Below are 231,527 nucleotides of genomic sequence, written 5' to 3' on the forward strand. Positions count from 1 at the left end.
CTGCAGAGTGTCCACACCAGGCACTTGGCGCCAGGCCAGGCCCTAGGACCCACTGCCTGTCTCTCCGGCGCCTAAGATCACAGGTTACAGGGTGGAGCTGTTCTGGAGTAGGGCAGTTTTGCCTACCCGAGGTCTGCAGAATCCCAGAGACTTGGAGAATTCTGACAGAAGGGGTCTTGGAGAGGCCCTTGTGCCTCTCACTGAGCCACTAAGGCTGGATTGTGCCAGACAAGGTGTCTTGCCCAGAAGAGTGGTAGGTGGATGTGACCCCCCCCCCCTGCCTTCTCAGAGGAGAGAATGTCAGCTCAGAGAAATAACCGAGAAATGTCTCCAAAGTCACTCCAGCTAGTAGGTGCTTCCACTGGGGTTGGAACCTGGCTCTGGTGAGAACTCAACTCTGGGGCCGGGCTTCAGGACAGAGCCTGGCAAAGAGTCCAAACACATCCCCACCGGATCAGGCACAGGCCACAGGAGCATGTCAACAAATATTTATTAAACAATTACCGTGTACCCGGCACCATTCTAAACATGGAGACACGGCAGTGAGCAAGGCCCTGCCCACAAGGGGCTCACATTGCTGCTGGGGATACTGCACGAGGATCCTTATCAACGGCTTTTAAAATTCCTAAGAAGATTTGACAAGTGGAGAATGGGACAGGTACTGCTCTAGCTATGGTGGTCAGGGAAGGCCCCTCTCCGGAGATGCCATTATGGCTGAGGCCAGAATGTGGGAAAGGTGTACCTTGCAGAGATCTAGGGGAGACAACAGTGCTAAGGTCCAGAGACCAGATGAGGTTGGCGTCTTAAGGAACAAAAAGAATCTTCTAGCTAGAACACAGCGATGCAGAGAGTGAGAGGAAATGCAGCCAGGGGGACAGGCAATTTGGGGGTTTTATTTTCGGGAAGCTACTAAAAGGTAAATGGTGTGATCTGATTTAGGGTTAAAAAATCCCTCTGGCTATGTGGGAGGATGGACATAAGGGCTGGAGAGACGGAGAGAGACGGGCAGAGGCTCGGGCTGCCAGGTGGTGAGAGAGGCTGGCTCCTGGGGCAGAGCAGTCGTGAGAGGGCTGGCCAGACTCGGGTCCAGGATGAACCAGGCTGGCAAGTGGCTGCCCCGAGGATGGAAGGGAAGGAGAGGGACCCAGATAGCTCCCAGGTTTGGGGGCCTGAGCAACCAGCTAGATGTTCCTGCCACTTCCTGAGACCAGGAGGAGGCGGCTCTGAGTGATCTGAGTAATCTGAAGTGGATGTCAAGTGCAAGGTCAGCCAGGCCAGGAGGATGTGACCAGCTAGATGGGGTTCGGGAGAAGTGGGGGTTGAGGTCTGGAGAGACACTAGCATACCCCTGTGGTATTTATAGGCTAGGGGCTGGAACTAGGGAAGAAAATGGAAAAGAGGTGCGAAGGCCTGAGCTCTGTGTCCTCTGGCATTTAGAGGCCCAAAAAGTGACAATGTAGCGGCTGTGGAGGAAACGTGGGCCATGGGCTGTTTCAAGAGGAAAGAGTGGGAGGCGGGTCCCCTGGTAGGTGACTAGAAGGGTAAGATAAAGACAGAACCAATGGCCAGCTTGGACGAGAGGAGGCATTGGTGATGAGGGAAGAGCCATTTCTAGGGACTGTGGGAATAAAGACCAGCCAGAGTGGACAGAGGAGAGACTCTGCAATGAGGCAGTGAGAAGAAGTGAGTCCATGGAATTTTGCTAGGCACAGGGACAAAAGGAGACAGGGAAAGAGGTATGCACAGGCAGAGCCAAACGCACGCCATCACTTACTGGAAACAGGATTAAACAGGCATTCCCTCACACACGACGTCAGACGTACACAGGGGTCTGACCAAGTGCCTTTCGCGTACTGACTCCATCTGTCAAACACAGTCGTACATGGCAGGAGGTCCTACCAGGCTCAGATGAATCCAGACTTCTTAGAGCCCCCCTCCCGCCCTGCCACAGGGAGCTGGAGGCGTGAGGGCTGGACATGGGGAAGGGTTTTGAGGCCAAAGGGCCGGTTTTAGCAGCCTATCCTGTAGGCGCATCCACACTGGCTGGGCCGTGGCTGGGACTGTGGCCATTGGCCTAAGGCAGGGAGTGGAAGTGTCTCTGGAGGCTCTGTTTCCAGCACTTCCGCACCCCCCAATCAGGAAGGAAAGGAGGAGGCAGCCCAGGGTGGGGGACAGGTGTCTTCTCTGTAAGGGCGGACTGGCCTCTCCCACGATGGTATCAGGGCTCCCTGTGGAGGGCCGTGCTGGGCATTAAGCCCAGATTGGGGGTGGAGAGGACAGCAGAGATGCTAGAGAGCCCTGGCCACCTTCCCTCACCTCCTGAAGTGACCTGGGTCTCACAGAGCCAGGCAGCGTCTGCTATACCCCACCAACCTGATCCTGCTTCCTCCTAAAAGCCTGGCCCGGGGGTCAGGAATCAGGAGCCCATCTGGGCTTTCAGAAAAGGGGACTCATAATATATTCCACATCCACATCTTGGCCCAGCCCAGGCCTCCATCTCCTGCCCTCTCTAGGCACCATTCCCCAGGAGATGAGGCCTGGCTGACCAGCCGTGACCCTGAGGAGGGGGTTGGCTCTCAGAGAGCTAGGCCGTTGTTTGTCGACTAGCTAATTGACTGTTTGAACGCCCAGCCCATGAGCGGTGGGGTGTGTCCTCCAGGGCAGGGAGCAGGGATTGAGTTACAGCGGAGGGAGGGCAGTTAGCAGAGCCCGGCCCCATGCCAGGCCCAGCACTGCCCACAGGCCGGGCGAAGGCACCAAGCATTTTCCAGCAGGTACGCCTGGCAGGGAGGGGGCGTGGGGCACAGCTGGGCAGGGGACTCTGGAAAACCCGGGGGAAGGACTCTTCAGATTCAGGGGTATACAGTGCGGGGGCACAGGGCTCAGGGGTGCCGAGGGGCCGGCAGAACTGGGGAAGCAGCGAGCAGCCCAGCCAGTGAGAACACTCGTGGGAACAAGGGAGGCTGTGGCTGGAGTGGCCCAGGGGAAACAAAGTGACAGAGATTGTATTGCGCGGGGGTCTCCGGGCTCTTCCTCCACCGGAGCAAGCAGCGCCCCTCCCCCTTCCCGAAAGTCATGCAAAGTAACCTCAGGGTCCGCCCCCTCACAGGTGTTTCAGGTGGAGGAAGTTGAGCACCTGGGAGAGACAGAGGGGTACCAGGAGAGGGAGGGGGCACCTGGGTAGGAAAAGGGTACACCAGGGAAAGGAGGGGGCGGTGGGGTAAAGAAGGGAGTGTCTGAGCGGAGAACCTGGGAGAGAGACTCGGAGGCCAGGGAAGGGAGGGCGCACCTGGGGGAAGGAGGGGCTGCTCGGGGAGAGCAGGGGACGTCCGGAGGAGGAAAGGGGGAAGGGAAAGTCAAGAGAGAAGGGGGCTCTGGGGAGGGAGGATGCATGGGGGGAAGGAAGGAGGGCCCAGTGGGGACAGAGGGGCGCCCAGGAAAGGAGGGGCACAGCGGGCGTGGGGAGATAAGAGTTTGTCAGAGGAGGGTCGCCGCCAAAGAAAAGGGGCCCCGAGTGAAGGGAGCCAGCCCTCAAGGAAGAGAAGGGGCTTCCGGTAGGAGGGAGAGGACACGGTGGGGGCAGCGGTCCCCATCCAGGGTCGGTGATGGAAGAGAGTTCTCCAGGGGAAAAAAGGGGGCATCTGCAGGAGGCCGGGGCGGGGGTGGGGCTCGGTGAGTTAGATGGGTTCTGTGGGGAGGGGGATCCCTGAGAGAGAAAGGGACCTCCTAAAGGAAAGGGTGGGGGTTATAGGGGAAAGAAGGGACCCCCTACCCGTTGAGCAATCCTTCCTCCATCCCCCCCAGAACCCAGTTAGAAGGCAGGGAACACAGGTTAATGGGGATGAGGGCCTCAGGCCCTGGGAGCCTGACAGTTGGGCCCCCCAGTTTAGACCTGGATATTGGGGCACCTTCCCAGCCCCTTGGGTGTGATGCCGTCCCCGCCCAGTGAAATCAGCCCAGCCACAGTATTCTGGCCGCCAGGTTGACGTTCCTGTCCCACGCATTGACCACTGTGCTGCGGCCAGCCAGGCTCCCTGTCACTCACTCCGTCCCGCGATCTGTGCAGCTCAGAGTCCTAGCTCTGCTCACTGCCTGCTTGCGCCCTGGTTGCTGTCACCGGTCACTGCTCTCACCTGTCACCAACAGATGTCCCCTCTGCCTGTCCCCTGGTGTCGTTCCATGTTTCCTATTGCTTGAGACTGCTCGTTACGTGGCCTTGGTGTCTGCCAGTCAGTCATGTCACGGTCACACCGACAGACCATCCGCTGCAGCAGCAGATCTGGGTGCGACCAGAGCCCCAGACTCCCTCCTCCATTCACTCTCTCTCAGCCCGGGCACAGGCCATAGGTTTTCCGACTTTCAACGACTGTTTGCTGAGTACCTGCTGGGTGTCAGGCAGCTGGGAGCTGGCACCAAACAAGAGGACAAGCTCCTGGCCTGGGGGATCTCTGTCCTGGTGAGGGAGACCATACCAGCAGCGTACATGGTGCCCAGAGGGTGTTCTGAGGGGCCCCAGGCATCAATACGCAGTTGTAACCTGCCCCTCTGCCCGCCTTGCTCTGGGAAACTCCTTCCCCAGCTCCCCCCGCCACCCACACACACCTGCTTGGCCACCTTGGCCTTCTGTGAGAGGGTCGAGTGTTTCCCACAGTGTGCTATGAGCTCACCAGGGCCTAGTGCTGCTTTCAGGGGCCCTGGACAAGGGCGTAAGGAATGTGGCCTCTTTGTTACACCTGTCCCACTATGCCTCTGCTTCTGTAACTCTGTGTCTCCCCTCCTACCTAGTTTCCCCTGGTCACACCAGGTCCGCAGAGCCAAGGATGTCCTTCCTGCTGATAAGACATGCTGGAGTGGAGCGGGGAGGGGAGAGGAGTCCGCGCCACACCAGGGCCACTAGGAATGAGAAGTTCAGAGAGAAGTGGCTTCTGGGTCTGTTGAGCAAAGCTGCAGCAAGAAGAAAAAGTTGCAGCTGACAGGATTTAGGTTAGATGCAGAAAGAACTTCCATGGATAAAGAAATGAGCAAAGCTCACAGAGGTTTCTGAAAGAGTGAGCAGGCAGCCTGGGGGCTGAGAGTCACATGGTGGAGATGTAACAAAACCAGCAGCTCTGATCCTCCCTACATTGTCTCGGTCCACAATTCTCTCTCCTTGTGCACACTCAGAACCACAGTGCATACACTCAAGGGAGCGAAGTCGCTGTTTGCAGAGCCCGTGTGTATTAAGAGTTCCGCTCTGTTTCAAGAATTTAAGAGTGCTTATGCCTGATTCACCTGGTCTACGCTCATGTTAGCTAAGCCTGGCACTGGTTACAGTGTCTCATGATCTTCAGATTCAGTCCTCGTGTGCAGTCTGTCCCAAGTCCGCAGTATCTGTGTCTTGTCTGCAGAGCCTGTTTCTGTCCCCAGCCTGTGTCTATTTTCAGAGTCTTTTCTTTCTTTTTTTTTTTTAGAACCTGGGTCCTTTTAAACAGTCTGTCCCTATTTCCCTGTGTATGACATTGGCTTTGATTGCAGAAGCTGCCCTGCATGCACTGCCTATCCCGCGGCTGTTGTCCTTGTCTGGGACACCTCTTTCTGCCTAAAGACACTTCCTATTTGGAAACCTTTGCCTGTGCATAGTGCCTGTCTCTGTCAGCAGAACCCACTTCCTCTGCAGCAAACATCTCTTCCTATAGACAATGTCCCTGTTTGCAGTCTTTTCCCATTTCAGATCCTGGTTCTGTCTGTAGAACTCGAGCCCTCCTTGCCCAGTCCATGACATTTTTCAGGACCTTTGCCTGAATTTCTCTGTATAGAAGCTCAGTTGCAGGTCCTATTCCTATGAAGAGCTAATCACTGTCAAGGTTGCTGTGTCTATCTGGGAGCACCTGTGACTTTCTGTCCTTATTCGCAGAGACTATGCCCACCTGCACACTCTAGTCCTAATTCCAGGTGTACCTGTTAGCAGAGCCTGTCCCTAGGGACCGACCTTTATTTAGTTCCAGAACTCGTCCTTTTCTAAAAAGCCTGCCCCTGTTTGCAGAACCTGGGCTCTCTACAGAACCCAGCCCTGTTTCAAGATCTTGCCCATGTCTGGGTCATCTGTGCTTGATCACAAAGCTGGTTTCTCTGCCAGCTCCTTTCAGCATATCCTGCCATATCTGAAGAAGGCATCACTGTTAACAGAGCCTGTCTGTTTGCAGAGCCTGTGTGGGCTTACGGAACCTCTCCCTATCTGCAAAATCTGTCTACAGAGGCCCTTTCTGCAGAGCCTGTGTCTTTTTTCAGAGCCTGGATCTCTCTGCTGAGCTCATGAATGTTTGCCCAGCCCACTCCCATCTCTCTGTAGGAAGGCTTCGAGTCTACTTCCTGAGGTTGTCCCTGCCTAGAGAGTTTTGGCCTCTTTCAAGAGTCTGCCTCTGTCTGGGAAGCATTTCTCTGATGGAAGATGCTGTGGCTATTTGCAGACCTTTCTTATCCATATGCTTGTCCATATCTGCAGAGTCTGTCCCTCATGCAGAGTCCCTGTCTTAGGATTAGTCCCCACCCACATTTGCAAAGTCCTTCCTGGTCTGCAAAGTTCTTCAATGCCTGTAGAAGCTGTGACTGTTTGTTTGTAGAGGGATTTTTTTTTTTTCAGTGTTGATAAGCTTTGCTCGTTTGCCCGGCCTGTCTGAGTTTCCCTGAGTAGAGTTTGTCTCTTTGCACAGGCTGTTCTCACACACACAGATGGTCCCTGTCTACAGACCTCACTTCCATCAGGAAAAACTGTGCCTGTTGCATCCCTTTCTGTCATTTGAGGAAGCTGTCCCTGTATGCAGAGCCTTTTTCTAACCAATAGCCTATCCCTCTCTGCAGGTACTGTCTCTTTGCATAGCCTGTTCCTAACGGTCTGGAAAACCTATGCCTATTTGCAGCTCTGCTCCTGTGTGCAGAGCCAGTCCATGTCTATAGGATTTGGTCTCATTTCAAGAACCCGTCCTTGGTTACAGAGTCTGTCCCTGCCTGCAGAATCTGTTCTAACTAGCAGAGCCTTTGCCTATCTGTATAACCTAGCATTGTCTAGAGATCCTGTGACTGTCTTTGTAGCCTGTTTCTAGCTCCCTGTCTGCTTGCATACGTTGTCCCTATGTTCAAAGCCTATCTCTGTCCACAGAGCTCAGCCCTGTTTCAAGAGTGCAATCAAGTCCCTGTTTACAAAGCCTCTATGCCCACTTCTGCAGGACCTGTGCTGGTTTGCTTGCATTCGTGTGTTCATAGGGCCCTCCTACTGAAAGGCACAGGCTATGATGAAGATGCTTGGGAGAGCTGTAGGCATGGGGAGTTCTTGCTTGCAGCCCAGAGTACAGGCAGCCAGGGTTTGAGAACTCTGGCTCTTGTTTCCTCCCTCACTCCCACCCAGCCTAGGATGGACATCAGCAAGGGCCTCCCAGCCACCAAGAGCCACAGTGACCTCCACATATGGATCATTGAGGTGAGGGGCACAACCAGACAGCAGAGATGGTGCCACAGAGGGTGTGTGGTCTCTGAGACGAGGCTTCTCCCACTCTCAGAGCTCCCTCCCCCCACTCCAGAGGATCATGGGTGTACATGGGTGAGGGTGGGTCCCCCGAGTTATCACTAGGCACCTGCCTCTCCCAGAACCTGAAGATGGTGCCAGTACCCGAGAGCGCTTATGGGAACTTCTTCGAGGAACACTGCTACATCATCCTTCACGTGAGCATTAAGACGTCTGTCTGAGGGGGTGGCATGGCCCAGGTGGGCAGTCTAGGGCGCAGAGTAAGCTCCACCCGGAGGGAAGCAGGCCGAGGGGCCAAGAATCCTATCCCACAGGGGGCTGCTGCCCGTGAGGCCTCTTGGCCCTTCCCCCTCCCTTTTAGATCTCCTGCCCAGTCTCCCTAAGACCCTCAGCACATCCTCAACCTTGACCTTGATCTCCACACATGCCTTGGTTCCCGCCCCCCCCCCACTGCACATACACATAAACACCTGGGCTCTAGGTCCCCCAGAGCCCGAAGGCCACACAGGGGGCTTCCAGCGACCTGCACTACTGGATTGGGAAGACGGCAGATGCCAAGGCGCAGGATGCAGCCGGCACCTTCACACAGCAGCTACGGGAGGTGCTGGGTGACGCCACGGTGCAGCACCGCGAGGTGCAGGGACACGAGTCTGACTGTTTCCACAGCTACTTCCACGGGGGAGTCATGTGAGTGAGGGCGCTGTGGGTGTGAGGGGAGGGGCCGGAGCGGGGGCGGGGGGCGGGGGGGGTAGCTGGGCGACCTAGGTGACTGCCTCTCTCAGCCCTGGTGTGCGGGGGAATGGCTAACAGCCTTACTGAGAGACCAGTCGCATACCACATGACTCACACTTCAGTGATTTTTAATATTGTCACAGATTTGTGCAAACATCACGATTCTAGAACATATTCATCGCCCCAAAAATGGCAGCACTCTCCATGTACCCCCCATACTTTCTGCATCCAGTCTGTATAGATGCGCCCATTCTGGACACGTGAAATATGGACATACCACATGTTATTTATGTATTCATCATTTGTTTATAAGTTCTTTGGGTTTTTTTCCAGTTTTATTGAGATATAATCGATATACATCACTGTGTAAGTTTAAGGTATACAGCAGAATGGTTTGACTTACGTATATTGTGAAATGCTTACCACTATAAGCTTAGTTAACATCCATCATTGTATACAAAGTTTCCGTGTGGACACGTCTGTCATTTCTCTTGGGTACATTCCAGGAGTAGACAGCAGCATTGCTTTAAGTTTGCTTTTATGTTACTGTGCCCAGTAGAAATATGTCTTTTACTGTAAATTGCTTCAAATATGTATTAAATTAATATTTGCAATATATTATGTTGAACCATAGGAAATTGACAATATTGGGGTGTTTCATACAGTTAAACTTAATACATGCATATGGTATATACACGAACACATACACATATATAGATGCACATGCAGGAAACACGCCACCCGTACATGTGTCCACCCACAGAGGAGCACAACCACACACATACATGCTGTTGCCCGAATTCCACTCACTCACATCTATACTCACACGGATAACCAGATATCACCATGCCCCCACTTGTAGACGGGCGCATCGTATGTGAACATGCAGGTGTATGTGCATGCATGCTTGTATTTACATCTGCACACACAGATACACAAGCACACACTATGTCCCCACAGGTGTACATGTATACATACATGCATGTGTCCACAGATCTACACACGAATAAACAAATGTACACTCCTGCCCCCACGTGCGTAGCCGTGCGCTTGTACACATGGGTTCACATCTACTTACACACATGTATTCTGCAGGCACATGCGCATCCCGTGTGCGTGCACGTGCTCGCATCCGCATTCACTCCTGCACATGGCCGTGGATGGTCTTATGCGGGACCCCATTCCGTCCTCAGCTACAGGAAGGGAGGCCTAGCCTCTGCTGTCAACCACGTGGAGACCAACCTGTACAACGTCCGGCGACTGCTGCACATCCGAGGGAAGAAGCACATGTCGGCCACTGAGGTGAGGCGGCCAGGGCTGCCACTCGGCCTCCGGGCACAGCTCAGAACTGTATACTGAAGTACAGGGCAGTATGGAGGGGAGAGGGGAGGAGGGGGACCGCAGACTGTCAGCATGCCCAGATGGCCTATCTCGAACGAGGAGAGAGAAGGCAGAGCCAGGCTTTTAGCCCTGCCCCCACCATGACTCCACTGACCCTCTGTTTCCTCATCCATCTCATGGGCGGGGCGGGGCAGTGAGGCAAGCAAGATGGTGCACCTGGGTGGTCCTTACAGGCAGTACAAGGGGAAGCAGCGTGATCCGGGGTGCAGGGTGCACAGCCCAGCACTCATACACAGTCATGGTCACCCACAGGCACACACACTCACTGTCACCCACTATTACCCCTGGTGCCACTGTAGTCCATACAGTGCCCTTATGCAGACTAGAACAGAGTGCCCCTTACTTCCATCCATTGGGAAATTAATGGAAAACACTGGTCTTGGCGGAACAAGACATTTTGCTGCCGTGAGGCAGGAATCTGGGGTAATGCGACCCCTGAGTTGCACACGTTACTGTCCAAGTGGTATGCGGCAGCCCTGTGACTCACACACACAATCCCACGCAGACTCACGTACTGTCGCCCACACATTCCGTGACCATAAAATCCCCGGTCATGCAGGGACACCATGCGACCCAGGCTTTGCCTGTTGTCCTGGCATAATTATTTAAGCCTGCCCTTTACTCTCAGAAGTGTCTCTGGATGACAACTACGCTTGTCCAGAGATAACACACTGTTCCCCACATGGGCACACATACATACACTGTCACCCGTGAGCTCACACGCTTGCTCACATTTGATGTGCCCCCACATAGGTACAAGTGCGTGGGTACACACGCATCTACACATGGATAAACAGATACACTCACCCCCATTGTGCACATATCCATGTACACCCTGTGAAATGCAGCATTACCTACAGTCACACACGCCTAAAGATGCACACAGCCACTACGGAGTGACCCTCGAGGTCGCATATGGTTACACAAATGGTTACACAGTGTCACCATCACACATACATAGAGTCGTACATAGCTTCATGCAGACAAGCGACACTTGTGCTGTGCTCACGTAGATGGGAGCAGGCTGTGGTCCCCCCCCATCTGGGTGCTGGTGGAGTCACATGCTGTATCCCTCCCTGCCCTCCTGGCTCTGGCAGGTGGAGCTCTCCTGGAACAGCTTTAATAAGGACGACATCTTCCTGCTGGACCTGGGCAAGGTGATGATCCAGTGGAATGGGCCCAGGAGCAGCATTTCCAAGAAGGCACGGGTCAGTGTCTGCCCTGGGAAATTAGGGGTGCCAGGCTCAGGGAGAAGGGCAGTCCTCCAGGTATCCATCCTCTGGCCACCTCAGGAAGTGAGCCTGGCTCTCTGCTGCAACCTGAAATTCAGGTACAAGTGCAAGCTGAGTCCAGACCTGGGAGTGGTGGTATCCCCTGGATGCTTGGATAAAGGGACGCTCTCCCCCAGCCTCTGGGGGCTGAGCGCTGACAGGAAGGATGTGGGATGGACTATCTGAGGGATGCGGGCGGCATGCTGGGAAAGCCCTGACTGCCATATCCTCTCCGGCAGGGTCTGTCCCTGACCTGCTGCCTCCAGGAAAGGGAGCGTGGTGGCCGTGCACAGATTGGTGTGGTGGATGATCAGGTCAAAGCCACTGACTTCATGGAGATCATGGAAGCTGTGCTGGGCTGCAGAGTGGGCAACCTGTACGCCGCCATACCCGATGGGAGTATTAACCAGCTACAGAAGGCCAATGTCCGCCTCTACCAGTGAGCAGACCTTGGGAGTGGGTAGGGTGGGTGGAATTGCCCAGGCTGGCCTGTCCATCATTACTGCAATGACACAGGGTCTCTAGAAAGGCCTCCAGAAAAGGCTCACAGGTTTCTGGGGCAGGCCATGTGGGACCTTGGGCCCAGCCTGTACTCTGACTTTCAGAGAAACCCACTATACAGATAGGGTGACTAAGGCCCTGGGGCCAGGCTGTTGCTTGAGGCTCCACTGCAAGGCTACTGCGAAGTCAAGACTTTGGTTCAGGGCCCAGGCCCCGTGCCTTCTGCCTCTGAGCTTAAGGGGTCTAGAGTGGAGGAAGGCCAGGGATGGTCTCATGGCCACATCTGGATGCCTGTCCCCAAGTGTCTACGAGAAGGGTGAGGACCTGGTGATCCAGGAGTTGGCGACCTGCCCACTGACCCAAGACCTACTGCATGAGGAGGTGAGTCAGGACTGGCCCCAGCCACCCAATGTCCCCCACCCACCACACAACTCCACCCAGTCTGGACCTACTGACCGGCCTCGCGCTTGCTCCCAGGACTGTTACATCCTAGACCAGGGGGGTTTCCGGATCTACATGTGGCAGGGACGCATGTCCAGCACCCAAGAGAAAAAGGCTGCCTTCAGCAGGGCTCTGGTGAGGCCGTGGGGCCCTGTCTCAGAGGACGTAGCAGTGTGGGGAGTGGGGTGGGGGGGGGCGGGGGGGCAGCCTGCCCTACCCTGAAGTCTGAGCTGGGAGACATCCACAGCCCAGGGTCTGAGAGTGTGGCAGTCCTGCCCTGGGAACACCGTGTGCTGGGGGGGACATGACCTTGTCCCAGGACCTAAGCCTGGAGACACAGCTCTGCCCGGGGAGTCCCGCGAAGAGCACAGGGCCTGTCTCTGGAGTACTGGGGACAAGTGGCCTGCCCTGGATGCCCTGACGAGGCAAGACCAGGTAGTACCCGAAAAACCAAGTTCGAAAGGAGGACGTTGCCCTGCCTTGAGGTCTGAGGAGCCCACCGCACTGAACGCCCCTCGTTTTCGAAGAGGGGTGATAGGGCTCTGCCTGATGGGCTGTCATGGCCGTCCCTTTCCGAGGCCCGGACTAAGGGGACCCTGCCTGTCCTCAGGGACCTTGGAGAAGTCCCTAGTGACACAGCCAGCTCCAAAAAGCAGGTCATGAGCTCGGTTAATCACCGCTGCTCAGTGCACGGCGGGCCCTGCAGCCTGAGCCGCAGGTCCCTGTGGGTGGAGCGGCGGAGCATTGGGCCCTGGGCCGCGCGCCTGACGGAGCCCCCGCCCCAGGGCTTCATCCAGGCCAAGGGCTACCCAACCTGCACCAACGTGGAGGTGGTGAACCAGGGTGCCGAGTCCGCCGCGTTTAAGCAGCTCTTCCGGACTTGGTCTGACCAGCCGTGCAGGAACAAGCACCTGGGGGGTGGGATCGGTGAGTGAGAGGGGCGGGGCCTGCGGGGGTCGGGGCATGGGCGGGGGGATGGGGGGAGGGCAGACCCAGAACATTGGCGGGAGTGGTGAGGGGGCGTGGCCGGAAGGATGTCCTGAATGATGGGCGGGTGGGGGGCCTGCGGGTGGCGGACAAAGGCGGAAGATGCCAGTGACTCCGTGTGTCCCACCCTCAGGTAAACGGAATCAGGTAAAGCTGGACGCGGGCAAGCTGCGCAGCCAGCCTGAGCTAGCGGCCCGGCTCCGGCTGGTGGACGACGGCTCCGGGAAGGTGGAGGTGAGCGGCACTGGCTTGGCTGGGGGAAGATAGGCTCAGAGGGCTAGGCTTTGTCTTCAGGTGAATGGTGTGGCTGCTAAAGCGACCCAGGTACACGCGAGTACACATTGACACACAATCAGGGACACCCGGGGACATGTGTACATATACACACCCCCTCCTGACAGCCTGCTCATACACAGTGCTCCTAATCAATCACTCGCATCCATGGCCACTCATAACACTCACCGCACACAACACAGTAACACTCAGACACTTACTTGTACCCTTTTGTCGCATGTATGACACAACCAGACATATGATAATATAGACACACATACTCGTACCTTGTAATTGCACTGAATCACAGCCAAGTACACACCTACAAGCATGTAATTGCACAAATTCACATCACAAATGAATGGTCACGTACACAGCCATCAGCCCACAGGGATACACCAAGACAGATACAGTCACATATAATCACAGCCCCACACACCCAACCCCCAGTGTGCAGTCACACCTGTCAGCTCCCCCTCTGATCTTAGACCAGTGTTCTGGGAGACACAGGGCTGAGGGCGGGGTGGCCCTTGCAGGCTCTGCAGGGGACAGGGCTGCATCTTCACTCGTTGGCTGACCCCTGGGCAGAGCCTTTCGTTCCTTTGGGCCTCAGGGCTTTTTCCTACAAAGTGGATTCTATTCTGTCTGGCCCCAGGGCTGGTGTGGGGATGCGGGGAGATTCTGGGAACGGGGGCCGCTGGGCCTAGGTGAGGAGTTCTGGGTCTTGAGGTAGGTCGAAGTCAGAAAATACTGTTTCTTCAAGGTCTCCTCTTACAATTGCCCTAATATGGGTGGACGGAAGGCAGTGAGTGGGGGGAGACCAAGATAGGAGGAGACAGGGCAAGGTGGGGGGGGGACAAGAGGGAAGGAGAGAGAGGGGGAGGACAGGAGGAGGCAGGGAGACAGAAGACAGAGCGGGGAGGAGACAGTTGTTGGTGGGGAAGTGTGATGAGGAGCTGGGAGAGAGGGAGAGACGGGGGCACACAGGGAGACGGGGGGGACACAGGGAGACGAGGGGGATACAGGGAGACGGGGGGGACACAGGGAGACGGGAAGATTGAAAAGCAGAGAGGAGGGCAAGGGCGGGAAGGGAGGAGGGTCTTCGACCCAGGTCGCAAGCACAAGGGCAGGGAGGGCATCCCTCCCAGCGGGCTCATGGACCCGCAGGTAGAGGGGAGGGCCCCGGCCACCAGGCCTGACGGCCGAGTAATTGCTGCTCCTTGGTGGCATGTGTTCAGTCTCAGCCTCTTCTGCAAAGGGCAGGAAGCTGGGTGCTCTGGTCTGGCGGAGACCTTCCCCAGAGGCGGCTGCCGGGCTCTGTGTGAGCACAGGATGCCCAGGCATTGTTTCCCACCACCGCAAGGTGGGTGTTGTTATCCCCAGTTTACAGGTGGGAAAAACTGAAGCTCAGAGAGGTCTCACTGCCAACACAGCTGACCTGGGTTTCGGCCAGGTCTGCCTGGCTCCAGAGCCCATGCTCGCTACCCACAGGAACAAGAAATCACACTGTCAAGTGTGAGGAAGTGTATTCACTTTAGTCTTTGAACAGGCTTTTTTTTTTTTTTTTTAAGTGACTCTTGAAAAAAGGGAATTTTTCCAAGAGCCCCAAGGCCTCACTTCTGTCAAGCTTCTGTTGCCCTGGCCTGAGTAGCGAGTAGCTCTGTCAGGACCTATCTGCCCCTGACCCAGGCTGTGACCGGTGGGGTCAGGCTGGGGGTGGCATGCGGCAGGGGTCAGGTCAACCTTGACAGCCTCTGTAGTCCTTACCACTTGTTTGTCTCAGATACCACGTGCCAACTCAGAGTCCTGGCTGAGATCAGGCTGGCACAAGTGTCCCAGGGATCCACAGGGGAAAGGATCACCTGCAGGTCCTCCCATAAGCCCAGCACAGAACATGGGGTAGGTGCAGAGCGGGGGGTGAGCCCCTTGCCTGCACAGATGAGGCTGGAGAGAGCTTTCTGGCTGGGCACAGGGCGAGTTCAGGTGAAGGAGCCACCTGTGCCCATTGGTTCCCCTGATCCCCAGGTATGGTGCATCCAGGACTTAGGCAGGCAGCCTGTGGACCCCAAGCACCATGGATGGTTGTTTGCAGGCAACTGCTACCTTGTCCTCTACACATACCAGAAGATGGGCCACGTCCAGTACATCCTGTATCTATGGCAGGTGCACTATCCTAGGGGAGGTGGCGGGGACCTTCCAGCCCCGGGGCTGAAAATCTGAGAATGGAACCTAAGAGCTGCTCCAGGCCCTCATCACCCCCACCTGCAGGGTCATCAGGCCACCACACACAAGATAAAGGCCCTGCACAACAATGCTGAGGAGCTGGACCTCATGTACCATGGAGCCCTGGTACACGAGCACGTGACCATGGGCAGCGAGCCTCCCCACTTCCTCACCATCTTCCAGGGCCAGCTGGTGGTCTTCCAGGTAGAACACCCCTGGCTGCCACGGCTGCGGCCTCACTGGCTGCTCTATGTGCCTGTGACCCTCAAACACACACGCTAACACCTTCTCTCCAGGCTGGGGGCCTAACCTACCACCCCAACCCCCTACCCTGGTTTCCTGGTCCTTGTCCATGGCCCAGGAGCTCCAAGGGTGAGCCTGCCTTAGTTTATTTACCCAGTCCTCAGACCCAGCCACAAAGCAGGTGAGAAGGGAGCCAGGACCTTGCCTGGGATCCCAACTCTCCACATTCAGGCCTGGGGGAGTCTGCCCTGACCCCTCAGAGATGGGTGAGGCGTCCATTTAGAAAGGCCTGGTTCCCTGTTCTACACTGACAGGATCCTCACATTCTACACCCAGAGGGTCCAGAAAACGGTGGTGGCTTCAAGCCGGGCTCCCCTGGGCCCTGAAGCCCACTAGGACAGGGAGGTGGCCCTCAGGAGTCCTTTCCTGAGGCCCCCCCCTCTCGTAGGGGAGCACTGGGTACGATGGGAAGGGGCAGCCAGCATCGGCCACGAGGCTCTTCCATGTGCAAGGCACAGACAGCTTCAACACCCGGACGATGGAGGTGCCAACCCGGGCCTCAGCCCTCAACTCCAGCGACATCTTCTTGCTGGTCACAGCCAGGCTCTGCTACCTCTGGTTTGGGAAGGTACCCTCAGCATTGACCACTTGATTCACACCTGGGGTAGGGGTGCCAGGTGGGGATGGGGCCAGTGTGCAGAGGATGCGGACCTCAAGTCCAGCCTCAGATGGGCCGGGAATGGGGTGGGGCGGTGGGGAGAGGCCACAGTGTCCCCTCTGTAACCTGGGATAAGTTACAAAGCAACAGGTGGACCTGGCAAGCCCACAGGCCAGTGCTAGGCCAGGCCCAGGCTGCCTGCCCTCCTTCCTGCCTTGAGCACGGAACATGCCCCTTCGCAAGACTTTTGGGAAAAGGAAGTGGCCTAGTCCAGTTTGCAATAATTTTCTCTGATCTTCAGCATAAACTGTAAATGATCCCCAAGCTTGAGAGTCCCCATCCCGTGCTCAGTCCCTGTGACATCGATCGGCTGGGGAGACAGATCACTTGCTCATGTGTGCCCCACCATCAGCCTAGGCCTCCAGTGCCTCAGGGCCCTGTGCGTGGGGGCTGTGGGGCTGGACGTGAAGACCCCTTCCCCTGCAGGGCCTGACCCAGCTCTTTGCCTGCTAGGGCTGCAGCGGTGACCAGCGTGAGATGGCAAGGACGGTGGCCACTGTCATCTCTAAGAAGAACAAGGAAACAGTGCTGGAGGGTCAGGAGCCTCCCCACTTCTGGGAGGCCCTGGGAGGCCGGGCTCCCTATTCCAGTAAAAAGAGGTGACAGGGTTGGGAGAAGGATGTTCTTACACGAAGAGGAAACAGGCCCAGAGAGAGTGGGTGACACAGGGAGAAGCCAGGCTAGAACGGAAGACTCGGCTCCTCACCCAAGGGATTCACTCCCAGGAGCTCATTATCCGCCCTACTCTGGGTAGCTTAGATCAGGAAGATGCAGAGCGAGCAGGGCAGTAGCGCCCTCTGCTGGCTGAATGTGCTCCCTGCATTGTCCCAGTCCAAGACCATCCCACTGGCAGAGGCTGTTCCCCAAAACTACCGTCTCCAGGGTGGATGGTGCCCAGTGTGTATGCGTGTGTGTATGCGTGTGTGTAAATGTAATATGACATGGGTAAACAGCATGTGTGGAGTGTGCAAGAACTGTGTGTGTGGTGTGTAAATGGATAAAGGTGTGTATCAGAAGGTAGGGCCCAGCGTGGGCTCGAAGCGGGGAGTCCTGGGCTGCGCTGTATTGTCTGCGGGGCCTGGTTTAAGCACCACACTTCCCCTCAGCCTCCTGAGCACCTAAGTACTACTGTTCCTGTCTCAGCCTAGCCACCTCCCTCCCACCCTGGGCCTAACACCGGATCTCAGGCAGCGCTGGGACGAGTGGCTCCTCCCTCCCAGGGAGGGCAGGGCTCCAGCTCAGGCCCACCCCACTAAGTCGGCATCCTCTTCCCAGTGTCCCCACCTGAGAAAATCCACGGGACAGCTTGTGTTAGTTGGCTAGGGCTAGACGGATCACCTAATCTACTTTTCCCACCCACAGATGGGGGACACTGAGGCCCAGGGAGGAGCAAGACATTCCTAAAGTGAATTAAGGGGTGGGTGGAGCTCAAAGGGGGGCCTCCTCCCCCTGGGGATGTCCTTGTCTCCCTGGGATTGGGGCCCCTGTGCTGAGGGCTAGCATGGCCCAGGCTGGCGAGAGGCACAGAGCTGTCCGCGCCCCTCACGGCCTTGTGCCCACACTGGCCAGCCTCCCGGAGGATGTCTCCAGTTTCCAGCCACGACTGTTTGAGTGCTCCAGCCCAGTAGGCCAGCTGGTCCTCACGGAAGTGGTGTTCTTTAGCCAAGACGACCTTGACAAGTATGACATCATGTTACTGGACACCTGGCAGGAGGTGAGATGGCTACCCCTGCCTGACTTCGGTGCGTCTGCGTTGGGTGTGAGTGTGTGTGGCTTTGTGTTTCCTGGTACGACCACATATAAGGCTGCAGGGGAGTCTGTGTGACTGTGTGTGACACTGACACTTTGTGTGACTGCATGACCATGGATGACTGTGTCACAGTGAGCCTTTGGGAGCCTTCGACTATGAATCTGGAACTGGTGTGTGGTTGTGACCAGTTTTGTAGTTATGTGTGATTCCCGGTGCCTTAAAATGGTGCATGGTGTCAGGTGACGGCCCGTGGCTGACATGTGTCAGTATAGAGTGAATGACCGTACATCGAATGACTGCCTGTGTCTGTGTGATGCCTCCGTGTGACTGCATTTGCCTTTGTGAATGTGGCGGTGTGGTCCAGTGACTGGCCGTAACTGGCCAGAGCAGCCGTAACCAGTGACACCGTATATGTGAGAGACTCTGCGACTGGCTGTGGGTGTGAGTGACTGAATGACTGTGTTTGTGTGGCTATATGCAATGGTGTTTCAGGCTACCTGTTTTTCAGGGTCAATGTGTGCAACTGTGTAATCAAGTGTGTGTGTGTCTGTAGGTGACAGGAGATGACGGTGATTTGCTATCTGGCTGTGTGGCGATGGATGATAGTGTCTGTGTCACTGTGGTAATGTGATGAGGCTTTTTGGCTTCCATCTCACTCAGCAGAACCAAAGCCCTTAGGACAGCCCTGCACGGCCTGACACCCCAACTCTCTGGCCCGATTTGCTCCCATTCCCTCCTTCACTTGCTTTGCTTCAGCTACAAGTGGCCTCCTTGCTGGTCCCCCAAAATGCCAGGCATGCTCAGGGTCTTTGCCCTGGCTGTTTCTTCTGGTTACAACCCTTTCTCCCCAGACACACACAGGACTTGCTCCCCTCACCTCCCTCTGATCTTGACTCAAATGTCATCTTCTCAGTGAGGCTCTCCCTGACTTGAATTTAAAATTATATTATTCCCACCACCACCACACTTATCTTCTTTCCCTGCCTTATTTTTCTCCTTCTCATATACTACAGATTTTACTTATTTTCCGTCTCTTCCAATAAAATGAAAGCTCTACTAAGGCAAGGACTTTTACAGTACCTGGCCTCCAATAGGTATTCAGTATATATTGGTGGGCTGAGTGCATACCTGTATGCCTGTGACCCTCTGGCCTGTTTATGGGTATATAGGTACAGCAGCCAACCCTCTGGGTGTGTCTGGTTGGCTGGTATGTGGTTTGGGGCTCTGAGACCATCTGATGGCCTGGGGTGGGAAGGAAATGGTCAGCTCTGGGAAGCCACCCACCCAAGACCAGTCTCCCTCTGTGGCCCAGATCTTCCTGTGGCTTGGGGAAGCTGCAAGTGAGCAGAAGAAAGATGCCGTGGCCTGGGGCCGAGAGTACCTGAAGACCCATCCGGCAGGGAGGAGCCAGGCCACGCCCATCGTGCTGGTGAAGCAGGGCCACGAGCCTCCCACCTTCACTGGATGGTTCTTCACCTGGGACCCCTACAAGTGGGCCGTGAGTGATGTGTGAACCCCCGCAGCCTGACCCTAATCCGGGGCAGAGGGGCCTGCCCTGGGCAGACTGAAGAGAGGCATAGCCCTGCCTGGGGACTCCCCGTGTGGGTCGTGGAGAACTGGTCTTGTTCTCAGCCCCCGCCCCCAGGTCCCAGGGGTGCTCTCCTGTCTCACCCCTGCCCTGATTCTTGCCACCAGAACAAGCAGTCTTATGAGAAGGTGATGAAGGGCAGCCTGGGAGCGGCATCTGCCATCTCCGAGATAATAGCAGTGAGTGTTGGGGACTCCCAGGGGTCTGTGCCCAGTTGGCATGGTCCAGATGAGCAGAGGGGCAGGGAAGGGGCCAGGCCCTGGCAGGTGACAGGGACTGACGTTGGGGGAAAGAGGGCCAGTGCACTTAGTGTGGCCTTCCCGTGGGAGTCTATGCCCCATCTTCCCCAGTCTGAGTCCCCTCTCTGGACAGGAAGTCCACAACTTCCGGCTGTCCAGATGGTCAAGCCATGGCAAGACAGGCCCCTTGGCCCTACAGGGATCCCAGGACAGCTCAGAAAATGGGCTGGAGCTGGGCCCCAAGGGGAGCAGCAGCAGCACCAGCACCTGCACTAGCTGCGCCCGGCCCATGATCAACGGGGGCCTGCCCCGCGAACAGCTGATGCACCAGGCCGCCGAGGACCTGCCAGAAGGAGTGGATCCAGCCCAGAAGGAGGTAGGTGCCCGAGACCCCATGCCACTCACTGCCCCAGCCCTCATGCACCTAGAACTGAGGCGCCCGGGGGTAGATGTGTGCCCCGGATGGGGCGATGGGCAGAGATGTGGGAGGGGAGCGCCTCGAGCCCTGGGACGACCCTTCTGGGTAGGACAAAATGCTGGGCTCAGCTGACCCCCTACTCCCCGACCCTCACAGTTCTACCTCTCAGACGCTGACTTCCGAGACATCTTTGGGAAATCCAAGGAGGAATTCTACAGCATGGCCAAGTGGAAGCAGCAGCAGGAGAAAAAGCAACTTGGCTTCTTCTGAACCCAGGCCCTGCTCCTGCCGGTGCCACCCGTGTGGCCAAGCCCCCGCGGGTAACACCCCCACACCTACCTGCGCCCCTGGGGAGACTCCCGGGGTCACAATGCACCACCCCCCCGACCTCTTGGTCAATAAAAGCTTGTGGCCCTCACAAGGTGTGGTGTGTGGGCTTTTAAGACTGGATCGCTCAGTAGGTCCACCTCTGGGGCTTCGAAGGGGCCCCTGGAGCTGGAGGGGTGGTCTCTCCATGCCCTCCTCCATGGAGGGGTTTGTTTCTTGCTGTTCCCTCCTGCTCGGGGGGGGGGGGGGGGACAGACAGCCCTCTCAGTTCTGTGTGAGTGTGGGGAGGTAGAGAGTGGGGTGCTGGGGCGCCAGCATTCGGGAACACACAAACATGCGTGCTCCACAGGGAACTTCTCGCATGCAGGTAAAGAGATCACAGGACTTGGTTTTACGATTTTTATAAAAACCCTCAACCTAGGGCTGGGCAGAGGGCGGAGGGGGCTGCAGTGTTGTTCTGACGGAATTGAGGAGAGACCCAGGGACCGGACCAGCTCCCAGGGCCCCGGGGACGCAGCAGCACAGACAGTATGTCAGACCTGAAGGCAGCGCGGGCCACTAGCTCTGAGCGGGAGGTTGGGAGCAGCCACACCTGCCCTGTCCGCAGATGTGCACAGAGGGCCTGGCCCGCTCCCAAGCCTAGTTAGTCCTCGAGAGACACCTTCACAAAGAGGGTGGCAGATGGATACTGGTCTCCATTCTTGGACAGGAGGTGGACGTGGCGGTATCCTGGCAGGCGAGTGGACAGGAAGGAGCACACAGGGAGAGTTCCCGTCACTCAGGGAAGGTGCTTCCAGGGACGGCCACCCCAGCCCAAGCCGTTCCAGGCCCCACCTCCCCGCACTTTGCCACACCCCCTCCCCTTGACAGACACTCACCCTGCTTGAGACTGTTCAGGGGGATAGTGCTCTGGCCGATGAAGTCATTCTTGGAGGAGGCGTCGTAGTCCTCGACCACGAAGCGCACAAGGGCCAGCTCAGGCACCGCCACCTCGAACTCAAACTCCATGTCCCACCGCGGGTTGAAACCTAGAGGTACAGGCACCATGTCAAAAGCCTGGTCACCAGCTCCAGAGGCTGGGCCCAGCCTAGGCCCAGCACTTACCATTATTGGTGACTACTGTGGTCTGGCGGCTGGCCACGTCCCGGCCCACACCGTGGATTTCCACGGTCACCTTGGGGTCCACAATCGAATTCTTACTCTTGTTAACTTTTGGCAGCTGCTGTCCTGAGATGATCTAGAAAAACGCGGCGGAGGGAAGGAGTCATGTACGGTGTAGCACGAGGAGGAAGGGAGGCCCACGGGCTCCTGTCCCTCCTGTGGCCGGCCGTACCCTGACACTGAGCCTCTTCTGAGTCCACCAGGGCCCCTGAGCCAGGGCGCGTGAGTTGAAGGTGGAGTCGGGCTCTCGCAGGAAGGCAGGCTTCAGCACGTACCCACAGCCCCCATTGTCCTGGAAGCGTCCCTGATACACATCCATCTCTGGCCCAGGGGTCTGGAAGTTCAGGGCCACTACAGACAGGACAGAGCAGTCACGAGCTGTAAGGTGGCCTCTGGGGACCTAGAGTCCAGCCTCCTCTGGGTACCCTGAGGCCTTGGCGTCACACGGCGAGGCGGAAGCAGGGTCCGGTATCACTCCGATGCCTGCCGCCCTCCTGCCACCCTAACTGGCCCAGCAAACCAACCTAACATTCCGTTCCTAGTGCCAGAATTCAAAGGACCAGCTCCCGAACCTGCACGTGCTGTGTCTGGCCCTGCTTGGGTCCCCAGAGGCTCCTGGCCCCTGGCCCTTGGGCCTGAAACCCTCACCTGCACCTGCTCCCAGCCCCGCCAGCCTGTACCGATCTGACAGCCCCCGTTCCACATCTCCACAGGGCTGTAGTTGGAGGAGTCCGTTCTCCACCCAGCGGGGTAGATCCTGCTCAGGTGACTCACGTTGTGGCGGACAAGGCTGTTTCCTGAGGGAGATGTGGGTTGGTCAGACGTGACGGCCTCCACGTGAGCGTGAGCCCCTCCCCACCAGCCCTCCTGGTAAGAGCAGGGAGTGCTGACCGTCCAGGGCGGTGGGAGCCGGGCCTGGGCCTGGCCAGCCTAAGCGGTCAGACAAGGGACAGCACGGCTGGGACTCACCTGACTCTTGGAGCAGTCGGAGGACCCGGTTCTCGGAGAAGGACACCATCTCATAGAAAGCCTGCCCTGGGGTGCCAGGGCTGGAGAAGCCCCGAAAGTGGACGCTCTTGCAGTAAATGACCATATCAGAGAGCTCCTTCACTAGCCTGATCTTGTCCTCCTGGGGGCCATGGGGAGGCCCGGGTTAGAGTCAGAGGTTGGGGGCAGGTAGGCACTGAGAGAGCCAGAAACCCAGACACAGAGACAGAGAGAGGGAGACAGAGAGAGAGGGGGGCAGAGGGTCTGAGTGGCAGCCACAGAGAATTGAGACAAGGCAAACATCCCGCCGGGTGATGGGGAGTGACGTCGGGCGAGGGCCCCAGGGCTCCCCTCCCCCCGCAGCTTCCCCTCGAACCCTGGGCTTGTGCTGCACTCGGCTCCTCACTGCCTCATCTTCCATCTCTGCAGCCTCATCCTCATCTGACACGACAGTGGCCTCAGGGCCGCCTTCCCCTCCGGGGGGCAGGAGCCCCCCAAGCTTCTTGCCCTTCAGCAAGATCTTCCCCTTCAGTTGCTAAGGATGGAGGGACAGCTGGTCAAGACCAAGATGGCCGCCCAGCCAGTGCCCCTGCCCTCTCCCATGGGCAGCCCCTTCCCCACCGTGCACCTCGGGGGAAGGCAGGGAGGTGGTGACCCCGTCCAGCGGCTGGTCCAACAGCATGGGGCCCAGGGTAGCACGCAGGTGTCGCGCCATCACCCGCTGCTGCTCCAGGCTGCAGTGGTTCTCCAGGGACAGGATGACAGGGTAGGGGGACACCTGGAGGCCCACGGGCAGATTAGGAGGGGTTGGAGGCCCCTCGCGTCCTCCTCCACCCCCCGCCCCTGGGGTGCGGCCACCTTGAAGGCATAGTCCCGGATAGCCCTGAGCACATCGCAGAAGAGGATCTTGGAGGTGAACGTGTAGCCGTGGTAGATGACAGGCTCCTGGTTGGGCCCGTCCCAGCAGTCAAGCTCCAAGCAGCGGCAGCCTTTGCACAGCGCCCTGCGGGGAGGCGTGGTGGTGGTGCTAGGACCCCCTGGTCCTGCCCCTACCGGGCCCACAGCCCCGCCCCGCCCCGCCCAGCTCCCAGCTCCCTGCCCAGGCCCCGCCCCCACCCCCACCCCGTGGCCCCACCGGATGTAGGCTTCGGTGCTGCTGGGCCCGGTGAGCTGGTCTTCAAGCAGGTAGGTGTTGTGTGAGGAAGATACCAGGTAGTGGCTGAGCGGCTGGCTCATGTCCTGGTAGACCCGCCTGTGCGCCAGGCTGAAGGCGCTGCCGTCGGCAGACAGCAGGTACATCAGGAAGCCGTCCTTGGTCATCTGCCGCTGCGCCTTGGCTGGGAGGGTGGACGCAGGTGCCAGTCAGAGCCTTCCGTTGGCCACCCACCTCCTGGGGTCCCGGGGCACCACTGCTCCTGGAGGAAGAGCCCCCAGGCCCTCTGCTTCCTGGTCCTGAGCTCATCCTACTATCTCTTGGAAGGGGGTAAGTTTGAGTCTCTCGACCAGACTGTGGCTACCCCAGAGTCCCCTCGTCTTCTGTCCCCCACACTGTGAGGCCCCTTGAGGACAGGCCCTCATCTCCTCTGTGCCTCCAGACTGGAGCCTCCTCTAGAACAGGGTCCCATCCTGTCTCAAAGCTGGGTCCAGGATGGGCACAAAAAGGAGGCAGAAAAAACATCTGCTTTTCCAGCTTCTTCTCTGTTCCCTGGGGGAGGGGTCCTCAAAACCCCCTGCAGGAGGAACCGAGGGGGGTAGTGATGCTATGCTGGAGCCTTGTTTCCCATCGGCCTGCTTTCACGGGGCAGGCAAATACGGCCCAGGAGGCCTGGGGCTGGCTGAGGCGCCCCCATCCCTGCAGCTCCCTAGTCTCAGGCCGCAGTCTCCCCAGGGGTCTCTCAGCCCAGTGCAGCCCTGGGGACTGCAGGGTGCAGGCCCTGGCCAGGCCCTCACCAGTCTCGCTGGGCTCGTAGCGCTCAATGAGGGAGAGGGCCAGCGCAGGTCCCGCCGCCTCCTCCCGTTGCTGATGCTGCAGAAATGTCACTAAGTGATCCACCGACAGGGTCTCCTCGGAGCCTGCGGCTTCGGCAAAGGTTTGGTCGATCTCCTCCCGCTGGGTCAGCATCTTGTAGAAGGCCTCGATCTCTTCATCCTCCAGGGAGTTCGTCTGCGAGTGGTCACATTCCTGCAAAGCCAGGACAGCCAAGTGGGCAAGCTCAGAACAGGCCTTGAGCTAGGGACTAGGACCCCACTGCCATGCAGACCCGGCCCTCACTTCTGCCTCACCCTGAAGATCTTCCGGGCATAGCTGTCATCCGCCTGGATGTTGAGCTCCTTCAGGAAATTCTGCAGCTCCTTGAAGCTCATCTTGTTGTCCTTGTTTTTGTCAGCTTTTCTCAAGCAGGAGTGAATCCAGCTGGGCAAGAAGTTAGGAAAGAACCCGGGAGCCGTGGTATCCCCAGGGTCCCAGCCAAAGCCAGGGTTCAAGCCCAATGTCAATAGTGGGCCCAGGTGGACAGAGGCCACCTGTAGTCACAGCTCCCTGCAAGCCTGACTTGCCGCATATCCGACTTTCAGGGGCAAGACCCAGTGGCCTCTTGAGAGGAAATGTTATATCCTACCTAGAATGGGGACTTTTTCCTATTTGCTGACTTTGAACCCTTACATATCAAACACACACACATTTCTTTCTACAAAAGGGTTCATTACAGACAATTTAGAAAATAAAGTAAACAAACAAATCACCCATAGACCCAGGGATAACTACTGTTAACATTTCAAGGTATGTCATTCTGGTTTTCAGTACATAATTGTTAGTCAACTTGACTAAAGCAGTCGAGGCTTGTTTTACAGGAAAGAGCAAATTCCAAGCCACTGATCAGAAGGTGGGGGCATCACAGGCAAAAACAAAACCTGGATCACGTTGCCATGATTGGGGCACATAGGCCCCCACTTCTCTCTCACCTCTATCCTCTCTCCCCTCGGCCTCCCAATTCCAGGCTGGTTACAGCTGGGAAGAGAGGACAGCAGGGGGGGCTGCATGGTCATCTGTCCGCGGGTCGGAGTGAACCAAAGAGTACTCCGGGTACCTCCTCTGCTTCCCTTCTACGGCTGAACTGTGTTCCCCTAAAATTCACATGGTGAAGCCCTAACCCACAATACGATGGTGTTTGGAGACGAGGCCTTCCGGGAGGTTTAGATGAGGTCATGAGGTGGGGGCCCTTGTGATGGAATTAGTGCCCTTGTAAGAGGAAACCAGAGAGCTTGCTGTCTGTCTCCGGCTCAGCCTCTCTCTGCCATGTGAGGACGCAATGACAGAGCAGCCATCCAAAAACCCAGGAGGAGAGCTCTCACCAGAGCCCGACCCCACCGACATCCGGCCTCCAGAACTGTGAGAAAATTAATTTCTGTTGTTTCATTCACCCAGGCTGTGGTATCTGGGCATGGCGATCCCAGCTGGGTATCCGTCATACCAAGGCTGCCCTGGGGACAACCACAGCCAGTACCCACAGGCTGGGCCTGGACCCACGGCCCCCAGAAGGATACTGCTGCAGCTTCTGTCGCTGGTCCATGGCGCCCGAGTGGTGGATAATCTTGTGCAGGCCCCGCACCCAGTGCTGGGCATCCGCTGACGACGGGGTGATGAGGTCTAGTGTGTTTCGCTGGTCCTTAAAGACAATGGAGAAGCAGCGGTCCTCGGGCACGTCGCGGGCAAACTTCTCCAGGCCCTCGGTGCGGTGTCCCATCCGTACCTCCTGAATGTCCTCTATGGAGACTGTAAGAAGGGGATAGGGGGGGTCAGACAGAGAGAGGTGCGAGGCCGACCCCTGCCCCCGGCATGGCCGAGGCCACAGTGTAAGGGCGCACAGCTTAGAGACAGAGGCAGGGCTGGAGCTCAGGCCTCGATCCAGAAAGAAAGGATGGGGCAGGACAGACGAGGGGGCGCAGAAAAGAGGAAGACGGAGACTGACGGGGGAAGGAACGTGAGACATAGCTTAATGGACAGATAGGAAACACAGCTGGGGGAATGATTTTTGGGGGGAAGGGGGCCTGGGACCCCAGGCCCACTGTTTCTGTGCTGTAGGGAACAAGGCCTCAGGGAGAACTGGAGCAGGGCAAGGCTCTTAGACAGATGGGGGAGCGTGGGGACCTGGGACACAGAGGTCACACACACCCTCTTGAACATACTTGACTTTGGACCCATCCCCCCCCACCCCCCCAGACAGCCTAGAGAGCCTCCAGGCCCTCGGTCAGCCCTGGCCTTGGGGTCTGAGGGCAGAGGGCCAAAGACGGCAGGAGAAGTGCTCGCGTCAGAGGGTAGAGAGGGCTTCGCTCTGTGTGTCCGTCTGTGGCCTGAACTCAGGGAGCCTCCTGGCAAGGAGGGTGCAGGAAGGCTCTGCCCCTCCCGGGTCCCAAGAGGCAGACTGGAGGGATGCCCTCTGGGGAGAGATTGCATCATTCTACCCTTGGGAACCAGGAGGAGGGCTCTGCCTTCCAAGCTTCGAGGAGCAGCAAGGCCCTACCTACCCTCCCTCACCCCCGACGTGTCCTCCCTGGCCTGGCTGGGAGCCAGTCCCACCAGCTGAGCTCATGCTGGGCCTCTGAGCATCAGGGTCCAGGCCCCATGTCCTCCCCACCCCCTTCCTGAGCCATCTACATCCATCTGTCCTCCTGTGTCCCAGACTAGCTCTGGCTAAAAGCCCACCTGTTCCTGCTGGTGCCTACTCACAGTCTGAATGCCCCAGGGCCGCCTGGCCACCTGCAGGGGCCATGTGTCCAGCCCAGGCAGCAGGCTCTGAGGAGTAGGACACGTGAGCCCTGGGCCATACAGGGTACAGGGGATGTCCCTGCTTAATCCCTCTGTCCACAGCCTCCTGTGCCCCACTAGGCCCCACAGCAGCTGCAGCTGACCCAGGCTGGGAGTGAAAACAGGAAGCCTGCGCCATGGAGCTCCTGGGCCAGCACCCCCACCCACACCAATGAGAAAGTCCAGATGCCTTTGCTGCTGATAATGCCTTGTCCACCTCCCGGAACCAGACTTGAGGCAGGGGCTAGTAGTAACAGGATCAGGGGAGACTTAGAAATCAGGAAGCAGAGAAGAGTGGGGGTGGTCGGTGGCCCTGGCGTGGAAGAGAGCCTCTTCTGGCCACAGTCCTCACCTGACCACACCTGACGTCCAACCCTGGACCTGTCACCGCTGCAGCCGCTCCTGTGAGGGTGTAGGCCCCTCACTCCTGTGCCTTCCTTATTCTCACCTCTGTACCTTTGCTCACCCAGATCTTCCTGCCCTTGTGCTCACAGTATGAGGGTCTCACCTTGCCAGTGCAGGCCTAGAAAGCCCTGAGTCTCTATTATGCTACTGCCCCATGCCCAGTCCCTGCAGATGCTGGGCACACACGGGGAACCATGCATACATCCTGGTCGGCCAGTGGGCTCCCAGGAATCCCCAGGGCTCAGAGTGTAAGATCCCTGCCTCCCACCATGCCGCCACCGGCCAGCACCCCCTGCCAGGAGACTCCATGCCAGGGCAGGGGCCTGTGAAGAAGCCTGGCTGGTACCACAGAGGCTAGGTCAGGGTCACCCCTACGCCATGTGGCAGACATGTGCTGAGGATGGCGTTTTGAGAGCACTTCAGACTCCATCCTCTCTGACCCCGCCCTCCTTTGCTCCAAAACTTCCCATGGCCCAGAGCCCCAGGCTCCCGCCCTGCTCTTCCCATCTGCCCCTGCTCCTGCCCCACCTCGCCTCTTCCACAGCTCAGCAGGCCGTACCTTCTCAGTGTTCCGAGGCCTGGCAGCCCGCTCCTTTGTTTGGTCTCATTCCCTACGGAGCTTCCAGTGGGCTGGCCCTGCCTGCCCCTCAATGGCCAAGGGCAGGGGGATTTCCAGGAGTCTGGGCTGTGTACAACCCAGCTGCAATGGTCTCTCTGCACTGTCCAATACGACAGCCACCAGATACATGCGGGGACTTAAATATAAATTCCTTAAAATTCAATAAAATGAGGAGTTCAGTTCCTCAGTCACACTAGCCACATTTCAAGCGCTCAGTAGCCACAGGTGCCTAGCGGCAACTATGTCGGACGGCTCGGATACAGAACATTTCCACCAACACGGGAAGTTCTCTTGGATAACATTGGTTTGAAATTTTCCCACCAAGTGGAGGTGCAGGGTAGACCTCTCGTTTGACAGAATTTTTAAGGCATGCTTTTGTTCAGGGGGACAGACCGCAAAGTTTTCTACAGAAGGCCTTGTAGGGAACAGTCTCCATTTGCGGGATTCCTGGGCCCTTTCCGAAGCTTCTGGAAAGCCCTCAGGCCCGCACCCTCCAGGGAGTTACCCAGCTGAGACCTCTCTCTTCGGTCTTAGCCTTGCTCTGGCACAACCTCCCTACTATGGCCCCAACCCCAGTGAAGGGCCGCCTCCTGCGGTCCCACCTCAGATCCCGGCCACTCATATTCAGAAGGGCCTTACCCGTCCCCAGACACTGGGCTGGCTTTCGCCCTCACCACGCCTGGAGTCCTAGTCTGCCCAACTTCCCTCCCTCCCACGAGGACCTGGGCAGACACACCTGTGAGTTTCCCTAGCACTGTCCAACTCCCTCCCTAATTCTGAGTCTGCTTCCCAACTCGTGGTCCTGGTCCACGGTGGACCTCCGCCCCCAGCCAGCATCAGTGTTCCCATCGAAGCAGGGATTACACACGCTGTCTCCTGCCCTGTAGCCCCGGGGCACTCACACAGCTGGGACTCCGGGGTCCGCATGACCTTGCGTGACTCCTGCCAGATGGTCTTGCAGTCCTCCTGCAGCTTGTAGAAGCGCTCTCTCCGCCATGAGTTGGATTTCACCTTCAGAAGCTGGCTGCCCTTCAGCAGTGCCTGTAGGTCCTCGTCATCCTGTAGTCCTAGGGGTCAGAGCTGGTAAGATGTCACCTCCTCCATTGTCCTTGCTACCCCAGACCCCACACTAGTCACACCCACTTCTGGACCCTCCCAGAGCCCACTTTTCATCATCCTCATCCTCAGCTCTTTGCCTCCACCACGAAGTCATCTCTGATTGTCAGCTGAGGCCATGTATACCTTAGACACCTACCCACTCAAGGCCACAATGTGACTGGTCACCCACAGCTGAATGGATAAAGGGAGGTCAGCTAATCTAAGAACACCTGGTCCTTGGGGGATCAGACCCCTAGGAAGTGGCCTGGCTCTGAAAGACGAGGTGGGCCCCTCCCGGTTACACTTAATGACCCCCAACCTTAATGACCCATCGTTGTAATATAGAGATAGATACATCTATATCTTCATCTGTATGTATCACCTATATCTGTATCTATATCTATATCTGTATCTGTAGCAATCATCCTAGCCACATGTGGTCCAGCACCCAGCTCTGTTCAGAGCCGATTGGCCATCTCACCTCACACCTGTCACCAAAACGAAAACTGTGGCCTCAGCAATCTCTACCCTTCTGTTCGAGCAGAGTGGTGGTGGCATCAGAGACCATGTGGGTGCAGTCTGGAGGGCCTGTGCCCAGGCCTATAAGTTTTTATTTTCTGAGCCCAGATCTCCAGCCCTTCATAGCCTCCCCTACTTTATCCTTGTCCCCTTCACTCCCCAGGCAACCCCACACACCCACAGGACCTACAGAACCTTTTGTACCACTTCCCTAAGGCTCGGCCACCCACATCCTCTTTTTCCCTCCCCAATCTCCTGCCTCCAGTGGTGACAGAGCCCAGTGCTAACACCCTTACCACTTTAGGCAACTCCCTTCCCTCTCTGTGCCTCTGTTCTGCCATCTGCTACTGGGTGACAACAGTGTTGAAGGGGACATCTCTGGGCCTCCTTAGTCAGAGGCGACATTCTGGTGTGATCTTCCCTCACTTTTGTCCCAAGTCTCTCCAAGTCTCACCTCTGCCTGGGTGAAGGCCCAGGAGAAGCCCAGAGGAGAAGAGGGCTCCTGCAGGCTGTCCTAAACTGTTGGCTGTGTCTGTAGGGCTCAAGACAAGAGGAAGTGGGAAAGAGTCCCCAGCCTGCCAGAGGAGAGTCACCTCAGCCTCTGCTGGGGATTCCATGGTTCTTTCTGAGGTTGAGGTGCAACTGAGAGGGACTTCTTACTCTCATTAGGGCAAGCCATTGTCCACAGCACAGATGGGAATGGGGGAGGGGGTCGGAAAGTAGAAGGCGAGCCCCACCCTCCGGTTCTGGAAAACACCATGAGGAGATGACATATTCATCCTGTCCTGGAGCCAGTCTGTGGCCCTATCAGCGGTGAGGCAGAGATAAGTCCCCTGGCTGCCGACATGACTTCCGGAACACAGACCTATGTCCCAAGGTGGGCTTTGATAACCACTGCCCTCTGGGCCACTGGGAAATCTGGGCCGGCACCTCCATGTCCGAGCCTCGTTTGAGGTCCTATTGTTTCTGAGGCCTCTGGGCTGCCTGCTGCACCACCCAGAAAGTCTATGGGGGCCCCTTGCCCAGCCTCACTTTCCTGTGGAAGGGCAGTGGTGAGGGGCCCATGGAAAGAGTGCGAAGGGTGCTGCAGATGCTAATAGGAGGCTGGGGGTGGGAGGTGTCAGGAGTCTGGTCCATATACCCAGGGCGATGCATAATGGAGACAAACTAGGCCTGGGACCCACAGCAATACACAGGTAGAGAGAGAGAAAGTCACACTCACCACACCACCACATTCAGTCACACACTGCCACACACAACCTCGAGGAGACAATGAGCCACACAGAGTGATACGCATTGTTACATGGAGTCACACACAGCCACACAACTTTCCGTGCCAGAACATCATCATAATAATGATAATAGCATCCACCATAATAATAGTTAATATTTGAATAAGATACTGTTCTTAGCACATATATTTAATCTCTCCGAAAACCCTATAAGGAAGGTACTATCATTATTCCCATTTTACAGATGAGGAAATTGAGGCTCAAGGAAGTTCCATGGTGGAGTCAGGATTCAGAAGCCCGCCCACAGGTCAGTGCTCAGAAACATTACCTTATGCAGCCGTCACTCAGAAGCACATTGCCACAAAGAGTAACATCAGAAAATCCATATCACGCACACAATCACATGACAGATTCCAGTCACCTGGGTGCCTCACTGTCCCATCTGTCACCCACAGTGCACGGGATCACACTGGACCACATATTACCCTGCAGATCATCTCATTGGGTCATACCAGTTACACACTGGGCCACATACCCAGTGGTACCTTGTAAATCTGTAAACAAGAAGGTTAGAGGTGGCAAGGGGCAGGGAGTCTTTGAAGGGCGGAGGTAAACCAGAAGAATGGGTAACAAATTCCCCCAGTACTCACCCCACATGCCACCCCTGCAAAAACAGTCCCACAGTAGGTCACACACTCACAGAAGCACTAAACAGGTCCAATCAAAGGATGGAAGGCAGGACCCAGAGCTCAGGAACATTCAGTCTGCGTCCTGCCCCAGCCGACATCCCCGTCTCCGAAGATCTTGGTGCCCCGTGCGTCCCTTACCCAGCCTCTGCCCATTGAGCGCCGCCACCCTGCGGCTCTGCTCCAGCAGGTAGAGCTCCCTGGAGCGGCTCCGCCTCCGGCCCCCCAGGAACTGCATAATGCTCCGCAGTGCCCCTGTCACCCACGGAGCCTGGCCCGGGACAGTGCTGCAGCATCCAGAAGCCTTCCAAGGCGGGGAACAGGGGCGGAGACCAAGCCCGGAGGGGCGGGGTCTCGACCCTAGAAGCCGGGAGAGGGAAATCTGAGCTGGAAGGGGCGGAGCCAGACCCAGAGGGGCGGGACAGATACCCGTGGAGGTGGGGCGAGAGCGGAATCCAGGCGGGGCGCCCCGGAGGAGGAGCCAGAACCGGGAGATGGAGTGGGACAAATCCATAATCTAAGAAGATCAGTGACGAAAGCCAAAGCCCAGAAAGCAGATTGAGGGTAGAGCCAGAGCTAAAGCAGGGTGGATGGGGGAGAGAAGCCGGGGCTGGGAGATGACGTGGAGGTAGAGCCATACCCAGGAGCCGACCGGGGGCGGAGCCAGGGCCCGCCCTGGAAAGGCTGTGTTCGGCGGAAGGGGGCGGAACCTCAACTTTAGAGGCGGAGTAGGCGCGAAGTCCTATCAGGGGGCAAAGTCTGAGCAGCACTTCTAAACACCAGCTGGGCGCCTGGCAGAGGACGCAACCGCAGGGCAAGAGCGAGCTGAGGAGGGGCGCCAGAAGGGCCGCGGCCTGGGCTGCAGGGTCTAGCGGCGTACGGGATGGAGCCTGTGCCAGACCACAGAGGTCGTCAAATATTTTACCAAAGTTATTCAACGAATTCACTGTGACTTAGCTGGCTGTTGCCTCACTTGCGAACCTTAGGCAGGCCCGTTTCCTTCTCGAAGAGTAGGGTGATCGCCAACGTTCCGAATGCGAATGGAATTCTTGAAAAAACTGCTCATCTGAAAATGAGTCCATTAACGCACGCTGGCTTTGATAAATAGAGAGGACGACTGCAACTTTATACAAAACTGGGCTGCCAGTGTGCTAGAGAACAGTGGGACCTTTCATGTAAGTTACAACTTTCCTTTCATTCACCCAGCAATTATTTATTGAGCCCCTACTGTATGCCAAGGTCAGGACACCACCCACTCCAGGCCTGACTCACTCCTCTTTTGCTCCCTGCCTCTGGATAGTCCTTCCATTCACCTCATTTCAGCTCCAGTCACCAGCGTTGACAGTGAGTCACTGACAAAGCCAGTTATTAAAACAGACGAGCACTCCGAAGCGCAGAGTGACTTGCCTAAAGTCACACCACAAAGAATAAATCATAAGAACGTGTGTTAGTGTAGATGAGCTGAAATATGGGCACAGACAGGTCGTTATTCACTTGGAAACGGGGAGGGGGGCCCAGTATAAGGGGAACCTCTGTTTTAGAGAAACCATGCATGGGTTTTTAACTGGAAGACCAAGAATCACATGTCGATATAATTTGCTTCCTTTGAATCCTTATGTATTTTATTTCATGCATTTAAAAACATGATCCTGAGAAGGAGTCCGTCCACAGGCTTCACCTAACTGCCAAAGTGACCTATAGCACAAAAAAGTTACTGTTTAGTGTGGATCAGTAACCCCAGGAACAGAGCTTTGAAACATAATTGAGATGGGGAGGAGGCTGGCCACCCCAACTTGCTATGATAGTTCTGGAGCCATTAATCTTGAGGGTATTGGCTTTTTAGCCAAACTGTAGCTCCTATGCCCATCAGTGCTTTATCCTCACAACATCTTCTGTGAAATGGGTATTAAGATCCCATGGATGAGAAAACAGACCCAGAGAGGCAAGGGGATTTGCCCAGAGTCACAACATAAGTAGAGACAAAGGTATAACTGGAGCCCAGGTCTCCGGGGGCCAAGATGAAGTCAGGTCCAAATCTGCCTTCCATGTTTACAAATGTCAGTTCTTAGAGCCTAGCAGGAGGGATTAGGTGTAGAAAAAGTTAGTGGAGGGTAGATGTGTTTAGTGAGGACAGGACCCTGGGAAGTAGTGGCCTTCAGGGATATCTGGGGACCTGCTCAAGAAGCCAATATGGCCTGACTGGAATGGAGAAAGCAGAGGAAATGAGAGGCCAGGGGGCAGGAACATCCTTTTGAGGGCTTCAGGGACCTGGGAAGGAGCCCTTGAATGTTGAGCCCAGTTCTGATCATATTTTTCCTGGCTATAGACCCTCTTATGGTGCCCCCTCCTCTCCAAAAGAACTAGATGGCAACTCACAGGGCATGGTCACTTAGGGTGTGGGCCTCCTGCAGGAACATAGCACCTGTTGAGTACCAGGCACTGTTCTAATTGCCTTACAGGTATTACCTCATTCAATCCTCATAGCAACCCTATGAGGTAGGTAGCATTCTTATGCCTCATTTACAGATGAGGAAACTGAGGCACACAAAATCAAGAGATTTGTCTAAGATGAAAAAAACAAGACTTGACTTCAAGTAGTTGGCCCAGAATCCTTGCCTGTATATTATCCTGCCTCTGCATGCATCTGGGGGCAAGGTTAAAAGGGACATTTCATATCTAGGTGGGCCCCTAGCCCCTCAGGCCAATAGAGGGGGCCTTTCTGCCCAATATGAAAGGGGTGCCTACTCTCCGATGAAAGTGTTAACCTGGTACAGCACAGGGCACACTGACCACCCCCTCCCACCACCAGTTCTCCTTGACAGGTTCTTGCTACCCCATCTAGTTTGCAGGAGGGATAAAAGGCAGTCGAGGGAGGTAATTTGGGGTGATGAGCTAGAAGTAGCAGGGACGTCAAGAAAACAGCTTGGGGTCATAGTGTTCATGCCAGCCCTGCAGGAAGGGCTGGACAGAGTCAGGCATTTGGGAGGCAGGTCTCAAACAAGATGGCCAAGGTGGCCAAGTCTGTATCACAGGACCAGGAGGCTCTGGCTGAGCCTCCAATGCAGCTTCCTCTCTACGGAAGATACCAGGCTAGAGAGACTAAACAAAGACACGGATGCCTGAGGATAGAGTCCATTCCAACACGAGCTGAGGCCGCAGCCGGGCCAGAGGTGACCAGAGGGCTTCTAGGAGGTTTGAGTGTGAGGCAGGCACGGAAGAGGTGGCAGTGTGCAGGGTAGACAGCACTAGCTAGGGATGATGAGAGAGAAAGCAGAGTCTCCGCTGTGGTTCTCTGAGCTGCCTAGTCTCCCTTCCTGTCAGGCCGGCAGGAGCATTAAGGACGCCTCTGGCCTGAGGAGAGAAGAGGGGGCATTGGGAGGAGTGAGGATCCCATGACCCAGCTGGACAAGGTTGCTTTGAGGACTGCGGACTGGCTGATAAGAACATCTCTGGGCACCCCCCTGAATTCTAGGGGTTTCTAGTGGCCAGCTGAAGGGCTCTGGCTTTTTCTTAACCAACTATTATCTCCATGTATGCGTTAGAAGGATAGGTGGTAGGCACTAAAGTCTCCAACTGCAAGGGTACTAGAAAACAGAGGGAGATATGGTTTAGCAGTGATTGGTGTGGGAGGGGCAGGGTATGCTGAGCTGACAGATGGTCAGAGGGACAGGAGGATACAGGTTCCCTAAGAGTGGCTGAGTCCCCAGGCTGGAGCAAAGAGATGCCAGGTCCAGGTTGGGGGTCCCATCCAGCCAGATCTCCAGTCCGGGCGGCAGTCTCTCTCCTGGAGGGACAGCGTTAGGGCAAAGAGCTGGCTCTGACTCTGTACCCGGGTCGCAGGAGACAAGAGCTCCGCAGGACAAAGGGTGGAGCTGCAGGCACTTCGAGCTGAGACTTGGCCCTGTGCGGCCAGGAGGGTGCGCAGATGGGGAGCAAAAGGCTGCTCCTCCCAGCCTGGGCATCGCCGACTATGATTTCTGCGCCGGACAGCAGTTAGGGCAGCACGGACCGACCTCCGCCAGCCTTGCACACCTCCTCGCCCCACCCCTCAACCCCACCCCGCCGCACCCACGCGGCCTGACGCGGTCCAGGCACGCTTGAGCTTTGGGGCGCCTCTCCAGGAGGCTCGGACGGGGCGGGGAGAACTCGGTGTGTCGTGGATGTTGGTTCCTTCCTTCCTTGGCCCCTCTGTGCGTGCTGGACAATGAAGCCCAGTCTTCTGTGACCAGAATAAGGGGGAGTCCCCTAAACTGGGGGAACCAGGAGGAAGTCTTCAGGGAAGTCTTCAGACCCCACACCCTTCCACTCTCCCCCGGTCCAATCTGGGAGACAAGGCTGGAAACGAAGAGGGTTGTGCTGGGCAGTCCCACCCCTAGTCCTGGGCCGAGATTTCCCCAGTGCGACAAAAGGGCCGAAGGGCGGGCCCGGGGCGGGGCGAGGCGGACGGCGGATAAAGGAGATGGGGGTGTTCCGCCCAGAGAAGGGAACGGCTTTCTGCGGGGTAGACCCACGCAGGGAATCCCCGCGCGCCAGCCCGGCACTCACCGTGCAGGGTCAAGAAGTCCCGGCCCGAGTCCATGCCCGACAGGATGCGCGGCGGGGAGAGGACAGCGCGGCGGGAGCCGAGCCGGGCGCTGCGGGACACACGTGCGCGGTAACAGCGCCGGAGGTCTCGGGTCCGAGCCCAGCGCAGTGGAGACCCGAATGGACTGCGGTGGGAGGAGGCCGAAGGTGGGCCCGGACATCGCCCCGCCCCCCGAGTCCACCAACCCGCGTCTCTCCCCGCCCCCTCCTGGGATCGCGGAGGGAGGGCGGACAGGGGACTGGGAAGCCCGCCTGACTCTGGCCGCTGGCGGGTAGGCGAGCCAAGGCCAGAAATAGCCGATCCCGCCCGCTTCCTCCGCTCCTGCCACCCCCAGGCCGCTGGCCCTGTCATTACCGCCGGCGGCCCGGCCCCACGCCCTGCCTGTGGCCGCGTCGCTGGGGTCAGGGTGATGCTCCAAAGAATTTGGTGTCATCCTGGGGAAGGGACAGTCTAATGTCCGACGCCCAGCCGAGCTTCTGCGAAAGGGAGCTTCCGCGTCCAGGCGTCCAGGCGTCCGGGCGTCCAGCCGCTGCTCCCCGAAGGTCTACTTTCCAATCTGCAAAATGGGTGCATGGGTTGTGAGGCCCTCAGAGAGGAATGCCTGGACCTTGTCCAGAAGAGAGACCCCTCCCCTCTCGCTGGGAAGCTTCTAACCTGGGAGCGACTTTGGTGGGAGCTGTGGGGAGGGGAGAAAACTCACAGCAAACAGGTGCAGGGAGCCCACCTTTGAGACCCCTACACCCCAAACTCCTGGAAGTCTCTGCGGCAGAGTGGCTGACAGGTGTAGGATCTGGGGTTGGATGACATTCCTAGGATTTATCTTTGGGTGGCCTCCCAAGGGACTGTCTGGGCCAGGGGCCCCTTTGAGGACAACTCACTCCCACCTCCGACTCTTGCAACACAGACACCCGCTTTATAGGGTATGCAGAAACACCCCCCACCCCTTCCCTAGGAAAAGTCCAGTGATTTTCTGCACACTACCCTTTGGGAGAGCCCCCAGGGGGCCTCCCAGGATGAGCAGTGCTGGGCCCACCAGTGAATCACCTAGGCTTCTGGGCCGATAGGCCACTGTGAGACAGAGTCTGGTGGAAGCCTGTTGGACCCTTTCTGGAGGAAGCCCCTCCTCTTCTCAGCACAACCAGGCCTAGGTGGCTTTGAATATCTCAGGAAGGGATAGAAGCAAGCCGGTTCTGAGGGTTCTGAGGGTTGAGAATGGGTCAGGAGTTCAGTACTTTGGAGAGCCCCACCTCCACCTGCCTCTCTCACAGGGAGGGAGGCTAGCCCTTTATTTGGCATTCACTCGGGTTCTCCTGTCCTCTAGTAGGAGCACCCCCCACCCCACAGGCCTGTCAGAACCCTCCTTAGATTCCCTTCTGCTTAAGGATGAGCAAGTCCCCACTGGCAGGCCTCGCTTTGGAGCCCCAGCCTGGAGGAAGGGAGTACAAGGGAGTCCTTTCTCTGCCCTTACCTCTCCTCACTCTCCTAAGTCAGGATGAACCTTCTAGGCCTGCTCTCTGGGGGCCTCCTCTGGCCTTGAGGCCTTAGTACTTAGACCTCTGACATCCCTGGGGGCCTGCAAGCCCCTCTATTCAGCAAGTCGGTCCCCCCCAAGCCCTGCTCCTCTTCCCAAGCAAAGACCTAATGAAATTCCGACACCAGCAGTTGACTTGGCTTCATCTCAAGCACCATTCCTATTTATTTAGGTCACCTCCCAGCTCTGAGCCCCAAGCTCAAACCAGGGCATTCTCTGGGACTGTTGCTTCTGTCTTTGCCCAGAATGCCCCTGGTGGGAGCTGCAGCCAGGCTCTTCCTTTGCACAGCCCAAACCCACTTCGCACAGGCCTTCTTTTGGTCTCTGGCGCGGGCAGAGGAGCAGAAACCTCCTCCCTGGCCAGGGTTATTGAACAGGATGGGCGTGGCTGACGCAGAATTGGCACATGCAACCAGGTTCTGCTAGAAAAGAGGGCTGGGCCACACCCTGCTCTGAGAAACAAGGCTGTTGCTCAGACCTGTGGGTCGGCCCACACTCCAGTACACTTCACCTCCCCTGTCTCGTCCCTTTCTCTCTCTCACAAGCCGGAAGGCACTCAGCTCGTTTCTGCTGGATATAAGCCTCTGCGGTGATTATGACTGTGTATATGTGTGTGGAGGGGCCGGAGAGCCCAGTAAGAGGCTTTCTACCTAACCACAAAGTTGCTGGTTTCTGCTCCCTCTGTCTAAACTCCCAGGGCCCTCTGTGGGCCCAGCCCCAGCCAGGCGCCTAAATTACCCTCCTCAAAACCCAGCCCTCAGTAACCTCCACCAGATGCCCTGAGATCCTGGTGACTCACAGGGCTTTTGGCAGACTCAGCTGGGTGCACAGAGAGGCCGTGCCTGCCCAAAGACTAGTTGTTTAATGATGGAGTTTCAGACACCTCACCACCCCTAGCTATGATCCTGTCTTCGAGGTGAATATGAGAGTGGGTGTAGGGGGGGAGGGCCTTCTGGGATGACTGGAGACAGATGAGACCTAGTGTTAGGGCCAGTGACTACCTCAAGTGGCCCCACCACTATGCTCCCTGCGGATGGGGGAGGATCAACCCAAGAATGCCAACTTTCAGGATGGTCAGGCTTCAGGGCTGGCCCTGCCCATGCCTCCTCCCCCCGAAACAACCCCTAGGCAAGCCAGATGAGGTAGACAGGTTCATTCTGCTCCCTCCTTGTCTTTGGAGCCCCTGTCCTGGGACATAGTGGATGAGGGGCTGTTTAAATCTTGGCTCCACAATTTTTTTTGCCATGACACCTTGAGCAAGTCCCATTACCTCGTAGAGCTCTGCAGTCAGGTGCTGCAGTCCTCAATGGAATCAGGTAAAATAACAGATGTCAACTACCTTGTATGCATAAACGCCTGATGGACAGACACACACCGGAATCACCTCTCCCCACAGCTGTCCCCTACCTGGCCTCCTCTATTGCTCCTGGTAGTCAGAGCTCTGTATGAAGTTCTTGGTCCAAGGGCATGCCTGATGCTTTTGAGGGCTGGAAAACCCCATTTGAGCTTCCTGCAGAGGGCGCAGAACCCAAGTTCAGATGCATCAGGAGGAAAAGTGAAGGCTGCCTCTACCAACGGAACAGCTGTGGGAAAACAAGGGTATTCAGATCACGCCAGCAAGACACTACTGACCATGCGAGGATCCAGGACGCCATGATGGACCACAAGTTTTCTGCGCCTGTGGGTAATCCCAAGCCAGTATGAGATGATTTGGGGCTACTTTTCTGTAATTGTATCCGTGGGATTTTATGCATATGCATTTGTGAATGTAACCGTGATATTTATTTCACTGTGGACTAAGTCCCACCCCATGGGCAGAGTCTAGTGCGTGGTGTGGAGAAATAGTCAGGAGACTGGTCCTCAGACCCTTGTCTGAGGGAAGAGGCACAGCCCAGGCCACCTGAAAAAGGAATGTGTGAACTGAAGAAGACACCAAAAGTCCAGTTTGTAAACTGTTCCGCCATTTCATTTATTCAATAAATATTTATTGAGCAAGTACTGTTCTAAAAGCTTGGGAATCATCGGTGAGGAAAACATACCCAAACCCCCTGCCCTCATGGAGCTTAAATTCTAATGGAAACAAAGAGACACTGTAATAAACATAAGTAAATTGTTTAGTATATTAGGTGTAAGGACAATAAAAAAAAATAAGTAAGGGAATTCAGGAAGGGGAGAGGGTTAAATTTGAAATACGTTGGTCAGGCCGGATCTTCTGAGGAAAGTGACAATTGAGCAGACAGACTAGAAGGAGGTTAGAGAGTGGGCCATCCGGAGATAGCTGGGGAAGAGGACTCCAGGCAGTGCCAAGGCCCTGAGGCAGGAGTGTGTCTGGTGTGTCAGAGGACCGGAAGGAGGCAGAGGGACAAGAATAATAGGAGAGGATAGGGTGGTAATGGGAGCCAATTCCTGTTGGGCCATCTAAGGGCTCCCACTCTTACTCTGGGAAAAATGGGAGCACTTGGAAGGTTTCAAGCTGAGCAGGGACACGATTGACTTATGTTTGAAAATAATCGCTTTGGCTTCTGGAAGGAGAAGTATCATGGAGGGATAAGGCTGGAGCAGAGAGCCCAGTGGGGAGGCACTTGCAGTAATCCAGGTGAGAGTGGATGGTGGCTCAGACCTCAGTGGCCGGAGTTGAGGTCATGAGAATTGGTAGGATTCGAGATACATTTTGACAGTGGAGCCAACAGGATTTACTGGTGGGGCCGTGAGAGAAAGAGAGGACTCAAAGGTGACTCCGCGCTTTTGGCCTGGGCTGCTGGAAGGAGGGAGTTTCCAATACTGAAGGGAGGGAGGTGCCTTCAAACAACTAAGGCGAGAACTTAAGTTCAAGATGGATGTACAAGTCTGGAATTTTAGAGGGAGATGTGGGCTGGGGATAACATTCAGGTTCAAAAGATGTTTAAGATGTCCATAATGCTATGGGAGTCTGCTCTGGGATAATCTTTCTGGAGGGTAATTCGGCAATAATTCAAATATTTAAATGTACATACGCTTTGGCCAAGCAATTCTAATTCCGGGATATTATATTATCTAATTCTATGATATTATCTGTATATTATACACACAAATTCTGTACAAAGTAAAGTTCATTAGCAGGAACCTGGTTAAATAACCCAAGCTATTTCCACACAGTGGGTTCTCTTGCATCTATTTAAAAAAAACAAACGAACAAAAACAGTCCTTTATGAGTTGCTGTAGAACATAAATAAAAAAAAAAGCAAATGGCTGGACAAGATATGCAATACATATAATGTATAACATGTCATTTATGCTTTTCAAAAAAATTTTTTAGGACTATAGATATTGGTGTTTTCACAAGCATAAAATAGCTGACAGATACACAAATAATATAAGGAAAAGGATTGAGAGGATGACACGTTTTATTCTTTATGTACTATTTGATTTTCTTTTCTTTTTTTTATCATGGTGATAGATAACTTTTGAAACTCGAAAGTAAAAAGATTTTAGAGGCCAAAACTGTGTGCAAGAACCTAGAGATAAACAAACAAGAATTCTGGTCAGCAGAACAGGTTTTAAAATGAAGAAGGCAACTCAAGAAATTTGCTTTGTGCTGACAAATTCCTCATAGGGGAAGAGTTGGCAAGTAGTTAGTTCAAAGGTGGCCCTAACCCTTTGTTACTGATTCAGAATTTGAACCACTCACTGATTTGGTTAGTCAGAAGGCAAACAAACTGAATGCTGGGCACAGTGGAATCAGAGATGAATCCAGATCATTAGGCAGAGAGATACCAATGGGAGAGAGACAAGGGTAGAGATGGAGAAAGCGCAGAGGAAAGGGGAAAGCAAGGGAGGAGAGTATGTCATTAAGAGGGGATGGGCAGCAGCGGATACTGCTGAAAGGTGCAGGGAGATGAGGACAGAGTTGTGGCTGTTGCCACTGGAGGAACTGGAGGGTCGCTGGAGACCTTGTCCTGTACAGAGCAGAGGAAACTGAAGGCAGAGGGTTGGAGGGGTCAGAAAAAGGGGAGACCTCTCCCAGGCTGGGTCAGACTCCCTGTGACCTACTCTAAGGCTGTTTGGAGGCAGGATGGAGAGGCCAAACCTAATGGCAAGAATCCATTGTCCTGTTCTCTATGACAGGGAAGGGGGCCAGGGAGCCTTCGCAAGTGGAACTACTTTTAACTAACAAGACCACCTGGTTTGGGCAGGTGCACTCCTAATATTAGGGCAATGGAGGTCCCCCAGACCGTTCCACTTCTCTTCCCACCTGTAGTTCCTTCTGCACAATTGGGGACCTTGCATTCGTGTAACAATTGACAAACCAGCCCACTTGCCCAAGCTCCCTCCACCTCCCACAAAAGCTACCCCTTAGTGCACATACCAGCCAAGCAATGGAAGAAAGGCCTTAAACAAGAAGCCTGCTCAGGCCTTGTCAATAACTCAGGATGTTTGGGGAAATAATTTTGGCGTTGCAGGTACTTGGATGGCAGGCATGGGCCATGTAACCTTGGCCTTGTGGTCTCCTCTCTCTGTAGAGAAGGGTGCAGCTAGAGGAGAGCAAGAGCAAGGTCCTCTCACGTACACAGTCCAGGGCAGGAGCCCTGCCTTGCGGGCTCTGAGGACAGGAAAAGTGCTGGAAAGGACAAATGAGGGAGCTGGGCCCAACCAAGAGAAGCGGAAATGGGCCAGGTCTGCGGGCAAGCCTCCTGGGGCTCATCTCAGGAAGTGGTTTTCAGGCTGCAAGGTAGACAGACTCACTCCAGGAGTAAGAGGCAGCTAGTGGTATCGCCTATGAGCAGAAGCCACACCGTGCCAATGATGGCAGTCAGTCAATGTGATGTGAAACTGCTGCCCCGGGGACAAGTGCCATCCTCTTCCTGAACATCTCAGCGGATGACAGCTTGCACACACAGGATCTTTGAGAGTCAGCCTTGGCCCCTCTTCTCTCTCACCCCTCCTCATCCATCAAGTCTTGTCAATTCTACCCTTCAGATCTCCGATCAATCCCAGTCCTGAACTTTCCTTTCCTCCTACATGCCGCGCTCTCTCCCAGCTTTTGCACGGCGGGGTCTTTCTGCGTGGAGTGTCCTTTTTCGTTCTCTCCTGGCTCACGGCAACTCATTTTATTTTTAATTAAAAAAAAATTGAAATATAATTTACATACAGTAAAATTCGCCCTTTACAGTGTACGATCCCACGAGGTTTGACAAATCCATGCGGTTTCGTAACCACCACAGTCACGATATAGAACAGTTCCATCGCTAGTTCCTATCACTAGCTCCCGGCAACCGCTGATTTTTTGTTTGTTTGTTTTGCATTTTCCCAATTGTCTGAAGAATGGAATCATTGAGTATGTATATAGCCTGTTGAGAATGGTTGCTATTACCTAGCATAATGCATCTGACGATATATCTATGCTATTCTATCAATGGTCTGTTTCCTCTTTATTGAGAGTATTGTATTGTATAGATGTACCATAATTTATTTATCCTTTTACCAGAGGATAGGACATTAAGGTTTTTCCCAGCTTTGGAGATCACGAGTCAAGCCGCCTTAAACATTTGCGTACTGGGTTTTGTTTGGGAGAATACCTAGGCGTGGGACTACTGTATGTGTAACTTCATAAGCAACTGCCAAAGTGTTTTCCAGAGCTGCGATATTAGTTTGTATTCTCGTGCAATATATGAGAATTCGATTCGCTCCAAATGCTCACCAGCACTTGGCTGGTTGACTAATTTGTTTTTATTGATTTGCTGATTTATTTGATTTATTGATTTCACATTCTACTGTGTGTAGTGCTTTCAAACTGTGGTCTTAATTTCCACTTCCTTGGTGACTAATGGTGAATCTACTTTCTTTTAAATCTCTGCTTGGTCCTCACTTCTTCCCTAAAGCCGCTCATGTTCACTCTATAGCCCGATTACGTTCCTGTCCTCTGTGGTTCCATGACCACAAACATTTCTCTCCACTTGGCCTTCGCCCACTAAACTGCAGTTGCCTTCCATTGGTGCCTTACGCTAAGCTCACCTGAATACAGGTGATACTGATGATAGGCATATTTATGACGATGACGACACCAACCAAGCCACCCAATGGGGAGGCCACGGGGGGGAAAGGCGGGACCGGAAGCGGAAGTGCGGTGGGGAGTTAGCGGCATTTTAGTTGCCATGGAGACTGGACAAGCCAGGGACCGATGGTCGGCCGAGTCTGGGTCCTACGCGTTCTCTGGGGCGACGTGGACGCCATCCTCGCGTCTGACCCGGATCCTCAGCCCTAGCCAGTCCGCCCGGCTGTCTTCCCTCGCCTATCCCGATGACGTCCACCATAGCTTCAGGACTTGGCCCCGCCGTCTCTCCCCGCTTGCGCCCTCGCCATCCCCCGAGCCGCAACTGTTGCGTCTGCGCCCCACCTCGCTGCGCACCCAGGATATCTCGCATTTGCTCACTAGCGTCTTCCGTAACTTGTACACGGCCGAAGTGATCGGCGAGGAGGTGAGCGCGAGTTTGATCAAAGCCCGCGGCAGCGAGAATGAGCGCCACGAGGAGTTCGTGGATGAGCTGCAGCAGGTAACAGCCCCACGCCCCCGCGCTTTGTTCACCCGCGGCTCCGCGCCTGCGGACCGTAACGGAGACTATGCATGGGATCCAGGGCGCGCCCCCCAGAAAGGCTGGACAAGTGTCAGCACCTGCTGGGTGCCGGGCACTGTTCCATGCACTGGAGATGCAGCTGGGAAAGAGCCAAGTCCCTCTCCGACATTCTGGTGAAAAGGATACACTATACACACCCTCATACGAGTACAGTTATGCTGCACACGTAAGGCATGTATCTGTAACGTTTACTTTTTTTTCTTTACACACATACACAGACATACGGACATACCCCGGAGATATTGCAGGTTTGGTTCCAGACCACCATAATAAAGGGAGTATGCAATAAAGCTAGATGTGATCTTTTTGCTAATGGAGGGTCTTGCCTCCAATTTATAAAAAACGCAACACCTGGGAAGCGCTGTAAAGTGAAGTGCAATAAAAGGAGTTACTCTTGTACTGCCTATGCACATAAAAGGAATTGGGGCAGATAGCTGAATAGTTGTAGTTCCCTGGAGATAAAATTAAAAGTCCCCCCCTCCCCCGCCCCGCTTTGGGGTGCATGCCTTTGCATCACAAACCACAATTTTAACAGTCATTCATGCCCAGATTTTAGGAGGCATGCCCGGTTTCTGAAACACAGCTCTGCTTCCTCATCCGTATAAGGAGGAAAGCATCTGGCACAAGTCTTCTCTGCTGGGTCTGACTACTGACCACACTGCTGATAACTCCGTCATGGAGGCTCAGCTGAGCACTTTCAAGCAGCTGAGGTAAAGTCTGAAGGGCTGACCGCTGGAGGCTGTGTGGTCTGTGCTTCCAGCAGCTTGGTATCAAGCCCTTCTTTGAAGGGGGATTGGGGTGGCACACCCCTTTTTCTACTACAGTGGTGTGCTACCTTGTTTTTGGTATTTCAGAGTTTGGATGGCAGCTGTCTCTACTGTGAAATCTGGAGACAGGATTTCCAGTTTGCCTCTGTTGCTGACTTTCCTATGAAACCTTTAGGCCATTTTCCTCTGGGGATGATCCTCAATTTGTACAAGCTGACGGTTGGACCAGATGGTCTCTACAGTTCTGTGACTGCTCTGTGCTTCACGGAAGCCCCGATGCAGGGATGAGGTTGAGTAAAGCCATGTGATCTCACCATATCTCCGTGCATTTGATTATTCACCTGCCAGATTCGGGAGCTTTATAAGCAGCGGCTGGATGAGTTTGAAATGTTGGAGAGACATATTATTCAGGCCAGTGCACGGGCCTATGCTGAGAAGGAGCGGTCCATACACCAGGCCAGAGAACAAGTCCTACAGCCCATCCTCATGATGCCTCCAGGTGTGTATAAAGAACTCGTCTGTCCCCTTCACTCTGCTTCTCCAACTGTGAATATATTTGCTCCACTGCTCACTCTCTAGTGTTTATCCGAATATTTGTAGAGCAAGTTACAGACGTGATGTTTCATTACCACAAAACACTTCAGAGTGCATGTTTCCCATACAGGGACACTCCTACATAACCAACATACAACCCTCAAGCCAAGAAATCAACATTGGTGCAACATTAATCTCTAATTCACAGATCCCATTCACATGTCACCAGCTGGCCCACAGTGGCCCTTTCTCCTCTCTGGTCCAGGAGACTCTCTATTCCTAGAATGCAAGGAGAATTTGACATAGGAAAATTAATCAGTGTAATCCACCACATTAACAGAATGAAGGAGGGGAAATCACATGATCATCTCAAATGATGCAGACAAAAAATTAGAATTCAGCACACTTTCATAATAAAACGCTCAAAAATCTAAGAATAGAAGGAAACTACCTCAACATGATGAAAGTCATAGATGAAAAACCCACAGCAAACGTCATACTCAGTGTTGAAAGACTGAAAGCTTTTCCTCCAAGATCAGGAACAAGAAGGCAAAGATGCCTGCTTTCACCATTTCTATTCAACACAGTAGTGGAAACTAATCAGGGGAATTAGGCAAGAAAAAGAAAGCATCTGAATTGTAAAGGAAGAAGTAAATTATCTCTCTTTGCAGATGACGTGATCTCCTATGTAGAAAACACTAAAGATTCTACTCAAAAACAAAACAAAACTATTGTGTTAAGTCCTGTTTCCTTACTTTTCTTTTTGTCTTGTTCTATGTATTATCATAAGTGGGGTATTGTGAAATCTCCAACTGTTATTATAGAACTGTCCATTTCTCCCTTCAGTTCTGTCAATTGTCGCTTCATTATTTTGATGTCTGTCATTAGGTTTGTAAATGTTTATAATTGTTGTATCTTGTTCCTGTATCGAACCTTTTATTAATATATAATGTTCTCCTTTACCTCTTGTAAACTTTTTTGCTATAAAGTCTTCTTTTTGTCTGATATTAGAGTAGCCACTCCTGCTTTTCTCCAGTTATTATTTACATAGAGTATCTTTTTTTCATCTTTTCTCTTTCAATCTGTGTCTTTGGATCTAGAGTGTATCCTGTAGATCGTACATAGATTGTGGATCATGTGTTTTTTTATCATTCTGCCAATCTCTGTCTTTTGATTGGAAACGGGCCACACTTTTCTTTTTTTTTTTATATGTATTGTGATTTTTTTTTTTTTAATGAAAACTGGGCATTTGAATCTAATAATGTGGTAACTCTGGGAATCAGATTCTCCTCCTTCCCCAGAGTTTGCTGGTTTTGGTGTTTGTGTATTTTTAAAATTATTTTAGGCTGTCTGTGATGACAGTCGGCGCAGGTATAAACTTAAGGTCTTCTTAGGTCTTTTCTGAGCCTTTCCTTAGGCATGCGCTTTTATATTCTAATTTTTCGCATATATTCCATTGTTTCTGATTATACTAGTCTTTAATATCTGGCTCCATAAGGGGAAAAAGAGAAAGACGAAGGAGTGGGACAAAGCCGCTGGTCCTTTAACTCCCCTAGAAGTCGCTTCAGCTGGAAGAAGGGTTTGTAACAATGAGGACAAGTGCAGCAGCAGCGATTACTGCTGTGATCAGCAATAATCAGCAATCAAGAGCAGACATGCCATGTTTTTGGAAGATAGTGGGTTTTTTTTGTTGTTGTTCACCCAAGCTCCCATAAACTGTGAGCAGGTTACCCCAGAAACGTGTTCACAGATGCCTGCTATGGAATTGGAGATGAGGGGTGGATAACTACTGTGCTAGGAGCTGACATTAACCCTGAGTTGCTGTTCATGTCTTTCCCTGGAAGTTACAAGCCTTCAACAGACTCCGTAGTTCCATTAGTCTGGTTCTGCTAGTGCAATTGTCCTCTAGGTGGAGAGGCGGATTTCGGGTGCTTCTTACTCCTCGTCTTCTCAGAATCCTCTCTCAGGCCTTTCATTCTGTAGGGTTCTAATGTTTCCTCAGGACCAGACTCAGACTCGTTCTTGGCAGCAACACCGCATAAATTATGCTGTGCTCTCCTCACTGAGGCGTTGCAGGAGGCACAGGTGATGTTAACCTTGATCACCTGGCCAGATTGGTGTTCGCTTGGATTTTTCCACACTAAATTCTCCAAATTAAATCATAATTGGTTAGTATTTCATGGAAAGGCGTTCTCAGATTTTACCAATATCTTTTTCTTCCTCGAAGCTCCATCACCACACCACCAGCAATCACTGAAAACTCTTTTCTCAATCATCCACCTCTATGGTGATGCTTTCTATAATCAATTTATTCAATAAAGTAATTGGGTTATTTTTTCTATAGACTTGTCCATAGTCTGGTTTCGCCAATTTCAACACTGTGGTGGTGTTTAAGCTGTTCTTCTGATCCCCGTATTTCCTGCAATTCGCTAATTAGTTCTAGAGACTTCATGAGGTTCAGGTTCAATTTTGGGGAGAAAAGGGGAAGGGCAAGACCTCTTCCTAGATGGTGCTGTGTGTTTCCTTCTAAGATGGTATGTGGTATCTGGTGACTCTCTTTTCATGATACCAGCCTTCGCCTAGATCTATTGTTTTCTTCGGGGTTGTAAATTATAATGAAATGCTAGTGGTACTGGAATACTTCTATAAAGAGAAATTTTTCAGCAACTACTTTGATTAATCCAAGATATGAATAGGATTAACTTTTCTCCTTATTTGCCAGCTTTTAAAATAATGAGTTGGTTCCCCTAGCATCTTTCAAAGATGACTAATGAAGTTTATTTAGTTTGTTTTTAGTATCATTACACACTAATGGATTTCATGACTACAATTATATTCTTACTGAGGCTCCAGTTGTCCCATTTTTGGCCAGTCGAGCCTTTTCAAGTTGACTCTTAACTCTTTTGATACAACATTAGTTTTCTTTGATAACATCTTTACTTTCTGTGATGGTCAGATGTTCCAGGCTCATCTCATATAGTTATTGTCCCAGACCTGGAATTAGCCATTTCTCCAAGAAGCCCTGGTTCCTTTGATTTTCCCCAAAGGCTTTGATATATCCTCCTGCTTCCCTGAAAATCATCATTTTCTAGTGCTGTAGGTAGAAGGGACAGTATTTTTAGGTTTGAGAGACCTGACATACCTGTGGTCTAGAAAGAGGGAGAAGTGGAAAATGTAGTGGCTTAGAAAGGCATTATACTTTTAGGGTCCTGGGGCCCAGATGCTGTGTAAGATGCTTCGTGTAGGTTATTTCACTGAATCCTCCCAACGATTCTATGAGGTAGGGTTTCTCTCCAATTCTTAGGTGCAAGAGCTAAACTCAGAGAGAGAATCAAATAACTTCCCTAAATTCCCACGGCTCAGAATGGCTGGGACCCAGATTTGAACTTGAGTGTGTCTGCAGTAAGAGCCTATCTCTTTCTTCTATCAGGAGGAGGAGGAAGGACGATTGACCCGGTAGTGTCACACTAATTAGATGACTCCCTTAGGGTGTGGCTGTGAGCCTGTCAGGCCTGCCACCTCTGAGGCTCAGGTCCCATTAGATAGTAGACACTCAACACAGATTCCTATCTCCTCCTGTTTTCCCCGATGCCACAGTAGAGTCATGTAGCTGCCAGAATCTCTCCCTCAACCACGGACTTAGAGATTTTCGGTAGCAGATTCTTAGGAGGTTTTATTAATTGCCTGACATCCTCTGAGCCCTGAGAGTCTCTGTCTTTGGTAGGATTCTTTTCACTAGAGATCAGGGAGACTAATCAGTTAAGTGTTTGTTTGTTTGTTTTTAATGAAAGTGAAATAAAACATTGGGAACTGGAAACAAACACCAGTCAGAAGTTCTCGATGACCTTTATTTAATTTTTTTTTTTTTTTTTTTTTTTTTACTCAAGATAATATTAATAGGACATTGTCTGCCCTGGTTTCTCAGCCTTCTGCTGTTAATGTTTCTCACTTTTATTTTAAAAGTAGCCGAAGTAGAGATGTGAATTTAGTTCCCTAGGCACTCCTCTCGTCCCTTCCTTTCAGTGTGGGCCAACGTGACCCAAGAACCTCTTTCATAACTTAGATGATTGATGGCGAGGACCTTCTCATGAAACTCTTCTTAAAGCCCAGAGGCGGCCTTTCTCTGTTTGCTAATACAAATGTCACAAGGTGAGAAATATATGTAAATGTCTCTCAAACAGAGGGAGAACGATCAGAATTCTGCGAAACATCTTGTGCTTTTCATTATCTCCTCTGGGTGATAAATTTTCCACGTTATCTTTTGGGTACTGGAGGAGCCAACCTTTTTGCAGAGCCATGCTCAGGAGCATAGGGGCGGTGCAGGAAGTACCTCCTTCCCAGGGAGGGTGGGGGAGGATGGTCAACAAGACCAGTGCAGGGTTTTTCAAGGCTCATCTGGTACATAGTCCAAGCCTGACATGGAGAGAGACTTTCCAAAGCTCTGATAAACTGCACCCTGTTTCTGCAGACATAACACCTAACCACCCGCACCCTGGGGGAGGACTGGACAGAGAATGGTATCGGAAGAGAGAGGGTACATCTTCTTCCCACATGGCCTTAGCCCTTTGTATGAAAGTTTTATCTTTTAATATTTCAAATAGGCCATCATCAGAGTCCTCAGGAACTGGGCTAGATTGTGCCACCTTGGTGTTGGTGCCACTCCCTGCCAAGGTCTCCATATGACAAATGAGAGGCCAGGGAGTGCATTTCCCAGATGGTTCCAGGATAGGTCACTGATGAGAGGCCCTTGGTGAGCTTTGGGAGGGGAAGATGCTGTTTTCAAGATGTAGTAGCAGGCAGATGACTGAGCAGCTATGAATTTCACAGCAGCTTCCAGATAACTTCTTAGGAACCTCTTGCCTCAGTGCTGCTGGCTGAAGTTGTTAAGGATGGCTTCCCTGACTTTCTCCCACTCCATAATCACTGACATTCAAACCCTTTGTATATGATGTACATACAGTAATTTCTGTTTTCCTGATCAAACCCTGACTATTACAGTAACTAGACCAAATCTCAAAATTCCTAAATTAACATTTAATAGGAGAAATATGTATTCTTCACTTGTCTCAGCTATATACTAGGTTATAGGACCCTCCAAAGGGAAAGGCCATTTTAAGTCACCATGTCGGTTAATAGAGCAAGCAACAAAGTTTAACAACTTCCAAATTTCCCCTTCATTCTATTTATTCTTGAATTTTATTAGTATATTAATATACATGGTTTAAAAAAATCAAATAGTTTAGAAAAATCTTCTAATGAAATATCAAGAGCCTTCACCCACACATATCATCATAAATTTGTCCAAACCATAGAATGTATAACACAAAGGGTGACTTGTGAAGTCTGGACTTTGCGTGATAATGATGTGTCAGTGTAAGTTATCATTTGTAACAAATGTTCCACTCTGGTGGGAGACTTTGATGGTGGGGGAGGCTGTGCTTGTGCGGGCTACGGAGTATATGGGAAATCTCTGTGCCTTCTGCTCAGTTTTCCTGAGAACCTAAAACTGCTCAAAAAATAAAGTCTATTGAAAAAATAAAAAGCGCCTCCACTTCACCTCTCCCAACCTCACACTACTTGGTAAAGGTGGTCATTTCTAGCTTTAATTCTTCTGGGTACCTCTAAAAATATGTTTTTACTGCTATTTCTTGGCTCATCAATCATAAATATTAATTATTGACTTCACACTCTCTTAAATGAGATTTCCTCTCTCACGTATGTGTTGGTCATTTGGGGATGGGATGAGCTTGCTGGGTTTGGCTGGCCAGCTTCAAGATCTGGGTCCAGCTGAATGTGGCTCCTCGCTGTAGGTTGGGCTCAGATCTGTCCATGTGGATTCATGCTGAGGTACCAGGTGAAGGGGCTAGAACTCTTCTCAGGGTCAGGGAAGCTCTTCTCATGATGATGGCAAAGGAACAAGAGGAAAAACTGCTGCACAAGCAGATTTCAAGCCCACTGCCAAGATCTCATTGGCCAAAGCACATCTCATGGCCAAAGTCAAGGGTGAAAATGTGCACTCTGTTTCTAGTACCAGGAACGGCAAGGTCAGATGGCAAAGGGTACGGATACGGAGGTGGGTGAAGAATTGTGGCCATTTATTCAATCTCCCCTATTTCTCTTAATTCTACTTTGGCATAGACCTCTCTGTAACACTATTTTAGTTTAAATAAGACCACAATGCAGCCAGGCCCAAAGATTGGGCTTTTTTAAGTGGCTGGTAAACATTTGCTGAATTAGTTTCTTAAATCTCAAAATCACCACAGGGTTCTGAGAAAGAATTTTGGTAGATGGTTTCGGCTCAAGGATGGAGAATGATGGGTGTGGGTCCTTCAACGTCAGTCTAGTTCAAAATACCTTTGTCCTCATTCCCTTCTATATAGTGAAGACTGTCTTCAGATCGTGTGTGGACAATGAGTTGCTACAGAAACATCATTTGATCTGCCCGGACGATTACTACAGCCATAAGGTGCCATTTTGCTCTGCCCCTAAAGGTAATGCTTCTGTACTCGCTGAGAGCCTCCAATATCGTTCCAGGGAAGTTCTTCAGTAGCAACCGCCTCTGTGCTGCCATTTTCTCGTCCTTAGGTTTTTACCCCACTTTAATTTGGATAGTAACAGTTGGGAGGGTCAGATCTGAGCATGCCACTTCCTCACTACCTCCCTAACACCAGCAAGACAAAAGTCTCAACTCCTAGTGCGGAATACGATGCTCTTGCCCGCTGCTCCACATCAAGAGACATGACAATGTTTACAAGTGTATTCGAATGAACCAGGAGGGAGGGAGAGTCTGAAGACTTAGATAAGCAAGAGAGCCCAGTTCCTGACGGAGTCAGAACATGGCCCTAGGGGTTTTCCCAGGCCCCATAGAGGACCAGAGCAATTTTTTGCCCTTCGAGTATTGAAGGGCGAGTGGGGAGGGGAGGCATAGAAGGATATGTGTGGTGTGTGTATGTGTGTGCACGCGCGTGTGTGCATACGTGTGTGCATGCTGGGCCAGTTTTCTGTGATATAGAAGGTAAGATTTTTTTGAGAATGAGTAGGGTGGGAGGCTTAGTTGTGGGCTTACGCAAGGAGGTAGATTTTTGGAAGAGTCGCTGTGTGGATGGAGGAGAATACACTGTGTGTACCCTGTGGCCAAATATCGGGATGGCCTAGCGCTGCCAAGCTTGGAAGATGAGCTCACCAGCAGTCCCCGTCAGGAGACTCTGATGATTTCTGGGGCTTCGGAGCTGAGAAGAGGATTGGGATCCAGAGAATTGAGGGTGCAATCCTCAATTGAGAATTGAGGAAAGAGTTCCACTGACAGCCCGAATCATGTAGAGAAAGAAGGCCAGAAAGAGGTAGCAGAATCAAACGTCACGGATACTAAGCTGCTTAGCATTTCGAAGTTAGCTGGGGACGCACTATCTCACGCAGAGCCATAAGGATGGAGTGAACACGTATTGAGGATTGATCAGGTATCGTGCTGAGAAGTGTCTGGTGGTGCCAGGTTCCCTGCATTCTCGTTAGCAACGAATGCTCTCATTTAACCTTTTGGGGATGATTTTAAAGGTATGAAAAGCTAATACAAACGTTGATTCCTCACGTGAGCTTTTAAAAAGCAATGTTCACAGCATGCAATGTAGATATATATACGCCTTATTGTTAAAGTGTACAGCCGAAACTTGTTGGATTTTGTTAACCAATGTCACCATAGAAAGTAAATAAATATAAATATCAATTTTAAAAAATAGGGGAAAAAACAAGCATGTTCACGTATGGAGTATGTGTATATGCATGCGCGTGAGAGTGGTCTACTCGTGTTCTTTAACCACGTTCAACAACAAATATTTTAACACTCAAGTCCTAAGTCTCAAGTATATAGAATAAGTTCCAGGAGTAATTTATATCCTGAAGAGTAGTTACATCTGGTATAGTGTTTATGAAAGTTTAGGACAAAATATTAATCTAACTGTGCTTTGGTAAGGTTTTATTTAGTCATCTTAGAAATGTCCACCTCCTCACCTTGGTTTGGTGACTCTGTTTCCTTGGTGCCACAGGCACATTCACCCCTGGCTATTCAAAACTGACATTCAGTTGTGAGAAGCGTTTTGTCCCAAAGAAAGAACTGATCAAGAAGCTTGAAGCCTCATGCAAGAAGATGCTCACTAAGTCTGAAGACGAGTCTGACTACACTATGGAGAGCCTGACGTGGGACTCACCTTCAGAGACCAAACTCGGGGCCAAAGAAACTATCCAGGTTAGTGCTGAAGCCCGTTCACAGTGGTGTGTGTGTGGACAGAGGGGACAGGGAGGTGATGAGGGGAAAGGAGTTCCAGGTGACGCAAGAAGTTGTGATTAACGCACAGCAAAGTAGAAAGGAGAGTTCGCGTTGGTCATCCGTGGGCTAAGGTGTCAACACGATAATCCCCTCTGCCTGGCATTGACGCTATACGTTTTTGTGTTTCAAAGAAAACAGGTCTACCAAAGAACAAAACCTGGATGAACCATTTACGTGCGTCACAGAGAGAACTGGAGCGACTTCTGCTTGCCAGAATGGAGAGTCGGAACCACTTCCTAAAAAACCCCCGGTTTTTCCCTCCTAATACTCCACATGGAGGCAAGTCTCTTGTCTTTCCTCCAAGGAAGACAGGACTGATAGGAGATTTCCGGAGCGGAGAGTTGGGACAGAGGTGTGTCTTTCCCTGACTCATATTCTCAGAAAATCTGACCCTTTAGAGTAAAACCTGGAAGGTCCTGGATCTGATCTTAGATTTTTGCAGGGGAACAGAGTGTCATTATCAGACCAGAGCAGGGTACCCACAGACGTGGCCTTTGGATGTTCCCAGAGTCTTAAGTTTGTGCTTTTCTGACCTGCCAGTGTTGTAAGGAATAGTGGTTAGCGTTGGCCCTCTGTTTACAGTCTGAATTGAATGGGAGGAATCTCTACAGCCATATGCTCTTTCTGTTGGGGTTCATATGTCTTGGATAATAAAAATGTTGAAAATTTGATTAAGGACACATAATTGGTATAAGTTTTGATTTTTCTTCAAGAGAGTGACGTTAGCTATATTTCAATAATTGTCATTATGAAGGAAATGAATTGCTTCAGGGCTTAGTAATTTGAATGGACTTAAAGCTATTAACCTTTCTTTATTAGATAAATAATATCTTTTAAGAAAAATGAGAAAAGACTACTATTTCAAAGAAAGGCAGCACCTATATTAACACGTTGGTGTTTAAGCTTCCAGCATTTCTCCTGTGCATATCAAAAATGAAATATATAGCTACATATATTTTCTCAGAGGTTCAATCATGCTGTTAAGTTATTTTGTAACTTTAAGGAAAACAAGAAATGCCATATTGTGAATGTCTGTGGTGGCTTGGATATATTTATTTTATATGAATCAGTTATTTCAGAATATTTCATCACATGGATGCAACTTACGGCCTTTCTCTCCCTTTGGCCTCCCACAGTTGGGCTGATACCCCGGTGTTCCTCGCCAAACCTTCAGTCGGATTTTTCACGGATTATGAAATTGGATCAGTTTATGAGGTAGAAATCTTGCTTTTTTTTTTTTTTTTAATAGATCCTACTCCATCTGCTTCCTTATTTTAAAAAAGTTTTTATTATGGAGTTCTAAAATCATACACAAAACTAGGGAGACACTACAGCAAACCCTTATTTGCCCACCACCCAGCTTCGACGGTTACCTCCAGTCTGCAAATGTGGTCCTGTTAACGCCACAACAGCGTATGTGTGTGCGCATGTGCACATGCGTACACTGGAGTATTTTAAGGAAAAGCCTAGACGTCATGTCATTCTTCAGTTAATAATTCAGTGTCTCTAACAGCTAAGAACTTAAAAAATGTAACTATTATTATACCTAGCAATATCAACAGTTTTCTTAATATCAACTAATATCCATCCATGTCTGATTTTCTTCCATTTGTTAAAAAAATTTTTTTAAAGTCCATTTACAACTGTTTTCTTTGAATCATAATTCAAATATTGCATTTGGTTAAAATATCTTTTATTTCTCCTTTAGTTGATAATTCCTCCTCACCCCCTTCTTTTTAAAATTGCTATTTATTTGTTGAAGACACGGCAATTTCTTACATCCTACACTTGGCAAATTGTATCATCGTGGTGACATTAAGCATGTTCCTTTCTCCACGTTTCTTATAAACTTGTGGTTAGATGTAGACTTTTGATTAGATTCATGCTCATTTTTTTTTTCTTTTGTTGGCAAGAATACTACTTTGGTGGCGCTATGTAGTTTCTATTGTAACCCCTTGGGGAGGAGTATGATACCTGGGTTTCTCATTATGGCTTCGTGTGTCGTGAGCCTTCTTCGTCCTTTATCAAGTTCTTATCAACCATTCATTTAATGATTTCAGTAGCCTTATGTGATTGTTGCCTAGATCCATTTTTTTTTTTTTTTAAAGTTAGGGGTTACAAAATGGTGATTTCTAATTCTATTACTCCTTCTGCATTTATTAGCTGTGATTTTCTGGTAAAAACAAAAACAAACTTTCCTCTAACTTCTATTCCTGTCCCCTTTTCTTTGTACTCCCTGTACCCATATAGGTAAATATTTCTATTAGTTTGGGTTCTTCCATTCTTTCTTTTTGTAATCATAAGCAAATATGTACACATATTTGAACCCTGTCCTTACTTTCCTCTGCACCTTGCTTTTCTAACTTAACAGTATATCTAGGGATTCCTCCAAGAGCGATATGTAGAAATTTCCCTCATTCTTTTTTCCCAGCCTCCTTCTTGATTTAATGTTATCTTCCCACCATACTGGGGAATCAGGTCAAGACCAAGCTTAGCAGTCACTGACTCTGCTCCTAGGTACAAAGACACCTGGGCTTAATGCTGACAATCCCTTCACATACATGTGGATTGTACTTTACCATTTATAGAGTGCTTGCAAATTCATGATTCTTTAGGAGCTCTCAACCACCCATGGAAGAAGCAGGCAGACATGTCAGTCCTATTTCTAGATGTTAAAGACACCATTTGTTTACTTCTTGAACTTAATAGTTCCATATTCTCTTTGGGATCTCTGTGTCTGGCATCACATTTCAAAGACAGTTGGGGAAGTTGGCAAAGACTCAGAGAAAGGGAGATAAAATAATTTTGGCTGGGGAATGGAGAATGACAGTTATACGCAGGGCCATATGAAAGACAGTTATGCGCAGGTGTTGGGGGTGCTGGCTGTGGACGCCTCTAGATGAGGCGAATGCAGGCTGTGTGGAACAATCTTCCCTCCCATCTTTGCCTCCTTGTGTACTGCTCATCCCTTTCAGCTTGCTTAGTTGTCACTCCTCTAGAAGATCACACTGACCTTTCCTGGCTGGATTAAATGTCCCTGTTGCAGGCTTTTTTTGTACCATTGGCTCTTCTGTGACACTATTTTGTATCTACCTTCCCCACTTGACTGTAAGTCCAATGAGGGCAAGAATTATTTCTATGAAATGCTTTTGTTGTCATTTCATTATCGGTGCCTGGCATGTGGTAGGCCCTCAGGCCTTGCACAGAATAACTGACCAGTACTTTAAAAGGTGCAAGGTCACGAACAACAAAATATTGAGGAACTATCACAGATTGGAGGAGACTAAAAGACATGACAAGTGAATACATTTTTGGATCCTAGATTGGATCCAGAAACAGAAAAAGAATGTTACTGGACAAACTAGAAAAGTCCACATAAATTTTGTGGTTTAGTCAATATATTGCACTAAGCTAATTCCTTAGTTCTGATCGGTGTTCTATTGTCATGTAAGATGTTAAAGGGAAACTGGGTGAAGAATTTATGGGAAATCTCTGAATTATTTTTGCGACTCATAAATCCATTATCTCAAAGCATTAAAAATATATGCATACTGAGGAGACTTTCAGTTATGGCAATATTATAACTAGATAACCTGAAGAATAGAAATCTATAAAAAATGAAGATTCTAGAACTGAAATTAAGTACCCAGTAGAAGGGCTTAACAGCAAATTGGACATAGATGAGGAGGAGACTTGGAGATAGGTCCGTAGGAATGATCCAGACTAAAGCATAAAGAGAAAAATGGTGAAAAAAAAAATACAGAAAATAGCATTTAAAAATATGGGACAGAGCAAAATAGGTCTGTTGTGTGATCGGAGTCCCAGAAAATGAGGGGAGGGAACGAGGCAGAAGCAGTATTAGAAGAAGTGATGGATGAGAATGATCTAAAAGTAATAGAGACATCGAGCCATAGAGTAAAGCACTAAAAGCCCCACGTAGGAAAAAATAAAACCATATTTAGGCACATTAAACTTGTTCTCTAAAGCAAAGAAAAGGAAAAAAATAAATAAAACTTAAAGCGTTTGAGATCCACTACCTTCTAATAGAAATGATAGAAACTGGAAGATATTGGAATGGAAGCTCATCCCTTTCAGCTTGCTTAGTTGTCACTCCTCTAGTGATGGAAGAAAATATAACTTTCAATCTAGCATTCTAAACAAAGTGAAAATAAATATTTCAAAACCGATGATAAAAGGAAGATATTCGCCAATAAACAAGCAATAAATCATTACCTATGATAATAATTCATCATCAGAAGACCTGCCCCAAAGGAATTCTTCAGGCAGAAGAAAACGATACCACATGGGAACAAAGAAATACAAGAAGGAATGAAAAGCAACAGTAAGGGTAACTTTGTGGAGAAATGTAAATTAATAAAAATAAACATAATTATAGAGTTCATGTAATATGTGTTACTTAACATATATTTAGAATTAAAAGCATAACAACTATGCTCCAAAAGCAGGAGGGGTATAAGTGGATTTAAAATGTTTTAAGGCCCTTGAATTGTCTTGGACGTGTGTAAGTGCTAATTTATATGAAAACATTAATAATTCGAGGATGCTTGTTGTAATCTCTGGGCTAATCATTATTCAAGTAGTAAAATAATGTAAAAGTAACAAGCTAACAGAGGGTCAGTGGAATTTTTAAAACTGCATTTGATTAGTAAAAAGCAAGAAAGAGGAAAAAAAACATGACTGGTAGTACAAATAGAAAATAAAAAGATGGTAGATCTAAATGAAAAATTTTAAATTAAGGATATACACAGATTGAAAATGTAAGAATAGAAAAATATGTATCAGATAAACTTTAACCAAAAGAAAGTTGGTATGACTATGCTACTATCAGAGAAAGTAGACTTTAAAGCAGTGAGAACCATTAGAAGAGAGAGTCTGAAAATCAGTTAGAAAAGAATAGCAAATTATACCCAAAGAAACTGGAAGGAAATAATTAAAACAAGAACAAATTTTAATGAAATAGAAAATATAGCATAGGGTCAGTAAGGCCACAAATTAGCTCTTTGAAAGATTAATAAAATTGATAAATTCCTGGCAAAACTTATTAAAAAGAAGAAAAGGTACCAATTGTAAATATCAGGAAAAAAGAAGATGTCATTACAGATCCTACAGACATTAGAAAGATAAGAGGTTCATGACCAACTTTATGCCTAGAAATTTGAAAATATAGACAAATTTCTAGGAAAACACAATTTATAGAACAGATACAAGAAGAAATAAAACATCTGCATAGCCCTATATTATGACACTGAATCTGTAATTTAACCTTTTCACAATGTTCTAAAGTTAAATTGTGGGGATGGTTACACAACTCTGAGAATATACTAAACATCATTGGATTATACATTTTAAATGGGTGAACTGTATGGCGTGCGAAGTGTATCTCCATAAGGCTTTCTAAAACAACGATAACAATAATGAAAACAAAAAACAAAGAATCAAAAAACCTTTCCACAAATAAAACTTCAGGCCCTAATGGTTTTATCCGTGAATTTTTCTAACATATGGGAAAGAAACGCAACAGTCTTGTCCAGATTCTTACAGAGAATAGAAAAAAAGGAAACACAATTCAACTTGGTTTATGAGATAAGCATAATCTTGATACCAAAATGTGAAAAAGAATTATTATAAGAAAGGCCAGAAGTAGCTGAAGTTTTATTCACCCAGATGCCTGGTGGTTGATCTGGCTTTCAGCTCAGAATTCAGTTTCCCTCCCCAGGGGTGTCTCCCTATGGCTTCTCCATATCAGTCTAACTCCCTTCCATCCCCTTCCCATTCCTCAGAGCACCGTGACTGATTTCCCCAGAGCAAGCCTTTCCAAAACAGAAACACAGTCTACCACAGTCTATTATATAAATTGAATTATATCTAGCAATGTCTCTTGGAAATGCACCTTACGTCTGTTGGGCATATGACTGTGTACCTAACAGTTCTTTACTCAGTTAAACTATAAAATTAAAGATGAAAAAAAAAAAACATTTTCAAATTGGCAGTCTTTAAAAATGTATGTCCTGTGCACCATTTCTCAGGAAACTCCTAGGGAACATACTCCCTTACAGAAGATAGTACACCAAGGAAGAGGAAAGTAGGGTATGTGAAGAAAAAGAGATCCCACATAGGAGAGAGGGGAAGGGAACCCCCAGATTAATAGTGCTTAAGGAATTTTTCAGCTAGTGTTACTGCCAAGCTAAGCAGCTTAAACCCACCATTTTATCATGCTTACAGATTCCTTGGATTAGAAATTCAGACAGGGAATGGCTGGTTCCGTGATGTTTGAGGCTGTAGCTAGAATAATTCAGTGCTGAGGGGCGAATTGATCGTTGGGGCTGGAATTATCTGAGGCATTTTGACTCACAGAGCAGTTGATGCTGGCCGTAGACAGCTGCAGCTGTGTACCAGAGCACCACCACATGGCTTCTCCATGTGCCTCGGAAAACGGCCACCTCAGGGCAATCAGGCTGTACGTGGTGCCTCAGAGTGCATGTCCGAGCTTCTAAGTGAGTATCCTAGCAAGCAAACTGGAGGTTGCATCACTTTTTATGACCTAACCTTGGAGGTGACCTAACCTTGGAGGTTACCTTGGAGTGGTAGACAAAGTCACTACTTTCTACATGCATACTACAGGTTGCAAAGGGGTCATTAAGGTTGGCCTAGATTCCAGGGGAAGATACACAGACCTTACCTCTCACTGAAAGGGATGTCCGAGAACTTGCGACGTGTCTTAAAAAAAACTGCTACAGGGATTATCCTTGGCAATAGTTAATAGTAAGTGTAGCAAGCAACCAGCCCAGATTGGAAGAGGCTCTAAAGGCTTGAGGTTGTAGTATTTTGTACAGCAGTCCTAACAGACCAAGGCAGAGCCTAATATTACCTTGATACCAAAGCCAGATACAGGACTAAGAAAATGAAAAACACAAGCCAGTCTTGCTAAAGAATATCGGTGCACTCCCATTCCCTAGCCTTGTGAAGCTGTGCGAGAGCTTCTCTATCCTGAGATGGGAGCAGAATAGATCACGGACCGTGGATGCTGGAAGCAAAAAAGTCGTGGTGGAAATAGAGACCTGCACCTTATAAGCCAGGGCGTTCATATGTTTCATATGGTTTCTCTTTTGTTTTCTTTCAGTGTCTTGGTAAATTTTTGTCATTGTTGTTTTTAAGGTGAGGTGACCCTCGGTTGACCTCACAGATTGCAAGGAACTTATCAGTTTACAATCCCTTATTTCTTTTGTATTTTTTACACCTACAGCACCTGGTCTTCCTAGGTGGTCTCCCATCCAAGCACTGACTAGGCCCGACCCTGCTTAGCTTCCAAGATGAGACAGGATCGGGCTTGTTCAGGGTAGCATGACTGTAGACAGCATCTTGGTAAATTAAAAGATGTTATACGTATGGAAAAGAACCTAGGTGTAGAAATATTAAGTAAAAAACAGCAAACCAGATCCAGCAAGAAGAAACACACACACATACAGGCACATGTATACAACAGGAGAAAATTGTGTATGACCCGGGAATGCAAGGAATGTCTTCACACTTGGCCTTGAGATGGCATTTACTACCCTGGGCCTATCATGTTTTCCTCCAAGGCTCCCAGTGCAGTTTAGGAAAGCCAGCCCACTCCACAACCCTTATAATTATCGCAGCCCCAGACCTTGCAGTCACCATGGCTACCACATATTTCAATGCACCTCTACCTGCACCTCATTTCAGTTGACCATGGGTGAAAGCCTTAGTAAATGTGATGCCACTGCATACCAGGGGTGATCATCACACCCTACTTCCCTCCAGCTAGAGCTCCTATTGCCGCCTGACTGGTGAGAAAGCCGACTCCAGAATCACATCCTAAGGGTCTGCTGCGTTAGGATCCCTCTGATACCAACGATTATAGACTAGGTTTTCTGTAAAGCAGAGCCCGAGGTGATGAGGTTGTGTGCTATCATTTACAATTCCAGGGAGGAATGAGGAAAGGGGATGGGAGGAGGGAGAGCCAATATGAGAATATTATTGAACTGACTGCCATTAAGTGCAATGGATTGTCTTGTCATGTGGGACTTCCCCTAGAAACCACATCAATGGCTGGTGCCTGCTTTTCATTGGTCTGAGGTTTGCCTTGTGTGGCTGGGAGCAAGGCTGTCCAGAAGTACGCTTCAGCCAACATGAGGCGCGGCTGCCCCGTGAGCACCTCCATCTGTAATGACAGCAGCAGCTACAGCCAGCTCCGTGTCTGAGAGGCTATCAACCTGACCGTGGGAACGGCACTTGCTGTTGCCCAGGCTGTTCTGTACACGTGTGCAGACCTGAGAAGACAAAACCGAGTTTCATGTCCTTGCCATCTGGAAGACAATCCCTACCTCACTCCACACTCCGAACAAAATACTTATTCCAGCAAAGGTCTCAAGGTAGAAGAACAAAAATTTAAGAAGAAAATATAGAAGATAATAAAAAAGATTTCTTGAAACTGAAACACAAACCATAAAAGTTGATATATTTTATTATTAAAATTTTAGAAACTGTATATCAGGAGATAATACAAGCTATAAACTTGGAGGTGTTTATAATATACACCTTAAAAAGAATTAGTAACCAGAATATATGAAGAACTCCTACAAATTAGTAAGAAAAAGACAAAGTACACAATGGCAAAATGCTAAAAGGATATGAACCAACAGCTCACATAAGAGGAAACCCAAATGGCGGATACACATATGAAAAGATGTTCATCATCATTAGTAACAGAGAATGAAAATTAAAATTACAGTATGGGTCTGTCCACAGTTTGGTCTGGTTCACCGACAGATTGGAGCAGTACGTTGTGCTGCCAAAAATGAACTTAAATGTTGATTTAAGAGTACATAGCTGTGAATAAAATAGTGTGAAGACATACTTCAGATTTATGTAGCTGTCATCTGGTTAGGGTCTGGGGTAGCGCTTTTTCGTACTTTTAATGTTTTATTTCATAAGCCAAGGGATGGAAACATGCCTTTTGTTATATTACAATTTATGCATTTTTTGTCCAGTGTTAAGATTTCATAACATAAACACAAAAGATGTGTGCATATATGGAACTCCTCTTCTGTGTAAGGCGCTGTGCTGGGTGATGATGGGCATCAGCAGTGTGAGAGTTCTGGGCCTTAGGGGTCTCCTAAGGGAGACCCCTAAGGCCCAGTCTGAGGGAGAAGAGAAGGCAGGGCTCAATGGGGGCTGGATGGATTGAATGAAGGAGAGGGACCCAGCCACAACCTTGGCATACAGGTGCCCCTAACACCTCTCGCTTGGGCCCAAGGGAAGAAGTGGCCCAAAGGGCTATGTTGGGAAGAAGACAGTATGGAAGAGGTGGGGTGGGCAGAACTTTGGAGCCAGATGTCCTGGGTTCAGATCTCAACCCTGTTACTTACCAGCTAAGGGGCCTCTTTGAACATCCGTGTAAAATAGAGATAGTCCCCACCTTCCCTGGTTATTGCGAGGTTGAGCAGGCACATGGCAGATGCTCCGTAAACAGCTGCTGTTTTACTTAAACAGGACAAAGAACAGGTCAGATCTGTTCTCACCTTCATGTTCACCTTGTATTTATTTTATTTTATATTTATTTATTTTATTTTATTTTATTATTTATTATTTTATTTTTCCAAAAAGAAACAGAAGTAGAGAGCTAGCATAAAGAATCCCCACACGCCCATCACCCAGGTCAACAGTGACCAACACGTGGCCACGCTTATTTCACTCACACCCGTACGCCGCTCCCACATGATTCAGTGCATCCTGGGCCTCGTGTCGTTCATCCGCCCACTCTGCTGTCTAAAAGAGCTCGCCTCTCCCTTTGAACAGATGGTGATCTCCCTGCAGAACACCACGGCGACCAGCCGCTACCTGCGCATCCTCCCACCTTCTACCCCGTACTTCTCTCTCGGATTGGGTGAGCTCGGCGTAGCCGCTGTCTAGACTGCTTCGCAATTACGCGCCGGGCTCGTTCCGGGCTCCTGGCCCACCTGGCCCTCACAGGGCTCCCGCGACCGTGTCCTGGGCTTTGGCCCACATTCCTGCCCGCCCCGGATCCCTGGGGGCCCTTACCTGCCCGAAGCTGCCTGCTCCTCCAGGGAGGCCTCTGAGCCTTGGCAGCTCCTTCCTCGGACCACCTCCCACCAGGCTCTGGCTCTGCGGCCTCCTCCCGCCTCGTGGGTCACTGCCCTCAGCCAGGCCCTCCATGTTCCTCGCTTAAACCACGACAGTGGCTTCCCACAGTGTTTTCTCGAGAACCACTCTTATTGTGCCACCCCAGCTCAGAAATCACAGATGGCCCTCAGCTGCCCGCAGAATAAATTCTAAACCGCAGAGCCAGGCACAGCCCCACCTAACCATTCCGAGTGGACTGTATATTCCCCGCGGGGTCCCCGCCCTCAGCCTGCTCCCCTCGCCTGCCCCAGCGGATCTGCACCGAGCCAGCCCCAGCTCCGCTCCGGTGGGATCTCCCTGTGCCCTCTGGTTGTCACCTGCAGCACCCGAGCCCAAGCCCTGGTGGCTGGCTAGTCTCCAGCTCCTCATTTGTCACACATAGGGATGTTCCCAGGAAAAGGCGGAATGGTGGCTCCTGGAATGACCTGCCAGTACGTCGTCCAGTTTTTGCCGGACTGCCTTGGGGATTTTGATGATTATATTTTAGTCGAGACCCAGTCAGCCCACACGCTCCTGATCCCTCTCCATGCCCGGAGGCCACCCCCAGTGCTGACTCGTGAGTATGCGCTCTGCCTCCCCAGGGATTCGGTCAGAGTTGGTGATTCCCTTTAAGGACTGCCTGCTCTCAGGGCCCCTTTGTGGCAGCACACAGCTTGGCAGAGGCTTCTGGGTCCTGAGGAGGGACCTGCTAGTAGCTTTTGCACAGTCTTTCACCAAGCTGGCCTGGATTCTGCTGGTTCCCAGTGGAGGCTGACTCTGAATAACCAGGAGCCCAGTAATTCCCCAGCAGAGGCTTTGCTGGGCCTGCACCAGATTACCTGGGGGCCTCAGCAGATGTTGCCTCTGTGGCTGGCGGGGGGAGGGGGTGGGGCTTGTTTGGGAAAGCTGGCTTTGGCTGGGCTCCCTCAGTTACAAGCCTCTTCAGCTAGGCACAGGCCGGAAGTTGGGACTCTGACTACAACCTCCAGGGCCATGCTGGGTGGCCCTGGCTGCGTCCTGAGTCCACAGTAGGTGTTGAGTCCTGCTGCTCTAGCCAGGAATGTCTATGGTCCCGTGACACTGCTGCCATGTGGGAGTCAAGCCATGTCCCCATTCATCCTCTCTGCTTGGGGGGCTAGGCAGGGGCCCTTCCACAGCTTCTCTGAGCTCTGGCTGGCCCTCAGGAAGACAATGACAGTAAGACCTATTCAGAGTGATGTGTTATTTCTCTTGACCATCTTTTCCTTGGGCTACAGTGTCACCCGTGTTGGACTGTGGTTACTGCCTCGTTGGGGGAATGAAGGTGACCAAATTCCTCTGCAAAAATGTGGGCTTCAGTGCCGGCAAGTTCTGTGTCATGCCTAAAAAGAGCTGGCCACCATCGAGTTTCAGGGTGAGTGATCACGGATTGCTACCTGGAAAAAGGGAAATGAGCCCCTGTGAGGTGCGAGGGACTTGCTAGAGTGCGCCTCTGACCGGAAACACACAGAAAACAGAATTTTATAACCTCCGTATCCAGCGGTCACAGTCCCAATGAGACTCGGGATGTATGGAGACCAGCGCTGTTCTCTGGTCATGCCAACTAACACAACGTGACCCCCGGCGAGTCGTGTCACTGCCCTTATCCTTCGGGGCCTGGCTCAATGTCACTGCATTCATTTATTCAGGCAGTTATCATCGTAGCAAACATTATCATCGGAGATCACAAATTTGGCAGCTCTTTGGCTGAATTCTCTGGGCATATTTCATTTGGCACAGTGCTTAAAAACATTTTTTTTTTTTTGAACCAACATTTACAAATAGGGAGATTTCACATCAAAATGTGCATTTCCAGTCTCTGGAAAATTTGGGAGATGTGCAGCCTTGGGCCAGGGTTCATGGGGGCCCCGTCGGCTGGACGGGGATACAGGGCATGCGCACATCCCCCGCCGTTTGCCCCGCTCACCGACTCCCCACGGCAGCCAAGCGCTGATTATCGCTGATCATCGTGCTCACACCGTCGTTTTTCCTGTGCCTGTGTCTCAGGAAAACAAGTGATAGATCCAGAGGACGGCGTTTTCCCAGAGACACATTTCACTCCTTGCTGCTACCTGCCAGGGTCCCGCAGACGTGGGTTTTGTATCCCGGGCATGCTAAACGTCCTGACAAGATGGCAGCTGCCTCGTGACTCAGGAGCTTACGGCCAGGGGTGGGTCAGGATGCAGGCAGACACGTAAGCTGGCACCAGTCACATAGGATGCTGCAGGAGAGAAAGGACGGTGTTTTTCTAGCCCACCTCCTGGGTGCGGCCTTCTCTCGTGCCTCCTGCTTAGTGTCTGAAACACTGGTCAGTGGAAGTCCTTGTGCCTCCCTACCCGTGGTCAGCTCTCTACAGGCGCTTTGCAACTTCCTCGCCTTTAACCTTCAGAGCCTCACCTGGTGCCTGGTGAAGGTCGAGTGAGTGTTTGCAGAATGATTGAGCCTGTTTCTTCATTCATGGGGCACCGGATGGTCCTTGAGATCCTTCGCATTAAAACTGGATGTTTGGAGGAGAGAAATTTGTAATACGAGCACTGGATTTTACAGTTTCTTCCACGCTGTGGTGCAATCTCCTGATTTTTTTTTTTTTTTTTTTTTTTTTTTTTAAGGCTGTTGCAACCGTTGGCTTTGTCGAGCAACCTCCCTTTGGGATCCTGCCTTCGGTGTTTGAGCTGGCTCCAGGGCAGACCACATTAGTGGAGGTAGGTAATTAGACGTTGGCGTGTCTTTCCTCCCGCTGATGGCTGGTGATGGCTGTTGCCCCCACTGCTCACATGATTCCATTTGCCTTTGTGTTTTCTCGACCCAACTATCCACTCCCATCCCAGGTCCCAGCTTTCGTGGTTTCTGTATAAGAGCATGTTCTCGCATTCTGTGGGGGGATGTCATTTGCCTATCTTATGAGCGCTCTTACAGACCAAGTGCAGAAAGCCCTGGAATTCCATCATGATCCCTGAGCATTGCTTGTCCACACTTAGCCTGGGAGTCACCTCCAGCATCTAAGCTGCCTCCAGGATCTTCCCTTGGTTCCTCAGTCTCTCTTGGACACCTCTCTCCTCAGCGGCTTTGTTCTCTCCCGTTGCATCCCCATCTAAATCGTCACCAAGGCTCGCCTTCCTTAGTCCTTACTCTGAACCCTCTGCAGAAGCTCAGAGTCTGACCCCCAGCTGTGGCTTCTCCTTTCCCAACTGCCCTCTTTGGCTCATCATACCTGCTCACTGACCCCCAGAAGAGCCTATGAGAAATGGAGATGTCTTCCTGCCCCTCTCTGTGTCTTTGAGTCCCTGGTCCAGGAGTCTGACTGTGCTGTCGTGTGGCCGGGCGTGGGGCTGTCACACACATGCCTTTCCTCACTAGCCTGCTGAGGGAGGCACTAACATGCAAGAGTAAAAGCTGACTGGTTTCTGAGGAGAGGGGATTTTGACCTGTACCTTTCATTGGGTGGTGAGCCCAAAGCCATAGCTTCTCAAACTCAGCTGTACTTTGCAATCCTCTGAGAAATTTGCAAACACACTGAGATGAGCTCGAGGTTCTGAGTTGCTTGGTCTGGTGTGTGGCCTGGGCATAGGACTTTTAAAGCTTTCCAGGTGATTCTGGTATGCAGCAAAGTTTGAGGACCACTGCCATCAGCTTCTTCGCTGTGGTATAAAGGAGAACTTCCTTTATCAGCTTCCTTCCAGTTTCAGGTGCCTGATGGGGTCTTGTTCTGGAGCCCTGTGGCAATGCCAGCTTATTCATGTCTGCGCTGGTCTGGTTGCACCGTAAGAATCTGGCCCTTGGGGTTGGGATAGGGCCAGTTCAGGGGCATAGTAGGGCTTTGTCAGGCTCCATTTACTGCTGAGGGTCGGGTTGGTTCCTCTTGGCATAGCCCAGGCCTTGTCAGGGGCTTGTTGTGGCTTTAAGGAATTGAGGTGACCAGGCTCGGATGTGCCCCTGATCCCATCGTCCTGTGATCCCCAAGGAAGGAAGAGGGTAGCAGCAGGAGTCTGTGGAGACTAGTGAATCAGGAGGTATCCCCCTTTGCATTCCTTATGTATTTTGTTTATTGATTGTCGGGGGTTTGTTTGTTTTAAATTTTATTTATATTTCCAAATAAGAAACAAATTCACATTTAAAAATTCCAAAGATACAGATAGATAAGCAGTGAAATGCTCCCTCTCACCCCAGTGCCTCTGTGGCTACCCAGAGACCACAACCTTACCAGGTTTCTTGACACTCTTCAAGAAATATGTGATGCCTAAATAAACAAATGTGCATGTTTTTTCTTTCCTTTGTTTCCATTTTTCCTTTACACACATAGTTGCCCACTCTATACTCTCTCCTGTGCCATGTGTTTTCCGATTAAAGCTCAATCTTAGGGATCATTCTCATTTTTTATAGCTGCATAGTATTCCACCTTGAGAATGAACCATAATTTAGTTTAGCTGTTCCCTACTGATGGACATGAAGATTTTTTTTTTTTCCTGATCTCTGGCTATTTCTGCAAGTAACTTATACATACATCAGTCTGACAAAGTATGAGTCTCCTGGAGGAGACAGTCCTTGGAGTTGCCCACTCAGGGGTCTCTACTCGTGATTGCGATGCATGTTGCCAAGATCCCCACTGTGTGGCTTGTACCAATTATGCTGCCAACAGCTTGGGAGGTTGCCTGTTTCCTCACACTCTTGCCGGTACAGTGTGTTATAAAACTTTTTTTTTTTTTTAACTCTTATCTTGGATATTTCGAAACATACAAAATAGAAAGATCACCCATGTACTTATTACCCAGGTTCAGCATTTATAAGCTGTTGGCCAACTGCATCTACATCTCTCCGTCTTTTCCAACCAATCCCCACCCTGTACCTCTAGATTATTTAGAAGAAAATCAAGGTATCATATCATCGTGTTGAAAAGCTGTTCTCTGGGGCGGTTTTCATTCATGTTTCTTCTATTAGGAATGAGGTTAAACATGTCGTCATTTGTGTTGTGGTCTCTGTGAACTTTCCCGTCATATCCTTGCAAGACGCTCGCTCCCTGCCTCCTTACTCTGGAGTGGAGCCGTGGTTGGTTGCGACCCCTAACCTAACACAGAACGTGGGGAGCCGGCAGGGAGGGGAGAGAAAAATGGAGAGCGAGGGCGGGGTGCGTGTCTGAGAAGAAGAGGCTGGAAGCTGGGGGCGGAAGCCCCTAATGGGAGGTGTCGGGGCAACCTCTCTCTCCCAGGTCTTGTTCCTCCCAACGAGCCTCGGGGAGGCAGAGCAGACCTTCATCATCGTGTGCGACAACTGCCAGATAAAGGAGCTGGCGATCTCAGGTGGGCTCGCGTATGTGCCCAGTGGCGGGGCTGGAGCGGCTGCCCGGGTTCCGGAAGCTGCTGCCCTGGCTTTGGTGGTGGCGCAGCAAGCTGTGCCCACTCTGTCCCAGGGCACAGTGAGGGGGTGCGGTAGGTGGCCTCCGGGCACCAGGACCACGTTCGGGGCCTCTCGCTCTGGTCAGACCTTTGAGGCCCAAGCCAAAGTGGCCTATAGGACAATCCCAAGGAGCCTTCTACTGAGAGACAGATGGGAACCTGGGGTGAAATCTTTCATTGTTTCACCTTGAAACTCCCCTTGATCTCCTTTGGGGAATAGCCAGTGACTAACATAAACAACCGGAGACCCCCGCCCCCCAGGGGGTTCTATAGGGTCAGGAGGGGTACCTTGCTGAACTTCTCCAAGATGCCCTTCTTCCCCTCCTTCTCTCCTGCCTTTTATCCATCCAGTTTCACTCAGCAAGCATTAATTGAGTGCCCGCTATGGGCTAGGTTATCAGAATCACCTCCATTTGGTCTGTGAAGATGTGGAGATCTGAACCTCTGTGTCAATGACTCCCGGCCCTCCTCTCGTGTGCATTTCCCAGAGACATGATCAAGGCCAGTTGCCTGTGAACAGTGACATGGGTCTTGCGACAGCCTATGGCTACAGAGTCCTGATTTCAGCCCTAGGGAAATTTCATAACCCTGTTTTGTCAGGAGTTGGGCAACTGATTGCTTTGGATCTGATCTACATTTCTGGTGAAAAAAGCGAGCCAGAGCCTGGAGAGCTCACAGACTTGACAGCCCAGTACTTCATACGGTTTGAACCTGAAAACCTTCAGTCCACGGCAAGGAGACAGCTGATTATTAGAAATGCTACGTGAGTGACCCCGGGAGGTAGCCCCCAACACACGGCCTTCCTCTTCCTCACCTGGCCCCGAGCCCCCGGCGAGGCGGCATTTTCCTTCCAAAGGCCAGGAAGGAGTCTGGGCACAGAGCGGAAGGGGCCAGATCCGCACTGTCCATCACGGTAGCCACTAGCCGCATGTGGCGATCTCAGTGGAAATCAATTCCAATTCCAATGAAAAACTTCACTTCCTCAGTGGCAGCAGCCACACTCAGTACTCACAAGCCACACGTGCCGCTAGTGGCCATCACGTCAGACAGTGCAGCTATAAAAGATTTCCACCGCTGCAAGATAGCGCTGTGGTGCATCCTCCTGGCCCGTCCTGAACCGACTGTCAGTGTCGCCCTCACAGGCACGTGGAGCTGGCCTTCCACTGGCAGATCATGAAGCCCAACCTGCAACCTCTAATGCCCGGAGAGACCTTCAGCATGGACAGCATCAGGTGCCACCCTGACAGGGAGACGGCCTTCTCCATCGCACCCGAGAGTGGGCTTCTGTACCCCCACACGGACCACGAGTTCATCCTGGGCTTTTCGCCTCACGAGGTTAAAATGACGCCATCTCGGGAGTCGCGCACGATCGGGTCATGGCATGTTCACCCTCTGTCCCTGCTGCTTAGTGACACCGAGGCCAGAGTTGGGCCCGACCACATCCCCAGCACCCTGCTGCAGCCAGCACGTGGCCGAGCAGGGCTTGGGGATGCGCTTCCTGTCCGGACGCGGACACGCGTTCTGCCCGGTCCCGATCCTGCACACACCTCCTCAGCCCCAAGACCCTTGGCTCATGTCGCAGCTCTGGGGTCTTCCATGTTTCTACCACATCGCCGCAGACGTTCTCACCCCTGGCCGGTCCCCAGCAGCCCCCAGAGAGAGTGAGGTGCAGGTTCCCGAGGGCGAGGTGAACACGGCTCCCTGCTCCCTGCGAAGTCACGTGTGTGAAGAGAGTGCTCAGGGACCCTTGTTGGGAAGATGCACGGGTCTGCCTCTCAACCCAGCGTTCAGCCACCTCACCGGCTGTCCGGGGAGAGTGTGCCGCCCGCGGGCAGTGTTGGGGTCTGGAGGGCCTTTCGTTCCTGTCCCCCAGGCGCAGCCGAGGTAGGCTTGCCACACATCCCGGCAGCCACCCCCCTGCCCCTAGGTCGCAGGGAAGGCCTTCCTGGTGGCCGGGCCCAGGGGAGGGAGGAATTCGTGCTGTGGCTCCAGCCTTCCCTGGGCCACCTGGCTGGAACGCAGTTTGTTTGCAGGTGCTGTGTTTGTCTTGCAGCTGAGGGATTTTCACAGTGTGCTCCAGATGGTGCTAGAGGGAGTCCCAGAGCCCGTGAGGTGAGCTGAGACTGGGCCCTGGATGAGGGGTAGGCAGCGGAGCCTGCCCTCCCCATGGGGATCCTCAGGAAGGCAAAACGAAGGCATGAAAGAGGCACCTGACCCCCAGCAGGCACGGACAAGGGAGCATGTTTGCCTCTCCCTGGCACCTAGGCTTGGAGTGGGCTCAGCATGCAGGAGACAGAGCCCACTGGATGTACTGAGAGCTCTGCCCAGGCTCATTGTTACCCGTGGACAGCCGGGCGTGTGATGGTGACTAATGAGGGAAGGTTTTGCCTCATGCCGGGCACCACTACCAGCTCCTCCCTAGGTGTCCGACAGGGCGGGTCTCCAGTCAGCCTTGGGAGAGATTCCAGGCTGGATGTTGCAGCCCGGTCCTTGGAGGCTGCAGCCAGGTGCCCCTGTCTCAGGCCTTAGGTCGAGTTGCTGTCACAGCCACAGGCTTTCTTCCCTGTTTCAGGACATTGGCCTCTGATTTCAGGGGGCTTGGGAGCTGTGGGTTGGGGAATGTTTTCATGAGGCAAAGAAGCGAGGGGTTTGCAAGGCCATGTCCTCAGCCTGTGTTAGCTCCTAGCTCATGGCCGGTTTGTGTTCAGTTCAGACCCGGAAAACCAGGAAGACCTGTTATACTCTGTGGATGACGTGATTGTCCTGGAAATCGAGGTGAAAGGCTCAGTAGAACCTTTCCAGGTTCTCTTAGAACCGTATGCTCTCATCATCCCTGGGGAGAACTACATTGGCATAAATGTGAAGAAAGATTTTAAGGTACGTCCTTCTCTCTCCCCAGCGTACGCTAGCTGAGATGATGCCGAACTTGGGCACGGGTATAAGGAGGATGTGGCTGGAGGGGTAGATGGTGCCAGAAGATGAGGCTGTTCCCAGGGCCCCTGAACCAACTTGGTTCGCACAGATGCTGGGCCGGGTGTGTCTGTCATTTTATCGACTTCCCAGCATCCTCCAGATGAGAGGGCTGTGGAACCCGTTCCAGCGTTCATGGGTCTCTGGCAGGATATGGTGCCCGCACGCCCTGCAGTGTGCGTGGGTACCGTCGGCTGGTTAGAAATTAGTCGGGAGGGCGTCAGGAGGACCCTTCGCGAGCCCACAATCCCGCAGTCCTTTAACAAGCCCGGGCAGTCCTGGGGAGCCCGGATTGGGGGTGTGTCTTTCAGATGTGGAACAACAGCAAGTCGCCCATCACGTACATGTGGGGGAAGGTCAGCGACGGCCACATCATTGAAGTGGAGCCCTGCATGGGGACCATAGGTACTGCGGGGACGGCAGGAGGGGTCGTGACCTGCCTCGGACGAGCTGGGGAAGGAGACCTCGGCGTGGCAGGGCGCCGTGCAGGGGTCGTGGTGTCCTGTGAGCAGCTCCGGCTGTAGCCTGGCCGCACGCGGATGACAGACCGGCAAAGGCCAGACGTCCAGGCCCGCTCGCAGAAGGAACCCGCCCCTGCTTCCTTCCTCTACCTCTCGCTTTCCCCGTCTCTCCAGAATCCAATGAGGTCGAGGATTTTGAATTGAAGTTTACCGGGGGTGTCCCCGGCCCAGTAAGCCAGGACCTGCTGTGTGCGATCAGAGACTCGCCCTCGCCAGTGGTGTTACACATCGAGGCAGCCTTCAAGGTGCTGCGGGGAGGCCGGGCGGCTGGGTGGGCCGGGCGGGTGCCAGCGACAGGGCACAGAGGCCACTCCCAGGTGACCCAGTGACGGGCCCCTCTGGGCGTTTCAGGGGCCTGTCCTCGTCATCGATGTCTCAGCTCTTCAGTTTGGTTTGCTGCTCCTGGGAGAGAAAGCCACAAACACCATCCAGATCCAGAACGTCAGTCCGCTCCCAGCCACGTGGTGCATGAAGGAGAGTCCAGTCTGCCTCCAAGAGAGGCACGAGGGGGTAAGCGGGGCCCGGCCGGCTCCTCCGGTGCCGCGCCTCCTCCCCAGGAGCCGATTCACCCGTGTCGTGTCGCATTCGCACTGTGAAACTCGTGCTGGGGGAGGAAAAGCCTGCCTGGTGACTTCTGCCTGGCAGTGTCCCCAGTTCTGCCCATCGATGAGGCAGTCGCGGTTCTTTCTAGAGCAGGACTGAACCCTGACCTGGATTTTCCTGTTCCTTTCTCTACCATATAATGCAGACAGGACGCAGGTTTCTCTCTCTCTCTCTCTCTCTCTCTCTCTCTCTCTCTCTCTCTCTCTCTCTCTCTCTCTCTCTCTCTCTCTCTCTCTCTCTTCTCTCTCTCTCTCTCTCTCTGTCAGAGCAAGCAGCCTGAGTCGAGAAGAAAGTAGGTAGCTGAGCTAGGGGGGAAGCTTCCAGGGAGCCACAGGCCCAGCTGGCTCACCCCAAAGGTTCCAGACTTCCCAGGGATTGTGCCCGCAGTTCGAGTACCCGTCACCAGGGGGTGCTTGGGCCCGAGCTCGCAGCCCAAACCCAAAGGCTCCAAAGAGAAAACCCAAGTTTCATTTCCACTCAGATAGTGCTTTCCTCTTTACTATAAAATATAAAATACTGAGAGTGGCTGAGGGTCATCATCATCACATTTAAAATGTGGTATCACATTTGAATATGTTGTGTGATCCAAGTTGCAGGAAGCATCAGGTACCCTCTCCCCAGCATCAGTCAGTCCTAACTCACTGGCTGACCACCCCCACTCTTGACGCTTGGCGGCTTTAGATCCCCATGAGCTGCTCTGGTCTTCACTGCACATGTGAGCCTCTGGCCAGGTCTGTCTGGTGAGAGCGGCTCCCTCTGACTGCTCCCCGCCAAGGCCCCCATCCTGCTTGCCCACTCGCCCTCCTGGTCAGAACTTCCACATTCAGAAGCCAAGGAAAGGCTGTCGAAGCCACACATGATTGTATCTGCTAACATAGGATCTCTTTCCCCGGGGGTTTCTTTACCTGACGGCCCCACTTCTCTAGCGGGGCACTCTGAAACTCAGAAGCTATGACAATTTTCACTAAGTCACCAACACCATTGCCAAGAACTATTGCCAAGTGCCCCATTACACAGGCTTGGAGCTGGCCCTTTCCCTCCTAGGGCTCGTTGGTCTCTCTCCGTGGACCGTGGGACCACAGAAGGCTGGGACAGGGGCCGAGGGCAGGATGGCATCAATGTCATTAGGAAGGGAACTTTTCTTCAAGTGAAACCTTAGAGGGCCAAGATCTAGAACAAAATACAACTGCCCTGGCCACCCAGAGACCCCCTTTTTAGGCACTCCCTGGGCCATCTCGCCTTCTCTCACATCCCAGGCCCCTGCCCGAGGCACGTCTGAGGAATCTCTGGGATTTCCCAGAGCACAACTGGAAAATGACAAACCTCAGCCCACCTCCTCCTTTGGCAGAGGAGAGACAGAGAGGGACGGACTTCCACAGGGCCACACAGCTATGAGTGATGGAGTCAAATGAGACCCCAGGCCTCTAATTCCCAGTCTGTGTTTTTCTCCTACTGAGAAGAATAACGACATTTCATAATTGAAATAATTGACACTATTATAGTGTATTAAGATTTACGTCATAACTGAGGCTGGTAGGAATCCTGCGACCGCAGTTCTCTGCACGCTATTCTTTTGAGCTCTCACAAATAGTGTTGAGATTTAGGGTTTGTTAGATGAGCTCAGGTCAAGGGACCCAGAAACCGAGCCCCAGGGTGCAGGCCCCGCGCCCCACACACACACGGCTCCAAGGAAGATGCACGGGAGGAACAAAGACCAAAGAAATTAGAGGGACTCTTTCCTTACCAGTGGAGCGCGGCCCCCACACTTGAGCTAGAACACACAAGCCACTTTTTCTGGGAGTTAGGCTTAAGCAGCCTCTAGTGACAGCCAGCAGGTCCCTTCCACCAGTGCCAGGGAAGGTGAAACTTCAGAAACATGAGAGCACAGGGCCCAGGACTGCATAGCATGGCAGCCTGAGTGGGAAGTGGGGGTGGGAGAAGGCGGGCCAGGCCCACGTGGGGTGCCTTATACTCATCGTGTTGGTCTCGTGGAAGGAAGAGGCCAAAGAGAAGTAATGTCCCGCCTGGGTGTGATCTCTCAATGACCAGTGACACCCCACTGACCATAGGGCCACTCAGTCAGACCAGTGCTTTTAATTGCAGTTGAGGACAGGAAGAAGGGTAGACCAGAGCCCTCCCCAGGTCTACTCTTCTTCCTAAGCCTTTTCCCGTCCCCTCTCCCTTTGCCTGTGCGTCCGGCGTGGAGGGAGGAGGTGGACCTGCCAGGTGACCTGCTGGCAGGGAGAAATCTGTGGCTATGTGGAAGATTTCCGCCCACCAATTTAAGTGACTCGGTGGTTTTCCTTACTTAGCCCATTTCCCGTTTGCCCCCAAAATGCTCACCAGCGGCACTTGTGGCTGCAGCCTCTACCCCGGGACGACTCACAGGTTACGGTCCCAACCTTACCCCCAAAGTTTGCCACAAAATATCTCGCTTTGCTTATTATTTTAGCATTGCTCTAGTATATTGATAGTCTTTGGAAATAAATGACATCATTCTGTTTCTAGTAGTAGTATTTCCATTTACAAAATAGAGTAATTCTCGGTCCCTGAAAATGTCAAATTCTAGAAAACAGCATTCCTACATGTGATGTTAACATTATTCTCAAATAGTTGATAGCCAGGGATTCGTTCGATGAATCCGATTTATGTGTACATTTCTGTTACGTTAAGGTTAGAGATACAAGTTGTTTAGAAATAATTCCAAGAACAGTTTTTATATTTTATTTTCACATTGGAAACCAGTTAGAGTTGCTTCAGCCTGAGAGAGCATGTTTATGTAAAATTAACGCTGGTAGCAAGGTGCATTATTTTTTTTTTCTGAATGGGAAATGGGTTAAAGCTATCCTGACCCATGCCTGCTCAGTGGGGTGGGCTGGCCTCTCGGAGAGCCACCGTAACTGCCCCCAGCACGGCACCTCCCTCTGCCTTGTTCCTCTCAGATCTCTTGCCAGTCTCACCTGGAGACTCAGTTTTTGTCCTCCAACTCCTGAAACTCTGAGCTGTGCTCCCCACCTGCTTGCCGCCTCCTGTAGCCTAGAGCTGGGGGCAACTCGTGGGTAACCCTGGTTGGGCATGGCCAGACCCCAGTTCTGCAATTCCAAGTGTCCCCACTCCTCTGTCTGTATTGACCTCTCAATCAGGTGTCTCCTTTCGACATTGAGCCCTCAAGCGGCCAGGTTCACCCTCTGGGAGAGTGCAGAGTGAACATCACCTTGGAAGCCCTGCAATGCCAGCGTCTGTCCACCGTTCTGGTGCTGGAGGTGGTGGACGGGGCCTGGAGGTGAGGATGAGGGCGAGGGGGAGGGGTGGGGGAGGGCGAGGGCGAGGGCCGCCACAGCACACCTTCTGCATAGTCACGGTGTTTTCACTTTTACGTGTAATTAAGTATGTATCTATAGACATTTCAGAATTTAAAGGTATCAAGACATGTTTATTCTACAAAATTTGGAAATTACAGGAGAAAAATCCATCCCTTATGCAGCAATAACTTGCTGGTATCCTTCCAGTGTGTGCGTGATACTAATGTAAATTAGTACAACCGCGTTCTGAAATACTTTATTGACACCTAGTAGGGTGAAATAGGCCCATAACCTGTGACCCAGCATTCTTGATTTACTCCTTGCCCATGTGCAGTGGGCGCCGTGTGCTCACATGGGAATTCTCACAGCCAGACTGCTCATTAGAGTGAAGACCGGAAACAATGTTCCAGACAGGAGAACAGACAGACACAAGGTAGCTGGGGTATATTTAAATGAGTGAAGGCCATTTAAATGGAAGGAACACACTGAAGATTTCCAAGGTCATTAATGATATTTCTTCCTTCCTTCCTTCCTTCCTTCCTTCCTTCCTTCCTTCCTTCCTTCCTTCCTTCCTTCCTTCCTTCCCTCCCTCCCTCCCTCCCTCCCTCCCTTCCTTTCTTCTGGAAAATTTCTTACATATATAAAATAGAATAGTATAATGAGCCTCCATGTACCGATCACCTACCTTCAATAATTGTAAAATCACTGCACCCCAAATCCTCCTCCACTTCTCTGCACCCTTTCTCAAATTATTGTGAAGCATAATTGTTTTCTTAAGCTGTCTGCTGGTAATATTTTGTTTTGTTTTTTTTTTTAAGCTGGATGGTAATGGTATACAAGTTTTTTTTTTTTATTCTTTAAACCCTATATTTATACTGTCTAGATGTTTTATAGTCATTTCCACATATATTTTATATTTTGTTAGGAGAACAAATGCTCAATTTTTTTTTTTTTTTGGAAAATTTTTATAAAAATTTATTTGAGCCAAATGGAAAGTATGCCTGGAAACAAAATCTCAACAGAGTGAGAAAAATGCCTCTTTATATACTCATTTAAAATCTTTGCAAATACTCTTGAATTATCCTCCAAAAAAGACTGCGCCATTTTTGACTTCCGCTTACAGTGCATGAGGCTGCCCATTACACCACACTCTCCCAGCGAGGGATCTTATCTCACTTTTCACACTCTGACCCCCCGATGCGGGGTGGAGGGGCGCACCGCCACTGTCTCATTCGAATGATCTTTTCCACAACTATCATCAGTGCAGGTCTGCGTATGACTCTCTTCCTCACAGGTCATGTGTGGCACCTCGTGGGCCTATGGGAAGGTCAAGTCTGTCTTATCAGGGAGAATGCCTTTAATTAAGTCTTTGCTGGCTTCCTTTCCTTTCCTATCTCCATTCTTTCTTGTTAAAGGACTTCGTGTTACTCAGAATGTTTACAGTTGCAGGCGATGGACGCACGAATGTAACCAACTTAGGCAAGAAAAATAGAAACCAGTGGCTCCCGTAACTGGTTCCGATGATTCCAGAGCCTCCGGCCTTTTTCTCCGTCTGGTCTTCTGCTTCTCAGTCATTCCCCACCTGCCTTCCCTCTACCCCATTGCCACCCCAACCTCTGACTCTGCTTCTCTCTCTGTGTCGGCCTTTCTCTCCCATCGGCAAGGGCCCTTAGCCACTCTGCCCTGGGGAATTCAGGTACTTAGAACTCCAGGCTCACATACTCCCAGCTTAACAACCTCAGTGAAAAGTGGAACTGGCTTTCTCCACACACCACCACCCTGTGACAGGTCTGCAGAAGAAGCATGTAGGAAATGTTGCTGGATCCATACTACATGAATTTAACCTTTTCCCTCATGTTTTCCATCTCTCAGTGTTTTTGCTTTTTGTTCAGAGATGGCCTTGGCCCTACAGGTCACTAAATCAATCTTAGATAGATGCCCTTCTTTGGCAATCATGTTTTTAAATGCCCAGCTTTTTAGTTCTTGAATCGTTCCTCTTTTATAGTGATCACTTACGATCTTATGGATGCAGCATCCTCTCACATTTCCCCCAAGGAAACTAATTTTTGTTTCCTCACATTTTGGTTTGGAGTCCTCCTTTTTTGGTTTTTCTTCTGTATCCAGTAATCCTTGGCTGCCCATTTCTGTTTTTGAATGGAAGAGAAAGTTTGTTTGCATAAGAACCTGGTGGTGCCGGTTCCCTCTGAGTAAGTGGGTGCAGGTGTGGAGGACAAGGAGTAAAGCGTATGTGGAAACACAGTACACAGCCACCGGAATTCCATAAAAGGAAGGCGACCTTGGGAAGAGCAGCCCAAGTCAAGCCATGGAGGAAACCTACACTGGCCAGCTACACAAGTCATTCCATTCATTCATTCATTCATTCATTCATTCGTAAATAGGAATGTCGGACTAGATCTATTTGGTTGCTTTCCCTCCATCTGCATATCCTCGGTGAAATTTTTACATCATTTTCTGATTGGATTGTTTTATTGTTACCTTTTAAGAGGTTTTTTGTTTTTGTTTTTTACATATTCTAGGTATAAGTCTTTTATCCAATATGTGGCTTACAAATATTTTCTCCCAGTCTGTAAAATTTTGTCATTTGAAAGAAGAAAGGCCCTTCACAGAGCCAAACTTTTTAATTTTGGTGAGATCCAGTTTATCAAATTTTCCTTTTATATAAATTGTGCTTTTGGATCCTAAAGATTTTCTCCTATTGTTTTCTAAAAGTTTTATAGTTTTACATTTTACATTGAAGTTTGTGATACATTTTGAATTAATTTTTTAATAAGTTGTGAGGTTTAGGTAGCGCTTCAGTTTATTTAATTTTTTGCCTGTGGATATCTTAATTCCTCCAGCCTCTCATTTACTTAAAGGCTATCCTTCTCCTATTGAATTATTTTTACACCTTTCGTCAGAAGTCAGTTGAGACAACTCAAATGTCTTTAAACAGGAGACTAGTTAAACTGTGGTATATTCATACCATGGAATACTATTCAGCAATAAAAAAAAAAAGAGAGAGAGAGAGAACAAACTATTGATACACTCCACACTTGGCTGGATCTCAAGGGGATTATGCTGAGGGGGAAAAAAAGCAAATATCAAAAGATGACACACTGAACGATTCCGTTTATATAGTATTTTTAAAATTACAGAGATAGAGAACAGATTAATGGTTGCCAGGAGTTTGGAAGGAGGAGAGAGAAGTGACTGTGGCTGTGGCTATAAAAAAGTCCAGCGAGGCATCCTTGTGATGGACCGTTCCGCATCTTGCGGTGGTAGTATATGTATCTACACATGTGACCAAAGTGCATAAAAGTAAAAATACACAAATTGAAGCTAATTAAAATAAATTAATATAAATGGATGAATGGATAAATGAATGAATGAATGAAATAGGAGGTTAAGACAAGCAAAAAAAAAAAAAGTGTGCATGTAAACCTGGTGGCGTCTGAATAAAATTGATGGATTGTATCAATGTGGATCTCTTGGTTGTGGTATTGTACTGTGGTTATGCAAGATGTTAACCACTGGGGAAATTGGTGAAAGATATACAGTATCTCTCTCTATTTTTTTGTTGTTGTTGTTGTTGTAGCCGCATGTGAATCTACAATCATCTCAAAATAAAAAGTCAAAAGCAAAATATATATCATTTCTATTCCTCATACAAAAAAAAAAAAAAAAAAAAACAGACCTTTCATAGATCACTGTCTAGGTTTTCTGTGTTCCATTGATCTGGGCTCATTCCCCACCGATAGCACACTCTCTTGATTGCTGTGGCTACATAGTACGTCTTAACATCCAGTAGAGTGATTTTCTATTTTATTCTTTATAAAAATTTCTTTAGTCATTCTGTCTTTTGTCTTTCCATTTAAATTTTATAATCGGCTTGTCTGTACCTACAAAAATCCTTCCTGGGAGTTTGACAAGAATTGTGTTAATACCTATAGATCAATTTGTGGAGAACTGACATCTTTCCTATATTGACTCTTCTAATTCATGAACACGGCATGTCCCTCCATCTATTAAGTCTTTGATTTCTTTTATCAACGTTTTGTAGTTTTCGGCACACAAATCCTGTACATGTTTTATTAGCTTTATACCTAATTATTTCCATTTTTGAATGGTATTTTTAAATGGTATTGTATTTTTATACAATAAAAATTTTTATTACCATTTCTAATATCAATTCGAAATGATATTGTATTTTTCATTTCTGTTTCCACATGTTCATTGTTAGCATATAAAAGTGTGAATTATTTTAGTTGACTTTTTACCCTCTACCTTTGCTGGCTCATTAAGCCTAAGAGTTTTTAAAAAATAGATTCCTCGGGATTTTCTACATTGACCATCATGTCATCGGCAAATAGGGAGAGTTTTGTTTTTCTTCTGATCAGTATGCCTTTATTCGCCATGTTCTAGCTACCTTCCTGTGTATGCCGAGGTGCAGAAGCCGCACGTGTACCTGCAGAGCAGCCAGGTGGAGGTCAGCAACCTCTACCTGGGCGTGCCCAGGAAGACAGCCATCACGCTCATCAACGGCACGCTCCTGCCCACCCAGTTCCGGTGGGGCGAGGTGCGTGTGCCCGCACTGTCACCACCAGGTCTGCAGCCCTCAGCACCAGAGGCCCATGTGGAGGCAGACATTGGCCCCAGGGTCCCCCCCCCACCCTGCCCACACCCCCCAGGGGCAGATGCTTAGCCGCCTCCTCCACAGCCTGCCTTTGGCCCACAGTGCCCAGAAAAGCTGAGCTCTTCGAAGGAGCAGCACATCTGGTCTGCCTTTTCCTCGCCTGGTTTCTGGGAATCCTGGTTCCCTGCCTGAGAATGAGTCTCTGATGCACAGAGCCAGACTGTAGCCCCTGGCTGGTCCACACAACTGTTAGGAGCCCAGCTGAGGCATTGCCCTTGGCGCTGCCTGGAGCCTGCCCTGCATGCCATGGGAGATGGGACCACATTCCTGTGCCTCAGAGGCTGCTGCCCTTTGCTCCCTGTTACCCTGGGACTCCTAGGGTGGCTTGTTTAGTTCAGGCAACCCTTGACAGGTATGAGGTCCATCCAGGGCGGAGGAGGAAAGGAGACACGACCTGTGGTTTATCCCACCAGTGAGCGCCTGGCACTGCTGTTCTGCTGCGGGTCCCCGGTCTGCCAGCCTCCAGCAGAGCATACAGCAGTGCTGAGCCCTCTGTCTGGATTCCAGGCGTACCCTGGGAGCCCAGCACATGACAACAGGCCCACCCATGTGTCTTCCAGCTCCTGGGACACCAGGCAAGCTTCTGCACAGCAAAGGTCTCCCCCAGAAGTGGCATACTGGGCCCCAGTGAGGAGCTCCAGCTCAGTCTGGAGTTGACTACTCATACACAGGTGAGCAGGGGCAAGAGGGCACCCGAGGGGCTGGGAGGGCACCCTGCAGCTGTCTGCATCCGTGCCACCAGCGTGCTCAGCCTCAGACCCACTCCCGGTCTTTGTGAGTGGGGAAGAGACTTCTTGCATTTGGGTCTGAGAGCCCCGTCAGGAAGCCTGGAGCAGGCCTGAAACGGATGTGCCCTGGAGCCCACCGGCCATGTCTAGCCTTTGATACCAGCGTGGCCCTCCCAGGCCATTCTCTGGGCCACAGGTGGGCCCAGCTGTCCAGTTAGCCCAGAGATCCAGGGCAGAGCTGCTGCTCACGGCGAGCCCCATGCTGGGTGTTGCTGGGGAGGCTGACTGGCAGCCAGGCCCCTCCTACGAAGGGCACAGTGTCTCTGTGGCATGGCCTACAGCAAAGCCATCAGGGCGGCATGTAAACAAGAAGCTTTTTCCTTCAGAGATTTGGAGACCCAGGTCCCAGTTCCTCACTCAGAGTGGGCTTTCTTGCAGAGCTGAGCCTGAGCTCAGGGTACAGAGATGGAGGGACCCTGGCCCGGCAAGGAGCAAACCTCCCTCAGGAAGGGTCTGACTTCTGTGGTAGCAGCTTCCTCAGAGTCAATGCGCAGCTTCTCCAGAGGTCCACTTTGAGGGTCTCCCTTCGTGTGGACCTGCCCAGGTCTTTGGAGCAGGCACAGCCTGGAGCCCTGAGGAAGGGGCCAAGCCCCCCTAGCCCTCCGCAGGCTGGGCCCATGCATGGTGGCTCAATGGAGGGCCTGGGAAGCCCTTCCACAGGGAGCCTGGACAGAAGCCAAGGCCTTCGTGCTGAGCGCTCACCTCAGCCCTGGGACTTCGCTGTGGTGATGTGCACCTGCTGGCCTTTCGTCTAGGACCAGCTGACGGATCTGGCGCTCCCTTGTACCGTGTCAGGCATGAAGGAGCCGCTGGTTCTGGGCATCTCTGGGAAACCCCAGGGACTACAAGTGGACATCACCATCTCTACAGAGGACGCTGATAGGAGGTGAGCCCAGGGCCCGGGCCCAGCGACCATGTGAAGAGCCAGGATCGCCCCGTGGTACCAGCCTCCTTTCCACCGATTCCTGCAGCCAGGAAGAAGGGGCCACAGTGTAATCGTGGCTCCCGACCGCCTCTGCAGGCACAGATCCCTCTGCCCCTTCTTGCCCTCTGTGTGGTCTCCCCCACCCCCCACGCCACTAGGAGGCATGGTGTCTAGGCAGGTAGGGGATGGCTGGGGCAGGGCAGTGGGCCCCTTAGGCTCCTCCACATGAGGCCCACGACTGGGAGACTCGCCGGTCTGCTCCTGGCCGGGGGAGTCGTGGAGTCTGAGGCCTCTCTTGGCGTCATGGGCTAACAAGAAGAGTGTGTCTGCGGGTAGCAGCTTGACGAGGAGTGAGTCCGAGGGCAAAGCCTGGTTTCTAGGCAGCTCTCGCACCCTCGCCCAAGGTGGCTCGCTGGACAGGACCAAGGGTGCTGTGCAACCTCGTGCCCTTGGGCACGGGGCGGGATCCCCAGCACAGAGCTGTGGCTACACCACAGGGAGGAGCTCCGCCTGGACTTCGGCGCCACAGTGCCACTGAGGACCTGCGTGAATCGCCAGCTCATCTTGACCAATCGCTCCCCGATCCAGACCCCTTTCACCCTCAAGTTTGAGTTCTTTGGGAGTTCTCCAAACAGCCTGAGCCAAAAACCCAGCCTGTAAGTCTGGTTTCTCTCAGAGGCAGTCACCTGGGAAGACGTGGCCAGGTGGGGTTTGCCCGGTAGGGCCTCTGCGTGGCTCAGGTGGCCAAAGGCCGGTGGGCGTGAGGAGCGGGAGGATGTGTTTTCACAGGTAGACATGGGAAGATGCGGAGAGGAAATGCTTCCTGCTGCCCACCTCCCAGACCCTGAGAGGGCCTGTGGCAGAGGCTGGGATTGGGGCCCCATCTTCTCAGCCTGGCCAGCTGCGGTGGAGGGCTTCTGATAAACCAGGCCATACTCAGGCCAGTGGATGAGGGAGATGATACTGGAGGTGGAGGGAACTGGGTGGGCAGAGATGTGGCGGTCAGGCATTCTGCAAAGCTGTAAGTTGAAATCAGCCACAGGGAAAGTTATTTACACCTCAGAAATGGGCAGTTTGCCAGCACCTTACTGCGAACACCTCACTGCCAGATCGCTAAGGCCGGGGAGTCCAACTTAAAAACCACTGGCGTGGATGGCGGGGAGCCACCAACAGTTTCCAGAAAAGTTAGTGTGCACTCACACCTGGACAGGTGTGAGCAGGAAAAACTGGAAATGGGCCTTTTGCAGAAAGCCAGGCAAGAGATGGGGAGTCTGGGCTGCATTTGCCTCCAGGGGTCACCAAGGCACAGAGCCTGGGGAAGAGGGGCTTCCTACCCTAAAACCCTCCTGATTTTCTTGGGGAGCAGTCCTTGGGGTCAGCGGGTGGTTTCAGGTAATAGGGGTGTGGTAGGAGCAAAGACCCTGGAAGGTAAAAAAAAAAGAGCTGACCAGCTGTCCCCTGGGCCACCGCCTCCTGCCAGGTACCCAGTGGGAGGCTGGTTGCCAGGGGAGGTGGCTCAGGCCTGAGGATAGGCCCAGCTGCCTTGTTGTGATTTCTGTGTCCTGTCTGGTAAAGCCCCGACATATCTCCCGCCCTGCTGAAGACAGCGCGGATTCGCAAGAAGTTGGCCAAGAAAGAGCAACTGGGTAAGAGAGCCCCAGGGCAAGCGCCGAGCGGAGGCCCGGCCGGAGGGGGGTTCTCCGTGTCCTGAGGATGCGGGCTGGCGATGCAGCAATAGCACCTTGGCCACCGCCGTGTCTTTCCCTGCAAGGTCCCTGGGATGGCTGTGGCCCTCCACCTGACAGCCCCTCTCTTTTGAATGAATCTATCTCCTCGCTCGGGCATAAGGCTCGTGCACAGGGCCTGCATTTGATTTGGGATGGGTAGCAACTCAAGAGGAAGGGCTTCCATTGGGGCCTGGGCCCATGGGAGGTGAGAGGGGCTGACCCCTGAATGCTGGGCTCCCGGAAGAAGTCTTTCGCTGGACCTGTAGGGTGTCTTGTTTGGTACTGTGCTTTGCTCACACTTGAGGATTTGGACCTCATTGCCCTTTCCTGGTTCTCCCCCAGATTTTATGGAAAACATGTTGTCTCACGGGAAAGGAGCTGCTTTCTTTCCCCACGTTTCCCAGGGCATGCTGGGAGCCCACCAGCAGCTGCCCATCGACATCACAGGCTGTGCGAACATGTGGGGCGAGTACTGGGACAACCTCATCTGCACGGTGAGGGCTTGCAAGTGGGCGATGGCCTGAGGCGCCAGGGACCTGACCCCGGCCCTCGCCTTCAGGCTCTCTCTTTTCCAACACGTGGCCCTCAGCCTCTCGCCTCTCACCAAGTAGAAAAACGATGGTCACTGAGCTGGGGACAGGCATTTGCATTTGCAGCAACTACTAGGATTCAGGCGGCAGGCATCCTCGGGAACAGTGGAATTTTCCACACCTTTTCCCGTGTGGTCCTGTGAGGCTGGGACCACACTGAGGAGGGCAGAGGAATCAGATAAGCCGACGACCCGGGCCAGGACTCAAGACCTGGAGCGGGGAGTAAGTGCAGATACACAGTAATGTCCTCCCTGAGCCAAATCCTCCTATAACCTTCAGTGCATTCATTCATTCTCATATCAGTTCATTCATTTACGTATTACTTATTCAGCATGAATTGAGTACCTACTGTGTATGGGTTGTTAAGCAGGCCACTAGACTATGGAGGGTACAGAGATGAATAAGATAATAGACAATAGCAACAAGGAGCTCTTAGTTTATTATGGAGGGGTAAAACACATACATTACCCTGCACGATTTAGTTACGGCATAGAAGATTTTCATGAACTATTTAGTATATAGGACAAGTTAATTATAGTAGATAATTGCTTTATATTACTTGTTTCATGTATGACAAAGCATTGATCATCTTAATATACAAAGAGTTCTTATCTATCAATAAGGGGGACAAAGCATCCCAGGTGGGCAAAGAGAATGAATAGGCAATTCAGGAATGATTCAGGTGACCGAGGAACATGTAAAATATGTCACCATCCGTGGTAATTAAAGTCACACTGAAGTGCTGGTTTTGGTGAGTCTTGAGGTTTAAAAGTCGTTGGTGGAGGTGCGGGGGTAAAGGTGCTCTCGGGCCCTGCAGGGTGGGGGTGGCGGGAAATTCATACCGCGCTTTGCAGGTGCTTCGGCCGTGTGCTGGGCACACACACAGTTTCCCCGAGGAAAAGTGGATATGTGAACTAATAACATCATACCAGTTTCCTTTTCTTCTCAGGGTTGTTTACGATGGTGGTGGGGGCGGGGGGAGGACCTAAGCATCCGTGTTCATCGGTAGGAGGTTTGATAAGAAATATGAGCTCCATCCATACAGCCCGTTAAGTGACGCCGTAACCCTTCATTGATAAAATTATCATATGTCGCGAGGAAAAAAGAGACGATTTGCAAAACAAAAGCATGCGTGCCATATGCTCTCGTTTCTATCTGTTTTATGTACACAAAAGAAGTCTGTCTACATGATTGTACGTGAAACTGTTGACAGTGAGTCACGCTGAGGGGGTAGGATTATGAGTGACTGTCACACTGTAGATTTTAATTTTTAAAAAATAAACATTTATTTTTATTAGCGGAGAGAAATAATGTTCTTTCCATTTACAAGATAGAAAAATGTGACTGAAGGGGCCGTAAGAGGCCAAAGGTGGTCAGGCTGGGGGATCTGTACAATTTGGGGGCTGGACAGGAGAGCAGAGACAGAGGGAAGGGCATGGAAGCCGGGGCTCAGAGGCCAGGCAGCCCCAGGCCTTCAGGGTGTCTGGTGTGAGCATCAGACAGTGGAGAATGAGTCTGGGCGCAACTGGAACCAAGCTATGGAGACCTTGGGCTGGCTGGAGAACGAAAGGCCTTGCAGGGAGGGGATGAGGAGGCAGGGAAGGCGGTAGCGGCTGGTGACGAGAGTGACAAAGGATTGGTGTGTGTTTGCAGGTGGGAGACCTGCCACCGTCGGTCATCCCAGTGCACATGGCGGTGGTGGGCTGCCCCATCAGCTCTCTGAGGACCAACTACACCACCGACCAGTTCCAGAAGGAGCCCGTCATCAGGTGCCCCACCCCCAGCCTCATACTCTACCCCCTTGACACCCTCCGGCCTCCAGCCTGGGTGGCTGCTCTTTAGTTGACCCAGGGCCAGCTGGTGCTCCCCAGTAAGAAAGCCCCCAGGACAGGGTTTCCCTGAGGGGCACAGGCCTCAGGGGACACGGCAGCTCCCTGCACATCTCAGAGTGCTGTTGGGAGACATAGTAGCAAGTAGTCAGTGTGGCCTGAGCTCAGTTCTGTACCTGGGACCCCTCACACCAGCTGAGGTGAAATCTGTCCATCTGTCAGTGTGGTCGTAGGTGCAGGGGCTGGCGGGGCAGTTACCAAGGTAGTGAAGAGCCCTGGGTCACAGTTCACCAGGCACTCCAGCTCTGGGTCTTGGTGACTCCAGGATGAAGACAGACCACTGTGGAGCCTCCTCCCTGCCTGCCCCCTAACCCCAGCCCTCCTCTCTGAAGTAACCCTGCCCGCAAGGTGTGTGCTGGAGGTGGCTGTACTGATCCTGGTCTCCCGCCCCCAGGTTCAGCACCCAGGTCTCTGGAGGAGATACAGTTACCCGGGTCCTTCGCCTGAATAACTCCAGCCCCTGTGGTGAGAGGCTCACGAGATAAATTGGGGCTCTCACTATAGACTATGCCATGGGGTGGGCTGGGGGAAGCTGGTGGCCCATGACCAGGACCCCCAGGAATCCAGGTGGCCTGTGGTTACTGAGGGAGGCCCCTGAGGGCCAAGGCAGGAAGTGACCAAGCCAGCTGGGTATTTTCAGAAAGAGCCACTTATATCCCCAAGGACAAGACTTGCCTCTGCCCAACCCAGGGTCTCCCAATGCCCATAAGGCCACAGATACCCTGTTCTTGTCAGGGACAGACACTTGAGGCGGGCACCTATTCTTGTTCCTTTAGCCAGCGGTACCTGAGCTACATGCCAGGTGCTGTTCAAGGAGCTGGGGATACAGAGGAAACAGGACAGCTAGGTCTCTGCTGAGTGGCTTCTGTCCCGATGGGCAGGACAGCCATGACTGTAGACTGCTGGCATATTGAATACATTGTGACTACCAGAAAAGGCCAGAGTGCTAGGGACTATAACAAGGGCCCCAGGCTCCCCTGTGGAGGGGTGTTCAGGCTGAGTCCAGGAGGAAGGGCAAGCCAGGGCCTGAGGGGCCGTATGGGGATGGAGAGGAGTGTCTGGGCCACAGGAAGAGCTATGGCCAGCTCAGAACCAGTCAGAACTTCTGGGCGAGGATCAAGGCTTGGCCTTCCACCCCAACTGAACCAGAGTCCACAGGGGCAGGGCTTGGGCACTGTCGGTTTTAAGCTCCTCCGGTGACTTAAAAGAAAATTGGGAGAAAGGACGGCTGCTCTGTGTGACCCTGCTTGTTCTTGTCTGCCAGATGCGTGTAATTAGAACGGGAGTGTGTATTGAAGACGACTCTCTAACCACATCTTTATCAAGTTCTCCTGGCATTTCCGGGAGTTTTGCTTTATGTTTTTTTAGGTGCTCTATTGTTAGATGCATTTGAGAACGACATCTTCACAAACGATGCCTTTTATCACCCCGTAGGGTTGGTCCTCATGCCCCCTTCAGTGCTTGGATCCCATCGTCTCCCCTTGTGTTAGCATCGCTGCCCCCGGTCGCTACCAGCATTGTCCTCCTCATCTCTTCGCTCATCCCTCTGTTTTCACCCTTTGCGACTCTGATACGTGTTTCTTCGTAAACGGAGCCAAGCTTTTTGAAAAACCGATCTGACATTCTCTATCTTTTAAGAGGAAAAGCCGATCTATATGGTTTCTTCTTAGTTTATGATTTGAGAATCCTGGCAAGACAGAAGTTGTCATGGCGGCCTTCAAAGACTAGCCTGGCTGGGGGAGGATGTAAACGCAGAGGGGGGCTAATAGATGGAGGGGATACAGGATTCGGAAGGCCCAGGGAGGTCAGCAAATAGGCCGGGAGTAGAGGCGATGGGGAGAGCACAGAGTGCCTGGGTTCATGCATTTGGACACGAAGTTCTGGTCCTATGATCCGGAGGGCTGGGGTGACAGAGCCAGACGGTATAAGCCTATGGATCTTTCTTTCAACAAGAATTGCCTTAAGTGGATTAGAGAGGAAGCAAGTCCCCGCTCTACACTGAATATGGGAGAATGGGTGGCCTCTGAGGGGCTGCAGGGAGCTGGGGGCACAGGGGAGATCTGTCTGCCCCTTTCTTATTCCTTGCTCCTCTCCCCTGACCCCGACGTCAGACATCCGCCTGGACTGGGAGACCTATATTCCTGAAGACAGGGAGGACCGGCTGGTGGAGCTGCTGGTGTTTTACGGGCCACCCTTCCCGCTGCCGGACCAAGACGGAAACAACCTCTTGTGCCCTGAGACCCCCGAGAGCAGCATCTCCTCTTTATCCTCAAGTCTCTCTAACGAGTCTGAGTCCAGCCATGAAGCTGTCCAGGCTGTGAGAAGCGAGGGCAGGGCGGGCTGGCTGCCCAGGTGTGACCAGTGGGCTTTGAGCCTGCGTGAGCCTCACTGACATCTTGATGACAGGCCGAGAGCAGCTGTAGTACCCCACAGATCATCTCGGTCGTTCTGCAGGGGCACGAAGGAGAGCCCTCTGACCATCTGTACCGTGTCAGCCCCAAGCAGGTGGTGAGTTGGATGGGGCTGGGAACTGCCTTGTGGAATCCCGCACTGGCCCGGCGGTGGCCTGGAGCAGCGCTGAGGCTGCTGTGCCTGTGCCAGGTGGTCCCCGCAGGGGGCAGCAGCACCATCTCCATCTCCTTCACACCGGTGGTCCTTGGCCCCAGCATCCTGCACAAGGTGGAGTGTACAGGCTATGCCCTGGGCTTCATGAGCTTAGACAACGAGGTGAGCCCTCCTGGCCTGGGGTGGCACCAAGCCACTGCCTGTCTCCTGGGTAGCACACTGCCTACCCATCCCAGAGATGGCCAGTAATCGGCTTGGCTCGGTAGGTGGAAAGGGAGCTTCCAGGCAGGAGGCGGCGCCTGCAGGGCTTCGACGTCCAGCCCCTGAGGCTGGACCTGCATAGCTACGTGCGGCCCGCGCAGTGAGTCCGCTGGGCCACCCAGCCTCCCTCCATCCCCCTGTGGGGACCACCCTTACTAGACACTGGTGGGGGCCAGACAGGCTTCTGGGAGCAAAAATGACGGGAATGGGAGGGAAGAGAAGCCAGCAGGTGAGCAGAGTAGGGGCGGCCAAGAGGCCCCAGAGGCCCAGCCTGGCCCCCGTTGCTGGCAGGCTAAGCATGGAGCTGGACTACGGAGGTGGCATGGAATTCTGGCTCCAGGCCAGTGACCTCATCCCCGAGCAGCCGTGTTCTGGGGTGAGTATGTTTCACCCCCTGGCCCTGCCAATTTACCTGGACCTCAGATGTCCCTGTAGACCGTTCTGAGGCACAGGTCTTATATAGTCTGAGTCTCCTTTCCTCATACCCCTACCCCTACCCCAAAGCCATGGGCTTGAGGAAAGGGGATGCATCCCCAGCCTCCCTTACCTCTGTGGTCACCCAGGTGCTGAGTGAACTGGTGACTACCCACCACCTGAAGCTGACCAACACCACGGAAATCCCACACTATTTCTGGCTCCTGGTCTCTAGGCCCTTCTCCGTTTCTCAAGATGGAGCTAGCCGCAGCCACAGGGCTCCTGGCCCCGGCCGGGAGCAGCAATGTGAGGAGTGGGCAGCGGTGGGCAGGCCGCTGGTGCTCCGCCCACAGGAGAACATGCTGGTCAGTGGAAGGTTCTGTGGTCCTCGCCATCGGTAGCCACACCCCCACCCCGCCCCCCGGCCAGAGTCACCTTCCCCCACGTACACACACGTGCATGCAGACCAGGCACTTCAACCCACCCTTATGTCTATGCTCAGACGCTTGTATCCAAACTGCACGTTTGGCCCCCCTCCCCCATGCCCTGTGTACTCGGGGGCACTCAGGAGCACTCCCGCTAGACACGCTCTTTCTACGTGGGTGCTGACACATGCAGGTAAGACCTGATGTATCCGGGTGAACACGCACGAGTCCCAGACACACCAGACTCCTCCCTTTCGTTCCCTCTGTCAACATCCTGGTCAAGGCCCAGGCAGTCCCGTGAGCACCTCCACTTGGCACACAGACCCCTTTTTCCTCACGTGCCTTCACGTTTTGTCTGAGAGCTCAGGTGCGTTCAAGGTTTGATTGCCATTTTTCAACCAGTGTAAGGCACTCCAGGTCCCAAAGCGACTTAACCTCTTCTGATGAGGCCTCAGTGATAATAGGATCCTGGATTTGCAGGGCTGGGGGCAGGGTGGTCTTGGGAATGCCAGGGCCTCGGTGAGAACATGAGTGTCTTCTGCCTTTGCTAAGGCATTTAGGATGAGGACAGGTCACAGGCCATGTGAGTGACTGGCTGTGTGCACCCGCATATCTGCGCTCTGGGCTCCTGAGTGTGCACAGCCAGGCCAAGAACAGCCGGCCAGGCTGGGCGCGCACCCTCTCTCCTAACTTCCCTTCTGCTTCAGAGGTGCCTTCCTCCTCTCCTCTGAGGAACTTCCCTTCATGCCGCTGCCGCTTAGAGCTGCAGCCAGGCCCTCGTCTCTGCACATTCCTGGGTCATCTCAGCCTCTTGCAGACTGTCAGTGAGCAGCTGGATTCTCCTCCAAAATGCACACTTCGAAATAGGTGTACTGAGTGCCTGCCATGTGGCACAGTGCCGGGGCCTCTGACTCCCGACCAGAATCCTTTCCCAAACTTATTGTCCAAACTGAATTCCTCATCCTCCTCCCCACCCAGTCCTGCCCACACCTGCGTCTCCTCACACCTCCTCTTTCGGTGGTGGCATTTTATCTCAGCAAATACCACCGCCCTCCCCCAGCCAGAACTCCGGCACCTCCTCATCCTAGACTCCGCACGGTGGCAGCCACCAGGCCCTGCTGCCCGCCGCTCAGCCTCTCGGCACGTCACCCTTCTCTTCATCCCACACCCATGTTTTGGTCTAGGACAATGGTTTCCAAGCCTGGCAACACAGCAGCGGCCTTTAGAAAGTTTATTAGGAATCGTTCAGAGCCCTCACCTCCAGAGCTCTGAACGTTTAACACGCGCCTCAGCCGATACTGATGAGCTAGTCCCAAGGCACCGTGTTCGAGGCCCATGCATCCAAGCCCCATCCTGCTGGGCCCAAGCTACATATCGGCCCCTAACTAATGTCTTCTCTCACTCGAGCTCCCCAACCCTGCCTTCTCACAGCAGCCAGCGTGACCTCTGAGGAGGGCAAAGCTGGCTCAGATGTCTCCCTGCTTAAAACCCATCAGAGGCTCCTTACTGTCCTCAGGATGAAGACACAGGCCGTACCTGAGCCTCTGAGCCTGGTCACGCAGCGGGGTGAAGGGCAGGCATGGCATCATCCTCCATGGTGCTGGACATGGGACAGGGAACAGTGTTTGTGGGATGAATGAGCCTGACTGGTGCTGGGGGAGGCGTGCTGCTGGGCCGTCGCTGGGCAGGGCTGGGTCAGTCTGGGCCCTGCAGGCCGTGCTGCGTGATGACTGAGCTGGGACCCTGTGGGGCCTGCAGGGGCTGTGGGAAGGCAGGACAGAGTTCCGGGTGGGGAAGCAGCCGCCTGCCTTCGGCAGCCTGAGGTGACAGTCTGTCCACGCCTGCTCAGGTGAACGTGTCCTTCTCCCTATCCTTGGAGCTGCTCACCTATCAGAAGCTCCCGGCTGACCAGATGCTTCCTGGGGTGGACGTTCGGCAGAGCGCGAGTGGCGAGAAAGAGATGGTGTTTACCCAGGACCTGCTCCTGCAGTACGCCAACCAGACCGCTCAGGTGAGTCCCAGGCCTGCCCCACGTGCTGGGGGTGGAACCAGGCCGGACTCTGTTCTGGTGGGGCCCGAGGAGGATACACTGCAACAGGACCCTCAGAAATAAGAGGAGCCCTGGCCCTTCCCCGAGGGCCCAGCCCGGCCTGGCAGACGCCTTGCACATGGCGAGACGAGGGTCATCCGTCCTTATCTTAGGAGCTCAGGTGAGGTGCTACAGTCATAAATCAGGGAAGTCTTCCTGGAGAAAGTGGCACGTGAAGCCTCCTATTTAATTACTGGTTAATGGAGGGAGAAGGGAAGTTACATTGAAAGTCAGGCTGAAGGAATGGCCTGATGGGTGGGGACAGGAGGCAACCGAGGTAGCTGAGGGACGACTGTTGGGCTTATGTTGGGCTTCGAGCACCAGGGTGAGCACCACAGGCCTAGTTCTGTGGACCCTGACAGATCACAGGGCTGTGGTGTGGAGCCGAGCTGAAGGGGCCAAGGGAAAAAGTGAGATGGCCCGGAGCCCAAAAGGAGCACATGGCTGGACAAGAGGGGGAGGAAGGCAGGAGGGCGACCCCATCGGGGAGCAGAAACCAGAGCTTGATGAGGGCATGGGTGGCGAGGGCGCAGATGGCGTCTTCCTGGAACCTCTACCTGCACGGAATCCCCCCAGCAGCCGGGGCTTTAGACGGCGGCGCCGGCCCCCTTCCGCCCACCATGGTGCTGCTTGTGTGTTCCTCAGAAGTGTCACTACTCGGGGTCAGCGGGGCCCACGTGTCCCTGAGACCCTGGCTCAGAGCCCAGCAGGAGTGGGCAAGGTCGCCCGGTCCCCATCAACTTAAAGGCTCTGTCCCCACAGGTGGTGCCCCTGCGGGCCACTGTGGCCGTGCCTGAGCTGCAGCTCTCCACCAGCTGGGTGGACTTTGGGACCTGCTTTGTGAACGAGGGGCGGGTCCGGGAGGTGTACCTGATGAACCTGAGCGGCTGCCGGAGCTACTGGACTGTGCTGATGGGTACGTCGTGCCCCCTGTGCAGCCGGGCCAGGAGCCCCAGGAAGGGGCCTTTGTACCCTGTTCCTGCAGCCTGGCTCCCCAGGGCTGGTACCACCTGGGAATCCCTGCAGAGGTGGCCAGGTCCCCATCCTAGGTGATCTCTGTGGCTGCACACCAGAGATGGGGGAGAGAACTTCCTGGGGCGGCTCCTGGAGCTGCCTGCCCTTGAGTGTGCTCCCTTACCCTTGGTGCAGGCCAGCAGGAGCCAGACAAGGACCCTGTGGCCTTCGGGGTCTCCCCAAGCAGCGGTGTGCTGGAGGCGCGACCAGTCAATGCACCCCCAACCTCCGTTACCCTGCAGGTTCTCTTCACTGCCAGGTACAGCCCCTTCTAACCTCGCCATCACTGCCCACAGGCCTGGGCGCCCCTCTTACCTCAGCCCCTGCGGCCCACAGGAGCAGGGAGCTGTACGAGTCCACGCTGGTGGTGGAAGGTGTGCTAGGCGAGAAGGCCTGCACCCTGCGGCTCCGCGGCCAAGGCTCTTATGACGAGAGATATGTGTCGCTGCACCATCTCTGAGGCTCTGCCTCAGCCTCCCAGCTTTGGAAAGGAACACAGCCCAGAGCTAAAGAGCCATGACACACACTGGAGGACCTGTGAGCCGCTCCTGGGACGGGGGGACCCCCACTTCCAGGGCACTGCTCTCCACCTGGGCCCTGCATGTATGTCCTCAGAGCTAATATAAAGGACTAGTCACACTACCGTGAAGACCATGGCAGTTAAAAAGCAGTACTCAGATTGAGCAGAGGCAAGACCAGCGTGACGAGAATTGGCCCCTGGGATAAACCACAGCCACCAAGATAAGCGAACTCACATTTACTAAGCCTTACTGCTCATCCATGAGGCCCCTGGGCCTGGGATCACGTGGCCGTCCGCGTGGCCCCGTGTCTTTCACACTTCCTACATTAGCCAAAGGGCCTTGATTTCCCCATCGCTACCACCACCAGCAGTGCTGAATTGTCGCATGTGGCGTCATCTCCATAGTGTTGCTTTCTGTCCATTGGGGCAGGACTGTCTGGGCAGCGCCTCACTCAGTGTCCAGGGTATTCGAAGACCGCAGCGACTCCCATTCCAGTCCCTACGCACATGGACACCACCCCATACGCCCTGTGGAAACAACACTGTGCTGGCCGGGTGAAGGCACGGAGGACAGAGCCCCCCGCCCGCCCAAGCTCTCCCGGACCAGGCCGAGGCGGGCAGACCGAGGCCTTCGTGGATACAGAAGGTGTGATGCATGGGCATCCGGCCCCTGGGTGCCCACCTGGGCGCACACGTGGTGCAGATGCCTACTGCAGGCCAGGGTCCCCTGCATGGTTGGCCCTCGGAAAACGGGGTCACACCCCTGCATCCTCAGAGCGTGTGTGTACATCCCCCCGGCCCCGCAGGTGCCCCGGCTGGGGTGCCTCCCACGACACCCCACAGGGACCAGCCTTACCGCTTCTTGCGGCGCTTCAGCTCATTCAGCAGCGTGATGACCATTCGAGCCCCGGTGCAGCCCAGGGGGTGGCCCAGGGCCACAGCACCCCCCAGAGGGTTCACCTTCTCTGGGGGGATGCCCAACTTCTCCACACAGTAGACAGCCTGGAGGGAGGCAGAGCACCAGCTGAAGCTCCTTCCCCTGTACCACGGGCTCCAACTGGGCGGGCCAGGCCATGCTGAGAAACAAAGACTCACCTGGCTTGCAAAGGCCTCATTGATCTCAAAAATGTCCACGTCACTCTGTGTCAGCCCTACGGGAAACAGGGAAGAACCTGAGCTGACCTAGTGGCCCCTCACCTTTAGTAGGCCTCTCAGTCCCCCAAGGCTCTACCCCACACCTGGCCGGCTGCCTGACTGGAGTACCTGTCTCTGTTGCCGATGACAGGGTCCCAGCTGTGGGCAAGGGTGCTAGTCTGCCCCACCTTTACTCTGTAATCCGCACAGGACCACCCGCCTCCGGCGACAGCGTGGCAGGCAGAAGTGGGATCTAGATTGAGGATTTGAAGGAGCCGCCTCACCTGCTTTTTGCAAGGCTACAGGGATGGCAATGGCAGGTCCAATGCCCATGATGTCAGGCGAGACCCCAACCACTGCATAGGACCTCAGGACCCCAAGAATGGGAAGGCCCAACTCTTCTGCCTTGGATCTCCGGGCCAGTAGGATGGCAGCTGCCCCATCACTCACCTGGCTAGAGTTTCCTAGAGACAAATCACAGGGGTTAGGAGACCTCAGAGCAGGGCTGAACAGGTCCGGCCCCCCCATGTCTACCTTGCCTGGCGGCTCCAGACGCCCAGAGAACGCACAAAATGGACACAGCCCCTTCCTCTCGCCTCCCCCAGCCCAGTCTCACCAGCCGTGCTAGAGCCGTTTTTCTTGAAGGCAGGCTTCAGTTTGGCCAGGGCCTCCATGCTGGTGCTGGGGCGGATGCCCTCATCCTGGGCCACGGTAATACGCCTCTCGTTGCCCTTGTCATCGTGGACTGTGGTGGTCACAGGCACAATCTCAGCCTGGAAACAGCCATTGCTCTGGGCTCTGGCAGCCCTGCCAGCACATAGATAGCCAGGCTCAGGCCCTCTTGGAGTTCCCTTCCTTCCTCGGGTCCCTCTGCTGCCTCCACCCTCTGCCCACAAGCATATACACGAGCTCAGACCGCCAAACGCTGGGACACGACACGCTTGCCTTGGGGGAGCTCTGAGGGACTGGCATACGTTCCCACCAGTGGGAGATGGAAAGGTTTCACCATCAGCCTCAGACCTTTCTGACCCCAATCTCAACTGGGAGGAGGATGCATGGGGGTGGTGGCTCCTCTCTGAGCTCATACCCAAAAGAGACGAAGCCTGTCGGCTCTCCATGCCAAACTGAGAATGGAGCCCCATGGACATTTGTGCTGGGTTCTGCCAACTTTTCTCTTTGATCCCAACAGCTCATCTTCATCTGTTCCCTAGTTTTTGCTTATTTAAAATGACAAACTACTCAATGGAGCTTAATATTGAAACAGTGTAAAAGCCCAAGACATTTAGGGTGATCCTTGTAATCATGTGCAAAATGTTATGTCCCCAAGGTATTTCCATGGGAGGAATCCACAGCTTTCATCAAATTCTCAAATGGTTACTTAACCCCGAGTGGCTAAGAACCACTGCCTCAGAGAAGCCCGCCTGGCCAGATATGACACCCTTCCTTTGCTGCCCTCTCTCTGCACAGCTGGGGCTTGCTAACTTCAGCCTGCCCCTGCCCAGGGGCCTGAGTCCCTGGGATTCCTCTGCTGTCATCCCCAGCCCCTATCTCAGGATGCTGCCCCAGATGCAGGAGTGGTCCAGAAACTGGGATGACAGGGTCCCCAGCAGTGCTGGCCCCACACTCCAGGCCACCCAGAGAAGCCTGTGGCTACACCATGTCCAATCACCGGGCCACAGCAGTTAGAGAAGACATCTGGCCTTCATTACATGCCCTGCCTCCCCGCCACCAGTGAACAGAAGAGGAAACCGAGGCCCGCCAGGGAGAAGACACTCGCAGTGAACACAAACAGTGGTGGCACAAGGAAGTGCTGACAGTGCACGGTGGCCCTGGCCCCTGCCCACCTCTCCGTCCTGGGAGGCGCAAGCTGCCCTGCCGTAGCCTAAGGACAGCTCGACCTGAGACCACTGAGGTCATCCTGGAAGCCTCCCCACCCCTCGAATACCCCGCCCCATGGAGCACTCACTTTTGCTGGGAAGCCAGAGCAAAGCTATCCTGCTTCTCCCGTGAAATGCCAAACCGCTCAGCTACGTTCTCTGAGGTGATCCTAGAAGACAGACAACAAACAGCGCAGGAGAAGTCTCACAGCCTGGGGACTGGCCAGGCTGTGGAGCTGTGCTCGGAACTCTGGGCCCTGAGCCTGTAGGCAGGGAAGGACAGGAGGGCCAGTCCACAGAGACAACAGTGAAGACTCGGGGCACAGATAGAGAGTCACCCAGATCTTAAGAAGCTTGTACGCCAGAGACCAGAAGAGGGGACAATGAGGGTAAGGCTGGTGGCACTAACTGGTCTTTCTTGGCCAGCTTCTCCTACACCTCAGGAAAACTGCGTTAACGTGAGAAATGAGGATTCCCAAGTCTCTTCCAGGAAGGCCGCACCTGGTCTTTCTGCTCACTGTGGCTGGAGCTGACCCTCACCAGGAGCCCAGAGCCACAGCTAGGCTTTCCAGCCTGGGCTTCTGGCTTTCAGGCTTCCCCTGGAAATACAGTCACTAGATGTGGAGGCGGTCAGGGCCCCTGTCCCAGCCTCAAGTGGAGCCAGGACTCCTTGCCCACAGATCCCGGGAGAGGCCCAGAAGCTCAGTGACACTCGCAGCAAACACAACACACTTTCAATGTTGCATCTGACAGGGCCCAAGTTCGCTCCCCAACATGTTTGGTAACCAACTTTCTAGGCCTCTGAGGCTTCAGGGTACAGCTGCCATCATCCCTGTGTGACTGAGCCTCCCATGGTGGGAGTGACAGGCTGGGCCATGTTTGGAGAGCCAGAGGGTTTCCTGGGGACCACAGGAAAAGGGAAGTCAAGGGGCAGCATCAATTCTCATTCTTTGAGATGCTGCAGAGCAGACCAAGCCCGAAAGCAGGAGGCCAGGGAGCCCAGGAGGCACATGCACACAAAGCTACAGCTGGACACTGACCCCATAGGGAGCAGGCAATCTCTGGCATTCTTCTTCTCCAAGCGCGAAGTAATATTTCCAGGATTGTCTTTCTCAGCCAGGGACATGGACTCCACCCTGAGGAGGAAAAGGAGGTGGCAGTAAGTAGCAAGACTCCCCCAGGGATAGCTGTGCATCTGGCAAGTGCTGGTTAACAGCCAGGGAGCCCCAGGCTAGCAAGGCAGAGCTGGGGGTACAGGGCTGCTGAGCCCCAACTCTACCTTCACCCTTTCCCAGGACAGAGCACTGCACAGTCCACACCCCTGGGCAGGGACCTAACACAGCTGTTCTTGTAACCCATCAGCCTAGTGTCAGCCGCAGAGGTGAAAGTACATCCAACAAGCCTAGGCCCTGCCCTCAGGGACCACAAATTCAGAGGAGAGGGGAGACAAATATTTTAAAAGCTGCAGATCAAAGAGCCCCGTCACCTGCATAGACAAGGTGCTTACGAGCTGTGAGGAAGGTGAGATCTCAGTTTATGTGGTTAAAAAGGGCTTCGAGGAGGTGGGGGAATGGAAGGCCTCAAGGGATGATAACATAAACTTGACCAAATGCTTTTCATATGTCCAGTGTTATTTAAAAATCTTTTCAGGTATTAAAATACTTCAAACCGTCACATGATATATATACCCTAGAGTGTTAACTGTTACTATCACTCCACTTAATCTTTTCCACTACAACAAGGCTAAAGTAGTCATCTCTATTTTATAGATGAGGACAGTGAGGCCCAAAGAGCCGGGATCCAAATTTAGGTAGTCTGGCCCCAGAGCTCACTCCCAAATAGGATGCCCAGGGTTACTTTTCATGATCAAAGCCTACAGGGGGGGACAGTTGGCCTGTGATGGGGATAGTCCTGGCCCAGACCTTTAATACCCTAGTAACATGGTCTTTAACCTGTTTGGGGACCTCAGATGCCCTCTAAGAAACTCATGAAGGCTCCAGCCTTTTTCTCCACTTATCATACCCATCCCTACCCCAATAAGCTACAGGGACATGAGAGCTCGATCAGAGAGCAGACTGTGAGCTGCTCACCCCCTCACCTCCAGGCCTGCCAAAGCCCTTGGCCTGGTCTGCCTCCCCAGCACCATGTGCCCGCCCAAGCCTGTGCCCACCCGAGCCTATGCCCCAGTGCCCTTCGCCTTTCTGGAGGCACTGTCCAATACAACTTCTGCAGCTCCATATGCTACAGCCAAAGAGGGAGCCGCAGCTGACAGTGACCAAACCACTACAGATCTGACCATGCTCCTCAGAAACCAATAGGCAGCCAGAAGTTTCCACCTTAGTACCGGGGGTGGGGTGGGGGAGGGGGCTGCGGGACAAGGGGCGGCCAGACAGCCTAACAAAAAGAGTAAACTAGTTATATAGTAGACAGCTGTTCTTGGCTTTAGGAAACCAAAACTGCATCTTCTGTCTCAACAGGATCGTGAATCAACTGGGGCCATAGAAAGAAACCTAAGAACTATATTTTCTCATAATGCTTACCCACATTTTCCAGCCTATCAGAAAGCTTTTAAAAGCCAACTTCATTTCTCCATTAGTGCTGAGATGTGTGAGCAATTTCTGAGAAGCCAGAGCTGGGGGCTACTTCTAAGCTGAATTTGTAAGAAACTTCGCCCAACCAGCTGCCTAAAAGGGCTAATCCTAAAGGAGGCAGAATCCTGAAATCATGGCTTCTGAGAACTCAGGAGGTGAACATTAGTTTTATTATTACGAGCTGGTTAATAAGCTCTGGCAGAAAGAAATTCTTACCCACAAGCCATGCCAATGTCATAAGACCCATTGCTGATGCCACCTGCAACAAAAGCATTTCATAAATATCCTTCAACAATCTGTCCTGGGAACAGGGGAGCCTCTTCCCCACCTGGTCTCTAAGTGAGAGTCAACCCCAGGCTCAGAGAGGGAAGACCCAGAAGGGACCAGAAAAGGCTGGGGGTAGCAGCAAGAAGCTCTCCTTCTCTTTCTGTAGTTAGAGTCCTCTCAGAAATACTTATTGCTTGACCAGTAGATACTGACTTTGCTGATCCAAACTCACGGAGCCAAGACCAAGACTAGGCTGTAGCAACGGGCATCCACCCAGTTACAACTTACCAGCTATGGAGATCACTGCCTGGAGCCCCGAAGAACACAGTCTGTTGACAGTGAACAAAGGTACAGTCTCTGGGATGTCACTGAAACAGAAGGTGAGACCACAGAGTTAGCCCCATCCCCCAAGCCAGGCTCTCATAGAAAGCAGTGCTGTGTACCTAGCCAATATGACTGCCCCATCGGGGAGTGCAAAGACCAGAGGAACAAACCCAGCAGCCTTGACCCCACTCCAGGCCAGATCCATACTGGGCAGACCCCATCACTACAGACACTTGCTCCCCAGCGTCCCACAAGCACATGCCCTTCTCCACCCTGTGATTCTCCTCAACCAAGGCCAAATACAGCCCAAAGGAAAGAGAAGGCTGATTAGGCCACAAGGACCCAGTTGTTTACCTGGCAAAAGAGGACAGTTTATCTGGTATTTCACAAAAAGCAAAGCAACAAGTTGCCTTTGGTTAAAATTACATCATAGAGATCTTTTGCTACAGTCAGAGGCCTTGTCTTATCTTGCTTGTCTTGACTCAGTGCCAGGTAACCCATCATCTCTTCAAATTAGGGCAAAGGTAACGGCCATGAGAGTGGGTGCAGAGGATCCTGGCTGTCTCTAGGTCTGGTGTCCAACCTGATGATCTAACACCCACAGTCTGAGTTCCCTGAGGCCTGAGCCCATCCAAGAGTCCAAATGGCCAACCTAGAGCTAGAACTGGAAAATTTTACCTCAGAAACTGGGCGATTCGGGCCATGATTACCCCGGCTCCTGGCTGAAGCACATTTCCTGTGGACGACAAACTTTTATTTAGTGTCAGGTAGTGGTCTGGACATTAAGGTACTGCTGTGAATACCAAAGAGGGGATAGTCCAGATCTTTCTTCAGAAACATGAGCCCTCAGCAGGCTCACTGAGGCTCTGGAACTTCAAGGTCTGGAGCAGGGTGAGCCAGCTATACATTAGTTTGTCCTGGTCCTACTCTAGACCCAGTCCCCCAGGGTCCCAAGCTCCCTTGTCCATGCACCCTGCCTTTCCAAATCAGCATACACTGGGCGGCTGGCCTGCCTTTAAAGGTAACAGGGAAAGAATGCAAGGCATAGCTTAAAGTCTAAGAAACTGGTTCTATCAGGGAAATGAGTTTCTGAAAATGCACACCTACCCCTGAGTGTCCACCAATCCTTGCTGTCGCTCCGCTCCTTAGGTGGAGGAATGATTCCCCACCTAGGAGTGGCACCTACAGTACTTGATAAGATCCTCGCCACATTATGTTGTTATGTTTTGAGGCTAGAAGACTACAGATGGAGAAAAAGAACTGGACTGACTGAAGGTCAAGAGCCCCGGTATTCAGGTCCAAATTGCTCTGCTGCAAATTCCCCAGACCTCGGCTTATCTGTGAGGGACTGGACTAGATGGTTTTTGATGCTCTTTCTGTCAGGGTGTCAGAATCGCTAGAGAATCCTATAGTCGCCTGTCTCCTAGGGTGTCCTCAAACCCCTGTGCCGAGTGCCTTGGTATTGCTGTCACTTGAGAGCCCTTGGCTTTCTATCATAGTTCACTTGTAGAATGTGCTTGGAGGGGCACAGAAAGTGCATGGAGACGGGGACGGAGTCTAGCCCTAAAGAGACAAATTCAACTGCTTGGTCCATAGACATTCTTCTCGGTGAAAACACCTGGAAAGTGCCTAGGGGGTGGGGAGGTGTTTGAGGAGGGCTTTGACAGGATGGGAAGGGGAAGAGGAAGAGGACCGAGCGCCAAGCCTGGGTAGAGTGCTCACCTACGCAGATGTCTCCCAGTTGAGTTGGGCTCAGCTTGACATCCTTTAGAACTGCGGTCATGACGGCCGAGAGAAGTTCGTCGGGAGTGGTGTCCTGCCACGGGAAGAGCGGCCGCGGTGATCCCCAGCCCCGCGGTGCACGAAGAGTCAAGACACAAGTTACCCCCATCCCCTTCCCACTCCAGAGAGAGCAGTCACAGTTCGGGGGCGGAGCCACCTGGCGACGAAGGGAACCGAGCAGAGGAGCCAGAACCCTACCCGCCCCGGTGCCCAGACCCATGGCCTTACCTTGAAGCCGCCGCGGCACCCTCGGGTAATGGCCGTACGCCGTCCGTGCACCACCACCACGTCATCGGCCGACGCCGGGTGGGCGCAACTACCGACCTGATGCTGCTCGGCCGAAACAGGCTGGGCCTTTATGTGGTGCAGCACCACCTGCAGCCTGTGCATCGCGCACCTCTGCAGGGTAGACCCTATCTAAGCCGAGAATAAAGTGCGAGAACCAACAGACCGCAGCCCGCGAAGGAGCGCAACCCAACCTCTGCCACCTAAGCCCAAATACCTCCTCCAGCCCGGAAAACAAACTCGCCCTTCCCTCGCACAGTCCCGCCCACCTCCAGCCTCAGCCAACCAGAAGGCGAGCCTGCCTGCCCCGGCCGCAAATCATCTACAGCAGGCCCAGGATCAACGCCACTCAAAGTTCTGCCTGCCGTAGCCCACGTCTGCCAAGCAGCCGATACGCCGCTCGGAAGCTCCGCCGGAAATGCGGTCCGGAGACGTTTCCGCTAGCAGTCCCGCCTACTGCCAAATCGGAGACGGGACTCCAAGAGCCCTCCTGGTATCTTAAACTCGGCTACAGGCAGGGCTCCTTCCCTTCCTACGTTGCCCACTGTCCGCAACCTAACAGAAGGCAGGACCGCCAGGAGCCTGGTCCACAGCTTCTTGCTTGGGAAAGAGGAGGCCGGGACTCTAACCTCTCTTCCCCTTCCTAGTCTTCTCTTTGTACCCTGGATCCCAGCACCCAAGCGGGGGGACCTAAATAATTCCGAGACGTCCCAGGGTCCTATCCCGACGTGTATGGCCTCTCCGGGGAAGTCTTTCGAGAAAGTGAAGGAATTCGGGATTCTGAGGCGGCAGGAGAATGAATTATACAAAGATGCAGAGATGTGACAAGCCCCGTATCTGGATAGAGAGTAACATACACTTCTTTTCACCCATTTTACAATCATATGAGATGATTTGATTAGTTAGTGCCCACCTCCACCACTAGGCTCGTGTCTCCACCAAGGTAGGGAGGCATCCTGTATCCTGGACAGCATGCTTGACACGTGATCAATAAATACCTAGTGAATGAATGAATGAACCAGAGCTCCCTACGTCAGGACTGTCCCCCATGCCCCAACCCTAAGAGCAAGGCCAGGTTCTCCCCTTGACTCTCCACAGCAATGTGTTTCTCCCAGACACCAAAGGCCAGGATGCCCTGTTACTACCAACCCCGGAGGGTAGGGTGTGCCCTCCCCCCATCTTTCAATGGCAAGGAAGTGGCATGCCTCAAACTCCAGAAGACCTGTGAGTGTACAGCATGGACTCCCCAAACTCCTACCGGCAGGATTGTATATTCCCAAGAGATCGGGGGCGGGGGGAGGGGGACGGGGCGGGGACAGAGCCAATGTCTCCCCCCTTGTCACCTCCCCGCCACCTTCGAGGGCAGAACCCAACGAACACCTCAGATCTCCAATGGAAAGATGTGAGTCCACCAGATCCCAAAGAGCAAAGCCCCTGTTTTCTACCATCCCCGAAGGAGGGTCGGCGTTCCGCTGTCGCACCAGACCCTAGGAGCACAGGTCGGTGGACCGCCCCAGATCTCAAAAGGCAAGTATCCAGTTCCCACATCCCACATTCCCTGTCCCCCGAGGGGAGGTGCCTCCACCTCCGCACAGCTGCTGGTGCTCCAGATTTAAGGGCAGGGAGGTACTTCTCGGAAAGAGAAACCCGTGGGGCGGGGCCAAGGGTGGGGGTGCCGTAAGGGAAGGAGGAAGCGTGGGCCCACGACACGACTCGGCAGCGCAAACTCAGCGGCGCAAACTCAGCGGCGTCCCGCGATGGCTGCAGAAGTTCCCGGCGAGGGGTCCGCGTCCCCCGCCCGCTCTATGTCCTCACTGCCCCTGGCCGCGCTCAATGTTCGAGTGCGGCGCCGCCTGTCGCTGTTCCTGAATGCGCGAACGCAGGTGGCGGCGGACTGGACCGCGCTGGCAGAGGAGATGGACTTCGAGTACTTGGAGATCCGGCAGCTGGAGACGCAGGCCGACCCCACGGGCAGGCTGCTGGACGACTGGCAGGGACGCCCCGGCGCCTCGGTGGGCCGACTGCTCGAGCTGCTCGCCAAGCTAGGACGCGAAGATGTCCTACTGGAACTGAGGCCCAGCATCGGTGAGGACGTCTCCTTTCCAGCCACATTCCTTGGGGGATGAGGGAGCTGGCCTTCGCTGGCCTCAGCAACCAGCCTCCTTTGGGGAGGCCCTCGTTTCCTGGGGGCGGGGAACCTGTAGTGGGGGAACCGTGCGAGACCAATTCCCTCTTTAAATATCCGGGATGGTAGGGACTGGAGAAGGGAGGCGAAAGCGGGAGAAGCAGAGAACGGAAGTAAACAGCTTAGGCAAAGGCTTTCATGTAGGGCCAGGAGTCAGAATCTCTGTGGGGGAGTCTGGTTGCTTCAAGTAGAGCAATAGGGCAATTGAGGGACAGAAAGCTGACAGTCTTGGAAACCTCAGGTCTCTGGGAAATGCGCTGCTTCCTGTCACTTGCTGACACTCCCATAATGTACATGCATAGGCCCACAGACAGGCACACCTTGCTTGGTTGGAGCCTCTGCCCTGACGGCCTATAAAGCACTGCATCTCCTGAGCCCTTCTTGCATGTTCCAGCCAGATTCTGGAAGAAGCAGACCTTGGGTTCTGTTCTCAGGAGCCCTAGGAAGGGGAGGGGCAGAGCAAAGGGACAGAAGGATACAGACTGACCTTGATGGCTTCTCAGATGGCCAGAAGACTATCGACATCCCTTTGGGATGGTCAGAAGCAGGTGGGAGCTTGACTTTTCAGAGCTGTCAAACTGTGGTTGGCACGGATGGGGCTGGAGAAGCCCTGGAGCACGGAGTGGCCAGGGAGGGGGCACAGGGGCTGGATCTTGACTCTGAGTAGAGGTGTGGGGCACCCCTAGGGAAACTGCAACACCGTTTCTCCCCAACAGAGGAGGACTGCCAAAAGTACCTTCTGAAGCAGCAGCAGGAGGAGTCCGAGAAGCCACTACAGGTGGCCGCTGTAGACAGCAGCATCCCACGGACCACAGAGCTGGCGGGCATCACCACACTTGATGACCCCCTGGGTAAGGGCCCAACACTGCTCCTCTGGGCCAGTGGTGTTTGGAACATGGATATTGAAAGTGGATGAACTGTGGAACTTTAGACAAGTCAATCTCTATGAGCCCGTTTCCTCACCTAAGAAATGGGAATAATAATATTCTTGCCTCTGGGTGGGTATGAGACTCTTCGTGAAATGATGTGTTTGTTTCATAGTCAAGCCAGGACTTGGGAGGCCCAGGGCACAGGGTGGTGGGGAGGCGCTCTGAGTAGTGTCATCACAGGGTTGGTGTAGGGTTCAGGGCCAGGGTTGCCTAGGCTGTGTGGACTCCTGGCTGGACTTCTCCCTAGCCTTCTTGCAGAACTCTGACCATCACCCTTGTGTTCTGCACCCAGGGCAAATGCCTGAGCGATTTGATGCCTTTATCTGCTACTGCTCCAGGGACATCCAGTTTGTGCAGGAGATGATCCAGCAGCTGGAACAGACAAACTATCAGCTGAAGTTGTGTGTATCTGACCGTGATGTCCTGCCTGGCACCTGTGTCTGGTCTATCACCAGTGAACTCATTGAGAAGAGGTTGGCTAGGTGGCAAGGGGACGAGTGGCTGGGTACACAAAGCCCTGCCCAGGGATCCAGACGGTGGGATTCTCCCAGCTGGACCCTGTCTAGCCTGGGCACAGTGGGCTCCTCCCAAGGCTGTGCCTTGGGAGTATGCCGAACTGGGTTGCCACAGTGCCTGCAGCCTGCCCACTCTTCCCTAGGTGCCGGCGGATGGTGGTGGTTATCTCAGATGATTACCTGGAAAGCAAGGAATGTGACTTCCAGACTAAGTTTGCACTCAGCCTCTCTCCAGGTAAGCTAAGTCCTGCCCTTGCCACAGAAGAGTGGGTGGGCGGGCCTCAGGATGCCACCTTTCCCTCACTAAAGGCCATGGATGCAACACTGAGGAACTCCTGTGAGTCTCTGCATACCCGAGCGTGTGTGCACATGAGTATCTTTCTGTGTGGGTGAATATGTGCCAGGGGTGCTTAGTTGGGGGAGGGTTGTTGATAACCCCTGGGCTGGGGACTGGTCCCAGTCCACTGTGGGTCGAGGGCCTGAAGCCCGCGCTATACCCCCTTGGCTTACAGGTGCCCATCAGAAGCGACTGATCCCTGTCAAGTACAAGGCAATGAAGAAAGAGTTCCCCAGCATCCTGCGGTTCATCACTGTCTGCGACTACACCAACCCCTGTACCAAATCCTGGTTCTGGATTCGCCTTGCCAAAGCCCTGTCCTTGCCCTGAAGACTGCCCTGGGACCCTCAGGGTGCGTGTCTGTCTGCCTGTACATATACTTCTGCCCCCGCCTCCCCCTGAAATTGTAGGGGGACTGCGTGCTTCACTTGCCTCTTGATTCCTGGAGATGCCAAATCCACAGGCGCATCTGCAGCCACTATGCACATCTGGACCTCACATTCTGTGTGGAACCAGTGGCTGCAAGTGCATCCACTTGCTGGGTTATCAGCCAGGACACTGAAAACCAGGGCCAGCCGAGACCAAGAGGAAAACGAGAGGAGGCGGCTCTGACCTGTCCACATATCTTAGACCTCAGTTTCTCCACTTGAGAACTGAGTAGGGTGCGGAGAACAGACAGTTGTGTTTGAATCACTGTAGGAAATGGTGAAGCACTGTTCTAAATCTCCTGGGGAGACAGATCTTGGCCGAGAGCGAGCTGGCTTCCTGGCCCTATGCTGGCCACTTTTGGGACCACGGCATTGCCAGGGCAGCTGCTTCCACAATGGTGCCTACTCATTGTCCACCTCACATTTCACTTCCTCTTGCCCCAAGGTATAGATGCTGGTCCAGCATAGGGAGGTCCCACCTTGAACTTGAATCCCCAGTGGATTCACCTCTCTTCTGCCTCTTTGATTCTTCCCAGCCTCTGTCCACCTTCATTCAGTGTGGCAAGTCCCCTGAGTGGCTAGGGCTGCTTTTCACTTCCATCAAGATGACTGGTCACACTCTCAGCTCTGCGTGGCATGGGATGAGATTCATCAAGTTTGGGTTCTGAAGCTGTGTAAGCAGGAAACTCTCCTCCTTGGGCCACCCATAGAGAGCTTTCCCATCAACTTTCTGTATCTTGACTGCCTTACAAAGTTGCTTGCTGGGACCAGTTTACCAACAGTGACCACACACGAGCTTCCCGACTCAAAGCTTGTGGGCACATGGACGCAAACAGAGACACACACACACACTTCCCTGGTTACAACTTCCAAGTAGGGCTGGGTGAGGTAGGCCCACCAGTGAGGAGACCTAACCATGGACAAAGACGGGACACTCTTGTATTCATTTTCTTTCTTCCCACTTCATCGAAACCAGACTCTAGAAAGGACCCGATATGCCAGCATTTACATCTTCAGTGAAGTACGGAGCAAGGAAGAGAGCTGCTTGAACTCATACAGCAAGCCAGCTCCAGGCACAGCTGTTTCTTCCTCCTCAGGTGGTTTGTACATCAGTTAACCTTAAGCTTTCCTTTGGGGAGAAAATGTCATGGTCTCACGTCTGTCCCAGGGCAGACCCCAGGACCCTAAATCTAATAAAAATGCATCTTCTCTGTTCCACCTCCAACCAGAGCTGGCCCGAGGCACCTTTCCTCAGGGTCTGGGGAGGGACTGGAGGCCCCTCTTTGGGGTGATCATGGTGAAGCACTTCGTTACCATGTGCCTACACCCCACTTTGATATTGGGGAATATTTTAAAACAATTTCAAGAAAGTATCTCACGCCTATTTTATATACATTGTAAGGATTTCAGAACTAGCTGAGAAATGCCTGTTTGCCATTTCTCCTTCTGTATCTGGGTTTATAATAAAAGTTTTTTACTTGGGAACAGCAGCTTTCATTTGTGTCTGGAAGGGGTTTGGAAATGGTAACCTGGGCTAAGGCTCTCCTAGGTAAGAAAAACTGGCCCACTGGGTGAGTTCAGGTAGGTTTGGCAGAGGCTTTCTAAAGGGTAAAGTCCCTCCTCACAGGTCCCAGGCCTCACCAGGTCTGCAGCCAGAACCAGGAACAACCTCAGCTCCAGGCACTGGGGAGCCCATTTGCCTCTGCCAAGCTGCTCTTCCCTGGATTGTGCCATGCTCCTGGGTCTCGCCCAGCCGGTGGGCAGGGGCTGTTCTAGGCTCCAAGGAGAGTCTGGAGAACCTGTATTCCACCCACGGATCTCTGAAGAACTCAGTTGTTATTAGTAATGGTCATCCTTGGTATATCTGTGTTAATCTTCAAGGTGTCAATCTATTTTTATAATAGAACGTATCACTTTTTTACTATTCATTCAAGAAAATTTGGAAAATATAAAGGAAAAAAATCACCCATAACCTTAATCCCAGAGATAACTCTAGTAATCTTTTAGAGTACCCAGACATCAGCAACCATAGCTTTCCTCTCAATGGTCTGTTACCACGTCCTGGCTCCTGAGTCCTGGATGCTGGAGTCCTGGATGCTGGAGGCTCCCCAGCCTTACCCCTGTGCCCTCAGAGACTCCCAGGAAGGCTCAGGTGTTCTCGGCAGCTGTGGGGAAGGAAGAATCTTCCTCTCCACGGACCTCTAGGAAACAGAGCCACGACAGGGTACTAGCAGTACTCCCAGGATCTGCCCTGGCCCACTCATGGCTGGGGGGACTGTCTTTGGATCTGCTCCTGATCATTGGGTGAGGGGGAGAGGGGGTGAAGGAGGATCCTTCAGGTAACATTAGTTGCATCATGGGAAAAGCCTCTGTTCACTTTGGGCCAGGTGCCGGAGCCAGCCGGCTAAAGTCGATCAGTACCTGAAAGAGGGGGGTGAAGCCTAAGGGAAAAAAGAGAAGACAGGAAAGATCTTTCCGGGAGGGCCTACAGTCAGAGCTGCAGCCCCGAGTTTATTTAGCATAGCCTTTTTATGTGATTCTTGAATACCATAATCACCACGTTACCATAGCAAAGCACACCATACATATCTAAAACAATGCTTGTCAGCTACATAAGATCCTACATGTTCTTGTTTCCATGGTAGTATAACATTCCATTACCTTAAAAGGTGACTTTATAAGGCTTACCAAGGTGACCATTGTTTTAAACTCATCAGCCATACCATCATGGCTTTTAGCTACGTGACTTCTTCAGTGCCTCATAATGGCTTCTCAAAATGGCTCCAGACAGCCAGGCTAGTAACCTGAAATGCTCACCTCACCCTCATCTGATCTGCACCCCTCCCACCTTCCTCCAGGGCCCACCTGCACACAAGTGGGTTTGCAGATACCAAGAAAGCTTCCTGTTCTCATTTTTGGTTTATTCTTCTAAGAATCTTTGATAGAGAAACCCTTATTTTTCAATGGGGAAAATTCATTGCTGAAATTATCAACGGCAAAAGGCAGAAATTTTGGAAGGCAGCAGCAAAGTTAAATGTAAAACTACAAGTCCATATGACAAAGGACCTGGATCCTGTCACTAGCCAATGACAAGAAAGAAATAGGGAGAGGGATTTCCTCCATATAAGGCAATCAAATAAACTAATATAGTATGACTTTATTGGATCCTGGTTCGAACGGACCAATTATAAAAATATATCCATGGGCCATATATCTGGTAAAGGTTAATATGCAGAATATAAAGAGAACTATAACTCAAAAACAAACAACCCAATTAAAAAATGGGCAAGGGACTTGAATAGACAAAGTAGATATATAGATGACTAAGATGCTCAACATCACTAATCATTAGGAAAATGCTAATCAAAAGCACGATGAGATACCATGTCATACTCATTCAGATGGCTACTATAAAAAAAAAAAACAGAAAAGAACAAGTATTGGGAAGGATATGGAGAAATTGGAACTCTGTGTACTGCTGGCAGGAATGTAAAATGGTATAGTTGCTGTGGAAAATGGAATGGTAATTTCTGAAAGAAAGTAAACAGAATTACTACATGATCCAGTAATTCCACTTCTGAGTATATACCCAAAAGAATTGAAAGCAGAGTTTCAAAGCAATATCTGTACACCCATATTCATAGCAGATTATTCACAATAGCCAAAGTATCCCTTGACAGATGAAGAGATAAGCAAAATGCAGCATATCCATACAATCCTTTTTAAAGATGAATAATATTCCTGGTCTACGGCCAGGCTACCCTGAACATGCCCGATCTCGTCTGATCTCGGAAGCTAAGCAGGGTCGGGCCTGGTTAGTACTTGGATAGAAGACCACCTAGGAAGACCAGGTACTGTAGGCATTAAAAAAAATATATATATATATGAAATTCTGACATATGCTACAACATGGATAAAGTATGCTAAATGAAATAAACCAGTTGCAAAAGGACAAAGACTGTAAAACGTCACTTATGTGAGGTATCTAGAATAGTCAAATTCATAGAGATAAAAAATAGAATGGTGGTTTCCAGGGCCTAGAGGAGGGAGGAAAGAGTGAGGAACTGCTGTTTCATGGGTACAGGGTTTCAGTTCTGCACAATGACAAACGTTCTGGAGATTGGCTGCACAATAATGTGAATGTACCTTACTGACCTGTATAAGTGAAAAATGGTTAAGATGGTAAATGTTATGTAGGTTGTATCTTATCACTAAAAAAAGAGACATTCTTGGACAGTTGGGGGAAATTTGGGTATTAGATGCTGCTAAAGAATTATCACTATTTTTCAGTTACATAAGAAAATGTCCAAATTTGGGAGAGACCAATTCTGGAGTATAGTGATACAAAATAAATAATGTCTGAGATTTGTTTTTAAATACTTAAGTAAATTAAAAGAGAAAAAATAACAAAAGATATATGAAGCAAATGTGACCATATATTAGTTATTAAATTGGAGGTTCATTTCTTCTCTCTATTCCTGCATGTTTAAAAATTTTTCATAATTAAAAAAAATACGGTTAAGTTAAAAAGTACACACGTTGTTGCTACTGCACCTGGACAAATGTCTCTCTTGCTGCATTTCCTTAAGGTAGGTATTTTTAAATCATTAATTAGATTTTATGTCTGAAAGAGAAAATAATCTTTTCCTACCTGGGTAGAGAAGTGCAGAGTTTGATAATATATTCCCAGACATCTGAGAATCTCATCTCTGCTAATTGCTTTTTAAAAAATTATTCATTAATTTCGAGACTTAAAAAAGTATGCCCAAGCTATTTTCTCTAACTCGAAATATTTTTCTTTAACTTAAAAGGTACTCGCATGAACTACATGGCATCTGAGGTCAGAAAGACTAGATTCACTGACCCTGGACAGAGGGAGAAGTGCCATGGCTCCTTAGCAGTCACACTTAAAGCCTTCCCTCACAGCAAAAGGGGGACCATGGCATTCCAGCCATACCTGGGAGACACAAACTGAGTCCCCCCCCCCACCCCGCCCCACCTCCCCACCCACCCCTCAACAATGTAGGAACAGCCTCTTTGGGCCTCTGCTCAACAGAGAATTCTGAGTTGTGAGGCTGGGAATTAGCAAGTGGTGGAAAACTGAAGAAAGCCTGTTGAAACTGGGCCGGAATGATTTTGAATTCTAGAAGGTGAATTCAGGGTCACAGAGCCGAACACAGGCAGGGCCACTGAGCTGGTAGGAAGGTGGGGGAGGTGGGAGCTCAGCATCAATTCAGGCGACTATTGTCCCCACTGGCTGTTTTTTGCCAGATGATGCAGAATAAATGGTCTACAAGCCTCCGGGAATTTCTGGTTCTGGGACAATTTGGAGTAATCATACATCTCTCTACCCGCTGTTAAGTACGGCCAAAAAGCCCTGGGCTTCATGTATAAAACAAATATAAGGAGACTCTGAAAGGCAGAGAGAAGAAGACAGTTTGGCTAGGGACCCTGGGGCCCACAGAATGACATGGTGGTTTTCCTAGGGTTTTCTTTTTGCCCAATACATTTCAGACTGAGTACTGGAGAAGCCAACAACCCAGAAACTAATGGGTATAAACAAAAAGAGAAGATGGAGGAAGAGGAGGAGAAGGGAGGGAAGGAGGGAGGGGAAGGGAGAAAGGGGGGAAGAAAGAGGAAGTGGAAGAAGAAAAAAAAAAAAGAAGAAGAAGAGGAGGGGCAGGAGGAGGAGGGGGAGGAGGAGGAGTGGGAAGAAGAAAAGGGCGGCCTGCTCTTTCTAGCCAAAGGACTAGAAAGGGGCAGCCTAGTGAGAAAGAAAGCTCAGACAATGACTGCTCTACTCCAGCCAAGCCACAGAGAAAACTGCAATACTACCTATGTCCTGTCAGCCAAGCCAAATGGGGACCCTACATTTCCACTCCTCCCTGCCGGGGTGACGTCACAGGAGGTTGTGTAGAGAATCCGGATTTTCACCACAGCCAACAGAAATGGGCCTCTCCACCAGGTCACTGGAGGCCACAAAAGGAGCAGTAAGTAACAAGGCATCCTTCTTTGTCCCGGCCATGTATATATCAGCAGAGGCTCAGTGCGCAGCATGAATCCTGCCCTGGCCTAGCAGTAATGAAGTACCCCCCACCCGCTATGATGTCAATAGAGGCTGAGTAGAGAACTTCAACTTCAACCTCCATCTGACAGCATCAGTGTGGTGTCAGAGAAGTCTGGCTAAAACAGAAGATTTAAATAAGATGCAGAGTCTCATAACATAGTACTCAAAATGTCCAGGATTGAAAATCAACTCTTCATACCAAGAACCAGGAAAATCTCAACTTGAGTGAGAAGAGACAATCAACAGATGCTAAAACCTAGATGACCCAGATGCTGAAATGATCCGACAAAGATTTAAAGTGCCCAACGTAAAAACGCTTCGATGAGCAATCGTATACACACTTGAAACAAATATAAAAATGGTCCCAGCAAAGAAATTGAAGAGATGAACTAAAATGAAATTTTAGAACTTAAAAAAAAAAAAAACCCAGAAACCTAAAAGCTCGCTGGATGGAGAGGACAGAGGAAGGAATCGGTGACCTTGAAGACAGTATACTATAAACCGCCCAATCTAAGCAACAGAGAGAAAATAGGCTGAGAAAAAATTAACGGGTCTCGGGAATACGTGGGGACAATAAGATCTAATATTGAAGTCATCGGAGTTCTAAAGGAGGAGGAGAAAGAAGGTGGAGCTTAGAAAGTATTTGAGTAATTATGGACAAAAATTTTCCAAATATGGGCAAGATGTATCTACAGATTTAAGAATATGATCCAATACCAAACAGGGTAACCCAAAGAAATCCATACCAAGACAGATCACAGTCAAACTTCTAAAAACTAAAGACAAAGAAAAATCTTGAAAGCAGCCAGCAAGAAATGACACATTAACTAGAATGGGGGAAAAAAAATTAAACGATGTTAAATTTCTCATGAGAAGCCATTGAAGTCAGAAGAAAGTTGCACAACAATTTTCAAGTGTTCAAAGAAAAAAACTATCAACTCAAAATATCCAGTGAAAATCAAGAATGAAGAAATCAAGAGATTCTCAGAATTAGAAAAACCATGAGAATTTGTCAACAGTGGACCAACTTTTAAAAAACAGCTAAAGGAAGTTTCGAAACAATACGAATGATTTAAAAAGAACCTTGGAACATCGAGAAGGAAGAAAAAGAGTAAAAATAAGTTAATATAATATGCTTTCCTTCTCTTCTTCAGTTTTCTAAATAATATCTGATAGCTTAAGCAAAAGATTAGTGGTTATGCGCAAGATAGATTAGGGAAGTTGGAAAGCACAATAGTAATTTCTGCTCCAAGCAACTGCACAAACTAAAAAGAGAAATGAAGTGACTGCTGTCTGGGAGGAGGGACTCTGCAGTCCCTCTGATTTCCTCTTTTCTCAAAAGATCGAAGCCCGTGAAGTCCAGTCCAGTGTCCTCTTGCCCTGCACTCTCATGTATTATCTGATGTTCTCTATGCAGAGAAAATATTCAAGACAGTGTAAACAGAAGAGAGCAAAGAGACTTAAAGAGAAGAAAGATTTCTACACTTCACTGAAACTGGTACTGTCAAACAAATAGAACTGTGAAAAGTTATGTCCATGGAATGTTATACCCTGAACATCTACGAAATATCTATACAAGGAGATACTCTCCAGACATTATAAGTAACATAAAAATTTACTTGAAATGACCAAAATTATAAAAAGGAGACTAGATTAGTGATCGTTAGGAGTTAACAATGGTTGTGGGGAAGGGGCGTGGGTGTACTATCATGTGGTGGTTGAGAAAGATCTCTCACTTGTGGTGGTGGTTACATGTGATGAAATGGCAAAGAACTGTACACACATATAACACCAATGTCAAAGTTCCTGGTTCTAATAGTGCACTATAGTTATATAAGATGTGTCCATTGGGGGAAACTACGTGAAAGGTCCATGAGCTTCTCTGTACTATTCTTGCAACTTCTTGGCAATCTATAATTATCTCAGAATAAATCGTTTTTTAAAAATTTAACATAAAAACAAAGTAAAAATGAAAGCCCCAGGTGCTTATGCAATGATTAAAGTTTAATTTTCCATTGTATCTCCCCAGTTTTATTGAGATATAAACTGACATATGGCACTATGTAAGTTTAAAAGCATGGCTTGACTTATGTATTATGACATAATTACAAGTTTAGTTAACATCCATCATCTCATCGATAGAGAAAAAAAGAAAAAATGTTTTTTGCCTTGTGATGAAAACTCTTAGATTCTACTTTCTTGACGACTTTCAAACATACCATTCGGTAGTGTTAACAAAAATTGTACTATACATTTCGTCCCCAGTACTTAATTCTCTTATAACTGGAAGTTTGTATCTTTTGGCCAACTTCATCCAATTCTTCCACTTCCCATCCACCATTTCTGGTAGCCACAAATCTGATCTATTTCCTATTTTCCTAGATTATTGATAACACTTAATGCAATATAAATGCTATGTAAATAATTGTTGTTATACTGTATTGTTAGGGAATAATGACAAGAAAAAAAAGTCTGTATATATTCAGTACTGACATAACCATCGTAGGCTTAACCATATAGTACATGTCTCATATTATGCTCATCCAAGGGCATCTGTTGCAGATGAGATGCTCAGTAAACAGGGGGACAAGATGGCCCAACTGGTGGACATCAAATGGTCTCTTTCTCAGATACTCTGGGACTTGCTCGATAGACCCATTTACAAAGTAGCCACATCACAGGGAAGGAGACTGTGGATTCAATAATATAAAGTCCCCCTCACCCAGCTGATCTGGCTACTGCCACAATTTTCTCTGTGGGAGGTATTTCAACTGCAAATTTAAAATTCTTAATAGATATAAGTCTATACAGGTTGTCTATTTTTTTAAAAAATGAGCTCTGATAGTTTGTGTAGTTCAAGAAATGTGTCCATTTTCTCTAAGTTGTTAGATTTGTTGGCAATAAATTATTTATAACATTCTTATATTATCCCTTCAATATCTGTAAAAATTGTAGTGATATCACCTCTCTCATTCCTGATATTCGTCATTTATATCTTTTTTTCCCCTGATCAGTTCGACTAGAGGTTTAACAAGTTATATAGATGTTTGTCAAAGAAATCAGTTCTCAGTTTCATTGATTTTCTCTATTGTTTTATTATTTCACTGATTTTACTCTGGTCATTATTCTTTCTTTTTTTCTGTTTACTTAGAATTTAAATTATTTAAAAAAATTTTAAGGTAAAGCTGTGGTCAATGATTTGTGACTGTTCTTTTGTAGCACAGGCATTTAGTGCTATCCTGAGAATTGCTATTAAATGCCCAACTTGTTTATTCAGAAGCTGTGCTGAGCCTAGAAATGGCACCATTTCCAGGAGACCAGCCTGGCTATTGGACCCCTTTCAAGATGCGAGAGAAAGTTATTTGTCTTTGCAAGAGCAGACACCTATCATGGGTATGGATTTGCTTCTTCTGCCTGCACTGTTTCTGCCAGCATCACTAGTTTATGGGCTTGCAAAATGCCTCACCCAGTGCCATGATATCTCACATGACACTGCTTCCATTCTAATGGCCACGTTTTATGGAGAATAAAGTGTGACGATGGCCTCGTAGTCTTAGAATTCCTATTGTTACCACATCTCCTATGACCCAGAAAGAGCTAGTTTGCTAGAGCAGTGGATTAGCCTGTTTAAGTCTTAGTTTATAAGCCTTAAATCAGCAGGCAGTATGTGGTGGCGTTTCACCCATAACCGGAATGTATGGCTTTGGGAAATAACGGGGAAAGGTGTGCGTGACCCTCTTCACTGAATGCAAAGGGAACTTTGTGTTTCCCATCTCTGTAATCTTGGACCAGTGGGTTTGGAAGTCCTAGTACCAAAGGGAAAGATACTTTCATAGAAACACAACTATAGTTCCATTAAACTGGAAGTGGAAATTGCCTCCTGATAATTGTGGCAGAGACTGTCCCCAGAATCTAGCTTCCCATTCTTTCATTAGGAATAGAACTCCAGAGTTTTAACTGGGCATATGGTCACCCTGATAAAGACCACAAAGTCCTGTGTAGCTAGGTGGACTCGATTATTGGGAGCTAGAAGCTGCATGTTGAGGAAGGCAGACACAGGATAGGAAGGCCCTGGGACCTCGACATCATAGAGTTGAAATATCCACCCAGGACTTTTATGTCAGAGAAAAACAAATTTCTATTTTGACTATTGTTACAGCAGGAAAGCTAGCATCCTAATACAGTTTGGGCCTTTCTGTTGCTAGCAACCAAGAGGTCCTAACTGACAAAATAGATTTGCTGTTAGGTCTCCTGCAGGGCTCACCCAGTCACAGTCTCACCATGTCCACCATGTCTCCTTGTTCTGCCATGGGTCCTGCCCACTTTGATGCTGAACACTGGGCCCATGGATCACTACTGCTCCTGTCACAAAGCACCCTCCCCCACCTTCCTGCCCACTTTCCTGCTCCACTGCTGCTAGATGTGAGGGTATATCTAGCTTTGCTGAAGGGCCGGCTGGAACTGGATGGATTATATGCCTGCCTTATAGTTTAAAGCACATAAAAACATTAGAGCAGAGATGCACATTTATTCACCGTGGAACTCAGAAGTGCAAAGACAATGTAGCTTCTTTGTTTTTTATAATTTAATCTTTCCCATGAATCCCTGCCCTGTTGGATGGGAAGAGGTTGTTTATGGCTGCCAGCAAACAGTATATTAGATTCTTTTGGCTCAAACAACATCTTTGGGGGGTAACTTGATCTCTTAAGTAAATGCTGCTTCTCAGGTCTCTTCTCCTTCCTCTTTCATCTTGTCAAGATAGTGTCTGAGAATAAGTGAGAGGCTCAATGTGACCTTGTGGTAGAAGGAAATGATTCTTGTGAACAGGTCCTTGTACTATCCTCTGGTTCTGCCATGAAATACCTGGCTTGACACCTGAGTTCCTATAATCACCTGCTGAGATGCAGGGCCCTCTCATCTGGCCTTTGGAGTGTAATGTCAGCACCCAGAGCTGAAGCCTTTAGTTCTGACCATTTGCCACTAATTCCTACCCCTGGAGCCTTTTCATCCCAGCTCTCTACACAAGCCTCTGCAATGCCTCCTCATGCTTCCACGAGGCCCAGGGAAGCTTCTGCTTTTCTGCAGACTAAGTATAGTCTCTGAGGGACCAGACATAGTATTCTGGTGTTCACTGGCCTAGACTCTGCCCTCCATCATTTTTACATTATTGTTCCTATAGTATGTTGGACATGATGCAAAGGCAAGTACAAGGCTTCTCCTAGCAACTTGCAGCCTCTCCAAAGCCATAACTGGGGAAGCGGTCCACAAACCTTTGATGTTCTTGGGTTCTTCATAGTTTTCATATCTGTCTTGTATATTCTATAGCCTCCCCCAGTCAAGATTTGGATAGGGTGGGGAGGGTGTATAGGAGGAAATGAGGACCCAGGAGCCTGCCTGACTTCCTCGCTTTCCTTCTTCGGTTTCTCCTGGCCACATGCCTACAGGTAGGAAAACCAAGGGTGTTTTTATTTCCCCTTCCTTTCTACTAGAGCAGTGACTCTCATGGTCAGATATTACAGGTGGCTCACATTTCAACCCTACGATATGGAAGAAACACCATGATCTGAGTAAGGCATGGCTTTTGCTGTAGGATAACTATGAACGAGGGCTTCAGGGACAATGGTATTGATGGTCCATCTCTCAAATTTTATCCTTGTTAAAAAGTTAAGACCCTTTTGAACATCCAAGTTGCTGATTCTACTCTGCTGCCCTCAGTTCTGCCCATTTCTCTTCTTCAGATCTTGACAGTGCAAATTCTTTCCCTCCCCTTCCCTCCCCTTTCTGCATCCAGGGGTTGTGGCTCTAAGATCCATTCTCTTCCCCCAGACACACTCATCTCCTGGTGGCACATCTCCTACAGCCTGGTTACTTAATCTAGAAGAATCCATGTGTGTATGCGCCCATGCAAATACCCATACTTCACCAGGACCCTCCAAGGGGTCCTTGGCACTCCAAATTTGCTTCCTTCCAAAGTCTCCCTGCCAGGTGAAATGTTAACACATCCTACATACCATATACACACACATTAACAGGTGAAATTACTCAGCTACACGTTGAGGAAAAAAAAAAAGTCTTTTTCCAGCTGCAAAATAGTCTGTACAGCCTTACTTTCTGAAGACCAACTCAGTGTTTGTGCAAAATGCAGTTAGTTCCTCTTTCGTTTTCTTGCCTTCAGGCTGTGTGCTACGACTTACTGGGTGCATAAGAAGACCCATTACAGCCTACCCTATAATAGTTACCCAAAGGCTACCAAATCTTTTAAATTATTTTTCTAAGATTTGGATGGGTTAAATTCTTAGGAAGGGCGTTCTGTACGACACTTTTATGTAATTCTTTGAAAGGGGTCAATGTGGGCTTTTATTATCCCCATGTCCAACTACATGCTCTGTGGGAAGATGGTGCGTGGAGGTTTGGGGGCTGATTGGGTTAGCACTTACCTTAAGAGAGACCAAGTTATTTCCAAAAGACTGAACCAGAAGAATCCGATAACAGAATAACACCTTCTGTCTGTTGGATGGGGCGGCCAGAGTACAGACTCTGCTCTAAGGTCATGGGGAACACTCTCACACTATTGTCTGTTGCCATTCACCAGGAAAATAACACCAGTTCTAGAGCCCAGGTCCTTTTGGATGATGGGAGATAATCTCCTATTTAGGTAGACTGCTCACAGCTATGCACTTGGAGCATAGTTCATAAATGTCTGTGCGCTGCATTTGATACGGCATGTGATTGTTCCCATTTTTTGGCATCTTGACATTTCTGACTCAATGTCCAGTTCTGCCCACTTCTCTTCTTCAGATCTTGACAGTGCAAATTCTTTCCCTCCCCTTCCCTCCCCTTTCTGCATCCAGGGGTTGTGGCCTAATTTTGGTAGGACTGAAACCTGAATTCACCTGTTCAAGTTGGGCGCTAAAGGCAAGCGAGGCTTCCACTCCACTGATAATCAAAAAGAAAGCCTTTGTTGCCTTAATCAGATTTTGCAATAAGAAATTAGGCAGTGCTGTGAGCGGCAATGATGTAGCAGCGGTGTGAGGTGAACCTCATGCAGGTGGTAGCTGAAACCTGTTTTACCTGAGTAAGCAGACCTGAGTCAGACATGCAGTATGTACTGTTGTTTCATCTCCATCCTCCTAATGTTCCCACCAACTAATAAATAACAACTATCATTTACTAAACACTTACAACAAGCCAGGTACTATGCTAAGCATTTCCAGGAATTTCTGAAGGCAATTTTCTCAACCTTTCTGAATTTGTTTCCTCATCTGTAAAACTGGCATAAAAACCTCACATCTATTTTAGTAACTACGTGAGGCAATTTATTTCCCATAGCACATTGCCTAGCCCATTATAGGCACTTAAATTTGATTGTTGCTATGAAGATTTTATTGTTTTTTTTTTTCTCTGAATTTATATTTAAAACTAGGCATTGCATTTAAGTGATTCAGTCCCTGAGTTCAGAGAGTGGGGGATACCAAGTTATCAGAAGATAAATTTGAGTATTCAGTTCCTGAGTTTAGATAGTGATAGATACCTGTATTTTTGAGTGTTTTATGAACTATACCCACTCCTCAGAGATTACGATACTGTTGCCTAAGGTGGCAAATTAAATGATATGTACATTATTGCAAATTTTCCTAAAAGGGAGAAAAATGCAGCTCTTCATAAATTTCTAGACTGTCATCATGCTGACAAGTCTTAAGGTAGACAAACAAACAAAAAACAACCAAAATCAAAACTCCACAAAAATCCTTTACTTTCTTTCTAGTGATAGGGTATCCCTCACTCCTCACAGGACCCACAACTTAATTTGAAATACAGAATACTCACAAAAAGAGGAGACTGTGGGTGCACAGCGACACAGGCTAAGTGCCCACAAAAGGTTTGGGTGAGGAGGTAAGTGTACGCGACTTCCTTCAGGGCTGGAACAATCTTAGAAACATTTGAAGTAGTGGAGATGGGAGGGGAGGGTGACCCATCCGCTGAACCTGGCGGAGCCAGTAAGAGAAGAAAAAAAGTGGCATTCTTGGAAGGAAAAATGGCCTGAACAAAGAAGTGAAAGGAGGCACAGGGAAACCGCACTGAAGAAAGTGAAGGCCCCTCAGTTTGAAAGAAGGGAAGGGCAGCTTGTGGCGTATCAAAACCAGTAGTGCTGCCTGAGACACGAGAAACCAAACTTTAAGCTTTGAAACCAGGAACATCTGTATTGGACTTTATGTATGTGAGAAATATGCTTTTGGGTTAAACTAGCCAGACTTTAGCTAGCATTAATTACTCCGACACACAAGTTTCTTACGTATCCTGAGTTGTTGCATGTGATATATATAAGCAATTACCAGTCATCTAAAAATGGACACCTCTATCAAAAGTTTCCGGTTTTCCCTATTACAATAATGCTATAATAAATATCCTAATGAAGTAGGTTTTTAGATACAGTAAACCTTTGAGAGTGTTTGGAATGTAGCAGGCACCTAGGAACTTGCACTTCAGCCAGGTAATCTCCCATCTTTTGCTCACTTAGCTTGAGTTCATCAAGTTAGCATGGTGCCAGCCTGGGCGAACATGAAGCTACTCTCTCAGAATCTAGCTTGATGCTGAGACTCTACTTTCTGCACACTGATTTTTTTGTCCCTACCTATTGGTTACAGGCTCTGAGTGTCAGTTCACCTTGAACGTTCATTTCCTGGCTTTGCCAAGATATCAGCTTCTCATCAGGCTCCCAACTCCTGGCTTGTTCATGTCTCCTCTGCTCCTATATTTCATCTACCACACTTGAAATATGTACCTGTGCAGGGCACTATTCCAGGCACGAGGTAGGAAGCACATCTATGTGACGTATGAGTGTTATCTCTTCCAGACAAGAGATGACATTATATGTGACACGCGATAAAGGATAAATTTTGGGGGGTAGGGAGAACGAATTCTACCAGTTTATAGTTGGTCCCGGCACTGACATGGAATTGCTGAGAAAATCAGCTTTTGACAGAGACATAAAATTGTGCTTTTCTTTATATTCAGGTTTCTCACAAGGCTCACATTAATATCTAGACTTCAAAAACTTTCTTTCATTTATGGAGCCTATAAAACTTGAATTATTACAGCTGTAATTACCATTTCAAGGCGTCACTAGTTTTGAAATCAGTCCTTCCTCTACCCTGCGGGTACTAAAATCAAAGTACAATACAGATAAGTTGCACAAAGGCAACAAAGAAAGAAAAGAAAGTATGAATATACTTTGTCTCCCGATTTTCCAGTCTAGACAGTGATTCTCAGTTTTGGGGTTCACACATTGTAATAGATGCAGTCTATACGGCTCATATCCTTTGGGCCTCCTACTCTAAAGTTCTAGTACATGAGGAGGACTGTCTGTTTCTCTTGCCTAAGTGCATCCTCTGACTTTTAGAGCTTCCTCTTCCCAGCACTGAGCTGGGCAGAAGTGCAGGAATATTACCACACTAAAGAGGGAAAGGAGTTGGTGCGTAAACACCTCAGCTCCCTTGCCTGTTAGTGGGACAATTCTGGTGTGTATTACAGTTTCTCAAACAGTTCACGGAAGGTCTGAGCCCACATAATAATCCCTCATTAATGTGCGTTTTAATGACTTTCCTTCCTTGCTTTCCTGTCTCACTTCTCCATTCCCTAAAAGAACCTCTTTGGGTCACCTCTTAAATAAATTATTTGCATCTAAATCTGGTTCAGAGCCTGATTTGGGGAGGAACCCAAACTAAGACAAGGACGCCTTTGAAACTATGTGGGTAAAACAAAGTTCTGCTCCCCAGGAAGACGTCATACTTTTAAGAAACTTAGGTAAGATTTGGTGAAATTTTGATATTAGGACAAGGGTTCCAGAATCACCCTAACTTTCCTTTTCTACCCACACCTCCCCCAAAAGATTACTGAGGGAGCCATACACAAGGACCAGCGGCCTAACAGGAATGAGAGGATTACTTTATTAATAGCTTCAAAGTGCCTAAAACCCTTTGTACCCTGTTTAAAATACTCTGCGTGGCTGGCTGCCTCTCCGTTTTCACATAGAGGTCTTTTCCAAACTCTCTACTATTCTTTATGCTTTGTAACACTTACTTATAGGTGCTTGCTTGGTTGTTTACTGTTTCTCTACTAGACTATATGCCTCATTAAAACAGGAACTGAGTCACTTTGTTTACCACTGTATACGTAGTGTCTGACAGTGCTCTCACATTGAAGATACTCCATAAGCTGAGAAAAAGGTTGAGGTTTGGGCTTCTGGTCTCAAACAGCCAATTCCTTGCTTATTAAAATCATGGCACCTTAACTTCTATTAGGTCACATGGAGAAAGCCCAGGAAATGGAAAATAAAATGACCAGATCTGCAGAGCAGGCCCTGGTTCAATTAACCCATCAAGTTTTGTGTGAGGAGGCGGTGGCACAGAATCTATTAATGAATGTATAGTGACGCTAATCACTAAGAATGTGGGTTAATTAACATCCTGTATTTTCACGATTAGGTTAGTAGCTCCTTTTCACCATGGAGGGAAATGGAAGAGGAAAGTGGCTAGAATCGCTTTCTGAAGTATATACTATTCTGCATATCATTTCAAAAGAGTAAAGAACAAAAATAACAAACCTTCTGAACTCTGTCCATAATCCATACAGGCCAACAATCCTAGTTTAAGAAATTTCTGGCTTTTGGATCTTTCTATTGGTATAAACCTTGAGATCTCTAATCTTTACCATCAGATTTAGCTCCTGATATATTTGATCCCCATCCCTCTTCCCCCTGCAAAAAGAGGTAACACATGGCTATAAAAAGATGTCCGTAGTAATGGCTGAAACCGATTTTTACATAAAGGTCTGTGTTTTGCTTTCAAACTTGGGTACTCTGGCGCCTTTGCTGTGACTGAAATATTCTAGCCTCTCAATTTCCATTTGTTGAAATCATGTTTTCAGGGTCTGATACAAATGTCACCTCCTCCATGAAATGTTTCCAACGTTTTCTAATTTCACCTACTAACAGCTCCACTCCCATAGTTCCTAAGTGAATGCTTTGGTTTTGTGGTCAGTGGCCCTCCTACAGCAGAGCTCAGCGAAGGGCCTTCAGTGTCTGGCAGGCCCTCTGTGAGAGTCTCTTCCTTCATAACTACTATCCGTCTGAAAATGTTCCACTGAGAAGTTTCCCATTAGCGCATCTATGTTGATACTTTTTTTCCATTTTACCAAGTGCATTCAATTTTCACCTCGTTGATTTCCCAATAGGCCAAAGTGGTCAACGTGAGAAAACTGCAGTTCAGTTAAGTCACACAGAAGTCAAAGCCCTTTAATCGACCACAAACCGCGTGGGCCAAATCTCACTTGTTTAATGGCCCAAGCCATGTCACGACGGAAAACTCCAACTTCCCAAGGCCCCAAGACAGGTGCTCATTTAAGCTCCAGAGTTGAGAACGGACAGATTTCCTCCCCTGCCCAGTAAGTTACAGAAAGGGCCGCGAAGGGAGCCGCAGAACTTCCGCCTTGGAAACAGTGCTGTCGCGGGGCAAGCTTCCGGTTCCACTCGGTCCGTAGCCCAAGGCCTTTTATCCCAGTTGGCAGTCGTCCATACCCCAAGGCTGCCCCACCCAGCTGTTCCCTCGGGCTTCTCCACACCCAGCGGAGCCGCTTGCACGTCTCGAGGGTGTGACGGATACGCCGTAACGTCGTTCCAGAAAAAAGGGCAAAGCGAACACAGTACCGGTGATCTTGAAGGAGTGGAGCCCTGGCGCGGAGAGGCGCGCTGAGAGCCTGGAGGCGGGACTAACTTGTGACTGACGTCCACGCACACCCATTGCCTTTCTGATTCCTTCTCAAACAAACCAATGAATGCGACAACGGAGACGGCAGCGTGCCCCCGCCGCCAGAAATGGCTCCGCCCGCTCCGCTCGGCCGCCCTTTGGTCACCATGCTTAGTGTGGCTCCCACGCCCGTGTTACTTTCGACTCTTCTCTGGCTCACTGATGCCCTCGCTGAACTCTTTCCTAAGCATTTCTTCTCTTTCACTGTCCACTTCCACCTTCTCGAGCCCTCGACTGCTCGCTGCTGATCCAGCCACACTTGAGATGGCGGCCTAGGGGACCGAGGCGGGGCGTGCCTAGCGCGGTGACGTCACCGCGCTGCGTGTCGGCAGGTGGAGGGAGAAGGGAAAGTTTGGCCCGTGCGTGGGGCTGGGGTGGAGGGCGGGACAGAGGGGCTGGGCCCAGGCGAAGCTCCTGTCGCTGCTGCAGCAGAGGCCGAGGCCGGGACCTGGGCCGGGCCAGGGAGTGCCGGACACGAAGGAGCAGGAGGCGAGGTCCGCCGGAGCTTCGCGTCCCCGTCGCTCTGCCGCGCGGTGACCCCGCACCTAAGCACCGTCCGACCCGTGGCTATTCTCTAGGCGATTGGTGGGGTCGCGGCGGCAGCGGTTGGGGGCGGGGAGAGGCGCGGCGAGAAGACGAAAGAGGTCAGCGAGTTTGAGGGAGGACCGAGAGCTGTGCCGTCATGTCCGAAGACTCGAGCGCCCTGCCCTGGTCCATCAACAGGGACGATTATGAGCTGCAGGAGGTGATCGGTGAGAGCTGGCGCTACTGAGGGGGGAGGCACCGCTCTGGGCGGTGGGTGACACGCAGGAGCTGGGCGAGCGCAGGACTCAACAGATACTCATGCGCGCTCTTGGGGCCGGAGGGTTTGTAGCGCGCGTGGGTGAGGCTCCGGTTTGTGCAGCGCGTGTGCGGCGGGGAGGGGACTTTGAGTGGCGCGCCTGTGAGGCGGAGTGGGGTGGGGTTAGAGGGGCACATGATAGATTTGTGTAGTGATAGATGTTTGAACCTGAGCGACAGATGTTCCTTGGAGAGAAAGAAAAGTGCAGGCGTGGGACAGGCCTTTACGAGGCTGTGCAAAAAAATGGGATGTTGGAGTTGTGGCTCAGCCACCTATTTGAGGGCTTGTGAGATAGGGTGCTCTAGTTCGTTCCCGCATCAGTGTGAGAACCATTGAGTGCCCACGAAGTGCCAAGCATTGCTGCAGTGGAGCTGGGAATCCTCTCCAGAAGAAGCGGCAGGTACCGTACTAAGCAACGTGGACACAACTGCCCACCGTTTAGAACCGAGTTTCTAGTCAGGGAGGTAGACACAAAATAAGTACACAAATAAAAAGTTTTAAAGGTTTTGGCAAGTGCTAGGAAGGAAATAAGGTATTCTGATAGTGAGTAACCTGGAGAATTCATTAGGGTGATGTCAAGGGAAAAAAAAATTTTTTTTCGAGGCCTTTAAGTTGAGCACTGAAGGATGAGAAGGAGGTTTAAGAGCCTAGGGAAGATTTTTCCTAATGAGGAATGAGAAAATGCAAAGGTCGGGAGGAGAGAATGAACTTGATGTGTTTTAGCACCTGAAGGAAAACTGGCGTAGAAAGGATAGAAATGTATAGACATGGATAGAAAGGTAGGGGAGGGGCCAGATCTTAGGGACTTCTCAGCCCTGGTAAGGATTTTGGAATTTTAAGTGTTCTTGGAGGGCTTCAAGCGGGGTATGGCATGATCCACTGGGTCTGGCTGTCGTGTGTGGAGTTGATTTGAAGGGGGTCCAGGAACACCAGTCGCCAGAGACCAAAACTTGCACAAACATGGATTGTAATTCTCAGAGAGGCATGGTGATTGGAGGACGATGGGGACTGGGGGCGATGAGGTGAGTATTTGTTGGACAAAATAATCCAGTGACTTTAGAAGTCAACGGGGGTGAATTTAGCTAAACAGAAGCTCAATCCAGGTGACAGGAGCAGACCCCTGTGTATTGGAGGAAGGAGATCGTCTACTTTGCTAGATCAGCATCCTTTCCCAAAATTAGTTTTATAACAAAGACTGGCTGAAAACTTCTTAGCTGTCTTGGAGTGTGTTGTACTTTTTCTGTGTTTTAGAAAAACTTAGTCATATTTCTTTTTTTTGCTTGCCTCTTGTTTTAAAACAAATCTGAGCTAAGTTTTATCTTAAAGACATCATATCTTTTTCCTTAAGTCACTTCATGGGCTTGTGTTCTTGCTACATGCCAAGTCTTGACATGTACTCATTGGTTCTAAAGACTGCTAGCTAGGTCTGTTTTAATTGATTGCTTCTGTTGAAGTAAGGGATTAAGTGGAAGATTCCAAAGTGATGTCCGAAAGATAAAAAAGGGGCCCCTATGATTGTTTTGGAAGGGGAATTTTGCTTTCCTTTTAGATAAGGTATACACTTTTCTAGAGTGAAGAGGATGCTTGTAGTCATTTTTAATGCCTTTGCTATTAAAGTGGCATAGGACTCTAGAGATGTAGAGGCTGGTGTCCTCAGCCTCTAAATTAACCCCCAGTTGGGGGTCAGTAAGTAGGGAAAAGAGATTCTCAGCACTCTGGAATAGGATAGTCTTCATCTCGTTCTCAAAGTGATCCATGGATAAAAGGTCAAGAACTCTGTTGTGATTTGATCACTTTTTTTTTGACAGGAAGAAGGATTCATTGGTGGGTGTGAATCGATCACCTTATTTTTTAAAATAACTATTGAAATATAATTTAATACCATAAAATTCACCCATTTTTAAGTACAAAATTCAGTGACTTTTAATAAGTTTACTGTATCGCGTACCAATCTGCATAATCCAGTTTTAGAATATTTTCATCGCCCCATTGAGAGCCCTTTGGCTGTTAGAGTTAATACTGCTCCCACCTCCAGTCCCAGGCAACCATAAATCTACTTTCTGTCTGTATAGATTTGCATTTGCCAGATATTTCATATAAATGGGATCATATAACGTGGTCTTTTATGTTTGGCTTCTTTCACTTAGCATAATTTTCATTTTTAAAAAAAATTATGAAGATATAACTTATGTACTATAAAACTCACCTGTTTTAAGTGTAACATTCTCTAGTTTTTTTAGTAAATTTATGGAGTTGTTCGATCATCACCACAATCCAATTTTAGAACATTTTCATCATTCCACAAATATGCCTCATATCTATTTGTAGTCACTCCCTGTTCCCACCCCCTGCTTCAGGCAAATCTACTTTCTGTCTCTATAGATTTGACTTTCCTGGACATATCATGTAATATGTGATCCTTTGTGTTTGGTTTATTTTACTTGGCATAATATTTTCTTGAGTTCATTCATGTTGTTGTCTGTATTAAACATTTTTTTTTAATTGGACACTACTTGATGGACATTGGTTAGTTTCTGCTCTTTTGGCTCTTTGCAAGAACGCTGCTATGAACATTCACATTAGATCTTCACATGAACATGTTTCATTTTTCCTGAGTGGAATTTCTGGGTCACATGGTAAATTTATGTTTAACTTTTCAGAGGGCCTGTACCATTTTGCATTCCCATCAGCAATGATGTGTGGACGTTCCTGTTTCTCTATATCCTTTGCCAGCCTTTGATTGTCATTTTGATTATAGTCATCTTAGGGAGTGTGAAGTGAAATTCTATTGTGGTTTTGTTTTGCATTTTGCTAATAATTGATGATGCTGAGGATCTTTTCATGTGCTTGTTTACTGGTGAAATGTCTATTCAAATCTTTTGCCCATTTGGGTTGGGCATTGGTTTTTTTCTTGTTGAGAGATAGGGGTTTGTATGTATGTATTCATTTTGGGTACGAGTTCTTCATCTGATACATTATTTCAAACATTTTCTCCTAGGGTGTAGCTTGTTTTCAATTTCTTTTTTTTTCCTTTTTTTTTTTTTTTTTTTTTTAAGGTCGGGCAACCGGTGGTTGACCTCACAGATTGCAAATACCTTGTCAGTTTACAATCCCTTATGTTTTTAATTTTTAAATTTTTTTATGCCTGTAGCACCTGGTTTTCCTAGGGGGTCTCCCATCCAAGTACTAACCAGGCCTGAACCTGCTTAGCTTCTGAGATCAGACGGGATCAGGCTTGTTCAGGGTAGCATGGCCATGGACTTGTTTTCATTTTCTTAATGTTGTCTTTAAAGCACAAAAGTTTTCAATTTCGATAGAGTTTAATCACTTTTCTTATTGATTGTGCTTTGGGTGTTCTAGCTAAGAAATCTTTACTATTCCAACATCACAAAGATTTTTTTTTCCTGTGTTTTCTTATAAATGTTATAGTTTTAACTCTACCACTTAGACCTGCGATACATGTTAATTTCATCTTCTGTATGGTTTGAGTCAAGGTGAACCGTCTTGTTTCACAGATGAAGACAGTCCTAGAAAGGTAAAATGACCTGTCTGAAGTCATAGAGCTAATTAGTGTCAGAGCCAATATTGGTGTCCAGTTGTCATCTAATTCAGTATTCCTCGTTCCTGCATCTGTGTTTGATTGGGTTTTGGATATAAACTGGAAGATGGTGGTCATAGCCTGGAAGAATAAAGGAAATGTCCTGGCAATGAAAAAAACCTGGCAGGAGCAGATATTTTGTAGATAACCCTTTTGGATGTAGTAGGATTTGTTCTGTCTTGTGTATCCTATTTTGTAATTTTAATGTTCTCCCTCTGATTAGTAAGTTTCCGAAAGTTCCTGACATCCTTCCATTCCACTCCTCACATACTCTCTCTCTCACCCCATCTTCCCAACAGAAAGGAAAGTTTTGTTTGAACTACAGCATAGTACAAATAGCAAGGCTCAATAAAGCAATGTATTTATTTTTATTCTAATTTTGGTTCCATATTGAAATGTTTGGAATACAGTATTTTGTAATAAGCTGTAGTCTTCAAAATAAATCTTTTGATTTATTCAGATAACTTGGTTTTTTCAGGAAGCAAATGATTGGAATCTGGAAAAAAAAAAGGTTTGGGGGAATCATTTGATTTTTTTTTTTCTAAAGGGTTGTATTTTAAGGACGTGGTATAATGTATCTCCTTTCTCATTAAAACATTACATTTATTTGAACTGTGATTTTTTTTACATGTGCTACTTAGTACAATAATATTTGTGGGGTTAGTTTCTTACATTCTGTTTTGTTCTCTTTTACAGCAAAATGCTGTAGAGAGAAGAACATTTTCTTTCTCGAACAAAATAAAAGCATATAGATTGGGAATTAAAAGGGCTTCCTTTTAAATAATTGTATTATCTTCAGCATGCTTTGGCAAGATTTTAAGTTCTTTAAATATAATTACTTGTAAAAATTTAGTATTAGTCTCATAAATCATTCATAAATTATCTTTTTAGTGTTTTTGAGCTTCTTCCTAACACCTGTTAGTGTTAGAATTTCTGGCCAGGTGTTGTGCTGTATTTGTGTGTTGAAGCAATTGTAACAGTATGAGCCTGGGGATAGGTTAGACTAACCTGGATTCAAATCCTGACTTTATCTCTTATAATCTGTGATTTGGGGCAATTTATATAACTGGTTTTAGTGTTAGCTTTTTGTCTGTAAAATGGGATATTGGTACCTCTGTTATTGGGGCTGTTGTGTGGATTAGGTGTAATTATTTGTAGAAAGTGTTTAGCTTGTATTAAATACTTCATAAAATTGTTGCTATTGTTGTCTTTGAATTTTTTTCCTCCTCTTTACATTTCCTAATTCTTAGTATTGCCATGAAATATAAAATACTATGCAATTCGAAATCTTGTAACACTTAAATATTTTGAATCTGTTTCAATGATTATTGGAACATTGCTGCATCTTTTTTTCTTATTTCCAGATCGCATTCAGGTTTAGGTGGCTCTAAGGATTTATGTTGGGCATGGTCGTACAGCTGTGTAAGGCCCTGCCACGCCTGGTATTGCCAACAATACAACATGATGGCAAAGTGGGAAACCAGTCTTTCAAGGGCTGGGCCATGTGGCTTTTATTGGAATGCATCTTGAAAAGTCTCAGTAAATATTTATTGCTTATCTCAGGCTAGGTTTAGAAATCGTTCTTTAGGATCCATTTTTAGTAAGTATGATTCACCTGAATTTGACATTTGGGTAAAGCAACCCACTGGCTTGATTCTCTGCTTTCCCCTCTCCTTTTTTGTTTTCATAAATTGTTCACCACCCACACATTCTGATTTCTAAGATAGTAGTTTCTAAATGTGGATTCGAAGACCCTACCTCTGGCCGCTCCATACATAAGAAAGACATCATGCTCTGTCCGTTGGGTGATGCTTAATTGTTTGTGTATTTTCTTCCCCTGATTAGGAGCCTTAGCTATGGTGACATTTTCAACAATGCCAGTTTTGGGCTAACAGCCTCATCAGGTTGTAGCAAATAGGGGTTGCATTTGGCTGCATGTAATGGAAAACAAATAATAGTAGCTTAATAAAATACTTTGCCCTCTATATAACAACAAAACTGGAGTGGCAGCCTAGGCGCCATCCAGTTCCCAATTCTTCACTCCCCCACACTTAGCATGTGAATCTCATTCTTGTAGTGGCCAAGTAATTGTTCCATCCCTAGCCTTGTGCTTGTGTTCCAGACTGGAAGAATATGGCCAAATGGCAAAGGCACGTGACAACTCAGGTGACTTCCTTTCAAAGGGTTTTCTTTCCTGGAAGCCTGACTCAGTGACTTCCATTTCTATTTTATGGGCCAGAACTATGTAATTTGGCCAATTGCAAGGGAGGCTGTGAAATTAGGCTTTTTAGCTGGACACATTATTACTTCAAATACAGTAGTTTAAAGTTTTCGTATTAAAGAAGAAGGAAAATTGTATATTGGATAGGCAACTAAAAATGTTGCACTTTTTAAAAAAATTAAAGTAGTTAAATAAGGCATTGCAAGTAAATAATTTAACCTGACACATAGTAATCAGTTAATAAATGTTAGCTTTAATCTAAAGAGGCAGCTGCCTACCAGTTAAGAGCATAGAGTTGAGCATCATGTAGTTCTGGTTTCTAGGCCCTTCCTGCCTCTTCCTACTTTATGGCCAGAGTCTTAGCTTACATTTCTTTTCTTATGTTGCTTTGTAAAATCAATAATACCTAACCCATGGGATTACTGTAAGGATTAGATAGAAAAAACAATGCAAGTAAAGAAAGTGCTCAGCCTAGTACTTGGCATGCAGAGTAAGTGTTCGGCAAACAGTGCTTATGTTGGTGACCACGAGGTAAGGCCCGCGGAGACTGGGCTGTCTCTGTTCTGCCCCAAGTGAGTAAGTTTTTCTTCTAAAAATGTATATGCCACTACTTGACTGATTAATCTGTTCAACAGATATTAATTTATTGAACTCCTCTTATGTTCCAGGCAGAGGGAACAGCAGGAGCAAAGGCCTTGAGGTAGAAGCGTGCAGGCTTGACTAAGGAACAAGGAGGTGAGAGGGGCTAGAGCAGGGTGAGGGCGGGGTGAAGAGGCAGGCAGGTGGAGACCAGAAGAGTCAGGTGGTAGGGCTGTGTGATCCCAACCATCAGACTGTGTGGAGGCTTGTGAGTCATTGTAGGTACTTGGCTTTCGCTTTGAGTAAGATCGAAAGTCATTGCTGGGTTTTGAGCAGAGGGCGAATATGATCTGACTTACGTTTGAAAGGATAACTTGGGCCACTAGTTGTGTAAAGGTACAAGGCTGGAAGGAGAGGTTATCCAGAGGAGAGAGGTGGTGGTGGAGGTGCTGAGAAGCAGTCAGATGCCGGATATACCATTTTTAAGTTAGAGATAAGCCATTGGATTAGATGTGAGAGGATCTGAAGATTTTTGGCTGGAGCATCCGGAAGGATAGAGTTAGCATCTGTTGAGATGGGAGATCACCAGAGTGAACAGGAGAGAACGGGATGATTTATTGCAAAACCGTCAGGCTGCTTGAATAATTACTTAAAGCATATGGCAGTGTATTTTTATTTTCATCTTTGTATGGAGAGAATAGCATGATTTTTGTGATGACTATTCTTAGAGCTGTTTCACCAGTTCTGGGAACTTTAATTTTCAACATGACTGACAAGAGGCCTTATTTAGAAAAGGGTTTGCAAAGTTGTGAATTCCCGTATTTTCCACGGTTCAGGTGACAATGCCTTAGTCATCTTTCAGAATGAACAGTCTGGGCTCGCTCTTTAGTGAATACAAAACCTTACTACAAAATACTTAAAAATAAAGTCTTTAGAATAGGTATCTGCTATAATGATGGCTGGTCAAAATTTAAAGGGAAAATACAATCAATAGATTCAATAGATTTGGTTCGTTTGACTTATTTTTTTCCTCACAGATAGGAATAATAAATATCCAATTTTTTACTTGCGCTTGAATTTTTGGGTGGAGTAAAGTCCCCCTCATGCCTTTTGGCAGCTCCTTTTCTGTCTCAAGTGACGAAGTTACCCAGTTGGAAGGATTGCGGGAGAAAGTTCATTCATATTTTTTGCATGTTGATCCATTCCGGCATGTAATGTACACTAGCACTGCAGTTAACTAACTAGGAGAGGACAGAAGAAAAAGTGGAAGAACGGGACGTAGGGAATGGCGTTTGAGATGCACAACACTAGCGTAAAATAGTAAAAGTTTGGGTTAGGACATCCGATCGGGCATTGTTTTACGTCGTCCGTTACATTATTCTTCATGTTAGGTTCATACTCACGAGAGGGCATTAGAGCAGTAGCCTTCACACTTGGACTAAACCATTCCTAAGAGATACCTTTTACACATTGGCATGTATATTTGTACCGAAATAAAAGTTTTACAAAATAACATTTTCTTTTAGTATATGCAGTGCAGACTGATTTCTTTTGGCTTCAATTTAAGAAAAATGACAGCTGAGACCGAATAAGTTGACTTATGTTTGAAAAATTCCACTTGAAGAGATGAAATCTTTTAAAATTTTTTATCTCTAATCCTTTTTTTAAAATCTTGCAAAAAATGGTAAAAAAAAGGTAATTAAAATCATTATAAATAAATTTTTAAGATATTCTTCCCTATCTTCATTTACATTATTAGTTACAATTTTCTGTGAAGGAAAATTTTTTTCTAGTGACAGAGCTTCATTGGGTATTCCGAATTAGTGGTATTGAAAGTAGTGAGTTTTCACTACATTACCATAATCCTTTATGTTAGTACCTTAAAATATTTTTAATTGCCAAGCAGTATTTTGGTATTTGTTTTCGAAAGATCACATGACAATCAGTGAAAGTGAGTGTTAGCCTGCTGGTCTCTTTTGTTATTGGGGTGGGAAAGTTAGCAAAATTTTTGGCCATTTGTTGAATTACAGAAGAATTTAATACCTTGTTCCTATGGATATTTGTTTATTGAGTGAATCTTTGAGTGGAAAAAAAGGTACTTTAGCATATAAACAATTATGATTGATAAGATCTAGGCTTAGTGTTTCATTATTTGTGAAATTAATTCTGTGTTTAATGATGAATATAAACTAATAACAACAAAACTTAAAATCATATATTCCTATATCTATATTTCAAACGCCAGCATGGTTTCAGTTTAGGTAGGACATACCACTAATATGTTTAAAGCTAGTATTTCAGGTTTTATATGTATAAGATAATCAATGTCAAATTACCTGGGGGCAGAATAACTGGTTTGAGAATTAATACTGGTAAAAAAGAATACCACTATGTAGTACATTTGTGAACATTAAAATGATCAAGAATCAGGGACCGCCTTTCACCTGTAACTACCATCTTCCAGTAATTCGCCAAAATGACTAATGCAAAGAGAAAGCAGAGAGGAGATGTCTGCACTGTAGGCGTTAAGGGAATGGTCGCTGTTCAAAAGGGGATGTCCCACAGATGTTACCGTGGTAAAACTGGAAGAGTCTACAGTGTTGTAAACAAACAGGTTAAGGGCAAGATTCTTGCCAAGGGAAGTAATGAACGTGTGGAGCATATTAGGCACTCTAAGAGCCAGGGAGCTTCCTGAAACGTGTGAAGGAAGGTGATCAAGGAAAGAAGGACGCCAAAGAGAAAGGTACTTGGATTCAACTGAAGTGCCAGCCTGCCCCACCCAGAGCAGCTCACTTTGTGAGAACGAGTGGAAAGGAGCCCGAGCTGCTGGAACCCATTCCCCGTGAATTCATGGCATGATAGTTGTGAAGAAAAAAACAACAACGACGAAAAAAAAAAGACTTCTAATTTAAAAAGAAAAAAGAATCAGGTACCACATCTACTTAATTAGAAGATATCTGGGACCAAAGGGTCTTATTAAAGTAAATATCTGATATAGGGTCTTATTAAAGTAAATATCTCATTCTCCAAAATGAATGCTCTCTATGAGAGTGTGTGGGTAGTATTTCCCCCAGAATATTGAAAGCGTGTTGCATTTTACATGAAGCATTCTGCGCAAAGTTTCATTTTCTTAATGTAATTACTGCACAATACATACAGCACTTTTTCTTCCCCTGTGCCCTCGCCCTCTTTTGCCAACATTTTGGTGAAGTTACTTTGTATTTGAGAAGAGGATAAGAGAATGTAGAAGAAGGGGGAAGGAATTTAATGATTGCACATTTTTTCCTTTTTTGTATTTACAATTCATCTCTATCCAAGGCTAAGTATTTGTACAGGAGAACGTTTAGTTTCAATGATTAAAACGTTGAAAAAGCTACAGTTTTAATGGAATGGGTAGAGATGAGGGTTTAGTGGGGACGATTTGTCTTCATGTATTTTGGTAAAGATTCAAGTACTTGAGAAGTATAATAAACCTACCTTACGCCAAATACTTGAGATGCCGCAATGTCTTTTAACAGTTTAGATACCTAACAGTAAGATAATGTGTAAACGAACAAATAATAGTGACATTTCTTGAACATTACCAAATCTAGGCACATAGTCTGGAAATGAAGACTTACCCTGTTGTTAATAGCGGTGGAACTCAAGTTTGAATATAAGTCTGTTTTCCGTGCTGCTTCCTGAAGTTAGGTGAATTTTGAGTTGGGCCTTGAAAGGAGGGAGAGGTATGGATTAATGTGTAGAGAGCAGAGCGAATGGCTTGCACAGAGGCGTGGAGATGGGGATAAAATAAATTGCGTCTGGAATATGGAAAATAAGTTAATATTAAATAAGTGTTGACTTACCAAGTAGTACAGTATCAAGTAGCTGCTGTGGTTTACTGATCTGAGGAGTAACATTGTGCAGATGGTATTTGAAGATTATTTTATTAATGGTAGAGGATAAATTGAGGCCTAAGCATTTTTTTTAAGCAATCCACAGACCTTACTCAGATTTTACTATTTATATATGTGTACCGTACTCATTTGTGTGCATGTGTGTATAGTTCTGTGCAATTTTGTGACGTGCAGCTACTGCCCACCATATCTGTACCCCACCATAAAGTTCTTTACAGTCCCTTTAAGCCATACCCAATGCCTCTCCCCACATCCCTTAACCCTAGGCAACCACTAGTCTGTTCTTCATGTGTATTATTTTTGATATTTCAAGTGTTACGTAAATGGGGTCATAAAATATGTAACTTTTTGAGCATAATCCCCTTGAAGTCCCTTAAAGTAATTGTCATATCAATGGTTTGTTTATTTTTTATTGCCAAGTGGTATTCCTCTGTATGAATATACCAGAGTTTATTCATCTGTTGAAAGATATTTGAGTAGTTCCCAGTTTGAGGCTATTATGAATAAAGCTGCTATAAATATTCATATGCAAGTTTCTGTGTGAATATATATTTTTGTTTCTCTGGGATAAATACCCAAGCTTAAAAATGCTAAAGTGCCAAGTCTATTTTTAGTTTTAAAAGAAACAGCCAAACTAATTTCCAGAGTGGCTGTACCAATTTTTACATCTCCATCAGCAATGTATGAGTGATCCAATTTCATCACATCCTCATCCTCACCAACGTTAAAATTTTTTTTTTTAGCCATTCTGATAGTTTATCCCATCTCCATCAAGTTGCTTTTGCACCTTTCATCAAAAATCAGTGGGGCACAATGCTGTGAATCTTCTTCTGGGCTCTTTGTTCTGGGGTATGTGCATGTGTCTGCCTGCCACACTGTCTCAATTACTCTATAGAATAGGTCTCGAATTTGAGTAGTATGAAGCCTTCAGCTTTGTCCGTCGTCTTCACTGTTGTGTTGGCTATTCTAGGGCCTTCGCTTCTCACATAAGCTTTGGAATAAGCTTGTCCATGTGTACAAAATACTTAGCCAGGATTTTGATTGGAATTGTATCAAACCTATATATATAGTCAGTTTAGGGAGTATTGACATCTTTACTATGTCGAATTTTCTTAAATCCATGAACACGATATATCTCTCCAATTAATTAGGCCTTCTTTACTTTCTTCGGTACTTTGTAATCTTCAGCATGTAGATTCTGTTCATTTTTTTATTGAATTTGTACTTAAATATTCATCTGGAGGGAGCAGTTGTAAATGGCATTATGTTTTAAAATTTTGGTTTCCACTTGTTTGGTTTTAGTCTATAGAAATGCAGTTGGTTTTCATGTGTTGATCTTAAATATTGCAACCTTGGTAAACTCTCCTGTTATAAGAAGTTTTCTTGTAGATTTTTGGGGATTTCTTTATAAGTGATCATGTCATCTACAAACATAGACAGTTTTATTTCTTTTTCAATCTGGATGCCTTTTTCTTTCTTTGTTGTGGGGGCTAGGACTTCCAGTACATGCTGAGTAAGAGTGACGAGGGTGGGCGCCCTTGCCTCTTCCCCAGTCTCAGAGGGAAAGCGTTCAGTCTTTCACCATTAAGTGTATCGTTAGCTGGAAGCATTTTTGTAGATGTTCTTTATGAAGAAGTTCCCCTCTATTCCTAGTTTGCTGAGAGCTAAAAGTCCAGTGGTGTCGTATTTTTGAAAAACGTTTTTCTGTATTAATTGATATGATCATATAATTTTTCTTCCTTAGCCTGTTGATATAGTACATTACACTGATTTCGATTTTTTAAAAAAGTGCTATAGTAGCCTCGCATACCTGTAATACATACCACTTGGTTATGGTATATTTCTGTAACTGGATTCAATTTGCTAATATTTCGTTAATGCTTTTGCTGCTAAGTTTATGAGAGATAATGTCTTTAGTATTCTTCTAATATCTTTGTCTGGTTTGGGTCTTGGTAGTACTGGCTTCATAAAATGAGCCGGGAAGTATTCCGCTTCTTCCATTTCCAGAAAACGGCAATTAGTTCTTCTTTTAGCGTTTGTCTCCATTGAAACCCTCTGTGTCTGGTGATTTTTTTCAAGAATTTTTAAATTACAAATTTGACTTTTAAAAATATTCATAGGACTATTCAGGTTATCTACGTCCTCTTGGCTGAGCTTTGGTAGTTGCTTTCAAAGAATTGGTCCATTTTTTTTTTCTAAATTGTTGAACTATGAGCTAAAGCGGTTTGTAGTATTCTCTTATCTTTTTTGAAATTGAGATAAAAGTCACATAACATAAAATTTGCCATTTTAAAAGGGTACAATTCAGTGTTTTTTAGTATCTTCACAGTGTTTCGCAACCATCACCACTGTCTAATTCTAGAGTGTTTTCATCGCCTGTCCCCATTAAGCAGTAACTTCCCATGCGTCTCCTCTCCAAGCCCCTGGCAGCCACCACTCTATATCTGTCTCTATAGATTTTGCCTGTTCTGGAAATTTCATATAAATGGAATCATGTGATAGGTGGTCTTTGGCGACCTTTTTGCACATAGCATGATGTTTTCAAGGTTCATCTACGTTGTCGCATGTATCAATACTTGCTCCTTGGCTCCTGGTGCTTAGTGCTCTGACCTCTGCTTTCATTGTCTTATCTCCTTCTCTGACTGACCCTTCTGCCTCTCTTTGATAAAGACCCTTGTAATAACCTTGGGCCCACCCAGATGATCCAGGACAATCTTCTGATCTTGAATTTAACTTAACATGTGCGAAGTCTTTTTGCCATATAAGGTAACATGCACAGGTTTCGAGAACTAGGACATGGACATCTTTGGGGGGGGGGGTGGTTAGAGGGAGCTTTCTTCTACCTGCCACATGAACTGTGCATCTTTTATAATTGTCCCACTGTTCTCTGAGACCGTGTCCTATTTTCAGTCTCTTTTCTTTCTGTTGTTTAGATCGAGTAAAGTATTGATCTAGTCCTCAATTTTAGCACATTTTTTACTTTGGAAACTATATATTTCAGTTGTATAGTTTTCATTTGATACTTTTTTATAACTTCTGTTTCTTTGCTGAGATTTTCAATTTGTTTTAAAATAATTCTTAATCGTTCAATGAAGCATTTTTTTTTAACGACTGCTTTAAAATTCTCTGACACATGATTCATTTTGGTGTTGACATCAATGTGAATGTCTTTTCTTATATAGGTGTGTTTTTCCTGGTTCCTTGATATAATGTGGTGCTTTATTTCTTTATGTATGTATGTATTTATTTATTTATTGTATCCTTGACGTTTAGACTACTAATGTTAAGAGATTCTTGATCCTATTTAAATCTCCTATTTCAGTAGGCGGTGACTCTATCTAGGTTTTGTGTGTAGCCCTGGCCTACTTTTATAAGCTGTGTAATTCCTATGACAATTTAGTTTTCAGAGCTCTCGCAGTGCTAGTCTCTTCTGCTTTATCGTTCTGGCACGAAAGGAACTCCTGTTTGACCTATGCACGTGTTACCTAGGCGGACTGGTGGATGTGGGTCCCCCTTTCTGCTGTGGCTAAGTGCAGTTTGGCTGGACATTGCCTAGGTGTGGGACAGGGACCTAGTTGCCCCTGTAGTGAATCGGGCATACTGCTGTCTGGGAAGAAACCCTGCTCGTGCTAATTGGGTCCCCTACTGTCCTGGGTTGTGGATTAGGTCTCCTACTGTCCTGGGTAGGGACTGGGAAATCTCTCTCCCCTCTAGACCTCTGCCGAGCTTACCCTTTCACAGTCCTTTGGCCAGGATTTTCTCATGTATTTGTTTATCCATCTACCCCTGCTGGCGGTTCCAGGTTGTTGTTCGTTTTGGTGCATACTCATAGATTTATGGGCGAAACAAGGAAAACCCAGTGAACTCACAGTGGCGCCTTTCCTTACACTGGGAGGTTCCCAGTCAGTTCACCGTCTTTTTACTTTTTAGAGCCTTTTTATGATTGTTGAATTATTTCCAGGGCATTTAGTTGTATTTAGAGGAGAGAAACATGGAAATATGAGCCTACACTATCATATTTTCTAGAGCCAGAACCCTAGTAGTTTTTATTTTATTTTATTATTTTTTGGTACTGGTGTTTATTGGCAATTCTATGAAATGGTTGAGGCTTTCACTTTTATTGACACCTTGCTTTTTAGAGTGTTTCTCTCCAACTGTCGTTCAGTGTGGGAACAAGATAAGGATTAACTTCTCTTGTTCAAATTGTGCGGTAATTAAAAATGTCATGCTTTTCTCTCTCCATCTATTTATTTACTCATTTATGTATTTATCTTTAGGGAGTGGAGCAACGGCTGTGGTCCAAGCAGCATATTGTGCGCCTAAAAAGGAGAAAGTGGCAATCAAACGGATAAACCTTGAGAAATGTCAAACTAGCATGGATGAACTTCTGGTACGCACATCTCATGTTTCTTAAGTGGAGAGGGATTCTCCTGTATATTCATGTTAGAGTGGGAAGTAACTCGAAGTTTTTGATTTCTTTTTTAAAAAAGGTTTGTGATTTTTTTCATTAATAGTAATGTTTGTTATAGAATTTATAAAATCCAGGTAAGTAGAGAGAAAAAAATTAGTTATAACCTTCTCATTCCAAGATTAATACTTGCTATACAATCTTGCAGACTGCACATTTAAACATCTTTCTATATTTATGATAGTGCAATCATATACTATTCTTTTTGAAAGTTTTATCATAGAATTTCTGTCTATAAATATGAATTAATATAATTTTCAATATGTGCATAGTATTCGATTGACTAGGTAGACCACACTTTACCCTATTCTCTGGAATTGGATGATTACCTTGTTTCCTCTTTTTTATTCTTATAAGCACTGCTTACTTACTTCTCTCTTTCCTTAAAATAGTATCATGTGATTGGGATTCCTGGGTCAAATGGAATATCCTTTAAAAGGCTTTTGGCCTTCTAGGGACATAGTACCAACCTGCATTCTGACCACTGATGCAAGGTGAAAGATAGAATGACCCCAGGCACCACTGGCGTCTTCGAAGGCGAGGGAAAGGAGGAGAAAGGGAGCCCTGAGGATCAATAACTGCACGAGATGTTTTGTGGCATTAAAAGCTCGTCACACAGGGATTGTTTTGTTCTTCTTTTATACATCAGGACACCCAAAGTCGTTTTCAGTATATAGTAAGTTGCTTAGCGAGGGAAATAAGATAGTTTTTTAAGTCATTTAACTTTAAAATGCTCCCTTTCTTTGACTGAAATAGATATTTCTGTTTTGTGTACTTCATGAGGTTTTTCTTAAAGCTCAAATGACGCAGCACTTAAAAACTATGAACTTCCATACAAATACTGTTATTTTATTAAGTAACTTGTCAAAGATCATATATAGCTAGTGATAGAAAGCAGGAATCAGGCCTGCGATAATCTGACGGTCCAGGCGTTTTTTTTTCCAGTGTCCAGATTGAATTTAATTTCTGGCGTAGTCTGTACTGAGCATCAAGGAATAATGAGAATAAAAGGAAAAGAGGTATTTCAGCGGAGGAGACAAATGTGTTTCTTTAGGAGTCGATAATGCAGGAGCAGAAACTGAGGAAGTGGTTGCCGGCGCATTTTCGAGCTGTCTCCAGCGAGAACACAGGCACGGGAGGATATGCTGATTAAAATCCCGTTCGGTGATCTTGGGCATATGGATACCAGCAATACCTTAGCGCACCATTTGGACATTTGCACTGCAGTGATCACAAAAGAAGTCAAATCGTAAACTAATTCTGTTAAAGAAAAGCAATATTTTTAACCTATAAAGACTGAAATTTGAGAAGCTCAATATGAATTCTTACTATTTGCCAGTTATTTTACCTAATACGTAAGGATAATGTAAAGATGAATGAAAATTTTATTTTTTACTCATAACTAATGAAACCGAGGCTCAAAGTCTGAATAACTTGACTAAATTCACATGAAAATAATAACAAACATCTTTTCAGTGCTGGACACTAAAGTGTACTTTAACCTCATAAACATCTCTATGAGATAGGTAGTAGTTTTATTTTATAGATAAAGGAAGTAAATCATATGCTAAGTGACAGAGTCCAGATTAAATATCAGGTCTTTGTAGAATGTACCAGAACTATTCCAGAGACTAATTAATGTTTATTTCTACCCCATGGAATAACTTATTTCTCATTAAACACCGATGTTGACTGAATGTTTGATGAAAACACTATTATTTCCTAAGCTACTTATTTTATATAAACTTTGTAACAAGTAGTATTAGGTCATTTATAACCACTTTACACATTGTGCCCTACCCAAATCCACACACCTCTGTGTTGTAGTTCTTTCTAAATCATGCTCCCCCTGTAACTGAAAACGGATTCCGTAACATCTTCCAATATTCTGTGATGACGGGATAAAAGATACATATAACATTGTTCCTGTCCTCAGGGAAGTTTTAGTTTGTGAAAGAGAAAGAAGCTTTACACAATTACCTTTAATCTATATTTTAATGCAAGGTTAAAGGATATTCTTTTGATTCTTGACACATTTTTTGGAAGATAAACTTTGTAAATTTATTTTAAACTATGTAGAAGTACTTAATTGTAGTGATAATATCTTAAAGCTTAGCATCCCTTAAGTGTTCCCTGTTATTAATTAACTGATACCAATCTGTTCTTCATTCCCCTGCTTTTCACTTAATACATGTAGTGTAACTGGCATTTTTTCTCCATTTACATTTATATTGCATAGTTACGAGTTTTTGTGGAAACCTGTTACTTCTTGGTAATTAGCATTGATGATTATGTAAATTCTACATAATTTCATCCTAGAGTATACTTTTTTAAATGATGTTATATCATTTATAACCACTTGAAGGTATAGTAATTAAGTCTCCAGCCTCCACAGAGGTGAAGACATTTTGCTGCTTTATAGTTATCAATGCCATAATGTCAATTCGAGTAGCCCAATTGAGAGTCATAACTTAACTTTTTTAGCCTCCTCATTATCCTTTCTTTTCTTTGATTTGACTTTTATATCATAAATTCACCCTGATTAGTCTTAGCAAATCAAGAATAAAAGTTAGTTTATAGAGAACTTATTACCATTTCAAATTCACCCATTTTGAAAGCAAAGGAAATCTTTATTTTAATTGATTAATATTTACGTACATGTTTAACTTTGTGGGGCCTAAATAGTTCATTGTTTCTGATTTTTATTTTATTTCATCATATGATTGATATATATATATCTATGTCAGTAGATATCTTCACACAAGTTTAGTGTAAAATTGTGAACGTTTGAAAATGAAAATAGTAATTCATGCCACAAAACAACAAATGTCTGCCTGCGTAATCGGATTTGGCAAGAATATGTATTTCATTCATATATGCTGTACAATTGTGTATAGTACTATGGATAAAGAGAAATGAATGTATAAATTCTTGGCAATTAGCATGTACTAATGTTGACACAGATATAATTGTGTTAGCTTTTTTCATCTTTGGTATTATATAAGAGTGTGTGTGTGTGTGTGTGTGTGTGTGTGTGTGTGTGTTTGGCTTGCTATATGTGATAAGAATAAAGTCTGTTTTTTCTACTTCATATAATATTAACCAAATTATAATCTTAGTTCAAAAGTAGAACACTTCAAATTTCATTTGACATTGTTGAAAGTAATATTTATGTTATTTCACTAGGGCCTTTTAGAAGAGTGCTAATTTGATATAGCTTAGTAAAAGGAAAAAAAAAATGTAGTTAGACCTCAATAAATTTTGGCCACATGTTCTAGTAAGCTTTATGTTACAAATGTAGTATTTATGTATTTGGCAAATAGGTAAGGGTGGGAGGAAGTGACTTTCAGTAAAGAAAGTTAAAGATAATTGGGTTTTTTTTTTTTTGGAGTGAGATTCCACTAAACCCTGAAGAAACATCAGGAGTATAAATGTGTTTGTGATGTCAGTACCTGAGACCTGAGTGTCAACCAAGGGCTCCTATTCTGAGAAATATGAAGCCCTTTAGTTTACCTTTAAAAATCTAGTAGATCAACACACTACATTTTTGATGTGGTGATTTTAAAATTTACTGTAAAAATTATCTTCGTTATAATGCAAAAGGGCGGTAGGGATTCTCCAGAGAGTGCCAGTGTAAACCAACTCCAGATGTGTATCGTGTGTGACATTTATTACTGAGGAGGCAGTGTATTACTCCTTTCTCTTGTCAAAATGTTTTCTTGTCTGACAGTGTTTGCTAAGTGTGATGGGAAAATCAGCTGTCAGATCTTACTACTTTTCTTTTTTTCCAGAGATATTACAGGCTTTACTCAAAGAAAGGCACACGGTGCAGTATTTTGAGATTTTTCTCTTCTCCACTAGATGCTAGGACTAGATTCATTGGACAGACATCTGAGGAGAACATTAAGAGGTTCAAAATGTCTTTTTTCCTACCAGAAGGCCCGCAATATAATTGACAGCTAGATGTTCTGCCATACGAGGCAGCACCTGACAAATACCTAGGGAAGGTGTTAAGTGCTGTGAAAGTAAGAGAGGAAGAGAGCTCCCAGTTATGAAGATGGAGGCTTTTGTGGAGATGTTTGTGTCTTGGGCCACCAGGGTTAGGGGGACTTTAAACAGGGTCTTCATGACCCTGCCAGGCAGGGGTTTTGGATCAGGAACAGATAACATTCATTTATGTAGACACAGATACACACACACACACACACACACACACACACACATTTATTTATAAATATTAATATAACTAAAACAACTTTTATAAAACAATTCTTATGTGGAATGCACTCTGATTTTCTATTTCCTTTTTTTTTTTTTTTAACATAATTGACTAAATTTATTTCACGACTCATAGGAGTTGTAATCCATAGTTTGAAGAGAACTGTGCTACACAAAGAGGTATTGAGATTCTAAATTCAGGCCACAACCGTAGTAACGGAAAGGAAGACACAGATTCCCTCGACATTTTGTAGAGAGGAAAATTGTTAGTACTAGAATGAGCACTTCGCGAGGGCAGGGATTTTGTTCTGTTCACTCTGCATGAATGAGTGAATAACTTAACATTACTTGGAGACTGAATTTGTGTGAAGTGGAGGGAAACTGTCTATACTGGGATAATTAGAAAACTCGGGAGTAAATAATAGAAATCAAGATGAGTGAGTTCCATGAAAAGTCATCACTAAAAAATTGCTTCTGAAAGCTTCTGGTGGAGAACTGAAAAGTCCGAACAGAAGATGTAGCAGGTAATAGAGGACTTTAAAGAAAGCACTTTTATTGGTAGAGGTAGAATTCACGTATAAGTGTTGACAGAGCTGCTGAGAAATTTGAGTCAGAATGAATGAACCACACTTGCAAAGCACTAATTGTGTGCATGTGTGTGTGTGTGTGTATTTATATATTTATATTTTTTTTTTAAAGGAAGGGGAAAAGGATTACCCCAATAGGAGTTAAGATAAAGGAAAGCTCCTCCTCCCCACTTTAAAAGAATTGAAGAAAAGGAAAGGAGTATTTCAGGCTATTTTAATCTTCGAATGTTGTGGTTGTCTGATAGAGTCTCTGTCAGAAAACCCTTTGTTGTAGCGCCCCTTTTTCAGGATAAAGCTCAAAACATTTAAGACCTCGGACAGTTCAACCCCAACTCTGCATTATGTGCATGTGATTTCTCTTGGTCCCGCCTCTTTCATCTAGTTACTCACCAAGTCCTATTGTTTGTACTTCTTTAGTATTAGCTCTTGACTCCATTTCTTTTCATTCATATTGCCACTTATTTTTTTTAACATTCTATTTTGAGATAGTTTTAAACTTACAGAGGAGTTGCAAAAGCAGTAGAGAATGTTCCCACATGCTCTTCACCCAGCATCTCCTAGTAGTTATAGAACCATAGCACAGTTATAAAAACTGAGAAATTAGCTATTTTTCATTATTCAGGCCACCATCATCCCTCACCCAGGTCATGGCAACAGTTTTTGCCTCTAGCCTTGCCTTTTCTCATTTATTTTCTACATTAGAGCCAGAGTGAGTCTCATGAAAAAAATGTAGTTAAAGCTTTAATGCTTTCTCATTGCTGTTTGGATGAAGCTTAAATTCTTGACCACAGTTACAGGTCCTTTTTGATATGGACTCAGGTAATTAAACAGTCGAAACAAGTAAAAACCTACTTATCTTTCCTATTTCAGTGTCAGCATAGTCCAGCTTCTTATAGGAATGCTTTCCTGCTTATCACTCCTATTTTTGATAATTTCCCTCTTGGACGAAGTCATGTATCTAGTACTTCCCCTATCAAGCAGTTTATCAGTCTGTGTTATAAATTAGTATTTGTCTAACTTTTTCACTGGACAGTAAGTGTCATGAGGGCTCACAATTGTGGTTCAGCACCAAGCACTGTTCCTAGCATACAGGAGGCACTTGGGAAATAAACTATTTACCCCAGACAGTACTCATTGTGTCCTAAAATCTCTCTTGCATATTTCATCTCTTTTTTATGTATAACTATGTATGCCTTTCACTTCGTACTGCTGGACTATCCCCACATCCAACAGAACGAAACCTGGTTCTCACCTTCTCTCTGAAGAGTTCTTTCCTACCTTAGCTGTTATTTCCTATGTATTTTCGTACCATTTATTCCCTCTCGTATGTACATGTCCTATCTCTTCGAATCCTGGATAACTATGTCAACAAGCAGGTGCTTACTTTAGTTCCTTCTTCCTTTTCTTCCATATTTACTTAACTTTTAGTACAGAAGACTGCTGGTGACTTTGGGGGATCATAAAAAATGTATACGATAAAGTCCTTGTCATAAAGGAATTTACACTCAAGTAGAGAAGATGAGAAAAGAAAGACGAGCATTTATTGAACACTTCTCATGAATCAGGGATTATGGGCAACTTGTACATGAATGATCTTACAGAACAAATACCAAGAGCATAGAGCAAATACATGAATCAGCAAAAAGCTGTATAAAGTGCTATAGGGTTTCAGTCATTCAGCAAATATTTATTGAAGGTGAACCGTGTGCCAGGCATGATGATAAGTGCCAGAAACCCAGTCTTAGCTCACATTGAGCTTACAGTTTGGGGAGGAATACAGAAAAACAAATAGGCAATTATAGTATAGTATGACAAGTTCCACAGTGTTTAGGAATCCACTTCTAAGTACTCGCCTTCTTGGAACTCTCAGTCTATCAGGGAGGGGCAGACTAATAAGTACTCAGTGTACTATCCAGTTCATATGTGCCATGATGTAAGGACATAGACAAGTAGCTTGTGAGCATAGAGAAGGGACACCTGGTGGAGGGGAGCTGGGAGGAAATGATATTTTGACTGAATTCAGAAGAAAGAATTGGCATTTTTAGCTAGGCAAAATAATGAGGGATATGTATTTGAAGCAAAGGGAATAATAGGGTTAAATGTCCGTGGTTAGAAGAAGCATAGTTCAGTTGAAGTTACTATGGCTGGATCATAGGACTGGGGTTTGTTGGGGTGTAGGAATGAGCCTAGAGAGATAAGCAGGGCCCTGATCACACAGGGCTTTATAAGGCATTTTATCATTCCAAATCTAATTTAAATTCATTAACCGAGACCGTGTAAACTTAGACTTTTGGCTCAGGTTTCTACTTGGATTTAGTTTATGACCTTGCCCTGTTTCAGTATATTTCTCTTTAGAGTGAAAATTGTTCATTATTTCACTAAAATGGGGTGAAACTATTTGGAAAAAAGAAAAACACACACACACACAAAACCCCTTTTTAAAATAATTATCCTCTCTGACTGTGAAACCACATTTCCCAAGATGGTTTTTCAAGGGCACCTTGAAGTAAAAGGCATGTGTCCCAGTGGAGGCCTCCGTGGTGCTGAGCCGTGCCGTGATAAACAGTACGTGTTTCAGTTGCAGAGGTTACTAGTGTAGTGAGTGGAAAGAGTAGCGTCGCAGTGGACTGATGGGAACTAAGTGATTTTTGGTTTTAACCATTCTTACAGAGGTCAGGGCCATGGAGATCCCGGAAAGGCTGTGACATAGCCTTGGGGTTCCCAGTCTGTGTTCATTAACTTGTAGTGTTGTTTTAGGTCGCATTTAATGAATTAATGTTTTCTCTTCTTTATAGAAAGAAATTCAAGCCATGAGTCAGTGCCATCATCCTAATATTGTGTCTTACTACACATCTTTTGTGGTAAAAGATGAGCTGTGGCTAGTCATGAAGCTGCTAAGTGGAGGTGAGTAAAACAATGCAATGTGTTAACTTCCATGGGTCAGAAGGTTAATAAAAATGTTCTTTTCTCTCCTAGTTTGGTATTCATGGACATTTTCATTCGAGAAGATGCTGAGAATATAGTGTCTGCGAACAGTGCTGTTGTATCAGTTGAGACAGGTTTCACACATTGCATTTTGTTGTCATGCCTGTTAACTTCCTCTTAATCTAGAACAGTTCTCTCCCACTTCCTTTCTTCTGTGACATAAACTTGTTGAAGGGTCTGGTCTGAAGGGTCTGACAGTGACTATCTTGTAGAATGTCCCACATTATAGACTTATTGGTCATTTCTTCCTGGTGATGTTTAACTTGACTTATATTCCACTGTTTCCTGAAAATTTAAATTAAATCTAAAGCCTTGATTAAATCTAAGTTAAATATTTTTGGACAGAATATTTTGCAGGTGATGCTGTGTACTTTTCATATTGCATCACATCAGGAAGTATTTACCGTCTAGTTGTATCTTTAATGGTGATGTTAATTTTGATTGTTTAAGATTATGACAGCCAGGCCTCTCCATGGAAGAGTTAACTTGTTTTCCCTTTGCAGCTAGCAAGTAATCTGTGAAATAATACTTTGGTACTATAAGTACCCAGCTCCCCATAAGTCTTTTGTCTAATGATTTAGCATCCATTAACAGTCCTTGTTCGAATCAATTATTTTGTCAGGGGCTGCAGAATGGTGATTTTTCTTATTGTATCCTTTCTTTTACATTTATAAACTGTCATTCTTCTGTGAAAAGGAACTTTACTTTATAACTGGGGCTCTTTGATTAATCTGTTTTGTAGTTCCTACTGAAAAGGCAGGATAAAAAATTGGTTCTTTTTATTTTTCAAGGACCAGTTTTTAAAGAGCTAATTTAATAACCACTTCCAGTAGTAGCACATGAGAGAGTTTTCCCCATCCTCCCACTGGGTAAGGCTTTCACTTTTTTGAATGTCATTGTGTAGACTGAGGATTTTTATATAGTCAGTGTCTTACAATCACTTATACCCTATTCTTTTGAAAACATCAAAACCTAAACAGGTTGTCCAGAATTCTATCAGTGGAAGGAGTCCGTCCCTTCAAGCTTGCTTTTGTGTCCTTTTGACATGAACCCATTAATCTTTGATAACCGCCTTGTTTTTTGGTTCAAGGTTTCCTAGGCTCGTGTTTCTATTGCTTTTCTCAGACCCAGAATCAGCCAATAGTCTAAGGAGCCCTGATCTTTTTCATGGGGAATGGTATTAGAGAGCGTAACTTGGATGCTTGGAATGCTCACTGCTACTCCTTTGTCTCTGCTTCTAGTTGAAAGACCTTGGGGATACAGCACATTAAAAATAGATCATGATTTGACATTAATACTCCCAATTCAGTTTTACTGTTAATTTAAAACTTTTAAATTACACTTGAACATCTCTTACTCAGAAAATCTTGGTCTCTGACATGAATTATTTATATGCTTTATCCTGCAATAAATATGCAGTTATTTCTGCTTTAGTCTGTAAAATAAAATATACACACTGCCGATTGTAAACAGTGGACCCTTGGCATGAGTAGAATGAACATTTTGTTATGGTTACTTGGAGGCCCATGCCATTTAGTAAATTACACATTTTGCTAAGGCATGGATTCGAATCAAGTGACAAGGTTGAGAGGATTAGTACGTGATGGAGCCACTCGACTCTCCTATGCTGCTTGGTTTTTGCTTACGTATGTATTTTTTGGGGAAGTGTGATTTTCCGTTTTAGAATGTAGGGTTACAGAAAAGAGAATCCATGTTTGTTTGCAATTTTAATACCATGTCTCATCAAACACCTTACTTTCCCAGAGAGGCTATAAAGGAAACAGCATAGGCTTTAGAATTAAATTCTAACTTTCCTCCTTAGCAGTTATATGCCATTGGGCAAACTATTTCAGTTCTTTGAACCTGTTTACTTGTTAACTGGGGATACCTTTCTGCATTTCATGGTATTGGGGAAGAGTAAATGAGATCATATTTGTAAAGCACCTACCACTATGGTGACATGTAGTAGGTGCACGAGAAATTTTAGTTATTAATAATAATAATCCCTTGTTATTTGATGCTTTTCAGTGTAGCCAGAATCACCTTTTTGTTTCAATCCCATTAGTGACACACTGGAGAAACTGGATTGCTTTGTTAAAGGCCCTGTTCATATGATGGTTGGAAGCCTTGCTAACACCAACCACCTTTCAAGATGGTGGTCAAGCATGGTTCTTTCAGTATGGACAGATATGGGAATATTAGGTAATACCGTATCTTTCATTATTGATCACCTATACATTAATTTCTTTATTGTAATTTACAAAAAATGTATAATGCAGAATTTTTAATGTTTTGCTGAAAAGTCCTCTGGTGAATAAGTTGTCTGCCTAATCCTCTCATCCATACCTGTATGCAGCCCATCCTTTCTGCTACTCTTAAGCAGAATGACTTTTTTTTTTTTTTTTTTTTTAAAGAATCCTTATACTTTTTTCCAGTGAGTGTATGTCATGATTACAGAAGGCAGGGCATGTTATTTGGGTGAGATATTTTTTAAATGTACTTTTCCGTCCCTTCCGGTCTTAGGTTTCCTGGGACAGCGACCAGGTTTTCAGCCTAGCACTCAGCACATTTCCTGGACGATAATTTTCAAATATGTCTCAGGCATTAATTCTTTTTATAATTACTAATAGTTTTATGAGTTGACATAATCTTATAGCTAAACCTTTTTAAATGTTGATTTTACATCTGTTTTTTAGGAAAATGAAATTTTGCTTTTGTAGAGAGAGAATATACATTTAAACTGAAGAGATATGTTATGCACTATTTAGAAAACAAAAGGTAGAACTAAGCACAACTTAAAATTTTTTTTGAATAGGAGGAAACTGTCAAGATAGGTCAATTAAAATGCCATTCATCAAATACTTGTTGATTGCCAATACCGTGGTGAATGAAACTGCCAATTCCTTACTCTTGTGGACCTCATAGATAATAAGGAAAAGTTACAGTTAAATAATTATAAGTGTGAAGGGTGCCATGAAGCAGTAGGTGCCATGGGAACAAGTACCTGGAGAACCTAACCTTATTAAGGGAGAATGGACGTGGTGGGGTTAGGAAGGCTTCCCACAGGAGGAGATGTTCTGCTGGGACCTGAAGAATAGGTAATAACCAGCCAGGTGAAATGGGAGGTGGAGGTGGTATCTGGGGGAGAATAGGAAAAGCGATCCAGGGAGAGGGAACACTGTGTAGAGAATTGTCTGGAGGCAGGGGCTGGAGGAGTGTAGTGTGTCTTAGGAACTGAGGAGGATCACAGCTGAAGTGGAAAGTCACGGAAAAGGACCGTTGATGAGCAGTGTCTCCCCTTGAATAATTAAAAAATATACATAGCCAGAGTTAACAAGTATAGGCTACCTCCTTCACATCAACTTTTTCAGCCACAATATTTAAAACAAAAGCATACTCTTGATTTAGTAACATTGTAGTAATATAGAATTTAATAAGCTAATTGTATCATAAAATGATTTACAGCTGTCATTCTTAAACCTATCAACCCAGGTGGACGTTATAGTTAAAATTAGTGTGTCAATATTATTATTTCATAATGCTTCCCTGTAAACTATAATGTTCTTTTGCTGATTAAAACTCTGATATTGAGTAATGAGATTTATTAGTATAGAAAGTTAATCTTTAGAAATTAGAAGTACTTTTGATCTAAATAGCTCTTTCTACAATTTATTAGCACCAAACTTCAATATAAGACTTAGAAGTCAAAGTAATTAAGAAAGCGTTTTAAAAGAAAAGAGAAAGAAATACCTGTATGGTTAAATGATGCAAGATGCTGAGGAAATCATATGGTAAAGTAGGGGGTACCTTCCAGGACCAGTATTTTTCAGTTAAGGATGAAGATCTTTGTTGCATGATCATCCCTCCACCTACAAAAATTATATTGTGGGAGACCGAAACTGAAAAGACATTGTTATCACAGGGAAGGAGGGAGCTTCTTATACATAAAGCCTTGTTAAGAATATCTGTTCTGGGTGTAGACTGGTGATGTGCATTGCTTTAATTTCCCCATTGATCATCAGATGATGTGAAATTAATAAAAATCTAAGATTTTGAAAAGGAGTTCCTACTACAAACACTTTAAAAATCCAAATCTAATTCACTTTTATGTGCCTCAGGGTCTTTGTCAGTCCATATTTTTGGTCTGTCATACTGAAGTTCCCTGAAAGTCAGTAGTCATGCTGTTTATGTCTTGGATTCTCTGGCACCCAATTCTAGATCTTGCCTCTAATATAGCTTAACTGTTGAATGAATACATTGTATTAATTTGTAGTTCCTAGGAGGAATTTATTCTTTTCCATTTCTTATGTTAGATGTTCTTTACATTACAGATATTCTTTACATTACAAACATGTAGCTCAATTGGCATTTATACAGATGTCATTTTACTAAGCGGTCCTTACATGGCCTGGATTTCTCAGAAGAATGAACTATGTGGCCTGTTGAAGTAGTCACTGCTTTGGAGATTAATGTGAGATTGGTTAAATTAAGAAGAACAAAAGTGCTCCCCTAGGCCTCTCCCTTTGTGGATTATAGTCTTGTGAATCCCAGGAAGAAAGAGAAGTGAGGTAATGTCTTAGGAAAAGTTACCTGGTATCTGGAGCCTCCATGGTTCTTTGTTTACAGAGAATAAGCTGTCTGTCTCCTGCCGGAGGTACAGGGAATGTAGTGACCTGGCTTCCAGAGTGGGGAGGAGGTTCTGGGAATCTTACTCTCCCTTATATGAACTTTCAACCAATTCTCCTGTTTTCAACCCTTTCCTTCAGTTTCCCCTCACCTCCCCTTTTGTGGTCCTTACATTCTGAGCCTTTCTGGAACTCTAGGTAGAGATCAATTTTTTCTAATTGATGTACCTCCTCTGCAGGCATTGATGTTTCAGATTTTTCCATTCTGCTTAGTCAGTTTCTGTTTCTGCTTTCTTCCAAAACATTTTTGTCGTCTCTCTTCTGTTATCGCCTTTGTTTTCTTCTTCATTCTGGGTTCATGCCCTTTTTATTAAATTTATCAAGCTCGTGGACTCCAAGTGGGACCTAAAGTGAACATAGATTTAATCCTCCCATGTTTTTGAGGATTCCCTCTAGACCACTTCTTTTCATCTCCTTGGAAGTGCATTTTTTCTTTTTCTTTTTTTTAAGTGTGTGAAATCAAAAAGCACCTACCAGGGCAGGTTTTCAACAGAATCTTGTGTTTGTTTTAATTTTAGTCTTGATCACTGAAATCTTGTGCCAAGAAATGGGCACTTTTATCAGTGCAGTTTATGTTATGTTTCAGACTTCTCTGTATAATTTATAATATTGGGGATTGTTTTGTTTTGGTTCTGTTGTCTTTTATGGACCAATGTACTGCCAGACACCTTACAGATCTCTAGTAGCAAACTTTTAAACATTTTAATAATAAGTTATGGTAGTTAACATTCTATGATTTAATTACTATATAGGTGTCTTTTCCCTCCCTTTCTCTAATTTTTAGTAGAAGTATTATTTCCCATCCTGGAAAGAATTGGATTGATAATACATTTGGGCTGTTATTTAAAATGCTATTTTTATTTTTACATTTTTCTTTCCCTTACCTATTTCTATTAACCTGAAACATAATTTTAACCCTTAAATTAGTTTGCATACACATGTGATCTTTACTTTTCAAGTATTTCTTCTAAAATTTGACCTGTATTTCAATAATTGTATTATTTTGTCTTTAATCACACAGTGTTGCATACTCTAATCTGGTATTGGAAACCTAAACTAGTTTGTGATATTTGATACTAAAGTGTTAATTGTGGGCATGGTTTACCTAGGGATTCTTCAGAGGTAGCTAAAAATTATTTTGTTTTTCAAATTCTCAATAGAAGTCTAAAGTTGATGCTGGTATAACACTACTGTTTGAATATTAGCAGGCTACTTTGTGTTTTAAATTGGAATTAAGAATAAATTATTAATGTTAAACTTCTGTATTTCCTTGTATTTTCCATTTTTCCCTTTTTTCTTCACACAATTAAATTTATCAAAAGTTTTCCAAGTGTTTTGTTTTCAAAATGGCTCTGAATTATATGAAATAAGTTAAAAGTTTATGGAAAACTGTGTCTTCTCTTTTCAGGTTCTGTTCTGGATATTATTAAGCACGTTGTGGCCAAGGGAGAACATAAAAGTGGAGTCCTAGATGAACCCACCATTGCTACCATTCTCAGAGAAGTGTTGGAAGGGTTAGAATACCTGCATAAAAATGGACAGATTCACAGGTATGTAATAGTCAACACTTTTTTCTTTTAGATTAGTGCAGTAGTAGTTGTGTCATTTCATTGAGGACAGCCCTCATTCTTTGGCAGAATTAATCATAATCTAAGTGTTAACATGGTTCTTTGTATTACTAATTTTAGTGCATTGTGGTTAGGATTTTAATTACACAGGTAGTAAGAATTTTGAAAGTACCAAAAATTTTAATCAAATTGGAAAATTTTAAAACAGGAAAATTTTCTAATTTTCTATCGGGAGGCAGTCACTGTATTTACTGATAACATTTTGGACTATTCCTTCCCAGTTTCTTTTATGTGCTTAAGAATACTTAAAACAAAACCGTGTATATAATTTTATTTGTCCCTTTTTTGTTTCTTTAATAGTATATCTTGAGTATTTTCTCAATTTATTATAAGCGCTGTAAAATAACATTTTTATAATTAAATGTTTTAAAATTAAAAACATTTTAAAAGATGTGTAACAGAGTAATGCAATAATAATAGGGTATTTGCATACCCCACTCACATAATGGATAGATTATCCAGACATAAAATTAATATGGAAATAATGGCCTTAAATGTCACAATAGACGAGATCGACTTAATATATATTATAGAACATTTCATCCAAAAACTGCAGAATATACATTTTGCAAGTGCACATAGAACAGTCTCCAGAACAGGTCATATTTAGGTCATAAAACAACCTTAATGAATTCAAAATTGAAATCATATCACGCATCTTTTCTGACCACAGTGACATGAAACTCTAAAATTAACTACAGGAAGAAAACTGGAACAAACACAAATACATGGAGATTAAATAAGGAAGCAGTGGGTCAAAGAGAAAACCAAACAGAAAATCAAAAATTGTCATGAAACATGAAAATAAAAACACTTTTCAAAATTTATAGGATGCAGCAAAACAGTTCTAATAGGGAAGTTCATAGCTATAGAGGCATACCTCAAGGAACAATAAAAATCCCAAATAAACACTCTAACTCTACATCTAAAGGAACCAGAAAAAGAGCAAAAAAAAGGCCAAAGTGAGTAGAAGGAAGGAAATAGTTAAAACCAGAGCAGAAATAAATGAAATAGAAAATTTTCAAACAATAGGAAAAAGTACATAAAACTAAGAGCTGGTTCATTGAAAAGATAAACAAAATTGACAGACTTTTAGCCAAACTCATCAAGAAAAAAAAAGCCAAAAATCTAAAATTGATTACTAGTAATGCAATGGAAGCAATAGTCAAAAACTCTCAACAAATAAAAGCCCCAAGATCAGGCAGATTTACAGGTAAATTTTGCTAAACATTCAAAGAAGAATTAATACCTATTCTTAATCTATTTCAAAAAATTGAAGAGGAAGGAATGCTTTCAGACTCATCCTACGAAGCCAGTGTTATCCTGATACCAACACCAGACGAAGACATTACAAAAAAAAAAAAAAGAAAAAGAAAAAGAAAATTACAGGTCAATATTCTTGATGAACATAGATGCAAAAATTCTCAACAAAATATTATAAAGCTGATTTAACAATACATTAAAAGGATCATACACTATGATCAAATGGGATTCATCCCTGGGACACAAGGTTGGTTCAACATTCATTATTTGATTAATGTGATCTATTATATTAGATAAAAAGAAGGATGAAAACTATATGATCATCTCAGTATATGCAGAAAAACCATTTGAAAAAATTCAGTATCTTTTTATGATAAAAACTCAACAAAGTGGGTGTAGAAGGAACATATTTCAACATAATAAAAGCCGTATATGACAAACCCACAGTTAATTTCATACTCGGTGGTAAAAAGCAGAAGGCCTTTAAAATCAGGAACAAGACAAGGATGCCCACTATCACCACTTTTATTCACCATATTATTAGAAGTCATAGCCAGACCAATTAGGCATGAAAAGAAAAAGACATCCAAATTAGAAAGAAAGTTGAACTGTCTCCCTTTGCAGATGATGCGATTATATGTTATAGAAAACTCTAAAGACTATACCAAAAACCTGTAGAACTAATAAATGAGTTCAGTAAAATTGTAGGATACAAAATCAGTATATAGAAATCAGTTATGTTTCTCTACACTAAGAGCAATCTATTAGAAAGACAAATTGAAACCATCCCATTTACAATACTATCAAAAAGAAGAAAATACTTAGCAATAAATTTAAGGAAGTGAAAAATCTGTTCACTTAAAACTGTAAGACACTGATGAAAGAAGTCGAAGGTGACAAATAAATGGAAGGATATTCTGTGTTCATTGATTAGAGAATTAATATTGTTAAAATATCCGTATGACCCAAAGTGATCTACAGATTCAGTGCCATCCCTATCAAAACTTTAATGGCATTTTTCACAGAAATAGAAAAAACAATCCTAAAATTTATATGGAACCACAAAATATCCCAAATAGCCAAAGTAATCTTAAGAAAGAACAAAGCTGGATGCACCACAGTTCCTAATTTCGAACTATATTGTAAAGCAACAGTAATCAAAACAGACACACAAATCAGTGAACCAACAGAGAGAACCCAGAAATAAACCAATGCATGTGTGCTCAATTAATTTTTGACAAAGGAATCAACATACAATGGGAAAATGATAATGTTTTCAATAAATGATGTTTGGAAAACTCGATAGCCACATCCAAAAGAATGAAACTGGTCCCCTACCTTATACTACACATAAAAGTCAGCTCAAAATGGGGTAAAGACTTTGAACTTAGGACCTGAAACCATAAACCTTTTAGTAGGTTAACTCCTTACCATTGTTCTTGGCAATTTATTTTTGATTCAACAACAATAGGAAAGGAAACAAAGGCAAAAATAAACAATGAGACTTCTAAACAGCGAAGGAAACTGTCCACAAAATAAAAAGTCAACCTACTGAATGGGAAGAAATATTTTCAAACCACATTATTCGATAAGGGATTCATATCCAAAATATACAAGGAATTTTTACAACTCAGGCCAAAAAAAAAAAAATCCATCTCAATTAAAAAATGGGCAAACAACCTGAACAGACATTTTTCCAAAGAGAATACATAAACGTCCAACTGGTGCATGAAAAGGTGCTGAACATCACAAACTGAGAGGGCAATGCATGTCAAAATTGCAATGAGATATCCTTTCATACCTCTTATGTTGTCTGTTATTAAACAGACAAAAGATAACATGCTGGTGAAGATACAGAGAAAAGGAAACTTTTGTGTACTTTTGGTGGGGTCGTAAACTGGTACGAGCACCGTGGGAGACAAAATGGAGTTTGCTCAGGAAATTAAAAATGTAACTAACATATGACACAGCAGTCCCACTTCTGGGTATCTACCCCAAAGAAATGAAATTGCTCTCTTGAAGCGTTATCTACACTCTCATAGTGGCGTCATTCACTGTAGCCAAGATCTGGAAACAATCTCAGTGTCCATCATTGGATGAATGGATTTTTAAAAGATGATGTATATACACAATGGACTATTAGTTCAACCACAAAAATGAAGGAAATTCTGTTATTTGTGACAAAATGGATAAACTTGGAGGCATTATAAACTAGAAATCTCATGAGAACTGAAGATATATTCTTTTTTTCCCCCAGAATTAAATTTTAGTTGAAATTTAGAAACCGTGAAAAGGATTTACATTTTCCCATATTGTAGCACAACATTTCAGCGGAATATCTCTTGCCATAAATTAGATCTTGCTGATTTGTATAACTGAAACAACAGTTTCTACATCATCAGAGTAAAGCAAAATGACTTATTAAATGATTGTTTAAAAATTTTAGATCCAGACCTAAACATATGGGTTTATTATTAATGTTCTCTATAGGTCCATTACTAAATTATTTCTATTATCAGTTAGCACCCATTTATAATGATGCATTCCTAACATTTTGAGGTAAGTTGGAATACAGCAGAAAAATTAACAACAGTTCAGAAATAACAAGTGTACATTTTTGCTACATAAAGTGGGTGGTAACTACACGATATGGATTGAGTTATAACCAGTTTTTATAGCCCATAAATTTGTTTTCAAGTAGTTTTTACCAATAATCTAAAAAATTTGATTATTTAAAATCAGATAATTGCTACTTTTATGTTTGCACAACTAATTTTTAGAAATCATCTGACTAAAGTGAATATTTCCAATAAGTCTATTGGCAGATAAAAGTAAAGCAAATTTTTCTAACGGATTGTTCATTTCCTACAACAGTCGATTTCAAATATAATGTACAAAATAAGTAAACTAAAACTCTGTGCCACAAGGATAATAATCATAGAGCAAATCTTAGAAATTACAGTTTTTAAGATCAATCTTAAATATCCCAGAACATATGACCTAATTATTCTTTCAGTTAGTTATAGAAAAAAACACAACCACAGAATTATTCCCTACCCAGACTGAAGATTCTAATTACTATATAGATCTAACTTTGGACTAAGGTATAGTTTAAGAAATAAGTAGTGTAGGAAGTTTGAAGTGATGTTTAGTTTTTTTTATTTAAGTATAAATACTATCATGTCTGTGATTCAGAATGTCAGATTACAGTATGTGTTGACAGCAGATGTCTATGGCAAGGAGGCAATATTTGGTCTGTTAAGAAGGAGGAAAAGGAAGAAAAAATATTTCTTTTCTAGAGAGGAAAAAAGAATATTAAAAAGTTATAACAGGGGAAGAAAAGGCTGATCCCTCAATAAAAGAGCCATTAATTGAAGAGAGCCATCTTTCTCTTTAATGACATGTAGAAGCATTATCCCTGTTATTAGGAATAAAGTAATAACACCTCATTCTTACTATATATTATAATCATTAAGCATATATGAATACACATATACAGATATTGCATGGTGACTAAGTAATTTTGGAATAAGTCCATAGACTAAGTCATAGCATTCATAAATTGTTTATATCTTAACTGCTTATTTATATTTGAACAAGTTTTCATTAAGCATACCAATAATTTTTAGATGAAGTAATAAAACATCTGGTTGCAGTATTTTTTATTTTGCTAGATGACATTCGAGAAGAAGGAGGTAGCTGCTTCGCCTATTTTAATACTAGCATATTCTAGATCATATTATACAAATACATGTATAGAAACTTAAAAGATTATAAATTGCCCATGAGGAAACAGTAGTTAGTCTGTGTCATTGGTGGTGTATTTGCAAAACATTTTAATACTGCAAACATTACAGGTTTCAAGATAGGATGCAGGCAAAGGTTTATACTGTAGTGATGCTGGTGTGTACTTCTACACAAGACCCCTTAGTGATATCAATCACCTGGAGGTAGGCGTTTATCAATGAACTGCTTGATATCCATCATTTTCTATTGACATGAACTGTGCATCATGCCTGCATAGATTTTGAAGGTTACATTGGCCGGATTTACCAATGTTTTTAGCTTTTCTACAGTAAGAGAACCAAACACTAGGGGAACTAAAGGGTCACAATCTCTATGGCACTGAAGAATGGAAATATCTCTATTAATGCCACTGATAGAACCCTGTGGAAATGAATCCCGCAGTGGAAGCCAGCAACTGAGGGCAGTGGCCCCTGCCAGTTTCTGCTGTGCGGTAAGAGCAACATATAAAGATAAAGCTCCTCCCTGAGAAAATCCTCCCCAAATAATTCTGTTTGAAGGAATGCCATTCTTCACCTCTTGCTCTATCAAAGCTTTTACATTTTCTGCTGCCTGTTTAATTCCAGGTTTATCCTCCTGTGAATCTGATGAAAGCCCAATAGTATCAAACCAAGACGGCATAGCCATTTCATGTTTAATGTGACTGGCGTAACTGGTGCATGTGGGCAGATATATTTGATGTGTGAACTTCTGATATCTGCAAAGGCTTCTGTCCATCCATGCCCCGTATCTCCCAGTTCACGAAGGAAAATCACCACAGCGGTGGCCTTTGGGGCAGCAGGCATGAAGGCGGGAAGCAAGCAGACATGTTATTGCCGTTCATACACCAGCTCCACAGACAGCTGGCATGTTCCTAAGACAAAACAAGTTTTCATCTAAAACTGTACCTAATCAGTTGTTTTGTACATAGTTAAAATAACGTGTTAACAAATAAAAAGGGTGTATGACCAAAGAGTAGACATTTGGGAATATATTCCCCACACTGTCAAGAAGAAGAGGTACCCTAAAAACAGGATTTTTGTCCTTTGAATGGTCATAACCCTGTGTATGCATGCCTTGATACCAGCAATGGACGTAATTCAGTTAATATCTCAGTTCTGATTTTGTGTTCATCAAGTAATCTTCTCAAAAGGAATGTGCTAGAGACTGCTTCTTGGCCCCCAACATGTCTCCCCTTCTTGAATTAAAAAAAAAAAAAATTTATTGGGTACACGATCATCCAGAAGAAAGGCAACATTTCATAGACACCTGTGCAGGCCAGATATGACCATGAAATTGTGTTCCTAGTCACACTTCCACTAAGAACGGAATTGTGTACTATTTCCAAGTTATTTTTTATCAGGCTTTATCAACGCCTATACTACTGACATTTGGCCTGGGCCATTCTTTGTCATAGGGGCTGTCCTGTGCATTGTAGGATATGTTTAGCAGCATCTCTGGCTTCTACCCATCACATGTCAGTAGCACTTCCTCCTACTGCCCATTGTGACAACCGAAAATGTCTCCAGACATTGCCAAGTGTCCTGAGGATCAGTACTAACAGAAAGTGGCATAACCTTTATTTCCCCTTTTCTCCTTCCACTGAAACGGGATGTGGTGGTAGGCCATGTTGGACTAGGCAGCAAGAACTTAGAGATGGTAGAGCAGCAAAACAGGAGCCTGAGTCCGTGAGTCCCTGGAGTCACCACACTGAACTCATGTCACTTACGCCCAGACTACATTATGTGAGAGAAAAAATGTCTTCTACAGCCATGCAGATCATCAGGGATTGAAAAACTATGGCCCACAGACTGGATCTAGTTTTATGCCTGTTTCTTAAACAAAAACAGCCACACCTATTTATTTACAGATTGTCTGTGGCTGCTTTTGTAATAAAAAAACAAAATAGTGGTGACAGAGAACATCTGGCCCAAAAAGCCTAAGAGATTTAACTATCTGGCCCCTTAAGAAAATGTTTATTGACTTCTGGTATAGATAATAATGACAATTAGCATTCACTGAAATTTGTATGCTCAGTACTGTTCTAAGTGCATTGTCTGTATTTCTTCATTTAATCTTCACAGTTAATTTATGAGGTAGGTACTGGTATCATCCTCATTTTACAGATGAGGAAAAAAGGCAAAGCGAGTTAACTTGCCAAAGGTCACCCACTAATGACAGAGCTGGGATCTGAATTAGGCAGTCTGCTTCCAAAGTCTTAGAAAAAATTGTGTTAATCAATGAAACTGGGTGTATATTGGTTCAGTATCAGTTATATTTTGAATTATTAACTGAATAGAATTTAGTTCTACAGCTAGAATTATTATTCTTTAAATATACTATCTTTTATTTAGCATAACTATATCACTGTTTTTAAAAAAGTCTTCGTAACATGATGAAAGTATATTCTTTTTCCTAAACCTTTCCATTTGCAGACTTTCTATAGTTAATAATAAAATTAACACAAAATACACACTGAAACACACATTAAGGTCACTGTCTTTTTCAGAAAGTAGTGAATCAATTCACTTGCAGGCACAAATTTAGTCTGTTCTCGATTGTATGACTTTCAACATCTAGTCTGTAAAATATACCAACTCTCATTTAGCTAAATAAGTAAAAGGGATAGAAAAAGTATTGAAAGAAATAATGTCTCAAAGTTTTCAAATTTGAAGAAAAACAATCTACCAATTATAGAAGCCTAAAGAACCACAAATAAGATAAATACCAAGAGATCTATACCTAGATTCTTCATAGTCACACTGTTGAAACCTAAACACAGAAAATATCTTGAAAGCAGCAAGAGAAAAGCAACCCATCTTGTAGGGGGAGCTGTACACTGAATGTGTCCCCTCGAATTTCCTATGCTCAAACCCAGTCCCCAGTGAGATAGTATTTGGAGGTGGGGCCTTTGAGAGAGTAGAGCCCTCATGAATGGGGTTAGTATCTTTATAAAAGAGATACCAGAGAACTTTCTTGAAAAAAGATGGTCACCTCTGAAATCGGAAGCAGATCCTCAGCAGACACCAGATCAACCACTGCTTCAGCTTTGGATTTTCCAACCTCCAGAACTGTGAGAAGTAAATTTTGGTTGTTTAAGCCACCCAGTCTGTGATACTTTTATTACAGCAGCCTGAACAGACTGAGAGAGAGCATCAGTGTGTTTACGAGCTACCTTCCCATTGGAAAAATGGAGACCAGAAGTTGGTGGAGACCCTTTGAACTACAGTCCTCTGTGTTCAAAGATGTGTTAATAGGTACATATAGATTCAGGATTGTTATCTTCCTGGTGAATTATTCCTTTTTAAACTATATAATGACCCTTTTTATTCCTAGAAATGATTTTGTATAAAGACCATGAGGTCTTGTTTTAGCATGGCTGTGCTCTAGCTTACCTTTGGTAAGTGTATCTTTTAATTGCGGTTCGGTTTTCCCAGGGTCCAGGCTTAATGAAGGGTCTCAGTTCTGTCTCTCGCCCTTACACTGGCTAGCTCAGCGCCGTGTTTTCTATTTGGGGGTAAATTTCAAAACCTGGGCTGCCTCGCCATTTGGGGGTAGGGGGTGCGGAGGGCAGGGGCGGTTCCTCTGTTCCGTCTCCCAGGTCTTACTGCACTGGTTCTTAAGTGTCCCTTTTCAATTCTGAAACTTTATGATTTCCTTTTTATTTCATGTTCAGCTGTGTGACGTATTTCCCCCTAATTCAGCCAGCATTTCCTTCTGTTTGTAGCAGGGGAATGAATAGTGTGTTTGGAGCAAAGGCCTGGGTAGTAGTGATAAAAGTCTCCATTTGCCATGCATAGTTTGCCATGTTGCTGTAATGGAAATTTTCTGTGTCACACTTTAAATCAGAGACTCTCAACCTTGGCTACATATTGGGATTACCTGGGAAACTTAGTAAGTACCATTCCCGGATCTACTGCCAGAAGTTTATTTAATTGGTCTGGGATGAGACTTTGGCATTGGGACTTTTCAGAGCGCTCCAAGTGATTTTAATGTGCAGCCAATGCTGAGAACCACTCCTTACACTTTAGCCGAGCTGCACTGAGACTGCAGCAGGCTTGGGGGAAGGTTGTCTTATTGGGGAACAGATGGATATTTTAAGTAGGTCTTGCTACTTCTTGTATCTTTAAAATCTACTCGTTTTTTTTTTTTCATCCCTACTGTGTTTTCCCCTTGACCCTCTAAACTTTAGAGGTTTTTGACTAGGGTGAACAGATCTCTGAATTAAACTTATACTTTTCTCTCTGTATCTACCTACCCAAATATTTTTCCCATTAAAGTTAGCTCTGAAAGAAATGTTAGCTATTTAGTCAGTTTAAGATGCGTTCATTAAATGTAGTGTGTTTGCCAGCTTTTATTTGTTGTTTCTCTTGACCTTTTTCAAGTTTTCTATAAACCAGGCCTATTTATGAGTCATAAAAATGTTATGGGGAGAAACTTGTGTTCTGTAATCATGAGAAAATCAAGCATGTCTATGATATTCCTTGTAATTTTAGAAGGAATTCGTAACTTTGGTGAAGTAGTGACGTGTGAGAAATGGCATTAAGCTATGGAAAACAAAGCTCACTGTTCTTGCTATTTAAGAGTAGATGGAGGATTTCACTGTTGGGGCTGCTGGGTTGCTTTATTAGTCTTTGTGGCAGAGTAAAAATGATTCATTAATCATGGACTATATTGATTTCCAGATATTTAGTTAACAAATCTTTTCCTTGGAGGGTCAGTTGTCCTGTTTTATGTGAGGACGGACAGGTGTGTTTGATTGTGCAGTAAGCCATTTAGCTTCATGATATTCCTCTTTTTTTACTTCTGGAAGCCGTTCTACAGATTGCTCTTATAGTTTCAAAGGGAAACATGAATCAATTACCTAGGGAATTGATCGGGAAAAGTAGTCACCCAAAGTGAAGGTTCCACTGAAAATGGATCGCTATCTCTTCATTTACAAAAGACAAAAACTCAGAAAACATTATTTAAATAGCTAATATGTATACATGGCTTAAAAAGTTCAAACAGCACAAAATGGCATCTGACCAAAAAATAAGTCTTCTAAATATCAACTGTGGCCAAATTATGTCAATACTGTGTACTCTTGATATGATGTGATGAAATGGCACTTCCGTGGTTTTTCTTCCAAAAAACTCATAACGCCAGTCTAACCAGGAGGAAAACATCATACAAATTTCATTAGAGGGGAGTCCTATAGAATACTTGACCATTACTCCTCAAAACTGTCAAGGCCATCATCAAAAACAAGGAGAGTTAAAGAAACTGTCACAGACAAGAGGAGCCTAAGGAGACATGACAACTAATTGTAGTTAGTGGTGTACTGGATGGAGAAAAAGGACATTAGGTGAAAACTTTAAAAAGCTGATTAAATTGTGGGTTTTAGTTAATAGTAATGCATCAATACTGGTTCATTCATTCTACAAAAGTACCATACAAATGTAAGAGGTTAATAATGGGCGAGACTGAGTTTAACTTTTATGAGAACTTCTCTGCATTATCTTCTTAATTTTCATGTAAATCTAAAACTGTCCTTAAAAAAATAATTTTTTAAAAGTCTTCTTCCTTCCCTGAACCTCTCATACCCTTGGTCTAAAGGGAACCACTTCTTACCATTTTCTTGTCACTTCTTTGAGAGGGATTTATGTCAGTATACATAATGTATATCTCCCCCTCCCTCCTGTTTAAAAAAATGGCAACATATTATATGTACTATTCTTACTTAAGAATATATTTAGAGATTGTTCTATATTAACACATTTATTAGTATTCACAGTATTCTATTACATAGATATATACCACAGTTTAACTGGCCTCCTATTGATGGGAAGTGGGGGTTGTCCTATTAGACTGCAGTGTGTTGGTTTCTAACCCTAACTATTTGGAATAGAGTTAGGAGATGGGAAATGGTGGTTGAGACAGCAGGGAGGGAATAATCAAGTTTTATTTTGGTATTTAGTTGGATTGATTTCTTTGACATTCTGTTTCTCTCCAGAAATAATCAACTTCTATTTTAGTGTTTTTTGGGGGGTTTATTTACTTATTCATTTATTTGATATCACACTTATCTCCGTAAAAGGATTTGAGGGAGGTGGTCTCCTATTTAGTTATTTAAATCTATTTGATGAGTATCTGGGAGATGCTCCTATGTTCTAATCATAATACTAAATAAGTAAGTGCAAATGATACAGAAATGTAATACAGCCCAGATATGGCTTATGGTGAAATGAGAGAGACAGACCCAGAAATATGATCATATTTCTGTTATCTGTGCTAACTTTGTATTATAGCCTGCTGCAAAAACACAGAAGAGGAAGTAACTCAACACTGTTTTTTCTATTGAGTTTTAGGTATCGTTCCAGATGAGCTCAGAAAAGAGAGTCGAAGGTTCATGGTTGACTCAGTTGCATGGTCTTTGTCTCCAAGAGAAGGGAATGTCTTCAGTTCTCTCCTGTTCATGGTATCTAGAATCAGAGACTTTAGGTTTATGGAGCAAAGTGAGTCAGCTTCCACATAAGTCAGCCTCTGGGAAAATATCCTGTAGATTACTTTGATTTATAAGCAGTACAAAACACTCATAACATGATTTCCTTATGCTTTGGTATATATTCAGGAAAGGTATTATATATGCTGGTCTGGCAATGGTGCTACAGATGATGCTGCTACAGAGAGTTGGGAAGCTATTGTTCATTGTTTACCAAGGAATGGTTGTATCTTAAGATGCAGGAAAAGAAGATAGGGACAAGGAAAGGATAAGATGTTGTGCTTTTCATTGGTTCTTTTTCATGACAGACAAGGCTTTCCTCTGTAAGCTAGCCTTGCTTTTCTTGTATAGCCAGCTCTCTTTTGTTTACTTAATCATATTTATTTTTAATTATAAAATAAAGAGATGAGTCCATTCCCACAAGGTAAATACCGATCCCCTTGACTCCAGTCCCACTTCTCTCCACAAAAGGAGCCATTCATTGCTTTCTATTTTGAGTGTACGGAAAGATCGTGTGTGCGTGTGTGTGTGTTTAACATTAATGGTGTCATACAAAATGCTTCCTGCTTGATTTATTTACTTAGCAGTATGTATTAGAGAGTATTTCAAGTTGTAACATGTTGATTGACCTTATTCCATTTCATGGATGTAATCGAATTAATTTAACCTTTCTGCTGTTGTTAGCCTTCTAGGTTATTACCATTTTGGTGGTGTTATTACAAATGTCACAGTGAAACCCCTTGTACATTCTCTGTGCATTATTAGAGTTACTCTAGGTTATCAAGAAGTGGATTTGCTACTCATAGAATTTAGGGATTTAAAATTTTGCCAGATACTACTAACATGTTGTTGTGTGAGAAACAAGTTGTAGATTGGAATAGATAGTATGATATCATTTATGTTGGAAGAAAAATCCAGATGTGTCACAGGAACATATTCCATTAATCAGACTGATAATAGTTGAAAAATTTGGAGAGAATGCTAAACTTGAGAATAGTACTGAAAGGGACACTGGCCTTTTCAGTGATGTTTAGATTTTTATAACAAGAGTGGATACATGTATTATTTGAATTGTTATAAATAATTACCAATAAAAATGGAGATGTTGTAATAATTTGTATTTGTCTTTATGCTACAGTCATGGACTAATCCATGTTTTCAATTACATAGTGACCATTTAAAATTTTTGACCATATCTTAGGGTGTAGGAAAAAAATCAATACATTTCAAAAAGTAGAATTAGGTGAGGGTAGATGAGGATCACATTCTTTGGTGAATATTATTCCAATCAAGTATCGAATCACCTTGGGTTTTCTAGATTTATAGCTATATGCTATTCTGGCTTTGTGTTTACAATGTTTGGATTCTAGTACAAGTGACTAAATTTAAAAAAATTTTTTATTATTGGCCTTAATACCCTTTAATGCAAAATAGAAAACTTAAGTATTGCTGGTGTTAAGTGACTCTAGTAGACAAATGCTTAAATCATGTGACTCCAAAGAATAGGTATTTTTTTTTAATACTTAATTTTTATTTTTCTTAAAGAGATGTGAAAGCTGGAAATATTCTTCTTGGAGAAGATGGCTCAGTACAGATTGCAGGTAATGATTATCATTTTTTAAAATGAACCACTTTGGTTAACTTTTATCTTTTCTTAGACAATTTTCTCTTCCCTGGACCATTTCTAGTTAAGCATTTTATGTTGGTACATTCCTTCTGACTCTGAAGGTTTTTTCCACAACTCAACCTTCATTTTTGATTTTTGACATTTTTCCGGCCATTACTCATTACCTTGTAGTTATCCAGTTATCTGTTCCTTGTCTTGCATTAAGATCTTCATCTGTGGGTTCCCATGGCATTCTGTACTTTTCTTTGAAGGAGAATTAGTCAAGAAACCTCATTGTGTTTAAAAAATAGATTGGTATATAGAAAGGCGATACAGAGTTGCTTATGTCCTGCGAGAAATGGGGTATTTGCCAATTAAGAAGAGGCATCTGAGAGGCGGAAGTGCAGTTTTGGGAGATTCAGAGCTGAAGAGATAAGAGTTGGTGGCTGTCCTGGTGAAATACCCCTTCCTCCGGGCCGAAGCTCCAGAATGGTGGAACCGCAGGATTGTAGAGTAAGCAGATCATCTGAGAAAACCTCATCTTAGTCCCGTGCCCACTGCCGGAACAGTTAGGTGTTTGGCAGGAGAACGATAATCACCCAAGAGTTAATTCTTTCGTCTGCTTTAGAAGATAATTTAGACACACATCTTCATGTCCTAATATAAGGGAATATTTTAACCAAGCCACATAATACTCTAACGTAAAGGAAAAGATTGATGAATTTGACTCCTTGAAAATTAGCAACTTCTATTCTTCAAAGAAAAACAATTTATCACCATTAATAAGTAAAAAGGCAAACAACAGAGTAGAAAAGATGCTTGCTTGCATCATGAATAACTGATAAAGGCCTCAAATTTAGAATATGTAAAGAACTCATTAAGAAAAAATATGATTAAAAAATGGATAGAAGACTTCCCAAATGAAGACATCAAAACATATGTATAATAGGTGTTAAACCTTGTTAGTAATCAGTTAAATACAAAGTAGAATAACGTTGGAAATCACGTTACACTGATTGACCTGGCAAAAAATATCTAACACCACTAGTTGTTAGTGTGGATGTAAAGCAAGGAAAAGTCTAATATCCGATCATGGGAGTATAAATTAGTACAAACACTTCATTAGGTTAAAGACTGGCATACCCTAAGACTCTGGCCCCTAAGTGCATGGCCTGGGGAAACTTGCTTACCTGAGCCATGGTGCTCATAAGCATTGAAAGTTTGAAACAGTTCCAACTTCTTCATTAGTAGAATGCATAAATAAATTTACCCATTGTATAAATTAACACTTGTATCCATTGTATAAAATCCAATTTATAAAAAAAATGGTTAATTTATGCAGTGGAATACTATCTAGTGGTGAAATTGAATAGAACTACAACTATATACAAAAGCATTAATAAATTCTAAAGACAGAGGATGAAAGAAGCCAGTCAAAATAGAATATATAGGCTGCGATTTATCACCAGGCACGATTGTGCTGTATTGCTTAAAGAAGCAAAACTGAGTGGTAAAAAACTAAAGAGGATTCTGGGAAGATGGCGAGTAGGCGGCACCAGGAATCTGACTCCCCACCTAGACAGCAGTTGAAATGGCAGAATCTGTGTGATGTACAGCGGGTCCTCAAATAACTTCGTTCAATAGTATTTTGTTATAAATTTGAGGAGATGCTGTAGGAACTTAACTCTTGTTTATATCCATTAGCCCATGATAAAATTGGTTTCATTATACATCATTTCACTTAAAGCCACAGAACTTATTGATGATGTTGAGTGAGGACTTACTGTAACTGTTTTAGAATTCTGTGGACCATTGAAGGCTTGGAATTTCTAGAGGAAGTCTCGGAAAGTAAATCGTGGTTAATTTGGTCAATATCAGAGCCACTCATTTCTCGCCCATCAGCCATGTTGTGGGCAGCTGTGCATGTTTTTGGAGCAGCTCGCACACAGCTGTGGTAACTGTGAGGGCAAAAAGCATTCTGTCCTCCAAATATCAGGAGTCTGTGCCCCGATCACTGATTGCTGATTCTGTTCTCAGGGTGCAGGCAAAGAGGCAAGCAGCCATAGTATTTGTACCTTACCCCCTCAAGTGACTTCCACGAGACTTAACAGGCTAGCACCTTTTTTTCTTCCCTTCATTTTGTTCTTTCCCCTTTCGGAGCCAGACAGTAAAGACTAGGCTATTAAAAAAACAATTACATTTACAGGGAAAATTGGAAAGTGACTCCACATGCCCAGGAAAAAGTGCAGAAAAGATCAGAGAAGACCTTAAGTTTACACCTCAGTCCTCAGTCTGATGCTTGACACAGATGCAGCCTACAGCAACCAAAACAACAATAACAAAAACATTACCAAAAACAGCAAACCATGGAGAAGAGATAGAATCTAATCTCCACAGTTGCCCTATTATTAGATTAGATATCCAGTTTTTAATAACAACAAAATCAGAAGACATTCAAAAAAAAACAGCAAAGCATGGCCCATTCAAATGAAGTAAATAACAGAAGCTCACCGATGGCAGATCTACTAGACAAAGACTTAAAACAGCCATATTGATGATACTCAGAGAACTGAAAGAAGATGAACAGAAATTAAAATGATGTGTGAACAAAATGGGACTCTTAACAAAAAGAAAACCTGAAACACGCCAAAAAGAAATTCTGGAGCTAAAAAGTACAATAACTTGTACTGTGAAATGAAAAACTCACTAGAAGGATTCAGTTGCAAATTTGAGCTGGCAGAAGAAAGAATCAGTGAACTTGAAAATAAGGAAACAAATTAGCGATTCTGATGAATAGAAGGAAAAAGGTTGAAGAAAAGTGAACAGAGCCTGAGGGGCCAGTTGGACACCATTAAGTGGACCAACATACACATTGTACGTGACCCACAAGGAGAAGAGAGAAGGGGGCAGAGAGAATATTTAAAGAAATACGGGCTGAAAACTTCCAAAATTTGATGAAGATGGGAATATAAACATCCAAGAGCTCAACAATCTCCAAGTAAGATAAACTTTAAGGGACTCACACAGAGACACATTATAATCAAACTTATGAAAGCCGAAAACAAAGACTCTTGAGAGCGGCAAGAGAGATGATTTGTCACAAAGGAGATTCAGTAAGGTTGTCACTCAGCAGATTTCTCATCAAAAACTTTGGAGATGAGAAGAAAGTGGAACAACGTATTCAAAGTGCTAAAGAAATTATCAACCAGGAATCCTATATCTGGTAAAACTCCATCAAAAATGAAGGATAAATTAAGACATTCCCAGATAAACAAAAGCTGAAGGAGCATGTTTCCACTAGACTCGCACTGCAAGAAATGCTCAGGGGAGTTCTGCAAAGTGAAATGAAAAGATACTAGACACTAACTCCAAGCAGTATGAAGAAATAAAGATCTCAATAAAGGTAAACACCTGGGCAAATGTAAAAGCCATTACTGTATTATTGTAACAGTGGTTTGTAGCTCTACTTTTTGTTTTCTACATGATTTAAGAGACTAATAATAAAAACAATTATTGTTCTAAAAGTTAGTATTACAGTAACATTTGTTTGTAACTTCAAGTCTTATTTTCTGCATAATTTAAGAGACTAATACATTGAAAAGAGTTATTTATTTATGTTTTTGAGCACACAGTGTATTAAGATATAATTTTGTGACAATCATCAACCAAAAGGGTGGGAACAATGCTGTAAAGGAGAAGAGTTTTTGTATTTTATTGAAGGTAAGCGGTATAAATGCAAATTGGAGTGTTACAACTTTAGAATGGTAACTGTAATTCCTATAGTATCCACATTAAAAAAATAACTATAGATAATACACATAAAGAAATGAGGGGGAAAAATTAAGCTTTTCACAACAAAAAATCAGCTAACCACAAAAGTAATTCAGGAAACAAGGGACAAAACTATAAGACCTATAGAAAATAACACAATGACAGAAATGTCATTGTGTTGTATAGATTAACTCTCTAATCAAAAGACAGAGATTGGCAGAGTGGATAAAACACATGATTCAACTATATGCTGCCTATGAGAGATTCACTTTAGATCCAAAGACACAAATGGATTGAAAGGGAAAGGATGGAAAACTATATTCTATGTAAATAGTAACCAAAAAGAGAGCAAGGGTAGCTATTCTAATATCAGACAAAATAAATATTAAATCATAAAAGATTACAAGAAACAAAGAGGTACACTACATGTTAATAGATGCTTTAATACAGCAAGAAGATATAATAATTATGAATATTCCCCCACCTAATAACATACCAGCAAAATATATAAAGCAAAAACTGACAAAACTGAAGGGAAAGGTAGACAGCTCTACAGTAATAGTTGGAGACTTCAGTACATCGGTCTCAATATTGGATAGATACAGAAGATAAAGAAATAGAGGATTTAACACAATGACCAATGAGATCTAAGAGACATTAATAGAACACTACCCAACAAGAACATTATACACATTCTTCCCAAGTGCACAGGGGGCATTTTCCAGGATAGCCACAAATTAAGTCTCAGGAAGATTTTAAAAGTTAAATATGCAAAGTATCTTCTCCAACCACAATGGGATAAAGTTAGAAATCAATAACAGGAGTAAATCTAGAAAATTCACTAAGGATTTGTGATGAAGGAAGGAAGACATCACAAGGGAAAGTAGAAAATACTCAGATAAATGAAAACAAAATCACAGCCATACCAAAACTTATGGGACACAGCAAAAGTGTTGTTAAGGGATACACTTAGAGCTACAGATACATGATTTAAAAAATAAGAAAGATGGCAAATCAGCCATCTAATTATATAGCTTAAGGAGCGAGAAAAAGAAACTAAACCCAAAACCAATGGAAGGAGATAATAAAGTTAAGAGCAGAGATGAAGGAAATGGAAAATAGAAAAGCAGTAGAGAAAATCAGTTAAATCCAAAGCTGGTTCTAAAAGAGATCACCAAAATTGACAAAACTTAAGGTAGGTGTACTAAGAAAAAAAGAGAAGACTCAAATGAATAAAATCATAAAAGAAAGTGGGGCCATTACTACCAATTCTACAGAAATAAATAACATAAAAGAGTACTAGGAACAATTGTTCAAATTGGATAACTTAGATGAAATGGACAAAGTCCTTGAAACATGAAAACTACCAAGATGAAATCACAGAGAAATAGAGTATCTGAATTGACCTGTAACTAGTAAGGAGATCAAATCAATATTTAAAACCTCTCCACAAAGAAAAACCCTGGACCTGATGGTTTTATTGGTGAATTCTACCAAACATTTAAAGAAAAACTAATAACAGGCCTTCTCAATCTTTTCCACAAAATTGGAGAGGAGGAACACTTCCTAATTCATTCATCAGCATTACCCTGATAGCAAAGCCAAAGACACTACAATGAAAACTGCAGGCCAGTATTCCTTAATGAACATTGATGCAGAAATCCTCAACAAAATATTAGCAGATTGAATTCAGTAGCATATTAAATGGATCATACACTATCACCAAGTGCGATTTTTTTTCTTGGAGTACAAGGATGGTTTAACATGTCAAAATCAACGCACCTGATCACATTAACAGAATGCAGGGGGAAAATAACACCTGATCCTCTCAATATAGAACAAGCATTTGAGAAAATTTAACACTTTTATAATAAAAATATGAGCAAAGTAGGAACAAAGGAAACATCCTCAACTTACTAAAATCTACATATGAAAGACCCACAATGAACAACATATTCAGTGATGAAAGACTCAAAGCTTTTCCTCTGAGTTCCGAAATGTGGCAAGGATGCTTTTGACACTTCTGTTCAGCATAGTACTGTAAGATCTAGATTGAACAATTAGGTAAGAAAAAGAAGTCATCCAAACTGGAAAGAAGTAAACTATCCCCCTATGCAGATTATATTATCTTATATGTAGAAAACCCTAAACATTCTGTAAACTACTTGAATTTAGCAAAGTAGGATCCAAAGTCAACACACAAAAATCAGTTGCATTTTATACTAACAACAAACAATTTGAAAAAGAAATTACAAAAACAATTTCATTTACAAGCAGCATCAAAAAGAACAAAACACTTGGAGTTAAGTTAACCAGAGAGGTGGAAGACTTATACAGTGAAAACTACAAAATGTTGCTGAAAGAAATTAAAGAAGACATATATCAATAAAAACACATCCCATGTCCACGGATTAGAAGACTTGATACAGGTCTCTCCTGCTATCCTGAAGTAGAGCATTCTTTGAAATCTTTTGGAAGCCAAATGGCTTAAAGTGAAGAGTATCTCTGACTTTTGGAAAGTTCATGTTTCATACTTGCTTTCGTGGTTTTTTTTTTTTTTTTTGTAAAAATGAAAATCCCTTTTGGATTTCTTTTGGTTCGAAAACAGATACTTATGTAGGTCTTTTGTAAAAGCAAAGTGGCATAATGCAGACTTTACGAAAGCCGGGAATACCTATATTCTTAAAATGTCAGTACCGCCCAAAGTGATCTACAGATTCAATGTAATTATTACTGTAATCTCAATGATTTTTTTTTTTTGCAGAAATAGAAAAACCCATCCTAAAATCTGTATCAAATCTCAAGTAACCTCAAATAATCAGAACAGTCTTGAAAAAGAATGAACAAAGCTGGAGGATTTACACTTATGCTTTCAAAATTTACTGCAGGCAACAGTAATAAAAACAGGAAGTTATGGGCATAAAAATAGACATAGAGACCAATGGAACAGAAAAGCGAGCCCCAGAATAACTCTTTCGTACATGATAAAGTGATTTTGACAAGGGTGCCAAGATCATTCAGTGGGGGAAAGATCATACGGTGCCGAGAATTACATATCGCCATGCAAAAGAGTGAAGCTCCCTTATCTAATACCGTAGACAAAAAATAACTCCAGATGGATCAAAGTCCTAAATGTAAAACCTTAAACAGTGAAACTCTGAGGAGAAAACAGGGCAAAAGTTCATGACATTGGTTTTGGCAATGGTTTAGATATAACGGCAAAGGAGAAAAAGTAGAAAAAGTGACCTTTATGAAAATTATTTTTTATGCATCAAAAGTACTACTAACAGTAAAAATGTAATCCATAGAATTGGAGAAAATATTTGTAAATTACTTATAAAAACTAATGATGTCCATAATATACAGAGGACTTCTAAAACTGAACAACAAATTAACATATTAAAAAGGGGTTTTAATAGATATTTCTCCAAAGAAGATATACAGATCACCAATACCCACACGGAAAGATGCTCAACACCACTAATCATCAGGGAAATTCAAATTGAAACTACGAGGAGGTACCACTTCACACCCGTCAGGATTGCTACTATCAAAAACAAAACAAAACAAAATAACAGATGTGGAGAAATCAGAATTCTTGTTCACTGTTGGTGGGACTGTAAAATGGTACAACTGCTGTGGAAAAGAGTTTGACTATTCCTTAAACAATTAAAAATACCAAAGGACCCAGCAGTTCCTGGTTATGTAACCCTAAGGAACTGAAAATGGGCTCAAACGGATATTCATACGCTCGTTTTTATGGCGGCATTATTCACAGTGGCGAAATCTTGGAAGTAACTCAAGTGTTCATCAGTGAACATATTACAAAATATGGTAAATACACACAATGGAATATTATTCAGCTTATGAAGGAAGGAAACTGACACATGTGACAACGTCGATGAACTTTGAGGACATAATGCTAAGTGAGATAAGCCAGTTATAAAAAATAGTGTATCATTCCACTTTATGAAGTACTTAGTCAGATCCCTAGAGACAGAAAGTAGAATGATGGATGCTAGGGACTGGAGGAAAGGGTCATCGGGGAGTTTCATGGATATAGAGTTTCAATTTGGGAAGATGAGAAGAAATAGATTGGAGTAAGGAGGAAAATCAGAGAAGTTGTGTTGAGGAGGAGAGGAATGGATTAAAGGACCTGTGTCTTAATTTAGCCAAGAAGTTCAGCAGAAAGATGATGTCATGCTGTTTGTATATAGGACTGTAACTATGATATTACCCTAGTTATTTATGTTACTTACTGTACTTTTAATACCTTGCTGTTGTATTTTATTTCAGACTTTGGAGTTAGTGCTTTTTTAGCAACTGGTGGTGATATTACCCGAAATAAAGTGAGGAAGACTTTTGTTGGAACCCCTTGCTGGATGGCACCTGAAGTTATGGAACAGGTACTGTGTCTTTTTTTAATGGTTTAGGGTTTTGTTACGAATTGAAAAACACTGAGTAGTGCTTTTGTTTGGTATACTAGGTTAGCTTTGGGAAATACACATCTCTTTTCATCTATTAAGACTTTGGTCCTCTTTTAAAAAAAAAAAAACTGCAAAACTTTACAAAGGAGATGAGAAACCCAGAGTTTATACCAAAAACAACCGAAGGAATAATATAATGAAGACTGGTTTAATAATATTTTCCTCAGTTAAATGACAGTCTTTTTACATATAGTTGCGTTGCTGTAGTTCTCTAGAGACTGGTTTTCTTCACATCCCCATTTTCCATTGGCCCTCAAACTGAATCTGATGTCACTCATCCCATCATGTTACAGAAATTCTGCTAAATCTTGAAACCAGTTCTCATTTCTTGTTCCTTGTCTTGTTCTCTTTGTGGCATTTGACACAGTTGGCCATTCCCACCTTTAACTTTCTTAGCTTCCCTAGTGTGGCTTTCTCATTTTTTCCTACCTGTCAGGCCATTTCCCTGACTTCTTTTCTGGCTTTCCTTCTGCTCAGTGGCAATGCTTCCCGGGACCAGGTTTTTGAACTCTTCTCTGACATACAAAGTATCCTCTTTGCTTTGCGCCTAGTCATTATTTCTAATTTACGTTCAGACCAGTCTTATTTCCTAAGCCTCTGGATAGGTATTTTCATCTCATTATAGGTGTTTTGCAGAAATGTCTTCCTGGTATATCAAACTCACTATGTAGAACCGAATTCACTTTTCACTCTGTTGTAACGCCTGTAGCCACCCTGCTGGCGAGGTAAGGATTCTCAGCCTGCAGTTAAGCGAATGGTTGAACACACACCTGACCCTGAACTGATGAGATGGACTGCAGTTTATTAACTGCACATACACATAGCTGACGGGAGGAGGACACTGCACGCCATGGAGGGTTGCACTCAGGAACAGAGTGAACAGTAGTTCCTGTGGCAGACGGGGTTCGTAGTATCGGAATGAGTGAGATGCCCTTTGATTTCCTTGTGAGGATGTGATTGGCTCGTCTGAATAATTCTGCAGGCTGGCAGGGAGCTGAAGCCTGCTAGTCAGGGATAAGCGGGGCCTGCACCTCGTCTGGTCGATAAGCCGAGTTGCTGGGCTAAGGGACCTTATCCTCAGGAGCAGAAGGTGGTGGGGGTGCGTGAAGGGGATGTGCACCGATGTCATTAGAGTCCTTCCTATTTACCAGGTGTCAAGACAGCATGACATACGGAGCTTTAATTTTAAGTCTCAAACCACATACTCCCAACACCTGTTTCTCCTATATTGCTCAGGATAGAAAATTAAGATAGTTAATTATATAATGTGCTGGCGACAGTTTAAAAGGAGAGATATTTGGCAATATCACACCAACAACTTTAAAAATATTCATACCCTTTGTAACTTTTTGTTATAAAAATTAAGGTGATAAAAACAATAACGGCATAGGAAATGTTGAAAACAAGACTCACCTCATGCCTAACATTTTGTTCTATTTTTTATAGAGTACATACCTATTTGTAATAGTATCAAAACTTATGAACAATTTCATATTCTTTTTTCTTCGTAAATGCCTTATTACAGATGGTTTTCCATATTTTCATACAGAATTCATTAACGTCGGTTTTAGTTAAGTATGTAATATTTCTTTAAGTGAATATACTGTACTTAATTTCTCCATTGGTGAACATTCATTCAGGTTGCCTCTTTTTTTCCTTTTTTCAAGTATATTTAACTTTTGCCTACTTTGTTTTATTGCTTTAAAGCTTACAGACACTTTCACGGTTCTTGATAGACATGACAAGCTACCTTTTAAAAGCGCTTTTAGGGTGGTAAAAGTAATCACATACGTCTCTCTGTTCTTTACAGGTCCGAGGTTATGATTTCAAAGCCGATATCTGGAGTTTTGGAATCACAGCGATTGAATTGGCTACAGGGGCAGCTCCTTATCATAAGTACCCGCCCATGAAGGTGAGGCTCACATCCAGAGTGCCGCCCCAGCTCATGTCCCAGTGCCTTTCTTGATTTGACGTTTTTGTTCGTAGAATTCTGCTCCGCATTCTTTCTGACTCCCGGAGCACTTAACATCTGTATCAGATACTTAGTGTTGACCGTTGGATGACTTTACATCGGAGTTGACCTGACTCTGTAACTAGTTTGATATTAGGACCTGATGTCGCTCATTTTAGTGTGTATTCTGTACAGTCACCTGTGTAGAACAGCCTTCCTGGGACAATGATCATTTCTGCTTTATAAGGTGGTTGGAAGGAATACATATTAATAGTAATTATAGCTAACATTCATTGAGCACTTATCTTGTCAGGCACTATTTTAAGTGCTTTTCATATCTTAAACAAGATAATTCAGGCAAAATGTTCATGTGCCTCACATATGTATTCTCATTATTATTGAATAAAAGTTTGCTTTGTAGGACACTAAGCAGCTTTTATTAAAAGGCCTATTATTATATTCTGAGGTAGTAGTTACTTGAAATGTGGTTGTTAATCCTGCCCCCAGCATTAGTAACAGAATGAGTTTTTTGTGTTTCAAGATGGTGCCGGCAATACTGTTGGTGATCATTTTATCTGTGTGACCCCTGAGTTTTAATATGCTCATGAATTCTATTCTCCTGTTTGTAGCTGTAGCTATCGTTTATAGTTCTGTTTGCTCACTTTACAATATGACTGTTTAAAACGGACCACCACCATTGTGAATTATTGTCATAGTGATATTATTCATATCTGTAGGGTGCACTTGAGAGCCTTTAAAATATCTTATCTTGTCCCCTTTAAGGCTCTAACAATGTAGAGAAGGACAAAACAAAAGGATATTAGGAGAAACTTCTGTATCCCTCCATATTCAAAACATACATGTATTGGCCTGCATGTTTGATGGGTGAAATTTTGATTCTGTAAGATTAGTGATATTTTAAGGCCATGGTTTTCCCAAAGGTTGACTACTTCTAGGAGAGAGTAGATATTCACAAGGTTTTAAGAAGAATTTTTTTTTTTAATAACTGTAAGGTGGGAGGCTATTTTTAGGCCAAAGAAATGGCTTATTTTAAAAAGGAGATTGAGAGGGAGCATGAGGTTTCTTTTTCATCCACTATAGGCAATGACTCCTGTCATTATAGCCAGACATATATGTGTTAACCTATTTGCTCATAATGAGAAATATCACCAACCTTAGTAATTCTATTTCAGTAAATGTGCATCTGAAGCCAGTAAATATGAAAAGCAAGTAATAATTCGGATTATAGCCCCATTTTTTTTTTTAGTGTTGACTTTGTGTTTAGAAAAATGGCTTATGCTTTTTATAAAAAAGTCACAACATTATAGAAAAGCCCAGCTCACCCAAAGTCCCGTCACATAAATATGAACTTCCTTCCTCACATCTCTGTGCATCAGGCTAGTATGTTTCCATAAAATTCTAAGCGGGAAGAGATGGACAGAGTAGTTGAGCTTATCGGCTGCTGCAGGAAGGTAGGAAGAATGAGAACTAAAAAAACGCTGTAGCTTTATTAACTAAGACATCGTTGGTGATTGCTAAGATAGAAGTTTCTGAGCAGCTCTGGGAAGAGAATGCCAGATTACAAGGTGTCATATTGAGACAAAGCCATGAATAGGTAAAGTCAGCAAGGACACACTCTGAGCTTTGCTGTAGTTTTAATTTTTTTTAAGGTAGTTTGGCAGTATAAGAGTGGGGACAGAAGACATGAAGAAAGGATTTTAACCAAAGGACATACAGCGTTCATACAGTTGAGTCCTGGCAGGCATGTTGTCTGGGAAGCTGACTTTCTATAGGCTATTGTTTATGCGGATAACACCTAAATAACTGGTTTCTGAATAATTGTTCTGAACTTTTTGAAAATAAAATCTGTTTATATATTGGGGTTTGTCCATGTTGAAAAATCTTGGCCACGATATTTAATTTTACTTTACCTGAGTCTTCAGCAGTGTTTATTATATGGAAAATTCTTACAGGTTTTGATGCTGACACTACAGAATGATCCTCCTTCTTTGGAAACTGGTGTTCAAGATAAAGAAATGCTGAAAAAATATGGAAAATCATTTAGAAAAATGATTTCATCGTGCCTTCAAAAGGATCCAGAAAAAAGGTAAAGTATGAGATAAGGCTTACTTTTCTCTTCATCTGTTACGTGATCCATCGTAGGAAGTCAGGAATCATACATAGGTGCACAGGGAATTGTTTGTGCATACTCAAAAGAACAAAATAGAAATTTTAGAAGAAACATACAGAGACCTTAGATTAGAAGTAAGTAAATAACTTTCTTTTTTTAGTGTATGGTATACCCTAAATAGTGCAGCTATTTCCTGGTTAATTTCTTATGATTATAAATTTGTACATTGTGAATTCTGTATTAATATAATGTCAAGTTAGTGGGAGGGCTTGTTTTCAGTTTGCACTTAAAACTTAGAAGTAAACAAATGTCTTAATGCTGTTTACAATTTCAATAACAAGAAATACACATAGCAAATGTTATATTTGATGTCAAATTATCATACTTTTAGTGGACCAGAAATTCAAAGAGCTTACCTTGTTAGCACTAGGCAGATTGGCTGGTAAGTCAATAAGTAAACATGGTCATCTAATGTGTGTTTGAATTTATGAATTAAACAGAATCATAGAATGTTAGATATTATACAACCTTTTATCTTTGAGGTCAGCCAGCTACATAGCCGTAGAGGTGGGACTTGAATTTAAAACTCCTGATTCCTAACCTGTGGCTCTATTCTCACTATCTTATCTTTCTGTTTCACATATATTCCATTTAGTTTCTTAGTACTAACTGTTCTTTTATTTTGATTTCTCTAATCAAACATGAGTGATTTTAATTAACTTCAGTATACTTAATGGGTCCTCAGAATTTACTATTGGAGATATTGGAAAGGGTAAGAAAAACGGAGCAGAATTCAAACTTGAGCTTTTAGAACTTTTTTCTGTTTTTGAATAAATTGGTATAAAGGATAGGGAAAACTTTTGCCTCTGCCAAGTTAGTCGAGTAAAATAACAGAATTCTCTTGTTATAAGCGCCCAGAAATGCTGGCTAAATCTATCAAACTTATAAAAAACAAATCCAGAGATGAGGTTGCAATAAAGGGAAGTACTGAGGTGCCAGAAATAATAAGGAAGCCATAAATTAGAGAAGAAAAATCATGAACTAATCCTGCGGCTCCCCGCAGTGGGACACTATTCTTTCCCACTTCCACATAGGGACTGGAAATGAGATATAGGGCCCACCCAGTTGGGATTTTGAACTGAGATCTCTACTTAAAGCTAGGACTGTAAGTCTGCATCCTGAAAGGATAAGCAAGTAAATAAAAGTCTGTCTGTTATCACAAAGACACAGCAAAAATCTCTCTCGAATAATCAAGCCCTCTGAACTGGACAGTCTGCAGGTTTACAGTCTGCATTTATACTACTCCTGTTATCCAGGAACCCACAAGATTAGAAAGTAAAAATATTATTGCCAAGCCAGTTTTATTTTTGGCAGAAGCAATTGTGAAATTGCACTGTTAGAACAGTTCAAAAACCCAGGTCCATGGGATGTTTGCACATAATATCCCGCTGAAGAGAAGATTATAATCAAAATTTAAAATCAAAATTAAAAAACACGGTGAAACACTACGCTGTGAACTAGAGTCAGCAGAAATAACAAGCCAGAAGGATTAGTGCTCCAAGAACTTATCCGAAAAGACCATTAAATAAATGTATTTAAAATCATAAAGTCATAAAAAAAGAATATAACTGACTCCCCCAAAATCAAAATCAAATAGAACTGCCAGAAATGACAAATACAGAAATTAAAATTTTAAACTTAATGGATTCCCTTGAATGTAGGCTGGACTTGGAGTTGCTTTTGATGAATAAAGTATGAAAAAGGAAAAAAACAGCTTTGGAGTGGAGAAACCTGGTAGACCCCTTCACCAAGGGGTCAAGGTTAACACCAATAATAAGAAATACTGATTATTACGTACTCCTTGATGTGATGCTTCGAGATGGGCACATTACCTCTGAGGTATTCTTCCCCCAAATCTGTAACTTTAATCTACAAGGAAAAAATATCAGACAGCCCCAAGTTGAGGAATATGCTGCAAACTGCCTGACCAATACTCTTCAAAAAGCGTCAAGGAGAGACTGAGGAGGTGTCAGGTTGGTGGAGACATGAGGACTAAATGCAACATGAAAGGATATTAGTGGAAAAACTGGGGAAGTCCGAATAAAGTCGTTCAGTTAATAGTACTGTACCAGTGTTAGTATTTTTACTTAATTTCACGATAATATAGTTATGCAAAGTGTTAATGGGTAGCTGGTAACAGGAAACTCTACATCTTTGCATCTCTTTCGTAAGTAAAATTATTTCAAATAAAAGTTTTTAAAAAAATTCTGAAAGATATAGAACATCTATTCCAGTTTGTAAACCAGAAGTATACCTTAGAACATTTCTAAGTTTAAAAAACAAAACAAAACAAAACAAAAAAAAACTTAATAGACTGGTTTAACAGAATACCAATAAAACAACAAAAATGATAATTATTTATAAACTACTAAGCAAGTTACCGGGTACCATTATAAACATGTCACATGTATGATCTCACTTAATTTTTTATAGTAATCTTATGAGGATGGCACTATTATTTTCTCTGTTTCACAAGTGAAGAAACTGAATCACAGAGAGGCTGAGCTATTTGCCTTTGTGTCCAGTAGTTTCATGACCATGTGTACAGGCTTGCTCCAAAGTCAGTCATGGTGGAGCTGGAATTTCAGCCTATGCAATTTGACTAGAGTGTCCACTCTTAATCACACTACACTATACTGAGGAAAATGCTCAAATGCAGCACAGAAAAATAAAAAATGGGAATATAAAAGATGAACATTTACAAGATAGAATGTGAAGATTCGGTGTGCATATATAACAAAGATAATATACATACACGCATGTACATATAAATATATATGGACTCTATAAGAGAGATGAAAAAGAATGCGGGAGATGCAATATTGAGCAGAATAATGGCTGAGAATTTTCTAGAATTGAAATACATATATTCTCATATTAAAGACCATCCCCCAAAATTCCAAGGAACCATCCCCCTTTTCCTGCTTGTACACATGGTCATGAAACTGTTGGACATAGAAGCAAGTAGAAGCTTTTAATTGCACCCTCAGGGAACAGATTAATTACTGAGGAATAGGTAGACTGACAGTCTACTCCCCAATAATAACAGTTGAGGCCAGAATATACTGGAATGATGCTGAGAGAAAATAACTGTTAACCCAGAATTCTCCAGCTAGTCAAACTATCATTCAGGAGTTAAGCATGAAATTAAGGTATTTTTCAGACAAAGATTGAATTTTCTAGTCACATTTTAGGACTTAAAGAACTCTTATAAATTGCACTTTAGAAAGAAGAAAATGAACCCGGGAGCCACTGTGCTGTACACCTGAAGCTTATATAAAATAATATTGAATGCCTAACTCTAGTTGAAAAAAAATTAAGAAAATAAAAAAGCAATGTTTTGCAAACTATTGAACATATCGAAAAAAAATAGGAACAGTAATGTCACAGCATTACCATTTAAGAGCCGCTGCTTTTATGGACTTGGCCAGGTAATCCTGAACCTTAGAGAAGTGATTTCCCCAAGATTACGTGGTAGGTGTGTGGGGTAATCAGGTCCAGTCTCTTATAAGTGTAGTATTGTTTGTTTTTTTATCTCAGTCATACTCATTTAAAAGTTTGTAAAGTTAATAATGATGCCTTTATTCAGAGGAAGTAAGACTGACTGCACAGTTGAGTTAAAAATGGAGTTTAGATTAAATTTATGGAAAATATGTTACTTTTAGAATCTTCAGTTTTTTTAAAGGGAAGTTGTGAATTCTCTTTTAAGGATATGTAGTTTCCTAAGTTGAAGGCTGGCGGGCAGCCACATAGCAAGGGGCACAGGACTTTTTGAATTTAGGTGTATTTTTATGCCTCGTTAACATTGTCTAGCCTACTTCTTGGGAAATAATATTAAATAGCAAATATATTGGAAACCACCAAGAAATCATGCTTCCAAAAGAAACCTTTTACTAATGGATTTTTCAAAGAACTACAATACTTACTATCAGAACATTTCTATTTGACTTTTTATTCTACTCAATGTCTTGTACCAAGTTTATTCTACTTCTTCCTTTTTAGCAGGCTAAGGAAAGTAGAGTACAATGAGTTTTTTCCTTGCTACTCAAAAAATTATTTTCTCATTTTTGGAAATAGAAACCCACATTACATTTGAATTAACTATAAAAACTTTCTTGTTTTAGACCAACAGCAGCAGAACTGTTGAGGCACAAATTTTTCCAAAAAGCAAAGGTAAGAAATTCTAACTTGGTTTTATGTGTTCTGCTGATCTTTTTCAGTTACTTAATTTAGGTTCACTGCTCAGAAGTTGCATTTTCTTAAGACGATTATAATTGCTAAAGGCACTATTTATACAATTTTTGGTAATTAAGATACATCCTTTAGAGTTAGTAAATGTATTTTTCATATAGTATTGTCTAAAGTCAACAGGTTTAACTTACAATAGGAAAAATGAGTATTAAATTGTGCCGTTATAAATATAATCTGAAAAATACTGAACTCTTATTTCAGGTTTACTACTGAACTGGTAAACATCCCATTTCCCACAGATATCAAATAAGTGGGATGTTACTGCAGTTGGAAATATGGGACCATGATCCCAAAGAACGTGCGGTAAAGCAGACTTTTCATAGATAATGGTTCATACAGTACACTCACTAATGCTCTGTCGCAGTTTATAAACTCATGGTAACAATATACAAAAGGAGCCTCAGAATGAAAGAATGGAAGCTTTTCTCAGACTTCTTTATATAACGGTCTCTGTGTCACATTTTAATTGTGGCGAACATTTCTTTGTCATTTTGTTGGTACAATGAAAACTTCTTGTAAGAAGAAAATACTTATTTTTCCTCTCCAGAATAAAGAATTTCTTCAAGAAAAAATATTGCAGAGAGCACCAACTATTTCTGAAAGATCTAAAAAGGTAAATGGGGATTTAGCTCAGTTTTCCAGGGAAATTAGTTAGAGTAGATTACTTTTGCATTTTGAAAGTTTATGTTAAGTAGTAATACTTCGTTAACAGTATGAGTATTACTCATTTTCTTTCAACCCGTTCTTTAGCATTCTTTGATATATTCATTCAGCAAATACGATTAGTCTACTGAATGCCTAGGCACTACTTTGCTAAACAAAAACAATGAAGAGATCACTTCACACCCACTAGAACAACTGTAATAAAAAAGACAGTAACGAGTATGGAAAAAATGTGGAGAATTGAGAGTCCTCACCTGTTAACGGGAAGGTAGATGGTGCAGCCACTTTAAAAAGTAGTCTGGCAATTCCTCAAAAGGCTAATAAACAAAGTTTCCATATGAGCCACCAATGCCACTCCTAGGCAAATCAAAGAGAATGGAAACATATACACATAAAAATATGTATATGAATGCTCATAGCAGCTATTCATAATAACTAAAAAGCATAAACGACTGATGAACAGATGTGTAAAGTAAATTTCCTGATTGAAAGAGCCCCTGGACCCAGCACAGTGAATGAAAATAGACCAACACTAAGGCCCAATACCATGATAGCTCAGAATACCGGAGGCAAAAGGAGATCCTGTACCTTCCAGAGGAGGGGGAAAGATCACAGGCAGGATCAGGAGTCATAGACCTCGGTAGCACCTCTGAAAGCCAGATCACAATGGAGCAGTTATGTTCAGCATTATCAAAGAAAATGACTTCTAACTCAGACTTTTTTTTAACCAGGCAAACAGTAAGTGAAATGTGGAGATGGAATCAAGATACGTTCAGAAATGCACGGCTTTAGTAAATGAGCCATGCTAATAGTGGGAGAAACGCTTAAACTGAGAGCAGGGATGTCATGTGATCCAGGGAGCATGGACCTCTGGATGATGGTAGAGTGAGATCTGAAGTACCAGACCTGCTGTGAAACCTTTCTAGGGCGGAGCAGATCAGGAGGTTCTGGCGAGAGGCTTCCTCAAGATGATAGTGATGCAAAGTACCTGATGGAGATTAGTGTAGTGAACGAAGATGTACACAGCCGAGAGAGAAACAGGGGATGTGTTTGATAAGTACATAGAAATAAGCAAATACTAACTCCAAGGAAACAATGTTATGCAGGAAAAAGAGTATAATGTACAATAAGGTTCAGCTGTGTCCATTATATAATATTATGTAAACGCTGAATATTGATTTTAACGAAACTTACAATATATCTTGAGAAAGAGTAGGGGGTTGATCATAGGGTTAAAGTCTCATCTTCTGTAGTGGGAAGCCCAAGAGTTAATTCCTAAAGCCCAAACTAAAAAAGATTAGGAGGTAATAATGATATGTGACAGAGAGAGATGAATATGAATTCCAAAAGAATAAAGTGAGTCGGAAAGTTGCTTGTGGGGAAAAGGATGAAAGGTAGACGTTGTTTTCCTTAAAACTTACGCAGCTCTAGTACTCTTAAAACTGAACAGGTATAATTGTGATTTCAAATTCAAAAGAAAAAAGCATTCTTTATCTTTATGGGGTTATTTGTGGGGCTTAAAACCTTTTATTATTATTATTATTTTTTATTTTTATTTTTAAATGTCTCAGGTCATGAAACCATTAACCAGATTTGACCTGTGACTTCACATAAGAACTTGGATGATGTTCAGGCTCAGAATATGGAAATATAGGGAAAGTCAATGGTCGGGAGTAAAGAAAGCACGCAGATTGTGACCAGAGAGCAGGTGCGGGGTGGAGGACACTTCTGGGGGAAACGACTATTTGCTTACGGTGTTGAAGGAGAGGAAAATATGATTGACTTTTCTGTTTAGCAGATGTCAAGCGTTACCATAATTCGCATCTCTTCCAATGAGCAGGTTCGGAGAGTACCAGGTTCCAGTGGCCGTCTTCATAAGACAGAAGATGGTGGCTGGGAGTGGAGTGACGATGAATTTGATGAAGAAAGTGAAGAAGGGAAAGCGGCAATTTCACAACTCAGGGTAACTTTTGTTAAACTATCTGCATTAGCTAGAGCTCTTATCTTTTTGTCTGAATACTATATTCTGTGGTTCTGTTCCACTTAACGCCCCAAAATATTAAAAAACACAAGTGTTAGTGACAGAATTTTTTGAACAACTTACTAACAACAACAGAAGCCCAGTTTACATGGAAAAGTGGACTGGCAGGTCTGTTCGAATATGATAATATTTAGGGTTTATACAAATGACCCAAATCTGGAGATGAAAACTATAGTCTGAGAAGAATTTATACCAGGTAGGACTGATTGCTGATTAGGCATTGCAGAAGAAAAGATTAGTGAACTTGAAAGACTAACAATAAAATCTTTGTCCCTAAGATCTGCTAACCTATCCGAAGAGTAACAGTGTATCTCTTCATTAATTTATGTATCCTGGATGGCGAGTGTATGTGTGCACGTGGGCATGCTTGCTAGAAGTAGTCAAGACAAGGGCCTTGGTTTGTTTCACCACTCTCGCCTAAACTCGATGCCTCAAAGTGATTGTTAGGACTCATTCCCAAGAATAGGAAACAAACACCAAATCAGACTTCTAGAATGTTACAATGTCGGGGATGGAAAATAGACTGCATAATATTAGCATCAGATTAGACAATGTAGAAGGAAAGATTAATGAACTTTAAGGCTAGCAGTAGAAACTGCAAAATGAAACTGAGAAAGAATTTTTAAAAAATGAAAAGAGAATCATTGAGCTAATTGACAACCTTAAGTAGCCTAATATACATGTTATTGGCATCTCCAGTGTGAATGGGAAATAATATTTGAGGTCATCATAGCCTTGATTGCTCAGAATCTTTTGTAGGATGAGTAGTGGGCAGGCGGTATAACTTTGCCTGCTTTTAAGAGAAATTTCTTGGAGAAATGGCTGATTCTAGGGCTTATGGCAGATAATATACAAGATGAATCAGGAATATCTTCTTTTGTCAGAAAAAAAAATATTTTTTATTAAAAAAAAAGTCATAGTAACCCAAGCCAGGTTGAAGGAGCTCCCACTGGCCAAATTAGAATTTTACCATCAAAATCATTAACTGCAATAACAAATTATTGGAAAAATAGTGATCTATGAATTTATACCAATAATAGGTACATAAATGGGGTAAAGGGATGGTTTTTCATTGTGGTGAACTACCAGTGCTGACTGGTAATGTCGAGGAGTATTGGAGAGGGAAAATTATCATTTTACAGTTATCATAAAGCAGTCACAAAGATTAAATGAGAGAAGGATCATCATCAAATGCTAAATGTAGAAGAAAATTTTGAGGAACAAGATATTTACATGATCTTAAAGTGTCTCCCCACAGATTGCCTGTTAGCTGCAAGGGAAAGAATAGTTAACTACATACTGGAGAAATTAGAAAGTACCCTGGTTAGATGATTACAATTAGCATCACTAATGACCAGCAGATGAACATGTGAGTCCCCAAGATATGATACCCTAGGAAGGACTCTTCGCTGTGTGGAAATCCAGCTGGAAATTCATGTAATAAGTCTAAGTCAAGGGGACACATCAGACAAACCACAAATTAGGAGCATTCTATTTGAATAAAGTGTGTGCGCGCGTGTGCGTTTGTGTGTCGGGGGTGGGGGTGGATATATTCTTCAAAAATGTTCATGTGCCAGATATAAAAAATCTGAGGAGACATGACAGCTAACTGCAGTACATGATCCTACACTCATCATCTACATGAAGAAAAATGAAAAAGGCTACGAAGGACAGTATGAAGTCTATTGAAATCCTTGGATTACAGTCAATAAATTAGATAAAAGTGTTGTTAAATCTACTGAAGTCGGCAGTTTCAGGAGTGTTATGTAAGAGAATATCCCTATTAAATACACAGTGACTACTCAGTGGTAAACAGCTATGATACATGCAAGCTCTCAAATGGCGAAGGAACAATATGATTGATTAATTATATAAATTTAAAAAGAGAAAGTGAGCATCTAGATAAAGCAAATGAAAAAAGACTAATGAGTGAATCGCGAATCCAGGTAAAGGCTCTTCTTTATATCGTTCTTATTGTAACAATTTTTTGTAAGTTTGTAATTTTCTCCAAATATAGTTTTCAAGTTTATAGGTTGGCCACATACTGTTGCGGTACATTAGTCATTACCTGAACCTCGATTCTCCTTCATAAAATGATGACAAAAATTTTTAAGAGAGAAACCAAAACCTAAGCTGACCTTTTAAGTAATCTAAATCCATACTTGGTGGAATTTACCATAAAGCGATATTTGGTTAGAGATATGTTGAGGTGTGTGTATGGGTGTGTGTGTGTGTGTGTTGATTTTGGCATTCTCCAGTGTCTTGTATCCAGAATTATTGCTGTTATGATTTGCTGAATAAATTTAGCTTAGATTTTCTTATGGCAGATTATAATTGGTTCTTCAATTTTGGCCCTAGAGTTTTCTCCATTAAAGCCCATACTCAGGATTACTCTGTGTTGAGAATGTGTTGAATGCTTAGCTTGAAGGTTTACATTTGGTCTAGGGTATTATGCACATAATGTGTTGATTAGTAGGAAGAATTGTACTTTGAAGAATGTGACCTCCCTGCTGTCTGAGAACAGTCCCATTGTGTTGGCTTATGAACCTCAAGTTGTGACTCTCCAGCTACCATAAGTACATTCGTGCATCACAGGCTGCTTGGACAAAGAATGCAATAGTATCACAACAGTGTCTTTTTCCAGAAAACTGTTACTAGAGAGGTATGGGTTAGTTAATATATGGGTGAAAATGAATGGAGTTGACTTGCATTCCGTGTAGTGTGGAACTGACTACAAGTAATCTACGTTTTGAGTTAACAAACCTCCTTTTCTTCGTATTTCTTTTAGTCTCCCCGAGTGAAAGAATTATCAAATTCTGAGGTAAGTAGTTGTGATTTTTGAATTGTTAAAGTATATGTGCTTTTGGTTTGGTTTTACTGTTATGCACATTTTTTCTTATGTGCCTGAATGGGAATAAACATGTATACGGATGGAGTTTTATCAGGGAGAAAGATCCTGAGTTTGAATGGATCTTTGCAGTAAATTGGTACCATTGTACTCATTTAAAAAATTGGCCTAAGGGCCCAGAATGTTCTTTCTTGCTTGCTTGACTGCATGAATTACATTTTTGGTTTGGGCTACTTGGAGTGAAAAGTAGTCTTTTTGCATTAATCTGTCCAAGAATTTATCATATGCCACCTTTCCTGGATTTTTCCCCCAGCCTCTTGTCTTATCACATAGATTCAGTTGTCTGTAGTTACTGCCATGGTGTGATAGGGAATCCTACTAATCAGAATCCTCTTGTGCTGGCCTGCCTTATGCTTGTTACCTGAAGGACTAGTCGTTTTCTGGGTATAGCATGTCATACATTCTTCTCTCTGGCAGCATCTGCATTCTGAGCTCAGCATTTGGTTTAATGTCACACATGACTTGTTCTTAAACCGATTTGTTCTTGCCACTATGCTTAAAAGTAATGTTTTTTTTTCCACTTCATTTGTGTGCATAGAATGCCATTTGTGTACACGACTATGTACAGGATTTGTATACAAAGTTATCTTATTGGTTAGACTGAAAATAAGTACTGTACCTCTGTATAGTAGGCTACATCTGACAATTTGTATCAAAACTACTGTTCATGAAGATTTCTGGCTCCTCTTCTCCTTAGTACGTGGTAGCATTGCATTTCCCTGCCCCTTGAAGGTATGCATGGCCGTGGCGATTACTTTGGCCAGTGAAGTGTGAGCTGAAGGAGGAGCCACTCTGTAGTTCCCTGGGTTCCCCTGTATCTGGCATAGTGACCTGCATCCTTGAGTGAGGATGAAGCCTTACTCAGACTCTGCTGGCCAGAGATTGACATGCAGTCAGTGTGCAGGAAGTAACTTGTTCTTGTAATTACTGAGAATTTTAAGATCATTTCTCTCTAATTTAACCTACCTTGCATAGTTTTTAGTTTCTCTGAAATTGAATAAGGAGGTATTTTACAGATTATCAGACGTTTTTCTCTTTAATCTTCTTCTGTTTCTTTGCCTAAATCACATCTCCACACGAGCTCTCATGTGCTCAAACTCATATTCTCATGTTCATTACTTTCTTATTGTTTTTTAAATTATGATAAACTCCACATAACAAAATTTACCATTTTAACCACTTTTAAATGTACAGTCCAGTGGCATTAAGTACATTCACACAGTCGTACACCCATCACCACCGTCCATCTCCAGAATTGTTTTCATCTTACAAAACTGAAACTCTGTACCGGTTAATTAATAACTCCTCATTCTCTCCTCCCCCCAGCTCCTGGCAACCACCGTTAGACTTTCTGTCTCTGAATTTGATTACTCTAGATATCTCATATTAGTGGAATCATACAGTATTTGTCTTTTTGTGACTGCCTTATTTCACTTAGCATAATGCCCTTCATGTTCATATGTGTAACGTGGATCAAATTCCTTCCTTCCTTTTCAAGGCTGAATAATATTCCGTTGGATGTACTGGCCACATTTTTTGTCCATTCATCTAACCATGGACACTCGGGTCGCTTCCATCTTTTGGCTCTTGTGAATGAGCTGCTATGAACGTGGTCGCACAAATACCTGTTTGAGTCCCTGCTTTCAGTTCTTTTGGGTCTGTACTCAGAAGGGAATTGCTGGCTCATGTGGTAATTCTACTTTTAATTTTTTAAGGATCCTCCATGCTGTTTTCCTTAGTGGCTGCCCTAGTTTACATTCCACCTGCAGTATACAAGGTTCTAATCTCTTCACATCCTCATTACTTTATAACTCTTCTATCTAAATTATCAGTAAACACATCTGCACATACAATTTGGAAGTGAACTGTCCTTTTGAAATAGTGTTAATAATTAATATTTTCAGAACTAATCTGTTTTGCTGTCAAAATCCAGAACCAATGCATAACTTTTAGTTTCTCTATGTGAAGCTAAATGAACACATAATTTTACTTCCTTGTCTCCTTGATTTTGTCTATATATATTATCAGCTATTAGACCTCTCTTACTGCCCTGTTAATTCTTTTTCTCTTTTAACTCTAAATTTTGGCCATTGCATTGATTTTTTTTTACTAACTTATAATTTTGAAAATGTTTAACTTGATTTTAACTTAACATTAGTCTTTTTCCTCCAAGTTATGTAATTAAAATTTATGAAATATTTCAAACATGCAAAATAATACATATGTCTATGTTAGTTATAACATCGATTTTGGAAAACATTTCAGATATGTTAAGGAATCATTGGTTGATTTTCTTTATAAGTAGTGGGAGGTCCCTAGATGTGGAAAAACATAGCTTCTATAAGTATGTATTACGTACCTAAATCTGTATTTCGGAGGTGCTGTTTTGCTGGGCAAAGGGGATAGAATAGATGTAGTTAAAAATAAATATAATACAATGAACTGCTATTCTGAAGAAGAAAAAAATGAACTGCTGCTAAGCGTCAATATCTCTGAACTTCAGAAAACTACGCTAAGTGAAGGAAGCCAGGCAAAAAGAGTGCATAGTGTTTTGAGGTTCAGTGACGTTGAACGAAACGCCATTTTCTGAGGACCTGTAGTATGTGTGCTTTCGTTACAGCTGTTCCAAACAACTGATCCCGTGGGTGCTTTACTTCAAGTTCCTGAACAGGTTTCTGCTCATCTACCTCAGCCTGCACAGCCAACACCAGTCTTTCTGCCGCCCGCTGAAGAGCCAGCAAAAACAGCTCAGGTAAAGCAGGGACACGTTTTCATGGTCAGCCTTCTGAGTAGACGGAGAAAGCAGAGTCATGTGGAACACAGCCAATGTCATAAGCCCATGTCTTGGTAGAGTTTGAAACAAGTTTGAAATTCCATTTTCACATTTTTAACCATATACAGATAAGAGAGTTTTACAAGGATCACACGAGTTTTTAAGCAACAAAATAAGTTAATCTTGGAAACATTCCAAGTATCAAAAGTTTGAGGGTTAATGTCCCGTCAGCTTTGTACTAGATGATAATTATGTTGAACCTCAGAATGTAGCTGACAAAGTTCATTTTAACACTAGGAGAATTGTCAGCTGTCCTGTTTTCTGTTTGTTTACTTAAGTTTGTATTATTTATTACAATCTCTGACCTATGGTTTTCTTGTATTATGCTTTTTAAGATATTTGTCAATTTCGGGAGGGTTGATTTTATTAAAATGAGGTAATGTAATCTGTAAATCCACATAATCGGACACACGCGAATTTCTGAAAGCAGCCGCGGGAACGAGGGCAGCACTGGCAGCCTCCCATGCCGTGAGCTCCCACTGTTCCCTCAAGAAAGCTCAACTCCTGTGTGTCACATGTGGCCTTATGCTCCGTGGCTAGAGTAAGGGTTTCAGAGTCCATGTATTAATTAAATAACAGACGTTCCATTTTTTTCCCTAACATTTTAGATGGAAAGAAAGAAAAATGGAAATTCTGATTCGTTTTTTTTTACATGCTAGTGGTATTCTGCCCTTAGAGACCACTGCTCTGCGCGCTTCCGGTTAGTTATGGTGCTAACTTCATTTAACCGTCTCATCACCCAAGCTTTTCATTGCCACCCATTATGTGGGAAAAGATACAGTTGTCTTATGAAAACTGATAGCAAGATTGGATTCATTTTATAAACGACTGAAATAGAACATATATCCTCCAGTAAGCAAGGGATGGCTGCCTAGGATTCAGAGAGGATTAGTTTAGCCAATAAGACACCAGGAATCTCCAGGTCGGGTGGCTTCCTGAAGGGGCAGCCAGTTTAGACCCTACCTGTGTGTCACCATACGATGCACTGGCAGATTTTTTAAAGGGAAGAACTCAGCTTTGCGTTTTTCACCCTTGTGAAGGGGAACAGGGGCCTGAAAAATAACAAAATTTAAAAGTGGCTATGCATAGAATTTCATGTGGGTTTGAGAATTATCTAATTGTATTTGACTCAGGCTAACATTCAGCTCTTGTTGCTGCCTTGGAGTACATGTCCTTCCACAGCAGGGAATGCCCTAGGGACTAGGATGGCGTCAACTGGAGATGAAGAAAATTGCTGCCAAGTGGAGGATTCCTCTGCAGATGACCGTTAGTCACCTCCACGCTTAATAGTCTAGGCAATGACTTTATACCTTTCAATGCTTTTTAGGCTCTGTCTTCAGGAGCAGGTTCACAAGAAACCAAGATCCCCATCAGTCTAGTACTAAGATTAAGGTAAGTTGACATTTTTGTTTTGTTTTCTTTTCTTTTCTGAATACTCCGAATGTGCTGTTTTGTCTTCGAAAGTTCCTCTTTGTTCCCACAGTCTGTGCCTAAGAGTAACCGGATAGGATTGTATGTCCTCGCAGCATGAGGAGCTTTTTGCTTCCAGGTGTGTTATTTCTTTCAGAAATAACGGCATCAGTGTGAGGACCTGGATATTAACAACTCAACTGGAGTTTTTTCTCCACTAATAGTGACGCTTTTGTGCATTTACAACATAACTAATTTAGGTTTGTATTGTCTGTAATTGAGGAACAGTTTATAGGGAAGCATCATTCTAGTCGGTTTATCTGAAAATTTGTCTCGTAATTGTGACCATGGACTCTGAGAACAGCTAACCCAAGAATGAAGCTCTTTCTGATTGTGATAAATAAAGACTTTGTTCTTAAAAGATAAAAGGAAAACCCAACAAACATATTTGTGGTCTTTTTCTCTGTTTTATAGTGTGTTCCATTTCTTGGTGGGGGCACATAGAGAGGCCCTGACAGATCATTCACGGGAGGTGCCCTAGGTGGCCATCTGTTCACTTTAACCTTTTCTCCCTTTGCAGGTAATTGGATTAGGACTCCAGAGAGTTCTTGTCAGAATAGCTATAACAGTTGTATTGCTGTAATTAGGTCTCTTCTACTCATAAACGCATTTAGGAAAATGCATTTATGAAAGCATCACTTGAGATGGCTCAGGCCTTTAACTATTAGTAACATTTTTCAAAAGAGTTTCACTGAATTACCATTGACTCATTCTTCCTTCCACATATGAATTTCTAATCATCTTCTCAGTATGACCATAGAGGTAGGAGACAGCAAGAGCTGTTTTAAGAATGTTTTGATTTACCACTAGGAGCAATGAAGTTATGTCATAGATGTGAAAAAAGCAGATTTGGTTACCTTTCCTTTACAGAAGCCTATTCGGTATACCATCTCAAATAATTCTGAATTAATAGAATGTCTTGATGATCTCATCCTGTTTTAGTTGTACATAAAAAATACCACTTGTCTCTTTTTAAAAACTTGTTTTGAAATCTTATAACAGTTAATAGTACAAAAATACCACTTGACATGTGTTTCATGTAGTTGATGAAGTTGCTTATAAGTGTCATAGTTAGCTTTTTGAGAGGGCATTTTTTATAATGGGCTATGTTGCAGTCCTGTTTATGGAAGAGGAGGTTAGATTCTTATTCTCACTGTTGAAGACCTTGAAGTTAAATGACTAGAAGAGATTTAGTCCAGTTGACACAGTGTTCCCTTTGAAGGTGTTTGCACTGCTGGGTGTGCCACTTAAATCCCTGAAGCAGCGCTGAACATTCGATCTTAAATTTAGTCAGCTTTCAGAAAGAATAGATGGAACAATTAGGTAGTAAACAGCCTATGTGTGGAGCTCTTAGAAATTGTGGAAGGATACCAAGAAAGAGAAAATGAAATGCCTCACTTTATAATCAAATTTAGGTTGAAAGTTGATTTGTGTTATGTGCTAACATAGCTAAAAACAAATTTCAGGTAGTATATATAACAAAAGTATATATATCTGTGTATTTAAATGCACAGAGAAGGCAGTGCAAGGGGAAGAAACCACTTTGGGGCAAGTCTTGTTGGAGATGGGTAGCTGTATTTTAAGCACATTTCAGTAATATCTTTAAATATTTGTCAGATAGACCTAAGCTTTCTCCATTGTTTAGATAAGACAGATTTAGGTCCTAAGTGATCAGGCATGTCTACCTTTTGACATAATGCTCTGAGTTCTCCATCATCAACTGGAACTTCCCAGGAGCCTGGTTCATCTCAGCATGTAGTGAGTGATTGCTGTAACTGTCCCTCACCAGTTACGTGTCTGAATAGGATCTCTCCGAGACATAGGGGGAATGGATTGGAAGCAGAGATAAGGGTGGAAAGGGCATCCTCTATCATATTACTCATACCTCCCTGTGCTCACACAGATTTTCCCTCTTGGTTTTATGTGATCATCTTAGCAGGAATAGGAATGGGAATGGACATATAAGGGTCACCTCAAAAGCATGAGATTTTTACATTCATCAGTGGCGAACACAAATTATAAGGGTTATAGGACAATTAATTACATAATCATCCTCAGTTGTTTGCTCTGAGCCCTGCAGTGTGAGCTCATTAGGACAAATCATATGATCTTTTTTGAGCCACAGCTTTCCTAGTATATGTTGGCAGAATTTATATAGGTTAATTCAGAAATTAATTTTACACATTCTGTTTTCTTTCATAGGAATTCAAAAAAAGAACTAAATGATATTCGATTCGAATTCACTCCTGGGAGAGGTGAGGCATCAAAAACATTGAAAAAAAATAACCTCTACTTTATTTAATGAAATGTGTTGTGAAGTTTTTGTCTTTTAGATAATTTTGCTGTTAAAGGATGATAAAAATGTTCCTGATTTAAAGGGGACATATGAATAAAGTAAAAATGCAATTTAGTTACTTCAAACCTCATTTAGAAAATCTAGTATAGTGGACCCTTGAACAACATGGGTTTGAACCATGTGAGTCTACTTATACATGGAATTTTTTTCAGTAAATACTGTAAATGTATTTTGTCTTATGATTTTCTTAACATTTTTTTCTCTAGCTTACTTTGTTATTAGAATACAGAATATAATACATGTAAAATACAAAATTTATATTAATTGACTTTATATTAGTAAGGCTTCCATCAATAGTAGGCTATTAGTAGTTAAGTTTTGTTCAAGGGTCAACCGTTTAATACAAAGAGTAACCAATGAAGTTCTAATGTACTGCTTACGTAGGCCAGGCACGTACTAAGCATTAGCTCATTAAATGCTCAAAACAGGCTCCTAAGGAAAGTTGATTATCCACATTGTATAGATGTTGGAATCAAGGCTTAGAGAGAGGTGAAGTAACTTGCAGTTCACAAAGTTGGACACAGGTATAGCTGTAAATCAAACCCAAATCTGTCAGTGCAAAGTTCGTATTCTTATCACTGAACATGGGTATCTTCCCTGACAATAACAAAGATAAATAAGGCTTTCATTCTCCTCCTTGGAGCCTTATCACAAGCCATTTCATGCACAGTCTTTGGCCATGAACTTCTCCCTGGATCAAGGTATATTATTGCCTTTGATACTCAGAACTCAGACTTGGGAAGTGGCCAGCAGATACCTGTCCTGTGTGTGCCACGCTTACTCTCCCGGCTGTCTCAGTATCTTCAGAAACTGTTAAAGGGAACAGTTGCAAATGTATAAAGGTATATCCGTTTTACTTTTTAAAAGCCTGGCAGAGTCCCATTTTAAAGAACTAATTCAGATTGCTTATTGTCTGTACAGGTGTGTGCACAGCCCCTCCCCAGAGGTCTTCCTGTTCCTCTGAGGGGCTCAGTGTCCAGTCTTCAGAAGGTAGCACCTCTGGGTCTTTTTAGTTTCTCATTATAGCCATTGCTCAGATTAGACCACCTGGAATAACTAGATATGAAGAAAAGGCCACCAGAATAAAAAAGAAAATGATCTTTAGCAAAAAACATGGAGTATGATCCCCAAAGAGAAGAGATTACATCTGTCTCAGGACTTAATTGGAAAAAGTCACGCTATTTTTTTATTAGCCCTGGACGTGCCTGCCGCATGCTCATCCTCTTATCTCAGCCCGCTGGGCTCCGGTCCAGGGTTGCCCTCAGAATAGGCGTTTCTTCAGCATCACTGTCAGGTGCTTTCCCAACAAGGTCCTGAACCCATCTAAGTTATACCATTATGTAGAAAGTTATCTTTGTATCGGGCTGATATTTGCCTCTGGTTGTGCTGATTCTACCCTCTAGCTAGACTTGTGAGAAGTATTCACTTGAAGTAATCCCCGGGGTAGGAAAAACCTGTGTGAGAGGAAGACCCCCACCTGCCTTCCCGATTCTGTGTTAGCAGCTCAAGTTGGACAGTGCCAGTACCTGCACTGCGAGTTAGCAGTGGCATGCACGCACAAGAAATAGAGCACCTTCTTTGTCCTTGCAGATACGGCAGAGGGCGTGTCTCAGGAACTCATTTCTGCTGGCCTGGTTGACGGAAGAGATTTAGTAATAGGTAACTACTTTGCGCTCTGCCCTTGTGCCCCTGTGTTCCTATCTGTGAATTTAGGATTAAGAAAGCCAGGCTTTGATTCCATTGAGCACGTCTAATTGTCCTTGGCTTGGCTGAAATTACAAAGAAAATTTCACCTCTGAGTTTGTTTTGTGACCTTCGATGATAGTAAGTGAAAGCATACTGAGGTCTCTGGGAGACTCTGGTAGAAGTGATGACAAAAGTCACAAGTTAAAGTAAACTTGGCCATGTCTAATCCATTTTTGGGGATGAGCTCTACCTTTTTGGAGCTAAGAGGTAAGCAGAAATCTGTAGAGATTTAGTCCTAGAAAAAGCAGAAAGTAAGAAAAAATACAGTCAGGCCATATATACATATAACTGAAGGAAAAGATTCAGCACAGTTTTTTGTTTGTTTGTTAGTTTGTTTTTGTAAAGGCCAGATAGTAATAGTAAAAGCTTTGTGGTCCAGTCTCTGTTGTTTTTAAACCATTCTTAGCTTACGCACAGAAGAGAAATAGGTCACAGGCCATAGTTTGCTAACTTCCAGTCTAGAACTTTCTGCCCCATGAATAGGCAAATCATACCTCTTTAACTTTTGTAAGTTAATGCAGCATCTTAAAGTTAATCTGACAATGATTCAAAATTTATTTGTGCTACTTGGAATCGAGTTAAAAGATAACTTTCATTGGGGAGCAGTGTATCTTTCCGCTTCCATTTTAATTATACATAAAAGATTCTAAATTCCCATTTAATTTCTTAAAAATATGATCGAAACAATTTACTAAGCTTCTCATTACTTTGTTTGATTGCAGTGGCAGCTAATTTGCAGAAAATTGTGGAAGAACCTCAGTCAAATCGATCCGTCACTTTCAAACTGGTATTCATCTCTTTCTCGTTGTTAAACCATCTTACATTTTTCACGTACCAGCAGCCCCTGAAGACCAGCTTTCATGTTCCCTGGGTGATGAGAATTTTCACATACGGTAGACTGTGTTCATTTAGCCCCTCCAGGGCCCTGGGCTGACGTCTCGCTTTGAGTGGCCACCTGGGAAGCCTCCTACTCGAGGCCCTTGACTATCAGGAGGGATTGTTAGCCCATTAGACTTTAGGTCTGTGCCCAGCCCCCATCCTTTCTGGAAGAGACACCTTCATCTGTCTCCTGTTTGTCTCTCAGGGACCTGTCCCCCACTGCCTACCTTCCCACAGTTCCCATATCAGTTTTAATGGCTACCTGAAATTTTATTTCTAAACATCCATAGCTTCTCATTTTCTTTGGTTCTAGGCATCTGGTGTCGAAGGCTCGGATATTCCCGACGATGGTAAACTAATAGGATTTGCCCAGCTCAGCATCAGCTAAACCACAGCCCTGGAAGAGGCAGCCTAAGGAGATTCCACACATGCGCATCTCTGTTGCTTCTGTTGGCCTAAACCCACTACTGCCAAAGAACCCAGCAACAAACCTCCCAGCTAGGAGCTTTAGAGGTCTTATTTTTATGTTCTTCCTGCCATCATTCCCCCTTTTTCCCACAGGGAAAGAAAAGTTGGCTCGCCAGTGGCCAGCGTCCCATCAAAGAGTTCCGTTAGTAAACTTACGCATTTGTTCCCTGTCTTCTCCATCTGAGAAGTGGCCGTGTGCCTCAAGGCCCAGGAGGGAGATGTTTCAGCTCATCTTGCCTTACTCCAGTGATGGCGCTGGGTGGAAAGTAGCAGCTACCTTGGACCTCCTCGTGCTGCCTCTTCTCCCACACCTGACAGGAAGTGGGCATCCTGGGATATCTTTACCCCACTGAGTAGCAATTAAAAATTGATTGTTCGGCTGGAGCCCAGAGAATTTAATTTAGGGTGTTTTTTTTTTTTTTTTTTCCTTTTCCTTTTCTTTTTCTTTTTTTCTTTTTTGTATCCAATGTGAATTCTAGCAGCCTTTGTCAGGAAAAAGCACAGCCTCGTGAAGGCAGCCTAAACTGTGTTCTGTTTCTGTTCATGGTATTCCTAAGCATTTTGCTGAAGCTGCCCTCAGGCACCCCTCTTCATGACTCCCTCCGGAAGGGTTGCTAGCCTTAACTTCAGCTGGTGCGAAACACCTGACTGTAGTCACACTTCAGCCATCGGATCCTGCAAAGTGGAACTTTGGACCGTTTTTAGAGAAAACGTCAAATAATGGCTTGTAAAGGTGCATTTTCCCAGTAGTGGTTTTTGAACAGGAATAATCATAACTCATTTCATTGTGAAAGTATTTATTTTCAGAATTTAAAAAATGAAATTGAAGAAAAACCGCTCCTTAATCCTCCCGTGAAAATCAGTTTGCCTGGCCTCCGAGTCACGAGGAAATGCAAGGCTGAGAGCCCCGCAGCAATAAAGGAGACCCAGCCGCCGGGAGGCCTGCCGTCTGCCCCGCGCCTGCGCCGACCCGTGGGAGGGGGCCGCTCCGTGGTGCGGCCGCCCCCGGCCGCAGCGCGAAACCACACGTGCCCTGACTCTTAGGGTCTATGAGTAGACAGTGTTCATTTGATTTTCTACAGAAACAATATAAATTATTCTTTAGGGTTTTTTTTTTGTTTTTTTTTTTTTTTTAAAGCACTCATAATGCAATATGTGAATAATCAGTGGGGTTAAGTTTTTTCTTCCTACTGTTTCACGGTCAGCCTTTACCTAGCTGCACATAGCCCTGACAAGTTTTGTACATGAAAGTGATCCTCAGTCTGGCCTTAAAACAACACACAAAGAGGAACGTTAGGCCCCTGGGAAGGCGAGAGTTGCCTCTCACAGCTTGGCTCCAGCCCTCTCCAGCACTTTTGGTCTGTGAGTAACAAGGTGGCTTTACTTAGTTTTCTCTTGGAGCATCCCTGAAAGCTTTCCCCACAGCTGACTTGTCACAGTTCTTGTTTCACCCTGAGCTTGTAGTTTTAGTCCTGGGCTTGCTTCGCCTACCCTGGATGTACAGGCATGTTGGGTAAAAGGTGGAAGTCGGGGAGGAGGAGAGGGGATGGTTTGAGGACATGGATCAAGAAGAAAGTAGATGAGAGGATCAGAAACCAAAGTCCTGAGTCCAAAGCAAGAGTAGTGACAGGAGGGAACTGTCAAGCCTGGGGAGAGGAAAGAAGATTGATCAGCCTGCTGGGAAAAATAGTAGCTCGCTCGCGCGCGCGCGCTCTCTCTCTCTCTCTCTCTCTCTCTCTCTCTCTCTCTCTGTTTCATTCTTTCTTTGATTGGTGGGCGGAGGGAATGAGGATGGGGAGGTGGGAATAAGGTATGACAGAGAGATAGAGATAGTGTCTTCTTTGGCACAAGACTAGTGGCTTGCCTTTGAGTCTGTGTTTTGGTGTCAGGCAAGCCCATCATGATTCAAAAGGGTGGTAGCTTCAGCCTGTACTAGCTTTCTATTTGGAGGTGGTCTGAAGCCCAGGTGGGGAGTAAACCCTCCTGTTCAGTTTCTCTAGCTAACCATTACCTTTGAACTGCAGTGGGAAGGGCATGACAGTAGAAGTGGGCTAGGGCTCTCTCTTTTCTTTCAGTTCATATTTTGCCCTGCTGGGAATTAGGAATCAGACACCCAACCCCAGGACAGTGTTATTTCTTCTGCATGATGTATGGACTCCCTTTGCTGACTTATGCAGTGATGCTGAGAAAATAAGTGAATAGAAACTTCCCAGGTGGGACAGCATGTGACCTAGTGAGCGACCTCTCTCCTTTCCAGGAGCGGTGGTTCAGGGTACACCTCTGCCCTGAGGTCCCCAGGATCCCCCGGTCCCTGGGGTAGGGACTAACTTTAGCACAAGGTAATATGTGCCAATGCTATTTGTGAAATGTATGGTCTTTCTAAATGACTAATGGATTTGTTTGGGTTTTTCGCTTAAGTTTTGAACCAAATCCTAGAGCCAGATGATACTACTAAATCTGGAGGATAGAATAATGGTGTATCGATAAATGGAGGTTCCTCTTTATGACGTATGCTAGATTATGAAAGATGTAAAATATTTGACTTTCCCCCCTTTTTTTTGACTTTGTATTTCGCTGCATGTTTCCTTCATTTTTAATCAATAAACAGTAAATTGTCTGGTGGTATAAGGATTCTTTACTTTGGTGGCTGTTAGTGGGGAGCAGTGGGACATGGGTCAGGGAGTCACTACTCACTTTAATTTTTCATGCAAATAGAGGAAAGCCCACATACACAGAAACCAAAGAAATGTGTGTAGTTATCTACACATTAGAACGACTTAAAACCTTTGCACAAACAGGAAACTGAAATCCCAAAAGGGAGGGAGAGAAGATCTGCCAAGGAAATTTGACAGAGTTGGATGGGGAACTTCTTGTATTGACCTTTCCTGACTGATTCCGTTCAGGCTTCTAGGTAGGGGAGACATGCCACAGTCAAGCACCTGGGTGTCCCTCTTGGGAAGTTCAGAGCAGGGCTGAACTTGTCCCCATTTAAGATTCCAGCCCATCTGTATCCTCCACCTCCTGGGTAAGTTCTCTCCCTGATCAGCATTTCTTTCCAGAAGAATGTGGACTTGAACCACAGCAGAGCTGCTTGTGGTTCCTAATAACCCAGAGCTCAAGTCCTGGATCATTGGAATTGATAGTAACAGATGGCTGAATTTGCTTTCAAGATAAGCAGGTCATAAAAGTTAACTCTTGACCCTTATTCAAAACCAACATGGTGTAATTGGGCCAAAGGGATGTAGCAAGAGTAAATAGAACCTCTCCTCTTGCCCATCCTCTCTTAACGATGTCAGATCTTATCAAGAGGCCCAGTTCCCGAACTCTACATCTTAGTAGTAGTAGTAGCAAAGCTCAGTGCAGCAGTTCATGAATTCCTCCTTTGGGGCAGCTCACCTACCCCTTTGTTTTTCAGAGCAGTTTTGTTTTCACAGCAAAACTGAGCAGAAAGTATTCAGAGTCCCCACACACTGCCAGCACCCACGCAGCACAGCCTCTCCCACTGCCAGCCTCCTGCCCCAGAGTATTACCTTTATTGCACTGGACGAACCTACATTGATTGACAAGTCATTATCACTCAGCGTCCATAGTTTACACTCAGGTTCACTCTTGCTATTGTGTGTTCTGTGGGTTTGGAAAATGTATAATGATATATTCATCATTACAGCATCCTGTAGAATAGTTTCCTTGCCCTGACATCCTCTGTGTTCTGCCTGTTCATTCCTCCCTCCCCTATAGGCCCTGGTAACTGTTGATTTTTTATTGTCTCCATGCTTTTGCCTTTTCCAGAATGTCATACAGATAGAACCATGTAATATGTGGCCTCAGAATGGCTTCTTTCACTCAGTAATATGCACTTAAGGCTTCTCCATGTCTTTTCATGGCTTGATAGTTCATTTCTTTTTAGCACTGAATAATGTTCCATGTCTGGATGTAGCAGTTTATTAATCCATTCACCTACTGGTTGCTTCTAAAGTTTGGAGTTACAAAAAAGAAGCAATAAACATTAATGTGCAGGTTTTTGTGGAGAAATTAATCGTCATCTTCTTTGGGTAAATACCAAGGAGCCCAATTGTGGATTATATGGTAAGAGTATGTCTAGTTTTGTAAGAAGCCACCAACTTTCTTCCAAAGTAGCTTACTGTTTTGCCTTCCCAACAGTGAATGAGAGTTCCTGTTGCTCCACATCTTTGCCAGAATTTGGTGGTGTCAGTATTTTATATTTTGGCCATTTTAAGAGGTGTATATTGTTCTCTCGTTTTAATTTCCAATTCCCTAGTGACATGATATTGAGCTTTTCATATGCTTATTTGGATCTATATACTCTCTTTGGTGAGACATCTGTTCAGATCTTTTGCACATTTTTAAACATTGTTTCTGTACTGAGTTTTAAGAATTCTTTGTATGTTTTGGATAACAGTTCTTTATCAGATCTGTCATTTGCAAATACTTTTAACCAGTCTGGGGCATGTCTTCTCATTCTCTTAACAGTGCCTTTTACAGAGCAGAAGATTTAACTGTAATGAAGTCTAGTTTATCAGTCATTTCTTTCATGGATCGTGCCTTTGATGCTGTATCTAAAAAGTCATTATTATACCCAGCAGCATCTAGATATTTGCCTTTGTTATCTGCTATGGGTTATCTAGTTTTGTAGTTTACATTGTGACCCGTGATCCATTTTAAATGAATTTTTATAAAGAGTGTTAAGTTCTGTGTCTAGATTCATTTTTTTTGTTTTTGTTTTTTTTTTTTTTTTTTGGTTTTGGTTTTGGTTTTGTTTTGTTTGTGTTTTTTGTTTTCTCCCTGTGGTTGTCCAGTTCTTCCAGTGCCATTTTTTGGAAAGGGTCCTTTGTCCCATTGTATTGCCTTTGCTCTTTTGTCACGATCATTTGAATAAGTGAGTCTGTTTCTCAGATCTCTATTCTTTGTCTGTTCTTTTGCTGGTACCACACCGTCCTGAGCAGTGTAGCTCTATAGTAAGTCTTGATGTCAACTATTGTCAGCGCCCTTTGTTCTTTTCCATTAGTATGGTGTTAGCTATTCTGGGTCTTTTGCCTCTCCACGTGAAGTTCAGAATCAGTTTGTCAGGATTCACAAATATTGCTGGAATTTCTTATTGGGATTGGATTGAATCGCTAGATCAAGTTGAGAAAAATTGACATCTTGACAATATTGAATCTTCCTACCCATGAATATGCAATATCTCTCCATTTATTTAGTTTTTTGTTGATTTCCTCTATGAAATTTTTGTAATTGTCCTCTTGTACATGTTGTATTAGATTTATACCTAAGTATTTCCTTGCTTGAGAACTAATGTAAATGATATTTTTTTTTAATTTCAAATTCTACTTGTTCATTATTGGCATATAGTGATTGGCTTTTGTATATTAACCTTATATCCTACAACCTAGCTATAATTACTTATTAGTTCCAGGAGTATTTTTCCTGATTCTTTTGGGTGTTTTACATAGTTGTGCCATCTGTAAATAAACATGGGGGTTTTTTTCTTCTCTCTATATATACACCTTTTATTTCCTTTTATTATTTCATTATCCAGGATGTCCAGTGTAATGTTAAAAAAACAACAGTGAGAGAGGATATCCTGGCCTTGTTCCTATCTTTAGTGGAAAAACTAGTTTCTCATTAAGTATAATGGTAGCTATAGGCTTTTGTAAATATTTTTTACCAAGTTGAGGAGGTCACACTCTATTCTAAATTTGCTGAGAGTTTTTATCATGAATGGGTGTCGGATTTTGTCAAGTGCTCTTTCTCCATATATTGATATGGTCCTGTGATTTTTCTTTCTTAGCCTGTGGATGTGATGTATTGTATTAATTGATTTTCAGATGATAAACCAGCTTTGCATAGCTGGGACAAATTCCACTTGGTCATGGTATGTAGTTCTTTTTATACACTGTTGGATTTGATTTGCTAATATTTTGTTAAGGAATTCTGCATCTTTGTTCATGAGAGAGACTGCTTTCTGGTTTTCTTTCTATGTAATGTCTTTGTCTGGTTTTGGTTTTAGGGTAATGCTGGCCTTATAGAATGAGTTAGGAAGTATTTCCTCTGCTTCAGTCTTCTGGATTGAAGATAAAATCACACACGCAGGCACACACCCACGCAGACACATTCATTGCTTTTTGATTACCGATATATACAGTATATGAGACAGCAATGATACTAAGAACAAGAGGAAATAATTAAGGTTATTTTGTTACTATACAGTACTAGCACTACCCGTGAAGTGGTTTAGTGTTGTTTGAAAATGGACTTGGGTTAGATGTAAATGTATTTTGCAAACACCAGAGCAACAACTAAAAAAAATCATAAGAAAAGGTAGAACTGATATGCTAAGGAAGGAGAGAGTGGAAACATAAAATTCTCTAAACCACAAAAGGCAGAAAAAGAATAGAAGACAAAAATGGAGGCAAAGAACAAATGAACAGAAAACAGTAACAAATATGGTAGATGTTAATCCAACTATATTAACGGTTGCTTTAAATGTTAATGGCCTAAAATACAAGTAAAAGAGAAGAGATTGTCAGAGTAGGTCAAAAAACAAGACCCAACATATGTTGTCTACAAGAAACCTAAAAAAAATATTTAGATATAAAGAAATATAGGTTAAAAGTAAATGATTGGAGAAACATATATGATGCTAACACTAACCAAAAGAAAGTGGAAGTAGCAATATTAATTTCAGACAGAGTAGACTTCAGCAAGAAATATTACAAGGGCATTATATAATGATAAAGGAGTCAGTGCTCCAAGAAGAAAGCAATTCTTGATGTGTATTTGCCTAAAAACAGTATCAAAATACAGGAGGCAAAAACTGATGGAAGTGTAAAGAGAAAGAGAGATGAATCGATTATAGTCGGAGACTTCAATATTCCTTTATCAGAAATGGACAGATCCAGCAGGCAGAAAATCAGTAAAGACATAGCTAAACTCCTCAGCACAATCAATCTGCTGGATTTAATGGACATCAGTAGATTACGCCATCCAACAACAGCAGAAAACGCACTTTCCTCAAGCTCACATGGGACATTCACTAAAACAGACTACATTCTGGGCCATAAAACACATTTAATAAATTTAAAAGAAACCATACGATGTCTGCTCTCAGACAACAATGGAATTAAACTAGAAATCAACATGAAGATAGCTAGGAAATCTCAGAATACTTAGAGATTAAAGAAAACACTTCTAAACATATTGGTCCGAAAAGAAATCCTGAGACATTTAAAAATATTTTGAACAAAATGAAAATGAAAATACAACTTACCAAACTTTGTGAGATACAGCAAAAGCAGTGCTTACAGGGAAATTTATAGCATTGAATGTATACATAGAAAAGAAGATCTAAAATGAGTAGGTAACCTAAGCTCCTACCTTAGGAAACTAGAAGAAGACTGATTTAAAGACAAAAGAAGCAAAAGAAAATTAGAGCAGAAATCAGTAAAATTAGGAACAGTAGAGAAAATCAACAAAACCAAAAGATTGTTCCTTGAAAAGATCAATAAAATCAACAAGCCTCTAGCTAGACTAAGAAGAAAAAAAAGACAAAAATTACATCAGAAATGAAAAAAGGAACATCATTATGGGTTCCATGGACATTAAAAGGTTAATAAAGGAATACTATAAACAACTCTATGCCCACAGATTTGATAACTCAAATGAAATGGCCCCATTCCTTAACAGGCAAGGCAAAACTCACACGAGAAGAAATAATCTGAATAGCCACCATATAAGCTAAAAAAAAATTGTATCAATAACTAATAACTTTCCAAAAGAGAAAGCACCGGGTACAGATGGATTCACAAATTCTACCAAACATTTGAGAAAGTATGCCAACTCTCTACAATCTAATACAGCATTGCTGTTATTATTTTGAATAAAGTGTTATCTGTTCGGTCAACCTAGAAATGGAAAAACAAAAGTTTTTCTTTTACCTTCACTATTTTTCCTCTGATGCTCTCCCATCCTTTGTTTTATGTAGTTTCTGACTCATCATTTTCCTTCTTCCTGAAGAACTTTGAATATTCCTTGGAAGGCAAGTCTACTGGTAACAAATTCCCTCAATTTTTCTTTGTCCAAGAACATCTTTTATTTCTCCTTCATCTTTCAAAGGATAATTTTACAGGATATAGAATTCCAGGTCGATGAGTTTTTTCCTCTCAACGTGAAACATTTCATTTCAGTCTCTTCTTGCTTGCATGGTTTCTGAGGAGAAGTTGATACAGTTCTTAGGTTTGCTCTTATAGATAGGGTGGGCTTTACTACTTTTTCGTGGTTTCGTTCTTCATCTCTGATGCTATGCAGTTTGAGTCTGACATCCGAGGTGCAGTGTGTCGGGCATTTATCCTGCTTGGTGTTCTCTGCGCTTCCTGCGCTTGCGCGTTGGTGTCCGACGTGACCGAGGGAATTCTCGGTCATCATGGCCGCAAACATTTCTTCTATACCTATCTTTGTTCTCTTTCTGGGATCCCCGTTGTGCCTCTGTGCACTTTTCATACTTGTCCCATAGTTCTTGGATAGTCTCTGACGATGTGTTTGTTTCATCTTTTTTCGCTCTGCTTTTCCGTTTGCAAAGTTCTTATCGACATATCTCGAAGCTCAGAGATGTTTTTCCTCAGCTTTGTCCAGTCTGCTGATGAGCCCATCAAAGGCATTCTTCATTTTTATTGCGCTGGTTTTCATCTCTAGCATGTTTTTCTTAGAATTTACATCTCTCTGCTTACATTACCCATCTGCATCTGCACGTTCTCCACTTTTTTTCATTGAGATCCCTTAGCATATTCCAAGTTTTGTTTTGTTTTGTTTTAATTCCCAATCTCATAATTCCAACATCTTTGTCATATCTGAGTCTGGCTCTGCTACCTGCCATGGCTCTTCAAACTGTGTTTTTGACTTTTAGCATGACTCGTAATTTTTTGTTGAAAACCAAACATGATGCACTGGGTAAAAAGAATTCCAGTAAAGAGGCTTTTCGTGATATGATGGTAAGGTGTGGGAATGGGGAAGCCTTCTGTAGTCCTATGATGAGACTCAGATTTGAGTGGACCTCTGAATTTCACAACTGCTTCTTGGTCTCCCCCACCCCCTGAAGTAGGGCAGGATGGCTAGAGAGGGTAGAATTGGGTACTTACTTCCCTTATTCCAGGTCAGTTAGGGCCAGCAGGGTTAGTCTCTGTTGAGATAGTTTCTTTTAAGGGCAAGCATTGTTTTAAAAGAAGAAAATGTTCTCAGTACGTTTCAAAATGTTTACTTTTTTAATGCCCTTGGAAACAACAGGATTTTTCTCTGATACTCACTGTGAGAATCTGGTAGAGATCCTGGAGGTAAAACTGAAAAGTGTGGGGACCAAACCCCACTTTGAAGATTTTGGCTTTCAGCCTTATGTACAATGAGCCCTCAGCAATTTGTCAGCTATAGTTCAGGTTTTCCTAGACTGTTACTAGTTCCTGTGCAAGTTTCTGTTTGTGGGGTTTTGTTTTAGTAAGTTATACTTCTATATACTTCTATATACTGTATCCTTTACCTTCTGTATACAGGTAAATACAGAGAAGTATAACCTACTAAAGGTAAACTGAGGTCAGTTTACCCTGACCTCACTTCTCTGACAAATATAAGAAGAGTTGATTTTTCAGTTCAACTTTGTATATGTTAGGATGGAGAGAGAGATTTCAAGCTCCTTACTTATTGGACCAGAATCCAAAAGTCCTAACCCAGTTTTTATTTACTAGACTTATTCTCAAGCCTTGGAGAGATTTAACACCATCTAATGAATGAATCCGTATGAGCAATGTTTGTGGAATATTTCCCCAGCCCCCACCACACACCCCAACACTACCCCCTGCTCCGTGGACAGACGATTGGCAGTGAACACTTGTTTTAAAGAATCTGTCGTCTCGGCTTAAACAGTTCTAGTGGTTCGAGAATTCTCGCCACACCCTCCCTGGTCTTAGTCGTGCCATTGAGGAGGGCAGGCGCATGGAGAGGAAGAGGGTGGAGACCTAAGCCAGGGGCTCTCCCTGGAGAACCAAAGGCAACCCCAAGCCTATCCCGCAGTCTTCCCGAAGATGGTGGGGCGGCCAGACTGGTCGGGGGAGTCAGAGACCGGCATGCCTGCTGGCGTCAGGCCTCCCAAGTGAGCCCACAGTACAGACAGAGGTCCCTGGGGCTACCATGATCCTGCGAGGACTTCCTCAAAGAGAGCCGAGGCGTGCCTCGAGGAGCTCTGCGGCAGCTTTCACAGACTGGTTGGGATGTGGGGATAGGGTTCAGAGTAGAAATAAACTAACCCAAAAAATTAGAATTTGGGGAATATAGAAGTCAAGGGAAGCCAGTGGTATCCAGCACCTCTGGGCCAAGATTTTGAGGTCATAGTTCCAACTATGGGAGATATTTTGTTATGCCTCGCTCATCTGTCAGGAGTCTCCTCGTCATCTGTCTTTATTTTAGAATCACTCCCCAAGAAATAGAAGAATCCTTAGGGACCATGTAGATCAAGCTTGCCCTTTACACAGATGGAGAAATCGAGGCCCAGGGGGTAGAAGGGACAGAGGATTGGAGGGAGTGAATGTGTAGCAGAGCCCAAGCCGCCTTCCTCCTCGCTCTAGCTCCCTCGTCTACTTAAACCAAAAGCAGTAAAACTCTTTTCCCTGAGTGGCATGAGGAAGTGGTGAGCAGTGAGGACAGGCTCAGGCCTTCCGCTTGGCCCCTGTGGGAACTCCTAACTACGCGAGGGCAACTGGTAGCGTCCGTTTTCTTGGAAAATTAATCGAGGCGATGCTGGGGACAAGAACGTGGAAGGAAGAAGCTAGGTGAAGAAGAAACATTAGAGCTGGGGACACTGGTGGGCCCGGTGGGAGTTTGAGATGGGCAGCAGTGAGGAAGGTGCTCTTACGCAGCACCGTAGACCCTGGCCTCTGCCCTTCGCTGCTGGCCCTGCCCTGGCCTGGTCCACATGCTGGCTGCCAGACGGGCGGCCAGCGGCTCTGCCGTTTTCACAGTCGGATAGGCACAGGCACACTGTATCCAGAAGTCCCCTGAGCAACCTTGCCTCCTTGTGCTCCCTTCACCATCTCTTAAAACATGAAAAGGCTTTCCAGTGGACAAACAAAGGTGAATGTGCACGCATACACGTGTACTTTCCCCCGATCCTCTCTTTATCATTCCTCACCTCCCGTGACTGAACGGGACACCTTCCAAGCCCTAGGCCTACATCCAGTAAGACTCCCCCAGGAAAATAAGGATGGGGGCCTTTGGGAGATTTCCTCTTTGACTTGCCTGCCTTTTTGGTAGTCCCCGGTCTTTTAAGAATCCCAGTTCCATCAAGGCCAGGAGTTGCCACCCACTGGGCTTCCACAGCTGGGGCCATTGTAGTGGGAGACTTGGTTCTGTGTTTCTGTGATCACTGAGAATGCTTAGGGTCCCCAGGGCTGCTCTGGGGCAGCCTGGATTTGTTTTTATCAGGGGATCGTGTGAATGAATGGTCTATTCTTTGACTAGAAGACAGAATGCAACTCTTGGCTCTTCTGTGATTGCTCTGCATTCTTGAAGTATCTTTGGTGCTGAAAATGAAAGACATATATGCCCTTAGTGGATCTCCTCGCTTTCATGCTGCCCTGGGATTGACTGACACTGCAGATGACCCTGGTACCAGAGACTCACATGACAAAGATAAGATTATCAGGGTCAAGAGGCTTGATTGTCCTGGTAACAGAATTAATAAATATACAGGCTGGGTCCTTGCTGCCCTCTTGACTTATCCTCCACTTTCTAATGTGGGCTAGTCCCTAGAAAGCACCTTTGTGTCCCTCTGAGTGTTATGACTACTCTCAGAATTGGAGTTCTAGTGTGATAAAAGGGCCATGAGCTGGATGCGAATCGTTCGGGACATTCCGATTGGTTTGGGATGGGAGAGTGTGAAGGTGGAACTTGGCAAGGCTGGATTAAACATTAATGCAGCAGTTATCACCGCATAAAGGAGCAAGCAACCCTTGACCAAGCTGCAGAGCTCTTTGGTGGCCCCAGGGTGAGGACGCGGTGACTGGTAGACATGGTTCAATTTTCTGAGGTCCTGGCTGAAGTAGGTGACTTCGGTCGCTTCCAGATACAGCTGTTGCTACTGGCGGCTGTTCCCACCCTCCTGAGCTCCCACTCCATCTTTGGCCACATCTTCATGGTCCTGGATGAGGCCCATCACTGTTCAGTTGCCTGGGTCAAGAACCACACTTTCAACTTCAGTGCTGCTGAGCAGCTGCTCCTGAGCGTGCCTCTGGATGCTGCAGGCAACCCCGAGTCTTGCCTCATGTTCCGGCCACCCCCCGACAATGCCAGCCTGGAGGACATCCTCAGCCACCGCTTCAATGAGACACAGCCTTGCGAGGCGGGCTGGGAGTATCCTGAAGACAGGCCCCCATCCCTAGTGAATGAGGTGGGCTGCCCCTTTGCCGGTCTGTGTCCCGTGTCGGGTCTGCCCGTTCCTCTGCCTGGCCTTCTTCCCTCATTCGCCGGTGTTCCTGTGCCACTATCCTTGAATGAGTCACATTGATTTGCCCGTTTTGCTTGCTTATTGCCAATCGCCCTGTTTTTCTCTTTGCCCTCTGCCTCAATACCTGTCTACATCTCTATCCATTTTCTCTGGTCTATCCGCCCATCCATCCATTCATCTTTCCCTAGCCTTTTGTCTGTCCTTCTGCCTTTGGGCCCAGTGCCTGCCTTTGTTCCTGTCTCCTGTTATTCTTTCTTTACACCTTTCTCTCTCTTCCACATCCCATCTATCTGTCCATTTGCCTTTGTCTTTTAGTCTGCCTCTACATGTCTGCCCCGCTTAGACAGTCCTGTGTTTTCCTAACACACTTATGTTATCTCATTCCCTGTCTATTTGTCTGCCTTTCTCTTGGCGTGACCTGCCTATCTCTATCTCGATCTCCACCCGCCTGCCTCTGGGATCCCGGAGGACACCTGTGACTCTAGGACTTGTCCTATTAGAAGATAGCTGAATGTTGGTTCCTGCTAAGTTCACTCTCTTGGAGGAACGCAGACAGAAATGGACAGATTCCCCTCCTAGCAGCCTCAGAGCAAGAAGAGCCCTGGGAGAGCATCAGTGTCTACTCTGTTGCTCCCCAGATGGTAGGGTGAGGCTCGGAGTGGGGAGAGGACGTGGCCAGGGTAACCATGGAGCTGGGAGTCCCCTGCAGGCTCCCGCTGCCCAGTTCCCTGCAGGAGCAGGAAGGGGCACACACAGCCCTGAAACCTGAATGGAGGGTGTTATTGGGAGGATCTGTGCAGCTCTTATGTTTGCGGTGGCAAACCTAGAGTCCAGAGATTAAACACTCATTGCCCCGCCCCAATGGGTACAAAAAGCCTTTCTTAGAAGTTCTCAGAGGACAATGTTTTAACCAAAGGCAAACTTTCACTTTTTAATATATTACCATAAACCTGCCCCTAGAACCCTGGCAGCCTGACAATATGTCCTGCCTGTCTTCCTCCTGTTCCTCCGCCCCATTCTATGGCACAGGGGGAGAAGGTAGCCCGTGAGCTCTCCAGCCTATGGATCTAGCCCAGCCTAGCCCAGCCTGACACTCATTGGCCTCTCCTTCCTCATTCCCCCAGCATCATTCCCATAGTAGGTTCTGGCTTTCACCAGTCCTCAGATGCTGTCGGTGTGCCGACCTCTGCATATCCGTGTGAACTCTCTGGCCAAATAGCACCATCTTTAAAGCCCAGGCAAACTTCCAGATTGTTTAGAGCCAATGCTAGCCCTTGTTGCCCTTGTTGCCCTTGTTTACAGCCTGTGCCGCACTGTTCGTGGGATTTTATGCCACCAAAACCCCAAATATTAACTGTACAGGGAAGAGTCAGAGGAAAGAGACACTCTGCTCCCCTTTTCTGAGGATCCCTGATGGCCAGGGTCTGATCTGGGCTCCCTGTTGTTGGATAAAGGTCTGGGTGGGCTCTGAGGCTAGAATTCACTTCCTCCCAAAGGAATTGGTATGTTATCTGGGTACCAGGGTACCAGGAGAATGTTGACAGAGGAGAGGAAGAGGTCTTTGCAGACAGAGCACAACAAAAGAAAGGCCTGGCAGTAGGACGCAGGCGACCTGTTTGGGGAGCAGCAAGAAGTCGGTGTGCCTGGAATGGGGGCGGGCAGGGGCGGGAGGCGAGCGGGACGTTCTGAAGGCTGTGGGGCCTCTCTCCTTATTCTCAGGCATCATCCTGTGTGCCGGAGGTGGAGCTGGGGCTTAGATCACTTGCCCTTCCCTGACATGCTCCCTTCCACCCTCACCATGCCAAGGGCTGTGACTTCCAAGGGAATATAAAGCTTTGTGCTTTGTGCCCTGCACCCCATGAGACCCCAAGCTCAGTTCCAGGGTGGAGCTACGTTGGCGTGAGATCTCCTACTTCTGTTTTTCATCTAGGAGGAAGGGCTGTGACATACTGACCCAGAGGACCCTCTCTGAGCTGCCACCCCAAGTCCCCTTATTAGAACCAGCAGCTTCATATTCAAAATGAAATACAAACAATCCTAACTGGAGAAGAAAAGAGCACATGTCCTTATAGGCTCTTAAAGAACAGCGCTCATTTGTCCCTGTCCTCTCACCTGTCCCACATTTCCTGGGCGCCCATCTTTGGTAAAAGAAAACATGAGCCTCTGAATGGGGAGGGAAATAGACTATCACGGAATAGCTACAACAGTGTGGTCTGTCCTGTGACTAAGGAAGGGGCAGGGAGGGGAGGGGAGGGGAGGCAGAGAGAACAGCCAGGTCTAGGTTATGGAAGCATGAAAATGCCTGGCCTGTTTGAGGAAGACTGACCTACAAGAAAGGCTGGGAAATAGGCAAGAGCCAATTGTCGAAGGGTCTTAGCTACAGTGCTGAGGAATATGGGTTTTCTCCTAGAGACCAAAGGAAGCCCCTGAAGGTTTTGGAAAAGGGAGGAAGATGTGATGGGGTGTGCTCCAAGAAGTGAGGGCAGGATTCTGTGGGCCACCGTGGCAGGCCCCCGGCAGAACCATCTGCTGTGGGCGTTAGGGTGGGAGAGGTTCAAGATTGGCATTACAAGTTGGAGCCTTCTACACATCTGTTCCTTCTGCAACACGATACCACCACAGGAGCTTGGGTAGGTCTTGGCACCTCCCCAAGACGCAATCTCTGCTCCTGCACAGTGGGAACGATAAGTCTTCATGGGGTTAGAATGGTGATTTAATGAGATGAGGGGTATGTAAAGGACAGGAAGGTGGTGAATACTGGCCGCTGTGCAGGGATGCCAGCGTTGGAAGTGTCCCGTGGCTTGTCACCCATCCCTTAAGATCACCGCAGCCCCCTTGTGTTTGAGACATCTTCGTGATGAGCTGTGAGTTTCATGAACACGGGCCAGTGCACCCTCGGCCGAACTTCCTGTGTGACTGCCACTGTACTAAGCATGTTACATGCACTGATTTCTTTCATGCTATCGGGTGATAGTATGTATTCTATCCCCATTTTAGACATGGGAAACACAAAACACCAACAGATCGGCTAACATGCTCAAAGCATCCCCAGAGTTCCTCAATTCTAGCTCCAGAGGCCGAGAACAGCAGGCTTTTGTTTATCATTACTTATTTTACGTAGTGTCTAAGCAAAAGGCGATGCGCGGCAGCCAAACCAGAATCAACCCAATAAAATTGGGTGGAGCAAGTTTATGTCTTCTGTACTGCCCTGCTTCGTTCCGATTGTGTTCATTGCTGGACACATACTGGAAGTTCTTAAAAACGCACAGTTGTCCTTGAGAACAGAAGCACGGGCACCTGGTGTCTTCTGTCTTGATTAATTTCTTGCTAAAGGTTGCTCCACTGATAACAATTGCCTGGTTGGTTTACTGTAGGTATTAGTTGTTTCCTTCACTCGTTCAGCAAATCATTTCTTAGATCTCACTCAGTTTCAATCTTTGTCTAGGGGGCAGTGGAAATGTCTGAACAACCCTGACCTAGAATTAGCTGCTTAACCTCTCCTTCCTCAGAGGAAAATAATAATATGCCAATGATTGTTGTCAGAATTATGTGAGCTAATGCATGTAGAGCATTAGGCATAGTGCCCTACACAGGGTGAGCACCCATAAGGCATTAGTAGCCATTGTCGTGAAGCTGTCCCTCTGAGCTCTAGAGGATAGCTCATGTGTCATGTTCCCTAACAAACCTTTGTGTATGGCCTTGAGCTGTGTGCAAGGGCCCCAGAGCTCCCTGAGGGGCCCCCATACCAGTGGGCTTAGGGCTGAGTCACATGTAGTAGATGAGTGCGTACCAGTTGTAGACGTGGGTACAGAGGTCTGTGGATGTGCATTATTTTTTTTCTCCCTGTGGCTTCCGGTTCTCTCTGTGCGTCTCCAGGCGTGTTGCCTGCGCCACCTCTGCATGCACCTGCGTGCGCATGCGTGCGCCACCTCTGCATGCACCTGTGTGTGCGTCCCTCTGCCCTAGTCTCCCTCGCGGGGTGCGTGAGAGCTTCTTAGCGTTCTGGTTGCCTGTGAATGATGAGGGTCGCAGGAGGATGTTACAGCTAGATGGGGACATGTGGAAGGCCTAAGTGGGTCACAGGGATGCCCTGGCTGTGACGTAGAGGCCCCCCCACCCCCGCCCCGTGTCGAGAAGCAGCAATCGATAAACTGTGTGTCACAGTTCCCAAACATTGCACCCTCAGTGTGTCGGTGAGTTTCCAAAAGAAATATGTTAACAGCCTTAGGTGTCAAGTAATTTTCGAACCTTCAAACAACTTAGGTATTTATGTCCTAACAACTTAATAGCTGTTTTAAAAAAAGTTATACGCAAACAGAGACTCAAGGACATGGACTATAGACTAGCGGTTACCAGAGGGGAGAGGGAGAGGGAGGGGTGAGGTAGATGGGGTAAAAAGGGGTCAAATATGTGGTGACAGAAAGGAATTTAACTATGGGAGGTGAACACACAGTGTAAATATATATACGCCTTACTGTTAAAGTGTACCGCTGAAACTTACTGGATTTCGTTAACCAATGTCACCATAAAAATACCAACATACATACATAGAATTTTAAAAAGTATAATTTTTTAAAAAAGTAATACACAAACATTAAAAGCATAAATTGAAAGGACACTTTTTTCCCATTGTTAAATAAATACAATTACTTACTAATAGGACATATCTGTCTAACGGGAACTGCACAACTTTCCGATCCTCGTACACCGATACCCGCATTTTCTGGTCCTCATTAATTCACTCGTGGTGCTTGCCTTTTCTTATTGCAACTGCCAAAAACACAACTTCACATAGACGTGACATCACTGAAAGGAACATAGCGTAATCTCATGTCAAACTGCACTATCCTGAGCTAGTAGTTCCCGTGATACGAGACAGGTGTTAAGTATTGCTGTGTTCTCCCTAAACACTTTAAACATCATTCTGCGTGTACCTCCTGAGTCCACTCTGGTTCCCTGGGGTGCCTTGGCACACAGCTTGGGAACTGTGGGCATCTGCCCTGAGAAGTTGGTAGTGGGTGGGCCGGATTATAAAAACCTTGCCCTCAGCGGCCCCTACACTCACATCTGCCTGTGTCTGCCTCAGTTCAACCTGGTTTGTGACCGGAAGCAGCTGAAGGAGACCGCACAGTCGGTGTACATGGCGGGGCTCCTCGCTGGCGCTCTCATCTTTGGGCCCCTCTGTGACCGGTAAGAACCTTGGCCAGCCCATCCCTGCCCTAGCATGCTCTTAGGCTTCTGGCACAGGGCCAGGCGTCCCCGCTGCTTCTCAAAGTGGTGTCCCTCCAACGGGTCTCACGTGGTGTGGCCACGTGTCCCTCCTCACAGAGAGCCCAGGGCAGGGCTGGGTCTCCCTTGCCTCCTTCGCCTCAGAGAGCCTTCTCTCCTTCTTACTCCAGGATTGGCCGCAAGGCCGCTCTCCTGTTGCAGTTGCTCATCTCTGCCGTCGTAGGCCTGTCCACTGCCTTCGTGACCAAATTTGAGCTGTACATGTTCCTGCGCTTTGTTGTGGCTACTGCCACCTCTGGACTTTCCTTCAGCATTATTACCCTACGTGGGTATCTGAGCCCTGAAGCCTTCAGCCATAGGTTGAGGCCATGGCGTCTGGCCACATTCCCCAGACTGACTGGGAGGGTGGGGGGCGGGGGCGGGTGCTTGTCAGGCATCCTCTTCTGAAGCCATCCCTGCACTTCCTGAGCTGGGACTGAGGCCCCAACTTTGCCAGGGTGGTGTCTAGGGAGACAGGGAGTGAGAAGGTGGGATCTGGCTCAGTCTCAGCCTCTCCGTTGCAGTTGCAGAGTGGGTGGGACCCTCGCGGAGGACCCAGGTCTTGGTCGGAATCCAGTGCTTCTTCTCCCTTGGAGAGTTGGTGCTGGTCTGTCTGGCCTATGGCCTCCGTAACTGGAGGCACCTCCAGATTGCCAGTTCAGCGCCTTTCTGGCTGCTCTTCTTCTACTTCTGGTGAGGAGACCCTCCCCGGGAGCTGCCTAGGGCGCAGCACATGCGCGCACCTTGGGGGTCACTCGGAGTCTGCTTCACAGGGAGGGAGCCTGCAGGGGTGTGGGGTTCAGCATGCACTGAAACAGCCACAAAGCCTGGGGTGTGGGAGGTGGGCGGTTAGGGGGTTCTAGAACCCCACGCCCAAGCCGACAGCCATTCTTGACCTACAGGGTTCTGCCAGAATCTGCACGGTGGCTCCTGATCAGGGGGAGAGTTGAAGAGGCCAAACAATTGCTCCAGAAGGCAGCCTCGGTGAACAGGCGGAAACTGTCCCCAGAGCTCCTGAACCAGGTACTCCCAGCAGGCAGCCCCACCCTGCCCCCAGATCTCACACACACAGGCCTTTCTGCAGGCGCCTCACTTGGCATTTTTCTCTCAGCTGACTTCAGAGAAGGCAGGCCCCTCAGGGAACATTCTGGATCTAGTTAGACACCCCAAGCTCCAGAAACTGACGCTGATTCTCTTCTTAGTCTGGTGAGTGCCCTGGGACCCATGCTTCTCCCTGAGGCATGAGCCAAGGGCCACTTTGCTGCCGTGTGTCGATGGCATGCAGGAAGGTGGCTTTCTGGCTGGGATGGGCTGTGTGGGAATGACGGGAACTCTCCCTGGCTGTGCTAGTGTCTCCTGGTGTGACTTCTGGCCAAGGCGGGCTCTCTGAGTGCGATGGTGTCTCATCACCTAGCAGTGACAAGGACTCTTGGATACTTTGTAGGTTTGCGGACAGTCTGGGGTTCTACGGCCTGAGCTTCCAAGTGGAGGACTTTGGCCTGAACGTCTACCTGACGCAGCTAATCTTTGGAGCAGTCGAGGTGCCTGGCCGCCTCCTCAGCCTCTTCATGATGCAGTGGTTTGGCCGCAGGTGGAGCCAGTCGGGGACTCTGGTTCTGGGGGGCCTCATGTGTATCCTCATCATCTTCATCCCAGCAGGTACCAAGGCTGACTCTCCCCTGACCACTCCCACCCTCATTCATCTGTGGCCAGAGGCCCACTGCTCCCCTTTTTGGGCTGAGGGCATCCCTGTGGTTCAGTTACAGATGGGGTGAGGAGTTGGATTGGGCAGGGCAAGGAGCAGGGCTCAGGCGATGGGTCTGTCTACCCTTCACGCTGCTGACCAGCATCTCTCACCAGATATGCCCATGGTGGTCACTGTGTTGGCTGTGATAGGGAAGTTTGCCACTACTTCCGGATTTACCATCTCCTACGTGTACTCTGCTGAGCTCTTCCCCACTGTCCTCAGGTAAGGGCTGTGGAGCAACTCCTGCTCCTCTGCTCCTGAGGCCGTTATTTTGACGATCCTTCCTCTGCCTTCATTGCCATTTCAAGAATTGCTTACGAGGCTGGCTCTAGGATGACCGTGCTGGGTGGGGTCCAGAAGAATGAGAAATCTAGTCCAAGCTCCCAGGTTATCCCCACACTGGTGGAGGACAGATAGAGAAGCTGGCCATGCTGTGGCCTTGTCAGGACTAGTATATGGAGTAAGTCTAAGAATGAACGACCCAGAAGAAGGAACGGTCGGGTGGTCACGGCGGGTGGGCGGGTGGTCGGGAGTGCAACCTTTGACCCGACGCTTAGTAGGTGGAGCACTCGTGTAATAGGCAGACCGAGAGGCCGGAAGGTTGGAGAAACATGGCACGCAGTCAGACTACGAGAAGTTCACTGTGCAGGGGAAAGGATGGGTAGGTTCGATGAGCCTGGAGGCCCTGCAGGCCGGTGGGGGCCATCACGAGGGGTCTGGGCTCTCCTGAGGACGTGTGCTACAGTGGCACTGTGGCCCAGAGTTGAGGCCGGGTCTGCTTAGTTTTTCTTTTTCTTTTTTTTAGGCGAGACAACCCTTGGTTGACCTCACAAATTGTAAGGACCTTGTCAGCTTACAATCCCTTATTTTTAAATTTTAATAATTTTTTATGCCTACAGCACCTGGTCTTCCTAGGTGGTCTCCCATCCAAGTACTAACCAGGCCCGACCCTGTTTAGCTTCTGAGCTCAGACAGGATCGGGCTTGTTCAGGGTGGCATGGCTGTAGACCGGGTCTGCTTAGTTTGTACTGGTCTTCCCCCAGGCAGTCGGGCATGGGACTGGTGGCCATCTTCTCGAGGCTCGCGGGCATCCTCACACCCCTGGTGATCCTGCTGAACGAGTACCATAAAGCGCTCCCCATGATCATCATCGGCACCCTCCCCATTGGGGTGGGCTTGCTCTCTGCACTGCTGCCAGAGACACGTGGCCAGCCCCTGAAGGACACCGTCGAGGACCTGGAGCAGGGACCCCACCCCCAGTGAGCTGCCTGCTTTCTCAGAAGCTCAGGGCCCTGGCCTCACATCAGCAGCCGCCACCTCACATATTAATCCATTGTTGCTTAGAGGCTGACATTGGGTGGTAGAGGAGGGCCTCAAGACACTCAGATATCTGGCTTTGGGTTAGATCCCCCCTATTTTGTGGAGGGACCAGTTCATGGTTGGCCTTCTGCTCCCTCCAGGACTTTGACGTCAGAACCCTCAGATAAGGAAACAGAGGCCGCAAGGAAAACATCCAGCCCAGGAAGGACCTCCGTGAGCAGCACGAACTTCTGATTTCATCCCCCTGCGCATGGCTGGGACCAGTGAGCAAGACCAGCTTTGCTGATGGAGGCAACACACCAGGACCTGGCTCAGTGCCAGCCTACACCCAGAGGCACCTGGAACAGGGGCTCCTCCTTTCATCATCTTTCTTATCCCCAGAGCTCCACCCCCAACACCCTCTTCTGGGGAAGGGTCTCCGGGGTTTCTTATTCTCTGATAGTTTTGTGGAAGTGTGGCTCCCACGATCCCCTCAATCTGGGTTCCCCTTTCCTTTAAACCACAGTGAAACCTGTAACAGGGCACCCAGGCAGAGCCCTTCCTAGTGTGTAGAGAACAAGAAGAAACATCTCGAAGTCGCAGACTCCATCCAGGAAGGTGGATGAAAAGGCCGAGGGTAAAGAGAAGGTAGTACTTCCTTCTGCTGGCTGGCCCAGGCCCCTCTGGCTCCGGGGGGGTCCCCACGGGACATCTGATCCTGCCGAGAGAAGACTCTATGTCCCACTGGTATCAAACTCTAGCCTTGCATTCTCTTCGAAGATCCTTCATGCCCCCGCCCCATGCTCAGCGCATGCCTGGCCTATGTGGGTCGGGGACCAGCAGGGAGGAAAGAGGGGAGATGGGTTCCGTCCCTCTCCATGTCCCTCTGCTCCCTTTCCCAGTCTGCTGTTTCTGGCTCCTGCAGGGCCCGTATACGGTGAGGGGAAAGGACGGGGAGGCCTTTTGGTTTAGCTGCCGCTGGTGTAGTTCTTTCTGGGTCCTGCTGGCTAATCGTCAGTCAGTACACTCCAGCAAGCGTCTAAAAGCCAGCCCTTCCGTGGGGCGGCTTCGCGGCTTTCACTAACCTCGGGACCCTCTTCAGCTCCTGCTCCCGGTATTGCTTATCCACGTCGTCCCTCTTACTGCCGGCATACCTTTTGAAATGCCCCCCCAATCATTTCGGAGGTACGTCCTTGCTTCTGGCACCAAAGACATTCCATACTCATCTTGCACTTTCCCTGCTCCAGCCCTGGAATCAACTACTTCTCCCAAAAACCCTGGCTCTTTTGTTTAGAAACCGAGATCTGAGTACTAGGTGTGATCATTGCCATCAATGTGTTATTGCTTTTAGGCCCTCTCAGTGGACAGAGATAGAAAATATATATACACACTATCTATACATCTATATCTATATAAAATTATGAGTTCATAGTCTAAATCTGTTGGTTCTTGTTTCCGTTGACTCTTAGAGTGGCTGGCCTTCTCATGTGTTTCGTAACCTTTGTTTTGAGCTCTTTGCTTGATCTTAATCATCAAGGGTCTCACAGGCTTAATTTGGAGACATTTTCCTTCAGAGCAGGCTTGCTTCTGCTTCTGCCAGTAGCCCAGGGGTGCCCTGACCCAGGACCTCTACATCCCTCCTGAGAGTTTTGGCTCCTAAGAGAGTTTTAAGCTTAACCCCTTACCCCCCTTGCTGCCATTCCAAGGTCAAATCTTTACAGTCAATATGGCTACCTACTCCACCCCTTTAACTATCTGTGGTTTGGCTCTCTGCTGCTATAAGTCACCCTACTATTTCAGTGCCTCAATGGACCAGCCCTGGCTCCCCACCTCCATGGCCAAGGCTTCCAAGTCTCCCACCTCACCTCAGTTCATGGTTTGTATTTGTTTGTTTGTTTGTTTGTTTGTGTTTTGAAGGAATGGTCCCTGGAGACCTCTCCTTTGGCAAGACTGGTAGTGCCTTGGTGTGCATGTAAACGAAGTTTTAGTTGTGGGGAAGGTGCAGGAGAAGCCTCTGAACTTAGTCATGACAATGGCAGCCTAGCGTTTTCTAAAACATGAAAAAACAGGGATGGGTAGGCCAATGAGGGACAAATCATATTCACTAAGAAACTTCAAAAGCAAAGGAGGAAACTACGGAGAACATCAAGGTTGGATTCCAAATCGTTCCAAGCCAGAGAGGCCAACCTCTCGTCAGTGGCTCCCATTCTGGCCTCTGATGTCTGGTGTCAATACACTGAGCTGCTCCCTTCCTTTGAGCAGTGAGTGGATAGCACGCGAAAACAACTTGAAGGGAGAGCTCAAATCCCAGCATCCTTCCAGGAACTCAATCCAGCATGAGGCAGACATGCACCCTTGTTCCCGATCTCTGGAGATGGCATCACGCAGGCCAAGGGCCATGGAAGCCAAACAGGATGACGAAGTTTGCCAATATCCTGAATGTGGTGGTGGAGCGTGGCACATTCCAGCAGAGGCTGGTGGCCCTCACCTTCATCCCCAACATCCTGTCAGCCTTCTTCATATTTGCTGACATCTTCATGTTCACAGCTAGAAGCCTTACTGTAACACCAGCTAGCTGGATACTGGCAGCGGGCCCCAACCTGTCACGCTGACCAGCTTAATCTGACCCTACCCTGAGAACCCAATGGAAGTCGTGCCTCATTTACTTCCCTGTCACCTGGGATCTGGATTCCTATCATCCTATCATCCAATTTGGCCTCAACTACACACAGTCATGCCATGATGGGTGGATCTATCCTGAAAGCAAGAAGTGATCACTGATCAATGTAGTGTGCCTTGTCCTGAGTTGTCTATAGCTATCCCATAGGCCCAGAGATGTGTCCTGACCTTCACTGAACAGGTGGGAAAGCTGAGGCTCAGGGAGGGGAAGCAACTGGCACAAGGTCACTGTGCAGAGGCAAGGCCAGGACAGAAACTTAGGATTTCTGCTGCCCAGCCCTGGCCTCGCCTGTCTTAGCCATGAAGCTAGAGTGGTCTCGGGGGTAGGGGCAAAAGGTAGATGGCAGGGTTTGCTTTCCATCCAGGGAATTGCTTCTGTAGTTGTGACTCTGCCCTCCGAACTCACAGAAGGTGAGGGGTTGGGGAAAGAAGCAGCTTTGATCAGGAACCTCTTACTGTGTTTCTCAGCCTAAGCCGCAGCCTGGGCCCTTCACAGCATAGACCTGCCCAGCCTGAATCTCTAAGCTGGGGCCCAGGATCTGTATCTGCGGAAGGGTCTTCAGCGATGCCAGCCTTGACTCAGCCACCTCTCCACCTACCCAGCCTGTGTCTCTAGTGCCTCTCCCCAGGCCTAATTTCTGGAGTCTGCCAAATGCAGGGCAGGCGGCAGAGATTACAGAGATGAGACATGCTACACACAGTTACCTATCCCTGTCCCAGGCCCCTGCTGCCTAAAGACCCACCCTGGGTGGAGGCCCGTGGCCAATCCCTGCGTATAACCGTATAACCCCCGATTTGACTTGGTGTGGGAGGAACTCCACATGGAAAGAGTGTCAGCCATGCTCCTGGCAGGCCTCCTGATAGCACTGCTCATCTTCTGGTTCATAAGTGACATGTGAGTCTCCCCAAGTTTCGTCTGGTCCCTAGGACGCCCCTGCCTCCTCTTGGGCTTTCAGCGCTGAGGAGTCTCAAGCTAGAGGAGGTGACGGTAGGGGTCCTCGGGAGGCCCATGGACCTGGCCCTGGGTGCCATGGAGTTCCGCGTGCTTGGCCCAGCCTCCCTTCCACTCCCTCAAGCTGGGCCGCCACTCCTCTTTTCTGCTGTTGCTGCTGGCGCTGGTCATCTTCAGCTCCTTGAGATGAGAGTCTTCATCAACAGCTTTAACTTGTACCTCTTCTCTTGCATTGTGGCCGTCCAGGGGCTCGTGGGCTACAGCATTGGCAGCGTAGCTTGAGGTGAGGCGCAAGTGGAGGGGCGGGGCCAAGTGAGGGGCGGGGCCATCGAAGGGCACACCCACTGGGAGACCACAGGACAGAATTGTGGCCCAATAGTGCAGGCAGTGGAGGAAGGAGCCTCCACCCAGGCTGCCTGGAGGTGTGGAGAATCTGTGTGCAGACTGCCCTTCCACCCTCATCCTTCATCCTACCAGCTTCGTACCCCAACACATGCCCATCATACCTCCTCATACCCCCCCCCCACATGGCTTACATTTGTTGAGCCCTGAAGAAGGGCCCAGTGAGCTACTAAGTGCTTTATAAGAACTGCCTCCTCTCGTCCTGGCCACACAATTCTGTAGGCACTATTCTCTTATTCCTTTAGCTGAAGAGGGTACTTGAGTCTCAGGAAGTCAACCAACTTGCTCAGTGTCACACAGCAGGTAAGCGAGCAAGCTGGGGGTTCACCCCTGGCCTGTGTGACATGAAAGCCCCAGGTGCCCCCACACACTCTTTCAGCTTTACAGCTGCCATCTCCCGGTGTGCTTGGGGTTCCCTAGCACCAGGAATCTTTTCCTTTGGGAGCTTGCCAAAGCCCTGCCGGAGGGGTTAGGGTCCTCCACAGAGGCTAGACCGAAATGGCCAAAGCAGTGATACACCAAGGGCAAAGACAAAGACGGTGATTCCTTTACTCACCAGGCGTCGGCCCTGTGTAAGATGTTGTCCCCTGTACCAGGCATCCTCAATGAGAAGCATGTGGTCAGGCGGGAGGTGTACAGAAGGAACTAAAGGCTGTGCACGGGACCGGGAAGCCTCAGGTGTGCCTCGGGGGATCCAGAGGCACTCGACCTGCCTTTGGAGGGCTGTCTCCAGACCTAGGGCAGATCGTGAGCAGAAAGAAGAACCTTTGCACAGTCTAAATTGTCCCAAGCAGGTCTAGGGTGCAGGGGAAGCCCTGGGGAGCCTGAGCTGACCATGATTTTGTCCTCTTGGCCTCTGCACAGCTGCCGAGTGGCTAATGGGTGAGCACCGGGCCGGTGCCACCATGCTGGGACTCTGTTCTTTTTCTCTGAGGGTCCCGTCCCTGCCAGGGCTTTTCCTCCAGCCTGCTCCGCCGGTCGATGCTGTTTCTGGTGGGCGGGGCACCTTTATGTTCCCTCATCTCCTGTATTTGGTGAGCAAAGGGGCACAGGACATGCACAGGGAAAGGTCTGACAAGTTGGAAGTTGGGGGGTGTGTGGAGGATCCCTGAAGGGCTGGAGGGAGTGGCATTTTCCTTGGGAGAAAGTGCATAGAGATGAGATGAGAGAGAGCCAAGGGCAGAGCTCTGTAACCCCAGCATTAACCCCCCTCAGAGAAGACGCTCAAAGAGATGTCAGATAGGTGCTCAGAAAACCAGAAGGCAACGGAGTCCAAAGGTAAGAGTTCAAGGACAAGGGAATGGTCAGGTCTGAAGGCAAAATGTAAAAAAAAAATAAAATAATAAAATAAAAAAAAATAAAATAATAAAATAATATATAAAATAAAATAATAAATAAAATAAAAGAAAATAAAAAAATAAAATAAGAAAAATAAAAAAAGAAAAAGAAAGAAAAGAAAAGTAAAAGAAAAAAAGACAATAAAATAAAAAAAAAAGAAAAATAAATGAAAAAGGAAAAAAAAAAAAAGAAAAAAGTGAAAAGAAAAGAAAAAGAGAAAAGAATAACACGAAAAGAAAAGGATAAAAAAAAAAAAGAAAATAAAAGAAAGAAAAAGAAAAGAGAAAGAAGAGAAAAAAAAAGAATGAAAAGAAAGAAAATGAAAAGTAAAGAAAAGAAAAGAAAAGAAAGAAAAGAAAAGAGAAAGAAAAGAAAGAAAGAAAAAGGAAAAGAAAGAAAAGAAAGAAAGAAGGAAAGAAAGAAGAAAGAAAAGAGAAAGAAAGAAGAAAGAAAAGAAAGAAGGGAAGAAAAGCAGAAAAGAAAAGAAAAGGAAGAAAAAGAAGAAAAGAACAGAGAAGAAGAAAAGAAAAAAAAGAAGAAAAGAAAAGAGAAGAGAAAGAAGAAAAGAAAAGAAAATAAGAAAAGAAAGAAAAGAAAAGAAAAGAACAGAAAGAAAAGAAAAAGAAAAGAAAAGAAGACAAGAAAAGAAAAGAAAAAAGGAAAAGAAAATAATAAAATAAAATATAAAAAAAATAATAAAATAAATAAAATAAATATAAGAAAATAATAAAATATAAAATAAAATAAAATAAAATAAAATAATAAAATAAAATAAAATTAAATAATAAAATAAAATATAAAGTAAAGTAAAACTAATACAATAATAAAATAAAATAATATAAAATAATAAAGTAAAATATAAAATAAAATAAAATAATAAAATAAAATGAAATAATAAAATAATAAAATAAAATAAAATGAGCCTGAGAATGTCTGTTGATCTTGATGATCTTGAGGTGGCCTCGCTGGAGTGGCAGGCGGTTGAAGCGTGAGGAGGGGCTGAAAAATGGAGCCATCCGGGAGACGACTCTTTCACTGTGTTAGGCTGAGGTGGGCAAGGGGGAAGCGATGGTAGTACGGGCAGCTACCACAGAACCAGGGGAGGGCAGCTGGTGTTTTTAATTATAAGGGAGTCACAAACAGGAACCTGAGAGACCACCGCTATGAAGGGACAACTGATGGAGCCAAACTGGAGGAGCAAGAAGGAGGGGTCGGGAATATGACCTCGATGGCACTGCTTGCTGTGAGCAGGGGACAAAAGGAACAGAGGAGAGGGCAGATGGAGGACGAAAGAGGAAATCCTCTTGTTAAGGGTTGGGCAGCTCTGGGTGAAGAAATGATCCGTATATCATTTTGGCATCATCACATTTAATCTTTACAGCCCTAAAAGATGAGCGTGAATCTCATGGGGGCCGGAGGGGCAGGGTGGGTTTGTGGGGGAGGAGAACTCAAGTTTCAGAGTGTTGAAATAATTTGCCCAAGGTCACAGTGCTAAAAACTGGGAGACCTAGGATTTGATTCAGCCTGTCTGGCTCCAAAGCCCCTGTATTTTAACCACTGCATCATACGCAATCTGGATGCTCAGAGGTGAGGTTACCAATTAAGGCTGAGGGCACGTAGGTGACTTGGAGACCTTCCAAATTCTGCAGAAGCTGGGGACCGGCTTTGACAGTTGTGGGGATACACAAGTGAGTGTGGGAACCCAGCTGATGCCAGGTCGCATGACTCTGTCCTGTAGCCAGGAAACAGTGTTGCGAGGCTTGACTCTGAAACAATTTTTTGAATGTTATTAATGCAATCGAGGCATATTGTTAAAAACTAAGTACTACCAAAAGATTTGTGATAAAATGAGTCATAATCTTCGCTCCTCTTAGACCCCAGTTTCTTTCCCAGAAGGCATTACACAGACGCCTTTTAGCTCCTTCTGATTGATGTCTACATAGTTCCACATACTGTGAGTACACGGCTTATTGAATAAGGTCCTTTTTTTTTTTTCAGCTACTGCCTTCAGACGTATTCTGTCAACTGTTCCTTCCCTGATACCTGACAATGTTTTGGGCAGGTTTCATCTCTTTCCAGTCATTTTTGGTTGCAAAAAAAAGGTCTCATTTTGATAATTAAGACTCACTTTAAGGCATTAGAAAATCCAATGCAATCTATTTTGAAACTGGATCTTCCATCAATTCACAGTTTCTCCCTGCTGGCTGGCCAGCTCGGGCTAGTGTGCGAGGAGGTGAGGTGTGTTTCCTCCTTAGCTCTTTACTGGCTATCTCTCTCCTTTGATCTTCCAGATTCTAGGCAGGAGACGAGGGCATTAAAGAAAAGAGACAAAAATCTGTGTCACAGGGACTGTTATTCATGGTCAGTGTGCTCTGTGGGGCAGATGCTCAAATGCAGGAGCCTCAGGGGCCATTCCTGGGTCTTCAGAGTGCTGGCACTTCCTAATGCTCCAGGCCCTGTCTTGGTGACCACCCTACGACCCAGCCTCTTTCTGCAGAGGTCTTCTTACCCTAGTAATCGGGTGCCTTCAAGAGAGCAAGCTCTAGCCAGAAACTGGAAGGGCAGACAACCTTTCTCAAAGGCAGTCCCCTTTACCAGGCTTGAGTAGAAGACAGCAATATAGTGAGGGAGAAGAATTTTAAAAACTTCTCACTTCCACAAACTGGAAATTTCCAGCCTTTCTAAGTGACTGGAGGGTGAGGGGGACAGAGACAATCGGCCGCTGAGCTGTTTTGAATTTTTTTAGTAAGTTATGTCCTGAATGTAGTAACACCTCTGTTTAGAATGTGAGTCTCTGGCTTTAAAGACTTTAGCTGAAATTCTGAGACAGAAATTTCTGAGTAATATTTGGTTACACGGCCCTTCCTTAGTCTCTGATTTTAGTTGTTTTCTCAATAGCATTTGGAGCTTGTTTTATGAAAATAAAATTGCAAAACATCCTCAAATGTTTTTGAGGATACAAGTTAGTTTTCTTTCATTCTTTTTTTTTTCTCCTGTTCCCTACATTATCTGTGTCCTCTGGGGTCATTTTTTTTTTTCTTCTGCTTGATTATTTTGGACCCTTTTTCATTTGGAAGGTTTTCTTTAATTTGGGTCATCATTGGTCATTCCTTCATATTTAAGAACAAGTCACTAGGAAGCTAACAGGAAACTGTGAGCAGGAGCTGACCGACTGGTGATCCTTCAGGGCCATGGATCACAAATTCCTGCGAACATCAGCATCACGTGGAAGCTTGTTTAAAACAATGATGACCTGGCCCTGTCCCCAGAGCTTCCAAATCAACAGGACTGGCGTGGGACCTGAGAATCTGCATTTCTGACAACTTCCCAGGTGGTGACGATGTTGCCTGTGCCCTCACCATACTTTGAGAACCACTCCTATTGGGTGATCAAATGTGAGTCGCTGACTCCTGAAGTCGGGGAGTGGCCCAGGCTGTTGTGCTCCCTGGGGACCTGGGAGCAGGAACCTTCTCCCTTCTGTCACCACCTTCCCTTCCTCAAAGGTCACTACTCAACTTCAAACAGCATAGGTTACTTTTGCAGGCTTTGAACTTTATGGGGAGTCACAGTGAATTCTTGTGTTTGGCTTCTTTCTCTCAACCCTAAGATTCATACATACATCTTCTTCCTCTTTTTTTTATTACTTATTATTATTTATGCCTACAGCACCTGGTCTTCCTAGGTGGTCTCCCATTCAAGTGCGTTATAACGGGCCCAACCCTGCTTAGCCTCTGAGATCAGACATGGCCATAGACCATGGGCCATGGCTCCACAGGGGCGTGAACCCAGGACCTGCCAAATGGTGGCCATGTGCTAGAATGAATAATGCTTCTGCTATGGTCCAAATGTTTGTGTCCCTCCCACCCCTCCAAATAATATGTCAAAAACCTAATGCCCAAGGGGATGGGATTAGGAAGTGGGGCCTTTGGGAACTGATCTGTCATGAGGGTGGAGTCCTCATGTGGGATGAATGCCCCGAAAAGAGACCACCGAGAGCTAGCTTGTGCCTTCCACCACATGAGGATGCGGCGACCTCCGACCTCCGCCGCGTGGGGACGCGGCGAGAGGACAGCCATCGACTACCTGGAGGAGGGTCTCGCCAGACGCTGAATCTGCTGGCGCTATGTTCCTGGACTTCCCAGTCTCCAGAACAGTGAGAAATAAATTTCTGTTGTTTATAAGCCACCCAGTCTATGGCATGTTGTCGTAGCAGCCTGAAGGGACTGAGGCGGTATCTATGAACCTTCCGTGACTATATCTGGAGCACAAGAGCACCAGGTGCTCTAGACTCTTTACCTGGGAGCAAGATTGCTGGGTCAAAGGTTGTAAAATATATCACTTCAACTTTAATATGTCAGGCCATTATCCAAAGTAGTTATTTCAATTTACACCTTTTAAAAGCAAAGCAGAAAACTTCCTCTGTGTCACCTCTTTGACAATACTTGACATTTTCAGATTTTTTAAATTGTACCCATACCCAATCTTGTGGCTAGGTAGTGATATCTGAGGTTTAGATTTAGACTTCCCTCATTTTTAAGGAGGTTGATGACCTTTTCGTAAATTTATCAGCCACTTGGATTCCCTGTTTGTGAAGTCCCTTATCGAGTCTTTTGCCCATTTC

General features: G+C 45.9%; 7 protein-coding genes and 5 pseudogenes across 16 annotated transcripts; 6 read left to right on the top strand and 6 right to left on the bottom strand.

Annotated features, from left to right (window-relative positions):
• The first annotated feature begins 541 nt into the window (after positions 1-541).
• Positions 542-20,694, top strand: VILL (villin like). Of its 4 annotated transcripts, XM_016123926.2 has the most exons (20): positions 542-2,774; positions 7,382-7,453; positions 7,621-7,695; positions 7,980-8,185; positions 9,424-9,532; positions 10,729-10,839; positions 11,142-11,341; positions 11,706-11,784; positions 11,881-11,979; positions 12,630-12,771; positions 12,965-13,065; positions 15,130-15,267; positions 15,373-15,531; positions 16,019-16,198; positions 16,742-16,887; positions 17,858-18,002; positions 19,351-19,536; positions 19,734-19,805; positions 19,999-20,241; positions 20,440-20,694. In XM_016123926.2, the coding sequence occupies exons 1-20, from the start codon at positions 2,718-2,720 to the stop codon at positions 20,551-20,553; spliced, it is 2,634 nt and encodes an 877-aa protein (XP_015979412.2). In that variant the 5' UTR covers positions 542-2,717; the 3' UTR covers positions 20,554-20,694. The 4 variants fall into 4 exon arrangements, with proteins under 4 accessions (XP_015979412.2, XP_036074579.1, XP_036074580.1 ...); XM_036218686.1 differs by lacking the exon at positions 542-2,774 and having other exon boundaries at positions 4,483-7,453; XM_036218687.1 differs by lacking the exons at positions 542-2,774; positions 15,373-15,531 and having other exon boundaries at positions 4,483-7,453.
• Positions 20,695-20,995: 301 nt separating this feature from the next.
• On the bottom strand, positions 20,996-36,834 carry PLCD1 (phospholipase C delta 1). 5 transcript variants are annotated; one of them, XM_036218689.1, is made up of 16 exons: positions 36,667-36,804; positions 32,263-33,816; positions 29,489-29,653; positions 26,302-26,530; positions 25,042-25,171; positions 24,709-24,940; positions 23,894-24,095; positions 23,617-23,761; positions 23,387-23,536; positions 23,135-23,293; positions 22,741-22,900; positions 22,452-22,568; positions 21,944-22,122; positions 21,715-21,847; positions 21,489-21,638; positions 20,996-21,339 (listed from the first exon to the last, which is right to left on the bottom strand). In XM_036218689.1, exons 2-16 carry the CDS (start codon positions 32,633-32,635, stop codon positions 21,254-21,256), a joined length of 2,610 nt encoding a protein of 869 aa, XP_036074582.1. In that variant the 5' UTR covers positions 32,636-33,816; positions 36,667-36,804; the 3' UTR covers positions 20,996-21,253. The 5 variants fall into 5 exon arrangements, 4 of the variants coding, with proteins under 4 accessions (XP_036074582.1, XP_015979415.2, XP_015979421.2 ...); XM_016123929.2 differs by lacking the exon at positions 32,263-33,816 and having other exon boundaries at positions 36,667-36,834; XM_016123935.2 differs by lacking the exon at positions 32,263-33,816 and having other exon boundaries at positions 29,489-29,645; positions 36,667-36,770.
• A 7,524-nt stretch (positions 36,835-44,358) lies between these two features.
• DLEC1 (DLEC1 cilia and flagella associated protein) lies at positions 44,359-95,448 on the top strand. Its single transcript, XM_036218690.1, has 37 exons — positions 44,359-44,767; positions 45,964-46,114; positions 52,530-52,640; positions 54,189-54,388; positions 54,601-54,821; positions 55,606-55,684; positions 64,310-64,397; positions 65,037-65,210; positions 65,890-66,026; positions 67,261-67,353; positions 69,855-69,945; positions 70,642-70,804; positions 71,184-71,376; positions 72,095-72,153; positions 72,750-72,918; positions 73,323-73,416; positions 73,647-73,777; positions 73,884-74,042; positions 77,279-77,418; positions 81,860-82,013; positions 82,691-82,801; positions 83,674-83,791; positions 84,295-84,499; positions 85,419-85,489; positions 85,913-86,064; positions 87,814-87,929; positions 88,444-88,514; positions 90,161-90,366; positions 90,456-90,557; positions 90,651-90,776; positions 90,881-90,975; positions 91,167-91,251; positions 91,439-91,654; positions 93,564-93,725; positions 94,566-94,719; positions 94,953-95,076; positions 95,154-95,448. The coding sequence occupies exons 1-37, from the start codon at positions 44,369-44,371 to the stop codon at positions 95,275-95,277; spliced, it is 5,244 nt and encodes a 1,747-aa protein (XP_036074583.1). The 5' UTR covers positions 44,359-44,368; the 3' UTR covers positions 95,278-95,448.
• Positions 61,725-61,843, bottom strand: LOC118602147 (annotated as a pseudogene).
• Positions 95,449-95,559: 111 nt separating the features above from the next.
• On the bottom strand, positions 95,560-103,832 carry ACAA1 (acetyl-CoA acyltransferase 1). Its single transcript, XM_016123936.2, has 12 exons — positions 103,541-103,832; positions 103,253-103,346; positions 102,209-102,266; positions 101,495-101,574; positions 101,156-101,198; positions 99,389-99,484; positions 98,438-98,518; positions 97,088-97,278; positions 96,756-96,935; positions 96,433-96,488; positions 96,194-96,339; positions 95,560-95,865 (listed from the first exon to the last, which is right to left on the bottom strand). The coding sequence occupies exons 1-12, from the start codon at positions 103,700-103,702 to the stop codon at positions 95,790-95,792; spliced, it is 1,263 nt and encodes a 420-aa protein (XP_015979422.1). The 5' UTR covers positions 103,703-103,832; the 3' UTR covers positions 95,560-95,789.
• A 1,424-nt stretch (positions 103,833-105,256) lies between these two features.
• On the top strand, positions 105,257-109,476 carry MYD88 (MYD88 innate immune signal transduction adaptor). 2 transcript variants are annotated; one of them, XM_016123938.2, is made up of 6 exons: positions 105,257-105,682; positions 106,499-106,633; positions 107,004-107,184; positions 107,370-107,461; positions 107,739-107,915; positions 108,968-109,476. In XM_016123938.2, exons 1-5 carry the CDS (start codon positions 105,355-105,357, stop codon positions 107,891-107,893), a joined length of 891 nt encoding a protein of 296 aa, XP_015979424.2. In that variant the 5' UTR covers positions 105,257-105,354; the 3' UTR covers positions 107,894-107,915; positions 108,968-109,476. The 2 variants fall into 2 exon arrangements, with proteins under 2 accessions (XP_015979424.2, XP_015979423.2); XM_016123937.2 differs by having other exon boundaries at positions 105,268-105,682; positions 107,739-109,476.
• Positions 109,477-111,735: 2,259 nt separating this feature from the next.
• Positions 111,736-111,854, top strand: LOC118602240 (annotated as a pseudogene).
• A 13,792-nt stretch (positions 111,855-125,646) lies between these two features.
• OXSR1 (oxidative stress responsive kinase 1) lies at positions 125,647-203,344 on the top strand. 2 transcript variants are annotated; one of them, XM_016124001.2, is made up of 18 exons: positions 125,647-126,614; positions 141,275-141,387; positions 149,066-149,174; positions 155,349-155,490; positions 168,644-168,699; positions 176,772-176,881; positions 178,773-178,874; positions 180,887-181,020; positions 185,229-185,277; positions 185,903-185,968; positions 187,859-187,981; positions 190,848-190,880; positions 193,588-193,719; positions 195,128-195,192; positions 197,473-197,525; positions 199,217-199,285; positions 200,095-200,159; positions 200,565-203,344. In XM_016124001.2, the coding sequence occupies exons 1-18, from the start codon at positions 126,545-126,547 to the stop codon at positions 200,637-200,639; spliced, it is 1,566 nt and encodes a 521-aa protein (XP_015979487.1). In that variant the 5' UTR covers positions 125,647-126,544; the 3' UTR covers positions 200,640-203,344. The 2 variants fall into 2 exon arrangements, with proteins under 2 accessions (XP_015979487.1, XP_015979488.1); XM_016124002.2 differs by lacking the exons at positions 125,647-126,614; positions 141,275-141,387 and adding an exon at positions 151,321-151,457 and having other exon boundaries at positions 149,064-149,174.
• On the bottom strand, positions 129,846-129,964 carry LOC118602345 (annotated as a pseudogene).
• On the bottom strand, positions 160,822-161,567 carry LOC107499617 (annotated as a pseudogene).
• Positions 203,345-212,118: 8,774 nt separating the features above from the next.
• On the top strand, positions 212,119-222,971 carry LOC107499650 (solute carrier family 22 member 13). The gene is made up of 10 exons (XM_016124061.2): positions 212,119-213,164; positions 218,308-218,411; positions 218,621-218,775; positions 219,014-219,182; positions 219,392-219,512; positions 219,601-219,695; positions 219,934-220,148; positions 220,350-220,458; positions 221,280-221,495; positions 221,697-222,971. Exons 1-10 carry the CDS (start codon positions 212,787-212,789, stop codon positions 221,788-221,790), a joined length of 1,656 nt encoding a protein of 551 aa, XP_015979547.1. The 5' UTR covers positions 212,119-212,786; the 3' UTR covers positions 221,791-222,971.
• Positions 221,127-221,245, bottom strand: LOC118601866 (annotated as a pseudogene).
• Positions 222,972-231,527: the final 8,556 nt, after the last annotated feature.

This window comes from Rousettus aegyptiacus, unplaced genomic scaffold, assembly GCF_014176215.1.
Source record: "Rousettus aegyptiacus isolate mRouAeg1 unplaced genomic scaffold, mRouAeg1.p scaffold_m13_p_4, whole genome shotgun sequence".
Lineage (NCBI taxonomy): Eukaryota > Metazoa > Chordata > Mammalia > Chiroptera > Pteropodidae > Rousettus > Rousettus aegyptiacus.

What these genes read in the sequence shown, in the direction of transcription:
- DLEC1 (XM_036218690.1), top strand. Translation starts at nt 44,369, where the DNA reads ATGGAGACTGGACAAGCCAGGGACCGATGGTCGGCCGAGTCTGGGTCC. An exon ending in GTACTTCTCTCTCGGATTGG is followed by an intron (nt 64,398 to 65,036) that starts GTGAGCTCGGCG and finishes TGTCACACATAG; the next exon opens with GGATGTTCCCAGGAAAAGGC. An exon ending in CTGAGCCAAAAACCCAGCCT is followed by an intron (nt 84,500 to 85,418) that starts GTAAGTCTGGTT and finishes TGTCTGGTAAAG; the next exon opens with CCCCGACATATCTCCCGCCC.
- LOC107499650 (XM_016124061.2), top strand. Translation starts at nt 212,787, where the DNA reads ATGGTTCAATTTTCTGAGGTCCTGGCTGAAGTAGGTGACTTCGGTCGC. An exon ending in CCCCATCCCTAGTGAATGAG is followed by an intron (nt 213,165 to 218,307) that starts GTGGGCTGCCCC and finishes TGTCTGCCTCAG; the next exon opens with TTCAACCTGGTTTGTGACCG. An exon ending in TTTGGGCCCCTCTGTGACCG is followed by an intron (nt 218,412 to 218,620) that starts GTAAGAACCTTG and finishes TTCTTACTCCAG; the next exon opens with GATTGGCCGCAAGGCCGCTC.
- MYD88 (XM_016123938.2), top strand. Translation starts at nt 105,355, where the DNA reads ATGGCTGCAGAAGTTCCCGGCGAGGGGTCCGCGTCCCCCGCCCGCTCT. An exon ending in CACACTTGATGACCCCCTGG is followed by an intron (nt 106,634 to 107,003) that starts GTAAGGGCCCAA and finishes TTCTGCACCCAG; the next exon opens with GGCAAATGCCTGAGCGATTT. An exon ending in AGTGAACTCATTGAGAAGAG is followed by an intron (nt 107,185 to 107,369) that starts GTTGGCTAGGTG and finishes ACTCTTCCCTAG; the next exon opens with GTGCCGGCGGATGGTGGTGG.
- ACAA1 (XM_016123936.2), bottom strand. Translation starts at nt 103,702, where the DNA reads ATGCACAGGCTGCAGGTGGTGCTGCACCACATAAAGGCCCAGCCTGTT. An exon ending in GACATTGGCATGGCTTGTGG is followed by an intron (nt 99,485 to 101,155) that starts GTAAGAATTTCT and finishes TTTCCTCCTCAG; the next exon opens with GGTGGAGTCCATGTCCCTGG. An exon ending in AAACGGCTCTAGCACGGCTG is followed by an intron (nt 96,936 to 97,087) that starts GTGAGACTGGGC and finishes ATTTGTCTCTAG; the next exon opens with GAAACTCTAGCCAGGTGAGT.
- VILL (XM_036218686.1), top strand. Translation starts at nt 7,109, where the DNA reads ATGTTCAAAGCCTATCTCTGTCCACAGAGCTCAGCCCTGTTTCAAGAG. An exon ending in GCATTTCCAAGAAGGCACGG is followed by an intron (nt 10,840 to 11,141) that starts GTCAGTGTCTGC and finishes CCTCTCCGGCAG; the next exon opens with GGTCTGTCCCTGACCTGCTG. An exon ending in AAGACCTACTGCATGAGGAG is followed by an intron (nt 11,785 to 11,880) that starts GTGAGTCAGGAC and finishes GCTTGCTCCCAG; the next exon opens with GACTGTTACATCCTAGACCA.
- PLCD1 (XM_036218689.1), bottom strand. Translation starts at nt 32,635, where the DNA reads ATGGATTTGTCCCACTCCATCTCCCGGTTCTGGCTCCTCCTCCGGGGC. An exon ending in GCTCAATGGGCAGAGGCTGG is followed by an intron (nt 29,654 to 32,262) that starts GTAAGGGACGCA and finishes TCTGACCCCTAG; the next exon opens with GACTACAGGATGACGAGGAC. An exon ending in GAACGGGGGCTGTCAGATCG is followed by an intron (nt 22,123 to 22,451) that starts GTACAGGCTGGC and finishes TCCTGTCTGTAG; the next exon opens with TGGCCCTGAACTTCCAGACC.
- OXSR1 (XM_016124001.2), top strand. Translation starts at nt 126,545, where the DNA reads ATGTCCGAAGACTCGAGCGCCCTGCCCTGGTCCATCAACAGGGACGAT. An exon ending in CTAGCATGGATGAACTTCTG is followed by an intron (nt 141,388 to 149,065) that starts GTACGCACATCT and finishes TCTTCTTTATAG; the next exon opens with AAAGAAATTCAAGCCATGAG. An exon ending in CGGCAATTTCACAACTCAGG is followed by an intron (nt 187,982 to 190,847) that starts GTAACTTTTGTT and finishes TATTTCTTTTAG; the next exon opens with TCTCCCCGAGTGAAAGAATT.